Genomic DNA, 288,358 nt, shown 5'->3' with positions numbered 1-288,358 from the left:
ATTCGCATGTTGAACCGTCAGCCAGAAATGAATCTCACAATTGAAACAAGACAAGTAAAGAGTCCAATGCTGGAGGTGGTGTGCAGCCTTGTCGGGAAGTGACGTTGATGGATGAAACAAGGAAACAAGTGAATTGTGATCCATAACAAGATGAAATTTGGATCCATAGAGAAAAACACCAAACATATGAAGAGCATAAATAATGGCCAAAGCTTCTTTTTCAATATGAGAATACTTTTGTTGGGCATCCGTGAGCGTTTTGGAGGCATAAGCAATGGGTTTTTCAGAACCATCAGAAAAACGGTGCACAAGGACTGCACCGACCCCATATTTAGAGGCGACCGTGGCAGGAACAAGATGTTGGCCGGGTCGATAAGTAGCCAGGCACGGGGCCTGTTTCAGCATAGTCTTCAATTTCTGGAAAGCCACATCGCATGACGCGGACCAGTGAAAAGGCACGTTTTTATGCAACAGGCGATGCAACGTCTGAGCCACCGAAGCAGCAGACAGTAAAAACTTGTGATAGTATGCTATTTTCCCCAAGAAGGCCTGCAGTTTCCTAACAGATGTAGGGCGAGTAAGGGTATCGATCATTGCGACAGTTTGCTGAAGTGGAGGAATACCATCCTGAGAGAGTTGAAACCCCAAGTACATGATAGATGCCTGAAAAAATTTTGATTTCTGAAGATTACACATAAGACTGGTAGTCTGTAAGATATGAAAAAGTGTGTGGAGATTTTGAAGATGTTCGACAGTGGTGGAGCCAGTGACAAATATATTTGTTCAACTTGAAGTTATTACAATTGCCGATAAGGTAGTGATTTTTCTTTTCCATCATTGATCCACATGTTTCCATGGCTACTTTAGAGCAACTATTGCAAGGTCTCATAGAACAGCAAACACTTCTCACAAATGCGATTCGTCATTTCGTCGTGGCATCAAATGTTGGTTGTCTCTCGTCATTGTCTCTACCTCCATTTCCTCCTTATGACGAGACGGCGGAAGACTGATCTGATCACGAAAAACGTCTTCGACAGCACTTCTTGCCGTTTCATATCACGGACGAGCAAACATGTAAGCCTCTGTTCCTTTCATGTATTTCACCTCAAAAGTATCGGTTGTTGTCACAATTGGCTCCTTTGAAAGATCCTGCGTGTTTGTCCTTTGTGAAATGTGCTCACTTCTGTCTGTCTATTTTCAAAAGAAAATGCATGAGGTAGCATGAGGTAGCCTCTCGTGTTGCCTTTTATCGTTGTCAAAAACAATCGAATCAATCCTATCATGCTTGGGCTGCTGAACTTCACGTGCCTCAGTGGAAAGTGCCAATTTGATACTGAAGTTCACAAAGAATCCTACGCTGATTCCATGGTACGGGATGCTATTATCTGATCGGCGCCTGACAAAGAAGTTAGGCAACGTGCCTTTCAGTTGGCAAATCGGACTCTAGATGAAGTCCTGTCCATCACTCAGTCTTTTGAAATTTCTCGTGCCACTGGAGCACAAATAGAGGCATGGGGTGACGTCGGGGAAATACAACCTCTGTGCGATGTTGACAAAGTGTGTGGCATGTCCCTGCCGGCCGACGTGGCCGCAGTACACTCCCAAGTGCAGCCTCGACCTAACTGTAAACAAACCTCTAAGAAACTGCAGCAAAACCCACGGCAACTTCCTTCATGTCCGTGGTGTTTTACGAAACATTCATGAGAAGATTGTCCACAATGTTGGGCCGTGTGTCACAAATGCAAAAAAAGGGTAATGTGACATCCGTTTGCAAATCCGACCGCATACATGGATTCTTTGTCGACGACATTTTTGTCCCTTTTTTCTCCTGGGTTAGGCCATGCAAACGACTTTGAAGCTCATGTCATGCTCAAACCAACAGCTCAGCCTAAGTTTTTTCAGGCTCAGCCCATTCCTGTGGCCCTTCGTGATCAGGTCAAATGGGAGCTGGATCGTCTCACTGCTTCAGGGGGTCTTGCTTCCTGTCACTTCTAGTGAGTGGTCCTCTCCTGTTGTTGTCATTGCTCAGCCAAATGGTGATGTTCATCTCTGTGGCGAATTCAAAGCCACTGTAAATGCTCAATGCATTATCAACACTTACCCTATGCCTCGACCTGAAGAATTGTTCACTAAACTTGCTGGACACCAGTATTTTTCTAAACTTGACCTGTCAGAAGCTTATCATCCACTTCCTCTGGACGCTGCTTCCCGGCAGCTTCTGGTCCTTAACACGCCTTTCGGCCTCTATCAATACCGACAATTGCCATTCAGGATTGCCAGCGTCCCTGCCCTCTTTCAGCGATTCTTGGAACAATTATTGCTTACTGTTCCTGGGTGTATAAATTACCAGGACGACATTGTTGTCACTGGCTCCACCACTGACGAACATCTTCAAAATCTCCACATACTTTTTCATGTCTTACAGACTGCTGGTCTTAAGTATAATCTTCAGAAATCAAAATTTTTTCAGGCATCTATCACGTACTTGGGGTTTCAACTCTCTTGGGATGGTATTTGTCCTCTTCAGCAAACTGTCACTGTGATCGATGCCCTTAGTCGCCCTACATCTGTTAAGGAACTGCAGGCCTTCTTGGGGAAAATAGCATACTATCACAAGTTTTTACTATCTGCTGCTTTGGTGGCTCAGATGTTGCATCGCCTGTTGCATAAAAATGTGCCTTTTCACTGGTCCGCATCATGCGATGCGGCTTTCCAGAAATTGAAGACTATGCTGAAACAGGCCCCGTGCCTGGCTACTTATCAACCTGGCCAACATCTTGTTCTTGCCATGGTTGCCTCTCAATAAGGGGTCGGTGCAGTCCTTGTGCACCATTTTTCTGATGGTTCTGAACAACCCATTGCTTATGCCTCCAAAATGCTCACGGATGCCCAACAGAAGTATTCTCAAATTGAAAAAGAAGCTTTGGCCGTTATTTATGCTCTTCATAAGCTTGGTGTTTTTCTCTATGTATCCAAATTTCATCTTGTTACAGATCACAGACCACTTGTTTCCTTGTTTCATCCATCAACGTCACTTCCCAACAAGGCTGCACACCACCTCCATCATTGGACTCTTTACTTGTCTTGTTTCAATTATGAGATTCATTTCCGGCCGACGGCTCAACATGCGAATGCTGCTGCACTGTCTCACCTTCCCATGGGTCCTGATCTGGCATTCGATAGGGACGAACTTTTGTGTTTCCACCTGGATGTTGCCAAGAAGCGGGTTGTGGAAGGGTTCCCCATCACCGGGGACCAGCTGGCAGCTGCTACGGGTTCTGACCCTACCCTCTCCCCGGTTTTATGCTGTATTCAGTAGGGTTGGCCAGATTGTCTGTCCGCTAAGACTTCTGATCTGTTGCAGAACTACTACACCTTGTGTTACTGCCTCACGGCTAGGGATGGTGTTATCCTCCATTCCCCTGAAAATGCTTCGCCGGAAGTTGTGGTACCTGCGTCTTTGCGTGCTTTGGTCTTGTGCCTCCTTCACCAAGGGCACTTGGGTGTCTCTAACACACAAAAACTCTGGTGCACCGTCATGTGTACTGGCCCGGTATCGACTCTGAAATCGCACACATGGTCGCTGCCTGCGGCCCTTGTGTGTCACAGGCCGCCACCCCGACGTCATCTGTGTCACCGTGGCTTTCGCCTGAGAAGCCCTGGGAGTGTATTCATGCTGACTTTGCAGGACCTATTTTAGGTACTTATTGGCTTCTCATTATTGACGCCTACTCTAACTTTCCTTTCATTGTCCGTTGCACTCCACCTACCACCGCGGCAACCACCAATGCTCTATAGCTTGCATTTTCTCTTTGGAAGGCCTTCCATCTACACTTGTTACTGATAATGGTCCGCAATTTGCCTCTTCCAATTTTGCGGATTTTTGTGCCTGTCACAGCGTCATGCATGTCACGGCCCCTCCGTTCCATCCAAAGTCAAACGGTGAGGCTGAACGACTGGTCCGCACATGTAAGTCTCAGATGAGGAAACTCCTGACTTCTTCTGCTGCTGATGATGATGCATTTCTCCAATTTCTGGCTTCTTACCGTTCACCCCCAGGGGCTACCACAGTCCGTCTGAGCTCTTACATGGCCGACAGCCCCGCACGCTACTTCATCTTCTGCGGCCTTCCACCTCACGGCCGCGGGTGCCTTTGCTTGTCTGGTTCACCACCGCTGACCTTGTATGGATACAGGGATATGGCAGGTGGCCAAAATGGAGTCCTGGCCGCATCTTACGACACCATGGCCGATGCCTGTATGAAACCCAGACAGACACGGGTGTTGCAGTGCATCATTCGGACCAGTTTCGGCCTTGTATGCTGGCAACGCCTGTTCTGGATGCTGGCCAGCCAGTGCCATCACAAGAACTGACACCACGAGGAGACATGCCCATTCAGGAATCAGATGACCATCATCTGTCGGAGCAACTCTACTTGCCTCCTTCTGTTACGGACGCGGACACATCGCCCATATCTCCTGTTATAACAGCCGGGCTTGCCGCAACGGGCAGATTGGTGCATGGGGCCCCAGCAGATTCGTCTCCCATGTGTCCTGTCATCTCAACCCATTATCATCGGGGACACTTCCGTCCGTACAGGAAGCCTCCTCCTCAAGACTTTACGACCAGTCAAACAACACCTATGAATGTTAGCGATCTACAGGCCACCTCCATCAAGACCTGTGCAAAAAATTCAAAGGGGGGAAAAGCGTTGTGACTTGCCGATCTTTCAAAGTGCCGCCATGCAGTTACGCGCGTCCTGTACATGCAGCGCTCTCTGCCAGCCATGCAGTAGCAGCGCCACTTAAGTGGCTTCCGCTAGACTTGGAGTCAGTTATGATTTGACTGTTAAAGTGTACACACATCTTACTGTATTTACTTGATCTGTGACTTTCATGTATTGCGTCTTCCTTGAAATATATTTGTTCAACTTGAAGTTATTACAATATGCATATAGAATACCAGGCAAAATAACAAAATAATTTTTGCTGAAATTCCAGTGCCTATTGCAAAAACTTCAAAAAGAAACCACAAAAAGTGTCTTAGTAATTGCTGATTTCAACATAGATTAAGCCAGTGAAGGCAGCAACTTAACAAACTTCATTGACACGATTCAAATATTGAGTTTCAATGGCAATTCCACTGATTTTACTCAAGTAAACAGAATGTTAGCAACATGTATAGATAACCAGTTATACTTACAATGAGGCAAATATGTTTCGTTTAGATTTAGGACTTTCTGATCATTGTGCTCTGTATATGGAGTTACTCAAAACAATAGACCCTTGCTCCAAAAAAACTTACACCAAACACCAGTTCAGCACAGCTTATTCCATCCTGGATTTTCCATTGTTTGATTATTATTATTGAGCTTATTCCATCATAGATTAAATCAGGTGAAGTGGGCTATGGATCATAGTATTTCACATTCTGAAAAATTTGCTACTTTCTTGGAAAATTTCCTACATATTTTTAAGGAAACTTTCTCCCTTACTCTACATCATAAACAATAGGAAATAAAGTGAACTACTGAAAGAATGAAAATGTCTAGTTCAAGAAACAGACAGCAACATATAGAAATAAAGCTCAACAAAATCCACTATTTTGTTATCTATGTAAAAAATTGCAAAGATATTTTTAAAAAAGTTGTAAAGGCAGCAAAAAGACTGGCAACCAATATATTTATTTTGGATTGTGAAAACAAATCAAAGGCATTATGGTCAGTGATCAAAGCTGAAACATGTGTCACAGCTACAGGCCATGATAGTTCTGAAATCAAGGTAGAGGACAAAACTATTGTAAATTCTGATCAATTTCAGAATGATTTAAGTGAATTTTTTGTAAATGTAAACAAATCAAGCATCAATGTAGGTAAATTTCTTTAACATTGAGCAATTTGAAGGTGAACTTTTCAGTACATTCAGCAAAACTACAGTAAACGATATAGAAGACATGATACTATCACTAAAAAGTAAAATATCGGCAGAATGGGGTGGGATACCATCAACAATGTTAAAAACTGCCTCTAAAATAATTGCAGAGCCACTATCTACAATAGTCAACCAGTCACTTCAAGGAGGGTATTTTCCAGACTTATGGACTTATGGCACAAAAGAACATAGAGGAAACTATTGACCAATTACAATACAAATTCAAAATTTCATAGAAAAACTTAATCTCAAAAAATCAATATAGATTTTAAACAGGCAAAACCACAGTATCTGCTGTAAGCCATTTTGTAGATAAAATTAACTCCTCTCTAGACAACTGATTGCACGCCACAGGAATTTTTTGTGATCTGTCAAAGTCCTCTGATAGTGTGAACCACTGCTTGCTACTCTATAAATGGAAAAATATGGAATTAGGTGCACTGTATAGAATGGTTTAAGTCCTACGTAACCACCTGAAGACAAAGAGTGGTTACATCATCAGAGAGAGGAACTTATACTTCAGAATGGAAGACCATTTCACAAGTAATTCCCCAAGGTTCTGTCTTAGGTCCCATTCTGTTTCTGTTTTACGCAAATGACTTATCATGTAATATTGAGAATCACTCAGTTTTATTTGCAGATGACACATCTGTAATCATTGAAAGTAACAGTACTGGCAAAATTCCTCAAACTGTATTAAATACTTTACAAAAATTAGATAGCTGATTAAAATTAAACATGGAAAAGACTCAGTTAATGCAGTTTAAATCCAAACAAGCAAAGGTAAATGATATACAAATTAATCACAAAAACCAGGATTTGCAGGAAGCTAGCTGTGTGAAATTCCTAGGAATCCAACTGGTTAAAAATCTATTATTGGGCTCACATATACATTACCTTGCAAATAAATTAAATAGCCTAGGATTTGCAATGAAGATATTACACAATGCTACCAGTGTGGACATAAGAAGAGTAGTATATCACACCTACTTTGAATCAGTAATAAGGTATGCAATTGTATTTTGGGGTAACTCCGGCCAAATGTGTCGAATATTAAAACTTCAGAAAACCATCATTAGAAACATGCACAATGTAGGGCGAATGAAATGATATCACCCACTCCTAAAAAATCTAAGTACATTAAGTGTTCCCTCACTATATGTCTATGAGCTGATTATCTTTGTGTATTGTAACCCTGATTTATTTGTAGCAAATCATTTTCAACATGATTGCAACACCAGAAATCAAAATAATTTATACTGCCCACCCATCATTTAAAATTTCATGCTCATACTCCATGTATATAGGCATGAAATTTATGACAAAGTGAAAGGAAGAGAATTGCTCAGTATAAACTTAGAAACACAGAAAAAAGCCTTATAGAAATGGGTGCAGAAATGTTTATATTCAGTAGAAGAATTCATGGAGGACAGCCAGAAAATTTGAGCAGGAGAGAGTAAGTACTTAGCACTGTTAGTTTTTAAAAGTTTGTTACTTTTTAAGAAAAATTATTAGTTGCATATTAATTGCATATACAGTACAGATATTGTATTAAGTGTATTGTAAGAAAAATTGTAAACTAATTTTTGTGCTTTGATGAGTCTCCTGTACATTTAAGTCAATGACTTGAAATTGTATGTACAAGGCAATAAACTTCTATTGTATTGTATTCATACATATCTTGAATGCACAGTTATTTACATGTGGAATATTTATTTAGTTATGCTGAGCACAATGATATGCTGATGATTATGGATATTGTTTATTACACTACGCTAAGACACTTTGATTATGTGAAGAAGAAATGATGTTACATTTGTTTCTTCAGATTACTATAGCATGCAGCTTTTTTATGGTTGTGGATAATGAGAACTGAAAATACTTCACATTTTGTTGCTGAAATTACGAATTATAGCATAAAGCCTTACCACACGGGAGAGATATTGAGAATGAAGTTCAGTTACTCTGCTACACTTTGAGCTATGCAGTCTGAAATGTGAAAGAAAAGATCAGAATTTGTCATTGATCATTTAATCATAAGAGAATGGGAAACATACACTGAATTAGACATTTGGAATTATTCTTATGATTACTTATCCTGCACTTACTTGTAACTTTGATGGACTGATATACTTATTGCCAGAAACATATGTGTCTTTACTCGTCACTGCATTATGATGGTGTAGGGACACTGAGACAGGAAATGTATGCTCTGCTTATTCATTACTCATGTCATTAGAATTGTATTTTTGAAAACTGTACAGTAGAGTAAATTATTTTTAGTTTTATGTTTGAAGTTTGAGGTTTTATTGATTGTATAACAATACAGCAACGTCATCAATATTTAGATGTAGTTGGTATTATCACATTTAGTAGTGAACAACTTTAGTGAAATATCTGTATGGAAAACGAATTAGTTAGTTGCAGAGATTTATGAAAATATTCTTTCATTCTTTGTCGTATGTGGTATACACCATTGTATCTGTGTAAATAAATAGATGTTTTTACTTGGGATTAGGTATATTAAACTTTAGAATTCAGAATTGTCATTCATATTTGAAATGTGCCCTGGCACATCTGGTATAAATGCTACTGATTTGCATTACTTACCTTGAATATTAGAATGATGTACTTTTTATGTGATACTACTAAGTGGCATGTTTCTCGGGGCTCCTACAATGCCACCGACCTGCAACATCACCCTGCTGTGTGCTTCATCACTCCAGCTCTGCAAGCTCATCGGCTGAAGCAGCCAAACTTTGCCTGGACTACAGTAAGCAGGCTAGTTGAGAGAACCCGCACAAGAGCAGCAGAGACTCACTACATATATGGACATTTTGGTGCATCTGCTGTGCCATTTTCCCTCAGCCTATTCAAGCACACATTACTAGACCATTAGCTATCTAGTAGTCATCCATCACGTGTGTATACCTGCCCTCGCCTGGTGAGCAGCAGGTAGTTCTGTCTCCGCCAGCAGAAGCAGAAGTTTCCCAGCACTACACCACACCCCAGACTTGACATTGTCCTTGCCACCCTGGACCACTGCGCATGGGGACCCACTGCTCCATTTGTAGACTCTGAGGCTGGAACTCCTTGTATTGCTCATGAGATGGTACCTTAATTTTCTGCTTACTGTACGTGACTAAGGTGATAGTCGTTTTTGTTTGCAAGAGAACTTTTCAGAGGATAGTCTCATACAAAGGTTATTTATGTTGTTTTCAAGACCTTTTAGTTGTTAAAGAAGTCAGTCCCTTGTTTTTCAAGAAAGATTTTTGTTATTTGTTTTGAATTGCTAAAAGAGTACAGAACTTATGTTTGTAAATGTAAACTGATTGTGTCAATAAATGGATTTGTGAATATAACCACTGACTTTGTGTAAAAGTGCCCCAAACGAGGACACTTCAACTGGTGATGAAGTGTTTCAAGAATTTCACATGACTGTTCCAGATAGGACTCCTGTGTTTTTGTTGCCACAGCATCAGCAGACGTGCCTGTGGACTTTACTCATCTGATCCTCCTTTAGCTACAACAGGTGCAGCAAGCCAATGAGGCTCTGCTGGCAAAGCTCAGGCATCTGGCACACTCGCCTCCGGAGGTTTCTTAGCCCAGGGACATGACACCTGCCCACAGCCAGGGCATCCTGCACTCACCACCTCCTTCTGTGCATTTAACTGTAAAGTAGAGCCATGGTCATGCTACACAGTGCATATGGAACAACATTTCTTGGTCCATGGGTTGACAGGTGACACCCAGTGGCGCAATTATCTGCTGGCTAATGCCAGCCCCTTGTGTATCATCTCATCCAAGAACTGCATCCTAAGGCTCATCCAGATTCGGTTTCCTATGTACTTCTGACATCTAGCCTCTGACTACTTTGATTCCAACGTTCATGTGGGCACGGCCCACCTCAATTTTTTAGTTATCACAAACTTTCACATGAATCTTCTTGAGAGTGGATTATGTGATTCCAGGGACTCTCTTGGAACTGTTATTTCCAGTTTGTGAATGGCTGGTGTAAATGTTTGTATACTTCCTCCCATGTGTCTGACATGATTCTAGTGCATTCCCCAGATGAGGCTCTCTGACACGATTCCCTCAACCTTAAGGATCTCTCCCGTGAGTCTTGCATTCCCATTATTTGGGCATATGAGCAATCTCAGTGCTCCTTAGCATCCCTGCAGCATCTAACATTGATCTTTGCCTCTAAGCCATCTCAGAACCTTCTGTCCCTTCCAAACATCCCCATGACACAGACCAGCAGGGTGGGTATCACCTGTGCACTCTTCCCTCCTTGTGATGTCTGTCAACTGGGCATCTCCTGTCACCCCCAACAATGATGGCTCCGGGGATGGTGATGGTCCACCACACATTCTTTTGGTCCACATGCTGCTCCCTTCTGCCCACAAACCAATGTCTCTTCCTTTCCTGCTTGAGGGAATCCCGGTTTCTCTCCAAATCAGTACTAGTCCTCTGCCATCATCATCAACTGGCCGATGTATAAGGCACTGGTATCTCCTCCCCTCCAGCCCTTCTGTACCCAGGTATGCAGTTTTAACAACAACCTCATTCCCATCAAGGGCGCCCTCTCAGCCTGTATTCAGTATGGGGACACAGCTCTCACAGGAAGTGTTCTGATGGTTGATTTCCCTTGCGCCCATTCACTGCTCTGTGCCTGCAGTTTCATGATGCCAGTGCTCATGACAGTCAGGCAAAGGCCCATTCCCATGCCTCCAAAGTGTTTGCCAAGTGCCCTAAAGTGTTTTCTGCACCCTCTTCTGATGTCAAGGATGTCGATGCCCATGTCACACTTCCTCCATCAGCTGGCTGTTCCTAAGTTTTAAAAAGCTCAGACCATTCCCTTTGTTCTCAGTGACCATCTCTGACAGGAACTCTGTCATTTACAGGATGCTGGTGTCCTCACTCCCACCTCCACCAGTCACTGTGTTACCCTCATAGTTCTCTCTGAAAAGCCCAATGGTGCCTTGCACAGCTGTAGTGATTTCAGTGTCATGGTCAACTCCCAGTCAGTGGTGGACCTACCCCAAAGTTGAGGAGGTTTTTGCAAAAATTGATGTTGATGACACCTGCCTCCAATTTCCTTTGTATGCAGCATCACTGGACAGTTTGGTTATCAATACCCTGTTTGGTCTTTTTCAATAGAATCATGTCCCTTTAAGTATCACCAGTGCACCAGCGATTTTCCAGCAGTATCTTTAACAACTGCTGTGAGATGTTCCCAATGCTGCCAACTACTTAAATGATATGCTGGTTGTCAGAGCCTCCTCTGAAGACCTTGTGCACTATCTGGATGTTTTATTTGCAGTGTTTGATTGTGTGGGCCGCCATTGAAACAAGGGCAAGTGTGACTTGTTTGTACGTTAAATGGAACGTCTTGGTCATGTTCTTGGTACTTCCAGCATCTGACCAGTCCCACAGTTTGTTGAGGCCATCCAGAAGCTTCCTGTGTCTCAAGACAAGACTCAACTCAAATCTGAACTGAACTTTTATCACCATTTCATTCCCCATGCAGCTGCTGTTGTGGAGCCTTTTCATCATCTCCTCCACAAGAATGTCCAGTGCCATTGGTCCCCTGAGTGTGTTCTGCTTATTAAAACAGGTGCTCCTCAAGCCTACCTGCTTGATGACCTGTGATCCCTCCCAGCCACTCATGCTCACCACCAGCACCTCCAATTATGGTGAGGCAGCTGGTCTCTCCCACGTTGTCAATGGAGTGGATAATTGCATTTGTCTCTAAAAATCTTAATTCTGCCCAGAATAACTACAGCCAAATTGAAAAAGAAGCATTGGCCATTATTTTTGTGCTCAAAAAGTTCCATGATTGTGTCTATTTCTCCATTTACCTTCTGTACAGACCACAAGCCCCTGCTCTCCCTCCTCTGGGCTTCAACACCTGTCCCCATGAACAAAGGCTGCTATCTCCAGCACTGAGCCCTGTTGCTTTCTGCCTATTCTTATGAGATTGTTTTTTGCCTCACTACCTGCCATGCCAATGCTCATCTCCCTTCCTGGTTTCCACTGGGAGAGGACCTAGCACTTGACACTGATCTGGAAGACTGCTGCCACCTCGACTCTGCTGCTGCTGACACCATTGCACAGCTACCCCTGGATGTTGACCTCATCCGATGCCTCACTGCAGATGATCCTGACCTCTGCGTGGTCCCCCAGCACATCTGTAATTGCTGGCCAGCAAACTGGAAGGCTGTGGTGCACCTGGATCTTCAGGTTTTTTAGGGTCATTGCCAGGACCCTTCTTTCCAGGACTGGGTGTCCCACTCCAGGGTGACAATGGCCGCACTTGGGTGGTCATTCTGGTGGCTCTCCACATCCTCAAGTTTGATCCACAAAGCACATTGTGGGACTGTTCTTACCAAACAGCTGAATCACCATCATGTTTACTGGTGGGGCAAGGATTCTGCTATGACAGATTTGGTCACCACCTGCCAGAGTCAGCAGGCAGCCGCACTTCAGTGTTATGTCCCGTGGCCTATCACAGGCATTGCTTGGCCCCACCTCCATCTGGACTTCACCGGTCCCTTCCTTGGCTCTAAGTGGCTTATCACTATGGATGCTGAGTCTGACTTCTCATTCGTGGCCTGCATGTCTTCCACTTCCTCTTCACATACCTTTTGGGCCCTTACCCAACTTTTCTCCATTGAGAGCCTCCCTGAATCTACTGTCATTGATAATGGGCCTCAGTTTACTTCCTCTGAATTTTCTGCCTTCTGTGCTACTCACAGCATTGCATTAATCCACACCATACCTTTCCACCCTGACTCCAGTAGCATTGTCAAGCATTTAGTGCAGATCTTTAAGCGTCAAATGTCCAAACTATGCCAGCACCACTCCCTCGATGAGGCACTTCATCTTTTTCTCACATCATACTGAGCCCCTGATGGAAGGCTCCTCTCCGGCAGAGTGAGTCCATGGTCAACCACTCCACTCCTCTCTGTCCTTCCTCCACTCCCCCCCCCCCCCCTCCCCACACCATCCCACCTCTTCCCCTTCTCGCTAGCATCATATTTCTCCTGGAGACCCGGTCTGGGCTGTGAATTTTGTCCATTGTCAGCCTCGGTGTCTGCCGGCCACTGTTTCCGATCTACTGGGACTAGCTACGCTTCTCATCACACTTCTTGTTGGCTCCCAATCCCACAAGCATATCAACCAACTCTGCTCCTGTTGTGGTTCTCCACCTCAGGCAGACTCCACCCTCCACACTCTGTTCCATATACACAGGAGTTCCAAGTGGCTAGCTACACACTTAGCTGATGTGTTGCTTCTGCCATCTGGTGTACCCAGCCTGTTGACGCCTCTACCCGCCATCCCAATGTATGTTGACTGCCCCCCCCCCCCCCCCCACTATATCCCCTGCCTGGCCCTGTGGTGATGTTTGCAGCAACAGTGCCACCTCAACTCTCCTCAGTCTCAGTGGGAAAGGTTTAGCATGCTTTTGGAGTCTCCTACACTGTCACCAACCCACAACATTGCACTGCTATGCAGGTCATTGCTCCAGCTCTCCAGGCCCACTGGCCGAAGTCAGCTGAACTTCGTCTGGCCTGCAGGCAGCAGACTAGTTCCAGGGGTGTGCACAATAGCAATAGAGGCCGCCACATATATGGACCTTTTGCTGCATCCACCATTCCATTTTTCCTCACCCAATCTAAGCCCAAATCGCTTGACCAATAGCTACCTACTAGTCATCTGCTACGTGGGTGTAACAGCCCTCACCCAGTGAGCACCAGGCAGTTCCATCTCTGCCAGCAGAAGCGAATGTTCACCAGCACTACACTCCCACCTGGACTCGATATCACCCTTGTCACCCAGGACCGCCATGCATGGCAACCCACTGCTCTGGGTGTGTATTCTGAGGCTGGAACTCCTTGTATTGCTCATGATACGGGACTTTAATTTTCCGCCTACTGTACATGGCTAAGAAGATAGTCATTTTTGTTAGCAAGTGAACTTTTCACAGGATAGACTCATGTAAAGATTTATTTATGTTGTTTTCAAAGAACTTTTTGTTGTGACAGTGCCACGACATTTAACAGTGCCGCCATTGCAGTACGGGCAAACGGCGATAGAGGTGCTCTGCAACTCGGCTGAGCGCGGGAGCGCCACCTAGCTACGAACAGCACTGGCCGCATGTCACGGCATGGCAGCTGAATAAGAGATACTTAGTTGTTATCATGTAACCAGCTATTGTTTCTAAGTGAGTGTGTTTGAATATCCACGCAATTATTGGTGATTAAAGGTTATAACACTTTTTGGCGGCGAGGTCGGATATTTTCACTGTGTTGCGGATTTGTGTGTTCGTGACGAGGCAGACATGGAACAGCTTACGCAAGCGCTTATTGAACAACAAACACAGCTGATGGCTGCTATTCAGGCACAACAAACACAGCTGACAGCTGCTATTCAGGCGTTGTCGACGTCGCTTACTCATCGTCTGTCTTCCTCTTCTCCGCCTCCATTCCCTCCTTACGACGAGGCCGCTGAAGACTGGGAGGATTATGAGAAGCATTTGCGGCAACACTTCTTGGCTTTCAGCATTGTCGACGCTCCTATGTGTAAGTCGTTATTTCTATCTTGGATTTCCCCACGGATCTATCAGCTGCTATCTCAGTTAGCGCCTCTGCGGGAACCGGCCTCTCTGTCCTTCCAAGAAATGTGTGACTTATTGTCTAACTATTACCGAAAAAACACCCACATCATTGCCACCTGCGTGGCACTCTACCGGTGTACCAGTGTCGTAAACAGCCCCATCAATCTTACCGGGCTTGGGTGGTGGAACTACACGGTCTGAGTAGGAAATGTCAGTTTGTCACAGACACTCATCACGAGTCTTATGCTGATTCAATGGTTAGGGATGCTATTCTATGGCTTGCTCCTGATAAAGAAGTTCGGCAACGTGCCCTACAACTGCCAAACCCGTTGTTGTCGGAAGTTCTAAGCATCGCTCAATCCTCTGAAGTGTCTCACGCTGCTGGCACACAAATAGACGCGTGGTGTGATGTAGGCACTGTACAGTCAACTTTCAACACGGACAATTTGCCTGTTTCACAGGAGAATGAAAATGTGGCGGCAGTTCACTCACGTAAATAATGTCGCGTTGGGCTGCAATGCTCGCAGGGAAAACAGCAACCACAGAAGCAGGTTCGTTCCGCACTTCCTTCTTGTCCACATTGTTTTGTACAGCATGACAGGGCCGCGTGTCCAAAACGTTGGGCCACGTGTAATTCATGTAGGAAAAAAGGCCACATTGCTTCTGTGTGTCAGTCCCCTAAAGTTCCTGTCAACGAGGACGAGGCATCGGACATGGATGTTAATTGTGTGCTTTCTCAAACAAATAAGTTGTTTGTTACTGTTCGTGTTCTGGATAAAGACATTCGCATGCAAGTGGACACTGGCTCTGCAGTAACTCTCATTAATTCTCGCACGTATTTGGAGTTGAGCTCCCCTCCCTTGTCTCCAGTTACGCGAAATCTGAGAACTTATAATAAGCAGAAAATTCCTATCATTGGCCAGTTTGATGCTTCCACTGCCTACAAGTCTGTTGTTAGGCCCCTCACGTTTTATGTGGTGGATCATGCAGGCACTGAAAACCTGTTCAGTTATTATGCTTTCCAGTTGTTCGGGTTCTCCATTGATGATGATGTGCACCTCATATCTGAGGATATTCTGTATCAACAGCTCGATGGATTGTGTTCTGAATTTTTGTCCGTGTTCTCTGCTGGTCTGGGTCGTGCCAAGGATTTTGAAGCCCACATTACTCTTAAACCTACAGCTCGCCCTAAGTTTTTCTGGGCATGCCCTGTTCCGGTGGCGTTGCATGCACCTGTCAAGGCCGAGATAGACAGGTTAACAGCTTCAGGGATTCTCCTTCCTGTTACCTCCAGCGAATGGGCATTGCGAATCGTGGTGGTTTCTAAACCAAACGGGAGTCTGCGATTGTGTGGTGATTTTAAAGCCACTGTCAACGCTCAGAGCCTCATTGACACTTATCCTCTTCCCCGTCCTGAGGGGTTATTTACCAAGCACGCTGGGGGCCAGTTCTTTTCCAAACTTGGCTTATCGGAGGCGTACCATCAGTTGCCGTTGTATGCTTCTTCCAAGGAATTTCTCGTCATCAACACTCCTTGTGGGTTGTATCAGTACCAGCGGTTACCATTTGGCGTCGCTAGCGCGCCGGCCATTTTTCAGCGGTTTTCGGAACAGCTCACGGCTTCCGTTCCCGGCTGCATAAACTATCTGGATGACATTGTTGTCACGGGGGCCTCCACTGAGGAGCACCTTCGCAATTTGCGTTCACTGTTTTGGGTTTTGCATTCGGCTGGGTTAAGGTGCAATCTGGACAAGTCACAGTTCTCCCTCCATTGTGTATCTTGGTTTCCACTTGTCCCGTGAGGGTATACATCCTCTACGTCAGCACGTTGCGGCCATTAACACTCTACCCCGGCCGTCTACGGTCAAAGAACTTCAGGCATTTCTAGGCAAGATTGCTTATTATTACAAATTCATTCCATCCGCGGCAGCAGTAGCTCATCCTTTGCATCAGCTGTTACGCAAAAACGTCGGCCCTTTCTGTTGGTCCGATGAGTGTGAGCAGGCTTTTGTCCACCTGAAGGCTCATTTGCAGTCGGCACCTTGTCTTGCCACATTCCGTCCGGGTCAGCACTTGGTTCTGGCAACTGACGCATCACAGTATGGCCTAGGGGCTGTTCTCACCCATTGGTATGAGGATGGGTCAGAACGACCCATCGCCTATGCTTCCAAGACCCTCAACGATGCACAACGGCTTACTCTCAAATCGAAAAGGAGGCGCTCGCTATCATTTATGCTCTAAAAAAGTTCAGCATTTTTTTGTATGGTTCTAAGTTTCACCTCATCACCGACCACAAGCCACTGGTCTCTCTGTTCAGCCCATCGGCGTCGCTTCCGGATAAGCCAGCTCACCGCCTGCAACATTGGGCCTTATACTTGTCCCGTTTTCACTATGAGATTCACTATCACCCCACGGCCCAGCACACCAACACTGATGCATTGTCGCGATTGCCGATGGGCCCCGACCTGGTTTTCGATCGTGATGAACTACTCTGTTTCCACATTGATGAGGAAGGACGTCGTGCGGTCGAGAGTTTTCCACTTACAGGTTCGCAGGTTGCGTCAGCTACTGTGCGGGACCCGGTCCTGCGTCAGGTGATCGGTTTTGTTCAATGGGGTTGGCCGGACAGGACCAAGGGCCGGGCATCGGATCCCCTTCGCAACTACCTCGCCTTGCGCCTTCGTCTGTCTGTTTGTGATGGTGTTGTTCTTCAAGCCATGGATGGCGCATCTCCACGGGTTATGGTGCCAGCCCCTCTTCGCAAATATGTTCTCAAACTGTTGCATGAAGGCCATTGGGGTATTTCTCAGACTAAGTCCCTGGCCCGCAGGCACGTTTATTGGCCTGGTATTGATTCGGACATTGCCCACATGGTTGCTGCGTGTGGTCTGTGTGCTCAACAACTGGCTGCACCTCGTACACTGCCCTCTCCGTGGCCTGATCCGGCGCAGCCATGGGAACGGGTGCACGCTGACTTTGCCGGCCCCTTCCTCGGTACTTATTGGCTACTGTTGATTAACACCTTCTTGAAGTTTCCATTTGTTGTTCGATGTCCGTCGCCCACCACTGCGACGATGATGCTGGCTTTGTCCAAAATCTTTGCGCTAGAAGGTCTTCCATCCACGATCGTCACAAACAATGGCCCTCAGTTCTCTTCGCAGGCCTTCCGTGATTTTTGTACTGGACAAGGGATTCATCATGTTACAGCACCGCCCTTCCATCCGCAATCGAATGGGGAGGTCGAGCGCCTTGTCCACACTTTCAAAAGCTAGATGAAAAAATTCCTTAGTGATTTTTCCACAGATGATGCTCTGCTGCAATTTCTGAGTTCTTATCGCTTCACGCCTCTGGGTGATCGCAGCCCTGCTGCACTCTTGCATGGCCGCCAACTGCACACTCTACTGCACCTGCTTCACCCTGTCAGGCCTTGTGCTGTGTCCCCTAGTGCGGGAAAATACTCAGTGGGCGTCGACGTGTGGGCACGAGGGTATGGATCTCGCCCTAAATGGATTCCAGGGGTGGTCAAGGCTCTTCGCGGCCGCCGGCTTTGTGAAATACGTACGGACGACAGCATGGTTGTTCGCCATTATGACCAGATGCGCCCATGAGTTGTGGCCATGCCGGTGCCACCACCCCTTCCTTTACCTCCACCAGCCCGAGAAGCCAGTCCTGTTGGTGCTGCCGATCTACCATACGTGTTGATGCAGCCGACGTTGCTACCACTTCCGAGTACGCCGGAACCGGCCCCAGGCACGACGCTGCCTTCTCCGGGACCCATCTCACTGGAACACACCCCCAGGTCCACGACACCTATGGATGCTGCTCTGGAGTTTTCACCCATCATCTCATCCAGGAGGCACATTCCACGCACGAGCTTCCGTCCTGGACATTTTCGACCATACTCTCGTGTCTCTCCGTAGGATCTTCTCGGGGCCTCACAAGAGGCCATGGATGTCTCCGCACTGTCCATGTCTCCAAGGAAGTGAGTGTTTTTTTTTTCAAGGGGGGAAAAGTGTAGTGACAGTGCCACGACATTTAACAGTGCCGCCACGACAGTACGCGCAAACGGCGATAGAGGCGCTCCGCAACTCGGCTGAGCTCGGAAGCGCCACCTAGCTACGAACGGCGCTGGCCGCATGTCACAGCACGGCAGTCGAATAAGAGATACTGAGTTGTTATCATGTAACCAGCTATTGTTTCTAAGTGAGTGTGTTTGAATATCCACGCAATTATTGGTGATTAAAGGTTATAACACTTTTACTTGTCAAAGAAGTCATTCCTTTACTTTTCAAGAAGGATTTTTCTCATTTGTTTTGAACTGCTAACAGCATGGAAGTTACATTTGTGAACATAAACTGATTGTGTCAATAAACTGATTTGTGAGTCTAATCACATACTTAGTGTAAAATTGCCCTTAGCTGGGACACTTCACTAACTTTTGTTTATGTCATGATTATTTACACATTCTGGAATCATTCATGTTGAAACACACTCTACCAATGACTTGTTACATATTGGGGAAGAGATATGATATTTTACTTGAGATGTTCTGCCATTATGCAAAAGAAAAACAATACCGTTATGCCAGGTTCGCAGGAGAGCTTCTGTACAGTTTGGAAGGTAGGAGACGAGGTACTGGCAGAAGTGAAGCTGTGAGGACGGGGCGTGAGTCATGCTTGGGTAGCTCAGTTGGTAGAGCACTTGCCTGCTAAAGGCAAATGTCCTGAGTTCGAGTCTCGGTCTGGCACACAGTTTTAATCTGCCAGGAAGTTTCATATCAGCACACACTCCACTGCAGAGTGAAAATCTCATTCTGGAAACATCCCCCAGGCTGTGGCTAAGCCATGTCTCCACAATATCCTTTCTTTCAGGAGTGCTAGTTCTGCAAGGTTCGCAGGAGAGCTTCTGTAAAGTTTGGAAGGTAGGGGACGAGGTACTGGCAGAAGTAAAGCTGTGAGGACGGGGTGTGAGTCGTGCTTTGGTAGCTCAGTTGGTAGAGCACTTGCCCGCGAAAGGCAAAGATCCCGAGTTCGAGTCTGGGTCCGGCACACAGTTTTAATCTGCCAGGAAGTTTCATATCAGTGCACACTCTGCTGCATAGTGAAAATCTCATTCTGGAAACATCCCCCAGGTTGTGGCTAAGCCATGTCTCCACAATATCCTTTCTTTCAGGAGTGATAGTTCTGCAAGGTTCGCAGGAGAGCGTCTGTAAAGTCTGGAAGGTAGGAGATGAGGTACTGGCAGAAGTGAAGCTGTGAGGACGGGGCGTGAGTCGTGCTTGGGTATCTCAGTTGGTAGAGCACTTGCCCGCGAAAGGCAAAGGTCCCGAGTTCGAGTCTCGGTCCGGCACACAGTTTTAATCTGCCAGGAAGTTTCAATACTATTATGCTCTGTGTAAAAAGAGAATATGTATCTAAATGCAAATGGTGTATATTGAGTAAATATTAATAGATGACTGGAAATGTCTTTAGCAATAAAATGAGACTGATGATTGTTAGAATGTGATCAGAGTGAACAGAGAGAGATGAAATACTGTAAACTGACTAGTTGTATAGAGAGATTTGTACAAAATCTGTCTGCATTATTTTTGAAGTGAACAGAAATTTGGGACATAAGCTGTGCTTGGCTGCCACAAATTAAAGTTAGGAGATATATTGAATTTTGTCTACTTCATTCCAATACTATTGTTAAAATGAGCTATATCATGAAAAAAGACTTACTTTGTAGTATGTAAGAGGAAGTTGAAAAGGTTTCGTTCTATTATGACCATTTGCCGATAAATAATATGCTGTCTGTGTTGTATTTACTGTCATATATATAAATGTTTAGTTATTGTACATTGTTATCTGTTCTGTGGAATGCCTGCAAAAATTTTGTCCTGTCTGTGCCTGTACAATATGTTTTTTTGGAGGGGGGTGGATAAGGGGGGGGGGAGTATTGAAATGTAATACATCATTTTTCATATGATTCCAAGAACTAATTTTGCTTGTCTTTCACATGACACTGCTTAATTAACTGTTATATTGTTCAGCAGGACCCATGTAGGTATTTGTAATTGTAATGAGCAAGTTTGCTGTATGTAACAATGTATTGATTCTTGTAAAGGTATATAAGGAGTGTAAGAGGAGGAGGAGAGATCACCAGTATGATGTACGATTACGATGAGTACTCTGTGATGTAGTAAATAATACACCTGAAACAACAACTGTCTTTACACAATTTGAGAACCATGCAGTTCTCTGGTCATTTTCATGAAACTGCATCTGCAGTGAAGCCTTAGATTATATTAGATTAGTTTTTCATTCCATAGATCCATGCTGAGGAGATCCTCATGGATGTGGAACATGTCAATAACAATAATAATAGTATGAATATATACAATACATAATTTGTTTCTATTAAAAAATTCATCAATGGAGTAGAAGGAGTTGGCCACTAGTAAGTCTTTCAAGCTCCTTTTAATCTGATCTTTATTTGTAACTAAATTTTTTATGTTTGCTGGCAAATTATTGAAGATTAGTGTTCCTGAGTAGTGGACCCCCTTTTGAACTAAAGTAAGTGCTTTTAAGTCCTTGTGCAGATCATTTTTGTTCCTGATATTTTATGTATGAATTGAGCTGTTTGTTGGAAAAAGAGATATAATATTTAGGACAAATTTCATTAAGGAGTAAATATACTGAGAGGCAGTAGTTAGCATACCCAGTTCTTTGAAGAGGTTTCTACAGGACGTCTGTGAATTTACTCCACAAATAATACATATTACACACTTTTGGACTCTGAAAACTTTTGTTTACTTGAACAGTTACCCCATAATATTATACCATATGACATTATGGAATGAAAGTAGGCAAAGTATGCAAGCTTTTTCATTTTTATGTCGCCTATGTCAGCTAACACTCGAATTGCAAATACAGATTTGTTAAGGCGTTTCTACAGTTCTGTGTTGTGCTCCTCCAAACTGAATTTATTATCAAGTTGTAATCCCAGGAATTTAAGACTGTCGACCTCTTCTATTTGCTCTTCTTCATACTTTATGCATATGCTGTGTGGAAACCTCTTACAGGTTCTGAATTGCATATAGTGAGTCTTTTCGAAGTTTAATGTCAGTGAGTTGGCTTTAAACCATTTATTAATATCCAAGAAAATATCATTAGCAGATCTTTCTAGAACTACACTCAACATACTATTTATTACAATATTTGTGTCATCTGTAAACAAATCGAACATTGCTTCTGGCAGTGTAACTGATGGGAGATCATTAATGTACACAAGAAAAAGCAATGGCCCTAAGATGAATCCCTGTGGGACACCACATGTAATTTCTCCCCATTCTGATGATGACTTACGACTTAATTCACTAGTCCCTTGCACTGACACCCTTTGTTTCCAATTAGCGAGGTATGACTTGAACCATTCTGCAGCACTGCCCGTGACGTCATAGAATTCTAATTTATTTAAAAGATGTTGTGGTTCACACAATCAAATGCCTTTGACAAATCACAGAAAATACCTGCTGCTTGTAATTTATTTAATGAATTAAGTACGTTTTCACTATAGGTGTAAATAGCCTTCTTGATATCAGAACCCTTCAGAAATCCAAACTGTGTTCTTGATAATATGTTATTTGTGGTCAGATGGTTGAGAAGCTGCCTGTACATTACTTTTTCTATAATTTTTGAGAATGCTGGCAAAAGTGAAATCGGTCTGTAGTTTGATGGTATCTTTTTATCCCCTTTCTTGAATAGAGGCTTAACATCTGCATATTTTAGCCAGTCAGGTAATGTCCCAGTTATAATTGACTGGTTACACAAGTAACTTACAATTGTACTAAACTCACAAGAACATATCTTAATTAACTTTGTAGATATTTCATCATAGCCACTAGAATACTTTGTTTTTAAAGATTTTATTATGGAAGTTATTTCTTTTGGTGAAGTGAGTGACATATTCATGGTTCAAATGGCTCTAAGCACTATGGGACTTAACTTCTGAGGTCATCAGTCCCCTAGAACTTAGAACTACTTAAACCAAACTAACCTAAGAACATCACACACATCAATGCCCGAGGCAGGATTCGAACCTGCGACCATAGGGGTCGCGCTGTTCCACACTATAGTGCCTAGAACTGCTCGACCACCGCGGTGACATATTCATGTACCTGAAGCTATTTGTAAAGGCTAGTTTCAGATATTCAAGGGCATTATATACTGATCCTGACAATCCCATTCTATCAGTAATGGATATAAAGTACTTGTTAAATAGATTTGCCACACTATGCCCATCAGTTACTAATGTGTCATCTACCCTTATTTCTATTTGCTCCTGTTCCTTTCTGGTTCTACCAGTCTCCTCTTTCATTAAATCCCATGTTGTTTTTATTTTGTTCCCTGACATTGCTATCTTCTTCTCGTAGTTCATTTGTTTAGATGTCTGAATTACTTTTTTCAATATTTTACAGTATTCCTTGTATTTAGCTAAATCATCAGCATTGGAGCTATTCTTGGTCGACAGATACATTTTCCTTTTTGTCTTACAGGAAATCTTTATTCCTTGTGTAATCCATGGTTTTATTATAGACTTCTGTTTAATTTGAGTAACTTTTAGAGGAAAACAGTTTTCAAACATGGTACTGACATTGTTAATGAATGTATTATATTTTTCATTCATGTCTTGAGCACTATAAACATCTTTCCAGTTCATATCTTTGAGCAGTTTTCTAAAACACTCAATTTTTGGTTGATTGACTACTCTCCTGTACTCGGATTTAGCAGTCTTGATAATCTGCTTAGAATTTACATCTAAAACAAGGAGCTGCATGTCATGATCTGATAGTCCATTTATTACAGGTTTTATGATATGATTTTGTTCCTTTGATTTGTCTATAAAAATGTTATCAATGGCTGTACTTGAGGATTTAGTGATCCTAGTTGGAAAGTTTACAGTGTGAATTAGATTGAAAGATAACATTACTAACTGCAGTAAATATTTACTGGAAGACTGCATTATAAAATCTGTATTAAAGTCACCAGCAATCAAAATTTCTTTGTTTCGTCCTGTTAAATAACCCAAAAGAGCTTCTAGATGAGTTATGAATAGATTATAATTTCCTGCAGGTACTCGATAAATAGTATTATTATATAGGATCTGTTGTGGAATTCTACTTCTGTTGCACATGCTTCTAGATGCTGCTGTAAACAGAATTTATTAATGTCAATGTTCTTGGATTTATGGCAGTTTTTAATAAATGTGGCAACTCCTCCTCCATCCATATCTACTCCGCAGAAGTAGGAAGCTAGCTTATATCCTGAAATGTCTAACATATCACTTGATGTTCAGAGAGGCAGATTATGTCAATTTGGTTAGATGAATTCATTTCATCAATACGAATGAGTAGTTCATCAACTTTATTTCTGAGTCCTGGAATATTCTGGTGTAATAAAGATAACTGATACTGCATACTAATGGGATTATAACTGCTTTGGCGAAGATGAACTGGCAGTTTCTGATTACTTTCTGTTAAACATAGTTTAAATGGAGGCTGTATGCTAAAATCTGACTCCTGTTCATCTGTTTTCTCAAACTGAGTGTGTCTGCCAATCTCTCTTAAAGCTCGTTTTCTTTCCCCCTTCCCTATCCTAAAAAAAGCAGCCCTCTGATACCTGTTACCAGTGGTATTTTACCACTTGTGACAGTGTCCTCCCTTAAGTTTTCTGCAATCAGCCCAGACAGTTTTCCCTTCCCTTTCCTATTGAGAGCACCAAGTGCAAGCTAAGTTAATGGCATTAATTATTATTCTAGAGGTAGCGAGTTACATCCACCAAATTACAAAAACTTAAATTAAAACTACCATTACCATTAGGAAAAGACGATTAACTTTCAGTTTACTTTCTTTTTTACGACAACATTCTTTTATTCCCAGCATTGTAGTTACACTGCATACATCAATGTATTTGATTTTTCCATCACATTAGTAGAGTTATTGCTATCATAATTCTCAAGCTACTTTATCTCATTAGTGGACTATAGCTTTTCCAATAATCTACCCCAAATATTTGGCTATAACCTAGAGCCACTAACCTTTCTTTAAATTTAGTAATACCACCTTCATTGTTTGATTTGTTTAAATATCCACTTACTTTCTATAACATCATCAACTTTTGATCTATCAATAAGTTGTCTTGTATTGTAGTATTTTGGGCTACTCATCTCTGACTCTGTGACGATATGCCATGCACCCCTATGAAATGAGACTAAAGCATCTTCTACGGATGTTATATCAGATGGATTCACTTGATATGTGGTAGCTAAAAGCATGCAAAGAGTCACAAATCACACCTTTACAGTTTCCCATATGTGAAGAGTGTTGTGATCCCACTTCGTTATTTACATTGGAAATTGCAATTTACAACACTGTATTGCTCTCATTATGCATACATCACTACCTTTGCTGCAGGTAGCTACACTGTCTTCTGTATCGTATCTATCTTCTTCTTCGACCCCAGATTGATCCTCATCTCCTCGAACAGCTGTTGACTCAGGTGCTTCATCTCCTATTGGTTCTGCTTGTTGGTTGTTGCAGTCTGCTTCATGTTTGCTTCCTCTGGAAGACACAGTTCCTTGTTTACTGTAGCCTTCAGAAGGAATACTCTCTTGCCAAAGATGGAATCTCTTCTCATAAGAATTTTTTGCTGTCCATGGTTCCACAGATGATATCCTTTCTATCCTACTTCCACTCCAAGATAAACACATTCTTCTGTTCGATCCCTGAGTTTATCAGATGGCTAAGTGCTCACCCAGGCTCTGCAACCAAACACACCAACCATTTTCAAACCTTCTTTGAAATGTTTTTTTTTTTTTTTGCTTCCAGACTTCATATGGGGTTTTTACACAAAAGAATCTAGTTGGGCATCTATTTCAGATATAGCAGACCAACATCAGAGCTTCTCCCCAAAAGGTGTTGGACAGACCTCCTTGGAATAGTAGACTCCTCATGGTGCATATTAGTGTTTAAATCAGGCACTAAGCTTTTCTGTTAGATGTGCCCTCAGCCTTGAACAATTCTTTAAATTTGCTGTTTATGTACTTGGCCCTATTGTCCGATTCGAAACTTTGCAGTTTCCTTCCTGTCTCACACTCAGCACATCCCTCAAACTCCACAAAAGACTCAAACATGTCACTTCTCTGCTTTAGAACTTTCACTAGTGAATATCTTGAGTGACCATCCAGATAAGTAGCATAATAATGTGCTCTACCCAAGAAGGTCTGTCTGCTATAACCTACATCACTATGTACCAGTTACAGAACATTTTAAGTAGTGATGTGGCTTGGTTTGAAATGCTGTCTTTACTTTTTCTTGCACACACACACACACACTACAAATTTTTCTTTGTACTTACTAGCTCCACATACTCTGGGTAAAGCTTCTCTGTGTTCAAGTTTTTGGTGCCACAAAACTTCTGCTCATCTGGCCGCTGTCTCATTTTCCACTTGTGTTTCTGTCTTTAATGACCTCAATGTTGATGGGAATTTAAGTCCTGTTGTATTATTTTATTGTTGATGCACTTTGTTGCTGTGTGACCTCACTGCACTGTTATTCACTATGTAATATTTGCAGTGCATTAAATAACAACACTGCTTGATGATTTTCCACTCAACATTTCCTTGTTACCAATAGGTAGTCTAACTTTCACTGTTTTCTAATCTAATACACTTTCCTTTCTTGTCCATCTGTTTAACAGACAACAAGTTCTCATCTAGTTCTTTCACCAGACACACTTCTATAAAATGAATTGACTTATTACTACTAATTTTATTGCTTTCATAATAACACTTCTCTTAAAAATCACTTTAGTAACTTTCCCATCACCTCACATTCACTTCTCCAAAGTTACACATCTCTAACTCCTGTAGTATCTCTTGGTGACAAGTCATATGATGTGATGCTTCTAAATCCAGAATCCACACCTTTCCATCAGCACCTCCTCCATCTTGGTCCTGTCATAGCCACTATTTCACCATTTTCCTTTGTATTTGCACCTTATGAATCTTCACTGTATGGGTCATTTTTAGCACTTGAGCTTCCACTCACTTGCCCTGTATGCTGATTTTCTGGGAATATTATCCTTGCTCGGCAAGCCCATGCTTGTTTCTCTTGACAATGTGGGTTCTCCCTGGCAATGTGGTCTGCTTCTCCACTGGAAAAACAGAGTCTGTTTCTGTTGAATATGTTCTTTTCACCTATTTTGGTTTTTGTTTATGGTTTTTGTATTGGCTCTGGACAAACTTGAGTAGCTTCTGACCTCCATCTTGTGCTGCATATGCTTTGGCTTTTCCTCAGCACTTCAATAGAGCCAGCCTGAGAAGCATGAAGCCTGCAAATGTTTTGTCATATCCCTTGCTTCTCTAATCTATTGGCAGCCACTTTCTTTGTTACACAGCCATCCATAGTCATATTGTCTTCTTTCTTTATATTTACTAAGTCTCTTATCTTGGACACAGTGCTGAGTAGACTGTTGTTACAGTATATCTTTCTGACCTTCTCCCATGCTTCCTTTGCTAATTTCAAAGTACCAATTATCTCTAGATAGTGGTCTTCAACCATCATTGGAATGATGGGTAAGGCCATCTCGTTTGCCTCAAGATGCTGTAGTGTCAGTGAATCAACACTGATGGACCACATAAAATAGTTATTGCTGTGCAGATGATCAATCTTCATTGATGGTTCCATCATTATGAATTTTTGTCTTCATCGTTGGCTATTGAAGAATGTTAGATACACCATCTTCATCAGTATTGGCACTTAGTGTTCTTCTTGTCATCAAACACAAACACATCATGCAGTAGGCCCATAACCCCTGTTGCAATTTTCAAGTGTGTGACATGTAATAAGATGTGGATGAGGGTATGTGGTTGAACTATAACACACACATCACTGTTAATAAACATATTGCAGATAAACACACACTTACAATGTACAGAATGACACTACAGTGACATTATCATCATTACACAGAAATGTTTTGGGACAAATTACCAAGCTGCACCAAAGGGCACATATAGAAAAGAGTTACATAAGCTGAAAATCTCTTGGTTTCTGAGTGCACTGGAAATGGTGCTGAATTCAAATGGTGGTCACCGCATTAACTAAACAGAATTGAAACAGATAGGCAGGTGGAGTCCAAGGGTGTTAGAGGCACAAAGCACTCATTGTAGGAAGAGTTCCCATTTGCACTATTCAGAAAAGGTGTTATTGGTGGAAAGAATGCATATGGCACAGGCTGTGAAGCAATCATTAAACTGAAGTGCATTGAGTTGGGCAGCAATTTCAGCAACTTGGTGGTGCAACTATATTTGGCTATACTTTGGAGGAGGGCATCCAATGCAGACATATAACTTGTTATAAGTCATGCCTATGTAGAATGCAGTATAAATTCTCCTGATTTCCAACTTCACATTCCTATCAGCGTGCACAACACCATGTCAAGAAATTGTTCAGTCTGTGCAACTCATACTCCCACCATGGACTACCACTGTCCACCACCACTACAAGAATCTCCATTAATACCCCCCTCTCCCCCACATCACACATTTCCCCATGGCCACCAAACTCTGTGTTACGGTACTACATTTACCACACAATCAGAGATTCCCTTCCACTGCCCTACAGATTCTAGAGTTAATATAGACCTGCAACATGAACCTTTCCTCCAAAAGTCTCAGTCCTTTACATATCACTGCTTTCAAAAGGCTTCCCAAATTCGATCACACTTGATTTGTTGAAGATCTTTCCTTCTCCCATTCCCTATAATGGAAGCACTTTTCTGTTACTAATCCTGACAGTCAGACTCAATTCAAAACCACTGTGGATGCTGCCTGACTCAATTTACTCCTCCATCCAACAATGATTCATCCCCACTGCCCCCAGATCCCCACCATTAAATTTCTAAGATTTCCTAACCTTGACACTTACCCCACCATCATTCCTCAAATCCCTCAACATGGAAAACAACCTCACATACTCAGAAAGAGTCACAATCAACCAACTAAAAACTGATCCCAATACTATGTGCTGACAAAGTCCCCAACACAGTTATGAATAGCAGGGATTACGTAGGAGATATGGCCATCCACAAGCTTGCCGCAGTTACCTCATACCATAAATTCAATAGGATTCCCAATCTCTACCCAAATCCTTAAGTTCATCCCAGAACCTCTCCCTCTATCTCTCTCTCTAAACCCCCACCACTCCTGCACACCTTTAGCTCATAAACCAAACCACCCAGGACATCTCATTGTGGCTGGTTACTGCACCCCACAGAGAGAATCTCTGCCCTTGTGAACCAACATCTATGTAAAAGACATCAACCATTTGCTCCACTGACTCTTCATAGTTCCCTTTTCTTTACCACTGAGCTCCCTTATCATAACTGATGGCATCACCTCTCTCTACTGCTACACTACCATTCCCAATGCCCATCATATGCCACTACTGAACACTACCTCTCCCAACACCTGGTTGATCTGAAGCCCATAATATGCTTCCTGGTTACCATGACTGGTTATATATTTGTAAGAACTGCCAGTCTGTTGGTAGCTGGAGTGCTGACATCAGAATTACAGATAGTCTGCAAGAACAAGTTATGTTAGCCACTGATGAAATGTACAGGGCTATTACAAATGATTGAAGCGATTTCATAAATTCACTGTAGCTCCAATCATTGACATATGGTCACGAAACACTACAGATACGTAGAAAAACTCATAAAGTTTTGTTCGGCTGAAGCCGCACTTCAGGTTTCTGCCACCAGAGCGCTTGAGAGCACAGTGAGACAAAATGGCGACAGGAGCCGAGAAAGCGTATGTCTTGCTTGAAATGCACTCACATCAGTCAGTCATAACAGTCCAACGACACTTCAGGACGAAGTTCAACAAAGATCCACCAACTGCTAACTCCATTCGGCGATGGTATGCGCAGTTTAAAGCTTCTGGATGCCTCTGTAAGGGGAAATCAACGGGTCGGCCTGCAGTGAGCGAAGAAACGGTTGAACGATGCGTGCGGGCAAGTTTCACGCGTAGCCCACGGAAGTCGACGAATAAAGCAAGCAGGGAGCTAAATGTACCACAGTCGACAGTTTGGAAAATCTTACGGAAAAGACTAAAGCAGAAGCCTTACCATTTACAATTGCTACAAGCCCTGACACCCGATGACAAAGTCAAACGCTTTGAATTTTCGGTGCGGTTGCAACAGCTCATGGAAGAGGATGCGTTCAGTGCGAAACTTGTTTTCAGTGATGCAACATTTTTTCTTAATGGTGAAGTGAACAGACACAATGTGCGAATCTGGGCGGTAGTGAATCCTCACGCATTCGTGCAGCAAATTCGCAATTCACCAAAAGTTAACGTGTTTTGTGCAATCTCACAGTTTAAAGTTTACGGCCCCTTTTTCTTCTGCGAAAAAAACGTTACAGGACACGTGTATCTGGACATGCTGGGAAATTGGCTCATGCCACAACTGGAGACCGACAGCACCGACTTCATCTTTCAACAGGATGGTGCTCCACCGCACTTCCATCATGATGTTTGGCATTTCTTAAACAGGAGATTGGAAAACCGATGGATCGGTCGTGGTGGAGATCATGATCAGCAATTCATGTCATGGCCTCCATGCTCTCCCGACTTAACCCCATGCGATTTCTTTCTGTGGGGTTAAGTGAAAGATTCAGTGTTTAAACCTCCTCTACCAAGAAACGTGCCAGAACTGCGAGCTCGCATCAACAATGCTTTCAAACTCATTGATGGGGACATGCTGCGCTGAGTGTGGGAGGAACTTGATTATCGGCTTGATGTCTGCGGAATCACTAAAGGGGCACAACGAACATTTGTGAATGCCTAAAAAAACTTTTTGAGTTTTTATATGTGTGTGCAAAGCATTGTGAAAATATCTCAAATAATAAAGTTATTGTAGAGCTGTGAAATCGCTTTAATCATTTGTAATAACCCTGTATATATGGATTGTGATAACCCATTCAGCATCAACTAAGGCCTGAAGATGGCACATTGAAGAGCCAAATCTGGTAGCTGCACAATAAATAAGATAATAAGGTTGGTTGTAGCATTTCATTTTCTTACAATAGTGAATGGCCATGATCCCCAAGACCTCCAGCATACAATATCTAGTTATGTGCTTATCAAATTATTACTTCTCCTTTGAATGGATTAGTTACAAACAAATCCATGGAACAATAATGGGCACCGACTTGGTACCATGCTACACTAACCTATTCATGGACCATCTGGAGGAATCCTTCCTAACCACCTACAAAACCAGCCACTCCACTCCCCTTGGTTCAGATTCATTGATGACACCTTCGTGCTCTGGGCTGAGGGTGGTGACACCATGTCCATGTTTCTCCAGAACCTAAACACCTCCCCCATTTTCTTCACTTGGTCCTCCTTAAGGTAACAAGCCACATTCCTCGATGTTGATCTGCTAACCACCCCCACCCTCTTGTTGCCCAAAGTTGATTAATTAATGTTTGGTGTAAGTTAGTAATTTGGGTGACTGGTCACATTTTCACAGCACTTGCCATGCTGAGATAGTGACATACTGCAGCAACTGACAGGGAAGTTGAATTTAAATAACCAAATCTGTCAATAATAAAAATACTCATCTTTTTTGTTGCTCTCCTTTGTTGTGTGCTGATGGCTCATTATGTATTTGATTTCTGAGGTTTAAATAACTCTTGTTAATGGAGGATAAAGATGTTCAATCACTTTTACTTTAATCGCTAGTAGGTTTAGTTTATTGTTATTCAGTTATCAACATTTTTCTGTAGTAAAATTCACAAACATGATGTACCTCAGCATCCTCCTCCTCTTCTCCTGCACATGAACAGTGAGCCCACTTTTTACAAGAGACGCATTACACCCATCCTTCTGTTGACTACCAGTAGAAATAGCCACACTACAAGCAGGCAGTTTCGTCTTCTTCTGATGTGCTTTGTTCTTCATTTTTCCCCTTCTTTGCCAAATTTGTAATTGGTTTTTTATTTTACCCACTTTTTCCTTTACAAAAGAAGAGGGATTTTTTAACATTCTTCTCAGGTGCACTCTTTCCTTCTTGTTCCTTCTTTTTGCCAGGCTTAACTTTACTTGCACTCTCCAGAAGTTCTCTTTTGTAATGGGAGCTAGTAGGTTCATTTGAGCAGTTGCCAGCAGGCTCATGCGCATAAGCAGAGCTGAATTCACATATGATCAGTGCCTTCCTCCCACTTCTGGCTACTTGAAGCGTGGCTGTTTGCCGTATGAACAGTAGCAGCAAGTAGCCAGATGTTACCCAAAAAATTTTTTCCAACGTGCCCAAGCTGCCAGGTTCGTGCATGTGCAGAGCAAGCTGAGTTATAGTTAGGTGGGGGGGGGGGGGGGGAGGGGGGGGGGATCCTTCTCCACGTGACCCGTGTGTATGTTTCGTGATATTGCTGGTCTCTTCATTTACGGCTCCCATGTCAAATGAAAACAAAACAGTTTTCTGTGGCCGGGAGCCATAAAGTGAATTAATATACATTCTCATAACCATGAAAGACCAAAATAAGTTAGTAGTTTCAATTTTCTGATTTTATATTATTTCCATGTTATTAGCAATCAACTATTAATGTCTTAATGAAGCTATTTCTGTCTATTTTGTAGAGAAATTTGCTTCTATTAATTTTTTTCCTCTGAGGCAGTTACTTTATTTGAAATGCCTTACAGAAGATACTGTCGTCGTGCAAGACAGACAATATATGAAACAATTGAAGACGTCGAAATGACAACATCGGCTGCCGACAAGAAAAAGAATACTATCAAGTCTGTCGTCGCGCACTCTCTACTGGATGGACCCGCCGTATTCTGTGGTTGCAGATTAAACTTTAGTATTGATCTCAATGATACTTTCTCGCATGGTAATGGCTGGTTAACAGTTGCAATCGTACGAGGAGGTACAGGCGTACCAAATGTATCAGGATTGGACAGCTTCGTCGATCGGGACGTCATAGCCTATCGAACTTATCATGTGACTGAAAATGCAAATAAAGACTTTGGCAAATCATCATATATGTCACCCTCACCCTTTTCCTTGTATACACGTAGTAGACGTAAAATATCTGTTAATGAAACTGTATTTATTTGGATCAAAGGTAAAGGTACCTGTGAATATGTTAAATTTGTAGGAGATTGTACAATGTATTTTCACAAATAAAGTGATCTGTAGCGTAGCTTAAAAACTGACAAGTGTACATCTAGAATCTGTCGACATAGAGTATGCAACAGCATGTTACGTCAGCTCTCTGAGCGCCTGACCTTTGACCCCGCCGATAAGGCGGTGCTACGCAATCTTGGCAGCACGCCAGCCGCTGACTTGACCGACAAACAGCCGATTATTTGAAATGAAGTGTTTCGTTCCACACTATTGGTTACTTTTGACTTCATTCAATTTCAAGTGCAAATTTTCATTTTCTGGGAGGAATGACATTATACCATAATAAAGAACCAAACATGAGAATACAGTACTGGACCTCCAAGAAAATTGGTATCATGAAAACTACATAGAAAAGCTGAATATCAGGTCCTTCAGAGTGCATCTGAACATATAGATGTACAATTAGAGTGGAATGAAGCATTTTAGTATGGTTTATGAAACTCTGATGCTGCTGGAGTAGTCTCTGATGTCCTGTTCCTTTTATGTCACTGTAAGATCTCTTAATGCTATATATGTATGAACATGTGTAAACATTGACTTGAAGCTGACTAAGTAGGCAAATTTGGACACTAGTTTTGAACTAAATACTTTGTTTCAAATATATTGACAGCTGTAGCAGAATTTTACAAATTTGCCTTCTGTGAAACAGTGTTTTTCGATCACAAGGCACTTGTCTAGTACTTCCTCTAGGCCTGAAGTTATTTCTTAATTTGTGTTTACATCTTAAATTTATAGAAATTTATAGAATGCCATTCTATGCTAAATTGTAGACTGGCAGCATACTGTGTTTTATTGTTTTAACTCCCCACATGGATTTATATTTATTCCTAGAGTAGAATATAAACTGTCAGTTATACAGTTTCTTTGCCTTACAGACAACCTTGTTAATTTTTTACACATTTTGAAATAGTCATGAAATTTATTGTCCTTTATTCTGGTGTAAGCTACACAAGAAACTGTTTCTCTCTTTTTTTTTTTTTTCTCAAGAAATTTGTATTTTGTCCTACCAGCTTTTTACAGTGCTGTGTACATGTAAACCTGATTGGTAATACTACACAATAATATTGCAGAGTACGAATTAAAAAGACTGTCAAAGCCACCCCATAGCAAAATTTTACGGTACTTTGAGCTGTGGAGTCTAATTTTTAAATGATATTATGCCAAGAACTGCTTCCTTATTAGCATCCTTTATCTGGGTGAGATATGATAAAACAATTGCTCTAAGTACAACTCTGTATGTCCTCTCAACATGCCGCAGGGCTGCACATGGTCATGTGATGCCCCACCATGCACGAAATTCCACACAGAAGAGTGTATGAGCAGAGCAAGCACCAAGCATCAGTGCGGGTTACTCTTTGGTTGCTTTAGAAAATTCAGTGAATTTGCTGAACCATTTCTCTAAAATGTCTTTTTGCAACCAACCAGAGACATGACACTCTGCCCACATTCCAGGTGAACAATTGTTAAGTAGTTCTGACTTCATTTGCTGGCAAGGATATACTAACATAGGCAGCATAAAACCTCCAGCTGCATTCGTGCAAAATTCAACAGAGACAATTTTCCCTCTTTCGGCAGGTGATAACAAGCCTACTTGTTTTTTTCTCTTTATATCTTGGAAGTGTTCTTTGAAACAGCAGAAATCCCACTTTCATTGTAATTATAAATTTGATCTGCTGTAAATTTGTGCTGGTCGTATAGTTCCCCTAATAAACCAAAGAATTTGGATACATTAACTTTGTTAAAAGCCATCACTCTAGCTGTGGAGGTAAGCTCAGGTTTCCTAAATGATAAACCTGGGTTTCTTTGCAAAAATCCCCTAAGCCAATCTTTTCCGGCTGATTCTTTGGTCTGGTTAAAATTATGATGCTTGTTGTTTCTCACAACTAACTGGTATGCCAGCCGCTTTACATCATTACCAGTCAAACCAAACAAACGGCTTTCCATATTCTTTATATAAATAACTAATTCTTGTTCTTCTTCAAGGCTAAATACACTTTTGTAAGGTCCCAGTTGATCCTTTACAACAAAAGATTCACTTTTTTCACCTTCATTAGATTCTGATTTGAATTTTTTGACCTAACGTTCAAGAGTTGTTTGAGGAACCTGAAATGCCGTTGCTGCTCGATAATAACCCATTCGGCCATTGACTACTTCAGTGACAGCATTTCTCATAGCTTCTTCACACCCCGAACCCCTCTCTGTTTTCCTTTTATATGTCTGAACCATTTTCTGGAAATAAAAAATATAATTAGATTTATTGCATTATATGTTATGTCATGTGGGGCACCCCATCTTGCCCTCCCACTACATACCCCGTCTTGCTCCCAGAGACCATTTCTAGGTTAGGTTAATATCATAGCACAAAGGATATATTCAATTAGTTATTGCATGCATACTTTTTTCAATTATAATACTTAAGAGTTTGAGAAACAATTACTTCTCTTACCTTTTCACATCTGAAAATGACGAAACATTACATCAGCACAGATGAAAACACATTTTGATGTATACACTCTGAATGGTTTGTTCAAAATGGCTGCCAGCACCGTCAGACACCTGCATAGCAAGAGCCTACTAGTTCAACTATTTGCCGCTAGGTTGTGACATCTGCTGTGGCAGCACTTACAAAAACCCCGTCTTGCCCTCCATCCCGTCTTTCCCCCCCTTTCCTCTACATTTCATAAATAAAATATAATAAATTCTCTATCTTTGTTGAGAAGTCAATAACAATCATTGTAATTACATTAAGTATTTATAAACATTGACATTTAAACATTTTCGCATAGCTATGTAGTAGTAGATTTTTTATTTTTATGTCTTTGGTGTGGTATCGTTCATTTCATTAGTACATGTATCTCACTGTAACCAGCTTTATTTCAACCTCCATCTCAAGGATGGCTACATCAGTACCTCAGTCCCCATCAAACATACCAACCACCAACAGCACAACCACTTTGATAGCTGCCACTCACATCGCACCAAGAAGTCCCAGCCAAATAGACTACCCAGCCATGGTCAATGCACATGTCATGGTGTGCAGTCCCTCTTCAAATTTACCAAGAGTCTTACTGAAGTCTCCACAGACCAAAATTACCCTTCCGACCTTATCCAGAAACAGATCTTCCATATCTTGCCCCACCAGTCACCTCTCCCCCCCCCCCCTCCCCCCCCCATCTCCCAGTATCAACTGTTCAACCATGAAGGATTATTCCTCTCCATGATTCAATGTCAGCCAGGACTGGAGCATCAGAATCACATTCCCCACCAGTATTTCAACTATCTCTCATCATGCCAGAGGTGATAAATATCTTCCCACCCCTCCCACAATGGTATTTTGCTTCCCACTTCATCCGTCTGTCCCGACACCACTCCTTCTCTCAACTCCTTGCCTCAAGGATCATATCCTTGCAATAGACTGAGATACAAGACCTGCCCCACACACCTTCTCACTACCACATACCCCAGTTCTGTCACTGCCATCTCCTACCCCATTAAAAGGAGGGTAACCCTTGAAAAGGTGCCACGTGATGTACCAACTTAGCTGCCGCATTTGCATGGGGATGACTACTAAAAAGCTGCTTGTTCACATAAATGGCCACTGCCCAACTGTGGCAAGAGATAGGTGGAACATCTAGTTATGGACATGCTGCCGAACATGATGTGCTTCACTTTTAACAGCTGCTTCATAGCCTGTACCCAGAGGTGGCACTAGCCTCTACCCCATCTCTACCCTGCTAGCCCTCCTGCTCATTGCCCAATGCGACCTCATTATCCTCACCACCCACCCCAGCGGATTGCTGCTCACATCAGATGCAGTCACGTTTAGCACATTTAGGATTTATTGCGAGGAGACAGTAGCCATGTGTGTGAGTTGTTGATGTTGAGTGAACGTATGAGAGTTCAACTTCTGAGAAAGGACTCTGTTTGAAAGCTTTAATGTTGTCAGCAGTCTTTTCATTGTGCCTGCCTGCCACTCCAAACCTCCCCTACATGGTGAATAGCCCCATTTCATTATTGTTGTTATTCCATCATGAACTTTCCATTGTTTGAATTTGCCTAATGGCTTCATTAAAATCCTGCAACCCAGAGCTATTTCCCTTTGTTATTAATTTTCTATCACATTACATTACTCAAGAAACTTTAACTGATGATGGGATTATGATAGTCAGGTGGCTTCCAAAGTTTATTAAATAAAATAGAGTTTCTGAATTTGAAATAATTATACACAGCAATGTTTCACACTCTGAACTAGTAACACAAATTACCACCACCTTCAGCAATTGTACAAAATCACACCAGCTCCATTTACAACAGCTCTCCTGCCAAGATTGTGCACAATGAAGAAGAACAGAGATGTAGCATACAAACCAAAGAGTTTACAGCTTCAGTAATAACAGTTGTTGGTACATCTTTCAAAAAACATTAAAATGAATTTACAGAACCTTAAGTAAAATGCCCCTATATTAATTAAAATATGAAGAATACATATATTTAAGTATGAAATAACAGTTTTTATGAACATGTATTTATACAAAGTCATTTTTATGTAACCAAAGAAATCAATATCATAGGATTCTTATTGTATCATTGGCTTGATTGCCTTACAAAGCACAACACACAGCTACCTCGATGTGCAGATGGTAGGTCCTGCATAACTCTAACTGATATAATTATTCCTGGGCCTTCAGATTGATCACACTACCTCCCTTCACCATTGCATGTTTCTGTGCATTTTTCTGTACCCTCGTATGTCACATACACATACATCATTGCATGTCATACCTAATATCACCTCTTCCATTATTCAAGCCTGCAAATTATGACTTCACATAATCCAGTTACACCTGCTGCCCTCTCTCTTCACATACATCTACTCATTGACATGCATGCCACTGTATTATCATATTCTTATTTATATTTTCACTTTGATCTCATCCCTTTTTCATGTAAATTTTATTTCATTTTCTTTTTTCACTAAATGTGCTATTTACCCAGGTTTCATCTTTTTTTACTAAACTTCATCCATGTCATCCTTTTGTCATTTCCCCAACTATTTTTGTGTAATTTTATGCATTTTTTTAACCTCCATATGACTCCTTGCTCCTTTGATGTGCACTAATGTGGAAAATTTTTCCTACCGCTAGCCAGAACCCAGTCCCACATATTATACCTGAATTGTTGCCTAACTCATGGCATCCACCAAAATGACCTGACTATCAAAATATCCATTCCTGGCTGCAGCTCCTCCTTCCACAATTACTTATATTTACTGAAATTTTATCAGGCCACAACCCTCATCAAACTAGCCCTGCAAACCCACACCAATTGCACCCAAACATCCCTTGCACTACTTCCTCTCCATTGATGAAATTCTTCTTATCTACAAAGTCAGATTCCTGCATCCCAGATTGAAACCATTGCCCTACAGCATGTACAATGATGCTTCAAAAAGACTATCCAGTCTGTTCACCTCATCCTCCCACCTTGGACTACCACTGTCCACCACCACTACAAGAACCTCCATCAAGCCTCCCCCACATCCAATCATGGCCACCAAACCCAGCCTCCAGTTCTACATTTATCACAACATTAGAAAGTCTGATCTGCCATCCTACACAATCCAGAGCCTAAACAGGTCTGCCCTCCAGGAGCTTCGATCTCGTAGAAGTATCAATGCTTTCCAAAAGTCTTACGTTTTACCCCACTCTCAAATTCTATATGCTAGGCTTGTTAAAAACATTCTCTCCTTCTCCCAGAAGTAACGGTCCAAACATTTGTTTACTACTAACTCTACCAATCAGATTCAATCCGAAACCGTTAATGAATGCTGCCTGACATCAAAACTGGCATCAGTGACCACGACATGGCTGTGGCAACAGTGATTACTAGAGGCCAGATCATATGCATCATGAAAGCTTTAAAACATGCATGCAAATGTGCATGAAAAGTACGTGAAAAGTATTGAAATATTCAAGATCAAATAATAAAAAAACATGATAGTTACTATTTGCATTACATCTCAAAGTCAAACCTGTGCATATCAATTATGGGAGGAAGAGTGCCGGCCACACGAAAAATCAGTACATTTAGAACGCTGATATTTTCTGAATACTTTCTGGTAGGGGTTAGGAAGGGGACCTTGCTAGGATTATTTTCTAAAAGTATGCAAAATGGGGACAAATACCATGACTGAAGAATTATTCCTTCTTTGCTATTGTTGTCATTAACTAGTAGATGAGTCCCAGTAAAACAATTGATATGTACAGGACCAACTTTGAGATATATCACACGCAGAGGGGCATGCTCAAAAACTCCATAATACTTTATTTAAAAAACATACAATCATGAATTTTTTTTAACAGCATTAACTTTTAATTAATACAATTGGGCCAAACCATCATTTACAATTATTTTACATTTTTCTACTCTTGTACTGTTCCAAATGTTCAGTAGTAAGATTGTCTCTTTGATCACTCAAAACATTTTTATAATCAGAAAAGGACTGCTCTACATCAACTGAGCTATCTGCACAGTATTTGAATTTGGGTGCTATGTTGGCACTTATTGTTCTGGTAAAAGTTCACCCATCCCATTAATAAAACTATCAATCTGGCGCAAGAGTTCAAGGCCTGGGTTATTGTTTAAAATGTTTTCAAACTGTTTTTTAAGTTTTCTTGGGAATGCCTCTGGCAATGAGGAGTTCACTAGAATGGTTTTATTAATTAACTGAATAGATTCATTCAGTGCCAAACCTTGAGTTTCAAGCTTTTTAATACTTGCATGTAAATGGGAAAAATGAGTGTTAATCACAGCAATGTCTTTTTTAATGCCAGAATCATTAAAAGCTTCCTTCCACTTGCATACTGCCAAAGCCTCTGCACTATTGAAGTACTACCCCCCTAATGGCCTCAAAATGTTTATTGTAAAACAACAGAGCTGCAACACACATACCCCAACGAGTTACCACTAATTTGGGAGGTAAAGGCACATTTGGTGGTTTTCTTTGTAGGTCTTGATGTAAGAAGGAGTCTTTAGAAACAATTTATTTGTGGATGAAATCAGTTTATTTACATTCACAAACATTGAACATACTTCTTCAGCAAGGCGATATACTCCATGAGCAAAGCACGTCACATGAATCAAATTGGGATAAAATACTCGGAGGGCTTTACCTATTATGATCATATAGGGGGCAGCATCTAAAATAAACACAAACACCCTTTCATCTGCAGAAGATTCTGGAAATATTTTTCTAATACCCTCATTCACAAATCTGGTGATTGTAGAATGATTCAATTTTTCAAATTCTTTGTGTGCCATTAAATAGGAAGAAGAAGGCTCTCCTTTTAAAGTGCCAACAATTAAATTTGCAATGTTATGGCCATAAGCGTCTGTATTTATGTCAACTGAAATCCAGATAAGCTGTCCTTGACTTCATTGCGTATTTCTTTCAGAACATTTATGTAAATTGTCAGTATGTAATTTTTACACAATGTTGATTCATCTGGTATATTTTGATTTAAGCAATATTTGTGCAGGAAGCCTTTGAGGATAGGCTTTGTAAGTTGTGAGGAGGAATATTGCTTGCAATGAATGCTTCACATAGATCCATGTTAAACTGACTTTTTTTGGTTACCTTTGGGCAAATCCCTGCCACAGCAACTTGCTGTTGTCAGAAGTTGTTGTCGTGGTCCTTTAGTCTGCATTCCTGGTATATGAAGACTTATCTTGACATGCTGGTCTATTTGAAACTTTTCTTTTGTACAAAACATTTCTCTTGCAAACTGGACAATATAAAACAATTCTGTCATATCTAAATATTCCAGGATGATCATCTATCCATGAAACAACGTTTCTTTTTTCATGCGGCATGGTGCACAACACGTTACACACTACACATTGTAAACATGTTCAATTGTGTACAAGTAAATAGAAAGCTAAACTGAAACAATGGATGTGCAACTAAAAGCTTGCATAGTTTAATTTAATTGTTGCTGATGTACATGGCATGACAGCAGAGGGGATTAACTGCAGGTGCAGGAGAATTGACTCTGTCTGCCTGTTCCTGTTCCTCTTCCGTAATGATTTAGCTAGGCAGTGGCTTCTCGGTTAGCTGTTGCATGCAGTTCTAAGTCATGGTCACTCTGTGACACATCAAAACTAGATCAAGCTATACACCACCCATCAAATTTTTTAAAGAATTGTAAACATAGAGCAAAACTATGCATCTCACTACTTTTTAGTTAAAATATGCAGTAACAGATGAAAAGGAGCCAATGTTGCAAATTCATATGCAATATGCAAATGCATATAATCCGGTCTCTAGTGATTACCAAAGTATAAAGGACAACTAAAACAAGCAGAAAGAGATATATATGAGGGCTATCCACAAAGTACATTACGTTTTCGTTTGTGTCCGTTAAGGGCGGGACTAGCGTGGCCATCTTGGTGTCATGGCATTCCGCCGCTCTGTTGGCATCCTGCCGTGCTAGTGAGAGGTTCGTGCTGTATACCATTGAGTTACTGTGACAGTTTGAAATGTCAGCATTAATTGAAAATGCCGCGAAGTGTGAAGTGCGTGCTGTAATAAGGTTTCTAACTGCAAAAAACTGTACACCGATATAAATCTATCGGCAGCTTTGTGAAGTGTATGGGGACAACATAATAGCTGAAGGTGGAGTGCGTCAATGGGTCATAAAATTTAAAAATGGCCGAACTAACGTTCACAACGAAGAGCGAAGTGGAAGACCCAGCACAGTGACTGCTGAACTTGTCGAAAAAGTCGATGCCACGGTCCGTGAAAACCGTAATTTCACAATAACGGAACTTTCTATGAGTTTTCCACAAATTTCACAAAGTTTGTTGCACGAAATCATTACCAAAAAGCTTGGTTACCACAAGTTTTGTGCAAGATGGATACCAAAAATCTTGACAGAGATTCACAAAAATCAGGGAATGGCTGCAGCGTTAACGTTTTTGGACGCTTACGAGAAAGATGGCGACTCATTACTCGATCGCATCGTTACTGGTGACGAAACATGGGTTAAGCATGTGAACTGCGAGACAAAATTGCAGTCAATGCAGTGGGGGCACACAATTTCCCCCCCAAAACCCAAGAAATGCATGCAGACAATGTCGGCAAGGAAGGTGATGGCGACTGTCTTTTGGGACAGAAAAGGTGTGATTTTTGTGTATTTCCTGGAAAGAGGCACTACAATAAATTCTCAAAGGTATTGCCGAACTCTGCACAACCTCAGAAGAGCAATACAAAACAAGCAAAGGGGAAAGTTGGGCTCAAAGATCTTGCTGATTCACGACAATGCCCGGGCCCACACGGCAAATGCCACTCGTGAAGTTCTCGAATCTTTTAAGTGGGAGTTGTTTCCTCATCCGCCGTACAGTCCCGACCTGGCACCAAGCGACTTCCACTTATTCCCAGCAATGAAGAAGTGGTTGGCTATGCAGCGTTTTGATGACGATGCACAGCTTCAAGAAGAGGTAACCACGTGGTTGAAGGTGCAGGCGGCCGAATTTTACGACGAAGGAATTTCCAAGCTCGTCCATCGCTACGATACGTGCCTTAATTTAAATGGCAACTATGTAGAAAAGTAGTATTTAAGTGTGGCTTTCATCTGTATATAATTTTAAAAAATTCCAATACTATATTTATTTTTAATTCAAAAACGTAATGTACTTTGTGGATAGCCCTTGCACCTTCAGTAAAGTAGATAAAATAAATCAGTACTGTTGTATCTCGATGACGAACATGAAACTTTCAGCACAGGACAGGAGCATGTAGAGGAACTATGGCTCGAGTTTAATAGAATAGTTGACCACATACTGGACAGATATGTACACAGTGGAACAGTTCATTATGGAGGTCCTCTCCATGCTATACAGTCATCGTAAAGAAATGTCTAAAGAAACAAAAATTATTGCGTAATAGGTGAAAACAAACCATAGGGCTGTAGATAGAGAGAGAAATGCATTTCGTTTCCAAGAGAGCAATGTGTGATACCTTCAATGACTACCATAGCAGAATATTGTCAAATGATATTTCACAAAACCCAAAGAAATTCTGGTCATTTGTAAAGGCTGTTAGTCACACCAAACTTAGTGTCCAGACCCTAGTGAATGAGGCAGAAACTGAAACTGAGAGCAGCAACAAAGCAAAGGCTGAAATGTTTAAATTTGTTTTCAAATGTTCCTTTATAAAGAAAAACACAGTAGAACTGCCCCAATAAAATCCTTGTACTACTGAAAAGGTGAATGAAATAAGTTTCAGTGTTAGTGTTGTTGAGAAAGAGTTGAAATCATTAAAATTGGACAAAGCTCCAGGGCCCAATGGGATCCTTCTCAGATTCAATACTGAATTTGTGGCTGAGTTAACTCCTCTTCTAACTATAAGCTATTGTAGATCCCTTGAACAAAAAACCTTGGTCAGTTGGAAAAAAGCACAGGTCACACCCGTCTACAAGAAGGGTAGCAGAAGTGATCCACAAAACTACCATCCGTTATCTTTGACATTGATTTGTTATAGACTATTAGAAGATATTCTGAGCTCAAACATAATGAGGTATCTTGAACAGAATGACCTCCTCCATGCCAACCAGCATGGATTCCATAAACATTGATCATGTGAACCCAAACTTGCACTTTTCTCACATGAAATACTGAAAGCATTGGATCAAAGTAGTCAGGTGGATGCAATATTTCTTGATTCTGGAAAAGTGTTTGAATCAGTACCACACCTATACTTATTGCAAAAAGTATGATCATAATGGGTATCATGTCAAATTTGTGGCTGGATTGATGACTTTTTGGTAGGGAGAACACAGCATGTTATCTTGGATGGAGACTCATCATCAGATGTAGAAGTCACTTCATGTGTGCCCCTGGAAAATGTGTTGGGAGCCTTTCTGTTTATGTTGTATATTAATGACCTTGCAGACAATATTAATAGCAGCCTCATACTTTTTGTAGATGATGCAGTTATCTATAATGAAGTACTGTCTAAAAGAAGGTGCATAAATATTCAGTGTGAGCTTGATAAGATTTCAAAGTGGTGCAAAGACTGGCAACTTGCTTTAAACTTTCTCAAATGTAAAATTGTGCACTTCACAAAACAAAAAATGGGGTATCCTATGTATAATATGAATAAGTTACAGTTGGAATTTGCTAACTCACACAAAAACCTGTGCACAACACTTTGTAGGAATACGAAATGGATCACATATGCTCAGTCATGGCTAAAGCAGGTGACAGACTTAAGTTTATTGCTAGAATACTGGGGAAGTGCAATCAGTCTACAAAGGAGATTGGTTACAAATCACTTGTGCAACCAGTCCTAGAATATTGCTCAAGTCTGTGGGATCCATACCAAACAAGACTAACAGGGAATATTGAACATACAGAAAGAAGGGCAACACAAATGGTCACAGGTTTTTCTGATCCACAGGAGATTGTCTCAGAGATACTGAAGTTACTGAACTGAAAGACTCTTGAAAATGGATGTACACTGTCCTGAGAAAGTCTATTAACAAAGTTTTAAGAACTGGCTTTAAATAATGACTTTACAGATATACTACAACCCCCTACGTATCACTCACCTAGGGACTGTGTGGATAAGATTACAATAATTATTGCACACATAGAACCATTCAAACATTCATTCTTCCTGGACTCCATATCTGAATGGAACAGGAAGAAACCCTACTAACTTATACAGTGGGGTTTACCCTCTGCCATGCACCTCATGGTAGTTTGCAGAGTATAGATGAAGATGTAGAGTCAGTTTGCACTTTCATCAGATCATAGTCCATCCCCACCATCCCCAAATTACCCCGTGGTAATTTCCTTTATTTCCTAGCCTCGAAGCTATCCTCATCGTCAAATCTCTGAACATGAAAACAAACCTCATATCCACTGAAAGAACTACAATCCAGAACATGAAAAATGATCCAAAACTTATAATCCTGCCTACTGACAATGGCTCCACCATTGTGGTATGAAACAAAGTGATTACCTGGTGGCAGGACTCCACCAACTGTCACATATGTTCTCCTACAAGCCCTGCCTCAGTGACCCCATTCCAGAAACTCAGCAAGATCTCTAGTCTCTCCTCAAATCCTTAGGCCTATCCCAGAACACCTCTCCTAATTCTATCTCTCCACCCTCCTACCACTCCCCAAACTCCTATCTTTTAGATGCTTCCTTAAGTACCTAAAGCAAATCACATATGATGCCCCATTATGGCTAGTTACTGTGTATTCACATACAGATTCTCTGCCCTTGTGGATCAACACTTTCAGCCTATTATTTGTAACCTATCTCCTAGACAAAAGACATCAATCATTTCTTCCACAAACTCTCTAAAATTCCCATTTTTTATGACCCAGCACCATTATCATCAGTGTTGGTGCCACCTCTCTCTGCACTAGCATTCCCAGTACCCATGTATGGTCTTACTGCTATGGAATGCTACCTTTGCAGACACCTGACCAACTCCAAATCTACAGCCTCATTCCTGGTCACCACGACCAACTACATGCTCACCCACAATTACTTCTTCTTTGAAGGCAACACCTAGAAACAAATTGGAGGTACAGCAGTGGGCAGCTGCATGACACTATCCTATGCTAACCTATTTATCTATTTATCTACAGGAATCCTTCCTAACCACCCAGAACCCCAAACCCTGTAACTGGTTCAGATTAATTGATGACATCTTCATGTTATGGACTGAGGGTGAGAACACGTTATCCATATTCCTCCAGCAGCTCACCTCCTTCTCTCCCAATCATTTCACCTGATACTCCTCAGCCCAACAAGCCACCTTTCTCAATGTCAACATTCACCCCAAAAAAATGTTCAAATGTGTGTGAAATCTTATGGGACTTAACTGCTAAGGTCATCAGTCCCTAAGCTTACACACTACTTAACCTAAATTATCCTAAGGACAAACACACACACCCATGCCCGAGGGAGGACTCGAACCTCCGCCGGGACCAGCCGCATGGTCCATGACATTCACCCCAATGATAGCTACATGAGTACCTCCGTTGCTACATGAGCACCTCCGTTGTTCTATCCTTTCTGTATTGTTGTTATTTCATCCTGGATTTTCCACTGTTTTATTCTTCATCACCATTTTTAAGATGAGTTTACCCTTGGGAACATACTGGAAATGACTGAGATAGAATAAAAACTGCATTGGTCAGACTGGGTGCTTCTGGCAATTACTTGTGTTAGCAACCTCTTACCAGAATCATTCAGATGAAAATCTTTTGTACAGTGTGACCAACTGAGGGGGAGCGTATCAGGCACGCCCATGTATGAACTTCCAACTTTCCTGAATGATTTTCCAAGTTTTGCATTAATATATTCCTTAGAGCATTTCATCGAGGATTTGTTGTACTGTTCAAAGAGTGACACAATCTTCACAATAATGTGAGAAAAATTCTCAGCAATGTGCCTAATGTCATCCACAGTCATATAATTTAGATTATGGTCCAATCTGTTGCCCATATCCCCAACAATACATGACTTTGTACTCAAGATCCTTCCCCACAGTGTGAAAATTACAGGTGACATCCATGGAGGTCTGCAGAAATTTATCTGGGGTGGGGGGACTCTAAAATTTCCATTTTATATGTAAATGAGGTAGTCAGTTTTTAGACGTGTCATGCCACAAGAACTAAATTTGGCACAAAAAATATATTATATCCCTGAGAACTTACGGTTATCTACTTCTAGAAGTGTAAGAGGCAAGGGGAGGCAAGTTTCCTGGATTTTTTCCACAGATTTGGAAGGCTAGACTGGAATTTTGTTTCCGGGTCTAGACCTAGCATTACTACTGCAAACTGCAGCTCACAAAACTGATAATTTATCTTGTGCTACTGCCCAAATGAGGATGAAATTTGATATTAGTCCACATCTCCAGCTATGACTAGCATCATTCTTCATGAATGACGTATCGGAACATTCCACATGCAAAAAAATACAGTCTTTCCTCATGCTGATTACATTACCCATGATTCTGTGGTAATTTTCACACTTGTACATTATGAGATTCGAGGTATTTGCTTAAAAATTTTGTACAATGAAAGATAACACCTACATGATTTTTAGTTAAAATTTTTTGACTAAAAAGTTTGCAAATAAGAATTATTTAGATTACATTGTTTAAATGTATGACAGAACTATTTGAAATGACCTGGGGTCTAGATTCGAACACTGAGTACACTTACAAAATTTGAATCTTCACGCCAACACATTTAGCAACTAGATGCCACTGCTAGCATCTAGCTGAGTGACAAGCTCTCCCCTTTAACCTCACAAGGTGATGTGGAACATATTCTGTGTTCTTGATGATTTATATGCATGGTTGCCAACAGCAAAAACAGTAAAAAAAATTTGTTTTGTCTAACTTTGATCAATTTAGTCCTTTTAAGCTGCACTGAAATACAAAATAATCATATTTATATAATCATGATTTTCAGGTTGACAAAATATTACAACAATTTTTTTCTATTTTATTGAAACTTGTCACATATTGAAATAGTATTCCAATGCAGAGTTGACCAGGCATCTGAGAAGGCAGAACAGCTGCACTGGTTATAGTGTGATTTCATTCTGCCTTGAAAACCATTGTCATCTTGCCATGATTTCTATACTTTCATTCTCAGTCTTTTTTATAATGCAGTAGATGATAGACGTGGCTTCTAAATATCTACAGTTTGCTAAATAAATTGAAGATATAAAGCCAAATGCATTACTAATTAGAAATGCTGTGAAGACATATGGAATAACACAAACTACCTTGGGGGACATATGAGAAAACACAGAAAAGAAACTGTGTTAATGTAGAGTTAGGAAAAATAATTCAAAGTGGGGATTTCCATTTTCAAAATTAAACATTAGAGTGTTAATTTTCGAAATTCAACATTCGATTGTTAGCAAATCTTTAACTTGACAAAACCTGATGGAGTGCAAAAGCGTTCAAAAACAATTTACCTGGAGAAGAGTGAGTGGATGGTTTCATTCACCGAAATGCCATGCTGTCAACAAGAATTTCAAGAAACATGCCTGGTAAGAGACCAAAGTTACTGTATTTTAAATAGTTAGTGACAGAATTGATTTTATGTCATTTTCTGTTTTATGAAGGAATTTTTATTTTCAAACAATGGAAAATCCAGGATGGAATGTAACAATATGTGTGTGAGTTGCGTTTGCGTGAGTGTTTGTGTATGTGTGTCTATTGTTGACGAAGGCTTTAATGGCTGAAATGTTTAATTGTGAGAGTCTTTTTGTTGTGCCTATCTGTGACTCAGCATCTCCGCTATATGGTGAGTAGCAATTTTTATTTTCTATGTTTAAAATTATAATTTTTCTATTATCTGTGTTGCAGATTGATAGCAACATAATTAAGAGCTATTTTGCAAATCTTTAAAAGACACTAGAGAGCATCAGCCCTTCTGATATCCTAAATTACGAAGAAACCAATCTAGCAAATGAACCTCATGAAAAACTGTGTGCTTTCAAATGAGGAACCAATTACCCAGAGAGAATGATCAATTTTTCTAAATCAGCAACCAGTTTGTTGTTTAGTGGTAGAGCCAATGGGGAACTACCGTCTGCATACGTCATTATAAATCCAAGCATATGTGGAACACTTGGACACAGGGAGGGTCTCCATGAACCAGATATAACAGATCAAAGTCTGGATGGTTTATATGTATGTATGTTTTAAAACTGGGAACCTAGAAATGACGGAGAGGCTTTGTCGCACCCCATGCCGCCCCACAAACCCAGGTTTATTGTGCAGTTTGGCCCGCAATGGACGTCCCACCCCCCCGCCCCCCCCCCCCCTTCCAGAAACATCTCATAACAGATGAGTGTAACCCCAAATATTTGCACGGAAGAATAATTATGGTGTACGCATACCTGGAAATGGTGTTTGTGCAGCAATCGCCAACACAGTGTAACTGAGGCAGAATAAGAGGAAGCAGCCCGCATTCGCTGAGGTAGATGGAAAACCGCCTGAAAAACCATCCACAGGCTGGTCGGCATGCCAGACCTCGACTCTAATCCACCAGGTGAATTTGTGCCAGGGACCGGCATGCCTTCCGGCTCAGGAAGCAGTGCGTTAAACTGTGCAGCTAGCCAGGCAGGCTCTGGATGGTTTGATGAAGTCACATTCAAAGATTTGTTCCAGACTATTGTAATAACTTTGGGCAGGAAACAAGAAGGGAGGAAAGCAGTGCTGGGTGACAATACATCTTTTCACTCTTCATTGGAAGTGCTGAAAATGTATAAGAAGCACAAAACTAAATTCATCTGTCTCCCCCTGAGTGCCACATATTTGCTACCACATTTAAATGTGGCATTTTACAGACCCCTTATAATGGCATGGAGATCAGTATTGACAAAATGGTGCCAGAAAGTAGACAGAAGATTGACTTCCATTCCAAAGGACACTTTCCCTGCTCTTTCAAGTATGTTGATGGAGACCATCAAATCTAATGCAGCAGTCAACTTAAAGTCTGGATTCTGGGCCTGCGGAATGTCTCCATTCAAGCCACAAAAAGTTCATAATAAAGTAGCATCATTGTAATCTGGTATTGCAAAGCCTCCAGAATCTCACTGGCATTAGTGGGGAAGCATTCGTGAAAGTGCTCCAGAGCATGAGTTACAAAAAATCACCAGGTGCCAAAAAAAGGAAAAGAAAAATAGAAACTGAGCCAGGAAAAGGTGTTGCCAGCACCAGTATTGAAGGTAAAACACCTCAGCCAAATGAAGAAATCTCTCATCCTGTGTTAACTGAGAAACAGAGGAAAGGAGAAGCTATGGAAACCAATATAAAAATAAAACAGTCAGCATTGCAGGATTCCAATGATAGCTGAAGACTGGCAGTATTCCACTAAAGATTCGTCAGATGAATAGGTTGAACAGTAAGATAACAAGGCTAAAATTTGGATGACCCTAAACCAAAGGAGCGGTTTTAAGTGAATTTTCCAAGTAAAAAAAAAAACGTTAAATTTGACGTTGGTTGCTTTGAGGAACTGATTCCTGAAGAAGGACTTGAAAGTTTGTTTCATTAGAAATTCTGGTGAATTACAGTTCAAATATACTGAAACAGAAGGTGTGAGCCTTATCAACTATGATCAAAGGAGAACAGGGGAGTTTTAAAATTTGCTGTAAATTTCCAGGGCTATGATATTAATTAGGAACTTAACAGAGACGTAAATCAAATATACTATATTTTTCGGGGCTAATGTATTTATTAGTTTGCTAAAGATTGTGGTTATATTGTGTGCGTGGGTTGAAGTAATTTTGTCTGGGCATTAGTTAAATATTTTCTACTAAATTCACGAGTGTGAACCTGTATAATGTATGCAATTAACAAACAGTATTAAGTCCACATTTTCTGATCCTAAAATTTCTCTTAAAAATTAAAATACAAATCAATACAAATAAATAACAAAATCATCCAACAGACTGAAATGTGGGTGAATGTCCATTTATGTATATTTTTAATATGGTGGTTGACTTAACACCAAGTACTGGGTTCAGTCATCAGGTGCTTAAAAAGTGTTTTCCTCAGTGACTGTGGACATTTTAAAGAAAATAACAGGAAAGAATCCTGTAGCTGTGAGCTACAAGATACTATTTTCAGTGAAAATGCAGATTGCTTTGTCTGTGAAGCAGAATCAAAAATACAAAAGGAAGTGATCAGCACTAGACACGTTTCTGGTAGCTTTTCATTTCAGTGTTAGCTATTCTATTGTGATCTTACACCTACAGTAAATTCCTTGTGATCTGAGAAGCCAACATATATGAAATTTACATCCCAATCTTGACAGTGCAATGCATGAAGTCTTCAGTGACTACCATAGCAGAATCCTCCAAAAGCCCTCTCACAAAAAACCAACAAAAATTCTGGCTATATGTGAATGCTGTCTGTAGTACCAAAGTTAGTGTTCAGACACTCATGGATGAAACAGCAACTGAAATTGATAGTAGCAAAGCAAAGACAGAAATGTTGAACTTTGATTTAAAATGTTTCTATACAAAGCAAAATCCATGAGTGTTGTCAAACAGTTACAGCTTAATAATTGTGTCAGTGTGAAGTTGACTGGTATAGTAGACATTAGTGTCACTGGAGATGAAAAACAGCTGAAGTCAATAAAACTGAACAAAGCCCCAGGTCCTAGCAGAATCCCTACAAAACTCTACATAGAACAATGTCTGAATTACACCCTCCACGCACTGTGAGGTAAATGCTGCAATGGATTTTGCATAATTTGGAAAAAGAGGCAAAACTGTGATTCATCAAGCAACATTTGTTACTATGCAGTTTCTGTGTCATTTAAACCATTAGAGATGTGCAGCTTCCTGTGCTTCCATGAGTAATAGTCTCTTGCGAGTTATCTGACTCTAAATGTCCACTGCGTGCAGTTCCCTCCACAAAAGTTTACTAAGAAACTGGCTGAGATGAGCTTACATTCACTGACAGTAGCAACATCTGTTGGTATGACATTTGTCTCTGGTCTCTGTTGGTTCTCCTGCCAAGTTACATGGCTGTGATTGGTACACCATCCATATTAGACATGTTGACAGTCCAGACTGATACACCAACAAATTAGGTAGCTTCATTCACAGTGTGATCATGGGAATGTCCAAACACAATAGTGTCTTTCTCGCATTCTGTCATGCCTCCACATCAACCATACTTACTAAGTTGATTCCAGACAACTGACTGACACTTAAATACCCCTTCACTGCCACGATTCCTGTCAGTGATAGAGTGTCACATGACCACCCAGTAGGTACCAAACATACACCATCCACCACACTCCAAAGCAACCACTGTACTCACTTCTACATCTACATAGATACTCCGCAAGCCACCAAACTGCATGTCATGGAGGGTACCCTGTACCACCACTAGTCATTTCCTTTCCTGTTCCACTTGCAAACAGAGCAAGAGGAAAACAACTGCCTCTGTATAAGTCCTAATTTCTCGTATCTTATCTTTGTGGTCCTTATGTGCAATGTATGTTGGCGGCAGTAGAATTGTTTGGCAGTCAGCTTCAAGTGCCAGTTCTCTAAATTTTCTCAACAGTGTTTCTTGAAAAGAGCATTACCTACCATCCAGGGATTCACATTTTAGTTCCCGAAGTATCTCTGTAACACTTACTTGTTGTTCAAATTTACTGTTAACAAATCTAGCAGCCCACCTCTGAATTTCTTCAACATCTTCCTTTAATCTGAGCTGATATGAATCCCAAACACTCAAGCAGTACTCAAGAATAGGTCGCACTAGTGTCCTATATGCAATTCCTTTACAGACGAACACACTTTACTAAGATTCTTCCCATAAAATAAAGTTGACCATTCGCCATCCCTACCATAGGCCTCACATACTCATTCCATTTAATATTGCTTTGCAATGTTATGCCATATATTTAAACGCTGTGACTGTGACAGATAATGCAATATCCAAACACCACAGGTTTGTTTTTCCTACTCATCCACATTAACTTACATTTTTCTACATCTAGAGCTAGGTGCCATTCATCACACCACCTATAAATTTTGTCTAAGTCATCTCATATCCTCCTACACTTACTCAGCTTCAATTCCTTATTGTACATCATAGCATCAACAGCAAACAACTGCAAATTTATCCCCACAGGGTCCAACAAATCATTTATGTATATAGAAAACAACAGTGGTGCTATTATACTTTCCTGGGGCACTCCTGATGATAACCTTGTCTACAATGAACACTTGCCATTAATTGTGTTCTGTAACCTAAAAAGTCTTCGAGCCACTCACATATCTGTGAACCTATTCCATACGCTTGTGCCTTCACTTCACTAACAGTCTGCAGTGGGGCACTGTGTCAAATGCTTTCCCGAAATCTAGAAATATGGAATCTGCCTGTTGACGTTCATCCAGAGTTCACAGTATATCATTCAAGAAAATGACAACGTGAGTTTTGGGAGAGTGATGCTTTGTAAAACTGTGCCTTTTCTTGGACATAAATTTCTCAGTCTCAAGAAAATCTTATGGATTTGAACTGAGAATATGTTCAAGGATTCTGCAGCAAATCAAAGTTAGGGATATTGGTCTGTAATTTTGTGGGTCCTTCTTATATACAGGCGTCACCCGCACTTTTTTCCACTCACTTGGGACTTTCCAGTGGGCAAGAGTTTCACAATAAATGCAAGCTAGGTAAGGGGCCATTGTCATAGAGTACTCTTTGTAAAACCAAATTGGTATTCCATCTAGACCTGGTGACTGATTTCCTTTCAAATCTTGAAGTTGTTTCTCTATGCCAGGGATGTTTACTACTATACTGCCCATATGGGAGTCTGTCTGATGGTCAAATGATGGTATTTTAGTATGATTCTCCTGCATGAACAATTTGTTGAATGTGAAATTTTCTTGGGTTCTTTTCCATAACTTTTGCTTCGGTATGACAGTGGTAGTTGTCTGCTTCGCACATAGACCTTCTCACAGACGCATGAATATTTACCAATCTTTGCTTGTTATCATTTGCGGATACTCTTTTGAAGTGAGTGTGCAACAGCCTCTGCTTCCGAATTTCATTATTAAACCATGGTGGGACTTTTCCATCCTTTATCCGCTTACTAGGCATATAACTCTCTGGACCATGATTTACAATCTGCTTAAACTTTGCCCATAATTCCTCTACTTGCTAAGTGATATTAGCACTGTATAAGTGAGATGCTAACAACTGCTTGTCTGCTCTTTCTTGCAGAAACACTCTCCTAGCTTTCTTGACTGATTTATTAACTTTCATAACCATAGTTACTATAATTTCATCATGACTACTAATCCCCATTTCTATACTGATGTTTGTAGACAATCTCAAGCCTCTTTGTAGCTACAAAGTCTAAGCTATCTCCATTGCATGTGGGCTGTTGAACTAGCTCCTCAAGACAGGGAGTGACAAATATTTTGTCTGGTGATTTAATAACCTTTATCTAGATCCCAATATAAAGTTCATGTTGGAGGGTACTTCTCATTGTAGCATTAATAATGGCCTCCTCTCATTTCATTTGCACATGGAACTTGGGTAGAATGATCACTTAAACACATTATACATCTACATCTATACTCTGCAAGCCACCTGATTGTGTGTGGCGGAGGGTACCTTGAGTATCTCTATCGGTTCTCCCTTCTATTCCAGTCTCGTATTGTTCGTGGAAAGAAAGATTGTCAGTATGCCTCTGTGTGGGCTCTGATTTTATCCTCATGGTCTCTTCACGAGACATACATAGGAGGGAGCAATATACTGCTTCACTCCTCGGTGAAGCTATGTTCTCGAAACTTCAACAAAAGCCCGCGCCGAGCTACTGAGCGTCTCTCTTGCAGAGTGTTCCACTGGAGTCTATCTATCATCTCCGTAACGCTTTCGCTATTGCTAAATGATCCTCTAATGAAGCATGCTGCTCTCTGTTGGATCTTCTTTACCTCTTCTATCAACCCTATCTGGTATGGATCCCACACCGGTGAGCAGTATTCAAGCACAGTGGGCGAACAAGTGTACTGTAACCTACTTCCTTTGTTTTTGGACTGCATTTTCTTAGGAGTCTTTCAATGAATTTCAGTCTGGCATCTGCTTTACCGACGATTAATTTTATATGGTCATTCCATTTTAGATCACTCCTAATGCCTACTCCCAGATAGTTTATGGAATTAACTGCTTCTAGTTGCTGACCTGCGATATTGTGGCTAAATGATAAAGGCTCTTTCTTTCTATGTATTTGCAGCACATTACACTTGTCTACATTAAGATTCAATTGCCATTCCCTGCAGCATGCATCAATTTGTTGCAGATCCTCCTGCATTTCAGTACAATTTTCCATTGTTACAACCTCTCGATATACTACAGCATCATCCACAAAAAGCCTCAGTGAACTTCTGATGTTATCCACAAGGTCATTTATATATATTGTGAATAGCAACGGTCCTACTCCCCTGCGGCACACCTGAAATCACTCTTACTTCAGAAGACTTCTCTCCGTTGAGAATGACATGCTGCATTCTGTTATCTACGAACTATTCAATCCAATCAAACAGTTGGTCTGATAGTCCATATGCTCTTACTTTGTTCATTAAACAACTGTGGGGAACTGTATCAAATGCCTTGTGGAAGTCAAGAAACACGGCATCTAGCTGGGGGATCCTGTGTCTATGGCCTTCTGAGTCTCGTGGACGAATAGTGCAAGCTGGGTTTCATATGATCGTCTTTTTTGAAACCCATGCTGGTTCCTAGGTTTCTAGTCTTCAGAAAAGTCATTATACTCGAACATAATACGTGTTCCAAAATTCTACAACTGATTGATATTAGAGATATAGGTCTATAGTTATGCACATCTGTTCGACATCCTTTCTTGAAAACGGGGATGACCTGGGTCCTTTTCCAATCCTTTGGAACGCTACGCTATACTCTTCTAGAGACCTACGGTACAGCACTGCAAGAAGGGGGGCATGATGTAGCCTAATATTGTCTTTGTGATCCCTACAAGAGAAATATGTAGGGGATTATAGTAAACTGCTACTCACCGTGCAGTGATGTTGAGCTGCAGACAGGCACAACAAAAGACTGCTAAACAAGTAAACTTTTGGCCAAGAGGCCGTCTTCTATATTAGACAACATACACACGCTCATTCATGCAAATGCAACTTACACACACATGACCTTGGTGGCATTTTGGCCAAAAGCTTACTTGTTTGGCAGTCTTTTCGTTGTGCCTGTTTTTCGACTCAACATCTCCACTAAATGGTGAATGGAAATCTATCCTTTTCGTGATAATCCGCTGTTGGATTCTAGTAAATGTTTTTTTCTCAGTTAAAGCTGGTTCTTCAAACGTTTATGGTTTTCATGGGACAATTGGCATCATCTTCAAGGGCAGTGCTGTTTTTCTGAGGGAATGCTGGGGGATGTGTACCCCTAAACTTTTTCGTTGTCAAAGTAATTTTTTTATGATGTTGAGAACTTGGAAGTGTGCCAAAGATTTATTCCACAGATGTAAATTTTTTATTTCATTTTTTCATGTTGGTAATTGCACTACGAATGATGCCAGTGCAGTTTTTGGTGGGAAAAGTGATGTCATTGACTGTTTCAAGCATTTGGAACCTGCGGCAACTGTTCTCGACAACTGAATCACTGGCAACCAGTTTGACAAGCATGTAGTGCCCTCGCTCGCTAATAGTGGGCGAGTGTAACACGCGATCTTAAACAGTGTCTGAGGAATCTCACTCACACTAACGTAATACTTGTCAATATTCTGCATCGCTATGACCTTTTAAGATGGTCATGTGTTAACAGGGAAATAAAAAGTGCCAACAATAAGTTTGCAAAAATCTGCAGACATTTTAAAAACGTGAAATGCATTGATATAAGCAGTATTGGACATAGATTCCACAAACAACATGGACTTCACCTGAATGGCTTGGGGAAAGAATATCTGACAAGCCTGATAACCAAGGGAATAAAAAAACCTCCAAAATAAATTCAAAACCAAAACAATAATTGCATCACCATCGCATGACTCCAAAACGAAAACACTTCAAAAAAATTCATTAGAAACATCATCAGCACCAGCAAAACATGTAAAAAAAGATGAAATTTTAACAGAAAGAACAGTGAACATCGATTTCAACGACAAAAGAACTACTGTTCCTCATCATCCAAATATTATTTTAGATGAAAATAAGAAAAACGAGAAGACTCCAAGTTCACAAGGAAACACAGCAGTAGTGGCAGAACCAACATTTGAAGCGTCAGAAACAGCACCACCATCGACAACAACAAATAGAAGGCTGTTGGAGAGAAGAAATGCTGAGCCCCCTTCTCATCTCAACGATTTTTTATGTGTGAGCCTGAAGAAAAAGAAGGGACAACAGTAGGTAGTGTCAAGTGTCTCCTCTCTACTGTCTCAAGACAGACTCCAATGGATTCCCAGTCAGGTAACAGCACTAATAGAATGAAAAAGCAAGAGGAAGGGATCTCTTTCTTTCATCAAAATATAAGGGGCCTCTTAAACAAAACAGATCAACTCCTTATTAACATTAGTGAAAAGGACAGTATAAATAATGCTCAGATTTTGTGCTTAACTGAGCACCATGTTACTGATAAATGTGTCTTGCCATCTATAGTAAGTTATAGTTTAGTAACATACTACTGTAGGGAAAGTAAAGATAAAGGTGGAGTAGCAATTTATGTTAAGGACAGTGTAGCATACAAAGCTATAGATATTAAGAAATATTGTGTGGAACAACAATCTGAGGCATGTGCCATGGAAATAATAACTAAATTCCACCCAATAATAGTGTTGGCTGTTTACAGGTCTCCTTCAGGTGATATAAAAACTTTTCTGCATTCAATGGAACTCCTTCTGTCAGGGTTACTTTCAAAAGTGAAGGGCATTGTAGTTTTAGGTGATTTCAATATAAACTTTATGACAGAAAATAAGAATAAAATAGACTTTGAGATTGTGATGACCTTACATAATCTGACATCAGTAATAAACTTCCCAACAAGAATTACACCCGAGTGCCAAACTACAATAGACAACATTTTTTTAGATGTAAGTAGACATCAGAATTATATTGTCAGGCAGGTTATAAGAGGGCTTTCAGATCATGATGGACAAATTCTCACTCTTTATGACATTAATCTGTTCAAAAAAGAATTTCCTCAATGGAAATTCATAAGAGTATTGAATGAAGAGGCTAAAGGAACTTTCAACCACAGGTTGCAGCAAATGGATTGATCTTTAGTATATAGCCATGATGATGTTGATACTAAATTTAACTGTTTTATAAATGAATTCTGTGCTCTTTTTGAAGAAATATTTCCCAAGAAATGGGTCAGAAACAGTGCTTCCAATTCTGTAAGTAAGCCTTGGATTACAAAAGGTATAAAACAGTCATGTAAAACCAAAAGGGAAACTTATGCTGCAATAAGATTCTGTGAAGATGTTTAAAAATGGGAACACTATAGATTATACTGTAAAATTTTGAAGAAACTAATACAGAAATGAAAAGCCATTTATTATGAGAAGAAAATAGATAATTCTAATAATAAAATAAAAACAATTTGGGGCATTGTAAAAAAGAAACAGGAAGAGATACAACAAGCAAAGAAGATGTAAATGAAATCAGATATGAAGGTACCCTAGTAGATAACCCCAAAACGGAGGCTGAGATTTTTAATAAACACTTCCTATCAGTAACTCAACAGATTGGTTGCAAGCCCAATGTTGATGAAGCTTTAACTCTTTGTCAAGCAGTATATTCAAACACAATTTCAGAAATGCGCCTTAATCCTGTCACTGTAGAAGAAATTCAAAAAATCATCATGCCTCTAAAAAGTACAAACTCTGCAGGGGTTGATAATATATCTAGTAATTTATTGAAATATTCTTGTGTGTGGATAAGGGACATTCTCTGTCATAATTTCAATGCTTCCCTTCAGAAAGCTGTTGTTCCCAGTAGACTTAAGTGTGCCATTGTGAAGCCCCTGTACTAAGGGCAATAAATCTGAACTAACTAACTATTGACCTATCTCTTTGCTGACAGCTTCCTCCAAAATTCTAGAAAAGCTAATACATTTAAGAATTACTTATCATCTCATGAAGAATGGAGTTCTCAGCAAGAGCCAATTTGGCTTTCAAAAGGGCCTTTCAACATAAGATGCAGTCTACGCATTTGCAAATGAAGTCCTAGAAACCCTTAATGAAAAAATGCTAGCACTTGGTGTCTTCTCTGATTTATGCAAAGCGTTTGACTGTGTTCATCACCAGATTCTCTTGCAAAAAGCAAAATTAGTAGGAATAAGTGGTGTTGCAGGTAACTGGCTACAGTCGTACCTCCAAGACAGAAAACAAAAAGTTGTCTTGAATAGCTCAGGTGGAGTATGTGACACTTCCTCAGATTATGAATGGAGTTCCATTACATGTGGAGTGCCTCAGGGCTCAATTCTTGGGCCACTATTATTCCTGATTTTTATAAATGATCTACCATCATGTACAAGCCTGCTGTGTAAATTTACATTATTTGCTGATGATACCACAATTTTTATGAGCAGTAGAACAGACAACAATCTTGAGGAACTCATTAATCACATACTCTCAGATGTGGTTAATTGGTTCAAGGTGAATGGTCTCTCATTAAATTCCAGTAAGACCTGCTTTATTCAATTCTGTACAAAAACAGAAAAAGAGAGAGAGATAAGTGTGACATGTGGTAATCAACCAATAGTAAGAATGGAAACAACAAAATTTCTTGGAGTGCACATTGACAAGAAAATGAACTGGTCTTCACATATTATTGATCTCTGTAAGAGGCTTAGCTCTGCTACCTATGCTTTACGGGTTGTCACTACATGTGTTGAGCCTAACACTGCAGAAGTGGCATACTATGGCTATTTTCATTCTCTCATTGAGTACAGAATTATTTTTTGGGGCAACCAGCCATTAGCAAGGAAAGTGTCCATTGCACAGAAGCGAGCTTTAAGAATTATATGTGGATTGCGCCCAAGAGACTCGTGTAGAAATACTTTTCATAAACTTAAAATATACACAACTACATGCCAGTATATTTTTTATCTCATGTGTTTCGTTTGTAAAAATATAGAGATATTTCAACCAAACAGTAATTATAATGAACGTAACACACGGAGAAAGAATGACATACTCAGCGAGCTCAGAAATTTGAGCTTGGCACAAAAGGGTGTCCACTACACTGGAGCAAAACTCTTCAATGCTCTTCCTCCCGAAATAAAGACAGAGATTCATAACAAGAATAAGTTTAAGAAAGCATTAAAAATATTTCTGCTAGAAAAAGCTTTTTACAGTCTAGATGAATTTTTAACTAAATAAATTGTAACATTTTAATATTGTATAATACAAGTTGACATAATGCCACTAAGAATGTTATTTAACCTGAGCTCTGTATCTGTGTGTGTTCTGTATCTGTTTTCTGTAGTGTTTTAATGATTCTAAGAAAATATGTATTTTATTTTTCTGTATTGCTGTCCAAAGAATTTACTGTATAAATTTTTATATAATTATTTACTCAAATTTCTGTATATGCTATAAGATTATCAGATTGTATTTGTAAAAAACTGACTCGTTCCACGTCCTTATGTATCCAACACAGTTGGACCTATGGAACATGAAATAAATCAAATCAAATCAAATCAAGATGGTAGTGCTAAACGGATATGCATACGCTCAAACGCCGAACTACCGATAGATATCTCTATGGTCTCGCTACCATGATCCTTCACGATTCATTGCCATCTTTGTTTTGTTGTTCTTTATGCCATTTTGGGAGCCAAACAAGATTACAAAAGATTTTTGTAGTGTAGTTTCTATTGTTGTTGATGATAGGTGTGGATGGTTTTTGTTGTATTGTGTCTTTTAGTGGTGTTTTATAGGTTGAAATATGTGAGCGGTAATATTTCCTTGTATTGTTTTGCATGTTGGAGGGTCGATCAGACTCACCTGTTTCATTTGAGGTGTATTATGGGTCAATTGAAGTCTACAATACCATATTCTTTTATTGTTCAGGGGTTGATGGGAATCGCATGCTTCATTTGAAGTGATGTAAACTGAAGTGTTCGATACCACATTCTCTTGTATGTTTCATTTGAGCTGTAAAGTCAACTGAAGAGTCCGATACCATTTTTTTGTAGTTCAACATGTTGATGATGTCATAGCTAAAAGCAGACGGGTGGTATCCCATGCTTCAGTTATAAGTAATTTTCGCTGCATTATATCCAATGTCGGAATACCCTCAAACTTTTTTTTTTAGAAAAAAAACACTGTTCAAGGGTATACCAATTCAGGTTTTTCAGCATCTCCATGGCACTCAGCCATGGACCAAAAAAAACTGCCCTTCTTGATATATGCTCAGTATCCTCTAGTCATCCTATTAGATATGGATCCAGTGTGCGATTTGCAGGGGGGGAATGGGGGGGGGATTTCCCCCCCTCTGCATCAGACCATCCCCTCCTCTGGTTTTAGTTTATGCATCCCAACCTGGGACGTTTATTTCCCACGCACTGGAAATTTGTGGAGCCAAACACTGAAAGTTTTTAATACAGTCTTATTATTAGTACCATTAATATGTTTGCTTATTAATTTTGAAAAAGTGTTATGTAGTAATTAAGCATTTCAAAATATTTAGAACTAAATCATCATTCTCATGTTGTCATTGTTGCTTTCGTCTAAGATGCGTCATCCGTTTACTTGCGAGGGAAGTAGTATGACAGTCATACCGCAGCAGCCGTACCACAGAGTTGGGTGAGCTGGGGGCTGAAATTCCTACCCCGTGCCCTGACACAGGGTGGTGACCGGCCCGATACCTGTGCGAACATTTACCGTTGGGCCACCTTTTGGCAATGGTATGGCGTGGTCTAACGCGCCTGGGACGAAAGCACAAAGTAGTGTGAAACTGCGAAGTGAGCAACGGTACCTACCAGACGGGATCGGACAGTCTGACTTCGCTAGTCGAGAACCACGTGGGTGGAGCTTAACACAGGTTCCCCAGCATCGCGTACTCCAAATTAGTTGGTGCCGTTCGTTTGTTGCCTCACGTCCGCCAAACACATGGCGATCTTCACACGTTCCTGCTTCAGTAGCTTCATTAGTAAGTTGAGTGCGTCCGGGCCTGTAAGAACTATGGAATTTCAGGATGACATTCAAACAAAGCAAAATTTCTGATTTCCTTAAGAGCAGTGCATTACCTGATACGTGTACGAACTGTGACAGTCAGGATACTAACAGTGGTGCTTAAAGAGTTAAAATAGACAGTGAAAGTAAAAAAGAAAATGGTAATGATGGTGCTAATACAGGGGAAGAGACTGAATCTCTGGTGACTGAATACTGTGTCACATCTCAAGGTAGGAATGGGAGTAACAATACTCTCTAGGATATTATGTTGCCTTATCAAGTTTCCAAAACTGGCAAAAGACTAAGCCGTGGCTGTCCGTAAATGACAAAAACTTAGTAATATGCACAGTGTGTTCACAAGTTCGTGAACTGAAGGTGGAAAGCAGTAAACGTGTGCGTATCGATAACGCGTTTTTAGCTGGTGGTGTTTCTGCTAATAACGCCAAAAAACTAAATGATAAAAATCATGAAGTGTGTAGAAATTATGAGTATAAAAGAAAAGAAAAGTTAAGAAAAATGCGTGAGTGAAAGTGAAAAGTTGTGGGGAAAGCAGCATCAAGAAAAAGCAATCGCAACTGCTTCGTTGAATGGTTTATTGAATGTAGCGTGCTTCATTCTGACCATGCATGCCGAAATATCATTCTGTTTGTAGGAGAAGAAATGGAAAAGAATCTTGCTCACTTCGTTGTAGAATCGAGTACAAACTTTAGTATCATTATAACGAAAGTACAACGGTTTGCCATAAGACTTGTTTAATAATATATTTACGTTTGTCCCTTGAGTGAGTTGCTTGCAATTATTTTTTTGACATTGTTGAATTAGAAAGTGGGACAGGAGAATGCATTTTCAACACACTGTTAGCAGCTTTTGAAAAGTATAGCATTACAAATGATGTACTAAAAAACCACTTTGTAGGTATTGCAACAGATGGTGCCTCAACAATGCTTGCACCTTACAAAGGGGTAACCACTCTACTGCGTAGTCATTTACATAAGGATTTAACTGTCATTCATTGTATGAACCACAAAATGGAATTAGCTGTCCACGATGTTATGAATGAAAATTCCTTATATTCTGTGTTTTCTCGAAGTCCCAAAAATCAGAGACTACTACAAAGTGTTTCACAAGAATTATCCTCGCAGCTATTAAAACTAGGCCGTATTTTTCGCGTACATTGGGTTGCTTCCTCATTTAATGCTGTTCGAGCTCTTCTTGAAAGTCACACTTCTCTTGTCCATATTTTTTGAAAAATTGAGACATGATGGTTCCCGATCAACTCAGGAGAGATCTAAATTGAAGGTTTACTAAAACATCTCACAAAGTGGTTGCTTGTAATGGAATTAGTTATGCTTTATGAGGCCCTACAAGTTCCGCAAGTATTATCATTCTTTATGCCGAACAGAAATTCTTCAATCCTTAAAACAAAACAGGAAATTGACGTAGCTATAAGAACTCTTGAAACACTGAAAACAAATGACTCCCCACGAATTAAGGTGATTGTACAAGAGTTGGAGGAAAAGGGGTATTAATTAAAGAACCATCTTGTGATGAATGTAACAGATTTCAGACATTTCGGAAGAAATGTTTTCAGTCTTTGGTAGACAATATAAAAAACCTCTTTGAGAACCTGGATTTCTTTTCGTATGTAGCCGTATTAAATTCAGTTATATGGCCTTCAGATGATTATGAACGTGTGTTTTATGGTGACATGTCAATTTCTCGCTTGTGTAATAAGGTGGATTCTAAATTATGTGAAAGCACATGTGTGTCACTAGTTAAAGATTTTCGAATCAATAAAGAAAATCCTCAACACATGCCCAATTCTGTGAAGGAACATGTGAAAGATGTCAAAGTTGTACCTATATCTACGGCTGAATGTGAACGCGGATTTAGTGCCACGAATTTAACACTGACTGATCAGAGAAATCACTTACAAATTCCGACACTTTCAAATCTACTTTTCATTTCAATAAATGGACCTCCACGGCATTGCTTCGATGCAGAAAAATTTGTAGCAAGGTGGATCAAGTCTCAGCACCATAGTGCCCTTGACAAACCAACATGCAAACCATCGAATCTTCAGGGGCAGTCTCATTCATCTCGTCTCTTCAACTAAACTCCATAAGTTAAAATGACAATTATATACTGTAGTACTAGCTGAACCGGACACACTTTGCTGTGGCTTTGTCATAATACGATGATTTAACAAATTGTCATTCACTTATAATTTCAGAGTGTTAAAATTAAGCACAAAACAACACAAAAATTTTAATTTTACATTTTATTCATCTCATATATTACTATAGTTTGAGTATCGCATATTACATGAATCATTTACAAAGTTGTGAATTAACAACATATGAAGATTTATTAATTTTGTAAATGAGGTAAATCAACTTTTCCCACTCCCCATCTTCTCCTGCCCTTCTCTCTGTCCATCTGCTTCTCTCCTCTATCACCTCCTACCCTCTCTGTCACTCTTCCCTTCACTAAGGTCAATTTCTCTCCCCCTCTAAGTCAATCTCCTCCTCCCCTCTCTTTCTGTCCCTGTGACATCCAACATTAATACATTGAAAGCAGTAATTTGCGTCTACAATTGCCATAAGGACAATGCTGAATGTTTTTTTATAGTTGATGTATTCACTTCCAGTATTCGGAGGACACATAATTTGCGCATTTTTGCCATATATGGCTCCTATGCAGTGAGGGAAATTCCACTTCACTTCGAAATTTCTTGCTACCTTCTGCCATTCTTCAGTATCCTTTGGAATCTGAAAAGTAAAACATACTCATTACTACCACTATTTTTTCAGACTGATGACAGAGAGGACACAGTATCAAAAGATGATGGGGACGTAGCTCTTGAAGAACATGTACCTCCCACATATGTCAAGCACATATTTTCAAATGTTCTTTTTAATGCGGCCTTGGGGGAGTATGATCAGCAAACTCCGAGCATCGAAACATTGCTTGCAAAAACTAGCTGTGAAATTGTATATGGGGGAATTAATAATTGTGACGAATTTGTTCAAACAGAAACAGAAGAGCTCGAATTAGTTCGATTTTAGAAATAACTATTTTAACAGTTCTTTAATATCCATTGTAATTTGCTTAAAAATGCCAATAAAACATTACTTAAATGAAATCAGTATTGAATGTAGCGTGCTTAGCTTTATGTAATTCTTCAACACCAATGAAATAGCAGAATATGATACTTTAAATAAGTACATTAGTGACTTGTATGGATCGCCAGTGGCTAAAAATCGTAATGTGATGGCCCATCGAATTCTTGGTGAAATACTGTCTTGGCAGTTGTTATCTTTCTTTACAATAAGAGGTGTAGTTAACTGCAGCAAGTAATTAAAGTCTTCAGTCGACATCCTCGTAAAATTACTAAATAATGCACCATCGTCTGCTTCTAGTTCCTAGGATACTATTTCGTGGACCTTCCACCATCGTTTTCTTTTCCTTTGTTTTTCATATCCGTTGTTAACTGCCTGTGCAAGTACGAAGTAGGCCGCCGCTGCGATCACTTTATCATCCATTATACTGCAAGACCGACACACGTGTGGCACAAATTCTGTTGCTTTGGTATAAGTTAACCTGCCACTGCCACATGCAACATACGCCGCAAGACGTTGCCTGTTGTAGCATGCTACAAGACGACGCACGCCACATTTCCGTAGCATGCCACAATGTTGCAAGACGTAGCCCCAGCGTAACGAGGTTTTAGAGCCAGGTCTGTTTTGTATGGTGGATGTGATGTGTTGCGTACGAAACTAAAACCTGCAATCAGATCCAAACGTCGTGGAAAACTGTGAAGAGGTGTCATCCTGCAGCAAGATGACGCTCGCCCACATTCTGCCAAACGGACAGCCGACGCAATAAAGGAGTTGAGATTCGAGGTGCTGGAACATCCACCATACAGTCCAGACCTGGCTCCAAGTGATTTTCACATGTTTGGACCCTTAACGGAAGCACTACAGGGAAGAAGATTTGAAAGTGATGAAGACGTCATTGCTGCGGTGCAAAATTGGTTACGGATGCAACCGAAAAACGTATTTTCTGATGAAATAAAAAAAAAAAAAACCTCGTAAAACATCGGGAAAACTGCATTCAAGTCCAGGGAGTTTACGTAGAAAAATAGCGCATGTTTCAGTTTTCCATCGTCGGAATAAGTACAGCTTTTCAGAAATGTGGCTTTACTTTTTGAATTCCCCTCGTATACCTGTATGCAGATGATTTTGTAAATAAGCTTTACCTATAATGTACTTTTAAAGACATAACAAGGGATGCCTTTTCTGATAGTGCATACGCGTGAATAGTGAGTTTCGGCATTAACATCTATTTATGAATAACTGTTTAACCATGGGTAACGCCACGGTCCAAGCTAGTAACATGTAGAATTATACTCACTCCCTAAGACATCCCCCCACTGGTAAAAGCACAAATCGCACGCTGCATGGATCTCAACACTTGAACAATATCCTAGGATGGCTTATATGAGTAGTGATTTACAAGTAATCTCCTTTGAAGACTAAATGCATTTTGCTGGTGTTCTACCAGTGTTTCATTCCGTTCACCTACAAACTGTTACACCCTGATATTTGCATGTGTTCACTGATTCCACCTGTGACATACTGATGTTATAGTGACAGGATACTATGTTTTCTTCCATTTGTTACGTGCACAATTTGAAAGCAAGTTGCAAATCCTTCCAACACTTTGAAATCTTTTTAATATCTCACTGAATATTTGTGGATTATTGAAAACTTTTTAATATCTCACTGAATATTTGTGAAGCTTCTCTGGCAGCATTTCATAATAGATAACTCCATCATTTGAAAACATCTGTGGGTGCTGTTAATACAACCTGCTCAGTCATGAATATACAGTACGTCCACATCAAAATGCACCATTTTTTGAGCCAGTTAGACCTACATTGCTGCCTAGTTTTTGTCAACATCTGGTACATTTTAATTGTTTCATTGTTCTCTGGCCGAACGAAAATGGTGTGAGTTCAGGAGAATGGTGCTGTGGTATGCAAGGTTAAATCCATTAATAGATTCTCCATGCCATACAGCACAATGACAAGCAATGGCAATATGAATTTGCATCTGAAATGCTTAACTGAACTGATTGGAAACCTGCATTTTGGCAAGTGTAAGCATAGTGTTAGCATTTGGTGGTCACAGAATCCACACAGTGTGAAGGAAAACGTACGAGATCGCCCAAAAGTGAACATTTGGTGTAGCCTCATGTGTGAAAAGATAACTGGACCATTATTGTTTGCGGATGAGACTGTCACTATTTAGGAAATATTTGCTGTTCCGCAGGTTGAAGAAATCTTAACGACAAAATGGTGGTCCACCTCGCTGGTGGATGTTTGGAAAACACTGAATTGAATGTTTCCATGGTACTGGCTTGGATGTGATGGACCCATGAATATGCCTCCACGTTCTTCTGGCAGCCCACAACAGGGTTCATGGACTACGTGAAGTGCAGGGTGTTCGTCATTGCAGCGTGGAATCTTCATGACCTCCGTACTCGGATTTTGGAAGTCATTGGTATCATCCCTCTGGACATGTTTCGGTACCTGGATGGAAACCGAAGACAGGTCAGACATTCTTCATGTCACCGCAAACGTTTTAAAGTGTTGTGGTTTGATGTGATTTTTTTTTAACGTGGCATACGGCTCATTTTTCAAAAGGCCATAAGTCTACTTCATTTAATTTTGAGCTGCGAGCAAACTGAAAATAGAGCATTTCGGTGTAAATACCCTGTAAAACATAAACAGCAAGATCTTATTTCTACATCTGACTTCCGTTCAAAATAACACAGTGCCACAATTTTGGAACAGCCTTTGCTTGAATTGTTTATGTTTCATGAACAGGCCCGGGTAAAAAGCCAACTTTAAGGAATATCTTACCCATTGCGAGATAATTTTTAATCTCTCTGAAGTGATTTACTGACTATCGCAAAGACTGCGGTCAATGTGTTTGTTTATTGTTATCCAAAGAAAGACATTAAGACAATGACATTCGGTACAATACTACAATAGAAGAGATCACTGGAGTGGATTTAGCCCTAGCGCAAACGCGTGAAGCGGCTGCAGTAGCAATTACGAGAGCTTTTAAATATGTTTCCATGTTAATGAAAGAAGCAGTTAGTCTCGAGCGGAAAAATAAGTTTACTGGACGGTTGTACGTCTTTTCGAAATTCATCGATGTTTCTCGAAGCTGCGGCTACAATTATATTGAAATACTGTTTTATTTGACAGCCAACACAGCTCGTATTTTCGCGAATACAAAAAGAAATTCGACATTCATGTAACCTTCATTCATCATAGTACCGTTTAATCTTCATTTATTGACAATTTTTCGCTTTTACCGGCACTGACTGACACTGATTTTTATCACTTACAAATTTATTACATTAACGTTATCGCTGCACAGAGATTTCGTAATGCACGATAAGCCCTGAAGTTCCGACGGAATTGTTGTGGGTGTTGGAACTGGAAGTGAAAGTGAAAGCAGATGTTAGGTGTGTGATGTTAGATGTGTCAAATAACTCGACCAGTCATGAAGCACGACGTGTACGAGTTGAAATGACAGTCCAATAGTGCAGTGAAAGCTGTCAGTTATATTTTATGGCGCTAACTTCTGGAACAGGAGTAACTGTTGACACGTTTTCCCTTCCTGTTTAATGAGTGAATATAAAGAATGAAACCTGCTAGTGATAACACAAGGAGATAGTGGCTGGGCAGAATAAGCGATTCGTCAGAGTTTTACGTATTGTTAAAGATACCGCGTTAAGCATCATTTGAAAGAATTAAGACTCAGGTATAAAACAGTTACTAGAAGAGACGAGAAACGGAGAACTACTGGATGCTGTGTTTTATAAGAAATATTCAGCGTAGATCCCGGTTGTTGTGATATATTACTAATTTTATGAGGTGAGTGAGGTTGTTTTACTCTTTAACTGTTGGAAACACCATTTTCGGCACCCATTTAAGTTGTGCATACTACAGAAACATTATTTTTTAAACTTTCGAAATTCTTGATTAGAAAAGAGCTGGTCTTATATCGATTAATTTCTTTCTCTATCGCCCATGGTGTACGACAGTACAGAGAAGACCAGTCATATAGGCCATCAGTCTAGAAATGGAGCTTACATCATTTTACTGTGTGCGGATTATTGGTATTTCAGTATGGGATAGTAGAAAGCAATGTGTTTTTACACGTGACTATGGTTTTCGGTCGATGAATGCGGACTACCTCACGTCATTTCACTGTGGAGTACACCTTTTGCAAAACATGCTCTGCCTGCATCAATTGTACATTTATTTTGTACATTTTTTTCATATCAGGTTTCAATGTGTTTCTTATTGAGTCAGTTTCACATAGGCCTTTTAATTTTCACATGGGTCAACTCATTTTGCCAGTAGACTGAAATGCCTTAAAAAACACTGGGATCCTGTTAAATATAGTACCTGTTCAGATTCAGATCCTCAGTTGTACAGAATCTTATAATATGCAGTTATAAACAAATCAAAAGACATTACATTACCTTAAAGTAGGCCTAGATATCAGTAGGTATTTGCATTCAGTTGACTAGTAAACTGAGGTGACATCTAAACTTGGGTAAGTTAACCAAGAAGATCAGTTCTGCTTGCTTTGCACTTAAATCTCTCTCATTGTGTTGATTTGGAGATAGGATTATTTCACTCAGTACTCTCCTGTGGCATTATCTGAGAAACAAATGCAACTATGGTTAAAATAGTATTTATTCTACAGCAGAATGCATTAAGAATATAATGTTAAGTTGATAATCAAACATCTTGTAGGGACCTCTTGACTCTCACTTCTATGCCAATACATAAACTCTCTAATGGTACCGGTATTCATGGTTAATAAAAAGTGTGAATTTATTATGAACAGTGTAGCTCAAAAAAACAGAACTAGAAGTAAAAAATAATTTTCATACAGGCTGTACATCCCTTTATGGGGTTCAGAATGTAGTTTCATACTCTGATGCAGGACTCCATAACAAGTTGGTTGCACACATCAGGCAGGAAATTTCATATCCACAAAAATTTAAAACTGCTCCTGAAAGTAGTAGACAAAGTTTGCAGTTTGAACAACAAAGTAACTGATGGCCGAAGAAAAGAAGATATAAAATGCAGACACATAGTAACTCAGCAAGAAAATTTTTATCTGGAACAGAGAGATATCGTAACATTCAATTTAAGTTTAGGAAGTCTTTTATGGAAGTATTTGTCTGGAGTGTAGCAATGTATAAAAATGAAATATGGATGATAAATAATGCAGACTGGGAGAGAATAGAAGCTTTTAAAACCTGTTACTACAGGAGGGGGGCAAAAATTGGGGATTACTGAAGAATGGGATACAACCCATCGGCTTTGACCAAGGATGTCAGAAGTTACCGCAGGTAATGCATTGCTTACAATTAAAAGCAAAGATGAATGTTGAGAAACATAAGAATGCAGGACAGAGAGAACAGATGGTAGACTTATAACACACATATTCATATTTTGAACGTAATATTAAGTATATCGCTTCTTTGAGTCCTAGCATCCTATTCTTCAGTTGGCCTATATAGCTCAACTGAAGAATAGGATAGTAGTGCAAAAAAGAAAGAAGGAAAAACGGGGGCAGAAGTAACATTAACATGGAAAACCTCAATTGACATGTAAGAGTTGTATACCGAACTTCTGCTGATCTATATAGGTGAACTGCAGTACAGGATACAAATTTAACATGTCGGATTTTTCACCTTCGTTAGCAGTAGTATCCTGTTCGTAAGTTGACCTATGAGTATCAACTGAAGTACGGGATACAAATTTTACAGGTGTTGCTTTTTCCGCCTCCGCTACTACTAGCATCCTATTCTTCAGTTGACAGAAATATTATCAAAGGCAAAAAGACAAACATACGTAAAATTCATGTTCCATTCTTCAGTTGATCTATATAGATCAACTGAAGAATATGATGCTAATGCTAGCAAAGGCAAAAAATAGTGACAGACATAACTTTTGTATCCATTACTTCAGTTGATCTATATAGGTCAACTAAAGAACAGAATACTATCTTCATAGTTCATCTGAGGTTTAGGATTTCTGTGTTACATATATCACTTTTTTCATCTTTGCTAACACTAGTATTCTAGGATAAAAATTTTTCATCTGTCGGTCTTTTAGCCTTTGATAGTACTAGCATCGACTGAAAAATATCGTAGTGATAATAGTGCCAATAAAGGGAAAAAAAGCAACTGTAAAATTTGTATTCTTTGCTGCAGTTGATGAACCCTTTTCAAGTCTTCCATATTCATAGGAATAGATAAATCAATACATACAAATGAAAATCAAAAAGTAAAAATTGTTCAGAATGAAAAACAATTCTTCCAAAATATATCAAGTTCACTAAGAAAAAAATAAGTACCAAATGATTTGGAATGAACAAATGATTTAAATTAATACAAGCGACTAAAGAAGATAACTGATTTATTATCTATGGCTGAAAAATAGACATAAAAATCTATGAGTAAACTATTATGTAATTGGTCAAAAACGGTGGGTTGTATCCAATTCTTCAGTTGGCCCATAAATTGGATGCTTAGATCAGATAACTAATGAAGAGTTACTGAATGAAACCATAGAGAAATTTATGGCTCAGCTTGATTAAAAAGATGGATTAGGTTCATGGACACAGCTTGGAGCACGACAGAATAGTGAATTTGGTAGTAGAGTGATGTGGGGGTTTTAAAAATTGTGGAGTAAGACCAAGGCTTGAATAAAATAAACGGGTTGAAATTGCTATAAATTGTGGTAGTTATGCAAAAATAATTCTTCCACTGTAGCGCTGGTCACAAAGCAGCTTCTCTCTCTCTCTCTCTCTCTCTCTCTCTCTCTCTCTCTCTCTCTCTCTCTCTCTTTTTTAAAAAAAGGGCAGAGCTTTGCAATATTTTAATTACAGTCTTTTGATTTCCTGGATTGAAGCATGGGAACTTCAAAGAGCTGATCTGATCTCCATAGTTCGAGGGTAACATCGTTTTCCCAGATCCCATACTTTGGGTGAGACATCTCTTTCAGTTCAGATAATATACAAAGATTTTGATAATCTATTATCACCTTGGTGAGTACTCACAGTGGGCTGATAAGATAGCTGTCAATGTGTTTTCATAACATTCTTAATCAGCAAGATGCAGGTGTGAAATTTTTGTTTTCAAATTGAATAGGTAGGTTTTTTGTTCCAAAATAAGACTTCTTGGTTATGCTGTTCTGTATGCATTTTGTGAAATTCTAGATAAGTTAATGTAGTGTCAAAGATGATGTGACTTACCATACGAAAGCGCTGGCAGGTCGATAGAAACACAAACAGACACATACATACACACAAAATTCAAGCTTTCGCAACAAACTGTTGCCTCATCAGGAAAGAGGGAAGGAGAGGGAAAGACGAAAGGAAGTGGGTTTTAAGGGAGAGGGTAAGGAGTCATTCCAATCCCGGGAGCGGAAAGACTTACCTTAGGGGGAAAAAAGGACAGGTATACACTCGCGCGCGCACACACACACACACATATCCATCCACACATATACAGACACAAGCAGACATATTTTTCCCACGTGGAATGTTTCCCTCTATTGTATTAATATAGTGTCAGCTATATATTGTTGTAGGTGGTGTTGTTGTGGGTCCAGAGACTGGTTTGATGTGCTCTCCAGGGTAGTATATCTTGTGCAAGTCTCTTCATCTCTGTGTAACTTCTGCAACCTTTTAAATCCATTTGAAACTGGTTGCTGTGTTCAAGCTTTGCTCTCCTCCTACAATTATCACCCACCACACTTCCTCCATACCAAATCGCCAATCCCTTACAGCCTCAGATAGGTGCCATCAACCAATCCTTTCTTTTAGTTGAATTTCTTCTTTCCTTAGTTTGATTCATACCACCTCTTATTTTTACAAACTAAATTTTTAATCTTCAACATTATCCTGAAGCACCACAGTTCAAGGGTTTATATTGTCTTCTTGTGTGAATTGTTACTGTCCAAGTTACACTTCTGCACAATACATTCAGAAAACACTTCATAACATTTAAATTTCTTCTTGATGTAAAAACAATCTCTTTTCACGAAATGTTTTTGTACCTGTTCCCAGTGTGCGTGCTATCGATTTTCTGCTGCAGCCATTTTGCCACTTCTTTTGCTGTCCAAGCAACAAAATGTATGTACTACTTTCAGTGTCTCATTTCCCAGTCAAACCCCCTCAGCACTGCCTGATTTAACTCTACTACATTATATTATACTTGCTTTACTTTAGTTGATGTTCATCTTATAACCTCTTTTCAATAAACTAATCATTCCATTCAACTGCTCTTTCAAGTCTCTGACAGAAGTACAAAGTTGTCGTGGAAACCTCCAAGTTTTTATTTCTTCTCTCTGAACAATTCCCTTTACAAACCTCTCCTTTGTTTGTTCTGCTGCTTATCCAATGTACAGATTGAATAACATTGTGGGACAGGCTACAACCTCATCTCACTCTCTTCTCAGCTACTGCTTCCCTTTATTGTCCTGTGACTCTTTATAACTGCCATCTGCTTTTTGTACAATTTGTAGATAACTTTTTTGCTCCCTATATTTTCTCTCTCTTTCTTTCACAGTTTGAAACAGAATATTTGTATCAACATGGTCAAAAGCTTTCTCTAAATGTCGAAATTTTATAGATTTATATTTATCTTTCTTTAATCTGCCTTCTAAGAAAAGTCATAGTCAGTATTGCCTTACATGTTTCTACATTTACCGAGGAGGTAGTCTGTGATCAGTAAGTACTGGACTCACATTCAGGACAACAACAGTTCAAATACTTGTCTGGCCATCAATATTTAGGTTTTGCTTGGACAACAGCACTAAGGCTGCCACTAAAGCTGTGATATTTATATTGAAATAGGTAGGTTTGTGTCATTGGTACCTGTATCACTAACTTTTCTGGAAGTTTAGAAAACTATATGATGCCAGCTGTTACATGTTTTTCTAGTCTGCAGTCAGAAGACTGGATAGAGCCATTCCCATACTAGTCTACCCTGAACAACAGAGCCATTCAGTAGATATAGTTAATTGGTGAATTGGTCACATTTCCAAGTAGTGTGCTCCCTCCCATTTTCTCCAACATATAGAACGAGAAAATCTGAGGTTCACTGGAGAAAGTGACGGGTGATCATTTAACCAAAGTATAGCTGGTTGGCAGATGTGTTTGTAGGGCTAGTGAACCAAAGTTCCCAACATGTGCATTTGCTCCAGTTATCTACAGTACTATCATAGAAGGCAATGAGTAAATATATGACTTGGTCATTTTATTAACGTCAGCAGGCACATTTGACACTTTGTGTTACAGTACACTTTTAACATTGTACAGAGCAGAAGGTTTGTTGAATTTTACAGTGATTTGCATATTCTTCTTTGAAAAGTGTTTTTTCTGAAAATACTAAAACTATTGAAATTACGAAAAAGCTTATTAGCAATGGAAAGCCCGGGAAGGAAGAACATCCGTATGGAAAGGGTAATGAATACTACAAATGTTCACCTTTCGGATGAAGTTATTCATCAGATGAAGAAGGGCTCTAAGACCTGACTGCGACTGAATGCAACAAAAGCAGCAAACTAGCTGGGGTGGAAAGTTGGGGTAAGGGAGAAGCATGGGGTTGGTAGTGTGAGAGATAGAAGGGTAAGGATGGGTTTGCTGCTGATTAGAGTGTGCAGGGACTTGCTGGGTACTGACTAGCACTGCTAGCTGCAGCATGGGGAGACTGTGTTGGCAGTTTGGTGAGGGGCAGGGAATTAAAAGAAGAAAGGGAGAGTCATAGTAGGAGGAGAGGTGATACTCCTACATGGCGCGTCCCAGGTGGCAGATAGGGAGTTCCTCACTGGTTTACCGGCGGACTTATGTGAAATAAAATAGCTCTCACGGACCAAACACACCCTCTGCGATTAACAACCATAGTTGTAAATCGGGGCTTGTTCCAACTAAGGTTGACAATGTGCCGAAACGATATTTGTGTGGGGGTATTGTAATGGAAATACTTCTGCTGTTTGTGGAGAAAAAGCGGAATGATTTCCTAACCACAGAGTACCATATGTAGGTGTGTTTACTTGTGATTTCATTAAACTTCATGAGAATTGTGCAGTGCCCAGCAGAAATATTTCATTTAAACGTGTACATGAACAGTGTGCGGATGAAACCAAAAACATTATTCAGTTGGTAGAAAGTAACACTTCAACATGCGCACCCAGTATTTCTACAGGTATATGAGGGTTCCACACACAAGAACATGGCGGATATTACATGTTCACAGCCTGTGTTTATAATTTACAGTGGATTCAACACCTTCAAGAAGTAGACAGCTGAAGTTTTGTCATTGGCTAATTGAAAAGTGCTGAGTAATTCCATTAATACTTCTCACTGGTGAAGCCACATAGTATCGATAACACTTATAATTCACATTGTTGAGCCAATGAAAACCCACATGCATTTGTGGAGACACATTTTCAAGCAGATTTTCTCTATAAATGTGTAGTGTGGTATGTGTGATAGATGAACAACTGATTGGGCCATTGTGTTATTATATTCTCTTAAAACACCCCACAGTGCCTTTGGGGATGCGTGAAAGAGTAAGTCTACAAAGATAAAGTAAACACGAGATGAACTGATTGTATTATGAATAGTGCTGCCCATCTAGGTGACCTCAGAAGTGTGGTCTGTTGACTAGAGAACTCAAAAGTACAGTGAAGTTGGAGATGAAATTTATTAAAATATACTTTGAAGTTAATCATTTGCCTTTGCTTAACGCCTTCAGTGAGTAGTTGTTTAGGTTACATCTACAGCTTTGTGTCTGTAACCTATAAAAACTGTACACATTTTCTATGGAGTATTTCATTGACATTAGTCTATACTACAACCTCTTAAAATATTTCATCATCATCAGTTTTCTGCTATATTAGCAGGTCCTTTGCCTCTCCATTTCCTGCGATCCATCACTTTCTTCTTAAGGCTGCTATATGTTGTACCGTCCATCATGTCATCTAGTATCTGAAATCTTTTCCTTCGTCATTACCTTTTCCCTTCTACAGAACCTTCTAAAACTGTTTTTGTCAGTCCGTCATTCTTTCTTAATAGATGCCCAATCCAATTTCTTTTTCTTCTTTGCATTACATCTATTAACTGTCTTTTCTCTCCCACTCTTCTCAGTAGCTCTTCATCTTAAAAGCCTCCAGCCTTTCTCTGTCTTTCTTCCTCAAAGTCCCTGTTTCAGTGTCATACAGAAGAATACTCCATGCAAAACATTTTATGAGTCTTTTCCTCAGTTCTCTGTCCAGACTGCTGCAGAAAATTCTCCTTTTCTTATAAAATGCCTCTTTTGCCATTGCTATCCTTGTTTTAATTTCTGTGCTGCATTTCTAGTTGGTGTCTATCCCACTTAAATATTTACTATTTTCCTAAAACACCCTTGTGTGTGTGTGTGTGTGTGTGTGTGTGTGTGTGTGTGTGTGTGTGTGTGTGTGTGAGAGAGCACGCACGCACGCATAAAGTCTGTTAGAAAGCTTAATGTGTTTATAAGTAGCTCTACAGACAAAGAGCACCAACAGATATTTTGAGACATGTACGCATAAATGGATTTATACAAATGTATTTATTGTTAATCCTTCTACTGCCAAATTGGCAGCATAGATGAATCTGTAACTGCCAAGACAGAAACTATGTACTAAATCAAAGTGCTTCAATAGAGACATATATTTCCAATTTCACTAAAAGAAGAAGGTGTACTGAAGCAGAAGAACAGATCGAAGAAAAATTGCTAAAACCATTAAGCCATGAAATGGACAGTTCAGTGTTTGGATTTTTATTAATGTATGTTTATTGGTTCAGTTATCAGGTCATAATCAATACCCGGTATTGCAGTGATGCATGCGTGTACTTTCAAAAGTCCATGCATGTAGCAATGCTGTGTCATCCGCAGAGGGCGCCTCAGATGGATGTGTGTGTGTGTGTGTGTGTGTGGGGGGGGGGGGGGGGGGAGAGATCACGTCAGAGCCCACCGCAGGCCCCAATCTATTTAAGGCTCGCAGAGCTGTGCTTGACCTCAACCTCAGTTCTCTACGTGTATTGCTACAGCTCTTTCTGTATGTAATTGGTTCCTGCTGAAAGTTACTTAAATACTGTGTTCACCTTGTTAATACTTCTGTGGAATAAAGTCTACTGGTTGTCTTGTACTTACACGTAATTACAATAGATCATCTTAACTGGAGACATTGTAAGTACAACTTTGATACTGATATAAATGTATGTGGATCTTTGTCACTGATGCTTATCCATTCAAATAGGGAATGCAATTAGTGTGGGCCACATAATGGCGTACACTTTCCTTGCATCAAGTGGATACATAGCCTCATCATCACATGAAATTGATATGTAGATGTACGGCTCCCTAGAATTTTTAAGTGTGTCCAGAAGCAGCTAAAGGTAGACCTGCTTGATATCTGATTTGGCAAAAGCACAAACATTTTTTAGTCCAAATCTAGACACTGCTATAGCCACTTTACATCTCACATCTAGTTCAGTATTATTTTTTTCCCCCAAAAGTGAAATTACCATCAGGAGTCCTTGTTTTCACTTTCAGATGTTGTGTGTGCCCATAAAATGCTCTTGAACTATCTTACTAAAGAAGTACATATAGCATTCACTAAGTAATTTGCACTGGTATGAAGATAAGTTTCCACCAAAACAGAAACTCGTATTTCTTGCACAAAATATAATCTCTGTGTGTGAGGATAGATAGCTATTCACCTACAGAAGAGAACGATGTTGGCTCCTTCCTATGCCAACCTTTACACGGGTCACTTGGAAGGGGCTCTCCTGGGATCCATAAGTCTTTAGCCACTGGTTTGGCTTACGTACATTGATGACTTCTTTACCATATGGATTAATGGTGAGGCTGACCTGCTAAAATTCCTGTAATCTCTGAATACCTTCTCCCAATTAAATTCCACATGTTCCTATTCCGAATCCCATGCCACTTTCCTTGATGTTGATCTCGTACTCACCGAAGGCCAGCAACTACTTCCATCCACATTAAACTTACCAACAAACAACAGTACTTACATTTTGACATTTGCCATCCTTTCCATATCAAACGTTCACTTCCATACAGCCTTGGTATCTGAGGCAAACGTATTTGCTCGAATGCAGACTGTTTACAGCAATACACCGCCATTCTCACCTCAGCCTTTACTGCATGTAATTGCCCCACCAGCCTAGTTAAACAGCAAATTTCCCAGGCCATCACGTCCAATCCAGGTACTGCCGATGCCCCCACAAAACAGCTTTGGAGAACACCGTTGGTGACTCAGTATTATCCTGGCCTGGAATTTGTTAATCAGTTACTTCGTGCGCTGAAATGAGATCCATTTTGTCTGAAATTTTGCCCACCAGACCTAGAATAGCTTTCTGTCGCCCTCCCAATCTCTGCAATATTCTTGTCAGACCCTATGCTCCTTCTGCATACCCCCCTGCTGGTCCAGGGGTTAGAATAGGCCCGAGGGATTCCTGCCGGTCGTACGAGGTAACTAAAAGGAGTTTCACACATTTCGGCCTTTATGTGATGGTCCCCTGTAGGGTTTGAGCTTCATTCTTCAAAATTTTCCCAAAGAGCGAGCCAATTAGGGAAGGGCACCTCACAAGGTGCATTGTGTCCATTGTGTATTGAGATCTTTAGCCCACTTTCTCTTCGTCACATTGCAGTCCTGCCCATTCTCCATCTCTTGGGTGAGGACACCTTCCTGGGTGCGTTTTCTACCATGCATGGTGCAGTGTTGATTTCTGCGTTGACAATGACCATGGACTTCTTTGCACCTGATATCCAGCATGCTAGCCAGTCCACTGTGATGGTGCCGCCATGTACCCTGTTTAGGCTGTAGTCACTTGACCACACAGGGATCGCTCTGCTGATGCCTGCACTGTTAACTCCCCACATATGCCAAGGGGTAGATGTCCATCCTCCTGGGGCATTGGGACTCCCTGCAATGGCCATCCTGCCAGGCGGCCTTTGCTGTGGCTGAGTGGCACCTGTGGGGAGGGCTCCTGGTCGGAGTGGGTTGCATCAGGGCAGATGACATGCGATGAAGCATAGTCCATCATCTCTTGCTGGTGGTGAAACACCAGCAGTCTCTAAGCAATCACGAGCTCAATTCAACACACAGAAGTACGACCGCAAATCATTCCCCTCCCTGGCCACACCATGGGAGGAACGTCAGGCTAAGGATGGCAGCGGATATTGCCCTAGTACCTTGTATCTTAGAGAGCTGATGGGGAATCTTTCATGACGATGAAGCCTCAGTTTTTGTTGAGCATGTAGAGGACAAGTTTTGTGAAGTGGAGGGTTTGTCCAAAACGAGATTTGGGTCAGTCTTGATCAAAACAACATCTTCTGCCCAGTCACGGGAGTTACTCACTTGTGACAAGCTGTGGGATGTTTCTGTAACCATCACACCCCATAAGAGCTTAAATATGGTCCAGGGTATCATATTTCACAGAGACCTTCTTTTGCAGTCCGATGATGTGCTGCACGCCAACTTAGAGAGGCGAGATGTACATTTCGTCTGGCGTCTCTACCGGGATCCGAAGGATAGTCAGATTGCCACCATTGCCTTCATCTTTGCCTTTGAGGGTGATACATTGCCCGAGAAGGTCAAGGTGATGGCCTACCGCTGTGATGTAAAGACCTATATCCCTCTCCCGATGCGGCGCTTTAAGTGCTGGAAGTTCGGCCATACGTCTTACCGCTGTACTTCCAGTGTCACATGCCAAGATTGCGAACGCCCATCACATCCCAATATTCCATGTGCGCTGCCTCCCATCTGTGTCAACTGTGGAGAGCACCATTCGCCTTGCTCGCCTGACTGTGGGAAAATCATGGAGTACAGGACCCTGGACTGTCTGACCTACACTGAGGCTAAAAGAAAATTTGAGCGCCTGCTTCCTGTACATATGACATTGTGTTATGCCACCACCACAAAAGTTCCGGCATCATCAGCTCCGCCAACTCCAGTCACCTCTCAGAGCCGGAAGAGTACATCTGCCCCCTTGATGGTGGGTGGCATTTCCCTCCTCCCTGTTGCTCCTGCACCACCTACTTTGGGAGCAACGCCCCCCCCCCCCCCCCCCCCCCCAACCATCTGAGATGGAACGTCCATCCCCACTTCTAAGCCGGAGAAGCATAAGTCGTCTTTGGCTTCTCTCGCTAGGAAGGGGTCCCTTGGGTCACTCCCTCCCCAGGTTTCTGCTAGTGGGAAAAATGACACCCGCCAGTGGCTGAAGAGCCCAAAAGCAGGTGGTCGTAGGGCTTCATGCTCATCCTCAGTCCTGGAGACTGAGCCAGTGAAGTCCTCCCAGCCAGGGAAACACAAGGAGCAGCGAGAGAAATCCAAAAAGAAAACCCCTAAGACCAAGGAAATTGCGGCAGCCACACCACTGCTACCTCCAAGCTCTGTGTCTGAGGATGGGGTGGAGATTTTGGCGTCCGCTGAGGACCTAGCTCTCGCCAGACCCTCAGACACAATGGATATAGACTGCTCAGGCAATAAATCGGTGGTAGCAGCTGACTCTGAGGTGTAAACTGCCTCATTTAATGTTCCACGCCTTCACAGTCTCACGATGTCATCCTCCAGTGGAATTGCGGTGGTTTTTTGCACCGCCTGGCTGAGCTATGGCAACTGTTAAGCTTCACACCTGCTATCTGCATTGCCCTCCAGGAAACGTGGTTCCCAGCGATGCGGACCCCTGCCCATCGCGGCTGTAAGGGATATTACAGGAACTGTAGTGACTATAATTGAATGTCAGGTGGAGTTTGTGTTTATGTCCTAAACTCAGTCTGTAGTGACACTGTGCCCCTTTTCAAACCCCCCTTGAAGCTGTGGCTGTGAGAATAAGGATGGCATAGGAAATAACTGTCTGCAATGTATATCTTCCTCCAGATGGTGCAGTACCCCCCCCCCCCCCCCCCCCCCCAATGTATTAACTGCACTGATTGATCAACTCCCTAAATCTTTCCTACTTTTCGGAGATATTAATTCCCAAAACCCCTTGTGGGGTGGCACCATGCATAAAGGCCGGGGCAGAGATGTTGCAACTTTACTGTCGCAATTCAACCTCTGCCTCTTAAATACTGGGGCCGCCACACATTTCAGTGTGGCTCATGGGAGTTACTCGGCCATTGATGTATCAATTTGCAGCCCAGGACTTCTTCCATCTGTCCACTGGAGAGCACATGGTGACCTTTGTGGTAGTGACAACTTCCCCATCTTCCTGTAACTGCCCCACCATCGGGTACATGGATGCCTGCCCAGATGGGCTTTGAACAAGGTGGATTGGGGAACTTTTACCTCTGCTGTCACTGCTCAATCTCCCCCATACGGTAACATCGATGTGATGGTTGAGCAGGCGACTAGCACAATTGTTTCTGCATCAGAAAACGCCATCCCTCGCACTTTAAGGTGCCCACGGAGTAAAGCAGTCCCGTGGTGCTCGCCGGAAGTCGGTGAAGCAGTTAAGGAGCGTCGGCGAGCTCTACAGCGGCATAAGCACCGCCCTTTCCTGGACCACCTCATAGCCTTTAAACGACCCCAAGCCAGTGTTGGCTACCTTATCAAACAATGGAAGCCGGAGTGTTAGGAGAGATACTACTCCAACATTGGGTGCCACATGTCACCTTCCCAAGTCTGGGCAAAGATCAGACGTCTTTTCAGGTACCAGGCCCTAATAGCTGTCCCCGGTGTTACCATAAATGGCAAGTTATGTACCGACGCAAACATAATTGCTGAGCACTTTGCTTGAGCCTCTGCATCGGAGAATTACCCCCGAGCCTTCCACACACTCAAATGGCGGCTGGAAGGGAACATCCTCTCATTCACTACATGCTGCAGTGAATCCTATAACGCCCAATTTACAGAGTGGGAGCTCCTCAGTGCCCTTGCACATTGCCCCGACAGAGCTCCTGGGCCTGATCGCATCCACTGCCAGATGATTAAACGTCTCTCATCTGACTACAAGCGACATCTTCTAGTCATCATCAACCGGATGTGGTGCGATGGAGTCTTTCCATGGAAATGGTGGGAGAGCACCATCATTCCGGTGCTCAAACCCGGTAAAAACCTGCTTGATGTGGATAACTATCGGCCCATCACCCTCACCAACGTTCTTTGTAAGCTGCTGGAATGTATGGTGTGTCGGTGATTGGGTTGGAGTCGCGTGGCTTGCAGGTTCCATGTCAGGGCGGCTTCCGCCAGGGTCGCTCTGTCACTGATAATCTTGTGTCCATCGAGTCTGCCATCTGAACAGCCTTTTCCAGATTGCAGCATCTGATTGCCATGTTTTTTGACTTACGTAAAGCATACGACACGACTTGGCAACATCATATCCTTGCCACATTGAGTAGGGTCTCTGGGGACCACTCCCGATTTTTATCCAAAACTTCCTGTCGCTCCTTACTTTCTGTGTCCAAGTTGGTGACTCCCATAGTTCCATCCATCTCCAGGAGAATGAAGTCCTGCAGGGCTCTGTATTGAATGTCTCTCTATTTTTAGTGGCCAGTAATGATCTAGCCTTATCTGTAGGCAGACGACTTTTGCATTTCGTACTGGTGCTGCAGTACTGTTGTTGCTGAGTGGCGCCTCCAACGAGCCATCCCCAAGGTGCAGTCATGGGCTCTAGCCCACGGCTTCCAGTTTTCAGCCACAGAGTTGTGTGTCATGCACATCTGTCTGCGTTGTACCGTTCATGCGGAACTCACACTTTAACTTAATGACGATCCTCTCCCTGTAGCGGAGACATATCAATTCCTAGGACTGGTTTTTGATGCTCGATTGACTTGGCTCCCTCATCTTCGTCAGCTTAAGCAGAAGTGCTGGCAGCTCTGCAGTGCCCTCCATTGCTTGAGCAACACCAAATGGGGTGCAGATCGCTCTACGCTGCTGCAGCTGTACAGAGTCCTTGTCCAATCCCTTTGACTATGAGAGTGTGGTTTATGGTTCGGCAGCGCTTTCAGCATTGCATTTACTCGACCCTGTGCACCACTGTGGTGTTTGAGTAGGGACAGGAGCTTTTACAGGGTGTATACGACCCGGGACAAACGGCAAATCCGGGAAAAACCCGGAAATTTTTTCATCCGGGAGAAAACCGGGAAAAATCCGGGGATTTTCGAAATTTCGTGAATTTTTCATTGTTGTAGCTTTCAGTTAAATTTTTGTAATTTTGACTGGTAAGAATTGATTCTCTAGCAAAGAATGTTACTGTATCCCACTACTGGATAATGGTACTGAAGCAATAAAATATAAACGAGAGGAAAAAAATAAAACTTTAGTGGCAAAGGAATTGCGCCATTTACAACGACAAAACACCATGCATGTGCAAGTGTTTGAAAAACAGCAAAATTATGTCAAAGGCCTTAGGGTGAAGACTATGTAATACGTCGTAACAACAAACTGCTTTCTATGAGCGTGACGTCACAACTGTTTATTATGTTTGTTTGACCAGTTGCCAACGAGCTCATGTGCATGCGCAGACTCGCTAATGAACAGTACCTTCCCACTACTTGAAGTGTGGCTGTCAGCTGTATCAGCAGTAGCAGCAAGCGGCCAATGCTAACGGAAAAAAAATTTTCTCGCAAGCCCTAGCTGCCAGATTCGCGCATGCGCAGAGTTGTCTGAGTTGTGGTGGGGAGGGGGTAGACTCCACGTGACCTGTGTTTGCGTTAAGTAATTTCGCTGTTTCCTCTTTGTTTACAGCTCCCATGTCAGATGAAAACAGAACGGACTTCTGTGGCCGGGAGCTATCAAGTGAATTAAAATACATTCACTTAATTACGGAGGGCAAAAATGTATTATTAGTTTCAGTTTTCTGATTTTATTTTATTTCCAAGTTATTAGAAGTAAAGCATTAATAGCCTTGCAGGACAATGAAGTTATTTTTGTCAGTTTGCTAAAGAAATTTGGCTTTATTAATTTTTCCTCTGAAGCAATCAATTTATCTGAAACGAAGTGTTGCATTCCACAGTTTTGGCTAGTCCCAATTGTTCGCTGAATTTCAAATGCACATTTTCATCCTCTGCATTGTATGGCATTGTGCCATAATAAAGAACCAAATATGAGATAGTACAGTACTGGTACTCCAAGAAAACTTATATACCAATGTTATAAGTGAAAGCTTAGCTTTTCATATAGCTATACTATGTATATTAATGTAAACCATTAACTTTTCCTCTTTGTGTGTTCGCGCTACGTAGCAGTGATCTTGCTACTGGCTGCCTATAGCACATTTACTATGCTCTGAATATCGGCTGGCGAGATCATGTGGCATGAGATATGACTGTCTTACAAAAGGACATCACAATCTCAATTTCAATGCTCTGGAAACCAACGTGCTGTGTTTGGTAGAAATCGAATTTATACTTTTGTTATACGGAAATACACAGCATATATTTTGCTGCACATCAAAAGTCATTTCAAACCACTTTTTTTTTCATCAAAAATCTTTCCAAAACTTCTCGCCTCCTCTTTTTTTGTGGTGGTGGGGGTGGGGGGCCAGTTCTATGACAGTGTATAAAACATTAACCATTAAAAGGACTGATAAGGTAAGTTTTACAGTTCCAAGGGAAAAATCTGCTGAAAACCTACTGTCACTTAGCAAGGAAAAAGTGTATTTTCGCCCGGGAAAAGTATATTTTTTAAATGGGATATTTGGGAATTTTTTTTCCTCGGCCGTGTATACACCTTGTTTTAGGATGAGTCTGGTGAACCAGTGTACTGGTGGAGGCTGGTGCCCCTCTACTGCAGTCAGACGTGCGCAACTGCTCGCCAGTTATGCAGCACACATTCATAGTTCCCCTGAGCATCCGAGTTACTGTCTCCTTTTCCCACCCACGGCAGTCCATCTCCAGTATCGGCGGCCCAGATCGGGGCTAATGATTGCGGTTCGCATGCGGTCCCTTCTCTCCAAACTGGAGTCCTTCCTTTTACCACCTCTACTTGCGGTCCGTTCAAGTACGCCTCCATGGTGTACGCCTTGGCCGCATCTTCGTTTGGACCTTTTGCATGGCCCTAAGGACTCCGTTAACCCCGCTGCTCCCCGCCTTGGCCGCATCTTCGTTTGGACCTTTTGCATGGCCCTAAGGACACCGTTAACCCCGCTGCTCTCTGCTGTCACTTCCTCTCGATTCTTGATGTGTTCCGGGGCTCTGAAATGGTTTACACCGACGGCTCAATGGTTGATGGTCATGTAGGCTTCGCATATGTTCATGGAGGACATAGTGAGCAGCACTCCTTGCCAATTGGCTGCAGTGTTTTCACTGCAGAGCTGGCGGCCATATCTCGTGCTCTTGAGTACATCTTTTCATGTCCTGGCAAGTAATTTCTCCTGTGTACTGACTCATTGAGCAGCCTACAACTATTGACCAGTGCTACCCTCGCCACCCTCTGGTAGCGTCCATTAAGGAGTCCATCTATGCCCGGGAACAGTCCCACTGTTCCGTGGTGTTTGTGTGGATCCCAGGACATGTCGGAATCCCCAGCAATGAACTTGCCGACAGGCTGGCCAAACAGGCAACGCGGAAACCACTTCTGGATCTAGGCATCTCTGAAGCTGACCTGTGTTCTGTCTTACACCACAGGGTTTTCCGGCTTTGAGAGAGGGAATGGTATAACAGCACACACAACAAACTGCGTGTCATTAAGGAGACTATGAATGTATGGAAGTCTTCCGTGCAGGCCTCTCGCAGGGAATCAGTTGTCCTCTGCCGGCTCCGCATTGACCATACGTGGCTAATGCATGGTTACCTACTCCATCGCAAGGACCCACCTCAGTGTCACTGTGGATCCCAAATGACAGTCGTCCACCTCTTGCTGGACTGCCCACTTTTAGCTGCTGTGCGGCAGACTTTTAACTTTCCCAGCCTCCTGCCATGAGTGTTGGGTGACAATGCCTCCACAACAGCTTTAGTTTTATGTTTTATTCGTGATAGTGAGTTTTATACTTCTATCTATGTTTTAGTGCATGTCCTTTGCCCCTCTGTGTTCTCCGCACTAGTGAGTTTAGGGTTGAGGTTTTAATGTGTTGCAGAGTGGCTGGCTTTCCCTTTTTATTCTCGTGGTTGGCCAGCCACTGTAATCTGCTGTCATGTTTTACTCTCTTCTGTTTCTAGCATCTCTCTGTTGTTTTCTTGTCCTGTTTTGTTCCTTTTAGTGTTTGTTGCCTTCCCTTCATTTTTGTGGCGTTTCCTTTTTTTTCTGTTTTGTGTTATATGTTTCGTCCATTTTATATTCACACTTGTGGCATTGTTTTATTAGGAACAAGGGACCGATGACCTCGTAGTTTGGTCCCTTCTCCCACCTTTAAACTAACTAACCAACTTTCAGCATCCATCTCCCTTCTCTATGGCTCCTATCCGCGTGTCCGTCCCCGCTGTAAGACTTGCCTATGCACCGTCCTACACAACCACCTATAATAGCCCTGTAACTGGCAAAACATTTATCAAAGGGAGCGCCATCCGCAAAACGACACATCATATACCAGCTATTATGTAAGCACTATTCAGCCTTCTACACCAGCAATTATCAGTTAGGTTGAATGGGCATAGGCAGAGGGTATATACTGGCAACTCACAATATCCTGTTGCAGAGCATGCTCTACAACATGACATTCATGACCTTGTCACATGTTTCACCACATGTGCCATCTGGATTCTTCTCCCAGATATCAGTTTCCCAGAACTCCTCAACATGTCCTTGGTTCTCGCCATCCACATGGCCTTAATTTACATTAATTTCTTCTGTCTCAGCTTTTCTTCACTGTAACTACTCTTTGCTACAATCCGTTTTAGTTTTCTACGTTTTTCATTGTCTGTCCCGTGTATTTTCACCGTCCACTCCCACCTCTGTTACGTACAGTGCACTTTGCTTCTCACTTGTATTAACTCGTGCTCAATGTTTTAGTAGTAAACTCTGTCTTGTATATTATTCTGTCTTCCACCTTTAAGCATCCAGGTTTTCAAATCTCGTCTGATGCAGTCCCCAACAATCAGTCTTTCCTTCTCATCCAGTACGGTAAATCTCCCTTGACCTGTTGTTCTGGGTGACTTTCCCAAAAATCTACCCCTTTTCCTAGACCTCTCCAGTCCTTTTTCTTCACCCTTCTTCCTTCCGCTTCAACCACTCTGTCTGAAGACGTAGCTACTGGCTCTGAAAGCTTGCCAATTGTAACAGTCTTTGATGTGTGTGTTCTACTTCCGCTTGGTGAGTAGATTTTTTTATCTATCCAATTAAATAATTTTATCAGTAATTGATTGTTTTCAACTATATGGGACCTGTACAAATAGAACTTACATGGGGATACTGAATGTGTACAAAGAAGGTCAGCATGAATGGTCACAGGTTTGTTTGACTCCCAAGTGAACATCATAGAAATCCTGAAAAACCTTAATTGGCAGACACTTTGATGACAGTCTCCAGTTATCCTGTGAAAGCCTACTTACAAAGTTTCAAGGACCAGTATTCACTAAAGAAAGTAGACATTTCTGCAGCCCCTGGCTTCTTACTGTGGTAGTGACCATGAAGACATACGAGGGGCGTTCAGAAAGTAAGCTCCGATCGGTCGCGAAATGGAAACGACTATGAAAATCCGATAAAGCTTTGCACAGATGTGTTGGGTAGTGTCTCTAGTATAACCCCAGTTAGCATCACGTCGCTCTTCTCATTTCTGAGCTCGCAGCGAGTGCGTAAAGATGTCTAGAAAATAGTGTCTGCCGCCAAGTACGAGGGCCTGGTGAGAAATTTCGCCTGAAGCTATGCAGCTAACAATACATAACTGTCGCGCTGTTTCTTCTTCAAGACAATTCTCAGCCGCATTCTGCAGGGGCAATGAAGATGCTCCTGCATCATTTTCAAATGGAAATGTGAGATTACCCACAATACAGTCCGCAATTGTCTCCCCCTGAGTTTCATCTCTGGTCACATGAACCGCTGTCTTTGAAGACAACATTTTGACACAGACAACGAGGTGTAGGCCAGCGTGGAGAATTGGCGGAAAGCACTCGCGGCTGCCTTCTATGATGAGGCTATTGAAAAGTTGGTACAACGCTATGACAAAAGTCTAAGTCAGAACGGCGACTATGTAGAGAAGTAGCTGAAAGGTGTAGCTAATTGTTACAAGTAAAACATTTCTGATGTTCACTGTGGTTTCAATTTGGCAATCAATCGGAGCTTACTTTCTGAACAGGCCACGTAATTAGACTAACGACAGAATACACAGAGACATTTACGCATATGGTACCATGCTAAGTATGGTTTGCTATTCATTTCACAGTTGTCTGCAGTGTAGATCAAGGTAGAAGTAGAAATTAGCACCAATTGGAAGTTCCAAAAGTTCACGTCAGTATGTAAATTCCGAATTGAAGAAGTGTTCCTGCAAGAAATAACTTCTACTCAGTCACAAAATCAAAATCACTGGCTGACCACAGTTGATTAGGTCAAATCACAAGCAATTGGCAGCATAAAGTACAACATGCAACTGCAGTGCCCTTTAAACTTTTTTTATAGGCCCCAAAATTAAAGAATTATAGGAAATGCAGTAAACAAACTCGGAGCAACCTATAACGTCGCTAAATAGAAGGTAAACAGAAAATAGTGGATACATCCAGATAGGTCGTGACCGCAGTACGTGATCCCTTTAAATGAACAAAAACTCCTAATCTTCAGCATTCTCTGTAGCACCATTACTCACAGTCATCTATCCTTTTCTTGTCCTATTGTCCATGTTTCACTTTTGTACACAGGTAGACTCTAGACAAATTCATTTAGAAAATACTTCCTAACATTCAAATTTCTGCTGGATGTTAAAAACAATTCTCATTTCCAGAAATTATTTTAAAGCTATTGCCAGTCTATATTTTACATTCTCTCTACTTCAATCCATATCACTTATTTTGCTGTCCAAATAACAAAACTTGTTTACTACTTTCAGTGAATCATTTTGTAATCTAACTTCCTTAGCATTGCCTGATTTGACCCTAGTTGATGTTCATTGTATAACCTCTTTTGAAGACAATATACGTTCCATCCAACCGCTCTTTCAAGTCTCTGGCAGAATTACAGTGCCATTGGGAACCCTCAAGTTTTTATTACTTCTCCCTGAACTTTGATTTCCTGTACAAATCTCACCTTCATTTCCTCTGCTGCTTGCTCAGTCTACAGACTGAATAACATTGTGGGCCAAGCTACAGCCCTGTCTCATTCTCTTCTCAACTACTGATTTCCTCTCACATTTTGTGACTATTCGTAGCTGTAGTTTGTTTTCTCTACAATTTGCAGATATTATATTTGGTCCCTGTATTTCATCTCTCCTTCCCATCTATGCTGGCTGCTGATGTGAATTTGGATCATAATCTCTTGGTTGCAGACATTAGGACAAGGTTGAAGAGGATTCGACAATGTGGGAGGAGAATGCAGAGATGGAACATGTGGGGAAAGCTAAGAGAGAATAATGAGGCAATAAGAGAATCCTTGGAACAACAGTTTAGCAAAGTCAGAGGTGAAACTGCAACTGTGGAAGTGCAGTGGCAAAATGTTAAACTAGTTTTGTTGAGTAATTTAGTGAATAAAGTTGGGAGGGAAGCATAGAGAGCGAGGAAACCCTGGGTCACCAATGAGATGCTGGAGAGAAAACTTACCACTGCACTCGGAGGAGAAACGGACAAAGTGAAGGAAAAGTACATAGAAGAAATGTGCAACGAAATAGAGGAACTACAAAGAAGAGGAAGGGAAGACCTCATGCACCAGAAAATGAAGGAGCTGGGAGGGAACAAGAACAGTAGATTAAGGACGTTTGGAATAGAAGACTCAAGAGGACGAATGGTTACTAAATAAGTGGAGGTGCTGAAAAGACGGGAAGAATTACAAAGGAACTCTACGATAAGGAGCATCATCTGAAAGACGTTGAAATGCAGACAGAGGAGGTTACCCCTGTGGGTCTGGGGATAAGAATTGGCCCGAGGTATTCCTGCCTCTCATAAGAGGTGACTAAAAGAAGTTTCACACATTTCGGCCTTTATGTGATGGTTTCCTGTAGGGTTTGACTTCCACTCTTCAAAATTTTCCTTAAGAGTGAACCAACTGCGGAAGGGCGCATTATATGGTGCATCATGTCTATCGTGCATTAAGATCTTTAGCCCACTCCTCATTGTCGCATCTCAGTCTCGCTTATTCTCCATCTCTTGGGCGAGGGCACCTTCCTGGGTGCATTTTCCACCATGCACTATGCATTGTAACTTTCTGCGTTGATTATGAACATAGACTTCGTGCACCTGATATCCAGCACGGTAGCCAGTCTGTTGTGGTGGGGCCATCATTTACCCTGTTAGTTGTAGCCCCCTGACCACACAGGGATCGCTCTGCTGATGCCTGCGCCGTTAACTCCCCACATATGCGAACGGATAGATGCCCATCCCCCTGGGGCATTGGGACTCCTGGCAATGGCCATCCTGCCACGTGGCTTTTTCTGCAGCTGGGTAGCGCCTGTGGGGAGGGTTCCTGGTCGGAGTGGGTGGCATCAGGGCAGATGACACGCGATGAAGCATAGTCCATCATCTCTTGCTGGTGGTGAAACACCAGCCCTCTCTAAGCGTTCACGAGCTCAATTCAACACACAGAAGTATGACCCCCGAATCGTTCCCCTCCCTGGCCACACCATGGGAGGAACATCAGCGGATCTTATTTGCTCCAGTACCTTGTATCTTTGAGAGCTGATGGGGAATCCTTCATGACAATGAAGCCTCAGTTTTTGCTGAGCATTTAGAAGACAAGTTTGGGGAAGTGGAGGGATTGTCTAAAATGAGATTTGGGTCAGTCTTGATCAAAACAACATCCTGTGCCCAGTCACGGGAGTTACTCACAAGTGACAAGCTGTGGGATGTTTATGTAACCATCATGCCCCCATAAGAGCTTAAATATGGTCCAGGATATCATATTTCACAGAGACCTTCTTTTGCAGTCTGATGATGAGGTGCATGCCAATTTAGAACGATGAAGAGTACATTTCGTCTTGCGTGTCCACGGGGATCCGAAGGATAATCAGATTGCCACCATTGCCTTCATCTTGGCCTTCGAAGGTGATACGTTGCCCGAGAAGGTCAAGGTGATGGTCTACTGATGTGATGTAAAGACCTATATTCCTCCCCCGAAGTGGTGCATTAAAGGGACCACATCCTGCCTATCTAACCCATGTTAATTTAGGCAAGTATTTGACCCATTTCTGAAAAAACTATTGATGCAAGACATTATTTTGACTGTATGTTACATGATGCTAATAGAGTCAACTGTACTAAAATCTACTTTATCCAGTTTGTAGTTTTTAAGAAATACTTTTTTAAATTTATTAACAAAAAATATTAAGTTTTTCCTGCAGAAAATATTTTTTTGTGAACTTCCTAATGGGCAAATATTAATGAATGTAGTACCAGAGGTGACTTTTTATGTTATGGAGAGTCTCTGAAAATTTCATTCATTTATCTATGATAGTTTCTGATATAATGGGGCATATGTACTGAAAATTTTAGTTTGCAGGAAACTTTTGAAATTTGTTAATTACAGTGAATTAAAACTGTCCTGCTGCATATGATTGCCCTTCCTTGGTCTCTAGCAAGTCTTCCAGCTTCTTTTTCACCTTCCTGTATGTTTGTCTTGCGTTCTTGGCCATATTAGACGCAGACCTGTCTGCATCGGCTATCCTCACTTTATTGCAGTGTTGCAGCCCATATTTTCAGCAGGATTAATTCCCAGCTTTTTCAGTACCCAACACTTTCCAATATTACCACCACTGAATGTAATAGCAGCATCATGAACTTCTAGTTTCATTGTATGCATGCCTACAAATACAGTTTTAGGAAGGCGGATCCAAATTATGCGGTTGAAACATTCATTTAGATTCTGTGTCTGCCCATGCAGACATTTCCTGAGAAGGTCAGGATGAGCCAAGTCTCTGAAAACAGGTTTATTTGCCATAATAACAGCAGCAGGAAGAGAATGCTGGTGAGAATAAGAATCTCCAGTTGCCTGAGCCCTATTGTATTTGCACCACAAATTTTCTCCTGATGGACACAGTCCATGACGTGGATTATCATCAGTAGAGGACTTACGGAAGAATATGGCCCAAACATCTCTCTTCATTGCCCCCAGATTTTCTTTATTTCTCCTAATTGCCTGTCCATAGTATACCTGCAAGTTTTCTATAACAACTACTCGTAATCACACTTGAACAAGACTAACCACGTATTTGAAAGCGTGTTGTTTACAAACAGCAGAAACAAAAGAATACCGACCGTTGCATTCCAAGGATAGCCAACACACTCAGGAGTAAAAAACAAGTCCCTAATGTGCAATGTAGGGGATATAAAGGTCTAAAATATATGCAGAAAAGTGGGTGACAGGAAAGTGGGTGACAGAAGAGTGGGTGCGGCACATAAACAAACGTGGTAGGAAAATGCTCGAAAAAAATTTTTTTCAGCAAAACCCTTTTCAGAGTACTTACATAAAACCTAAATCCATCGAAATATGATGAAAACCAAAAATCAATTTTTTTCGTCCAGAACCACAGTGTGGCCCCCTTAAATCCAGGAAGTTCGGCCATATGTCTTACCGCTGTACTTCCACCGTCACATGTCAAGATTGTGGACGCCCGTCACATCCCAATACTCCATGTGCCACACCTCCCATCTGTGTCAACTGCGGAGAGCACCATTCGCCTTGCTTGCCAGACTGCAGGATTCTCCAGAAAGAAAGGAAAATCATGGAGTACAAGACCCTGGACTGACTGACCTACACTGAGGCTAAGAGAAAATTTGAACACTTGCATCCTGTACGTATGACATTGTCTTACACCACCACTACAATAAGAATTGTGGCACAATCAGCTCTGCCAACCCGTCACCTCTCAGAGCCAGAAGACTACACCTGCCCGCTTGATGGTGGGGGGCACTTCCCTCTCTGTTGCTCCTGCACCACCTACTTTGGGAGCAATCCCCCCCCCCCCCCCTCCCCCAACCATCGGGGACGTCCGTCCCCCTCTTCTAAACTGGAGAAGCGTAAGTCTTCTTTGGCTTCTCTCGCTACGAAGGGGTCCCTTGGGTCACTCCCTTCCTCCAAGGTTTCTGCTAGTGGGAAAAAATGACACACGCCAGTGGCTGAAGAGCCCAAAAGCAGCTGGTCGTTGGGCTTCATGCTCATCTTCAGTCCCGGAGTCAGCCAGTGAAGTCCTCCTAGCCAGGGAAACCCAAGGAGCAGCGAGAGAAATCCAAAAAGAAAACCCCTAAGACCAAGGAAAATGTGGTGGCAGCCACACCGCCGCTACCTACAAGCTCTATGTCTGAGGATGGGGTGGAGATTATGGCATCTGCTGAGGACCTAGATCTCACCACACCCTCAGACAAAATGGATATAGACTGCTCACGCAATAAGTTGGTAGCAGCAGGTGACTCTGAGGTGTAAACTGTCTCATTGAAGGTTCTATGCCTTCCCTGTCTCACAGTGACGTCATCCTGCAGTGGAATTGCGGCGGCTTTTTCCATCACCTGGCTGAGCTACGCAAACTCTTAAGCTTTACACCTGCTATCTGCATTGCCCTCCAGGAAACGTGGTTCTCAGCGATGCGGACCCCTGGCCATCGTGGCTGTAAGGGATATTACAGGAACTGTAGTGACTATAATTTAGTGTCAGGTGGAGTTTGTGTTTATGTCCTAAACTCAGTCCATAGTGACACTGTGCCCCTTCAAACCCCCCTTGAAGCTGTGGCTGTGAGAATAAGGACAGCGTAGGAAATAACTGTCTGCAATGTATATCTTCCTCCAGATGGTGCAGTACCCCCCAAATGTATTAACTGCACTGATTGATCAACTCCCTAAACCTTTCCTACTTTTCGGAGATATTAATTCCCATAACCCCTTGTGGGGTGGCACCATGCTTAAAGGCCGAGGCAGAGATGTCGGAACTTTGCTGTCGCAATTCAACCTCTGCCTCTTAAATATTGGGGCTGCCACATACTTCATTGTGGCTCATGTTAGTTACTCAGCCATTGATTTATCAATTTGCAGCCCAGGTCTTTGCCCATCTATCCACTGGAGAGCACATGACTACCGGTGTGGTAGTGACCCCTTCCCCATCTTTCTGTGACTGCCCCAGCGTCAGGCCCCCAGACGCCTACCCAGATGGGCTTTAAACACGGCGGACTGGGCAACTTTTACCTCTGCTGTCACCGCTGAATCTCCCCCACACAGTAACATCGATGTGATGGTTTAGCAGGTGACTACAACTATTGTTTCTGCGGCAGAAAATGCGATTCCTTGCTCTTTAGGGTGCTCCTGGAGTAAGGCAGTCCATGGTGGTTGCTGGAAGTCGGTGAAGCAATTGAGGAGCATCGGCGAGCTCTACAGCAGCATAAGCGGCAACCTTCCCTAGAGCACCTCTTAGCCTTTAAATGGCTGTGTGTCCGCTTTCGCCAACGTATCAAACGTCGGAAGCAGGAGTGTTGGGAGAGATATGTCTCGACCATTGGGTGCCATACGTTACCTTCTCAAGTCTGGGCAGAGATCAAACGTCTTTTCGGGTACCAGGTTCCAACAGCTGTCCCCGGTGTTACCGTAAATGGCGAGTTATGTACCAACACAAACGCGATTGCCGAGCACTTTGCTTGAGCCTCTGTGTTGGAGGAAATGACCCCCCCCCCCCCCAGCCTTTTGCACTTTCAAATGGCGGCTGGATGCAAAAGTCTTCTCATTCACTACACACCACAGTGAATCCTATAACGCCCCATTTACAGAGTGGGAGCTCCTCAGTGCCCTTGCCCATTGCCCCGACACAGCTTCTGGGCCTGATCGTATCCACAGCCAGATGATTAAACATCTCTCATCAGACTACAAACGACATATCCTCATCATCTTCAATTGGATCTGGTGCGAAGATGTCTTTTCATTGCAATGGCGGGAGAGCACAATCATTCCAGTGCTCAAACCCAGTAAAAACTCACTTGATGTGGATAGCTATCAGCCTCACCAACGTTCTTTGTAAGCTGCTGGAATATATGGTGTGTCGAAGGTTGGGTTGGGTCTTGGAGTCACGTGGCCTACTGGCTCCATGTCAGAGCGGCTTCTGCCATGGTCACTTTACCACTGATAATCTTCTGTCCCTCGAATCTGCCATCCAAACAGCCTTTTCCAGACATCAACACCTAGTTGCCATCTTTTTTGACTTACATAAAGCATACGACCAACCTGGCGACATCATATCCTTGCTGCATTGTATGAGCGAGGTCTCTGGGGCCTGCTCCCAGTTTTATCCAAAACTTCCTGTGGCCATTAACAGTTTAGCAGCAACTGTTGGGCCTTCTGTCTGACCTTCTCTGTATGCAGATGACTTCTGCATTTCGTAGTGCTGCTCCAATACTGGTGCTGCTGAGCGTCACCTACAGGGAGCCATCCACAAGGCGCAGTTATGGGCTCTAGCCCACGGCTTCCAGTTTTCCGCCATGAAGACGTGTAGATGTATGGCACACATTTCTGTCGGCATCGTACTGTTCATTCGGAACGAGCACTTTACCTTAATGATGGTCCACTCACTGTAGTAGAGACATATTGATTCTTACGTCTGGTTTTTGACGCCTGGTTGACTTGGCTTCCTCATCTTCCTCAGCTTAAATGGAAGTGTTGGCAGCACCTCTATGCTCTCTGCTGCCTGAGCAACACCAGCTGGGGTGCAGATCACTCCACGCTGCTGCAGCTCTACAGAGCCCTTGTGCAATCCCGCCTTGACTATGGGAGTGTGATTTATGGTTCGGTAGCACCCTCAGCATTGTGTTTGCTCGACCCATTGCACCATTGCGGAGTTAGAGTAGTGGCAGGAGCTTTTAGGGTGAGTCCAGTGACAAGCGTGCTGGTGGAGGCTGGAGTCCCTCCATTGAACATCAGTTGTGCACAACTGCTTGCCAGTTATGTTGCACACATTCATAGCTCTCCTGAACATCCTAATTACCATCTTCTTTTCCCAGCCACGGCAGATCACCTCCTGCATAGGCGGCCCAGGTCAGGGCTAACGATTGCGGTTTGCATGCGACTGCTTCTGTCTGAACTGGAGTCGTTCCCTTCACCACCTCTCCTCGAGGTCCATTCATGTATACCTCCATGGTGTAGCTGTAGGCTGAAGCTTCGTCTCGACCTTTTGCGTGGCCCTAAGGACTCTGTTAACTCTGTGGCTCTCCGCTGTCACTTCCTCTGATTCTTGAAGTGTCCCAGGGCTCTGAAGTGGTTTGCGCTGGTGGCTCAATGGTTGATGGTTATGTTGGCTTTGCCTTTGTCCACAGAGGCCGTATTGAACGGCATTCCTTACCCGATGGCTGCAGTGTATTCACTGCAGAGCTGGTGGCCATATCTCGTGCACTTCAGTATATCCGTTCATGCCCCGAGGAATCATTTCTTCTGTGTACTGACTCATTGAGCGGCCTACAAGCTATTGACCAGTGCTACTCTTGCTTCCTTTGGTGGCGTCCATCCAGGAGTCCATCTATGTCCTGTACTGGTCTATCATTCAGTGGTGTTTGTGTGGACCCCAGGACACATTGGCATCTCAGGCAACAAACTTGCCGACAGTATGTCCAAACAGGTTGCGCAGAAACCGCTTCCAGAGATGGATATCTCTGAACCTGATCTTCGTTCTGACTTACGCTGCAGGTTTTTTCGGCTTCTGGAGACAGAATGGCATAACAGTACGCACAACAAACTGTGTCATTAAGGAGAACACGAATATGTGGAAGTCTTCTATGCAGAACCTCTTACGGGGAATCAGTTGTCCTCTGCCGGCTCTGCATTGGCCACGCTTGGGCGACCCACGGTTACCACTTGCGCTGTGAAGACCGGCCTCAGTGTCGGTGCGGTGCCTGGTTGACAGTGGCCCATATTCTGGTGCACTGTCCCACTTTGACTGCCCACCGATGATAGGTTACCAGACTTGTTGCCGCTCATTTTATCTGACAATACCTCATTAGCAGATTTAGTTTAATGTTTTATTCATGAGGGTGGTTTTTATCATTTGATATAAGTTTTAGCACATATCCTTTGTACCTCTGTGTCATCCACCCTAGTGCTTTTAGGCTGGAGGTTTTAACATTTGGCAGAGTGGCTGGCATTTCCTTGTTATTATCGTGGTCGGCCAGCCACTGTAATTTTTCTTGTCCTCGTTTGTTCTTTTTAGTGTTTGTGGTTTTTCCTTTCTTTCTGTTTTGCGTTATATGTCGTCTGTTTTATTCTCATACTTGTGGCATTGTTTTATTGGGAACAAGGGACTGATGACCTCATAGTTTGGTCCCTACCCCCCTCTTTTAAAGCAACCAACCAACAGAGGAGGTGATTAATGAACACAAAAAAGGGCCCAGCATATTGGCAACAGACGCAGAGAAGGCAATTAAGGACGTGAAGAGGAGGAAAGCCACAGGAGACAATGAAATACTGGTAGATTTACTGAAAGAAATTGGAAATGGTAGTTTGAAAGTGCTGCACAACACATCAGCAAAATCTACAAAACTGGAGGATGGCGCAAGGACTTTTTAGATGTCACAGTGGTCGCTTTTGCAGAGGAACAACAAGCCAAGTGAAGTTGTGATTACAGAATAATTAGTACGATCTCACACTTGGTGAAGACCATTGCAAGAATACTTAACATATGACTGGAACACAAAATTAAAGAAGTAATGCCAGAGGATCATTCTGGATTTAGGAAAGGAAAAGAAACCAGAGATGCCATCAGAATGGTGAGTTTTGGCTGTTAACAAAGAAGTTTGCACTTGTTTTATAGACTGGAAGAAAACCTGTGACAGCGTCAACAGGTCAGAATTGATGAACATCTTTAAGGTAACAGAAATCAGCTGAGAGACCATAGGCTTATTCTCAACTCTTACGTGATATGAAGAGTAAATATGCAAGAGAACTACAGAAAAGCAAACAGTGTGGAAATAGGAAGGGGAGTCAGACAAGGATGTTGTCTCTTGCTGAGTCTCTTCAACCTGTATGGAGAATGACTGGCGAGAGAAGCTGTGAAAGATGAGGAAACTTCGGGATAGGATGACGACTTAACACCATCAAATAAACAGGTGGTCTGGTAGTGCTTGCCAAAAATCAAAGAGAACATGTGGTGAACCAGTTGGTGGAAACTGGAAATTAACATTGAGAAATCAGGAGTGATGCAAATTAAAAAAATGGGAGAAAGCTCTGAGGATAACTGTCGATGATCAAGAACTGGAGAATGTGGTGCAGCTCTAGTACTTGGGAAGCTTGCTGACAGAGGATGCCCACTGCACAAATGAAATTCGAGCAAGAATCGCCATGACCACAGCTGCATTCAGTGAGAAGAGGACTCTGTTGACTAGCAAGTTGAGCTTAAAATGAAGCAAGAAACTGGTGAAGTGCTACATCTGGAGCATTGTGCTGTACATAGGAAAAATGGAGAAATAATTCTTGGAAAGTTGTATAATGTGGTGCTGGAGAAGAATATATAAGATCAAGTGGACAGATTGGGTGGCGAATGATGATGAAGTGAGAAGTATAGGAAAGAAGAAAACTATTTTGAGTACAGTTCTTCAGCAGAAGGCCAAATGGATCGACACATGCATACACATGCGGGCCTCATACATGTCATCATCAAAGGGAGGATTGAAGAAACCACAGGACCAGGAAGAAGACGACTTCAACATCTGAATGACATGTATGATGGTAGGAGATACAGGAGACTGAATGAAGAACCTGAAGACAGGGAAAATTGGTGTCAGAAATTCTCCATACAAAGACACAGACATGTCACTAGGCAGAATACTACATGATAATAGTACTTTTAGAGATTCGAAGAGAGTACTCCTATCAACATTGTCAAAAAGATTTCCCTAAATCATCAAATCCTTGTATGTTTGCTTTGCTTTAAACTATCTAATAACAAAAGTTGTAGGGTCAGTATTGTTTTACATGTTCCTACATTTCTCGAGAACCCAATCTGATCTTCCCCAAGTTTGACTTCTACATGTAAATACGAGGGTTGGAACAAATAGTGGCAACCATGTATTCACAACCGATATGAAAGAGTTACATATTGCACCCGTTACTGTCCTTCAAAATAGTCACTAGCCTTGTGTAGAACCTGTTGCCAGAAATGTGGAAGGCGTAGTATACTGTTAGCTGAACCTGTTCTGTTGATGGTGCAAATGGAGCGGTCTACTGCCTGTTGAATCTCTCAAACAGTTCTGAAGCGAATGCCATGAAGTAGTTCTTTCATCTTCGGAATCAAATCAAAGTCACAAGGACTTAAGTCAGGGGAGTACGGTGGATGGTGCAGTACTTCCCAGTCTCAACAACTGAACAGAGCAGCCACAGCTTGGACTGTATGCACCTGCACATTGTTGTGCAAAATGATGGGTGTGTTGCACAGAAAGTGTCGCCATTTCTTCTGAATGGGAGACTGTTTAACCTCCAAAATATTTTGTCCAAAAGGATACCACTACTAAGTTGTACAGTACAGCTGCTTGCTCTTGGGAAAAATTACAGCTGTATTTTTCCCTTGCTTTAGTCATTCACAGTAGCAACATTGCAGAGTCATGTTGGCTAATGTTACTTGGTCAGATCTGTCAATCATTGAGACATTTGCCCCTGAAACTATTGAAAAGACTGCTAGCCTTCTTGAGGATCAGTGGTTTAGTTTGGTCTTGCCATAGACACCCCTCTGGTGTGCTTGCATGTACGATAAGGCTATCTGCGTAATTGAGGCATGCAAGCCACCCTGTTTTCTTAAAGTCCATGGTTAATTAAAAATCACTGTAGAGCTGAAAACTATGTATACAAATTAATAGCAGTTTGACAATGTAGATATTTTATGAGCAGCATAACTCAAATGAACTTTGGCATATCTCACATTACCCCTGACCTACAACGACTTTAATTGCAATGAACTTCATTCAATTCACAGAAAGACAGTGCATAGTTAATCTCCTGTCTCAGTGAAGCTGTTAAACAATATAAGTATAGGTTGGGATATCAACTATGTAAGGAGAGGGTAGATTGCTACTTACCTCGAAGATGACATGTTAAATTGCAGACAGGCACATTTAAAAGACACATACACATTAGCTTTCGGCCATAGCCTTAGTCAAAAAAATAAATGGAAGGCTGTGGCTGACAGTGTCTGATATGTAGGTGGCTTTTAATTGTGCCTGTCCCCAACTTAACATGTCGTCTTGAGGGTCAGTAGCAGTCTATCTTTTATTATTTTCATCATGGCAGCAGATGTAGTGGCGGAGGACATACGGTGCCATATATAGTTTTACTTATGATCGATTATTTTATTTTATGGATCTTGATGCAGCTGGTGGGCTAAGACGTTTTACATTTTTAAAAGCTTATGACTTCTGAAGAAGGCTATATTATTATAGCAGAAACCATGGTCAGAGTTGAGAATATACATAATTAGTGCAACTGTGGGCTGTTTTTCATTTGAGACAGTCTATCTTTTCCTTACATCAGTGAATCTGTCTGTGGTTGACAGGAATGAAACATTTCAGGTGGTATTTCATTCAACCCACCATAAGGATGTCTACAGACACACACACACACACACACCACAAAATCCCTTACACACACATTATCCTCCACTCTTTGTATAAAATGAGATATATCGGATTCACATTTTGGCATGTGTAAAGTATGCTATTTTCCATTTTCGAAAGTTACAGTACTCCTTGAGAAAGCACTTCTCAATGAAGAATGTGCAAATCACTATAAAATTAAAATACCTTCTACCTAAAACAGCCTGTAAAGTATGTTGTACCAGAAAGTGTTTATATCTGTCTGCTGTCTTTAATCAAATGACAACCTCATAATGTTTCCTTCTTGCCTTCTATGTTAGTACTGTAGATAAATGGAGGGAATGCACCAGTTGCAAATGTTGCTTTACTAGCCTGATAATTGCTTTCTTTCTCAGTTTTAGTACTGCCTCATAATTTTCCATCTACACTCCTCATTTTCAGCATACTTCAGTAGCATCACGACTTAATGGCTTCTATTCTCCTCTTGGCTGAACTGTCATTGTCTGTGTTTCACTTCTGCACAGGACCACACTCTGGGAAAATACATTTAGAAAAGACTTCCTGATATTTAAATTTTTGTTCAATGTTAAAAAATTCTCTTTTTCGGAAATGGTTTTATACGTATTGCTAGTTTGTATTTTATGTGCTCTCTATTTTAATGTTCATCACTTCTTTTGCTATCCAAATGACAAAACTCATGTGCTAGTTTCAGTGTCCTATTTCCTAATTTAACTCCCTCAGCCTTAACTGTTTTAATTCTACTGCATTCTTACTGTCATTTTACTTTAGTTGCTGATTGTCTTTCAACCACTTTTCAAGACATTATTCATTCCATTCAACTGCTCTTTCAAGACTCTGACAGAATTATTATGTCATCAAGAAATCTCAAAGATTTTATTGGTTTCCTTTCCAGTGTACAGATTGAATAACATAATGGGACTGTCTACAACTGTCTCACTCTCTTGTCAATTTCTACTTCCCTTTTCTTTCTTTTTACTCTTGGTAATAGCAGTTTGGTTTTTGTATAACTTGCAGAAAATATTTTTGCCCACTTTATTTTATTCCTACTACTTTCAGCACTTCAAGGAGGATATTGTAGTCAACATTGTCAAAAGCTTTTTTAAATCTACAAAAGATATTCCTTTCTTCAGTCTATCTTCTAAAAATCTTCGGTTCAAGAATGGTGCATATGTTCATCCATTTCTGGAATACAAAACAATGACTTAACCTTAAATAAGAGGAAAAAACCAACAGTACCTGTTTCCTCATAATCAGAAAGTCCAATAGTACCAATCTGAAAGTGCAAGATGAGATTATAGCATGTATGTCAAACAAAACTTGTGGGAATGTTTGTAGACTTCCAACTAAAGTGGGATGAGTTCGCTATCATACTGGAAAAAAGAAATGCTATGGCATATTATGCACTTCAAACAATAGCTCATATTCTAGTGTGACATACTTTGCATATACCCATTCCATAATTAATTACATCATAAAGTCATAGGGTGTCAATTAGTTTTCAAAGTACAAAAAAGAGCTATAATTCATTTGTAATAGCCCATTCCACTAACCTTTGACTGGCTGTTCATTTGTAATCTGCACATTGAGTGTGACCATATATATACACATACATACAGGGTGAAGAAAACTTGTGCCAAGAAATTTTAACCCTGGATAGCTGATGCTAGTAAGAACCAAAATTACTGATGTTATGTAGGTTGACATTGCACCATTTTTAAACTATGGAAACATGGCACCACGCACTCCGATTGATCATGGGATTGCCCTGTTGCCATTAGTCGGTTGACTGGCAGTGCTGTGGTTGTCAGTTCACACATACAAACTTCCTTCACCCCGTGACTGCCCCAGCGTGATATGCACATGTGTCAAATAGGTCTTGCTGTTTGTCTTCATCTCGCATTAGAGGCATTTACATGCAGGCTTCACTTCGGAGCACATACAAGTTACCTGCAATTTAGTCATGCAGTAAGTATAGCGGCACAGTATTCGTTTGAAGAACGACGACGTATGGTTTTTGTTTATGTACTGGCCGACGGTAATTGCGCATGAAGCTCGACGGTTGTATGAGGAAAGGTACCCAGCAAGATGTCACCCAGACCTCCAAACATTTACAGCAATTCACTGACGACTTGGCAAAACAGGCTCATTAGTGGGATATGAGGGTGATGCTGGAAGACCTCAAACATGACGGGATGCTACATTTGAAGAGACTGTTCTCAAGCGGTTGGACATGACATGGGGGGGTCACTCATCGGTTAGTCTGGGAGATTTTGAGGGATGACGGCCGGCATCCATTTAATTTTCACCCTGACCAAGACCTAAATTATGTGGCGGACTATGAACACAGGCTAGGGTTATGCCAGTGACTTCTGTGACGTGTTGCACAACTTCTCCTCCATTGTGTTGTTTATCGACAAGTGCACTGTCCATTGGGATGGCCTTTACAACACTCGAAACGTTCATTACTGGGCGAGGGGAAATCCTCATGTCACGTACCTCCACAAACAGCAGGAACGATTTTTGCTCAACATTTGGGTAGGCACTGTGGGTGACCATCTAATTGGGCTGGTCCATTTACCTCCTCGACTTACCAGGGCAAATTACCTTCACTTTTTGCAAAAAACTCCAGCTGTCCTGCTGGAAGGTGCATGTGGTTGCAGCATGATGTGATGCCCACACATAACAGTCGTGCTGTGCATGGATATTTAAATGAACTCTTCGACAGCCAGGTAATTGGCACAGGTGCTCATAGGACATGGCCTCCGCGGTCACCAGACCTCACACCACCGGACTTTTTCCTGTGGGGATTCATTGAGGTTCTAGTTCACCCACCCGGACACGAACCACCTAGAGACAAAGAGGAATTAATGGATCGCATTCAACATGCCACCAATCACATTAGGGCAATGCCAGGAGGCTTTGAAAGAGTTTGGCAAAAGATCATTCGACATTACCAAGCTTACGTCACATCAGAGGGTCGCCAGTTCGAGCACCTGCTTTAAGCAAACAATGTCCTAGCTACAAAAAAGGCCCTTTTCAGGACTGACACAATTTGTATGATACTTTCTGTACGTGAACTAACAGTTGTTGATGGGTTTTTCCCCAGTATGCCTTATCATGAAACTACAATGGATGTGTTGGGATCCTGGTGGATTTGCCCCTGGAGTGGAAGGGTGATGCACTACCACCGAGCATGCGGGCTGCCTTGGATACATCGCAGTCTCCGGCAGACAAAGCATTCCTGGTCATGCATTGCCCATGCATCTGGCAACAGGGGAATCCCACGTCCAATTGGAGCGTGTGGTGCCAAGTTTCCGTAGTTTAAAAATTGTGTGTTGTCTACCTACACAACATTAGTAATTTTGGTTCCTATTGGCATTGGCTGTCCAGAGTTAAAATTTCATGATGCAATTTTTTTCCACCCTTTATATGTGTGTGACTTTAACCTTGTGATGTGTTTTATCAATGGTGTCCTGTTGTTCCAATTTTAATCACATGTATGACATCTGCACTCAGATGTACAAAAGTACAATGTTGAGAGTGTGCTCTATGTACAATACATACAAGGGACCAGTAAGATAATATTTACATTCACAAATATTTGATGTTACAGACAACAAATGTATAGAATAATTTATGCCATCCGGCATAATTTTGTGTCCTGTTTAGCACTGCTTTTAACATAAACTAATTATTGATGTACTAAAGAACTAACATTTGTTTATGAAAAAAAGATACTCTCAAAGAGGGTACTTCAAAATGATCTAACATCAAATTTGTGTGATAGTGGAAAAACTGAACCAGAAACTGATAATTGCAGGAAGTATGGGAGCATTCAGAAATAATCATAAAAAAAGTCTTAGGAGTGCAGACAACACTGACTTCTTTAAAAGCACAGTTTCACTCAGTTTGTTTTTCAAACAAACATTTTTAAGAAAAACGTTGACCAATACCCAACTGATAAGTTAACACACGAATGTGGTGTGAGGTGCAGCACCTTTACATCCCAGTAGGAAAAAAGTGCGACCCAGAATAGTCTTCCACACAGTTTCCTAAAGTCATATACAAAAATTCTATAAGAGACCAAAATTGAAAATCAATTTTATAGCTTTAAGAAGCAATAAAAACAATTAAATTAGAGCTGCCGTAATGCTGAGGAGTACGTAAACATATATACAAATTACTGAGACAAATTTTCAGCTTAGACAATTAACTGCTATGATCAAGAGCTACTGTACAACAAAATAGTGATAAGGTCCACACAGACATTTAACATGACAGGAGATATATTGTATTTATACATTTGTGTGTATTTAAACTATGCGTACATTATGTATTTGTGTGTATTTAAACTGTAGTTCCAAGTCAGGTTGTTTAGGGGTCCCCCCCTGACTGTGACATATTTTTTTCAAATTTTATGTGCTGGTTTGCTTAACTATTGGAGAAAGATATATGGTATAAATTCGTAACTCACAAATGGTGATACTTGATAAATAGGAATGTCTTGGTTGAAGAGCAACACAGTGCCTCAGTGATATTTTTAAAAATGTTGTCGAAGTTTGGCATGCTGTATTTCAGTTAATAATTTTGGTAAATCTGTAAAATATGGCAAGATGACTGAAAAGTTTTCAATTTGCATATTCTGTAGGTTTTAAGCCGTCTGATTCTCTGTTTTTACCCAGTCAACATTCAGAGTTACCACTAAATTTTATTGCCACTGAATTTTCACTAGTTTAAGATGCTTGATCTCTTCTTGTGGTATAATTTGGCAGCTTTCTTTATGTGAATTGGTTGTTCAGTAACATGTATACAACAACTGCAAGTATTATCAGTTTTGAGTACATAATATTTTTATATATATGAGGCTCAAGCTTGCTGGGGAAAGAAGTTGTCACTAAAGTAAGTGACTTTTAAATTGAGTAATTGTAAAATCACCTATTTGAATCTGAAGATTTATTCTGTAACTTCCAACTTTTTTGAACTACCTTACAGAAAGGAAAAATGTAACAAACTGTCAATAATTTAATCAGATTTTATTTTTGCAGGCAACATTTTGTATTGTTGCTTTGAAATCCTAATGAATTCAGCATGTGAAGATGACCTGCCATTGTGTATCGTTGATAGTTTGGAGGCTTAAAGTCACCATTTGCTAACCTATAATTTCAGCAAAGGAACACAAAATGCTGGAGATGTTTCTCTTGAACAAAATAAACTGTTACTGAGTACAGTTCTGCATGAGATTCAGTAATAAATCTACAATTTGAATCTCTGCAAAGACCAAGCTGTAATAGAATTTCAAAGAAGTAGCAACAAATTCGAAAAAAATAGACAAATTAATGAAACTCTGGCAATTATTTTTTCCAGGCTCAGGTCCCTTAAATGGTATGAATTCTGGTGCTCTTTTTTGAAATATTTATTATTGATAGTTTACCTGATGGTCAATGTGTTTTCCTAAGGCTGATTCTCAGCTTCATCACTTGAAGTGGTATGTGAAAACTTAACTAGCATTTTCAGTTCTCTTAGAGCTTCTCAGTTTAAAATTCGGAGTGTCAGTAATAGTAATCTAAAACAATGTGTTAAACACAACGATAATCAGCTGTAAGGCAATGAAATGGCATATGATGCTGGCTTTGACTCTAGTGTGTTACAACAGCCAACAGTTAATTTAAACAGAAGTGTGTGAAATGCTCTGGCATACAGAGCAGCCAAGCTACCAGAGATACACTGTGGCAGCCCTTCTTCGATTGCTGAATCCATCACAGTTTCAAACCAACAGTTCAAAAGCTCACCTGTGAAAATAAAATTGGATAATTTTTTTAACAAACAATTGTTTTTTTCCACTTGTAAAATGATTCAAAATAGTTGAAAAATTGCAAAATAATGCATATGATTCATTTTGAATTTATGGCATAACGAATTTGTACATCCATATACTATTGCTTCCCAAAAAATAGAATGGTCTTAGAAGATGATGCTCCAAAATAGTGTTTTGCATGGAAACTTATAATATTATGCCCTGCCCGCAACATAATAACATACTTTTTTTTTTTCTATCAAAGTATTAAGATTTAACGATATAATTTCAGCACTAAGGAATGAACTGCGCTGGAAGTCAGCGAATATGTATGCCCAGAATAATGTGAGCAGCGTATCATTATTTTGCTCTATGTAAGAATATGCACCTGTCTTTTCTTGCTTCTCTTGTTCTTCTTTAATTTCATGCCTTTCCAACAGCATCTTGCGCTATCAGGTTCCTATTTTCTTCCATTTTGTTCAAATGAACTAAACTTTTATTTCTGTTAGGAATTTATTTAATCATTCCATTATCGCCAATTGCGACTACTGATAGGATCTTATTATGAATACTTTATTCTTTCACTCCAGAGTTGAGCTAAGATTATTGTAATTTCCAAGTATTTCACCAAAATAAGGCATAATTCTTTGTTATTTTCAAAACTGTGAGAATTATTCACAGAATGTTAGATTTCAGTACAAAAAATTTATTTTGTTAAATAATAATTGATTAACATTTCTACTTTCATATCGTAGTAGCAATCACAAATTCCCAATTTATAAATGTTATAGATGTTTTTTTACTACATTTTTTCCTTACGATGCCAATGCGGCACTCAATATATTAAATTAAATCATTCTGAAACTCTCACGAGGCAAGAAGCTAGTTGGAAATTTCCTTGAGATTACAAAAACACAAATTAAATGCTTTTCAGCATGCTACAAATCTACTGACCTTCACTTCAAGCAATAAAACATAGGAAAGAGTAGAGTAAACTAAGAAGTGAAGTGAAGTGATCATCTTAGGCATTCGATAGTATTGTGTGCATTTTCTGATAAAAATAATTTTTGTTCCAAAAACTAAAAAGTGGCATGTGTGTAATACTTAATTAATTTACCTTTAGTTAATGAAAGTGATACCTCTAATTAATCCACATACTAATAGTTGTGTGTGATATTTAAGAAATAAAAATAACCAGTCTCATGCTCATATTTAAAAATAAAAAATCAAGAATAATTGAAGAAATTCTGCTTGATAATTACAAAATGCTAATTTTTCTGAATTACTGTAAGAACTTAAGATTTTGTCAATCTGCTATTTAGAGACATAATTAGTTTGAAATATTTATTCAATTACTGAATTATTACAAATATATCAGTATACTTAAGCTTATTTTACATCCATTACAATTTACACTAGCCGAAGCATAAATTTCCATAATACCAGAATCATATCTACCCATATTTATAAAATACCGTAGTTAAAACTTTAGTATAAACTTTATTAGGCGGTTCTAGACCTACAGGGAATAAAGCAGGATAGAGAATTTTTATAATTTTTAGAGAAAAGAGTGTTCTCTTAAGTGATGGACATAACAAGTATGGATCAGATGTCCTTTTTGAGAGAGAAATGTTTAAAAGTAAATAATTTTTGTGATAATTTTTTTCTTCCATCAGCTTTAGCCTAATACCTCTCCAAAACTATGCACACAAAAATGATAATACTTGCAGTTGTTATAAGCAGCCTACCAGACAACAATAGCACAAAATGAAAACTACTGAAGACATGAAGCTACCTAAACTTGGAAATTTTCTTTTTAACACAATTTATTAACAATTTTTGATGCCACTTATAGCAAAGATAGGGACTCAAATGCCATAAAACTTACATAATGCACAGAATGCAAGCCGTTCAATCATATGATTAAATTTTAAATCTTTGCCATCCCTCTTTACTGAAATACAGCTTTACAAACTTGACCAACATTTTAGAAATGACACACTTCACTTAAGAAGCTCCTATTAATATTTGTGACATAAAAATTTGTATCTCTTTCTTTGATTGTTTAGCAAATTTCCAGACAAAATTTGAATAAAATTGAGATAGTCCATTGGAGAACTTCTCTAAAATTAGACCCCTTGACCTAGAGTAAAAAAATACAAAAATAAAATAAATATGAATAAAATAGCAATAACATCTAACCAAGTATGGATTGCAGTGAGGTGTAAGATAAAACAAATAAAACATCACTGTCTTATTACGATTTCTGTGTAAATTGAGTAACATAAGGTGGTGGCGTTTAGAAATTGGTAGAGAAATTCCAGAATGAAACAATGAAAACAATTTCAGAATGAAAGTGTCAGTAGGCAGCAGATTATATGTATATTGTGGTGGAAGTTCCTAACACATTAAAACTTGAACCCATAACTTTGTAGCAGGCAATGTACAATCAATGTAGCCATGTCTCTTGGCCACAGGTTGCCTATAACCTCTCTGTTTTGACAAATTCCACACATGCTGTCTAGTATATCTTGCTGGAAAAATTTTCCTTTTCCATTACATTTTTTAAAATTAATGTGTGTGTGTGTGTGGGGGGGGGGGGGGGGAGGGGGGTAGTAGTCCTTAATTCAATAACCAATAAACTCTTAAGGATTCCTGGAGTAAGTTTTCTTGTCACCTGTTTGCTGTTTGACTTCCAAGTGTGGACATTTCATAATGTGATTAACATTTTCTCTCTTTGAAATTACACCACTTTAGTGTCTCCTTATCCCAATAAATTGTTCCAGTTTTTCTGAGTATGTAAATACTGTCATGTTTGGAAATATTTTTGCTGTTATTCTCATAAGTTATTAGAAAGTATTACTCTTACAGTTTTCAATATACTACACAAATATTATCTATGTTAATATTCTCTTTAATAATTAGTTGAACAAAATTACACCATTAATTTCTTCAAAGCATTCATTTACAACTTGTTTAATTCTGTCATAGGACACCCTTAAACAGTATGTTTTACGGAGGTACAACACTGAATGATGCGACGCAACATAAGAAGCATCTGTCGATTCCTGCTGTCGGCTGCTGCAACAGTGGTGCTGACAGTGTTGGTTTTTAGACTCATTCGTCAGAATGAAATCATGGCACCCAGACTCGAAGCTCATGGTGCAGAGCCACTGCCGCCGCAGGCTCAACTTTTGGTGGTGAGTATGTGTTGGGCTTTACTGCTGGTCTGTTTTTATGGGCCAAATTTCTTTTGTTTATATAAATATGTGGTGATGGTATTTGGGGGATATACTTAATTTATTTGCATGTTTTACTGCAGGTCCTACAGTTAAACTCTCCAAACAAATGTTTGTTTGTGTGTTACTGGTCTAGGGGCTAACGTCGTTGACAATTTATTCAGTCCTGGGTTACATGGAAACCATGTACAATACATTTTCCTGCTGTGTCTGTTTATCATAACTGATGATATATGGAGTAAGAATGATACTACAACTGCTCAACACCACTGGTTGTTGATCGGATTGAAATTTATGGATCCTTGGGGCCTTTTGGATTGTTAACTGTCCTATAGTTTTGAATCAAGAACCACACATGCCATGATAAAACTAAAGGCAATAAAAACGCTAAATTAAAACCAGTCTCCTAAATTGTCTGTTGAACTCCTCCTAAAATAAAAAAGAAGTATGCTATTTTATGGAATTTCTTTTTGAAAAATTGTCTCTGAAATTCAGATGCATCTTATACAAGAAATTAATATAAAAATGTACAGTGTTTGATTTAAAATTCCCATCAGCCTTAAAAATGGCCACATATTTGATGGCAGGGGAAACCTCTCCCAGCTCTCCCCCCTCTCCCCGCTCTCCCACCTCTCCCACCTCTCCCCCTCTCCCCGGCAACATTGCAACATTGGATGAGAGAGGAATGGAGCAAATGGATGATGGGTGAAACCCAACATAAATTCGCACTGAAGTGAACTTTATATTGACCTACAGTCAATTAACTGTGTCAGATGGTAAAAAGTTGTGGTCTAGAGAGAGAGAAGACATTATTGTTAAATCTTTCAATAAGTGTGGCATAAGTAATGCTCTCAATGACAGTGAAGATAGTCTTATATACGAAGTGGATAACAGTCATGATGAAGGGGGAAGTTCGTATGATGATTTTCAGGGATTTTAAAGGTCAGTTTGGTTTTATAAACTAGTAGTTTTTTTAGTTTGGCTTTGCAATCTAATGGTAAAAATATGATTTTTTTTAAAAATCGCTTAAAAACTAAGGTGTGTCTTACAGTCCGTAGTGTATTATAATCCGTAGCGTCTTATAGTCCGTAAAATACAGTATTCTGGAAGTCAAATAATGCACCTAGTGTGCACTGATATTGTCAAGGCAATAAAGACCGTAAATTAAAACTACAGTCCCCCAAATTATCTGTTGAATTCATCCAAAAAACTGTATTCTGGAGGTCAAATAATGTATCTAGTGTGAACTGATATTGTCAACAAGAGCATCTGCCACACTTCTGTTGTCCTTGCAGGACGAGGGCATGCCAATCAACCACTGTTTCATTTTGTGCCGTCAGTATCATTGGACAGTAGTGTTGGAGGGCCGTGTCTCAACATACAGCTTCCCCAGCCGCTGATATGATAGGAACTCTACTTTTACGGAAGGTAAACAATATCTGATGGCTTCCGAATTTAAATATTAAAAATGCAGGAAGTGGAATGATTAAAGTAATGATTATTATGCCAGACAATTTGGTCTACACCTATTTGGCATATGGAATGTGAAAAAAAAACTATTTACTTATCAGTTGTGAAGAAAAGGAACCCTAAAAGTGTGGAAATTGCAGAATAGTAGCTTTGATAGCACATGCAAGAAAGGTTCTCTTAAAAATCATCCAGGGTTGACTAAAACCCTTCATTGATAGAGAGTTACCAAGGGAACAAGCAGGGTTCAGAAAAGTAGAGGTGCCGGGGACCAAGTAACAAACATGAGACTGATCATTAGAAAAAATAGAGAAAATATACACTAGTCTTATTTATATGCTTCATAGAATACAGCAAAGCCTTTGACTACATAAGTCGCTCAAAAGTATTGGAAGTACTAGGTTTTATAGGAATGCCAGTGCAACTTATACAGATAAGCAGAAATCTGCACAAGAGCCAAGAAGCAACAGTAACACTACAGCAAGAATTTATAGAAACTTTTAGGATAGAGAAGGGAGTCAGACAGGGGTGTATACTATATCCATTTATTTTCAATCTGTGTGGTGAGTATGTAATGAAAACTTCAGATCTAACAGATAAAAACTACAATTAAAATTGTGGGACATTTGACCAACAATTAGGATATGTGGATGAGACAACAGGCAGTAAAGAAGGCAAAGTATACTAGAAAAAATGTAAAAAATAAAGTGAAAAGGTTAGCCCAAGACTTAATTTGAAGTAATTCTAAAATTTTATTTTTCGTGCCTACATATGTATTTCTCAGCATAGTCACCCTAACATGAATACATTTCTCCCAGTGAGAGACTGTCACTGTAGAATGTTTGACTTGTCAGTGGAACCACTTCACCTCTGCTTGTGCTGCTTCATCACTATCAAAACGAAGTCCTTGAAAGTGTTCTTTAAGTTTTGGAAACTCATGAAAATTGAAGGGGGCCAGATTGGGACTGTGTGGAGGATGATCGGTGACAGTGAACCGAATGTGTCAGATTGTTGCACATGTCACAGCGCTCCTGTCATGCTGAAGGAGATGGTGCTGTATGTCTGGGTGAACTCTTCAAATTTGAAACTCGAATACAGCATGTCGTTTCACATGCACTGACATAGCTATGTTACACATCATCATGTTACATACTACAATTTGGAGCCCTGTAGTGGCAGAGAGCTGCAAATATATGGATATGTAAACATGAAGAATAAATTTAAAAACCTTGAAGAGTTTTCACATAAAGTAATTGGAGGCATTAATTTCAGCTCACTCTCATATATAAGTGTTCAAAGAGTGACTTTTGTTATTTAGTAGCTTATTGGAAATAGATGATTCCATTTGAAGTACTGGTCAAACTTCACAGGAGATGAGCCCCCTAGAAAGAAGATAGAAGATAGTGGGGGGGGGGGGGGAGGAGAGACATACTCCAGATAAGCAACCCAGTAATTTCAGATCAGTACCCATCAGCATCAGAATCACACGAAATTCCTGTCTGAGATATTGTCAGATACATAAGACAGTATCTCACTTCTCAACTATTGACATGCAAACAGACTGCTGGGAAATCGAAGCTGACGAAGTTGGCTGGGAAAAGACTACCTTCATAACTCCTGACTGCCTCTGAGTTGAAAGTTACACCATTTGTACTGTGTAATGCTCCAGCCACCTTCAAATGTATGATGGACAATTTACTTCAACACTGTAACCCTGTGGCGCATAATGTCCATTACAGCGGACAGCTGTTAATGTGGTTGTTCCATACGTCGTATTCTCACATTATTATGGTTCACCTTTCAATTTAAATGGAATGTTGCCTCATCACTAAACACTAAGAATGGAAGAAGACTGTCATTATTCATCTTGCCAAGAAAAATGTTACAGAACTCAACACGTTGTTGTTTGTCACCTTCAAAAAATGCTTGCAGTAGCTGAATTTTGTATGGTTTCATGTGTAAATGTCGATGCAGCACATGCCAGTTGGACAGCGGGGGCATGTTGAGCTGTCGAGCTGCTCAGCAAATGGATTTCTGCAGACTCCTTATGAAACTATGGCGGATGCATTTGACGTCTGTGTCAGACACATCCACACCATAGCTAGTACAAAAGTCAATCTGAACTGTTTTTTACTGACCCGCATGGCACAAAACATAGAACACAAAATACTTTCTGCTGTCCTGACACCATTTTTACAAGAACTGAATTGGGTACACACTGCTGCTACCTAGTGAGAACCACATAAAACTTGAGAGTTTTCTCTTTCCAACAGTACATTGTTCACGCACATATCTCAAATAACATGCTAGTTATGATTTTTCTTAATCAGATGGTTCTTTTTTATGCACCCTGTATATCATTAAAAAATTACTAAAGTATTTTTAAAGCTACAACTATGAACATTGACTTAAAAAATTGCATTTCAGTGTTTTTGGAAATTGAATCCCTGATGGGGTGAAATAGGGGATGAGACTTTTTTGAAAATATTTTATTGTGAAAGCTAAAACTCTATGAAAATTTAGATGTAGCTTCCCAGTTAGAAATATAAAATGTGTTTCACTGTTTTCGGTAATCAATCCTATGAGGGTGAAACAGGATTAAAGTTTTTATGGAAATATTTCATTGTGCAAGCATTTCTGAAGGTAAATCTATGAAAATTTGTAGTTGGCTTCTCTGTTAGAAATAACATATACACATCACTGTTTTTTGGAAATTCAGCCCCTAGGTGGTGAAATGTTTTGTGAAAATATTTCATTGTGAAATCATATTTAAAGCTAACTCTTTGAAAATTGGTGTTTTATTTCTCGGTTGGAGGTGAAAAAAATACATGTTTCACTGTTTTTGGAAATTCAACCCCTAAGGGGATGAAATAGGGTCAGACTGATTCACTGACTCATCTTCGCTCAGCCCAAATCGCTAAGGATAGAAACTTAAAGTTTGTAGAGGATGGGCTCTTATACTTTACTCATCATTTAAGACGGGATTGTCAGAAATGCCACTCCTAAGGGGGGTGAAATAGGGGATGAAAGGCTTTTTGAAAGTATGTCACTATAAGGGAAGTTTTGAAGCTAGAACTAAAATTCAACCAGTAAGGGGGTAAAATAATGGGTGAAAGGTTTTTGAAAATAAATAATTACTAAAGAACTACTAAAGGATTTTTGAGGCTACATCTATGACAATTTTTATTCTACTTCTCAGCTAGAAATTTAAAAAAAAAAATGTGTTTAAGTGTTTCTGGAAATTCTACCCCTAAGGGAGCTCAAAAGGGGATGCAAATTTTTTAGATAATATTTTGTTACATTGAAATACTTTTAAAGCTAAATTAATGAAAATTGGTATTTCATTTCATGGGTAGATATGTTTAAAAAAACATTTGCCAAGGGACGAAATCTGCTATGGAAATTTCTGTACAAGAATGCAAAAGGCATGATTAGCAAACGCTTTGGACTCCAGCTACCATAATCGCATTTTGGTCAGAAGTACATTTGGAAAAGACCATTCTTGTGTGGCCTTAATTAGTGTGAAAAACTTAAAACGTTTTGTAGTTTGTAAACAACATAAAAATAAAAACAAAAACAAAAACACTCTACAGGCCATACAGTCTATGCGAGCATAGCAGTGGTCGCTAAGCTAGTTTTTATATATTCTGTATATTCGATGTTTGTATAAATACCAGTATTCTGTATTCTGGTATATTCTGTGTTCATATAAATAGCTGTACTCTCTGTACAGGAATTCAGTTTTATTCTGGATGTACATTGGTGTCAGCGATAAACTTTCTTTTAGTTATGAGTGTTGCACTTCATTAACAGCATTGCCTTTGGATTTGGACTTAGTTGTGATTTTGATGTGGCAATACATGTTTATGATGGTTATCACTGTTAGGATTCAACCGCGGTTGAATGCTAACAGTGATAACCAGTATAACGACAACTGCTACCTCGACTCCATAATGGATTATATTAAATACATGTTTATGGTTAAAATACTATGTACTCTTTTAATTCTATTCAGTAACTTTCCAATATGGGGTCTTCATTTAAAAAAAAAAAAAAAAAAAAAAAAAAAAAAAAAAATTTGGAATTCTGTCTGATTTCATAGTTCACAGAGGAATGAGGTAATATCTAGTAACCTCTGTACCTGTTAGCTCTAAAAAAGCTGGAAACCAATTTGTAGCCTACAGGATTGTTGAGGATATTAAGCTTGCTAATACCTTCAGATGTACCTACAGTGAATACACAATGAAGTTATTAATGTAATGTCAGGTTTAGCATCTTTACAATTATTCCAATGAAAATAATCAATTTTTTGACAGTGTAATGTAACTAGATAGATAAAAAAAAATCTACTCACTAAGCAGCTGCAGGAGAACACAAACATACACTATGTGATAAAAAGTATCCAGTGGCACCGTCCATCTGTAAAATTGGTATTCAGTATGGTGTTGGCCCACCCTTAGCCTTGATGAAGCTTCCCCTCTCGCAGGCATATTGTCAATCAGGTGCTGGAAGGTTTTTTGGGGAATGGCAGCCCATTCTTGATGGAGTGCTGCACTGAGGAGAGGTATTGATGTCGTTCAATGAGGCCTGGCACAAAGTCAGCGTTCAAAAACATCTCGATGGTGTTCTATATGATTCAGGTCAGGACTGTGTGCAGGCCAATACATTATAGGGATGTTATTGTCATGTAACCACTCTGCCACAGGCCGTGCATTGTGAACAGCTGCTCAATCATGTTGAAAGATGCATTCATCATCCCCAAATTGCTCTTCAACAGTGGGAAGTAAGAAGGTGCTTAAAACATCAATGTAGGCTTGTGCTGTGATAGTGCCACGCAAAACAACAAGGGGTGCAAGCCCCCTCCATGAAAAACACGACCACACCGTAACACCACTGCCTCCGAATTTTACTGTTTGCACTACGCACGCTGGCAGACGACGTTCACCTGGCATTTGCCGTACCCGCACCCTGCCATCGAATCGCTACATTGTGTACCGTGATTCATCACTCCACACAATGTTTTTCCACTTTTCAATTGTCCAATGTTTATGCTCCTTACACCAAGTGAGGCATTGTTTGACATTTACCGGCGATATGTGTGGCTTATGAGCAGCCGCTTGACCATGAAATCCAAGTTTTCTCACCTTCTGCCTAACTGTCATAGTACTTGCAGTGGATCCTGATGTGGTTTGGAATCCCTGCCTATTACACATTACGACCCTCTTCAACTGTTCTCTGTTTCTGTTAGTCAACAGACGAGGTCGACCTTTACGCTTTTGTGTTGTATGTGTCCCTTGCTGTTTCCACTTCACTGTCACATCAGAAACAGTGGACCTAGGGATATTTAGAAGTGTGGAAATCTCTTGTACAGACGTATGACACAAGTGACACCCAATCACCTGACCATGTTCAAAGTCCATGAGTTCTGTGGAGTGCCCCATTCTGCTCTCTCACGATGTCTAATGACTACTGAGGTTGCTGATATGGAGTACCTAGCAGTAGGTGGCAGCACAATGCACCTAATATGAAAAATGTATATTTGTGGGGGTGACTGGATACTTTTGATCACATAGTGTACTATGCACTTAGCTTTTCACTCTTATTAACTAATGCACAATGTTTTTGCAATGATCTCTGCCTTGCATATTATCCTATATTTCACTTTTAAGCTCTCAGGTTTTCAAATCTTGTCCCAAACAATCAGTCTTTCCTTCTCTTCCTGTCTGGTAAGTCTCCCCTGATCAGGGGTTCTATGTGACTTTTCTGAACTCTACCCCTCCTAAACCTCTCCAGTCTTTTTGTGTCACTCCTCTTCCTTCCTGTCCAACACTTCTGCTGGAAGAACAAGCCACTGGCTCAGAAATCTGGTACAAGAAAAACTTTCTTGTGTGGTCGTGTGTGTGTGTGTGTGTGTGTGTGTGTGTTTTGTTCTACTGCTGCTTAATGAGTAGATTTTTTTTTAATCTATCCAATTACATTATATTTACAATTATTTTGTTTGCTAGGTAAAAGAACTTCCACTTCTATATTGGATACTTGGTCTGTATTTTAAGGCTTGGAGCAAGTCATTTTGGAATTGGTACCTTTGCTGTTTCAGTTATTCTCTCTCACATTATTTTTTCGAAAGCTTTGTTGATATCTGATGCAAGTCTCTTGTTATAAATTGGATTTAGGTGTAATCCATGCACTGTGAACTAGTCCTTTTTGTAAATGTTTATGTCAAGAGTCATATTTGAATTTTGCTTCTCTTCTGGCTGCTGCTGAAAATGAAGGTGCAGATTCCTTAGAAACTTTCACTATCTTTGAAAGTTTACCATTATACCTCCAAATGAAACAAGATATAAATACGTTAGAAAATAATATGAAGTCAAGTATTAACACATGAAGTTGACACTTTGCTTACACATACTAAAATAATAGAAACAAAGTTGACACACATTGATGTCATTTCTTTGGTGTCGAACCAAAAAAGAAAATTGTAGTGTAATCTCTCATAAGTATGTCTCATTTGAGGTGGAGCATTGGGGTGAGACTGGAAACTGATAGGAACAAATGCAGAATGTGTCTGTTGTGCCTTGAAGAAACAACAGAAGTCCAGAATCAGGACTGCCACTTCACTGAATCTCAGACTGTCAGCATTGTTCATGTGGTGACAGCTATAATGTCAATAGCAACTGTGTACATCATAGTCAGAATATAGTACCAGTTATCCAACCCACAGTTAAACCAGACTACTTCTTGGCTCATTGTAATTTTATGTCCATTGATTTAATTAGCTTCCTTGTGAGGAAATAACACTATTTGTAATATCAGATTTCAAAATTTATTCATAAACAGAGTACTGACAGTACTTGAGTTAACTGGCAACTAATAGCTGAATTGTTAACACCTGTATGTCTGTGTGAACATTTCTGTAGAAGTTTTTGAGGCAGTCTCTGTGTAGTTTTCTACATACAAATTTCTCAGTATCAGAGTTAGTCCAAGACTAATATTCATTTCAAAAACGTAATAGTGAAGTGAATAGCTAAATGGATTTTTCTGCATGTTGTGTTCTCGTCAGGACTGTTTATAGAAAGAGTACAGGAAGTACATTGCCACTGTCAAGTACTTTGTAGGAGAATATGCGTGCCAATCGGTAATGAATAAACTTTATAATTTATCTGAGACAAGCTGATAATCATGATAATACATGTTTCAGAAAATGTGGGAATTTGTTAGCAAATTGATGCAGTGTTGTGTTAATCATTTTGAACGTTTCATTAACCCAAGATTACAGCAAGGTGCCAGACACCAACAGCACAGCTACCGAGGGACAGCAATCACTGGCTGAGCTCAATACTGGCACTTAAGGGCCAACTGTTGTTGCAGTTTGTATTCCAAAATCTGGTTTGATACATCTTTCCACCCTAATCTATCCCGTGCAGTCCTCTTCATCTATGTATAGTTGCTGTGACCTATATACATTTGAACTTTTTCTTGTATCCAAGCCATGCTCTCCCTCTACAATTTTTATCCACACTTTCCTTCTACTACCAAATTGACAATTCCTTGATGCCTCAGGATGTGTCCTATCAACCGATTTCTTCTTTTACTAAAGTTGTCTGATAATTTTCTCTTTTCCCCAATTCAGTTCAATACCTCTTTATTGATCCACCCATATATTTTTTAAATATTCTTCTATGGCACCACATGGCTTCAGAAAAGGCATCTAAATACTTAAATTTATGTTTGATGTTAACAAATTTCTCTTTTCATAAATTCCTTTTTTGCTGTGGCCAGTCTGCATTTTATATCCTCTGCGCTTCAGCAGCTTTACTGTATGATTAAATGATGATGGCGTCTTCTTGGGTAAAATATTCCGGAGGTAAAATAGTCCCCCATTCGGATCTCCGGGCGGGGACTACTCAAGAGGACTTCGTTATCAGGAGAAATAAAACTGGCGTTCTACGGATTGGAGCGTGGAATGTCAGATCCCTTAATCGGGCAGGTAGGTTAGAAAATTTAAGAAGGGAAATGGATAGGTTAAAGTTAGATATAGTGGGAATTAGTGAAGTTCGGTGGCAGGAGGAACAAGACTTTTGGTCATGTGAATACAGGGTTACAAATACAAAATCAAATAGGAGTAATGCAGGAGTAGGTTTAATAATGAATAAAAAAATAGGAGTGCGGGTTAGCTACTACAAACAGCATAGTGAACGCATTATTGTGGCCAAGATAGACACAAAGCCCATGCCTACTACAGTAGTACAAGTTTATATGCCAACTAGCTCTGCAGATGATGAAGAAATTGATGAAATGTATGACGAGATAAAAGAAATTATTCAGGTAGTGAAGGGAGACGAAAATTTAATAGTCATGGGTGACTGGAATTCGTCAGTAGGAAAAAGGAGAGAAGGAAACATAGTAGGTGAATATGGATTGGGGGGAAGAAATGAAAGAGGAAGCCGCCTTGTAGAATTTTGCACAGAGCATAACTTAATCATAGCTAACACTTGGTTCAAGAATCATAAAAGAAGGTTGAATACCTGGAAGAATCCTGGAGATACTAAAAGGTATCAGATAGATTATATAATGGTAAGACAGAGATTTAGGAACCAGGTTTTAAATTGTAAGACATTTCCAGGGGCAGATGTGGATTCTGACCACAATATATTGATTATGAACTGCAGATTGAAACTGAAGAAACTGCAAAAAGGCGGGAATTTAAGGAGATGGGACCTGGATAAACTGAAAGAACCAGAGGTTGTAGAGAGTTTCAGGGAGAGCATAAGGGAACAATTGACAGGAATGGGGGAAAGAAATACAGTAGAAGAAGAATGGGTAGCTCTGAGGGATGAAGTAGTGAAGGCAGCAGAGGATCAAGTAGGTAAAAAGACGAGGGCTAATAGAAATCCTTGGGTAACAGAAGAAATATTGAATTTAATTGATGAAAGGAGAAAATGTAAAAATGCAGTAAATGAAGCAAATGAAGCAGGCAAAAAGGAATACAAACGTCTCAAAAATGAGATCGACAGGAAGTGCAAAATGGCTAAGCAGGGATGGCTAGAGGACAAATGTAAGGATGTAGAGGCTTGTCTCACTAGGGGTAAGATAGATACTGCCTACAGGAAAATTAAAGAGACCTTTGGAGAGAAGAGAACCACTTGTATTAATATCAAGAGCTCAGATGGCAACCCAGTTCTAAGCAAAGAAGGGAAGGCAGAAAGGTGGAAGGAGTATATAGAGGGTTTATACAAGGGCGATGTACTTGAGGACAATATTATGGAAATGGAAGAGGATGTAGATGAAGATGAAATGGGAGATAAGATACTGCGTGAAGAGTTTGACAGAGCACTGAAAGACCTGGGTCGAAACAAGGCCCCGGGAGTAGACAACATTCCATTAGAACTACTGATGGCCTTGGGAGAGCCAGTCATGACAAAACTCTACCATCTGGTGAGCAAGGTGTATGAGACAGGCGAAATACCCACAGACTTCAAGAAGAATATAATAATTCCAATCCCAAAGAAAGCAGGTGTTGACAGATGTGAAAATTACCAAACTATCAGTTTAATAAGTCATAGCTGCAAAATACTAACGTGAATTCTTTACAGACGAATGGAAAAACTAGTAGAAGCAGACCTCGGGGAAGATCAGTTTGGATTCCGTAGAAATGTTGGAACACGTGAGGCAATACTAACCTTACGACTTATCTTAGAAGAAAGATTAAGAAAAGGCAAACCTACGTTTCTAGCATTTGTAGACTTAGAGAAAGCTTTTGACAACGTTAACTGGAATACTCTCTTTCAAATTCTGAAGGTGGCAGGGGTCAAATACAGGGAGCGAAAGGCTATTTACAATTTGTACAGAAACCAGATGGCAGTTATAAGACTCGGGGGCCATGAAAGGGAAGCAGGGGTTGGGAAAGGAGTGAGACAGGGTTGTAGCCTCTCCCCGATGTTATTCAATCTGTATATTGAGCAAACAGTAAAGGAAACAAAAGAAAAATTCGGAGTAGGTATTAAAATTCATGGAGAAGAAGTAAAAACTTTGAGGTTCGCTGATGACATTGTAATTCTGTCAGAGACAGCAAAGGACTTGGAAGAGCAGTTGAACGGAATGGACAGTGTCTTGAAAGGAGGATATAAGATGAACATCAACAAAAGCAAAACGAGGATAATGGAATGCAGTCAAATTAAATCGGGTGATGCTGAGGGGATTAGATTAGGAAATGAGACACTTAAAGTAGTAAAGGAGTTTTGCTATTAAGGGAGTAAAATAACTGATGATGGTCGATGTAGAGAGGATATAAAATGTAGACTGGCAATGGGAAGGAAATCGTTTCTGAAGAAGAGAAATTTGTTAACATCGAGTAGATTTAAGTGTCAGGAAGTCGTTTCTGAAAGTATTTATATGGAGTGTAGCCATGTATGGAAGTCAAACATGGACGATAACCAGTTTGGACAAGAAGAGAATAGAAGCTTTCGAAATGTGGTGCTACAGAAGAATGCTGAAGATGAGGTGGGTAGATCATGTAACTAATGAGGAGGTATTGAATAGGACTGGGGAGAAGAGAAGTTTGTGGCACAACTTGACCAGAAGAAGGGATCGGTTGGTAGGACATGTCCTGAGGCATCAAGGGATCACAAATTTAGCATTGGAGGGCAGCGTGGAGGGTAAAAATCGTAGAGGGAGACCAAGAGATGAATACACTAAGCAGATTCAGAAGGATGTAGGTTGCAGTAGGTACTGGGGATGAAGAAGCTTGCACAGGATAGAGTAGCATGGAGAGCTGCATCAAACCAGTCTCAGGACTGAAGACCACAACAACAACAACAGTGCTTCAGCCAGCATTAGTTGCTGTGCTACTAAAACAGCAAAGCTCACTAACCTTTCAGTGTCTCATTTCCTTATCATTCCATCAGTATGACATGATTTAATTTGATTCTATCCCATTACTCTTGTTTTAATATCATTGGTATTCATCTTATGAACTATTTTCAAGACACTGTTCACTCCAGTCAACTGCTCTTGCAAGTCTTTGCCATCCTTGACAAAATTATGAAGTTGTCAATAAACTAAAAAGTTTTTATTTCTTCTCCTTTAATTTTATTTCCCTTTTTAAATTACTCCTTGCTTTCCTTTATGGCTCATACAATGTGAGATAGGCTACAGCACTGTCTCACTCCCTTCTCAACCATTGTCTCCTTTGTATTACATTTGATTCGTATAACAGTAATCAGTTTTCCTTACAAGTTGTAGATATTACCCCTGCTGCTTTCAAAATCTCAGTGTGTGTTCTAGTCAACATTGTCTAAAGTTTTGTCCAATTTACTTACGCTATAAATGTGGCTTTGCCTTTGTACATTTCATCTTCTAATCTAAGCTGTAAGGTGAGTATTGCCTCAAGTGCTCCTACACTTCTCCAGAAACCAAACCAATCGTCTCTGTGATCAGCTTCTACCAGATTTTCTGTTCTTCTGTAAATAAATGTGTTAGTATTTTGCAGCCATGACTTGTTAAAATGATAGTTTGGTAATGTTCACACCTGTCAGCAACTGCCTTCTTTGGAATAGGAATTATTATATTTTTCTTGAAATCTTGTGGTATTTTGCCTACTGATATACAGGGATTGGCCAAAATATGGAAACACCATGAGACATGCATGCTTGAATATAAATGTAGATGCTGGCCAAGCCTGCAGGTTATATTGTAATTGACCATGAGTGACACCTGTGTAATGTCTGCATTACATTGCAAGTGTCAGTCATGGTCAGAACAATGTTCTGTGGAGTTGTGAGTGCATTATGTCTGAGCTCACTGAATTCAAATAGTGGCAAATCATTGGTTCTCATGTGGTGGGTGCTTCTGTAACCAAGGTAGCTGAAGTGTTTGGTGGTCCAAGAGGCACAGTATTGGAAAATTTTACCACATATGGGGAAGTGGGAAAATGTCATCCATTAAATCACAATGCAGATGAAATTGTGTTTAGAGTGATCATGATTGACTGTCACTGAAGAGCATTGGGATGAAAAATAAGGAGACATCACATCAGTGATGCAAGTGCTTGTAATAGGAAAATGTGGTACTGAAGCCATAAAACGTGGGCTTTGGAGAAATGGAATTGGTTGTGTAAGTCGTGTTTCATGCTGTTCCCAACTTTTGCCCGAGTTGTATCCAAAGACTGAAACATGGTGGGGGTTTGGTGATATTTGGACAGCCATATCGTGTTAGTCAATGGCCCGCCTGGTTGCTCTACAAGGTTGGATAACTGCCAAGGATTGTGTGACCATTTTGGCTGGTAAGGTCCATCCCATGATGCAGTTTATGCTCCCCAATGCTAATTCTGAGTTTCAAGATGATACGACCCCTTTTCACGCAGCTTGCATCATCCAGGACTGGTTTTTTGGCATAAGGATGAATTGCTGGATTTCCTGTGGCCACCTTAATCAACCAGATCTCAGTATAATTGAGATTACATAATCAGCTATGGGGAGAAGTGTGCATGATTGCTATCCACTTCCATCATCATTAGCTGAACTTGCCGCTACTTTGCAGGCAGAATGGTATAAGATTCTCTTGCAAGCCATACAGAACCTGTATTTAGGCATTCTGAGATGGTTGTAAACTGTTTTGAATGCTAACAAGTTTTCTAAACTGTATTTTGGGTATGGTGATGTCTTATGTATCTTTCATACCAGATGGAATAGTAATGTCATTGCTGGCTCTCATGTTGACTTAGGGCTTTTCTCTGTCAGTTCTCTTTGCTGTATCGTATCTCCCAAAAATTCTCATCTTCAAACAATGGAAAGTCCAGGATGGAATGACAACAGTGTATGCAGGATATAGTGCCACTCGAGACAGGAGAGGAGAGAGAAGTGGAGAAGAGGAAATTGCTGTGTAGGTCTGTTGGTGGTGTAGATGGTGTGTGCAGTACTGATGTGAGAGAAGAGGAGGGGACAGGCAAATGGAGAACAGGGACTAGCAAAGTTTGAGGCCTAGGGGGGTGGGGTTATGGAAACATAGGATATTTTGCAGGGAGGGTTTCAATCTGTGCATTTCAGAAAAGCTGGCGTAGGTGGGAAGAATTTAGACAGCACAGGCTATGAAGCATTCAGTAAAGGGAAGCACATCGTGTTGGGTTGCATGCTCAGCAACTGATTGGTTCAGCAGTCTTGGCTACAGTTTGGCGGTGGCCATTCAAGAAAACAGATAGCTGGTGCTTGTTGGCAGTCATGTCCATATAGAAAGCAGCACAGTGTTTGCAGCTAAGTTGGTAAATCAAATGGATGCTTTCACAGTATTCAAGTAAGTGGCAGTGAAAGGGTGTGTAGGGCAGGTCTAGCGTCTAGATTATTGCAAGGTTATGAGCCAGTAGGGCAGGGTTTGGGAGCAATGGTGAAGTAGGTATGGACAAGGATATTGCCTATGTTTGACGGGCATTTGGATGTTATTGTGGGAGGGGAAGGCAGAATAGTTCTCATTTCAGGGAACAATAAGAGGTAGTCTAAACCTTGGTGAAGAATGTGTTTCAGTCGTTCCAGTCCTGGGTGGTATTCATGAGAGGAGTCCCCCTTTGTGGCCAGACAGTGGACATGAGGTGGATGGACTGGGGAGTCAAGTCATGGGAGATCTGTTTCTAGAAAAGATTGGGAGGTTAATTTCAGTTGTGGAAGCCACAGTAGGATCCTTGGTAAATTTGGAGAGGGACTGTGCATCATTAGACGTGTGGCTAGGCTGTTTGATTCTGCTGGAATGTGGAGAGGATGTCCTCACCCTCAACCTGACTCATGATGATGTCATCAGTAAACCTGAACTAGACGAGGGGTTTGGGATTCTGACTGTTTAGGAAGGATTCCTCTAGGTGGTCCATGAATAGGTTAATGTAGGATGGTGCCATGTGGGTGCCTATTGCTGTACCATGGATTTGTTTGTAGGTGAGAACTTCAAATGAGAAGTAACTGGAGTTGAGGCTATAGCTGGTCATGGTTATCAGGTAGGAGGTTGGAGGTTTGGAGTCATTCTAGCACTGGGATTGATAGTGTTTGATAATAGCAAGGTCATGGGCACTGTGTACAATGATCAGCCAGAACATTATGACCATGGACATTGTGTCATTGTAAACCCATCCAGGCAATAGCAGCGTCACCTTGCAATGAATGACTGCTAATAAGATACACACATTGTGCATGTAGTATCACTGAGTTTGCTATCTGTGTGTAGAATGAGGAATGGATGTAATCTATCTGAGTTTGACTGAGGGCAGATTGTGATGGCCTGGAAGCTCGGCATGAGAATTTTGGAAATTGCATGACTTGTCGGATATTCGAAGAGTGCTGTGGTGAGTGTCTTCTACACCTGGTGAAACCAGTGTAAAACCATATCCAGACATCATGGCATTACAGATATTGGATATCGTAGGCTGGCAGACTGGTAAAAGAGGATAGGCAGCGAACTGTGTTGAACTAATATCATACTTTAATGCTGAGCAGAGTACAAGTGTGTCTGAACGCACAATGCACTCAACACTCTCAACGATGAGCCTTCGCAGCCAATGACCCATGCACGTGCCAATGTTAACAACATGGTCTCAGCATCTACTACTGAAATGGGCACTTAACCATCAGCATCCGCTGTTGGCGCAGTGGCAGAGCGTTGCATGGTTTGATGAATCCTGATAACCTTCTTCATCATGCTGTTGGAGCATACTACTCCTTTGTCTTCCAGGGGAACAACTCCATTGACACCTGTACTGTGGGATGGAGACAAGCTGGCAGCTGCTCCATTATGCTCTGGGGAACATTCACGTGGGCATTATGGGTCCAGTGATGCTCATGCTAGGCTCCATGAATATTGTATGCTGATTGTAGACCAAGTACATCACTTCATGATGATCATGTTCCCGATGGCAGTGGCATTTTTCAAGATAATGCGCCACAGGCACAAGGTCATGAGTGTGATGGAGTGGTTCATCGTAAGCAGGGCAGACTGGTAAAAACAGGATAGGTAGTGAACTGTGTCAGAACTAACATCAGACTTTAATGCTGGACAGTGTACAAGTGTATCTGAACATACAGTGAACCGAACACTCCTAATGATGGTCCTCTGCATCTGACGACCCATGTGTATACTGATGTTAACACTATGACATCAGAAACTATGACTGAATTGGGCACGTGACCATCGGCACTGGATGTTTGCGCAGTGGCAGAGTGTCGCGTGGTCTGATGCATCCTGATATATTTTTCATTATGCCTATGGGAGGGCATGAATCCATCGTCTTCCAGGGGAAGCGCATGACACCTGTATTGTGGGATGAAGATAGGCTGACAGCTGCTCCATTACACTCTGTGGCACATTCACATGGACGTCTATGGGTCCAATGGAGCTAATGCAAAGCACCATGACAGCCATGTTGTACACTGGTTGCAGACCATGTACACCCCTTCATGATGATCACGTTTCCTGACGGCTGCAGCATTTTTCAGCAAGATAATGCATCATGTCAAAAGGCCAGGAGTGTGATGGAATGGTTTGAAGAATAAAGTGGCAAGTTCTAGTTGATATGCTGGGCCTCCAACTTGACAGGTCTGAACACAATCAAACTCATCTGGGATGTAACTGAACATGGCATCAGAGCTCATTGCTCCCCTCTCCAGAATTTATTTGAACTAGGTGAGTTGTGTGTGCAGATGTGGTGCCAACTCCCTTCAGCAACCAACCAAGGCCTCATTGCCTCCATGTCATGATGTATCACTGCTGTTATCAATTCTAAAGGTGGACGTACCAGCTATTAGGTAGGTGTTATAATGTCCTGGCTGTTCAGTGTATGTTAGTGTAGAGGGTGTTGGTATCAACAGTAATGAGCAGGGTGTTAAAGGGGCAGGAACTGTGGAGAGTCGGTGGGGAAAATAATTGGTGCCATTTTTGTAGGAGGGTTGGTGACTGGTAAGCTGAAGGTTGTTTGTCAACAAGGGCAGAGATTCTCTGTATGGGCCACAGTAAGCAGATTAACCTTAAGTGCTTCACTTCAATGACTGCTCCATAGCTTGGGCCACCTGAATTCTTCCCTTGAACACCAGATTTTCTGAATTGTGCAGTTGGGAACTCTCCCGGCAATGTATTCTTCATTCCTATAATCCCCCTGGCCTCAACCTTTGCTAGTCCCTGCCTTTCACCTGCCTATTCCTTTCCTTGTCCAGTATTAGACATGGCTTCTACCACACCAATGCAGCTATATAATCCTTTCTCCTTTTCCCCCCTCTCATCTCTGCACCTCCCCACCCCCTGCCCCTTGTAAACATCCCCTTGATGCTGCACTTAACAGCCCTAACTAGTCCCCAGTTCTAGCATTCTTTTTCATTGTCTGTGTCCACAACTCATTGCCTCTGTTACTTCATCTTCTCTTTCTATATAATGTTGTCTTCAATATTGTTTCCCTTATGTATCTCAATGTATTCCTTCCATGTTTCATTCTTTCATTCTTTCGTTAATGTGGAACATGCCATCTGAGTTCGTAATATTCATACACATACTTCCCTTTTCTACAAAGGCCTCTTTAATTTTCTTATATGCTGCATAGCCACGCTCACTTCTACAACCTCGCAATTATCGCACAGCTATTCCAATTTAGCAAGTTTGCTCTTCTTGATAATATCATTTATTTTAGATGTTTGTATTTCATTTTCCCTGTTTCACACTTCTGTTAATTAAATTTAATGTCGAACACTCTGTACTGGTTAATATAACCATCCCGTGACTTGTCCTACCTTTCAAAATTTAATATGTGTCAGCTTACTTCCAACAGGGAAGTTTAGTTTCTCATCACTTGTATTACATATTAAACATGTTGACTTTACTGGTGTCCTCCAAAAGCAGTAATTAACATGTTTCCGCTGCATACATGTCATCTCTGTAAAGAGCTGAAGATGGTGCATAGTTATTTGCAGGTTGCTGTAACTGGAGACAAACCTAAAGCTCTAATTTGAAAGACTCAAATAAATTAGTAAATAAATAAAAATAAAAGACTGAGAATGTTGAACAACTGTAAAAAACCATTTAAAGGCATTACCAACTGTGCTCTGACATATTGTACAACTGAGTACTGTGCTTACATGTGACCAGAGAAACTTAAAAACTTAACTCAAACTTAACAAGAAGGCCCAGAGGACCACAGAATGTTGACTGGCTGCTGTGTCATCCTCTGCCGTATGGCATCATTTGAGTGCGGTATGGAGAGGTTTGGGATCAGCATATTGCAGTTCCAGCCATTGTCACCATCCCAGACTTCGGAGCCACTACTTCTCATTTGGCATGATGAGGCTGAATGGCCCCCAATCTAATGCTCTCACCAAATAAAAATCCCTGTCAGTACTGGGAATTGAACCTGATTCCTCTACATAAAGGTAAAAAATGCTGACTTCTCAGCTATGGAAGTGGGTGACATCTGGGTATAGAAACCTCAAGTAGCTGAGGCAGTTGTGCAACTTAAACAGACAATGCGATAATGTGCAATTGTAAAAAAAAAAATACCTCCCAACTCTATCAAGCAAAGAAATGCCAAACATGCAGTTATTATAACTACAAGAAATTAGCAATTAGAAAACGAATAATTGACGTTTCCTCGTACTTTTAAGTTATGGACGAGCCTAAAATACTGCAGGGTGGGGAGCTGCTATTGCAGCAACTACAGTGCCTACTTTCGATCTCCTAAGTAAGATTGGAAGTGTTACTGATTTTTTTTTTTTTTTTTTTTTTTTTTTTTTTTTTTTTTTTTTTTTTTTTTTTTTTTTTTTTTTTCATGATCATCTGTCGGCAATCGTGTAAAAATGTACAACTACATTTATAACCATTCTCCACAAGCCAGTGTATGGTGCATGGCAGAGGGTACCTTGTACCACAGCTATTAATTTCCATTCTTGTACCACTTTGCAAATAGAATGAAGGGAAAATGAGAGTCTATATGCCTCTGAATGATCCCTAATTTCTTTTATCTTTGTGGTCTTTACATGAAATGTGTGTATGGCAGTATAGCGTTCTGCAGAGTTGACCATTTGTTTTCCATACTATTGTTCTTGTCTTTCAAATTGCTTTGTAGAATTATGCCTAGACATTTAATGGACATGACTTTGTCCAGCAGCACACTGCCAATGCTGTATTCAACATCAGGGGATTTTTTTCCTAATCATCTCCATTAACTTACATTTTTCTGCATTTAGAGAGCAAGTTGCCATTTGTCACATGAATTAGAAATTTTGTCTAAGCCATCTTGTATCCTCCTGCAGTCACTCAATGACAACCTCTTCCTGTACACCACTGCATCATTGACAAACAGCTGCAGATTTGCACACCCTGTCTATCAGATCATCTATATATATCTGTGCTTGCAGCGGATAGTGTGTCAAGTCCAAAAAATAGAATTCTGGGAAATCAAAATTCAAAGTTAGGAAAATAATGCAAAATCCTGTAATGGTGCCAAAAAATTATTTTTGTGCTTATTGTATTCCCGCACTGTCTCATCAGTATAAATTGATTTTCTGTTTAAAATGAAGTTTAGTCATTGATGCTCAACACTAAAGTTAGTGTGCATTAAAAATTGTGGGCTTGACCCAGTGTACACTCATGAAATTGTTCATTCTGGATTTGAGCTCTAGTGTAAACTTGGGAAAATGTGGTTCTGCAGGCCCTTATGAATGATTACTAAATTAGTAGATGAAGCATCGTTATTCAGAAACATAAGCAGTTATTCTATCAAAATACTGGAAAAGCACAGTAAACAAAGACAATAGTAATGTACAAAAAATTCATGGTTTTTCATCTGCATCATCTGTACCAGGGTAAATATTGCCAGCACTGCTTAATGTTGGCAAAAATAATCTTTCTTTTTGTCAGGCAAAATGTTGCATGGTTTGGAATACTTCAGAACAGGTTTCATTATTTGCTGTTTTCTCTGACTCCTGAGGCTCACATTTTTAAATGGTTCTTCCTCTTCCAGTGATGATTTGTAAAGAATAAAACCTGGATGGTTTATTTTGAATTGAAGCCACCTGACCTGCCTCAACTGGTACGGGTTACTGTTGTTGTCTTTGGTGCATTTTGTAACTGGATTTTTAAGAGGACAGTGTAGTCAAAAAAATCATTTCTCTGTGTTTTGATGGCAGTGAAACCTTTTTTCCCCCCAGTTTGTCTAATCAGTTGTGTCCACTAGTGAGGGTGTTCTAAAAGTCCTTTGAAAGTTTTCCTCTTCTGCTCTATCAAACTGTGTGATGAGTCACACTCCATGTGGGTGTGTCCAGGAATAAGAAATTTATGATTGATTATTTCCAAGGTAGGGGACTTCTGAAGGACAAACATGCACATCACTGCAGTCAGCTATATTTATTTTGGCCTGGATGGCTGTCTGAACGTGTTATTAATGTTTTAACTTCTAATTTGATGTTTTGAATGAATTTGTACAAGCAGGATCCCACCCACTTCATTAGCTCCTCTTGCAGCTTCAGCTTCATGCCATAAATAACAGTATGTCAATGCCTTCCCTTACTTCTATATTGTTAGATTGTATGTCCACAACATACGTTTGTAAAATAATATTAAATTTTTGAGTGGAGGAGTGGGCAACATTGCTGCAAATGAAATGTAATGGTCTCTGTTTCGTTACTGTTCCTTGTAATTTTGTCATCAGCTGCCTCGTGATGTTCTTTCATAACTTTCATTAATTCAAGTTTTTGACTTTCTGGAGCAAGCTTCAGTAACATTTTCATTTTGTTAGAGGTCAGATGTGTCCACTCTTGGTTATTTTATATAGAGTTTCATCTTTCAGAACTCCTCACAAAAAACTCTGTAGGATTCATTGCTGTTAGCCCTGATTTTTTTTAGGTTACCCTTTGTCTAGGGATGTATCATATGGTGTGGGGCCATGAACATTTTACTAAAGTCTCTTCTTGAATAGTGACTCTCATAGGTTGGAATTTTCCAGAGACATTCTCTGACACCAGCTCTAAAAGTTTTGTTGTTTCCACTCTTAAGCCAATCAGTATCTTGCATATTTGTTTGAATCACTCCAGACGGAATTGCTCATTGTTTGAATAACTGATTCCACAAATATCTTGTTTACACCAATTACTCCCATGGAACATGATTTTGCAACTGTGTTCTTTCATAATTAAACAGTTCTTAATAATGAGACTGTAACTGCCTTGCAGCAGTGTTCTCTCCAGAATCTTGTTTTTTCTGGGTCTCTCAGTTCTATGCGGCTTGAAATGCACAATAATCTCCAGTTGAAATCCCCCATTCCCAAGTACTCCTTAAATTATTTTTCACGTCTTTCACCTGTTAGTTTTTCTGAACACTTATTCCTGCACGAGCATAAAGTTTGATTTTTCTTGGGGTATATTTTGTTTTACCTCCCTTCAACCCCAAATTTCAAAGCATGTTACAAGAATCCCTTTTCTGCCATGTTTCCCCTTTCAGCCCTCTATTCCTGATAGCTCCTTTTATGTGAGACATTTTGATGGCAAATCATCACTCACCTCGTCATCAGATTCTCTGATAATAGGATGACATAGTCATCTCCTTTTCTTCAAAATTATTGGGCAGTCACCATTAGAATTGAGGGATTGTATCAGCATTTGGTCTGTGGTTGGTACATGGTTGGGATGTGCCAGGACCTGGAAAAAGAAGACACAAAATCCTTTATTTATGAGGAAACAGGAATTGCTTGTTAACTTGTGGAAAACATTATTGCAAGACTATTATTCATATTGCTTGTTTTGAAAACAGATAATCATTGGTCTTGTCACTTGAAATTTGGTGCACGGTGGCCCCTCATTGATGGTCTTCATTTTTAGTGAACCTCTGCTGTGATAGGTATACCAACGTATGTCTGTAAGTAGATACTTATTTATTGAAAATACAATAGTACCACGGTAAGAAAGAAAATGAAGAAGACTTACCTGGTTCTGCATTTTGAGCATGAGTGTGAATGAGCTCCTCCTCTTGATGTTCATTGAAGTAAGGTGCGTATGCTTGAAAGCCATACACATTAGCTGTGTGTTGTGATCCACGAGAGAGTGCTATGAAAGAGTAATACTCTGAACTTCCGATAGAGCCTGCCCATGGGCAGGTGTCTATTTAAACTCTGCCATGCTATGCTTGTGCTCAGTTATCATGTTATTGGTGCTTGCATATATTTGCTTTATCTTATTGTGTTCGGTGTATGTTATGGTGATTGGTGTACATGCCACAGTCTGATAATTTTGTGCTAACAGTCTTGATTGTGTTGTATGTCCAAGTTACAGCATTCATCACTGGTCAGCGGTGTTCGAGATCTCAAGTTATGATACGTATTGCAATTGGTAACATTTGTTCTTCCCAAAACTCAAGACGTGACTGATGATGGCATGGCACATAGCATAGGTCAGTAGACTTGACCCATAATACACACTCCCAACCACATTGAGCTCATATAACAATCTGTCATATCAGGATAGTCAGACTTGATAATCTATTCACTGAACCAAAGCTGTTCACTGAACCAGGTGAACATTCACAAACATAACCCACTACAGTATACACTAACCCATTGCTCAGCAAGAGATGCCAGTAGTATTTGACACAGTGTTCCCAGACAAAAAGTGAAGTGCCTGGGAAGCATTTGTGGTTTTAACTCATTTTCACTATTTTGAACTTGACGCACCATCCACTGCAAGCAGATGTATAAAAGAAAGTGTCCTAACTAATTCACTGATTCATCATCATCCAGTCCAAACCAATTAAGGATAGAAACGTGAAATTTGGAGAGGGTGTTGATCTGATACTATAGGCATCATTTTCAGAATTCTAACCTAAGGGGATGAAATAGGGGATGAAAGGTTTTTTGAAAATATGTCATTACTAAGAAACTAGAACTTTGAAACTGGTATTGGGTTTCTCGTTCAGAATTATTGGAAATTCAACCCCTGAGGGTGTGAAATAGTGAGTGTAACTTTTTTTGAAAATAAATCATTATTGAAGAACTACTAAAGCATTTGTAAAGCTACATCTATAAAAATTGGCATTTGCCTTCTCGGTTAGAGATAATTGTGGTTTCAGTGTTTTTGGAAATTCAGCCTCTAAGGAGGTAAATAGGGGATGAACATTTTTATGAAAGTATTTTGTTATTTTAACACATTCTTTCAGCTAAGTCTATGAAAATTGCTATTTGACTTCAGTTGGAAATAAAGACGTATGTGTTAGGGCATGAAAGTTTCTGTGGAAATTTCACCACAAGATTTCTATGAAAATATCACCACAAGAACTCAAAAGACAAGATTTAAAAATCCTCCAACCCCAGGTACCAGAATCACTTTTTGTTGGGAAGTACTTTTGGAAAAGATCAGGCTTCTGTGGCCTTAATTAGTGTGAAAAGTTTAGAAGATGTTACAGTTTGTGAACTAAATCAAAGAAAGCTAAGTAACAGTCACAACGACAAATCAGTTTTGTCGGAATTGCATAGAAAAATAAACGGGTTTTTAATATATTAATTTTTTAGTAGGCCTAATACATGCTTATAAAATTATTTTTGCTAGAATTACTACGCAAATTAACCATTACTGATGGCAAAATAGATACCATGTTTAAATGTGATTCCATACACAGGAATATCCATTTGAGATGACGAGGTACACTGTTTCTAGATTTTTGGTTTGTACACAAACAATGTGTGTAAGTATACATAAATGCAATTAAATTAAGAAGAAAGTGCAAAGCGTATATGAAGAATTGATTTATTAAATTTCAGTACCCTGTCTGCAACTTAGTTTGCATAGGCTAGATGCACTGTTTGTACAATGAATGTAACACAATACAAAATCAATCAATGGGGGGGGGGGGGGGGGGGAACTGTGTAGAGCATACACTCTATGTGAGCAAAGCAGTGGGTGCTAAGCTTGTTTATGAATATAGGAATATAGAGAATAAGTGTGGTCCTATCTCAGTTTCATTGGATAGTTCTGGCAACATGCTTGTCTCTGATAAACACTAGCTGTTAAGGACAACATACTGGGTTCTACTACATAAGAAGACTTTGAGCCACTCACATCTCTGGGAACCTAATCCACATGCTTGGGCCTTCATTAACAGTCTGTAGTGGGGCATTGTGTCAAACACTTACTGTAAATGTAGGAATATGGAAATGTATAATGCACGAGACAAACATTTAGTGACTGGAGTAATGCAGGCAATGAACCTCTTCATTTAGTGTTTCTATAAGATTTTACACTTACTAAGTCCAACTTTCCAGCTGTGCATATGATCCTGTGAAAAACTTGAATTTCATTAGTTTAAATTTAAGATAAATAGCCATATGTATTCCAAGGAGGTAGTATTCATTCATAGATGTTTTTATAATTGTTATAACTAACAACATTTTCTTTCCTTTACGTAACCAATGGAATTTCTGAAATACTTTTTCTCTGTCCTTGTTGGAAGAGTAATTGAGATGACGAGTAGGATGGGAAAGGATTTTAGTAGCTGCATCCACCCCCTCTCTTTTTTCATCTTGCGTGTATAGGATAGCAGAAAATTAAAGTGAAAGTTTCCTTGTGCACTAACTATTCATTAATTTTTGTGATCTACTAATAATACTCTTCTAAATGCCTACATTTTCCCTGTTGCTGACATGCACATTTTCAGAACTGCCAATTAATACAGTTATACAGGAGTTGCAGAGATTTAAAAAGTAATCTGGTCTTTGCCCATCAGTTGCGGGCTATAATTTTTTTAATGTGTACTTCATACATCTCTCCCTTGTAGAAACAAACATGTGCTACTTTTGTTTTATTGCCGTTATAGTTTATAAGAATTCACAGGCACTTTTTTGTCGACAGAATATGTTCATGATTTTTATTTGTGTTTCATAGAATAATAAAGCAGCTGCTGGTGCATCTGAAAAAATTGATTGGCATGATTACAAGCAGATTGAGAGAGATGCCTTACGCAAGGGAATTGGTGAACACGGGAAACCAGCAAACCTTAGTCCTGAAGAGTCTGCACTTAAAGAATCTCTGTACAGAGAAAATGGTTTCAATGCTCTCCTCAGTGATAAGATTGCTCTGGACCGAGCTTTACCTGACATACGCCACAAGGGGTATGTGCAAGAAGATTCATCAGTATGATTAATTATATATGTGCATGAATTTTCTTCTTATTTTAATAATTAATTTATAATCTAGCTAATATGTTATGTTGTAAGTGGTTAGCATGAAATATCAGAAGAGTATGAAGACATACTCATTTTTGGCAAGAATGCTAAAAATTAATGGTATTCCCCCCCCCCCCCCCCTCCTGCAAGAAGCACACAGTCACTTCCATCTTCATTGCTCTAGCCACCATCCAATCTTCAGGAGCTTCTATTCTCTATGTATCTGGCACTGTTTATTGTACACATTTTACCTTTATGTAATGCTGTGCTGCAGACAAATACTTTCAGAAAAGACGAGTTAAAATTTAGATGTAACATTTTTTTCAGAAATTTGTTTCTTGTTGATGCCAGTCTATACTTTATACTAGGTGGTGTGGCTAAAAATGTTTGTGAAAAATCTTGGACACTACAACACAGGTGAAAAAAAGGTTCTGATAAAAGCTGTTTGTTTCGGAAGAGAACGTCCACTGACATTAAACTTGACCACCTCTCCCCCCCCCCCTCCCCACTGCGCACGCGCGCGCGCACACACACACACACACACACACACATACACACATACACACACACACACACACACACACACACACACACACACAATCACAGTGGGTGGGAGAGAGATCAACATTGAAATATTCAATGGTAAGTGTGTGCAGAACACTTTGTTGTGAAACTCCTGCACCTCATGCGATTTGCCGCGAACTACTGTGAGGGGTTGAATACTTCCAGCTTTTTTCTGGAGAACTGGAATCCACAATAAAAACTGGGGGTTGCTATTGAAGATTTCAAAATTGAGCCCCCCTCCCACCCCCTGGGGTGGGGCAGGGGGTCAAGTGTAATGTCATTGGATGTCCCCCCTTCATGATAAATATCTGTTGATATAATCCTTTTTGTAACCTGATGTGTAGTTTCCCATATATTTCCCAAAGCAGTTGTAACTGCCCCATCCTGTATATGCAGTTGTCAGTTATTTTGCTGTCCAAATTACAAAACTCCTCTACTATATTCAGTGTCTTCATTCTATTTCTCTCAGCATAATCTGATTCAACTTTTGTTTTTCTTTTGTTGGTGTTTGTTTAAGATCATCTTTTTTTCTATAGATTATTCAATCACTTCTGGTGATCTTGCAAGTCCTTAGCCATTTCTGATAAAATTGTAGTGTCATTGGTAAACCTGAAAGTTTTAATATTTTTTTCCCTGAACATTGTGCCAGCTGGACACACAATGCCAAGATTGCTTTTCAGCAAGCTGACTAGGGTAGGGTGTGGGGTGTGTCAGTTGGGGCGGGTACAGGCAGAGAGAGGTGGGAGGCCAGAAGAGGGTGATGTCAGTAGCTCTTGGCTCAAAGAGAGGCAACAGGTTTGCTGGCTAGGAATGTAGGAGGCAGGGTACATAAATACACAGGCTATGAAAGTGATATAGGGGTACCAGAGCTAGCGGAATGCAGAGTACGAAGGAGGTGACGTGAAGGCATGGATTGGGAGGCTATGACAACATGGGAAGGAGAAACTGTTGGGAAGAGGGTGTGTTGACAGTGGGTTAATAGGGGTTGAGGCCACAAATGTTATGGCAGCGAGCAGTGTGTTGCAAGTATAACTCTGGTCCGCACAGTTCAAAGAAGCTGGTGGTGGAGGGACGGATTGAGGTGGTGCAGGTTGTGATGCAGCCATTGAACTTGAGTGTGTGGTGCTGAGCTGCATGTTGTGCCAGTGGATGATCAGTGTTGGTCTTGGCCACAGTGTGGCAGTGGTCATTCTGGTGGACAACTAGTTAGTTGTCATAATGTCATAAAAGGCTGTGCATTGAGTGCAGCAGAGTTGGTGTATAATATGCATACTTTCACAGGTGACCCTGCCTGTGATGGGGTAGGATAAACCTGTGACTAGACTGGAGTAGGAAATCCTGGGTTGGTGGATTGGACAGGTCTTGCACCTTGGCCTTCCTTCACCTGGGATTAGGAGTGGGAGTCTCATATTGATGGACCAGAATGTTGTGTTGGTTGGGCGGGTGATGGATTACTACTTTAGAGGTTATCCCTAATTTCCAGACATAATGATAATTAATCAAACTCCTGGTGCAGGATGTGGTTAAGTTGTTCCAGTACCTAGTGATACCAGGTGATGAAGGAGATGTTCCTTTGTAGCTGACCTTGGGGATGGTGGGAGGATTAGGGCTATGTGAGAATATGACATGGGAAACCAGTTTGTGGAATACATTTCGGGGGGGGGGGGGGGGGGGTAATATGTCCATGTGAAGGCCCTCATGAGTCCTTCTGCATACTGGGCAAGGGAATACTAGTTTTTTCAACACTGTAAACTGGTGGTGAAGCTGTATGGGAGTGATTTTTTATTATGGAAATGCTGACAGTTGTAGGTACTGTTGATGGTTAGTGTACTTAATATAAATAGAAGTGTGATTGTAGCCATCAGAGAGTTTGAGCTTCTAATGTAGGAGGTTCTAATGTTTCCCATCATATAGATACAGAATTTTGTAAAAAATTAAAACAGAATTTTATAAAAAATTAAGAATGACTCCTCAGACCTTGTTTAAACACAGTTGCAGTTTAGACTGAGTTTCTCCAATGTCTTGATTCACTGGAGAATAAAGGTGGATCATTAGACTTCATATATAAATTGGATGGTAATTATCATCACAGTTAGCCTGATGTAAATTTCTTGTTGCGGTACATAGTATTTTTTCATCTTGTAGGCTCTGTTGTCTAGATTTATTTTTCACTCCTGTTGGTAGCAGGAGGATATTTTGGTTCAACTTAACTGCTGAATATTTATATGAGTGGTAAAATCCACAGGTGTTCTGAACATATTTTTGCTTCAGTCAAACATGTATCACAACTCCCCATGTTTGTAAAAGAAAGCCAACCAACACCAATCACTTCATGCCAAATACATACTGCAACTTACTGACAAAACAGTACGAAGATCAAATGCGCACCAAAGATGCAAAATTAGCAATACAAAAATAATTATGTTCAGAGATCAGTTTTTACATTCTCAGAAATTTATAAGTGATTAATAATTTGTGTTACACTGTTTTTCAGATGACATTCCAGAAAATGGTAGAAATAATAATAATAATAATAATAATAATAATAATAATAATAATAATAATAATAATATTAATAATAATAATAATAAACAATTGGAAAGCCCCTGGAAAAGATAAAATAGCAAATTTCTGGCTAAAGAAATTCACCTCAACACATTCACATCTAACTAAATTATTTAACAATATAATAGAGGGAAACATTCCACATGGGAAAAATTATATATAAAAACAAAGATGAGGTGACTTACCGAACGAAAGCGCTGGCAGGTCGATAGACACACAAACAAACACAAACATACACACAAAATTCAAGCTTTCGCAACAAACTGTTGCCTCATCAGGAAAGAGGGAAGGAGAGGGAAAGACGAAAGGAAGTGGGTTTTAAGGGTGAGGGTAAGGAGTCATTCCAATCCTGGGAGCGGCAAGACTTACCTTACGGGGAAAAAAGAACAGGTATACACTCGCGCACACACACACATATCCATCCACACATACAGACACAAGCAGACATATTTAAAGACAAAGAGTTTGGGCAGAGATGTCAGTCGAGGCAGAAGTGTAGAGGCAAAGAAGTTGTTGAAAGACAGGTGAGGTATGAGTGGCGGCAACTTGAAATTAGCGGAGATTGAAGGCCTCAATCTCCGCTAATTTCAAGTTGCCGCCACTCATACCTCACCTGTCTTTCAACAACTTCTTTGCCTCTACACTTCTGCCTCGACTGACATCTCTGCCCAAACTCTTTGTCTTTAAATATGTCTGCTTGTGTCTGTATGTGTGGATGGATATGTGTGTGTGTGCGAGTGTATACCTGTCCTTTTTTCCCCCTAAGGTAAGTCTTTCCGCTCCCGGGATTGGAATGACTCCTTACCCTCACCCTTAAAACCCACTTCCTTTCGTCTTTCCCTCTCCTTCCCTCTTTCCTGATGAGGCAACAGTTTGTTGCGAGGGCTTGAGTTTTGTGTGTGTGTTTGTGTGTCTGTTGACCTGCCAGCGCTTTCATTTGGTAAGTCACATCATCTTTGTTTTTAGATATAAATTATTTAACAGTTACATTGCAGACCCATACACATTCCCTGATACACTTACACATGGAATAACTTATCTGAAACCTAAAGATCAAGCAGACACAGCAAACCCAGCTAAATATCGCCCCATAACATGCCTACCAACAATATACAAAATATTAACTTCAGTCATTACACAGAAATTAATGACACATACAACACAGAACAAAATTATAAATGAAGAACAAAAAGTCTGTTGCAAAGGAGCACGAGGATGTAAAGAGCAACTGATACTAGATGCAGGGGTGACATATCAAGCTAAAACTAAACAAAGGTCGCTACACTATGCATACATTGATTACCAAAAAGCTTTTGATAGTGTACCCCACTCATGGTTACTACAAATATTGGAAATATACAAAGTAGATCCTAAATTGATACGGTTCCTAAACATAGTAATGAAAAATTGGAAAACCCCACTTAATATCCAAACAAATTCAAATAATATCACATCACAGCCAATACAGATTAAGCGTGGAATATACCAAGGAGACTCATTAAGTCCTTTCTGGTTCTGCCTTGCTCTGAACCCACTATCCAACATGCTAAATAATACAAATTATGGATACAATATTACTGGAACATACCCACACAAAATCACACATTTGCTATACATGGATGTTCTAAAACTACTGGCAGCAACAAATCAACAACTCAACCAATTACTAAAGATAACAGAAGTATTCAGCAATGATATAAATATGGCTTTTGGAACAGGCAAATGTAAGAAAAATAGCATAGTCAAGGGAAAACACACTAAACAAAAAGATTACATATTGGATAACCACAGCGACTGCATAGAAGTGATGGAGAAAACAAATGCCTATAAATATCTAGGATACAAACAAAAAATAGGAATAGATAATACAAACATTATAGAAGAACTAAAAGAAAAATATAGACAGAGACTAGCAAAAATACTGAAAACAGAATTGACAGCAAGAAACAAGACAAAAGCTATAAATACTTATGCTATACCAATATTGACCTACTCATTTGCAGTAGTGAAATGGAGTAACAAAGACCTAGAAGCACTGAATACACTTACACGATCACAATGCCACAAATATAGAATACATCATATATATTCAGCAACTGAAAGATTCACATTAAGCAGAAAGGAAGGAGGAAGGGGATTTATCGACATAAAAAACCTACATTATGGACAGGTAGACAATTTAAGAAAATTCTTTCTAGAACGAGCAGAAACTAGCAAAATACACAAAGCAATCACTCATATAAATACATCGGCTACACCACTACAATTTCATAACCACTTCTACAACCCTTTAGATCACATAACATCAACAGATACAAAGAAAGTAAATTGGAAAAAGAAAACACTACATGGCAAGCACCCGTATCATCTAACACAGGCACACTTCGATCAAGACCCATCCAACACATGGCTAAGAAAAGGCAATATATACAGTGAGATGGAAGGATTCATGATTGCAATACAGGATCAAACAATAAACACCAGATATTACAGCAAGCATATTATTAAAGATCCCAATACCACAACAGATAAATGCAGACTTTGCAGACAACAAATAGAAACAGTAGACCACATCACAAGCGGATGTACAATACTAGCAAATACAGAATACCTCGGAAGACATGACAATTTAGCAAAAATAATACATCAACAACTTCCCATACAACATAAACCAATAAAACAACATGTTCCCACATACAAGTATGCACCACAAAGTGTACTGGAGAATGATGAATACAAATTATACTAGAACAGAACCATTATAACAGATAAAACAACACCACAGAACAAACCTTACATCATACTCGCCAATAAAAAGAAGAAATTAACACAACTAATCGAAATATCAATACCCAATACAACAAATACACAGAAGAAAACAGGAGAAAAAAATTGAAAAATACATCGAACTGGCTGAGGAAGTGGCATCAGGATAAAGTTGGCATTCTACCAATTATACTATCAACTACAGGAGTCATACCACACAATATCCACCAGTACATCAATGCAATACAGCTACATCCAAACTTATAAATACAACTACAGAAATCTGTAATTATTGATATGTGTTCAATTACCCGAAAGTTCCTAAATGCAATATAACATATACCGTACAGTTAAAAGAAAGTGACGCTTGTTCAAGGTCCGCCTCACTTTCCATTTTTAACCAGACATAACGTCTGAGAATGGAAAGAAATAATAATAATAATAATTTAAAATGCCTTGTCAAAATTTGTAAATATATGGTTGCCTTAAATTTGTGGCATTTTCTGTCCTTACATTTCATAATTGAATATAAATAAGCTAATACTTTATTACTTGTTTACTCAAAGATAAGAAGCAAAAAATTTCACTATCTCGGAAAAGTGTTTGTGAATCTTGTGATTTGCTTGTCTAACCATATCAATCACTCTGTGTATTGGTTTATGGAGTTTTCAGATTGTTTGTATGTATCTTCATGTATAACACATAATGAAAATGAGCTGCTGATCAGTTCCATCACAATAGCCCAGCATGAATTTTGCAAGCATGAAAATGCTAGTGAAATTCTGATACCAGAATAACTGAACTACCCACTGTTTAATTTTGATAAACATAGAAGTAATTAATTTCCTGAAAGTAAAATGTGCTTAATATGTGTAAGCATCAAAGCTATAATAACATTTAGTTAGTAAAAATTACATTGAGATGAAATATTTTGTTGATATTTTGCTTTAGTGGTTTACAACTTAGTCAGAATTTTCTCTTTAGTGCAAAACAATAAGATTTACATTTGTAAACTTAACAGTCATTCACTCTAAAAAAATGCATATTTACTGTTCGTAGTATGAAAGATTTAAAATTAATATGAATAATTAGCACCTTTTGTCACAATAATAATAATAATTACTAACTTACCTACATATTGTTATAACATACATTCACAGAAAAATAGCAAAATTGGTAAGTTTCAGTACAGCTTATGACAGAGTTTTATATAACTAGCAAATTGAAGTAAAAATGAGAATGATCTCGTGTTCAAATACGTATCACCTATTTCAAAGAACTTGGCATAAGTGGCATAAGAAATGGGTAGTAATCATATAGAAAGCATGTGAATGAATTCATATACAAACATAATTTGTTTTCCAAAAATATGTTTTGTTATGATTATGTTACATTAAAAGTACAATCTTTTAATCTCAATTAGAAAACAATAGAAATTTATGTTCTAGCCTAAGGTACTAAAGTTGCCAAAACATGTTAAAATCTTCATTTAACAAAACAGCATAAATTACCACTATATATGAAATGACATCAAGTCTAGTACAGTATAATTTAATTTTCATTCCAAAATAGTATTACATCTTTCTTTGTACCTAAACTTTGTTTGGGAATTACAATAATAATTGAAGTAGTGCAAAATATTTGTCTACACATATACATCAAAATACAGAATCACCCAATGTAAAGTTTCTAACAAAATTGGTAGAATAAATAAAGTCCTTCAAAACAGTGCACTTGAATATCTCTTATACAAGTTTTTCTTTTACGGAAGTACAAAACATTTCGTCATTATTTTCTGTATATTGAGTGTATGTTGTCCTTGTTTTAGCATCGTGATATTTGTATCTTTTATTAAGTGTTTGTTTTCTCATTCAAGTGTGACCTTACATCACTTTCACTTGTTCATTTCAGTGTATTTGGTAGTAACTCATAACATTTCTTGTATCGTGTTCGTGTTTCTCGTATTTTTACTTGGTGCTGTCAATGTCTCTTGCATGAATGAAACAGCAGCTACAAAAAATATCAATAAGTTAATTTTTTATAACAACAAAGGTGATACATATAGATCGGAAAGAGATCTGAACATCTGAGATTGCCGCAACAGTGGGAAGAAGCATAGCCTTTACAGGTTTATGTGAACAAAATTAAATGTATAATTTAAAGACTGAAATAAATTGTAAATAGATGTTCTCTCAGAATCATTAAAAAAACAGTACAAGTGCGAGCAGAACTTGTGCTATGACCATTCCATATGTACTTAATTATGTATCACTATAGTTGACACGTTCATCTCGCGAGAGTAAGCAACTGTATTGATATTTAAGATAATTCTCATTTATTGTTCAGTCTGCAGATGTGATTGAACAGTAAATGAGAATTACCTTAACTATGTGTCATCTTGATAGCTGTACCTGTTCCTGATAAAAGGGGGTTTTAACAGTTGGATAGATGGGCAGACAGATGAACAACGAAATTATCTTGTAAGTGTTCTCTTTTTATGAATTGAGGTACAGAACCCTACAAACATCCACATGTCATCCTACACACAAGAAAATTGCTGCTATCTAGACACACATAAAAATAAATTTTGAGAGTTGGTATTGATGGTTTCAGCAAATGGTCAAAATACACAAACGAGGCATTTAAAAAAATGCACATATCTATAGTTGAATTTATTAAGACAGCTAAGTCACAATAGTAAAATTGCAGAGTGCATGGGGCATCAAAACTATTGCTTACAGATAGTAATTTAGGTTCGAGTAGCTGTGTAATTATCATGCTAATTATGTACAGAATTGACAAGATCTAAATCCCACAACAAGAACATGAGAGAAGAGTATTGATTGTGTTCTACGAGAAGGAAAGCTCAATGGCTCAGAATTCATGGATAGAAATAAAATAGAACATGTAAATGTGTATGCACACATTGACATGGATATGAACATTAGGACTTGTCATAAACACACACATGATAAAAAGATCAACAAAATAATTACTATACTGAAGGTTAATTCAAAATGCAACGTATTGCAAACATATTTAAGTTAATGACAAGGCTGGCAAAAAATGAAAGATTCACACAAGAAAAATTGATACAGTGGCAACAGAATTTTTCAAATAATAGAGAGATAGCGTGGATAAAAAGAGATAACATTGATACATTTATAGATAGTGGAAGAAGATGCAGCACAGAAAATGAAGACAAAAGCAGTGCTACAGCAGCTCTAGGTCCTTTGCACATCAAGCACATAAACTACGAAGTGCATATGTCCATCTGAGGATTCAGTTTGCCTCTCCAAACAATGTTTAAATACTCTAGACAAAGTAATGAAAATGATATTACAAGTATACACATTTTACTTCTCATAAATGTGCTCTTCAAGGTTTAATTCATTCAGCAATAATCAACTCCTTTTTTTTCTAGTGAAGAACCACTTTGCCTAGAACAAATCATAATTTATTTTCAAATATATTTCCCATAGTTCAGATAATAGCAACCCTTCATATTATCTCACTATACATTAAATTTTGCATACTAAAGTTAGTTTCTGCTCTGCTTCAGCGACATTCTCTAATTAGCAGAGATAGTAACAATAACATTTCATTTGATAGTATGACTAGTGTATTATTATTCCACATATCACTGCTCTTTCACAGTTACGAAATACACTAGCTAATCTTAAAATATACTTTGTCTCATTTCAGATTTTCACTAACAACATCCTTATAGCATTATAGATATTTTACCATTGTGTCATACCGCATGTTTTCATGAAAGTAGTTTACTACCATACATGATATTAAGTCCCCAACTATAGCTGCCTTAACTTACATCATATTCATCTCCTATCAACTTAATTTCTCATTACTCACATAAATAATAATAATAATCCCGTGGAGGCGCGGGAAAAGAATAGGCCTCCGGTATGTTCTGCCAGTCGTAAAAGGCGACGAAAAGAACAAACCACTAATAGGGCTAACCCCCCTTTTAGTGTGATTAGTTGGTTCAGGACAGAACTAAAGAAGCCTCGGACAAGCGCCGCCATGGTCGGGGACGCCGTTTGAACCCTATGCCCGCCCACAATGGTAACGACACTGCTAGCCAACTGGAAAATGATTCAAATCCAAATAGAGGTGTTTTGCAGGATATGCTTCCTGCAACCACCCTAGAAGGAAAACAAAGACAGAGGATGAGATGGTCAGATGAAGTTAGTCGACACCTCATGTTCTGTTATTACCAAGCAACAAACCTAGGAACCAACACAACTGGATACAGATCACAAGTATACACAACATTTATTACCAGATACCCAGAATTAAAATTTTTAACAGAACAATGACTAGCTGATCAGATCCGTGTAATAATCAAAAATAACAGGATACCCCAGTCAGAATTAGAAAATATCAAACAACAAGTACAACAAATACTGGAACAAAATAATGTGCAATCAGAAGAAGAAGAAGAAAATACAGTAATGGACTCAAACATCCCAGAGCAAACAAACAAAGAACAACATGCATCAATTAAACAGTCAAAGGAAAACGAAATCTTAAGACAGCCACCAGAACAAGCACAAATAGAACACGAAGTGACACACATGTTAGATATAGAAGAAAAATTTCAGCTGACATATATAGAATACAAAGACACAAATACAGACATTGGACCATTCTTGCATAGACCGCCAAATAACCCACAAGTAGAAACAACAATAAAACTATCAACACAATCATACACAACAAAATAAATGAAAACACAACTATGGAAGAGTTACAACTACTGGTTTATATAGGAGCACTCACTACACTAAATATACACACTAGGCAGAGATCAGAACCAACCAACACACAGAAGAAACCCACAAAACCAGCATGGCAACACAGGCTACAGATCAGAATAGAAAAACTGAGAAAAGACATCAGACAGCTAACACAATTTATAAGAAATGAAATGTCAGAAAAAAAAACAAAACGAAAAAGGTTAGGTAAAATCTCACAACAAGAAGCGATAGAGCAATTAGATGAAAAGAAACAGAAATTACAAGCATTGGCCAAACGACTTAGAAGGTACAAAAAAGTGAAAATAGAAGGAAACAAAACCAAACATTCAACACAAACCAAAAGAAATTTTACCAGACAATAGATAACACAGACATTAAAATAGACAATGCACCAAACATAACAGACATGGAACACTTCTGGAGCAACATATGGTCAAACCCGGTACAACATAACAGGCATGCACGGTGGATACAAGCAGAAACACACACATACAAAATGATACCACAAATGCCTGAAGTGGTAATTTTGCAACATGAAGTAACCCAAGCAATTAATTCTACTCACAATTGGAAAGCCCCTGGAAAAGATAAAATAGCAAATTTCTGGCTAAAGAAGTTCACCTCAACACATTCACATCTAACTAAATTATTTAACAGTTACACTGCAGACCCATACACATTCCCTGATACACTTACACATGGAATAACTTATCTGAAACCTAAAGATCAAGCAGACACAGCAAACCCAGCTAAATATCGCCCCATAACATGCCTACCAACAATATACAAAATATTAACTTCAGTCATTACACAGAAATTAATGACACATACAACACAGAACAAAATTATAAATGAAGAACAAAAAGTCTGTTGCAAAGGAGCACGAGGATGTAAAGAGCAACTGATAATAGATGCAGAGGTGATACATCAAGCTAAAACTAAACAAAGGTCGCTACACTACGCGTACATTGAGTACCAAAAAGCTTTTGATAGTGTACCCCACTCATGGTCATGACAGTTATTGGAAATATACAAAGTAGATCCTAAATTAATACAGTTCCTAAACATAGTAATGAAAAATTGGAAAACCCCATGTAATATCCAAACAAATTCAAATAATATCACATCACAGCCAATACAGATTAAGCGTGGAATATACCAAGGAGACTCATTAAGTCCTTTCTGGTTCTGCCTTGCTCTGAACCCACTATCCAACATGCTAAATAATACAAATTATGGATACAATATTACTGGAACATACCCACGCAAAATCACACATTTGCTATACGTGGATGATCTAAAACTACTGGTAACAACAAATCAACAACACAACCAATTACTAAAGATAACAGGAGTATTCAGCAATGATATAAATGTGGCTTTTGGAACAGACAAATGTAAGAAAAATAGCATAGTCAAGGGAAAACACACTAAACAAGAAGATTACATATTGGATAACCACAGCGACTGCATAGAAGTGATGGAAAAAACAGATGCCTATAAATATCTAGGATACAGACAAAAAATAGGAATACATAATACAAATATTAAAGAAGAACTAAAAGAAAAATATAGACAAAGACTAGCAAAAATACTGAAAACAGAATTGACAGCAAGAAACAAGACAAAAGCTATAAATACTTATGCTATACCAATATTGACCTACTCATTTGTAGTAGTGAAATGGAGTAACAAAGACCTAGAAGCACTGAATACATTTACACTATCACATCATCATCATCTTGGACAGTTTCCAGCCACTGGCTGGGTCTGTCGGGAACACAAGCCTCTCCACCGTGTTCTGTCTTTCCACCATTCCCCCTCTTCCACCTTCGTCCAGTTCTCTCCTCTTCTCATCACACATTCCTTCACTCCCTTCACCCATCTATCTCTTGGTCTTCCTCTGGGCCTCTTCCCCTCCAGTTGCAGATCAAACATCCTCTTTGGAATTCTTCCCTCATCCATTCTCTTCATGTGTCCATACCACTGCAGTCTTGATTTTTCTATCCTGTCCTGTACTGGTTCCTCCTTTAGTCTTTCCCTCACATACAAATTTTGCAATCTGTCTCGTCTTGTTACACCCAACCTGCTCCTCTGGAACTTCATTTCACTAGCCTGTATTCTACTTTTGTCGCTTTTGTGCATTACCCATGTCTCACTTCCGTATGTCAATATGGGGACAAAGTAGGTTCGGTATATAATTCCCTTGGATTTCTGTGGCACCTCCTTGCTCCAAATAAGCCCCCTAATGCATTTGTAGAACTGCCCTGCTTTTCTGCATCTTTCATTTATTTCCATTGCGTTTCCCCCCTTACTTTCAATCACGCTTCCCAGGTACTTGAAGTTCTCTACCACTTGTAGTTTTTCCCCTCCACAAGTTATATCCACATTTGGCCTATTCTTCTTCCTTGTTGTGACGATTATTTCACTTTTCTTTGCAGAGAAATGCATTCCATATTGTGCTGCCGTTGCCTCCCATGCATCTAACTGCTCTTGCACCTCCTTCACGCAATTTCCCCATAACATCAGGTCATCAGCAAAAAGCACTGCTTTCATTTTATGATCTCCAATTGCATCTGATACTTGCTGTAGGATTTCATCCATAACAATAATAAACAATAAAGGCGAAAGTGCACTTCCCTGTCGCAGCCCATTTTCCAGCTTGAACCATGCAGTACGTTCCCTCCCCACTTTCACACAACTCTCACTTCCCTCATACATTTTTCTGACTTTTCGTGTAATCTCTTCATCTATCCCTTTTGCGTTCAGCACATCCCAGAGCTTGTCCCTACAGATACTGTCATACGCCTTCTCAATATCCAAAAAGGCCATGATTAAGTCCTTCCCGTACTCATAGTGCCTTTCCTGCAGTTGCCTTACCGCAAATATGAGGTCCGTTGTTGATCTTCCCGGTCTGAAACCGTACTGCTCCTCTTGCAGTCTACTTTCAATACTGCTTCTTATTCTCTTCTCCAGCATCTTTTCATAGATTTTTCCACAGTGGCATAGCAGGGTGATTCCTCTGTAGTTCTCACATCTCCTTTTATCCCCTTTCTTGAAGATCGGGACTATAATTCCTTTCTTCCAATCCTCAGGAATTCTGTTCTCCTTCCACACCACCCTCAGCACTCTGTATAGCCACTGGGTTCCTACTTCTCCTGCTGCTCGTATCATATCCACTGTTACTTCGTCCCAACCTGGTGCCTTGCCCCCTTTCATCCTCTTTATGGCTTCTTCCACTTCATTCCAAGTTAGATCATCAATTTCCCCACTATTATAATCGTCTGCTGCCTTAGGCTCTCCATCGCTGTTAGTTACCTGCTTGGCAGCATTCAACAGATCTTCAAAGTACTCCTTCCAAATCTTTTTGAGCTCATGCATTTCCTCCACAACTCTTCCATTATTATCCATGATCCTCAGGCACTCGCTTCTGTCATTCCTCTTATTTCTTACCATGGTGTAAAGTACTTTTTTGTTCCCTTCACTGTCCTCTTCTAACATTCTTGTCCATTTTTCCATCCACTTCTTCTTCTCCGCCCTTACTATGGTCTGTGCCGCTTTCTTGCTTTCCTTATATTTTACCCTAGCTTCCTCTGTTCGGGTCTGGAACCATTCTCTGAAGGCTTTGTTCTTTCGAAGTACTGCCTCTTTACATATGTTGTTCCACCATGGGGTTTCCCTACTTCTCCTCTTTGTGCTAGTTCTTCCGCACACAGTCTCAGCTGCCTCAACTAGAGCCCTCTTAAAATCGCCCCATTCTTCTTCCACTGTTCTCTGATCTTCCTTTGGCAGCTTCTTCCTGATCAGTGTCTGGTACTGGGTCCTCCGTTCATCCTCTTTCAGCATCCATGTCTTCAACCTTTTCTCCTGTATATCTGTTGCCCTCCTATCTTTTTTCTCTCTTAGGGTGGCTACCAACAGCCGATGGTCGCTGTCTAAGGCCTCAGATGGTATGACCTTAACATCTGTGAGGCTGCTCATCATCTGCCTATCCACTAGTACATAGTCTACTACTGAAGTTTGGGACCAGTCCCCACTGTACCAAGTTATTTTGTGACTACTCCTCTTCTTGTACCACGAATTTGCGATCGCCAGCCCATTCCTCTTGCAGAATTCCAGCAACAATTTTCCTTCTCTATTTCGGTTCCCCCAGCCCTCTGGTCCCATTATCTCCTCGAATCCTTTCCTGTCTGTGCCAACATGTGCATTGAGGTCCCCTATTATAATCTGATTTCCTCCATTTAGCTGCTTTTGCATGTCATCTTCAAATTCCTCCTTCTCCTTTTTTGTACACCCCACCTGTGGGGCATATGCTTGGATGATTTCAATGCTTTTTCCTTTCACCCGTACTCTGGCTTTTATCATTCGATCATTGATACCTTCCACCTCCTCCTGCAGACCCTCTCTGACCACTATTGCCACTCCATTTCTTCCCCTCTCATTCCCTATCCAGTACAGTTTACATCCTTTACTTAGTGGTTTTTCACCAACTCCTCTCCACCTAGTCTCAGCAAGTCCCAAGATGTCCAATTTCCTCCTTTCCATCATTTCTACAATTTCTTCTAACTTCCCAGTTAGAGTCCTTACGTTTAAGGTGCCCAGCCGTAAACCATCTCGTAATCCTTTTCCATTGCTTGGTCCGTTTCCTTTAAATCCGTTCCGTGATCCGAGGCATGTTCCCTTTTTGAAAGCAGTTGATTTATCCACTACTGGCTTGCTAGGCCTATCGCAGCTTCACCAGAGCCCCGTTAGCCGTCACGTTTCAGGGTTCCCATAGGGCCTTCTCAGCTACCGTAGCGGTCCTGGGGCACACGAAGTCCCCGCTGTACATCGCCCCTAAAGGCAATCCCCTACTTTGTGCCGTTGCCCATCTCCCACGACTTGGACGAGGGGTTGGACTTATGGGACTATCACAATGCCACAAATATAGAATACATCATATACATTCAGCAACTGAAAGATTCACATTAAGCAGAAAGGAAGGAGGAAGGGGATTTATAGACATAAAAAACCTACATTATGGACAGGTAGACAATTTAAGAAAATTCTTTCTAGAACGAGTAGAAACTAGCAAAATACACAAAGCAATCACTCATATAAATACATCGGCTACACCACTGCAATTTTATAACCACTTCTACAACCCTTTAGATCACATAACATCAACAGATACGAAGAAAGTAAATTGGAAAAAGAAAACACTACATGGCAAGCACCCGTATCATCTAACACAGCCACACATCGATCAAGATGCATCCAACACATGGCTAAGAAAAGGCAATATATACAGTGAGGCGGAAGGATTCATGATTGCAATACGGGATCAAACAATAAACCCCAGATATTACAGCAAGCATATTATTAAAGATCCCAATACCACAACAGATAAATGCAGACTTTGCAAACAACAAACAGAAACAGTAGATCACATCACAAGCGGATGTACAATACTAGCAAATACAGAATACCCCAGAAGACATGACAATGTAGCAAAAATAATACATCAACAGCTTGCCTTACAACATGAACTTATAAAACAACACGTTCCCACATACAAGTATGCACCACAAAATGTACTGGAGAATGATGAATACAAATTATACTGGAACAGAACCATTATAAGAGATAAAACACCACCACATAACAAACCTGACATCATACTCGCCAATAAAAAGAAGAAATTAACACAACTAATTTTGCACATTACCCCAAGATAACCACAATGTTTCTATACCCACTATATAAATGGGTATGGAAACCATACAGTATAGCCAATACTGTTTCCAGTATAAAATATAAATAAAACAAAGTAAAACATTAAATATTTCAAAGCTCACCAGTAGTTATACCCAAATCATAGTCATTAATCAATTTATACAGAACGTAGAAATAAACCATCTAGATAGGACTTAGCAAAATCACCCAAGTACACTATGTAATATAAATCCAAACATCACCTGTAATGTAATAAAATTCTGCATCCACATTGCAAATAAAGTAAAGCAGAACAGTAATTTATTCATGTATGATCACAAATTTTCATTTGTCACTATGTTACACATTAATTTGTCAGGTGGCTTCCTTTGTTTCTTAATTGTCTCAAATTGTGGTACTTTACTTTTGTATTCCACTGTATTATTTAAATTTGCTCTCACATAGAGACTCAAGACTTTTGAATACAAATTGACATAACTCTGCTTTTACAAATTACTGTTGACATTTTTCCCACAACATGCGTCAGCTCAAAACTAAAATATTTTTGTCAGAACCAATTATTCTATACAAATTAGCTACATGATTAACATTGTTACAGTGTTGACTACAAACTTGTCTGCTAACTGTTTCTAAACTGACTACAAAATTCATTCAAGTACCTCTGCCACCAGTTAAGCTGTAATTGATTATAAAATGTGAATATTCTTCCTGAAACAGATACATATTTGAAAAGTCCTCATACTCTAGCCACTGTCAAGAATGGTGGTGGTGGTGGTGGTGGTGGTGGTGATGATAACAACACAGACACCCAGTCCCTGGGCAGAGAAAAATCCCCAACCTGGCCGGGAATCAAACCCGGGACCCTGTGATTAAGAGGCAGCAATGCTAACCACTAGACCACAAGCTTTGGACAGCAGGTTTGTGAGGGATAGGGACTGTCAAGATGGTCATTGTGAAAGGAGAGATGGGATCCAGAAAGGGTAGTTTCTGTGATTAGACTGTTGGGGAACTGAGTGAATTCCTTGGCTTAGGCAGCATTTAAGGAATGGGAAGTGGAACTGGGTTTTAGCTTGGGAAATAGATACTTTTCTCTGCTGATGCAGACGGATGGAGCAAGGATCCATTGTGGCTGTGATGGTGCTAGGAAAATGTGAAATGACACAGGGAATGGAAGTGTTAGGTGGTTGGAAGGGAACTGGATAACAAAGGATGTGTGTGGAGAGTGAAGAGTGTGGAATAAGTTGTGCTGAGGTTAATGGGATGGTTCTGTGACTTGAATGCATGTAAGTTATGTCACGTACAGGAAAGGAGGTGATAAGTCATAAAAACCTTACAGCTAAGAACTATGCCACAAACATAGTGCGCAGACAGATTTTCCCTGCCATATCCTCTCCCTTCCCCGGTCCTCATACCATCCACAAAAATCTGCTACAAAGGAAAACCTCCTTCATCACCCACTATCACATTGGATTGGAACAACATGAACCATATCCTTCCCAGGGCTTTTATTATCCATTATCATGCCCAGAAGTGAAGGACATCCCACTGAAGGTCCTTCACACTGCTCCTAAAATGGTATTCTGTCTTCCACACAAACTACACAACATCCTGGTCCATCACTGTGCCCTTCGCACTCCCAATCTCTTGTCACATGTGTCATAACCCTATTATGGAAGACATAGGTGAAAGACCAGCCCTGTCTACCCACTTAGCACTTCCTGCTCCAGTCCTGTCACAGGTAGGACCCCCTGTGTGAAAGCAGCCATGTCATATAACAACTCCACTACAATCACTACAGAGCCTTTTATGTCAGTATGACAACCCTCTACCCAACAGTTTTCCCTTCCTCTGCCCTCTCACCCCCTCCCAGTCCACATTCCACATCACTTTCATTGTGCGACACACCCACTGGCTTCAGTACCAGCGTATCACATGGATAACCCGTACACCTTTGACCTCTTCTTTCTGCACTCCTACTCAGCAAACCTGCTACTTCCCCCCGAGCTGTCGACTGCCCACGTCCAACCCATCTTCCTGCCAGTCGCATATTACCACCTGATTTAACCCCACTCCTTCTTAGTACACCTTCCGAAATGTGATCCCGGCATTATGTGTCTAGCCGGTAGAATCTAAGGACACAGGTGTGTGTGTGTGTGTGTGTGTGTATTTGACAGGAGGGAGTCTTTACTCCTAAATTATTTACTTTCTGCCAGAACTTTCCTACTGTGTGTTTCAAATTAGTCATTACTTCCTTTTACTGCTTGCTCCAAGTACAGAATTAATAACATGGGATATAAGCTAAAGCCTTGTCTCAATCCCTTGTCAACTGCTGCCTTGATAAACTGTACTGACAAGGAGAGAATAGAAACTTTATAAATATGGTGTTAGAGAAGATATCTATTTATTTATCTTACAGCTCGAAACATATATTTAACATGCATGGGCAATGTTATAATAATTACATTTAGATTATTGATACACAATATAAATAGATTACATGCTACTAAGTAAAATATCATTTAAGTATATTTAACATAGCATTCCTGAGGTCAAATCATGTCAGCACCATATTGTATGGGCACTTCAATACAAGCCATTTTTTAAACTCGTTTTTAAAAATTCTACCAGAAAGCTGTTTCAGGTTGTTTGGCAGAGAATTATAAAATATTGCTCCCTTAATGAATGGGGTATTTGTTGTTAGATTCAATCGTCTGCTCACCATATGAAAGTCTGATTTTTGTCTTGTATTGTAATCATGGATTTCCATATTCCTGTTTGTCACTTTTTTGTCTTTTTTCACTAATAATATTGATTGAAACATATATACTGCATAGATAGTCATAATATTAAACTTAATAAACAGGTTTTTACATGAAGTTCTGGGTCTTACTTTTGCCATAGTTCTTATTACTCTTTTCTGCAATACAAATATCCTTTTTATATTGTATTGACTACACCCACCCCACAATACAATTCCATAAGATAGATGGGGATACACCAACCCAAAATACGCTATTTTTATTGCTTCGATATCTAAATATTGAACTAATCTCCTTAGTAAATACAGACTAGATGTTATTTTACCACAGACATGATCTATTTGCTGATTCCACGAAAGTCTGTCATCTATATATATCCCCAGAAATTTACATTCTGAACAGGTATTTTCTTGAATGTCCTCATTTAGAACAGTATTTTTATTTGAGCTACTTGTCTTAAAATAAATTAAATTAGTTTTGTTAATATTGACCCTCAGGTTTTCTTTTTCAAAATGTGTTTGGGCTTTTTCAACAAAATTCTGTACCACTGAATTTAGGTCATCATTACTACGTGCCCAACAAACCCCAGAGGTGTCATCAGCATACATAGTAATATGATGACTGATGTCTAATACTTTTGGGAAATCATTCACGTAGCAAATAAACAAGAAGGGGCCCAAGATAGAGCCTTGTGGCACACCAAAATTTATATTCCTTATCTTTGATCTTCTTTTTGCAATTACCTCTCCATTATCATACACAACTTATGTGCATTGTTGCCTATCTTTAAGGTAAGATTCTATTAAAAGCAACAGTTTCCCACTGACACCATTATAAGCAAGTTTACTTAAAAGAGCACCATGATAGACTCTGTCAAACGCTTTGGAAAGATCTAAAAACACTCCTGCCGTTTCGTAACCCTCATTTATTTTCTCCATCAGACAGTGTACAAACTGTACTGCTGCAGATATGGTGCTCCACCACTTCTAAAGCCGTGTTGGAAATCTCCTATTAAGTTATTCATATTATAGTGCTCAATTAGGATTTCTAGCATTATTTTTTCAATTAATTTACCAAACACTGAGGTTAAGGCAACTGGTCTGTAGTTCTGTGGTTGTTTTCTTTCCCCTTTTTTATATAAAGGTTTAACTATAGCAAGTTTCAGTTTCTTCGGAAACACACCTTCTTCAAGTACACAATTTATTAGATGGACTAATGGTCTGGCTAACTCACCCTTGCATTTTTTCAGTAGAAAAGGAGAGAATTCATCCCATCCAGCTGATCTTTGACTGGTTGAAGACTAGTTGATTGCAGACTATTTTCATGTTCATATATTGCTACAGCGACATTCCCATTTAGTTAGGCACTCTGCTTACTGACATAATTTTTGCAGAGTATAAAAATTATGCAAGTTTTAATAATTTAAGTTTCCTTGTATAACTAATCCAGTTTCTCTCTTACCACTTCTTCCCTGAAATAGAACTTCAGATGACTTTTTTGATATGTTTCAGAACAGTTGAAAGTATAGTGAAGTGAGTAATGTTACCCACAGGCTTCATAACCAGTAGTCGTTAGATTTAGTTTATTTGTTGTTACTTGTAGTAATTGTTACACATAATAACCATTTCTGACCTTTGTGACACTTTTATCAATTTCAGGTGCAAGTCAAAGAAGTACTTGAAAAAACTTCCCACAGTGAGCATCATTGTTCCATTTCATAATGAACACTGGAGCACACTTCTGAGGACTGTCGTCAGTGCGATCAACAGATCTCCCCCAGAATTACTCAGGGAGATAATACTTGTTGATGATTTTAGCTCTAAAGGTGATTTTGTGTTTATGCGTCAATAAGATGATTTAAATGAAATTGATAATGATTATTTAATAGCCATATACTTGTTTGGCAGAAAACTGTGAATTTTGAATGAAAAGTTCAGCTAATTAATTTCGACAAGAAAAATGGGGACATGTCATGAAAGAATTACCCGAGTGAGACGGAAATTGGTAGGTGTGATGTACAGGTGCAGACGAACAAATGATTACAATTTCAGAAAAAAATAGATGATTCATTCAAGAGAAAAAGCTTCACAAATAGTGCAAGCCAGTAACTCATTGGTGCACCTCTGGCCCTTTATGCAAGCAGTTATGTTTCTTGGCATTGATTGATAGAGTTGTTGGATGTCCTCCTGAGAGATATCATGCTAAATTCTGTCCAGTTGGTGTGTTAAATTGTCAAAATCCTGAGCTAGTTTGAGAGTCCTGGCCATAATGCTCAAAATGTTCTCAATTGGGGGAAGATCCAACAGCCTTGCTGGCCGAGGTGGGGTTTGGTAAGCATAAAGGTAGAAACTGTCATCGTGCACAGCCAGGCATTATCTTGCTGAAATGTAGGCCAGGATAGTTTGACTTGAAGAGTAATAAAACAGGATGTATAACATTGTCAATGTACTGCTGTGCTGTAGGGGTACCATGGATGACAGCGAAAGAGGAGTTGCTATGAAGTGAAACGGCATCCCAGACCGTCACACCTTGTTGTTGTCTGTGTGGTTGACAGAGTTCATATTGGTATTCCCTTGCTGTGTGGGTCATCTCCAAACATGTCTTTGGCCTGAAATCTAATTGAATGTAGTAGAATTGTCTTTAGTGATGAGTTCTGCATCAAATTGAGCCCTGATGATCAGCAAAGTTGTCTCTGGAGATGTTCCATGGGATACCAACCTGACTGTTGCCCACCATATGGCCCGACAGCCAGGAGTGATGATCTGGGGTGCCATTTCATTTCATAGCAGGACCCTTTTGGTTGTCATCCACAGCACGCTTATAGCACAGTGGTACATTGACGATATTCCATGCTGTTTTGTTGTTGCCCTTCAAGGTAAGCCATCCCGGGCTTATATTTCAGCAAGGTAATGCCCACTTGCACATGGCGTTAGTTTCTACTGCTTGTCTCCGTGCCTACCAAACCCTACCTTAGCCAGCAAGATCACCGGATCTCTCCCCAATTTAGAATGTTTGGAGCGTTATGGGTTTGGTCCACCAACCAGCTTGGGATTTTGACAATTTAATGTGCCAATTGGACAGAATTTGGCATGGTGTCCCACAGAAGGCCCATCCGACAACTATTGTCAATCAGTACCAAGCAACTAACTACTTGCATAAGGGCCAGATGTGGACCAACACATTATTGACTTGCTCTCTTGAACAAATCATCCAGATTTTCTGAAATTGTTAGCATATTTTTGTCTATATATGTACATCATGTCTACTGATTTCTGTCCCATTTGGGTAATTCTTTCAGAGTGCATCTTTTTTTTTTTGTCTTAAGAGTGTATTGTGGTTCAACGGTATTGCAAAATTTATTGATTATCTTAAGACATTCTGATTTATGTGATACAGTTCAGTCTCAATACAATAGTTATCTGTATTATTGTAGGATACACGTAAGGGTAATAGGTCTTTACCACTTCATCTAGCTGCCTAAAACCAGAGAGAAGCTCTTGTGATCCAAAGTTATACACATTGTAAGTACTGATTTGAGCCACCACCTTCACTGTTGGTTGCATCCTGTGCTCTTCGTGGAATCCAGAAGACTCATTTCACATCTGGAATCACTCCTCCCAGTATCCATGCAGTGTGCACACTGGATTCATTACTATCTTTCACAACCACATCCCTAAGGCATCCCATTACACGCCTAACATAGGTGCTACCAACTACCAGTAAACCCACCCTCTGTGACTTCCCAGATCTTCAGGCCGAAAGGCTTCTCCGAAATTGAGCAGCCACCTGCATCTCGCTCAGGATGTTTATCAGACACACAGCGGCCAAAACCTGTTCATCAGGTTTCAGGCACTGTCTGTGTCTGATAAACATCCTGAACCAGATGCAGGTGCCTGCCCTTATTTCATCAGCTGCTGCCACACCATGGACCAGCATCTCACTTGACCCTCAGTGAGGGCTCAACATCAATGTTGGCAGTACCTGAGGGGCCACAGTAATGGGCCATTTGGGAGACAGTGGGATGTACCAAACATCCCTTGGATCCTCCTGTCCTGCCCACCACATTGGTGCCCATTGGCAACGGCCTCAAGCTACATGATTGAAGCCAGCACCACGTGGAGCTGTGGGCAAAGGGTCACCAACTCAGCCCCTATTTGAACACAGTAATTGTAGTTCCAATCCATTCTAAGGATGACAGAAGTATACTCTAGATGGAATTAAAATGAGGAGCTGTGCCTGATAAGTGCACAAACCTGTAGGAAATTTAGGAATATAAACTAAAGAGCGCAGAGGAAATTCAAAATCAGTTGTTTCTTCTAAAGAGCTCTGTGAATTAACAAACGACATGGTGTTCTTAACGATATACCTAGACGCATTGCTACAGAAATTAAAGCTGCAACTTAACAACAGATGTGGGCAGCTTGCCTCAGGAGAGGATACAATAACTTTGTGATTCCCTTCCCAACTGAATCAGTACATGAATCCAGGTCATTGGGGCTGCAACAGCATTTTGATCATGTGCTCATACTGCCAAGTTTTTTGTAAATTTATTTCCATTTTGAAATCTTTGTAGTCAGGCAGTGTATGTCTGCCTGTACTTGCCTCCGTCATATGGCTAGTTCTCTGTAATTCTGCTTTCCAGTAATCTGAATATTTTCAGTTGATCTTCTTTGTCTTACCTAATGTGGACTTTTAGCTCATTGTTATTCTCATTCTTGTACCTTCTCATCAATTTTGTTTCTGTGATATTACGCCTTAAATCAAAAACAATGTTGGGAGGACTAATTGTTACATTTTATAGCTGCTATAAGTGTTCCATACTGTTGTACTTTATAATTGAAAGTTGTGTTACTCTATAATGTTAAAAATGCTACTTGGCAGTAGAGGAATTAAAATACTGGGTTTTGTAACTCTAATTTTAAATGTTTTTAACTTCAGTTTTAGAACAACTATTAACCCTTTCTCGGGCTATGGGGGATATACTTCCCACTACATGTATTTCTTTACAGCATTTAAGGGAATATGTGGTACCACTTCTTTATGCTCCTGGCGTTTAGTGGCAGTCCACTGCACTAGCCGTAGTTTCTGTATGTTCTGAAATACAGCCTGTAGGACTATTTGGAAGTAACTATCCCACTAAACAGTGGTGTTTTAATGGTTGTTGGGAAGTATGGTTACTTCCAAAGTAGTTTCTGGAAGGGGCTTTGGAAATATACATACCACAAAATTCATCTCTCATTTGTGGTCCTTAGGAAGACCAACTTAGGTGTATCCCAAAGCTTTTGGGAATATGTCTTACCATATCTGTCTATGCCTGGCATCTTGTGGTAGTACACTGCACCAGGTGTACGAAATTGCTGTAACAATCAGATTCTGTTTGTCGTGGAATCACTACTGTTGTTCAAACACATTGCATCGCATCTGCAATATACATTATTGTGACCTATGTTAGCTCATCCCTTTATTGCATGATAAAGTTACAAGGATTGTTTTCACATTATGGTAAGTAAATTTTAATATTGGTGACAACTATTTTGTAAATAAAGTAAAAAAAAAAAGTAAAGTAGAAACAGAAAACACTCTTCATTATTTTTTATGTGTAATGGCAACACTTAACAGCTCACAAAAGGGAAGTATCAAATCCATTTACCACCATAGTTTTAATACTTCACACACATGCCATGGTGATATATTTACCACCATAGTTTTTGGTCCTAAATGACAAAAATAAAATTATCAAAAAGATATGTAGTGATTTGATCACAATTGTAATAGGATAGCAAAAAAATTATCTTCCCTGAGTTACCACAAAAAATGCACCTGCAAAATAGTTGAAGTGGCATTATTTCAAAAATACTCTTTGTTTTCTATAAAAGTTGTTCTATTGCTGTGAGTTGTATTTTTATGTCTTGTCAGCAACCCATATTTTTATGTTTTTTTATTTATTTTACAGAGCATTGCAAAGAGAAGCTTGATAAGTATGTAGCTGAAAATCTACCCAAGGTCAAAGTTATTCACTTACCTGAAAGATCTGGTCTTATTCGGGCACGTTTGGCTGGTGCAAGAAAAGCAACTTCAGATGTTCTTATTTTCCTTGACTCACATACAGAAGCTAATGTTAACTGGCTTCCACCTCTCTTAGGTTTGTACTGACAAGTATCATTTCTTATCACAAAACACAGCACCTGTATAATGTTCTACATTTATTATTTTACATACTGGTTTTCAGCTGGGCAGGTACGAAGGGTACAAAGATGAATATGTACCTGATGATAGTGTAACAGCCAAAAAACAGTTTTTAAAATAATAAATGTTGTAGAATATGATACGTTTCTTCATTCGTCATATTTAAAATATTCTACCAAGAACAGTCATTTAATACAATTATCTACATATATTACAGCATGTCTGTAATTATTTCCCACCTTTTGTTATGCATATTTCAAGATTCATTGTGAAATATGGATGTACTTAATTGAGGATTTACTACCTACATCTACATCTACTTCTATACTCTACAAACCACTGTGAGCTGCATGGCAGAGAGTAGGTCCCATTGTACCAGTTATTAGGGTTTCTTCCCGTTCCATTCAAAAGTATGGAGTGATCGAAGAATGGTTGAATGCTTCTGTGCTTGTAGTAATTATTCTAATCTTATCCTCATGATCCCTGTGTTAGCGGTACGTAGGTGTTTGTAGTATATCTCCAGAGTAATCATTTACATCTGGTTCTTGAAACTTCAGACTTTCTCAGGATAGTTTACATCTGTATTCAAAAGTCTGCCATTTCAGTTCCTTCAGTACCTCTGTGACACTCTCTCCTGGATTAAACATACCTGTGACCATTCATGCTGGCCGTCTCTGTATATGTTCAATATCCCCTGTTGGTCTTATCTGATACAGGTTCCACACACTTGAGCAATATTCAAGGATGGGTTGCACTACTGATTTGTAAGCAATCCCTTTAGTAGACTGATTGCACTTCCCAGTATTCTACAAATAAACCTAAGTCCGCCACCTGCTTTATCCACAACTGAACCTATGTGATCATTCCATTTCGTATTCCTGTAAAGTATTACACCCTTGTATTTGTATGAGCTAACTGATTCCAGCAGTGACTCATTCATATTATAGTCATAGGATTCTACGTTTTTTCGCATAGTGAAGTGCACAATTCTACATTTTTGAACATTTAGAGCAAGTTGCCAATCTCTTCACAATGTTGAAATCTTACCAAGATCTGGCCGAATATTTATGAAGCTTTTCTCATATTGTACTTCATTATAGATACACTTCATTATAGATACCTGCATCATCTGCAAAAAGCGTGTTTTTAGTATTAACATTGTGTGCAAGGTCACTAATATACAACATGAACAGCAAGAGTCCTAACACACTTCCCTGGGGCACACCCAAAGTTACTTCTAAATCTGATGATGGCACTGTATCCAAGATAACATGCTGTGTTCTCCTACAAAAAAGTCCTCAATCCAGTCACAAATTTCTTGTGATACCCCATATGATGGTACTTTTGACAATAAGCATAGGTGCAGTACTGAGTCAAATGCTTTTTGAAAATAAAGAAACACTGCATCTACCTGGTTGTCTTGATCCAAATCTTTCAGTATGTCACGTGAGAAAAGTGTGAGTTAGGTTTCACGTGATTGATGTTTTCGAAAACCCTGCCAGTTGGCATTGAGGACGTCATTCTGTTCAAGATATCTCGTTATGTTTGAGCTCACAATATGCTCTAAGATTCTACAAAAAATCAATGTCGAGGATATTGGATGGTAGTTTTGTGGATCATTTCTACTACTCTTGTAGATGAGTGTGGCCTGTGCCATTTTCCAAGAACTGGGCACGGTTTTTTGTTCGAGGGATCTACGATAGATTATAGTAAGAACAGGGGCTAACTCAGCTGGAAATTCAGTATAGAATCTGACAGGGATTCCATCAGGCCCCGGGGCTTTGTTCAATTTTAACGATTTCAGCTGTTTCTCAACACCACTGACACTAATACTTATTTCATTTATCTTTTCAGTGGCATGAGAGTTAAATTGGGGCAAGGTTTTCCTTTGTAAAGTAACATTTGAAAACGGAGTTAAGCATTTCAGCTTTGGTTTGCTGCCCTCAATTTCAATTTCTGTCTCATTTGCTAGGGTCTGGACACTAACTTTGGTGCCACTAACAGCCCTTACATATGACTAGAATTTCTTTGGATTTTGTGAAAGATCATTTCACAATATTCTGTTATGGTAGTCGTTGGAGGTATCACATATTGCTATCTTAACAGCCAAATGTGTTTAATTGAGCATCTGTCTATCTACAGCCCTATGCTTTATTTTACACCTATTTTGCAGCAATCTCTGTTGCTTTAGAAGTTTCTTAACAGTGACTGTATACTACAGAGGTCGCCTTTCCGTTATGAAGTGTTCTCCTGGGTAAATATCTACCCAGTGTGGGGTCAACTATTCTTTTAAACTTGAGCCAGAGTTCCTCTACATGCTCCTGACCTGTACTGAAAGTTTAAAGTTCCTCATTGAGATAAGACATTACAGATTTTTTATCTACTTTACCAGACATATATCTCACTCTACTTGTTTTAGTTTCCATTCTACTTTCGTAATCATTATTGCTACAACTGTGTTGTGGTCACTGATACTAGTTTCGATGTGGACATCCTGAAAGAGGTTATGTCTGTTTGTTGCTATTAGATCCAGTATATTTCCATTATGAGTGGGGTTCTTAACTATCTCTTCTAGGTAGTTTTCAGATAAGGCATTTAGTAAAGTTTCACAGGATGTCTTATCACACCCACCACTAACAAAAATGTAATTTTCCCAATTAATTGTTGGATGATTATTGTCTCCACCGATGATTACAGTATGAGTGGAGAACTTACGTACAAGTGAACTCACGTTTTCTCTGAAGTTTTTGTTTTCACCAGGAGATAAGTCTGGAGGGCAATAGAAGGATCCAATTATGATTTTATACCCACCTCTGATACTGAGTTTTGTCCAAACAATCTCACATGCAGCTTCAATTTTTTATCTTGGTGGATTTGAGTTTCTTGTCTCCTGCAACACATACACCACGCCCATTTCCCATTTGCCTACCCTTTTGATATATGCTTAAATTTTCCTCAAGAATCTCATTTTCCAACGTTAACCAGCTTTCTGTACCTAGTATTATATGAGCTTCAGTGCTTTTCATGAGCACTTCCAACTCTTGCACTTTGTTACAAATGCTTCAGCAATTTACCAGTAGGATTTTAATACTCTCTCCTGTGGAAGGCATTTCTTTTGCTCTTTCCCTGATACTTAAGAGTTTCCTGTAGCTATTGTTACATGGATTGGATAGAGAGTCGACTACTCTAAAAAAACGCTTGCGCGCACCACTCACACACAGTCAGCTACTTGTGTAGCATTCTCTGATGTGTAGTGCACACCTGACCTATTTAGGGACCTTACAGTTCTCAACCCTGCGGCGCAAGTCCAGGAAATCACAGCCTTGGTTGTCATAGAACCTTTGAAGTCCCCTCAGTGGCTGCTGGAATAGCCTCTTCAACATGTTGAACGAGGCCCCGCGGGCATGGACACTGAGTGAACATCGTATCCTTTCCTGCCCCTTGCTGCCATATCCCTAAGGGGTACCATCATTCACTGTACATTTTAACTGCTGACGATTAATAGACCCTACCCTTTTGCATTTGCCTCCTCCCGACACCAGACAAAACAAGTTTCCCCAAAATGGGTGAAGTGAGTCCCACTGGCTCAATTTCACTTTCAGTGAAAGACAGCATCTCAAGCTTGTGGTTTGGGGGATTAGTACAACACCCTGAGTCCTCCCTAGTCCCCATCCACCCTGTACAGGATGCCTAGATCTACCATTGACATGCCATTTGCAGTCAAGTGGATGGGTAATGACAGACCCAATACTTCCTGCAGAGGACCCAGAATCCACAGAATCAGATATCACAGGTGTACGACTCTAGAGAGCTCTTCTAACGTACTGATTCACAGCAGCTGTCAATCATTTGACAGTAGTCAGGACGATTTCCAGCTCCTTACGAATGTCAGCCAACTGTTTGAGAACAGCATTCACAATGGGGCTGCGTTCTGTCTATAACAGAATTACATTTTTAATTACGAGCAACAGTTAATCAGGGTTGCCACAAGTTCTGGAAATCAGGGAATTTCAAATGCGTCAGGGAAACATCAGTAAAAAAAAAACAACAAACACTGGAAAACATCTCATTTTTGTCTCAGTAGATGAAATGGTTTGTTTACTGAGATGTCATGGATCGTCACTGACTGGGCACCGCTGAGAACATGCACCGCTTCCCTACTCCCTTATTCTTACTACTTTTCCCCTTCCTAACACTACCCTCAGCTTTCAGTCAGTGCTGCCACCACTTCTAGCAGCTTCCAAAGAGAGGCAGGAAGGCGTGAGTAGTGCTTTGTTTGCATCCGATTTTTAGAAAATGTTGATGCATCGGCCAGAGGTGGCAGTTTTGTGTGTGTGTGTGTGTGTGTGTGTGTGTGTGTGTGTGTGTGTGTGTGTGTCGTTTTGTGATGAAGGCTATGGCCGAAAATTTAGCTGTGAGAGTGTGATTGTCTTTTCTACATGCCTTGTCTGTGGCTGAGCAATCATCTTTAAGGTGAGTTGCTACCCACTCGCATTAGTATTGATTCTCAGAGTATTTTCGCAAGTTGTCTGTGAATGGATTTATCACCTTGGTCTCATTTGATCAACATACTGTGTGTGATACGTGAACAGCTGGCCACACGAGTGGACGGGCCAAACACAGGCCATTTCTGAGGGTATCTCAAATGGATCGTGCCTGCAGATCTGAAGCCCATTGTGCAGGCCCTGCCTGTCGGATCTAGCCTCGCCGATCTCCCTGTAGGTCGGGTCTGTTTGTGTGTGGCATAATGCGGCGGATTTTTGTGTTTTTTCCATGGACCCAAGACCAAGGTGCCCCTCGGCAGGCCAGAGACCAATGGGCAATGAATTTCAGGAATTGCGACTGTCTCACCGCAAGTACATTGTACGGTGTGGCGTTTTATAGACATTTTATTTCCTGTAGTACATTCTGGAACTTCAAAAGTAGTTTATATATTAGAAAGTATGGATGATAAGAAGGAGAAAATTGTGGCAGTTTCTGGTAGTTTGTACACTGTATACTCGTATATTTCTCGAAAGAAAACACTTTATTGGTGGTCACCTATTGTATTGGTTTACACAACTCGTCCCTGCCTTATACACTTCTTCTTTTTTGCGCAGTTATTTCAGAAATCAGCGAAGGTATTTTAAATCTATCTTGCGACTCCAAGAAAATGCATGTTTTTGTCACCAGATGTGTTTAGTTTTATTGAAATAAAATAATGACAGTGGTCCTAGTGAAACACACATACGATCTGCCTTGTTTTCTCCATCTAAAAACAGTTCATTACAAAAGATGTTGATGTTAGTACTTAAGCTTTTTGCTCATGTTGGGGGAGAAATACAGAAGTCCTTATAATTTTTTGTCAACTTACGTCTTTACTTACCATTGAGATCTCAAAATTTGTCAGGGAAAAAACTGTAAAACTTGTCTGGAAATCAGGGAAATATCAGGGAATTTCACTTGGGGAAACTTGCGGCAACCCTGTTAATGTAACGTATGTCATATAGTACATGAAAAAGTAAGACTTTATTTTCGTCATCGAGATACTGCCTGTAGAAACATAATGTGCTCATTGTACTATTTGTTTGAATTTTGCTTTTGTTGTGGCATTCCATAGAACTTACGTGTCAGTTGTTTATGTGCCAAATAAAACATTTTGGAGCATTGGGCTAGAGATAAATCATTATAAGGATATGAAAAGGAGGGAGATTGCATTGTGAAGACAGGTGGAGCTGACACCAGATGATAATTATTGATGTTTGCATGTTTGTTTCAATCGGAAACTGAAGGAAGGCATTTCCTGCACCATACTATCATGTGAGACTAACTTTTAAGGGAAAACTGTTAAGTTATCAGAAGTTTTGTTCTTCTTCTGAATGCTAATATTTATTCATTATGTTAATAAGGGAAAACAAGTGTTGACCTGTGTACCGGGTGATCGAAAAATCAGTATAAATTTGAAAACTGAATAAATCACGGAATAATGTAGATAGAGTGGTACAAATTGACACGCATGCTTGGAATGACATGGGGTTTTATTAGAACAAAAAAAAATTTCAAAAAATGTCCAACAGATGGTGCTTCATCTGATCAGAATAGCAATAATTAGCATAACAAAGTAATACAAAGCAAAGATGATGACCTTTACAGAAAATGCTCAATGTTTCCACCATCATTCCTCAACAATAGCTGTAGTCGAGGAATAATGTTGTGAACAGCACTGTAAAGCATGTCCGGAGTTATGGTGAGGCATTGGCGTCGGATGTTGTCTTTCAGCATCCCTAGAGATGTCGGTCGATAACGATACACTTACGACTTCAAGTAACTCCAAAGCCAATAATCGCAAGGACCGAGGTCTGGGGACCTGGGAAGCCAAGCATGACGAAAGTGTCGGCTGAGCACACGATCATCACCAAATGACGCATGCAAGAGATCTTTCACGCATCTAGCAATATGGGGTGGAGCCCCATCCTGCATAAACATTGTACGTTCCAGCTGGGGATGATGCGATTCTGCATCATATCGGCATACCTCTCACCTGTCATGGTAGCAGTTACAAAACCAGAATCACCCATTTCCTTGAAGAAGAAAGGCCCGATAACGGTAAATGTGGTAAATCCAAACCATACCGTGACTTTCTTGTCATGCAATGGAGTTTCCATGACAGTTCAAGGATTTTCGGTAGCCCAAATTCTGCAGTTGTGGGCGTTGACAGACTCTTGGAGCATGAAATGAGCTTCTTCGGTCCACAACACATTACTCAACCATTCGTCATCTTCTGCCATCTTTTGAAACTCCCAAAACACAAATGCCCTCCGCTTCACTAAATCGCCAGGTAACAGTTCATGATGCCGATGGCTTTTGTACTGATAGCATTGGAGGGTACGCCTAAGTGCCAACCAAACAGTAGTGTATGGAATGCCGGTGCGACGTGTGACTGCACGAGCGCTGACTTCCCCATGCATAGACGAACCCGCTACAGTCTCCATTTCTTCCAGAACTGTCTCAGAACTCTTACACCTTGTGCTCGGTCGGCCACTATGGGGTCTATCATCTAAACAACCTGTGGCTTCGAACTTTGAAATCATTCTCGCCACAGCTGCATTTGTCAACGGACCTTTACCCGTTCGAATCCCCTTCCTATGGCGATAGGATCGTAATGCTGAACTAGCACATTCCCCATTCTGATAATACAACTTCACTAAAAGCGCCTTTTCAGGTAACATCAACATGCTACGTCTGCTGGTGCATCTGATTCTCTCTCTCATTACAGCTCCTTTTATACACGATTGTCATGCGCAGTCACTGACGTTTTGCTGTCCAGCGCCATCTGTCGGACATTTTGTGAACTTTTCTTTTTTTCTTTTTTGTTCTTTTTTTTTTTTTTTTTTTTTTTTTTTTTTTTTTTTTTTGTTCTAATAAAACTCCTTGTCATTCCAAGCATGTGTGTCAATTTTTACCCATCTACATTATTCCGTGGTTTATTAAGTTTTCAAATTTATACTGACTTTTTGATCACCCGGTAAGTAGTTAACTATTGTCCGTGAGCAGCTGGAAATGATCTGAACTCTGCTACCTGTGGTTCTCATTCTTTACATCATGAGTAGAATGCATTTCAGATCAAAAGTATTTAATGCCATCCTTCATTGCCATGTTAAAAGTCTCTCTACTTATATCAGGTGAACATAAATAAAACCAACAAACTGCAGGGATAGATTTCTGACTGGAAATGGAGGAAAATAGGACCTGTGAACGTGTGTCCGGAAATGCATTGTTGTCAAGGTAGGTGGCACTGTGTGTACATCAGATTTTGAGCTTGTGCTAGGGTTGGTCTCAAAATCCTGTAGACATGGTCCAACAGATCCGGGTGTGCACACAGTCTGCCACCTCACTGCACATTCATCTGCCTGAAAAAACCCACAATCACACAAATGCTCAAAAATAACTTGAAATGTTGTGTGATGTGGTTAGTGTCTGTGAGGGTACTTGTTATGGTACACCTTTGCTACCTCTTGAGCATTTCCACATGTTTGGCCCTACACAAACATAATCTGAACTTGTTCCCAACATGAATACTAGACCATTCTGCTGCTTACAGTAGGCTTTGTAAATCACACAGCCTGCAACACACTAGGAACACAAGGCACGTCATCAGAGGAACTGTCATTCGTCAGCACCATCTATCATGGCAATGATGCATTTCTGGACACACATTCATAAGACCTTGTTTCTAGCCAGGAATCTATCTCTGCAGTTTGTCGATTTAGTAATGTTCACCCTGTATACATGGCTGTGAAGGGGATGTTAATCATGACCTTTAAAACTCAGTGACATGGACCTGATATGTTTGATGCACTTCCTGCTGGTAGAGCGGTGTAACATTCTGTAGTAGGTTCCTGTTCCAGTACTAACCATATCTGCTGCTATATTTGCAGCAAACAAATAAAATGATATGATTGTTAGGACATTGCACTTATATGCAAGGCTCATTTGAAATTACGATGTGTTAATCATGATTTGTGTGTCACGTGGTTTATCTAAATCCTTTTTGATGAGCAGAGGTATGGTCTTTGAAACAAGGCTACAACTGAAGAAGCAAAAGAGAAAGGGATGTATGGTTACAGAGCAAGAGGATTTATTGGTTTGTGGCTGCTCAAATATTAGGATGTTCAAGTAATGTACCTGTTGTGACTCGCTGATCTTTCAAAGTGCCGCCACGCAGTTATCCGCGTCCTCCACATGCAGCGCTGTCTGCCAGCCATGCAGCAGCCACACCACCTAAGCAGCCAGCCAGCCGGCAGCCACTAGGTTTGGACTCAGTGCTGATTTGACTGTTACAATGTACACACGTCTTACTTTGTTTACTTGATCTGTGACTTACATGTTTTGGGTCGTCCTAGAAATATATTTGTTCAACTTGATGTTATAACAGTACCCATGGCATAAAATGATCCAAAACAGCTAAGGGATCTTTCTCCTTCAATAATAAGTAGGGAACAAGATGTCAGTCTAATGGATAGCAAAACTTCTAATCCAGCACAATAAGAAAACAGATAAAGTCACTGAGGAAATGTGTAGCATGCACCTTCCCAGTTCTTTTTCTCCTGTGGCAGCACTATTTATGTTATCATGGTGTAATTTTTTGTTTACTTAATTACCTTGAACAATATTTTGTTGTCTTCTACAGAACCAATTGCAGAAGATTATCGTACTTGTGTCTGCCCTTTCATTGATGTCATTGCATATGAAACATTTGAGTACAGAGCTCAAGATGAAGGAGCTCGTGGTGCTTTTGACTGGGAGTTTTTCTACAAGAGGCTACCACTTCTACCTGAAGATCTAAAACATCCAACAGAACCTTTTAGGTAAGAACAGTCTAGTGGATAATTTCAGTAATAACTGCTGAAAACAGAACCATTGCAGAACTCATACTTAACAAAAAGTATAAAATATAATCACCAGATTGCAAAGTTTAATAGGTATCAAAGTTTCTTTCTTGAGGCGGTAAAAGGAAGGAAAAGTCCATTTCAGATAGAGGTGAAGAGTGAGCTTAGGAGCTAAGGGTTAAAAAAAAAAGAAGGAAGAGGAATAATAATTCAGGACTCTAAGTGAAGTGGCGCATGAAACTGAATCATTCATAAAAGTGAACGGCAGTTTAGGTTCAGGACATACAAAAAGAGCACTCACTTTTCCCAAAATGTTTCTTTCCTTTATTTTTTATCACTTTTCTTTTAGTGTGGCCTGAAAAAGAAATCTTTGCTTTAGAAAGCTTGAGATGCTGCACTTATTGTGTCTGTTCATCAGCCACTGAATTTATTTGTATGGTTTTATTTTTATACCTTTACACAAGAGATAGTTTTAATTTTGGCTTACCTGTCCTTTTCATATCCTGAATGTTAAGTTCTCACAATTGCATTATACTTGCTTTATGTGTGTTAACCTGCTCATTTATAGGAGCCCAGTAATGGCTGGAGGATTGTTTGCTATCAGCTCTAAATTCTTTTGGGAACTGGGTGGCTATGATGAGGGACTTGAAATCTGGGGAGGTGAACAGTATGAGCTCTCTTTCAAGGTACAACACATGTTAATCGAATTCTGAAGTTTAATCTTATTGTTTCCCTCTTTCTACCAATAATGATGCTGTATCTGTTGCAGATTTGGCAGTGTGGTGGACAAATGGTAGATGCACCATGTTCTCGTGTGGGCCACATTTACAGAAAGTTTGCTCCATTTCCTAATCCAGGGAAAGGCGATTTTGTTGGAAGGGTTTGTTCTAATTATTTCCATGTATGATAAATTTGAAGGTTAATAAGTGTGAGAATAAGTAGGTTATGGATTATTTTAACAAGGCTACCAGAAAAATTCCAAATGTGATTTCCACAAAATATAGACTAAAGTATTCAATATCCCAGGCAGTAGATGAATATAAAGCAAAAGAAACAATATGGAAAACCAGATTCAAGCAAGGCATTATTTTAGCTCATTTTACATTATTTGTGGAGCCTTTGTTCTTGGAATGGTACAGAGAACAATCTTTTTCCAACATAACTTGTTGACACAGATATTCTTTAGATTAATTGAAGACTGATTTGTCATTGTATGTGTGGTAAAGTTTTTATTTATGTCAGCTCTACTTGCTTAGCTCTCGTTTGCTATTTTATTGCTGTAGTTTGATAATTTTTATTTTGAGAAAGAACCAATTAAAAATAAGACTACAGTTATGGAACATCCTGGTTGACTATTAATAATTTAAGGAACAAAGTTAACAGTCTGCTGAGTGGTAGAGGTGCTGAGTCATTGAAAGACAAGAACTTTGCTTTCTAGCTTTTGGACAAACCTTTCTTCAGGACTGGACACACACACACACACACACACACACACACACACACACACACACACACACACACACACGCGTTGGTCTAAATACTGTAGTACTTTTGCAAGCTCATTATGGAGACGTTGAAACTCTGCCTGACCGAGCGAGGTGGCGCAGTGGCTAGCACACTGGACTCGCATTCGGGAGGACGACGGTTCAATCACGCGTCCGGCCATCCTGATTTAGGTTTTCCGTGATTTCCCTAAATCGCTCCAGGCAAATGCCGGGATGGTTACTTTGAAAGGGCACGGCCGACCTCCTTCCCCGTCCATCCCTTAACCGATGAGACCGATGACCTCGCATTTTGGTCTCTTCCCCCAAAAAAACAACAAACTAACTCTACCTGAGGAAAGCAGTGTAGACCTCCTGGACAGTTTCAGTGTTAAGGGGATTTGTCTTTAGAATGGGAATTACCTTGCACATCAGTCCATTACATCTGCACATGCACAGGGGCACTTTCAACTGAAATGGCAAACAGTCACGAAAACAGCTGAAAAAACGGATGTAATATTGGCAGTGTCCTTGAAATGTTTAGGAAACTGTCCTTGTAATTCCTCCAATGCCACAATGAATTCTTCAAACCGAACATTTTGTTTAACACCAGTAAGCTAAGGAAACTGGACTATTTCTCAGACTGTGACCCTTATACAACTCAAATTTCTTTTTAAATGCATCCATGTCTTACTGCAGGCAGTGTGCTGTCAAGTCTTGTTAAAATGTGAGGTCTGTAATAAGTTATAGATGTTCTAATTTTCGTTCCTGCATTCCTTTTACCGTCATAAATTCAACAATAGCAAGTTTTAAATAAAAAAAAAATCATTCCAGACACGCCTCTTGACTTAACTAACATGGAAATTTTACTGTATGTACCACTAATTTTTTTATGTGGTCTGTGCCTACAAATTTAGCACAATGTGCTTCTTGATATGAAGAACAATGAATCTTATTTGTTGATTGTTGTTATGATGCGAACTTTCATTGTCAAATAAATCTTTAACATGTTTCTGCATGATATTGTAATGTTGTTGAAAAACTGAGACAGGCCGGGCCTGCACACCCTGCATGTATGAAGTTTGGCATGCTGTGGCCAGCCCTGCTTTTGAGTGAAACAGTCATATCTGCACTTTGCCTGTTATTGAAATTGGGAGATGGGGAGACACAAGTTATGGTGGTCATGTGACTAGAAACAGGAAGGACGGATTAGCTGACCATCTTGCAGAAAGTATAAGGGAGAGGGTAAGGGGGGGGGGGGGGGGCGGGGGTGGCACATGCACACAAGACAAAATCCCACTGATTACTGGAGTCAGAGGGGCGCATTTTTTAGCTTAGAGTCACATAATAATCAGACAGTGTTGAAAGAAATCAGAATAGAACAGGACCATAATATATGTATCAGTTTCCATAAAAGTACTTAATTTGTTTCATCAGAACATTAGGGAGTTGAAAAACAAGATGGATGAGCTTTTTGTATGCCTAGAAGATGTGAAAAATCATGAAGCAATGGATATTGTATGCCCCTCCGAACATCATGTAACCACAGGAGAAGTTAAATATTAGGTATTATATACTGGCATAATTTTTATGTGTTTACATTGAAAAAGGAGAGTTGCAGCATGTGTAAAAGTTGGACGCAAAGTTTTTATGTTGATCAAAACTTGGAGGCTTGTGGTTGTGAGTTGCTACTGCAGAATATTTCTCTCATGATTTCACAGTCTACAGACCCCTCTGTGAAATTATTAGAGAGAAGTCTAGTTGCATTACTGAGCTACAGGTCAGCCAAGAAGCAGCTATTAGTAATTTGTGAAGATTTCAGGGTTGATTTCATAAAAATACAGATGGAAAAAGTTAACTGGAATCATCATTTATTTGGGTGTTTCAATCTAATTTTGGGACTTGATCTTCCAGCACATGTGCAGCAAGATAGTAGGACACAGATTGATAATATTTTTATAGACAGTACTCAGGTTGAAACAATTAATGTGTACCCAATTGTTAATGGAGTATTTGATCATGATGCACAATTAAAGCAAATAAAAAATGTAGCACCTTACAGCCCTGAGGCAGATTTATACAAAGCATTGAGGCTTATTAATGAGAATGGGATGCATTGTTTTAATGGCAGTTGAAATAGGTGAGGCTAATGTAAAGTTCAGTTTTTTCTGTGGTAAATTTTTGTAGATATTTGAAAGACAAGTAAGCAATGGATAACTAAGGGAATTAAAATCTTATGTAAGAGGAAGAGGGAAATTTATATAAAGGCGAGAATAAGTCAAGATCCAAAATTGTTTCCATACAACAAAAAATACTGTAATATTTTAAGGAAATTCATTGAAATGTGGAGAAGTAAGTGCATGCTGACAGAAATTAATAATACTGATAATAAAATCAAAACTATATGGGGCACTGTCAAATGAGACAGGACAGTCAGTCAGTGTACAGGGTACAGGAACAGCTAAACTAAATGACAGTGTTGTGACTGACTATTCACAAGTTGCGAATGCTTGTAAAAATTACTTTCCAAATGTAGCACCAAAAATGGAATTAAATGGTTCAGTTGAGGAAGCAACAGAATAAATTAAAAATGACATTCCACAAAAATGTAACCATCTGGAAGTAGCACCAATATCCTTCACTGAATTTAATAAAATTATAAAAATTCTAAAAAACAAAATCTCATGTGGTGTTGATGGTATTTCAAACAGAATTCTGAAAAGATGTTCTAGCTCAATCAGTAATGTACTGAGAGATGTATGTAATGCATCTCTGGCACAGGGAATTTTTCCAGACAGGTTAAAATATCCAGTTGTTAAATCTGTTTGTAAGAAAGGTGACAAAGACTTAAATAATTATCATCAGATTTCCTTATTGACATCATTTGCAAAATATTTAAATGTACTGTAGAGTAGTCTCACATTTAAGGTGAAACAGTTGATGCAGCATATCACAGTGTGGACTCGGCAAGGGTTACTCAATTGAGCGTGCTATTTATACATTCACTTATCAGATATTACAAGCCGTTATAAAATATAAACAGTTTGTACTTCTTTTTGTGGTCCCTCCAAGACATTTGATTATATAGATCATGTTACACTCTCAGAAAACCTCAAGTTTTAAGGAATTGATGACTTTACCTGCAACTGGTTTGAATCATATTTAACAAACAGAATGCAGAAATTTGTGCTGATAATTCAAGTAGTGCTGGAAGGATATAAAATCATAGTAACCCACACATTATTAAACCTCTGTCACCACAGCCATGGCACCCATCTCATTCAAGTAGCGTGCCATTCAGCTGCTCCATGTATTTCCACCAGAGGCTATTGCACCTCAGTCACCTGCAGCAGGAAGCCACTGGCCTCTTTCTATTGACTTACCATTCTCAAGTTCCCAAACGATTATGTTCTGTCTTTTTATTATGCTGTCACACTGACTCAAATAAAGTTGTTGATTTCTTATAACTGTGTTTCTTATTGTGTTCAGAGTTAGAACAGAGGTGGCAGCGAGAAGAACTTTCGTGTGCATGACTTCAGTGACTGTCCTGCAATCTCTTCTCCACCAGCAGCAACTTTGGACAAACTAGTTGCTATTTTGTCTGTTCAGGCTCCGCTGTTTCCATTGCATCTGCCACCACATCCACTGTACAACTACTCTACTGAAGACTGGGAAGCTTATGAAAAATGGCTCTGCCAGCACTCTGTTGCATTTAGGGTGCAAAACCAGGACATTTGTGTGGATTCTATTTTTTTTTTTTCCCCCTCCCATGTGTATCAGTTGTTTTGTCAGTTGGCCCCCTTGCAGGGACCAACCTCACTTTCCTTGAATGAAATGTAGTTTGTTGTCTTCTTAACATTGCAAGTGCACCCATGTTATTACCACTTGCATAGAGTTTTACCAGTGCTGCAAGCAAGCACATTAATCGTATCAGCTTTGGGATCTGGAGCTCCAGGGTCTAAGCTGTACGTGTTGCTTGATTGCTAAAAACTCCAAAAAATCCTATGGTTACTCCATGGTTTGCGAAGCAATCATCCCCCTCACACTCGATAACTGATTTCGTCAGCTGGCCCTTCAGTGTGTAGATCCGTCCTTGGATGAATTGTTTGACATATTTTGAGTTCTCCTGTATCATAGACCAACAAATTGAGGCCTAGGGGGCATCACCATCATTGTTAGTGAGCCACAACAGTGAGTAGCAGCAGGTTCACTGAGTAAAGAGGATGTTGCTGCTGGGCAAACCGGGAAACCTAGCCACAGTGGACAAACCCAGCAGCAGCCACAACTGCAGGGATAAATTACAGCATTTCTTTCCTGCTCCTCTTGCTTTGTGCAACATGAGAGATCAGCATGCCCCAGCTGGTGGGACATGACAAGTGTCACAAGAATGGCCACACTACAGGTGTTTGTTGTTCTCAGCCTTCCTCTGAACAAATGGATGTGGACATTCATTGTTTTTCATTGTTGTATGTGGGTCAGAATAAGCTGTGCTGCATAAAACGTTGTCGCTGCAAGTGGACATCAGAGCAGCAGTTTCGCTCCTCAACTCTCGAACGTGACTGGGCTCCTCACCTTGGCACCTGTCAAACACAATCTTGTAAGCTTCAATAAACAACATATTCTTGTTATCAGTTAATTTACAGCTTCTATGGCCTAAAAACCTGTTGTCTATCCTATCACATATTTGGTTCTTAATGATCCCCATATTGAGAATTTTTTTGGGTTAGACACTTTCGTTGGTTTTGAATTTTCTATTAATGATTGTGTGCATACTGTGCCAGGTCAGGTTCCTTACCTAGCTGTAGATTCATTGTGCTCTGAATTTTCAGATTTGTTTTCTGAGTGTTTATTGTGTGTGACCAGTTTCATGGCACATACCACACTTAAACCTTCAACTTGGCCGCGTTTTTTTGTGGGCATAGCCCATACCTGTGTCTTTATGTGACCAAGTTAAGTCTGAATTGGATCACTTGACATCTTTGGTGTTGTTTGACCAAGTTAAATGAGTGAGTGGGCTATGCTTCTATTGACTGTAAAAAAGCCGTTGGGTCAATCCCGACTTTGCAGTGACTTTAAAGTTACCGTAAATGCATAGTCTGTTATTGACACACAATATCTGCCTCGATCTGATGAGTTACTTGCAAAACTGGCTGAGGGCCAATTCTTTTCAAAGATTGACTTAGCTGAGGCCTATCTGTAGGTTCCATTAGATGATGCCTCGAAACAATTGCTTGTTGTGAACGTGCCTTTTGGCCCTTATCACTATCAATGTTTAATGTTTGCAGTGACTAGTGCCCTAGCTACATTCAGATGCTTTTTTCAATTAATTACGTCTGATGTTATTTGCTGCATCAACAATCTTGATGATACTGTTGTCACTGGTATGTGACGAGAGAACACTTACATAACATCTGTTCTCTCTTTACTGTTTTACACAATGCAGGCCCTTAGTGTAATCTTAGTAAGTCACAGTTTTTCCATCCCTTGACTGAGTATCTTGGTCATGAACTTTCCCAACAGGTGTTAGATCCCTGGACCGGCATGTCACCGCTATCATGGCTGTCCAGTTTGCAGGAACTGCAGGTGTTTATTGGTAATGTAGCTTACTCTCACAGGTTTCTTTTCCAGGTGTAGACACATTGACTCAGCCTCTATACCAGATGATTTGTAAAAAGGTTCCTTGCAAGTGTTCGCCAGCCTGTGCACATGCATTTGTGCATCTCAAAAACAAGTTGCACTCCATGCCTTACATTGCAGCCTTCCAGCATGGGGTGGGGACAGTGTGGCCCATTGTCATGCGGTTGGCTCTGAGCAACCTATTGCTTTTGCATCCAAAACACTCAACACAATTCAGCAGCACTATTTGCAGGTCAAAAATGAGGTGCTTGGGATCGTTTACGCCATCAGAAAATGTCATGTATTCTTACATGGTACAAAATTCCACTTAGTCACAGGTCATAAACCCTGAGTTTCCTTGTTTTTCCATTCAGCTGCTTTACCTGACAAAACTGCTAATTGCCTTCAGCATTGGGCCTTATTTTTGTCGAGGTATAATTATGAAATCTATAAGGGGCATTCAAATGAAACCTGGTCACTGGTGTAAAGTAACAGTAATGATTTTATTAACTAAAAAATGTAGTTATACATGGTACAGACACTCAAAAATTGTCGCCAAAACTGTTGGCACATTTATCCCATTGCAACACTAGCCAGTCGATTCCATCCTTGAAGAAGATAGGCTGCTGTCTGATCCTGAATAGCTTGATTTAGCTAAAGCAAGCTTTAGCTTTAGCAAGACTAAAGCATTCACTTCCACAATCATTTCTGATGTGATGACATGAAGAGCCTGCCCAGGACGAGCGTTGTCTTCCAGTGAATTGTGCCCCTCAAGGAATCGTTTGCGCCGTTCCACATCACTTGAACGACTCAGACTGTACTCACCGTACGCAGCCTTCATCCGTCGATACATTTCATGGCCTCCAACTCCCTCCACTGCCAAAAATTGAATCACTCCTCATTGTTCCTGCTTACTTGCCTGCATGTACCGAACATGCAGGCAAGTAAGCAGGAACAATGACGATAACTTGTGTGACCACCTTCTCTTCGGTGTGAAACCATGCTGGCGCTATACAACATGAAACGGTGCGCACGCGTCAATCTCTCTACCAATAGATGGCACCACCATACCCATAGTTATGTGGTGCCACCTTATGTGTAAGATAAAGGTAGATGCACTGACCAGGTTTCATTTCATTTTTGTCCTATGTCACAGCATGCAAATTCATATGCATTGTCTTGGCTACCCATAGGACCCAATTGTTTGAATGAACAGTTGCTTTTCAACATGATACAGAAGCACAACAGGCTGTTGATGGTTTCCCCATTACCAGCTCCAGGATTTCATTGGTGATAGCTCCAGATCCAGTGCACATTATACAACACAGGTGGCCTGATAGTCTGCTGGCATGGGCATCCGACTCATTGCAGAGCTTCTACACCTTTCATCATTGCCTTTCGTTGTTTGATGGTGTCTTTCTTATGTCGACCGAAGGGGGTACTCCCCGGCTTGTGATTCCTGTGCTGCTTTGTCGGGAGGTTCTCACCCTGTTGCGTTAAGGTCATTGGGAAGCCGCGAGCACCAAACAGTTGGCACTTAGGCATAATTTTTGGCCTGGTATTGACCACGAGGTGGAGCACCTGATCATGGCCTGTCACCTGCTGGTCTTTATCGGTGCACCTGCAGGGTGCTCCTACACCACAGTGGACGCCTCCTCCATTGGTGTCAGCATTGCCTTCCCTGCCACCAGCACCTGCCACCCCACTGCAGGCCCCTCCTACATTGCCTCCAGACACTGTGGCTCTCCAGTTCCTGGCCCCTGGCACTGCATCCGACGGCATCTTGTCCACTTCCTATCAGAAGTCTGAGTCCTCAGCCTTCTCTCCAGGAGGAGGAGTCAGACTCACATCATGCTTGCACCACTTCCACCCCAGTGTGCATGTTTGCACTGACCAGGACCTGTTTGTGCCCAGGATGAATGCATGTGATGTCACGGATGTATCAACCATCTGAGCACTGCGGAATAGCCAGCATATGGGTGCTCTTCTCCTCAAGGAGAAATGTGTGTAATAATCTGCATGTTACCACACCTCCACCATTGAGGCTGTGGCACGTGTCTCATTCATGTGCCTCTTGTCAGCTCCAGGCATATCCACCAGAGGCCACCAACAGTGGACAGCTCCTCAGTCTCCTGTGGCAGGAAACCAGCAGCCCATGGCTGGTGAATTCCCTTAAGATTGTCTTGAACTGACTCCAACTGGTCTCTCTTGCACAAATTATCAAACAGTTAAGTTTTCTCTTTGTTATGGTGTCACGCCGTGATTCAAATAAAGGTTGTTGGTTTCTTATAACCAGATTTCTTATTGTGTTCGGAGTTAGAACAAAAATTTTAGTGACTGAGGAGAAATCTCAAAGGGAACCCCACAGGGTTTAATTTTGGTTCTGCTCCTATTTCTTAACGTGTGACTGATTGATCTTCCAGTTAATATTCAACAAGCGGAATTGATGCTATTGCAGATGATACTAGTGTTATAATAAATACCATTAGAGAGAGAACAGCAGAAGAGATTTTCAGTTCTCTAAAAATGGTCTCTCCCTAAATTTTGAGAAAACGCTCTGTATTCAGTTCTGTACAACAGATATAGTGTTACTAGCAATTTATGTAGCACATGAGCTGGAGTCAGTAAGTAGAGTGGAATGCTCTATATTTTTTGTATGCACATTGATGAAAATGTAAACTGGAAGAAACAAATTACTGAACTTCTCAAACAATCGAGTTCAGCTACTCTTACTCTTCATATAACTGCTAGTCTTGAAAACAAATGAATCAACCTCTTGACATATTATCACTCAATAATGCCTTATGTGATAATTTTCTGAAATAAATTACCACTTAAAAGGAAGTATTGATTGCAGAAAAGTGAGCAGTAAGAATAAAATGTGGTGTTCACATATGGCTGTCATGTACGTACCTCTTAAGGGAGTTTGATATTTTAGCTGTACATATATTCACTAATGAAATTCATGATGAACAATCCATCACAATTTAAGAAGAACGATGATGTCCATACCTACAACATTAGAGGAAAAATAATCTGTATTACCCATTATTAAAACTGTCAGTGGCTCACAAAGGTGTACAGTATGCAACAACAAAATTTTTTTTATCAATTTTTCAATAATATAAAATGACTGACAGTTAGAAAAGTGAGTTATAAATCCCTGAAAGCCTTTCTCCTGAACAACTCCTTCTATTCCATGGACAGATTTCTGTCTTAAAACTGGTAGACTGTAATAAAAAAGCATTGTTCTTAAGTATACTTGGTTAAGTAGGACTAATATTAATATGTATACATATACAGTAAACTGACTCATTTTGTATCATTTTGACAGAAGAATCATTCAAATGATCTGTGGAACATATAACTAACTAACGAACCATCCAATTTACTCAGTATCATAGTTCATCTCCATGCCACATATACTCCAAAATTCTTGACATATAGGTCACACCCCGGGGATGACCCAGTTGCGAGATCCCTCCATTACACGCATGCAGCATATCCTACTCCAGTCGTGTCACTGACTTATCCTATCCTATACTATACTATCCATCCCATCCTGTAAGAGCTGGGCCTAGCAATGAAGGCAATCATATGATTTATTAGCTCTGCCATGATTCCTGCACTGCATTTTACGTGGGTATGGCCACCAACTAGTTGTCCACCCAAATGAATTGCCACTGGCAAACTGTGAGTAAGACCAGTGTCGACAACCCAGTGGTGGGACACACTGCTGAGCCCAGCATTCAGGGCTGCTTGATAACTTGTGTCGTCTGCATACCTCCCCCAACACCAGTCTCTCTGAATTACATGGATGGCAGGTGCCCTTGCAATACATCCTTCGATCTCGAAATCCTTTAGGCCTCAGTATCTGTTAGCACTTTCCCCACATTCTTCTCCACCCCTGCCCCATGGCCCTAATTTCACCATGCTGCATCCACACAGTCTCCCTCTACCTCTTTTGTAGCTCCCCCTTCCAATTTACTGCTCCACATCATCGTATGCTGCACACGATTCCACCTGCTTCGGACCAGAAGCAGCTCGTCAGTGCCACATTCCTAGCCCATGCACATGCTGCCTCTCTGTCCTAGCCATCAGCCACTAGTTGATCTGAAGTACTGGCTGCCAAAGTGTAGTCAGCAAGGACAGTGCTGCTGTGCAGGTTTTGTGTGTGTGTGTGTGTGTGTGTGTGTGTGTGTGTGTGTGTGTGTGTTTTGTATAGCTCATGAGAGGGATTTGTCCAAAAGCTATCAACCAAACTTCCCACTCTTGTTATGTGCCTTTTGACAATTCAATGCCTCTACCATTTAGTGAGTTGTTACCTTTACTCCTTAAATAATTAAAAATACGCATTTTTGTCTGGTTTTGTGTGTATCTGCTGAATTTTTATTATTTTAGTGGTACTTCTTATGTTGCTGAATTACTTTATTAAATAACTGGTTGTTGATTACAGAATTATAGGCGTGTTGCTGAAGTATGGATGGATGAATATAAAGAATATTTGTATAGAAGAAGACCTCATTATCGAAAGATTAATCCTGGTGACCTCAGCAAACAAAAGGAACTCAGGGAAAGATTGCACTGTAAGCCATTTAAGTGGTTTATGGAGGAAGTTGCATTTGATCTCCCAAAGAAGTATCCACCTGTTGAACCACCAGATTTTGCTTATGGAGAGGTATGTGGAGATATTTTATCGAGAAAGGTTTTGTTGACTGCTATTACTATTGATACAAGCTTTCCGTTTTGATATCTTTTGTTTTATGTACAGGGTGATTATAATTAAACTTTCAAACTGCTGTAGAAATAACACCACTGGTCAGAAGGATGTCAAATTGCAATGAAATATTATCAGAGAAGGGGAAAATGCATGGCAGAAGAAAAATAAATAGTTACAAAATGTAGCCATAGATAGCACTGTAAGCGTAATAAATTAATAGTGGTAGACTACAAATGACAAATGAATCATACAACAATGCCTAAGGTTTATGCTTGATGTTAAAAAAACTATACTACTCAGTGTACATGGGTGTATAGGTGTGAGACTGTTAGTTACGAAAGCCCATCCACTTCGGCAAGGTCATACCATATTGGATGGGAAAATTTCGTTTTTAATTGTTCTGAGGCCAAAAACTGCATAAAAAGCATCAATCAGAATCAAATCAGATCATTAATTCCTGTGTTACAGGAGCAAAACACGTTCAGTGTGCTGTCCACGGTTTTCTGCAACAAGTTGAAATCGAGAAACAGCATATTCCACAACTGATCGAAGTGTTTGCGGGGTCACGTTCAGAATGTGTTGCGCAATGCGTGCCTTCAGTGCAGCTAAGTTTGCAATCCTAACACTGAACACAACTTCTTTTAGATAGTCCCACAGCCAGAAGTCACACAGATTAAGATCAAGTGATCGGAATGAGCATGCTGTAGGGAAATGGTGACTCATAATTCTAACATATCCGAAATGGCACTTCAGCAGCTGGTTAACTGGATTTTCAATGTGCAGAAGTGCACCATCTTGCATAAAAATGATGTGGTTGTGCAAAAGACACTCATAGCGCTTACTAGTGACAATACAGGTAACGAGACCAGAAGCACCCGTCTCTTCGAAAAAATGTGACCCAGTGCTAAATGATGCCATAAACCCTCACCACACAGTGACATTTTCAGGATGAAGTGGTACTGGTTGATTTGCGTGTGGATTTTCCATTGCCCATATTCGACAATTCTGTGTATTGACATATCCTGTCAGATGGAAGTGGGCTATGTCTGTCCACAAAATCTTCCCCAGCCAATCATTGTCCACTTCCATGTGAGCAAGAAATTCTAATGCAAAACTTTCTTGCTGGCAGGTCGACAGGAAGCAACTTGTGCACATGGGTAATTTTGAATGGATAGCAAAGAAGGGCATTTTGTAGGATTTTACGCTCGGTGCTCAAGGACAATTGTCAGAGCATTACACGTTTGCACACCACCACTCATCTCCTTGTGCATTGCTGTGGCCACTGCTTCCACTGACATTGAGTCAGTTCGTTTCCTCCCTCTACCAGGTTGCACACCAAAAGAACCTGTCTTTTCGAATTTCCAAATCATTTTCTCCAGACCCACGGCAGTCGTCAGACCAACGCCTTTTTTCAAACCCTTCAGTGCCTGGAACTTCTTCAGAGCTACATGTCCACAGTCATCATTCTTGTAATACAGCTTTACAAGTGGAGCACGATCATGCATCGAACCAGTCATGGCGAACATCGCAGATGCGAAAGGAGGAAAAGCCGTGTACCTGGAATGTTTATACCAACTTTGGGTTGTGCGCATGACAGGTGTTTTCATTTATGTATTCTGACACATACAACACCATCTATTGATCAATTTTCTTCTTCTGCCATACGTTTTCTCCCTTGTCCGATAATATTCCATTGCAATTTGACATCATTCTGATCAGTGGTGTTATTTCTACAGCATTCTGAAAGTTTAAATTTAATTGTCTCCCTGTAAATCAGCTGTATCACCCAAGCTTTGGAAAAAGATATCAAATATGAACTCATTCAGGACGTTCACCACCACTCCATCTCCTGTGAGATATCTTAACACAACTGAAATGCTGCCACCATAATCCTCCCTCTTCCCAGAGAGAGATGTTTTACTTTCCTTCTAAATATCCTAGTTCATTCCCATGGCACTCCTGCTTCCAATGTTGCTCTTTATGGCTCATCCATCAGTAAACAATCCAGATACAAAGCCTTTCTCTTGTCCCATACATTCACCTCCTCCTATTGCAGTCTTTTCACAGGCTTCTTCTAGCCAGTCAGAAGTAGGTCCGCATGTTGTGCTGAAACTACTGAACATTTTTTGCTTGCTTTTATGATTAGACACACAAATTAATAAGGTTACCATACTATGTGTGTGTGAAGACAAATATTTAGTGCATCAAAATTGATTGATTGAGAGAGAGAGAGAGAGAGAGAGAGAGAGAGAGAGAGAGAGAGAGAATAAACTTGAATAGTTTTTATTGTCTATAATAAGAGCTTTTTGAACAATGTGCCCTGGACTTAAAGTGTTTCTTGTGTAATGTTAGAGATGTTAATGATCAGTTTTGTAGAAGTTTGGTGGTAATTGCTAACAATGACTTAAGATTTAAGCTCACCTTTGTGCTCGACTGTGGATGAATCTCGGACATCATCGTAAGATTCGGCAGTAAATTCTGGATGCCAATAATTTAGTCCAGTACCTAATTGCATAAATAAATACAGCATTCTCAGATCGATGTGCCCTGTATGTTTGCTCTGAAATACAGTAACTCTTTATGTTAAACATTTGTTTAGGTGAAACATTACAATAATTTCTTAGCTCTCAATAACAATGTAAATGCAAAGTTGACAGGTTGAGGTACAACAACAGAATGAATGCATATTTAAGTTTCTTTTGTTGCTTTAGTTGCTTTCTCTATTGTCATCTATGGCTTTTACTAGAGGACCAATGTGCTTCTCCAACCTTTGGAGATAATTCATGGACCATGCACAAATGCCCCTGCAGGTAGTGCCACTTGTGTAGTTAATGTAATAATCATCACATTTTGAAGAAACATGTCGTTTCTCCAGATTACTTGCCTCATGACTGATTTTTGATCCCAAGCATATAAGCCTTCATTAGTGTGTTGCAGAACCTTACAAGGGCATTCATAGATGTGCGACCCATACTTGGCACAGCTATAGGAGTAGAACCAAAAATAACTATTCACTTTTTACGGGAAGATTCCTGGTGTGGTTAAAATACTTTGACTGGTTTTGTTTCCAGTTGCTGTACTGTGGACACTATATAATACTGCAGTCAACTGTGAGAGTTAACGATCTATGACTCTGACCATCTGCAGAGTGAGTGGCAGCGTAGGGTAACAAGCCCGGCCTCTCTCTTGTTCAGCTACCAGCAGACACCAGTGTTCAGGTTTTCTGTGAAAGCAGAACTGACACACATTCAGAGGGATTGGCAATTCTTTTTGGAGTTTGTTTAAATTATGTATGAATACTGTGATGAACCAAGATAAGTCTCTTCACACATTTCAAAATAAGAAAAGAAAACGTTGAGCAATGCACAGCCTGAAGCAAAGTGGAGTGTGCAAAGAATTTGGTAACAGCCACCGCCCAATTGCTTGCTGAGGTTTTCAGCATTGTAAATGAAGTAGTTCAGGTCTGACCCCTACCGGTATCTTATGCAACCCTATTTCAAAACACCCCCATGTAAAACTGCCATGTTAAAGTGCCCACATGATAACAACTTCAAGTAGTAGACAAACATATGTGTTCCTTTGTAATATTATTGGTCCGATGACAGAGTCCTAATTTGCTGTACACGGCATTAGTCTTATTGCAAATATGTTCTTCTGCACTTTCTTTTTCCGAAATGGGCTTCGTCGGATGTCGTGCATTAGCAGTAAATGAACATTTGTTACTTTATCAATATTTATATGCAGAAAATTAGACTATTCCACACTGTCTGTGATAATACAGTTCTCTTTGATAACACCATTCATCTGGGTGATGTACATTATGAAAAGTATCTATTAGGTAATTTCACAATTTGAGACAGAATTCATATCTACCAGTCTGTGCTGAAAAGTAATGCCTTTGAATTATTTGTGTGAAAACTCATAAAGTTTTTTAAATAAAGCAAACCTTATTAACAGTCTACAGCCTTATTCTTCATCTCTACATATTTATTTTTTAACGTAATCACTCTGGTGATGAACACATTTCTCCTAACAAGAGACCAGTTTGTTGGAAATGTCACTGTAGAATGTTTGACTTTGTTGACGGAGTCAGAACCTCACCCCTACTTGCACTGCTTCATAACCATCCAAGTGAAGTCCTCGAAGGTGTTATTTAAGTTTTGGAAACAGACAAAAATGTGATGGGGCCAAGTCTGGGCTCTATGGAGGATGATTGATGGCTGTGAACCAAAGGTGTGAAATTCTTGCAGGTGTCACAGTGCTCGTGTGTGGTCTGGAATTGTCATTCTGAACTCTTCAAATTCGAAACTTGATTACAATATGCTGTTCCTCACACACTGACATAGTTACTTTATACACTGCCATGTTAAACACTACAATTCGGATCCCTCTAATTAAAAGTCCGGAGGCATTACTTTTCAGCACACCCGCTGTCGATTTTTCAGGTGACGAAATATGACTTACATGAGAACATCTGTGAAGTCTGGACTCTAGGAGGCAGACACTAGAAAAACTGAAGCTGTAAGGGTGGGTTTGAATTGTGCCCGGATATCTCAGGTGGTTGTAACTTTGTCTGTGGGTGACAAGGGTTTGTATTCAAGGCCTGCCCCAAACAGAGTTTCAATCTGTCGGTAATTGCCACAACAATTTACACTGTCCTGTTCAGTGAAAGGTTCATTCTTGATTCAACTAAGCAAGTGGCAGTCTACATCGTGTCACCAGTGCCAATCTGTGTCTAACAACAGATTTGACCACTCAGTTACTGAATACGTCCCACAAGTCAACATTGACCACATATACAAAGTTCAGCTTCCATCACAAAATCTCACAAGAGATATCTATTGCACGGTACAGTCAGAAAAATTCAGAAGGTATACACCACTAAATTCTTAGGCCTCCACATAGCAGGGTTAGTCAGGAATATCATGTCCTCCAGGCCATTAAAAATTTGTCATCAGCTACTTTTGCCTTTAGGACAGTCTCATGTATTGATGACATTAGTGTCACAAAGTTCACTCTGTTATGTGCTATGGAATTATCTTCTGGGGCAGTTCACTCACATCAAAGATAATGTTCTCGTGCTGTGTGACAATCCCTTGCAAGATGAAACCACTGAAATCTCCCTTGATCACAATAAAAGTAAAGAGACTGATTTCCATTGTAGTTTTGAAAATGTAACCCAGGTACAGAAAGATTGACATTATTCCATTATTATATTATTTAATTCATTGCTAAACATCAGAAGCGTACATCAGAGTAGTGCAAAGTGGCTCACCATGCATTACTCTGAGCCTACAGGCTTTTCCAGTTTGGCCTGCCGTACTCAATGCGGCCATCTTCCAGCCTATGGCTCTGGGGTGCCTCAGCCCTCCACCATCAGCTGCACTGGGATCAACCACAGTTGATTGCACTGGGTGGGCTGCATCAAGAGCAATGCTAAGTAGATGTACCGCACTACTGAGGTGGCAAACCGACACTCACATGCTGAACATTACTATGTGGCATATACAGGCCATTGCCACTTCCTATCACTGAGAGTTATTTAATAAAATTTGACATTGCCAGATGGGAGCATGCAACCTATTTGAAATGCTGTTTTATTCACAAATGTCTTAATCACATTTGTTAGATATACTTTAAGTGACCACAATGAACTTGTATACACAATATTTTTCTGGTGATCTTCTGAAGAATTAAGTAGTTTTTTTCCTGTTTGTCTTCCATTTTGCATATATCTCCAGCCGTCTGTCGTCAACATTTGCCCACAAAGCAAAACTTCTTTTCTTTCGCTGGTAGTGGGCTTATGTGGAATTTGGTGAGAAAATTATCTCTTCATGGCTATTACATGCCTCTTTCACCACCTGATCAGAAATACAAAAAAGCCTTTTAATATATTGTTTTACAAATCAGCACCAATGTGAGCCCTACTATGAATATGAATGTCTGTTGAGAATAAAAACAAATGTTCTGTTAAAATTAAAGTTTTCCGAGCATGTCTTTTTGTGATTAACTATCACTGATGAAATCAAAATTTCAGCCGTGGGTTCTTCTTCTGAGTCTATTTGGTTTAATCAGTGATAGTTATTTATGAACAATGTGGAACCATACCCAGTAAACTGTCATGTTAATTAACTCGTGCTGCAAAAGCCTATACAATTGTAAATGATGTGTTGTTGAAAATATTTAAACTGTTTCATTGAATTTCAGTGCTCCAATAAGGTCATTCACAGATTCCATGGTACGATCTGATGAAGTATTCCCATATATTTGGCTACTATTTGGGCAAGAGAACATGAAATCTGAGCCTGTGAGGCTTATGTTAGATAATGTTATTAATCTTGGTTTTGCCTGGCTTCTTTGTCTTACCTCTGCCATGACTTCACGTCTCCTTTCTTCAGATATCAGTTTTAGGTGATGAAATAGTTGGCCAGAGAAAAGTTGCTAGCTTATGGTGCTTCTGAAAAATTTATCTTTCCTCTAAATGTGAGGCATTTACATAAAAGTTGTGCTTGTGAGGCTCTTCTTTTCTGAGACACCTGACCTGAGTGCTGTTACAATGTTACCTTTCATGGCAACAGAAGGTGCAGTCTAGGTGATTTGTTCAACTCCAGTTTCTCCATTTCTAATTCATTGAACACCACCTTGAAAGACAGCAAAAAATCTCACATTTTAAAAGGCCTGCCATAAATTAAATACTAACGTACAAGAATTACAGTAAAGGAAAAGCATAGATACTATAAGAAGAGAATTTAGTGTGCTGATCAATTCCATCAATTAAAGTTACTTCTCCCTTTTCAGTGAGCTTTTCACTAAATACCAAATATTGGGAGAAGCTTGTGGCACAACTTGACCAGAAGAAGGGATCGGTTGGTAGGACATGTTCTGAGGCATCAAGGGATCACCAATTTAGTATTGGAGGGCAGCGTGGAGGGTAAAAATCATAGGGGGAGACCAAGAGATGAATACACTAAGCAGATTCAGAAGGATGTAGGTTGCAGTAGGTACTGGGAGATGAAGAACCTTGCACAGGATAGAGTAGCATGGAGAGCTGCATCAAACCAGTCTCAGGACTGAAGACCACAACAACAACAACAGAGTGTAACATAGACAATCACATATTCCAGCAAATATTGTTGGACTGTTCCAGTGTTGGATCAAGAGCATTGAGAAGGCCACTTTTATTTGTCTGAATGAAAAATTCTTTCACCATAGGCAAAAGAGTGTGAACTTGTGGACAATTGATGTATATATACTCTGCATAAAAAGCATTTTGTATGATGTATTTAGCATATAGCAGGATCAATTAAATTATGAGTGATGACAAAGTGTTGCGACAGTGTTCGCACCTTCTTTGCTCTTAAAGGAATGTCTTTCAAAGCAATATTGTGGATACCAAAAGACATAAATGTTGACTCAGGAATTCTCTTTGAATGTTAACATCCATGTTTGGCTCATCTGGGATCTGGGTCATAAAGAAAACATGGGATCTGGGGGTCCAGTCAACAACATAAGAGACAGTACATGTTAGATAATGGTTCCTTCTTGCACTGTAAGTCCACTTATCTGTAGATGCTGAGAATTCACTCTTGTTATATAAGTAGGAACAGGACAATTTGTGAAAATGGTAATGTGAAAAAAAAACACAAAACTGGCAGTTTTCAGTGAAATAACATGAAATTACCAATTTTTACAAAATTGACAAAAACATCAAATTTGCCAGAAAAAAAACCATTGAATCAGGCAAAAAAAGGAACACCAAATCTGGCAAGAAAAGTAAAACCAAATCCGACAAAAACAACACCTAATTGGGCAAGGATTAATATTGAATTTGGCAAAATATAAAGCTGAATTTGATTAAAACCAACAAAATTGCAAAGAAAAACCAGAATCTGAAAAAAAATAACACTGGAAGTGGGGGTGGGGAGAGACAAAAATGGATATTTGAAAACAAAAAGGGCAAAAGTGACAAAGTACCAGCAAATTCAGTAAAAAAATAGTGAAATTGGCAAAGAAATCAGCACAAATCTGGAGCAAAAAGGTAGCAGTGAATCTGGGGCGAAAAAAGTAGCATGGAAATTGGCAAAAAAAGCACCAGTTTTCGCAAAAAATATTACTGAATTTGGCAAAAAAATTAAAACTTTTCTCCTGACCCTAAATATAAGCAGTTACGTCAGGCATAATTATACCTCGTAGCCCTCTACCACTTTCTGCCACCCAACATCCAGGCTGGTAATTAGTGGAATTATTCATCGAAGATCGATAAGTGATACTTACATCAACAGTATAAATACCGGCATTAGGGAACAGTGCAACAGACTCGGTGCAGTATTCAGTGACCCAAACAAATTCTTAAACTGCAAGTGTCTGGGAAAAGACGGCATGCACTTGAATAGATTAGGCACTGTGAACCTTAGTAAAATGTTCATAGGCGTGTGTAAAGTCCTAAGAAGCAAGGGAAACTAATCATTGTGATAGGAAAAGCAAAAATGATCTATTGATGCACTGGAGTATAAATGGCTTAGGGGCAGAACTACCAAATCGTAAATTCTCAAAAATCGGCAAACTAAAAATTCTGCTTCCAGAATCCGTAAATATTAAAATAATCTGCCTAAATGAATTCTGGTTAACAGAAGATGGTATAAAAGTACTAAATAGTATTAATAATTTTAAGGTAGCTGCTAGCTTTTGTAGAATAAGCAAATCTCGTGGAGGCTCCTGCATTCTTGTCAATTCTTCCATAAGTTATACAGTAAGAGATAGTTTTAATTATTTAAATGAAGAGAGCGTTTTTGAAAGTTGCTCTGTAGAACTAAGAGATCTGAATACACTGGTTATAGCAATCTACAGAATTCCTGGATGTGTGGTAACAAAAGTGTTTTTAACCAAATTCGAATGCCTCCTGGAAAAACTCCAGAAAGAAAGTAAGAAAAAGTTGTTATAGCAGCAGACATTCAACTTAAATGTCTTAGTTGAAAGCAATGATTCCACAAAATTTCGTGACTTAATTCAGAAATCTGGTTTCAAGCTAAATTTTTCTGAAGGCACTAGGGAAAACAGCAGATCAGTGACCTGCATTGATAATATTATTACTAACTACAAATTTTGCAGTGGAAATAAGCACAAATACTGCTTGGATTTGGGTATTTCAGATCACTCAGCTCTGTTTATTGAGCTCCCAAAAGCAAATAACCTAAAGCCTCCAGAAGTGTGCATAAAAAGGAATCTCAGTAAAAGTAAAATGGATTTATTCCACAGTAAATTCAGTATAATAAGCTGGCCTGTAGACTACAATAGTTCAAGCTCGATAAACTATGACAAATTCTTAAATTGTTTCGTAGAGGTATGTAATGAATCATTTCCTCATAGATAATAAGCAAAAGAATTTTAATGTTAAACTCAAATGGATTACAACAGGAATAAAAATCTCTAGTGCCAGAAAGAGAGAGCTCCACAATGAGTTAAAATCAAACAGAAATCCAGATTTTGTTATTTATGTCAAACAGTATAAAGCTGTATTTAGGAAAGTTGTAGCGGCAGCTAAAAAAATGGCAAATAATAAATTCATATGAGAACACAGAAATAAGACAAAAGCAGTGTGGTCAGTTGTTCAGTCTGAACTAGGAGCCAAAGTAAAAATTCATGAGATTTTTAAAATTAGACATGAAAATGAAATTATAGTAAACCCTGTTCAGATGTCAAGTTGTTTCAATGAATTCTTCCTAAATGTAGTAAGATCGGATGTGGATATGACATTCTATCAGGGCATCACAAATTTGGAAAACAGCCAGAACACATCTTTTAAACAATTTGAAAAAAATAACCCAAAGGGATGTGGAAAAGGAAATATTGTCTCCAAAAAACAAAACCTCACATGGGTGGGATGAAATAACATCATCTGTAATCAAGTATGCGTACGATATTATTTCCCAACCACTGTCAACTATTATAAATCAATCTTATGAACAGGGATGCTTTCCAGAGGTATTGAAATATGGTGAGATCAAACCTCTATTCAAGAAAGGATCGACAGAAGATATGGGGAATTACCGCCCTCTCTCTCTCTTGCCGGTCTTCTCTAAAGTGTTTGAAAAGATTGCAGCAAAACAAATTAATAACTTTCTTACTGTAAATGATATAATTTTTAAAAACAAGTTCGGATTCCAACAGGGTAAAAGCACTGTGAATGCTATAAATGAGTTTATCCAAAAAATATGCTTCACGTTAGATAAAGGTAGAAAGGTCACAGGTATATTCTGTGATCTGACTAAAGCTTTTGATTCAGTGAACCATGCATTACTCCTCCACAAATTACAGATGTATGGAATCAGAGACACTGCTTTAAAATGGTTTAGCACATACCTGTCAGGTAGGAAACAAAGAGTAATTTTAACTTCAAATGGAACCAATTATTCATCAGACTGGAAAACAGTTCCCTAAGGAGTCCCACAAGGTTCGATATTGGGTACCTATCTGTTTCTTTTTTATGTAAATGACCTACCACTTGCTATTGATGTTGATTCAGTCTTATTTGCTGATGATACATCAGTTCTAATTAAAAATGAGGTATCTGAAAATATTCCAGAAAAAGCCAAAAATACTTTAGAAAAACTTGAATCTTGGTTCTATCAAAATGGACTAAAACTAAATGTAACTAAAACCAAAATGATGCAATTTGAAGCCAAATCAGTAGAAAGGAGTGAAATAAAGATAACTTGCAATGATCAGGATATCACAGAAGCAAACCACGTGAAGTTCTTAGGCCTAAATCTTGACCAAAATTTAAATTGGAAGGTACACATAGATTACGTAGCAAATAAACTGAACAACTTTTAGCATTTGCAATGTGTATTTTGTCAGGTGCCACAAACATGGATACCAGAAAGATAGTTTATCACTGCTACTTTGAGTCAGTTATTCGTTATGGCATAATCTTCTGGGGAAATTCAGCAAATGTCACTAGGCTCCTAGTATTACAAAAGAAAGTAATTAGAAACATGTGTGTTGCAAAAAAAAAAAAAAACGGGAATCCTGTCGACCACTGTTAAAAAATTTAAAAGTACTGTCCATCCCCTCACTTTACATATATGAGATGGTGGTGTTCCTATATAGAAATAAACATACACTAGACAATTTCCGTTTTGACCACAACTACAGCACTCGCCACAGAGATAACTTCAAACTTCCAACACATCGTTTAAAACTTTATGCCCAAATGCCAGAGTATATGCAGTTAAAAATTTTCAATAAAATAAAAGCAGTAATATATTTAAAATGGAGATTGGTTGACTGAAAAGATTGCTCTTTACTCTCCTGGTGGAAAAGTGTTGTTATTCTGTCGATGAATTCATTGAGGACAGCTTCACAATCTGAACACAGGGATTGTATTACATTTATTATTTTATGTACATGTGTAGCTGTAACTTAGAAATGTAAAATATAATGTAAACTTTTGTATTTCTCTTAAAAAAGTGAAAAAAGTTTCTTTTGTAAACCTTGACATGTCTCCTGTACATCAAATCAAATGATTTGAAAATTGTATGTAATGAGATGAATAAACCACATATCACATATCACAGTCCTGCATGGTTCACAGGAGAGCTTCTGTAACGTTTGGAAGGTAGGAGACGAGGTACTGGTGGAAGTAAAGCTATGAGGATGGGGCGTGAATCCTGCTTGGGTAGCTCAGTTGGTAGAGCACTTGCCCGTGGAAGGCAAAGGTCTCGAGTTCAAGTCTCAGTCTGGCACATAGTTTTAACCTGCCAGGAAGTGTCAGGTTTTCCATTATTATACAACAGCCTGCCTACAGTGAAGATGACCATTCATCACATACCTGAGCCACTGAGTGGTCAGCGTGTAACAAGCTTGAAAGCATTGCAGAGGTTTTGGTCAATGTTCTTCTCAAGAGCTAATTGACACAGAACACTCCAACACATGTAACTGTGCTTTGTGTTAGGAGGAGGACATTGTTCAAAATCTCACTGACATTTTTGCTCTTTTGATGTGTGCTTTCATTCACTCAATTCCTCATCTATATTTTTATTCCTTGCATAATTAGTATTGCACCCAGAACTTTGAAGTATCAGATTGACATCAGTGAGTTTTTTGGTGTGCAGTTCAGTGCACCTTTCCATTCACACTTCCCCAAAAATGACTAGAACATTTGATTGCTTCAAGGATCTCCAATAAAATTACAGCTCTATACAGAGGAGAGCCATTTCTCGTGTATAAAAAATATGCAATGTAACAGGTTCTGGGGCTTTCCTAAATGCAAGAACTTTAGTTGCCTCTTGAACCAAGAGTTACTTGTATCTGTGGTTGCCGTTTTATGTTCGTATGACTTAGGAGCCCCCTCCCCCTCACCCCTCCCCTTAACCATGGATGTTGGACCTTGCTGTGGTGGGGTGGCTTGTGTGCCTCAACAATACAGATATCCAAACTGTAAGTGCAACCACAGTGGAGGGTTATTAATGGAGAGGCCAACTAAGCATGTAATTCCTGAAGAAGGGCTGCCACCTTACCAGTAGTTGCAGGGGCAATAGTCTACACCAGTGATTTTGTTTTGAAAAAAGTTTTGTTTGAAAAAACTGCAGGCCATATGCAGCCTGAATTAAGTGTTCGTGTGACTCACAATTTTCAGCTGTATTCTATAACACACACCCTGTAACTAACAGCCGAAGCCAAAGAAGTCGTCTAACGTGTAGATCTTATTTAGAGAGTAGTTTTCCTGCTCAGGAACAAACAGGAATACTTACAGAGACAGTAATATTTTAAGACATTCTTAATTTTTGTCATTTGTGATTGTGTCTTATATTGCATAATGCATTTAAATTTAAGCACAGGTACTGTTATCATCCATTCATGCGGACAACACAAGAACACTGTATCAGGCAATTGTGGTGTCACAATTTTGTGGTCACTAAGTGTGGTAGCAGTCTAAATCAAAGAGATGTTGACACGACTTAACGAGCACTACTTTCGGACAGGCAGCCAACTTGTCGCGCCTTTAATATAGTTAGTATATTGTGGGCTCATAACATACTATATTATATATTACCAAATAATAATAATAATATCGGTAGATATGTGGCCTGAGGTGTTGCCCCATATTGTCAGTATTGGCTATTGAGCAAAAAAGTTTGACAATCACTGGTCTAGGTGATTGGCTGATCTGGCATTCTAACAATCGCCAAATGGCTTTGCTATGCTGGTACTGTGAACAGCTTATAGCAAGGAGAGACAACAGGTGCTGATTTTCCTTAAGGCATGAAGCTTTTCTGTGATGATGGCATCTTCTTGGAGAAAATATCTTCGAGGTAAAAAATCTGCCATTCAGATCTCCAGGTGGGGGATACTCAGGAGGATGTAGTCATCAGGAAAAACAAAACTGGCATTCTATACATAAGAGTGTGGAATTTTAGATCCCATACTCAGATAGGTTGGTTAGAGAATTTGAAAAGGGAAACGGATAGCTGGGAGTTAGACATAATGGAAGATAGTGAAGTTCAGTGGCAGGATGAACAGGCCTTCTATTTGGGTGAGTGGAGGGTTCTAAATTCAGAATCCAAAAGGCGGTAATACAGGAGTAGATCCAATAATGAATAAGCAAATAGGAATGTGGGTAAAATCCTATGGACAACTTAGTGAATGCATGCACACACGTACAAAAACTCAAAAAGTTTTTTTAGGCATTCACAAATGTTTGATATGTGCCCCTTTAGTGATTCGGCAGACATCAAGCCTATAATCAAGTTCCTCCCACACTCGGCGCAGCATGTCCCCATCAATGAGTTCGAAAGTATCGTTGATGCGAGCTCGCAGTTCTGGCACGTTTCTTGGTAGAGGAGGTTTAAACACTGAATCTTTCACATAACCCCACAGAAAGAAATCGCATGGGGTTAAGTCGGGAGAGCGTGGAGGCCATGACATGAATTGCTGATCATGATCTCCACCACAACTGATCCATCGGTTTTCCAATCTCCTGTTTAAGAAATGCCGAACATCATGATGGAAGTGCGGTGGAGCACCATCCTGTTGAAAGATGAAGTCGGCGCTGTCAGTCTCCAGTTGTGGCATGAGCCAATTTTCCAGCATGTCCAGATACACGTGTCCTGTAACGTTTTTTTTCACAGAAGAAAAAGGGGCCGTAAACTTTAAACCGTGAGATTGCACAAAACAAGTTAACTTTTGGTGAATTGCGAATTTGCTGCATGAATGCATGAGGATTCATTACCGCCCAGAGTCGCACATTGTGTCTGTTCACTTCACCATTAAGAAAAAATGTTGCTTCATCACTGAAAACAAGTTTCGCACTGAACGCATCCTCTTCCATGAGCTGCTGCAACCGCGCCGAAAATTCAAAGCGTTTGACTTTGTCATCGGGTGTCAGGGCTTGTAGCAATTGTAAACGGTAAGGCTTCTGCTTTAGCCTTTTCCGTAAGATTTTCCAAACCGTCGGCTGTGGTACGTTTAGCTCCCTGCTTGCTTTATTCGTCGACTTCCGCGGGCTATGCGTGAAACTTGCCCACACGCGTTCAACCGTTTCTTCACTCACTGCAGGCCGACCCGTTGATTTCCCCTTACAGAGGCATCCAGAAGCTTTAAACTGCGCATACCATTGCCGAATGGAGTTAGCAGTTGGTGGATCTTTGTTGAACTTCGTCCTGAAGTGTCGTTGCACTGTTATGACTGACTGATGTGAGTGCATTTCAAGCACGACATACGCTTTCTCGGCTCCTGTCGCCATTTTGTCTCACTGCGCTCTCGAGCACTCTGGCGGCAGAAACCTGAAGTGCGGCTTCAGCCGAACAAAACTTTATGAGTTTTTCTACGTATCTGTAGTGTTTCGTGACCATATGTCAATGATTGGAGCTACAGTGAATTTATGAAATCGCTTCAATCATTTGTAATAGCCCTGTACAAGTTTATATGGCAACTAGCTCTGAAGATGGTGAAGAGTTTGAAAGAATGCATTATGAGGTAAAAGAAGTAATTCAGATAGTTAAGGAAAAGTAAAATTTAATTGTGGTGGGAAAATGGAAACATTTCTGGGCACAGATGTGAACTCTAACCATCATTTTTGGTTATCTACTGTAGAGTAAAAGTTAATAAATTGCAAAAAAAAAAAAAAGTGGGAAATTAGTGGAGAGCTGGATAATTTGAAGGAGCCAGAGGTTCTTGAGAGTTTCAATGGGAACATTAGGCAGTGATTGAGTTAAACTTGGGAAAGGAGTATAGTAGAAGAAGAATAGGTAGCTCTGAAAGATGAAGTAGTGAAGGCAACACAGGATTAAATATGTGAAAAGCCAAGGCCTAGTAGATATCCTTGGATATCACAGGAGATACAGTAGTTGATGAAATGAGATAATACAAAATGAAGCAGCTGAAATCGAATACAAATGTTTAAAAATGAGATTGAGAGTAAGCACAAAATGGGTAAGCAGGAATGGCTAGAGGGAAAATGCAAGGATATAGAAGCATGCATAACTATGGAAGAATAGATGCCACATATCTTTGGAGAAAAGAGAGGCAGCTGTATGAATAGCGAGAGGTCATATGGCGACCCAGTACTAAGCGAAGAAAGGCAAGGTGGAAGGAACGTATAAGAGGGCCTATACAAAGGAAATGAATTTGAAGTCAGTGTTATTGAAAAGGAAATGGAAGTAGATGGAGATGAGATAGGAGATACGGTATTGCAAGAATAATTTGGCCAAGCAGGGAAAGACATAAGTCGGAACAAGGCACCTAGAGTAGACAGCATTCCCTCAGAACTGCTGATATCATTGGAAGAATCAGTCATGACAAAACTATTCCACCTGGTGTGCAAGATGTACAAGACAGGCAAAATTCTCTCAGACTTCAAGAAGGATGTAATAACTCCACCTCTAAAGACGCAGTTGCTGACAGGCTTGAATCTTACTAATAATGGCTGCAAAATGTGACATGAATTATGGGAAAACAGAAGCTGACTCTGGGAAAAATCAGTTTGGGTTCTACAAAAATGTAGGAACAGTCTTATCTTAGAAAAAAGGTTAAAGAAAGGCAAACCTAAGTTCATAGCATTTGTAGGCGTAAAGAAAGCTTTTGGCAGTGTTGACTTAAATACATTCTTTGAAATCTGTAGGGGGGGGGTGGGGGGGGGAGGGAAGGCGATTTAGTGTTTAACATCCTGTTGACTTCAATTTCATTAGGACAAAGCACACGCTTGGGTTAGGGAAGGATGGAGAAGAATACTGGCCATGCCATTTCAAAGTAACCATCCTGTCATTTGCCTGAAATGATTTTAAGTAAATCACGGAAAGTATAAAACAGGATGGCCAGACATAGATTTGAACCATTGTCATCCTGATTGCAAGTCTAATGTGTTAACCACTGCACTGTCTCACTTGGTTTTAAGAGTCAAAGAACATGATAGGGATGCTGTAGTTGAGAAGGGAGTGAGATGGATTTGCAGCTATCCCTGATGTTATTGAAACTTCTTAGAACTTTCTTTGACATTTTTACAGAAGAGAAAATGCCCGCCCTCCCCCAAGGCCTTTGAATCTTTTATGTGTAGCTGATCTTACATGTGGCTTGGCTTTGTTCAGCTTTTGAAACTTCCTTACATATTAAAACTGTGCATGTGTTCGTCTCAAACCTGGACATTTATGTTTTCTACATTTTCATTTTACTGACTGAGCAATCCAGGAATTCTTCAAGGCCCAGCAAGTGACAGCTTCAGTATGTCAGTATCTCCTTCCTAGTTACTGAACCCCACAGAGGCTCTCTTGTGTACATTGTTGGACTAGCATCAAATGAGAAAGGATATGACAGGAAATGGCTTTACAACCATCTATTGGATTGTTTCCAGAATGTGCTATTTACTTTGAGCAGGGTGTGTCACGAATTCTCTCTACTTTGATCGTAACTTTACTGTTGTCTCTGTCACTGGTACTAAATGTGTCATCCTCAGTCTCTGATTACAAATTGATATGTTTGCCTGTTGTTAAAGATGATGGGGAAATTTGTACGTAAAATTTTGCAAAGTTTCTCAGAAGTGTTGGTCATTGCGGTACCTTATGCAAGTGTCTGCTAGAAACTAGCAGTTACTGATTTTTTTGGCAAAACTTTCACATCTATTTGCATCTGAATTAGTTCACAGTCTGGATTGATGTTTATCTCACTCCAGATTACTGTGGTTTTTACTTTCCATTCTAAGCATGGGAATTATAACTACTAGTAAATGAGAGTAAGTTTAGAAATTTACTCAAGAGTTAAGCAGTTAACTGCTACTATGTTTTTATTTTCCCATCTAATCTGCAAGAGTGTGAATTCGCCTGCACATTTTAAATAAGCAGACTACTCATTTCTCTGGTACAGTGACACATGTGTGCTCATCAGACATGTGGAGAAGTATATATGCATCCTGCTGGTGCAGTGTTTCTGCACACTCCCATAGGCAGCACTACAGCATCTTCCCCTACATCTGGCCTGGTGTCATTCCTACTCCCCACCCTCTTCTGTACCCCCACTGCCTACCACAGCTGAGACAACTTCTCACCATATTGGAGACAGAGTGCCCAGAGATGACAGTTGCTGTGTGTGTGTGTGTGTGTTTTCATCTGATGAAGGACCTGGTCTGATAACTGAATAATATCCAACAGTATACTTTTAAATGTGTCTGTCTGATACTTAGTCTCTCCTCTTTGTGGTGAGTACAATCTATCCTAATGCATATAGACACCACATGTACTCTGCTATCAGAGTAGCTGCTTTTTATATGTGATGCAAACCTAATATACTCAGCAGCGGCTGTATAACTGACCATCCAAATGCAGGTGGAAAAACTCTGCATTGAATATCAACACAAAACTGGTGGAACCAATGATTTAAGCCATTATATTTTTAAGGTGGTCTTCTACATTAAAAACTAGTTAACAAAATAAACTAATACTTCAGAACCTTCACAACTGTGTGCTTTTCATTTATGGTTATGTGTGTTTTTCATTTATGGCTATGAAATTACTCTACCAAGCAGTGATTGAAGAAGCATCATAAGGTGTAGGCTTTTAATTAATGATGGATGAAAGAATCAGTTGACATGAACTGCCATTATTTTCTCCCTTTTTTTCCCTCCAGAAAGTAGCATGCTCTGTCAGTGATGCTGTTTTGTTACATAATGCTTCTTTGGTTGTTGCTACATAGTTGTCTTGCAGTAGCCTAATTTTTATTTATTTATTTGCTTGTCATAATACACAATACAGGAATTATGACTGAGGAATCACAGTCATGTCAATTGTGGAGATGTGGCATATATTTTTTCCTCTGTAATTGCAATTGTTATTACAGTATTCTCATCTTTGGTGTTTCTAGGTACGTAGTGTGGCTGCACCAGAGTTATGTGTTGATACAAATTTTGTTGGAACTGAAAAACCATTTGGTTTGAAGGAATGTGTGAAAGATCGGAAAAATGCCAAAGGACAGCAGGTATGTGCATTTTTTTTTTTCCTTTCGAATAGTATAGTGCTCAAAGAGAGTTTTGTTTAAAAGTAAGGAGATATAAATTTCTGCCGATACAACAAAATGTAGGATAGTCCTTTGAGAATAAGCACCAAATGTATTTGTTGTTTGGAATCAGCTATGCAGAGAAGCTACACTCAGTTAGGGAATTGACACTAGAAATTTTGTCATTGCTGAGTAACATCCTTCTTTAAGAGGAAGCCCCATCATCATTCCAGAAAATATTAAGACTAGCAGAGAGAGGCAGTAGAACTTTTGGTGGGGAATCAGTGTTATACGTCCAAAAAGGGGTCTGGAGAGCTTACGAGGATATTTTATACATCTACATCTATATTCTGCAAATCACTTTATGGTGTGTAGTGGAGAGTTCATCATGTACCACTGTCACATCCCCCTTTCATTCCCCAGTTGTGACTGGCATGTGGGAAGAGCAACTGTTAGTATGCCTTTATGTGAGCTAAAATTTACCTTCATGACACATATATGGGAGAAAGCAAAATATTTGCCAACTCTTCAGTGAAAGCATGCACTCAGAATTTTAACAGTTATCCACAATGCCTCTCTTGTCACATCTGCTATGAGTGTCTCCTTCATGCTTTTGTCCTAACTAAGTGGACTCATATGAAGCAAGTTACTTTTCTTTGGATCTTCTCTATTTTCCATATCAGCCTCACTTGGTGAGAGTTCTAGACTCAGGAGGAGTGCTCAAGTATCACGAAAACTGAATAAAGTCCAAGGGCCTGATGGCATCTGGAACCTTTTAACCATAATGCAGTGTAGATCCCTTGAACAAAGAACTGTGCCCAGTAGTTGCAAGAAAGCACAAAGTAGCAGAAGTAATACATAAAGTTACCATTCATATTCATTTACAACCCTCTATTGTAGAATCTGAGAACATACTGTGAGCACAAAAAAAAAAAAAAAAAAAAAAAAATTTCGGGCAGCAAGATTGACCCAGTAGTTCTTGACATCTGAAAACCACATGACTTGGTACCACACGAACACTTATCAGTGAAAGTACAGTTGTATGGGGGTATTGAATGAAATTCATGGCTGGATATAGGATTTCTTGGGATGTAAGGTGCAGCAAATAATCTTGGATAGAGAGTTATTGACAGATGTGGAAGTAACTTAAGGCATGACCTAGGGAATTATGTTGGGGGGCCTTTGCTGCTTATGTTATATGTTGAATGATGTGGTAGACAATATTAATAGTAACATCAGACTTTTGCAGTTGCAGTTATCTGTAATGAAGTAGTATCGGAGAAATTCATGCTTATGTCTATTCAGATCATGATAAGTTTTGTTTAAATGTTCAGATTTATATAATTGTGCACTTCAGAAAATGTGGAAATGTAGTATCCTATGACTACAATGCCAGTGGTTCACTATTGTTATCTGCCAGCTCATTCAAATATCTGGGTGTAACAATTTTGGAAATACAGTATGAAATGAAATTATCACATAGCCTCAATCATAGGTAAAGCAGTAGACTTTGGTTGATTGATAGGTTATTGGGAGAAAGCAATGAGTGTACAAAGGAGGTTCAGGTTGCTTGTGTGACTCATCCTAGAGTATTGTTCAAGTCCATGGGATCCATACCGAATAGGACTAATGGGGGATATCAAATGTATGCAAAGAAGGACAGCATGAATGCTCACGTTTGTTTGACCCCACAGTAAAGTGCTGAAACATGTGAACTGACAAACAACAATTATAAAAAAGGATAGGTTGCTATTCGCTGTAAAGATGACATGTTCAGTTGCTGACAGCCACAAAGAAAAGATTGTTACCCACTGAGCTTCCAGCCAAAGCCTTCTCCAGAGAAGAAAGGAAAGCACACACACACACACACACACACACACACACACACACACACACACACACAGATATTCACTCAAGCAGGCACACCTCACACTCACACGACCACTACCACTACCTCCAGCCCAGCCGCTAAGTCTAAACAGGTGACTGCTAGCTCTGGCTGCCTGGCTGCTCAGACTACGTCTGGCCTGAGCAGCTGGAGATAGCAATCATGTGTGTTTGAGATGTGCCTGCTGGAGTGAATGTATGTGTGTGTGTGTGTGTGTGTGTGTGTGTGTGTGTGTGTGTGTTTTCCTTTCGTCTCTGAAGAAGTGTTTGGCTGCAAGCTCAGTGTGTAGCAGACTTTTCAGTGTGCCTCTCTGCAGCACGACATGTCGTCTTTGCAGTTAGTAGCAGTCAGTCCTTTTCATAATCATTGATATTCCTGGACTTCCCATTGTTTGAAGTGGCAAACATGTAAAGATCGAAACTAACTATCCCGTAAAAGCCCGCTTTCAAGAACCAGTCGTAAGTGAGGAAGCTAGGAATGTACTACAAGCCCTTACATATCTCTCGCATAAGGATGGTGAAAACTAGGTTAGTTTAATTACAGTGAACACAGAGGCACTGAAGCAGTCATTCTTCCCACCCTCCATATGCAAATGAAATGTGAAGAAATCCTGGTATACGGTACTGTGCGAAGTACCTTCTGCCATGCACTTCACAGTAGTTTACAGAGATAGACGTAGATGTAGAATGAGGTTTTTGTAAGTTATCTCCTTTATGGGGCGACTACAATTATTGAGAACTCTTTTAGTGAATATCAGTCTAACTATCTTCCCCATGGTGAGTTTAATGTGCTTGTTTTATTTTGTTAGTCAAGTTCCAGAAAGCTTGCAGTACATCATGTGAGAAATGTGGGAGTTGGATTTCACATGATTGATGTTTTTGGAATCCATGCTGGTTGGCATTGGGAAGGTCATTCTGTTAAAGATACCTCAAAGTTTGAGCTCAGAATATATCCTAAGATTCTACAACAAATCGATGTCAAGGATATTGGATAGCAGTTTTGTGGATTATTTTCTACTACTCTTTTTGTAGACAGGTGTGAGCTGTGATTTTTTCCAAGAACGGAACATAGTTTTTTGTTTGAGAGATCTACGATAGATTATACAGGGTGGTTATAATCAAAGTTAAACATTCAAACCACTATAGAAATAACACAACTGGTCAGAATGACATCAAATTGCAATCGAATATTATCGGAAAAGGGGGAAAACTTGTGGCAGAAGATAAATAAACAGTAGCAATAGATGGCATCATAATTTAATTGTGATAGACTTCAAATGACAAATGAATCATACAACAATGCCTAAGGTGTACTTTTGACGTTAATTAAACTGTACTACTCAGTGTGCATGGGTGTACAGGTGTGATACTGTTAGGTATGTAAGCCCATCCACCACATTGGATGGGAAAAATTGATTTTTAATTGTCCTGAGGCCAAAAACTGCATAGAAAGCATCAATCACATCAGTTTTTAATTGACCTGAGACCAAAAACTGCATAAAAAGCATCAATCAAAATCAAATCGGATTATTAATTTTCATGTGACTGGCACAAAACATGTTCAGCATGCTGTCCACCATTTTCTGCAACAAATTGAAATCGAGAAACAGCATATTCCGCAACTGATCGTGTTTCCAGGGTCACATTCAAAATGTGTTGCACAGTGCATGCCTTCAGTGCAGCTAAGTTTGCAATCAGAGTACTGAACACAACTTCTTTCAGATAGCCCCACAGCCAGAAGTCACATGGATTAAGATCAAGTGATTGGGATGGCCATGCTGTAGTGAAATAGCGGCTGATAATTCTAACATTTCCGAAATGGCGCTTTAGCAGCTGCTTAACTGGATTTGCAATGTGTGGAGGTGTGTCATCTTGCATAAAAATGATCCCATCCACACATCCATGCTGTTGGAGAGCTGGAATGATGTGGTTGCGCAAAAGACACTCATAGCGCTTACCAGTGACAATACAGGTAACAGGACCAGAAGCACCTGTGTCTTCGAAAAAATGTGGCCCAATGCTAAATGATGCCGTAAACTCGCACCACACAATGAACTTTTCAGAATCAAGGGGTACTGGTTGATTTGTGTGTGGATTTTCTATTGCCCATATTTGACAATTCTGTGTATTGACATATCCAGTTAGATGGAAGTGGGCTTTGTCTGTCCACAAAATATTCTACAGTCAATCATTGTCAATTTCCATGCAAGCAAGACATTATAAACCAAAGATCTCTCTTGCTGGCATGTCAATAGGAAGCAACTCGTGCACATGGGTAATTTTGAATGGATAGCAAAGAAGGATGTTTCGTAGGATGTTTCGTAGGATGTTACGCACCGTGCTCACAAGTATGTCCAGTGTTAGTGCAGTTCTCCATGCACTACATGTTTGCACACCACCACTTTTCTCCTCCTGCATTTTTGTGGCCACTGCTTCCACTGACATTGAATAAATTCGTTTCCTCGCTTAACAAGGTTGCGCACAAAAAGAACCCATCGTTTCAAATATTTGACTCATTTTCTCCAGACCGACAGCAGTCATCGGGCCTACACCTTTTTTCAAACCCTTCATTGTCCAAAACTTCTGCAGAGTGACGTGTGCACAGTCGTAATTCTTGTGATACAGCTTTACAAGCAGAGTGCGATCCTACATTGAGACAGTTTGGCGAACATCTCAGACACAAAGGATGAAAAGCCATGTACCTGGTGTGTTTATACCAACTTCAGTGAGTCGTGCACATGACAGGTGCTTTCATTTACATATTCTGACACATACAGCATCATCTATTGATAGATTTTCACACTGTTTTTCTTCTCCATACGTTTTCTCCCTTCTCCAATAATATTCTGTTGCAATTTGATGTCCTTCTGACCAGCGGTGTTATTTCTACAGCGTTTTGAATGTTTAGCTTTAATTATAATCACCGTGTAGTTAGAAGAGGGGCTAACTCAACTGGATATTCGTTATAGAATCTTCCGGTGATTGTGTCAGGCGTGGGAATTTTGTTCAGTTTTAATGATTTCAGGTCTTTCTCAACACCACTGACACTCATCCTTTTAGTGGTACGAGGATTAAATTGGGGCAGTTCTCCTGGGTTTTCCTTAGTAAAGGAGCATTTGAAAACAGTTAAGCATTTCAGCTTTTGCTTTGCTACCCTCAATTTCAGTTCCTGTTTGCTAGGGACTGGACACTAACTTCAGTGCCACTAACACAGTCTTTACATACAACCAAAATTTCTTTTGGTTTTGTGAAACATCGTTTGACCATATTCTGTCATGGTAGCCACTGAAGGCTTCACGGATTGCTCTCTTGACAGCCAAATGCATTTCATTCAGTATCTCTCTGTCTATAGTCCTATGCATTATATTACACCTATTATGCAGTAATCCGTGTTTCTCCAGAAATTTTTGTACATTGCTTGTATGCGATGGAGGGTCCCCCCCCTTTATGAACTGTTCTACTGGGTACATATCTAGTGCATGGTCAATTATTCTTTTAAACTTGAGCTATAGTTCCTCTACATGCTCCTGCCTTGTGCTGTAAGTTTCAAGTTTCTCATTGAGATATGACTACTGATATTTTTTATCTAGTTTACTGAACATATATGTATCTGTTTGTTTTAGCTGTCCTTTGTAAGTTGGTAATCATTGTTGCCACAACTGCATCATGGTCAGTGATACTAGTTTCCATGTAGACATCCTCAGAGAAGTCGGGTCTATTGGTTTCCATTAGATTCAGTATATTTCTATCGTGAGTGGGGTTCTGAACTATCTGTTCTAGGCAGTTTTCAGAGAAGGCATGAGTAATGTTTCACAGGATGTCTCATCACACCCACCACTAACAAAACTGTAATTTTCCCAATTGATTGTTGGATGATTAAAGTCTCCACTGATGATTACAGTATGATTGGGGAACTTACGTATAGCTGAACTGAGGTTTTCTCTAAATTTTTTAGTTACATCAGGAGATGAGTCTGGTGGGCAATAGAAGGCTTCAGTTATCATTTTATGCCAATGCCTGATGCATTGTCAATTTCTGTCTTGGTGGATTAGAGTTTCTTGTCTGCTGTGACAGATACACCACATCCCTTTCCCATTTGCCTATCCTTTCAATATACACTTAAATTTTCCCCAAAAATCTCACTGCTGTCAGTTTCAGGCATCAGTCAGCTTTCTGTACCTAGTATTATGTGAGCTTCACTGCTTTTCAGGAGAGCTTCAAACTCTGGCTCTTTGTTGCAAATGCCTCAGTGGTTAACCACAAGGTTTTAATACTCTCACCTGTGGGAGGCATTCATATTGATCTTAAACTGATACTTCTGTGTCTCCTACAGCTATTGTTACGTGGTTTGGATGGTGAGTCACCTAATCTAAAACACTCTTGTGTGTAGCCCATATGCAGTGAGCTATCTGAGTAGCAGCCTGTGATGTGTAGTGCACACCTGACCCATATAAGGGGAACCTAAAGCACTGCTGGAATGGGAACAGGGAGGGGGCTGGATGGGTGAGGACAATGACTAACAAAGGCATTCCAGCAGTGCACAGCTGTCACTCCACCATCACACCCAGTCTTTCCCCCCACCTCTCCGCTGGCTTCGGTCTAACCTGCAGCACTTCACTGTCTGCCACCCAGACCATACTATCCCTCCCCCTCCCCGCCCCAGCCACCACCCAGTCACCACTCCCATCATGCACTGGTGCTGCTGCTTGCAGTGTGGTTTCATTGGCCTGAGACTGCAGTCGTGTGTGAGAGTTGCATCTGCTTGCTTGTGTGTGTGTGTGTGTGTGTGTCATATATTGTTGACGAAGGCTGTAATGGTTGAAAGCTTTATTTGTGACATTCATTTTGTAGAGCCTATCTGTGACTCAGCACCTCCGCTATATGGTGAATAGCACCTTTCCTTTTCATAATAGTGTTACATTCCATCCTGGATTTTCTATTGTTTGATTGTAGTTATGAATAAAATGAAATCAGCTAGGGTGACACTAAATGACAATTTAGGAAGAATTTCAGGTTGCAGTAGGGAGAGATTGATGTTCTAGAGTTGAGAGGCTGTGGGTATGTGGGCTTTTTGCATAAAGGTTAGTCACATCGATGGAATCAGGGAGTGTTTGAAATAGGAATGGATTTGAGAAGTACCAGGAAGTGATTGGTTTTATGTAGAATGGGAGTCTTTCATCCACATAGTTGTTTGTGAACATGGTGGGGGAAGGCATTAATTGGATGTGCCTTCCTATGTATTGTTTTTGAGAGTCGAGCATCAAACATTTCAACACTCATGCTAAAGAAAGCAACCACCTCTTCCTTCCTCTCTTCTTTAAAAAATGGGGTTTCAAACTGTGTCTGGTACACTAGTTCGTTATTCATGAAATAATCTGCATTTCTTTATGCCTTCCTAGAATTGTTGGTCTACAGATAAGTGTGAATTGCAAATGCTTGGAGGGTTAAGAATGACTCTGTCTGGACCACTCACAGTACTCACAACTCTTTTGACTGTTGATATGTGGTGAGCATGTGGTACAAAGCCATAGTGCTGTATCTCCTCATCCTGTGCCACGATACTATTCTCTGATTATTTGTTTCCCACCGACTTAGCCTCCGACGGGTGCCTTGTTCAGTGTTGAGTCAGCTCTATCTCCAGTCTCCACTTTTTATTATTCAAGTTTGACTTTCTGTTAAATTCCCCACAACTTTTGGTTTGTTTACAAATATTCTGCATCACCAGTTTTCACCTCCACATTATCTCAGAATTTGTCAGTAATGTGGGGCATGCAGGCACGGTTGCTCTGTACCCAGAATTGTAGCCAGTCAATGTGGAGGTTGTTAGATACCCACAAAGCACTATACTGTGACTTCTCTGATGGCCTCTCTCATCACTAAGTACATATATGAGGTCTATTCAAAAAGTTCTGGAAAATTTGTAATTTCATGCCAGTTGTGTGTTGGAGTGAAATGTGGTCGGAATCCCTGCACATGCTTGTGTGTAATGTGTTACTACCGGGAGTTTCATTGTTGTATGTCTGTTAGTTATTGTTCAGTGCTGTATTGAGTTGAATGTTGTGTCACACAGATTGGGAGATGGCAGAGTTAGAGGAGCATGGCGTCTATATTAAATTTTGTGTGAAACACAAGAAAACCTTTACAGAGTTACACCAAATGATGGAGGAAGCCTACAGTGATGAATGTTTATACTATATCCGGTGTTATCAATGGTTCACTGGTTTGAAAATGGCCGGGCGATGTTAAAGATGACCCTCATTCAGTAAGCTGTTTGATGTCTACCAACGTTGCTTGTGTCAGGTACAACAGTGAAATTGTGCGTGCCTTTCAAGACTGACTGTCCGAGAGTTTGCAGAAGAATGTAATGTTTCAGTTGGACCATGTCCTGAAATTCTGACACAGGATCTTGGAACGCATCGCGTTCCAGTCAAGTTCATCCAACGGATCATGAGTCAAGACCAGAAAGACCTTTGCCTCACAATCTGTGAAAAGCTTTTGGATCACGCAAGTGAGAACGAAATGTTCCTTAAGAGAATCATAACTGTTGACAAGATGTGGGTCTGTGGTCATGATGCTGAGACCAAGATTCTGTATTCACAATGGGTTGCAAAAGGTTCCCCAAGACCAAAAAGCACTTGTTAGGTCAGTTCAAATGTCGAAGCCACACTGATAGTTTTCTTTGACTTTGAAGGATTAGTTCATCAAGAGTTCATGCCACAGGGACAAATTGTTAATTGATGGTACTATCGAGATGTGTTGCAACCCGTGCGAGAAAATGTGAGAAGGAAACAGCCAGAAATGAGGTGAGACAATTCATGTCTCTTGCATCGTGACTATGCACCCACATGTTCATTGCTGTTGGTGCATGTGCCGACTGAATGTCAGAACTGCACAGGGCAACTGCATCTCACAGGCACTATGATGTTGATGTTGTGGTCTTCTGTCCTAAGAGTGGTTTGATGCAGCTCTCCATGCTACTCTATCCAGTGCAAGCCTATTCATCTCTGAATAACTACTACAACTTACATCCTTATGAATCTGATTACTGCATTCATCTCTTGGTCTTCCTCTACGATTTTTACCCTCCACACTTCCCTCCAGTGCTAAACAGGTGATCCCTTGATGTCTCATCATGTGTCCTGGCAACCAATCCCTTCTTTTGGTCGATTTGTGCCACAAATTTCTTGTCTTCCCATTTCTTTTCTGTACCTCCTCATTATTTACGTGATCTACCCATTCAAACTTCAACATCCTTCTGTAGCACCACATTTCAAAAGCTTTTATTCTACCCGTCTAATCTTCAATATTCTTCTGTAGCACCATGTTTCAAAAGCTTTTATTCCTTTCTTGTCTGAACTGTTTACAGTATGTGTTCTTTTTCCATACAAGGCTACACTTCAGACAAATACATTCTGAAAAAGATTTCCTGACACAAATTTATATTTGATGTTAACAAATTTCTCTTCTTCAGAAACACTTTTCTTGCTGTTGGCAGTCTATATTTTATATCCTCCCTAATTCAGCCATCATCAGTTAATTTGCTGCCCAAATAACAAAACTCACCTACTACATTAAGTACCTCATTTTATAATCCAATTCCCTCAGCATCACGATTTAATTTGGCTACATTCCATTATCCTTGTTTTGCTTTTGTTGATTTTGATCCAATATCCTCCTTTCAAGATTATGACCATTCCTTTTAACTGCTCTTCCAAGTCCTACGCTGTCTCTGACAGAATTACAATGCCACTGGCAAACCTCAGAGTTTTTATTTCCTCTCCCGGAACTTTAATTCCTATTCTAAATTTTTCTTTGGTTTCCTTTAATGCTTTCTCAGTGTACAGATTGAATAACATTACTGATGGGCTACAGCCCTGTCTCTCTCCCTTCTCAACCACTGCTTCCCTTTCATGCCTCTTGACTCTTAGAGCTGCCAGCTGTTTTCTGTATAAGTTGTAAATAGCCTTTTGCTCCCTACATTTTACCCCTGCTACCTTCAGAACTTCAAAGAGAGTATTCCATCAGACATTGTCAAAAGCTTATTTTAACTCTACAAATCCTATAAACATAGGTTTGCCTTTCCGTAACCTATCTTGTAAGATAAGTCGTCGAGTCAACATTACTTGATCAGAAACCAAACTGAACTTCCTCACGGTCAACTTCTACCAGTTTTTCCATTCTGTTTTAAAGAATTGGTGTTAGTATTTTGCAACTATGGCTTATTAAACTCGTAGTTCAGTAATATTCTCGTGCCATCATCTGCTTTCTTTGCAATTGGGATCATTACATTCTTGAAATCTGAGGGTATGTACCTGTTTCTTACCTCTTGCACAAAAGGTGGAACAGTTTTATCATGGCTCTCTCTCCCAGGGCTATCAGTTGCTCTGATGGGACGATGTCTACTCAGGGGTCTTGTTGCCAGTTAGTTCTTTCAGTGCTCTGTCAAATTCTTCTAACAGTATCGTATCTTTAATTTTGTAATCATTTATTTCCTCTTTCCTTTCTGTAGTATTACGTTTAGTTTTATCATGGCTGTCTCTCCCAGTGCTACAAGTGGCTCTGATCGAACGTCATCTACTCAGGGGCCTTGTTGCCAGCTAGTTCTTTCAGTGCTCTGTCAAATTCTTCTCGCAGTATCATATCTTCCATCTGATACTCATCTATTTTCTCTTTCCGTTGTGTAATATTGCCTTCCTAGTTCATTTCCATTGTATAGATCCTCTATATACTCCTTCAACTTCCTTCTTTGCTTAGTACTGATTTTGCATCTGAGCTCTTGATATTCACACAGCTGCTTATTTTTTCTCCAAAGGTCTCTTTAATTTTCCTACAGGCGGTATCTGTCTTTGCTTCTCAATCCTTACATTTTGTCTCCAACCATTCCTACTTAGCAATTTTGCATGTCCTGTCACTTTTTTTGGGATGTTTGTATTGCCTTTCACCTGCTTCATTTCTTGATTTTTATATTTTCTTCTTTCATCAGTTAAATTCAATATTTCTTGTGATATCCAAGGATTTCTACCAGACCTTGCCCTTTTACCTATTTGATCCTCTACTGCCTTCACTATTTTGCTTCTCAAAGCTAGCATTTAGTCTTCTGTGGTAGTATTTTCCCCTATTGGAGTCAATTGTTGCCTAATACTTCCTCTGAAACTCGCAGCAACTCTTCTTTCTTTCAATTTATGCAGGTCCCATTTAATTTCCTGTCTTTCTGCAATTTATTCAGTGTCAATCAACAGCTCATAACCCATAAATTGTGGTCAAGTCTACATCTGCCCTTGGAAATGTCTTAAAATTTATAATCTGGTTCTGAAATGTCTGTCTCACCATTACATAATCAATCTCAAGCCTTCTGGTGTCTCCAGTTGTCTTCTATGTGTATAACCTTCTTTCATGATTCATAAACATTGTGTTAGCAATGATTAAATTATGGTCCGTGTAGAATTCTACCAAACAACTTCATCTGTCATTCCTTTCCCCCAGTCCATGTGTACTTATTATTTTTCATTCTCTCCCTTTTCATATTATGGAATTCAGTCCTTCATCACAATTAAATTTTTGCCTTGCAAAACTGTCTGAATAATTTCTTTTATCTCATCATACATTTCTTCAGTCTCTTCATCATCTCTGGAGCTAGTTGGCATATGTACTTGTACCTCTGTCATGTGTGCTGGCTTAATGTCAATCTTGGGTACAATTATGTGTTCACTGTGCTGTTCATTGTAGCTTATTCACATTCCTATTTTCTTATTCATTATTAAACCTACTCTGCATTATCCTTATTCGATTTTGTATGTATAACCTTGTATTCACTTCACCAGAAGTCTTGTTCCTCTTTCCACTGAGCTTCACTAATTCCCACTATAACTTCAATCTGTCCATTTCCCTTTTTAAATTTACTAACCTACCTGCCCAATTAAGGGATACAACATTCTGCGGTCTGGCCTGCAGAACGATAGTGTTGTTTCTCTTTGTGACGACATCCTCCTGTGTAATCCACACCTGGAGATCAAAGTGGGAGCTATTTTACCTCTGTAATATTTTACCCAATGTTATGAAAAGGATAGATTGCTACTCAACATATAAACAAACAGCAGGCTGTCTATCCACATGAATGGCCACTGGCAAATGGTGACCAAGAGGCATTTGGACCACCCAATTGCTGAAAGTGCTGCCCAACACAATGTGCTTCCCTTCAGTGAGTGCTTTACATTCTGCACCATCTGAATCTTTCCTACCAACACCAGCTTTTTGGAATTGGGCAGATGGGAACTCTCCCTACAATATAACCTATGTTCTCATAACCCTCCTGGCCTCAACCTTCACTAGCTCGTGCCCTTCACCCACCTATCTCCTTCCCTGTTCTGTTTTAACAACACACTCATCCCATCTGGTAAGTCTCCCGTGAACTGGGGTTCTGGAAAACTTTTCTGAACTCTACCCCTTTTCCTCAACCTCACCAGTTCTTTTCCGTTACCTCTCTTTCTATCCCTTCAACCCTTCCACCAGAAGGAGGAGCCACTGGCTCCAAAAGCTAGCAGACTGTAATACCTTTTATATATGTGTTCTGCTGCTGCTGACTGGCGAGTAGATTTTTTATCTATCTAACTGTGTATATAATCTATACTTTTCAGCATGTTGTCATCATTCCATACAGGATTTTCCATTGTTTGGGCTTTGGAAATCTTCATGACTTTTGTGTTGGCTCAAGATGCTACAATTGCTCATTCTTGTTGTTTGCATCGTGTGGACTTGATTCCTCATTACAGCTAGCACTCATTGAGCTACTACATGAACTGATAGTCAGATGTAGGTTCAATTTGTTCCAGTTCAGCCATTGTTATTTTATTCTGCTCAGTGGGGCATGAGTAATTAACTTTGTTCCAACAACTTGGTTTGTTCTGTATATTGTGTAGAAGCACCCTCATCAAAAGCAATGTTTCTCATTTTTATTATTCTCTAGCAACTAGGCTCAAAAACTCTGTATGCTTTCGAATCTTCATAGTATTGTATCAAGATACAAGCAATACTCCTTTTTCCCATTTTCATCAGTAGTCTCTCATAATGTGAACATAGACCTTGCTTCCAAATATTTTGAGGTATCAAAGACTTGGCTTCTTGCTTGCCCAACCTTTATCTGGAGTCTTGTTTTATAGTGCTTTAGATGGAGATCTGTTAATGAAGTAGACTGCAGCAGAGACTGCTTCCGTCAAATATTTGGCAAATTTGCTTTGAAGAGCAGCCATCTTGCATTTTCTGCTATTGTATGATTCAGCTATTCTGTTTCATTCTAGCATATGTGGCACTATAGCTGACATTGGATCCCTTATTGCCTGAAGAAGTTTATCAGATTATTTCACGAACTCTCTACCATTACATGTGCACACAGTGCAGATCCGTTTTCCAATTTTCATTTCAGCCAGGTTTTCAAAGTTTTGAATTAGCAGTGGCATTTGATTTTTATACCCTAGAGTTGATATAAATAATGTCCTAGAACAGATAAAATAATGAAATATTTTGCTCCTACAAATGACCTACTTTGTACCTTCCTATACAAACCTGAGTGTATTGACTCGAGAATTTCCATGGCTGTTGAGTGAAATTGTGAAAAAGGAAGTCTTCTTTGTTTGCTCTCTATGCAAACTGAACACGGAGTAGTCACTACTGCCTCATATGAAATGACACTAGTCAGACCTTCGCATAGTGCCTGCACAGCTTCAGAGTGTAGATGACCTAGTGTTTTGTGCCACAAGTTTACACTATTTGACAACAGTTCAGATTTTGCTTCAAAATTTTGACCATATGATTGCTATAGTCAGTAGATTCCGTTTGCATCCCCATTGTTGGATGTGTTGTAAATACGGCAGTCTTGTCTGTCGGGTAAAATTGAATGATCTTTTTTTGCTATTTTACTAATGAATACTAGATCTGTGCTTACATAAGATGTATACAGAATATCATCCACTTTAATTCAATCGCTCTCATTGAATGTGAGAACATCTCTATAAGAAAATCCTATTCCTTTTGCAAGTAAGTTGTCCATATTTGCTATTACAAATTGTGAGCATATCAGTGTTTGAACATTATTTTTGTTGCGTGGATATTTGGAAATGTGCACTGATGCCCCTGAGTCTGTATAAATTTCTGTCCATGTATCTTAATCTGCCATTGTGTTTGAGAAGAATGTCTGGTAGCTTGCTGAAGTTTTTCCATCAGTTTTTCTCTTGCTGTGGCTCTTTTTTTCCCCCTGATTGTGTACATATCTCAGTGGCAGCAGGTTGGATGTTTTTTGAATGTAACATCATCTTTCTTTTTCTTGTAGACTAACTGTGAATGGTTCGTTACATGCATCATCATTTATTTCGTTTAGTAATTTATTTTTTATGGAGTGTGCCATGATTGGCAAGTTTGTGTTTTCTAAACTGAATATCACAGATTTATATTTATCTTGTAACCCTGCAAGTAAAATACACTGAATCCATTCTTCTTCAGCTTCAAATCCTAAGCCATTTGATTTTTGTAATGTGGCACTTATCTTTTGTTAACAAACAATTTTCATCTCGTACACCTTTACGGGGTCAATTTTCATCTCTCATTGTTACCAGTGTCTTTAGCAACCCCGTTCATTGGAAGAGGTCGGAATCTTTGTAGATTGCTTTAGCTTGCCCCATGGTTCTTTAGCTGTAGAGGTATCTTGCAAATGAACATATTTCAATGGATGGATGGAGTGTATAATTTTGACTCTTACTCTGCACACTTTAGTTAGATCTGTTATTTTGCCACTGATGCAATTCTGCAACTGTTAGTGTTCTACATACATTCACATAGCAAACTACTATATAATACAGTTTTCTCTTCCCGTTAGTTTCTCAGTTGGAGGCAGTGAATTGGTATTTAGAGAAACCATTATGTCACTCCTAACAGTTATTTTTGATAGTCAGTGATCTCATACGTTTTAGAATATTATGCCAAAGTATGCAGCCTAGGCCCATAACCTGTTAGCAGAGTAATTTACAGGCAGTATCTGATTTGGACAGACATATTTATGGCAAACACCTTAACAAGGTAAAAGCTGAAACATGAAATCTTGTGCAATCTATTACATGGAATAAAGATGTAGAGCATCCACATTTACACTATAGAAACACAAAAGATACATGTAATAAGCAAGGCATAGTTTACATTTTGAATGATCAGCCATCTTGTTTAACATAGTTTTCTGGAAATTTCTGTAGCACATTTGATTAAAAAATTATATTAAATTAACAAATTTCTGTCTTCCTGGATGTGAAGTTGAAAACTGACTGGACTGAAATATGTGTACAGGAAGTTTTGATCATTCTAATTACATTCTCTTATAGTAATTTTAATTTTCTACTCATAAAACTTCCTAACATGAGTAATGATTGTATTGTAAAATATTATATCAGTGGCATTAGCAAAGAAAATATTTATATTGAACAATTGTTTGAAAGCAGTTTGATAGAAACAATCATCATTTTTGTTATTGGCAGTGCTATATGAACAAGGCAGAACTTTACTCCTTCATTCTCCATTGCTCCCTGCGATCATTCCTGTGATGGTTCCCTCCCCATGACTCTTGTGTGATGGTTGTTGGAACCACCTCTCTCCACTCCCTGGACCTCCATCAGAAAAAGCTAAGGAAAATCTACAGACACAAGTGCATTCAAGCAAGCAATTGTAATCCTTATAGCAATCTGTAGTTTCTCTGTGAAATTTTCATGTTTGAAATATGTGCCATACTAGATAAGCTGGAGAACGTTGAGAGTAACTTACATTTTCCAGAACTTCACATTGACGTGGCACAAGGATATTCGTCCCACTGGGCGCACAGTGTGTTGGGATGTATCTAGTACTGAGAGCAAGGCGCCTGTAACCCTCTACGGTTGCCATGGTTTACAGGGGAACCAGTTGTGGAGGTATGATCCGGTAAGTAAATTGTAAGTAAGTTGATTCAGGCAACAGTAATAGCAACAGCAACCAGTAACCATAACAGCTTCCACAGTTCCCAGTTTTTTATCTCTGTGTGATTAACTATTTCTGTCTCCTCTTCTTTGAATATGCTCCTCCACTCTCATCTAACTTACTCTTTGCTCATTCTCTTATTTTATTGCATGGGATTTTTATTATCAGAATAACTTGTTTGTTTTCCCTTCACATTATGGTTTTTGAGAAATTAAGATATGTCATCTGATTTTCTGGTGGTTGTTGTTGTTGTTGTTTTTCCCAAATCCTTCATTTCACTTCCCTACTTCTATTATTATTATTTATTTAATCCCCACATAAATTTCATTCACATACCTGTATTTTGATCATACTTCTTCTCTACATCTTTGCTAGTTGGCCCACTGATAACAACTTTGAACATGAACTTATATTTGTAGAATTAGATTCAGATCTCCATCTGTATTTTAGTATTTACATAAGTAACAACCACAAGGATTTCATGGGATGAGAACGTTTCCTCTATACCCGCACTTTATTGAATTCAGCAATACAGATGTAAAAGTTTTTATTATGTAGTAAGCTCTCATCCCCATAATTTTTAAGAGATCTGACTGTGATCCTAATGGTTGGCTATTAGACTATAGGATGAGAGACTTATGTTAGCCACTATTGCACAAAACACTAAACTACTGCTTATCTGAACCTGACGTAACTGTAATTATTTGCTACAAAATTAATCATAAAAGATGGTAAGGTTCCTCTGCAATAAAAAATGACATCCTTTAACTTAATTTATTCATTTTCAAACAATGGAAAAACACCTAACTATATCTCGCTCATTCATTTTGATTAAACTAACAAATTCCAAAAATCATTCACTCTGAAGATGCCACAGATGATTCAACATTCCAGTTCAACTTAATACTCTTCACAGCATGCTATTAACCACTTTTATCTTATAAGAGGACCCTCCATACTGTAAATCATGGATTTTGATGTGCTTCAAATATGTTGTAGAGGTACTTACCTTGAGTACCTGGCTATCCAGTACAAGACCAGGGCTCGAACACGGTACCCCCAGCGTGGTAGCTGTCGACCTTTACCGCTGCATTACGTTGACTTGTTGGGAATATATATATATAATGTTACAGGCATACAAAGCACGCAATGAACTTCAATATTGATTTTTCTCAAAAACCAAGGCCCATCGCTAAAAAACTGGATAGCCAGGTACTCAGGTTAAGTGCCTCTACAACATATTTGAAGTGCATCAAAATCTGTGATTTACAGTATGGAGGGTCCCCTTGGTAATTACAATGCCCACATACAGGCACATATACATATTCATTGCTTGCATGAATGTGTGTGTATTTTTTCTATATATGAGAAGGCCTTTTGGCCAAAAGCTCCCATTTATAGCAGTTTTCTTTGTGCCTGTCTGCTAAATAACATCTCCTCTGTATGCTGAGAACAAATCTGTCCTTTCCGTAATATTATTGTAAATACATTGTAAAAAGTTTTGATTTTTATGTAAATCATGGAGATAAAAGAATAAATCCTAAGACAAAAACTCGCATTATCGTAGAAGAAAGAATGGTAAAGATTATCCTGACCCGATCTGGAAGTAAGCAATATTATGGGAGAGACGTAGTAAGTGGCATGAGTACATTGTTAAAAGAGTGGTTTTTACTAAACAATTGATTGTTCAATATCCTTTCTTTACTGCCACATGAATGTCTGGTGATATCCATCTTTTTCAAGAAATTCATCTTTTTCCTTTTGTGGGTGGTATGCAGCACGCTCATGTTGGGGGCTGATAGCCACTTGAATTCAGGTGTTCAGCAGAGGCTGAGTGATGCTTAACTTGTGCTCTCTCTTTCAGTAGGTGCTCATTAAATCTAGTTGTAAACACTTTTCTGGTTCACCCTGTATATAATGCATCACAGTCATTGCACTCAATTCTATATACACCAGAGCCTGCGTATTTGTCTTTGCGTGGTTGTTTGTTATGGGTATAACTTGTTTTGAGCTTTGTTAATTGATGAAAAAATAGCTTGTGTGCCCTGCTTCTTAAATAGCTTAGCTAGGCTATATGACAGGTTTCCTACAAATTGGATCTTCATAAATTTCGTATTGGAGACTGATAAGCCTAGTGAGATTTTAGATTCATTTGGTGATGACGTTTGTTTGTACAAAGCATCAGCTGTTGCTGGGTTGTTGTTATGGGTAACTGCAATAAGTTTTAGGTTTGCTAACTGTTTCTCTATAGATGATTGGCTTAATATAAGTTCACTGATAAGATGTGTACACCATACTCATCCTGCTTTAACAATCATAAGATGCTTAACTGGTCTAGTATTTTATCTACTTTAAATTTCCATTTCTTCCACCACCCACCATTAATCTTGACGAATTTTGCTTTACTGCTTTTACTCCCTGTTTAGGTCCTTCATGTATTTGATAAGACATTGGATGACCGGACGTTATATCCACACACTTGTTATTCTTATTTAATGCACTTCAGCAGCAGTTGATGGATGGATAATATCTCATTACATTTTTACATGAGTTCATGCATATATTGATGACCCGTGTATGCATGACTGCACAACTTAGAATCCTGCCTCATTCTATTTACGTTTTGTTATATTAATTTGAATTAAATTGAATAGGATTGGGGAGAAGAGAAGTTTGTGGCACAACTTGACTAGAAGAAGGGATCGGTTGGTAGGACATGTTTTGAGGCATCAAGGCATCACAAATTTAGCACTGGAGGGCAGCGTGGAGGGTAAAAATCGTAGAGGGAGACCAAGAGATCAATACACTAAGCAGATTCAGAAGGATGTAGGTTGCAGTAGGTACTGGGAGATGAAGAAACTTGCACAGGATAGAGTAGCACGGAGAGCTGCATCAAACCAGTCTCAGGACTGAAGACCACAACAACAACAATATTAATTTTTGTACCATTGCCTCCAGATAATCTGATGATGCCGTACAAATACAAAACAAGTAATTGTTATTAATAAAAACAATTTGGCACTGAGCATGTTTTCATTTAAAACATTACACCTACTCTTTAACTTAGAAACATCAGCCAGATCTGATTCTGGAGGTGCAATGTTCTGCTTATATACATCTAATTTGCATGAATTTGCCTTGTTCTCATTTGTATCTTGTGTTTCTTTTATAATTACAGCTTCTGGCTCAGCAAATGCTGCTGTTGAGGCAGCATCCACATTTCCTGCATGCAAATTGCATCTGCTTCAGATAAAATTGCAAAGTCACTCAGTGGCTCAGCATTAGAAGTGTTTGATACTTCTGAAACCATATCTTTTGATACTTCTGGATCATCATCTTTTTATTTTCTTCTTCCTCCTCTGAGTTGGCCATAATTCCTTCATACCCATAACATTTTCTTTATCTGACTAGACTGTAGTACCATCCATAGCATTACAATTTACATAAATCACTGTACTGTCACTTGTTTCAATACTATTCGCTAATAGCTTTGCACCATTATGCATATAATTGACTAATTCTTGAACTTTATTCCTCTGCTCATATTTCACTTCTGCATTATGTCTTATCATCTTTATCATTCTTAATGACACAGTTTTCCCATCATTACTAGTTCTAGGTCAGGGCCAAGCCAAAACTGATCTATATTTACATGTTTCCTGTTTCTATCTGTACTGTTTTCATGTCAGGGTCTGTGCATTTCTTTCTTTCCTTTCAGTGTGAAATGTTTCCTCTTCTCATGTCTAAAGTTACTGCCTTGCCATCTCCAGTTCTTGTTGCTGTATTCATATGTTGCTTCACCATCAGTTGCCTTGTCTCCAGTTCGAGTGGGCGAAAACATTCTCAGATGCTGTTATTGTGCCCACTTCTGCTGCTGCCCTGACCAAAGAAATTTCCCCATGTGCAGCTGCCTCTTGCCATCTTGCCATCCAACATTCAACACTTTGACACTGTCCCTTCATCTCCCCATTCGTGATTTTAGTTGTTTGTGCCCCCATTATCCCTATTACCATCAGGGCCTTCTTGTTGCATTCTTTTTTCTAGATATTATAAGATCATTTTTGCTTGCTCCTATGGAGCGAGGTGGCACAGTAGTAGCACACTGGACTCACTTTCAGAGGATGATAGCTCAAACCTGTGTCCAGCCATCTTGATTTAATTTTTCCTTCATTTCCCTAAATCACTTCAGGCAAATGCCAGGATGATACCTTTGAAAGGGCACAGCTGACTTCCTTCCCCGTCACTCCCTAATCCGATGGAACTGATGAACTCACTGTTTGGTCCCTTTCCCAAAATCAGTAATCATCATCATCATCATCATCATCATTGTTTGCTCCTCCTTTTTGACCATCACACTATGAGACATCTCTTCCCATCATGCCGGTACTCTGTTCGATACCCATCTTATTAGCGTTTTCTCTCCCACTGACATGACCTAAAAATATTTTTAATTCTAGTGACTTCTTTATCTTGTCAGCTACATCTACATCTACATATACTCCACAAGCCATCATACAGTGCGTGGCGGAGGGTAACCTGTACCACTACTTGTCATTTGCTTTCCTGTTCCACTCTCAAATAGAACGAGGGAAAAATGACTGTCTATATACCTCATGCCTCCATGTGGGCCCTAATTTGTCGTATCTTATCTTCGTGGTCCTCATGCGCACTGTATGTTGGCAACAGTAGAATCGTTTCGACAGTCAGCATCAGGTACTGTTCTCTAAATTTTCTCAATAGTGTTTCTTGAATAGAATTTCACCTTCCATCCAGGGATTCCTATTTGAGCTCCCAATGCATATCCATAACACTTACATGTTGTTTGAACATATCGGTAACGAATCTAGCAGCCCATCTCTGAACTCAAGAATAGGTCACACCAGTATCCTATATGCGGTCTCCTTTACAAGTGAATCACTCCTAAAATTCTCCCAATAAACCAGAGTTGATCATTCCCCTTCCCTATCACATTTCTCACATGCTCGTTCCATGTCATATCGCTTTGCAGCATTATGTCCAGATATTTGAATGAGTTAACTGTGTCAAGCAGACACTAGTATTACTGTATCCAAACATTAAAGGTTTAATCTTGCTACTCATGTGCATTAACTTAAATTTTTCCTCATTTAAGGCTAGGTGCCATTCGTCACACCAACTGGAAATTTTGTCTAAGTTGTCTTGTATCTTCCTACAGTCACTCAGCTTTGACACCTTACTCTACACCACAGCATAATTAGCCCATTCTGTTATTTATGTATATAGAGAACAACATCGGTCCTGTCACACTCCTGACAACATCCTTGTCTCTGATGAACACTTGTCGTTGAGGACGACATATTGGGTTTTATTATTTAGAAGTCTTTGAACCACTCACATGTCTGTGAACGTATTCCATATGCTCGTACCTTCGCTAATAGCCTGCAGTGGTGCCCCGTGTCAACTGCTTTCTGGAAATCTAGAAATATGGAATCCGCCAGTTGCCCTTCATCCATAGTTCTCAGTATTTTATGTGAGAAAGGGCAAACTGAGCTCTGCACAAGCGATCATTTCTAAAATTATGCTGATTCGTGCACGTAAGTGTCTCAGTCTCAAGAAAGTTTAATGTATTTGAAATGAGGATATGTTCAAGGACTCTACAGCAAACAGAAGTTAGGGATTTTGGTCTGTTATTTTCTGTTCTTTTATTTTTCTTATACACTGGAGTCAGCTGCACTTTTTTCCAATCGCTTGGGACTCTGCACCGGGCGGTAGATTCATGATAATGCAGGCTAGGTAAGGGACTAATGCCATAGTGTACTCTTTTTTAAAATTGAACGGAGATTCCATCTGAACATGGTGATATATTTGCTTTCAAATCCTTCAGTTGTTTCTGTACACCAGGTATGCTTATTACTATGTTGTCCATACAGGAGTCTGTCCGATGGTCAAATGAAGGCATGTTTGTACAATTCTCTTTTGTGAACAATTTCATGAACGTGAAATTTTAAACTTCAGCTTTCATTTGCTTGTCTTAGAGTGCCACACCAGACTGGTTAAAAAGATACTGAATGGAAGCTTTAGACTCATTTAGCAATTTTACATGCAATTAGAATTTTCTTGGGTTCTCTGCCAGATTTTTTGTTAAGGTGTGATGGCGGTAGTTGTATTATGCTTTACGCATAGATCTTTTCACAGATGCACTAATCTCTAGTAACCTTTGCTTGTCTTCATGTATGCATGCCCTTTTGAACAGAGAGTGCAACAGCCTCTGCTTTCTCAGCATCTGCCAAATTTCATTATTAAACCATGCTGGGTCTTTTCCATCCTTTATCCACTTACCAGCAACCCATTCTCTTACTTCAGTTCATTCTTGACTTCTTCCATGTCCTGTGACAATTATTTCTCTACATAGGCCTTTTCAGACTCATCATACTCAAAGTCTAACAAGTAGTAGTCCTCAGTGAGTGGCTAAAGTTTTAATGTGGTGTAGGTTAAGGTCCCAGGTATCACACCCTTCAGCCATTCACCCTGGTGGGTCCTGTTTGTGAGTAACTGCCAGAAAAAAATATGGAATTTTTGAGACTGAGACGCTTACGTGCACGAATCAGCATAATTTTAGAAATGATCGCTTGTGCAGAGCTCAGTTTGCCCTTTCTCACATAAAATACTGAGAACTATGGATGAAGGGCAATTGGCGGATTCCATATTTCTAGATTTCCAGAAAGCAGTTGACACGGGGCACCACTGCAGGGTATTAGCGAAGGTACGAGCATATGGAATACGTTCACAGACATGTGAGTGGTTCAAAGACTTCTAAATAATAAAACCCAATATGTCGTCCTCAACGACAAGTGTTCATCAGAGACAAGGGTGTTGTCAGGAGTGTGACAGGACCGATGTTGTTCTCTATATTCTAGAGCCTAAATTTGGTTACGGTACACAGAGCAGCATTCTGGTGTAATGGGTAAATTATGTCCCTGATGTATGGAAGATTGTCGGTTTGAATCTTTTAGGACACTTTAATTTTTTTTATTTTCAGATCTGTGTCAGGATGATTATGATCATCATTTTTATTCAATTAATTGGTTTAAATATGATTTTCAGAGATTTCAAATTCTTTGTTATGCTATTTTAATGATTGTACTAACTATTTCATTTACTCTTATTTTATCTTCCAATTATTATTTCTTTAATTTGGAATCTTTGAGTATGTGATTTTACTTACAGTTTTGTGTATTAACTTTTATTTATTTTATTCTGTTTTGTCATTTTGTATTCTTATCCATTTTATTGTATCCATTATTGCTATTCCTAATGTTGTTAGAATTTAGTTTTATTTGTTGTCCTTTTTTTGCTTAAATTTTCATCTTCATAATTTTGTCCATAGTACAGCAAGAGTTTGTGTTTTAAAGGAGTTGTTGTTGTTGTTGTTGTTGTTGTTGTTGTTGTCGTCTTCGGTCCAGAGACTGGGTTTGATGCAGCTCTCCATGCTACTCTATGCTGTGCCATCTTCTTTATCTCCGAGTAACTACTGCAACCTACATCCTTCTGAATCTGCTTAGTGTATTCATCTCTTGGTCTCCCTGTATGATTTTTACCCTCCATGCTTCCCTCCAGTACTAAATTGGTGATCTGTTGATACCTCAGAATGTTTCCTACCAACCAATCCCTTAGTTTAGTCAAGTTGTGCCACAAATTCCTCTTCTCCTGAATTCTATTCAGTACCTCCTCATTAGTTACATGATCTACCCATATAATTAATCTTCAGCAGTTTTCTGTAGCACCACATTTCAAAAGCTTCTGTGCTCTTGTGTAAGCTGTTTATTGTCCATGTTTCACTTCCATACATGGCTACACTCCATACTAATACTTCCTGAAAAAAATTTGTAACACTTAAATCTATACTTGAGGTTAAAAAATTTCTCTTCTTCAGAAACGCTTTCCTTGCCATAGCCAGTCTACATTTTATATATGCTCGGCTTAGATGGTCCTTAGTTATGAGACTACTTTAAGTGTCTCATTTCCTAATCTAATTCCCTCAGCATCACCTGATTTAATTTGACTACATTCCATTATTCTCTTTTGCTTTTGTTGATGTTCATTGTTTACCCTCCTTTTAAGACGCTGTCCATTCCGTTCAACTGCTCTTCCAGATCCCTAGTGGTTTCTGACAGCATTATAATGTCATGGCAAACCTCAAAGGTTTTATTTCTTCTCCATGGATTTTAATTCCCACTCCAAATTTTTCTTTTGTTTCCTTTACTGCTTGCTCAATATACAGACTGAACATCGTCGAGGATAGGCTACAACCCTGTCTCACTCCCTTCCCAACCACTGCTTCCCTTTCGTGCCCCTTGACTCTTATAACTACCATCTGGTTTCTGTACAAATTGTAAATAGCTTTTTGGTCCCTTTGTTTTACCCCTGACTCCTGCAAAATTTGAAAGAGAGTATTCTAGTCAACATTCTCAAAAGATTACTCTAAGTCTACAAATGCTAGAAACTTATGTTTACCTTTCCTTAATCTATCTTCTATGGTAAGTCATAGGGTCAGTACTGCCCCACTTGTCCCAACATTTTTACAGAATCCAAACTGATCTTCCCTGAAGCAGGCTTCTACAAGTCTTCCCATTCGTCTGTAAAGAATTCTAGGTAGTATTTTGCAGCCGTGACTTATTAAACTGATAGTTGGGATTGGAATTAGTTTATTCTTCTTTTAGTGTGATGGTATTTCACATGTCTCATATGTCTTGCTGACCAGATGGTACAGTTTTGTCATGGCTGGCTTTTCCAAGGCTAACAGTAGTTCTAATGGAATGTTGTCTGCTCCCGGGGCTTTGTTTCGATTTAGGTCTTTCAGTGCTCTGTCAAATTCTTCGTGCAGTATCATATCTCCCATTTCATCTTCATCTATGTCCTCTTCCATTTCTGTAATATTTCCCTCAAGGACATCACCTTTTTATAGACCTCCTATACACTCCTTCCACCTTTCTGCTTTCCTTTCTTTGTGTAGGACTGGTTTTCCGTGTGAGCTCTTGATATCCATACAGGTGGATCTTTTTTCTCCAAAGATCTCTTTAATTTTCCTGTTGGTACTATCTACCTCACCCCTCATGATTTATGCCTCTACATCCTTACATTTGTCCTCTATCCATCCCTGCTTAGCCATTTTGCACTTCCTGTTGATCCCATTTTTGAGACGTTTGTACTACTTTTCACCTGCTTCATTTACTGCATTTTTATACATTCCATCCTGGATTTTCCATTGTTTGAAATTCAATATCTCTTCTGCAATACCTTGTCTTTTTACCTACTTGATCTTCTGCTGCCTTCACTATTTCATCTCTCAAAGCTACCCATTCTTCTTCTACTGTATTTCTTCCCCCTGTTCTTGGCAGTTGTTCCCTAATGCTCTCTCTGAAACTCTCTACAACCTCTGGTTCTTTTGGTTTATCCAAGTCCCATCTTCTTAAATTCCTACCTTTTTGCAGTTTCTTCAGTTTCAATCTGCAGTTCATAACCAATAAATTATCATCAGACTCCACATCTGCCCCTGGAAATGTCTTACCATTTAAAATGTTGTTTCTGAATCTCTGTCTTACCATTATATAATCTATCTGAAACCTTCCATTTTCTCCAGACCTCTTCCATGTATACAACCTTCTTCCATGATTCTTAAACCAAGTGTTAGCTATGATTAAGTTATGCTCTGTTCAATATTCTAGTATGCGACTTCCTCTTTCATTCCTTACCCCCAGTCCATGCTCACCTACTACTTTCCCTTCTCTTCTTTTTCCTACTATTGTATTCCAGTTCCCCATCACTATTAAATTTTCGCCTACCTTAACTATCTGAATATTTTTTTTTTCTTTTTTTTATCACATCATACATTTCTTCAATCTCTTCATCATCTGCAGAGCTAATTGGCACATAAGCTTGTACTACTGTGGTAGGTGATGTCGATCTTGGCTACAATAATGCACTGACTATGCTGTTTGTAGTAGCTTATCCATGCTCCTATTTTTTGTTTATTTCAAAACTACTCCTGCAGTACTCTTATTTGATTTTGTATTTATAATCCTGTATTCACCTGACCAGAAGTTTTGTCCCTCCTGCCATTGAACTTCACTAATTCCCTCTATATCTAACTTTAACCTATTCATTTCTCTTTTTAAATTTTCTAACTTACCTGCCCGACTAAGCAATCTGACATTCCACACTCTGATCTGTAGAATGCCAGTTTTCTTTCTAAAGATAACCCATGTCCTCCTGAGCAGTCCTTGGCTGGAGATCCGAATGGAGGACTCTTTTTACCTCTGGAATATTTTATCCAAGAGGATGCCATCGCCATTTAACCATACAGTAAAGCTGCATACCCTCAGGGAAAAATGACTGTATAACGATTAATTGTGTGTATAGCGATTACTATAAAAAAGATAATGTTGAACAGTCAATAAAAATAGATTGTTTTGTGTCTGTCTCTTTTTCTTTTTTTCTTTTTACTAACAGATCAATATTTTCAAGCATTTAAATATTATGATAGGGTAAATAAAAATAACATGCACAAAGATTCCAGTTCCAGTTCTTTTTTATTCATGATTAAATAAGAGTGAACAATATAGTTAATATGACCATTAAAATGATGTGACAAAGGATTGGAAATTTATAAAGTAACATTTAAAACAGTTAATTGAACAAAAAAATGATCAAAATCATTTCCATATAGACGTTAAAATAAAAATATTTAAAACAGCTGACAAGATTGAATCCCACAACCTTATGTGCATCAGGAATGTACCTTATCCACTACACCACAACACTACTATGTATTTTGTAATCGATTTTAAGGCTCTAGAATATCACATGAAATTCCATATTCTTCCACTCCCATTGATTACTCGCAAACAAGGGCCTACCAAGGTGAATTGATGCAGGGTGTGATACCTGGAATCCTAACCTACATCACCATACAGATAGTTTCAAATAGTTGATCCCACCTCTGAAGACCTCTGCTTGTGGGTTGAGGGAATCTGCCCAAGTGGCTGCTCCTCCTTCCATCTGCCACATTGTGGAATCTGTCTTTCTTGTTTCTTCCCGTTTCTCAAGTATTGCTCTATTAAGCCTGTGCATAAATGCCATTGAGTATAGTCTTTCTCCCCTATTGAAAGCTTGTATTTTTCCAAACCAGTTAATACTATGTTGTTTACTCCTGTCTTGGGGCTTCCAGCTTCTTTCTCTAAAATATCCATTATGACGTTACCAGTGTTGTTATTGTTAACGGTCATAGTGCCTGCAGTCATTATTCCCATTTTGACCTTGGCAATTTCTGCATCACCACTTTCACCAGTTTTGGTTACCGTTTTTGCTACATTTTTTTACCTTGTCTTGTGCAGAGATCAGCTGTGTGCTGAGCTGGCTATAATTGTTGATGCAACCTATTGCAACTGTTCAACCAGTGGAGTTCTTATTTCATATACATTACTCCATTTCTCATATTTTTTCAATCCACTCATTCCACTTGATGATTAAGTCTGCTTGCCAAGTTTTGTGTGCCTCATTTCAAATGTGGTTTCCTATGTCTTTTTATCAAGGTGTCTAGTATCCGTTCAAGCTGTGTTTTCATGTATTCTGTTCTCTGTTTCTTTCAAGTAGGAAGTGTTTTCCTCTATCTTACCCATTATTGTTTAAGAGTGTCTGTATATCTAAAGGTCCTTGGCTTTCTGTATTTGGCTGTTTAGACACCTGTTCTATCTTGTTTCCTTTATTTTGTAAGTTTTCTTGCTTCTGTCATAAAATTGGTGCAGCACTGTCTTTCCCTTCCACAGTGTTTTCCTGTTGCACTATTCCCAACAATTGTGTGATTCCTGAATCTATATCTACCTTCCTCTTGGCCACGATTATTTTAGTTCCCAACTTGTATAACTTAGATATTTTGACTGCATGGATAAAAAATCAACTCATTAAGCAGTGACAGAACACACACATAAAAGAGGGTGGTATTTAGGCAAGCTTTCAGAGCCAGTGGCTCCTTCTTCAGATGGAAGAGTTGAAGGAAAAGGAAGAGGAGTGAAGGAAAACAACTGGAGAGGTCTAGGGAAAAGGGTAGATCTCAGGAAAGTTAACCAGATTTGCGGATCAGGGGAGACTCACTACCTGGGATGAGGAGGACAAATTATTTTGTAAAAATTCATTGTTTTTGTTGTTATATTAGAGTTACTTTCACTACTTGTCTCAGTATTTTTCTCCATGACTGCTATTTCTTTAACCTCATTACATTGGTTCTCACTGTTTTATGTAGTGAATTAGTTTATTCACCACACACGTGCAGACTGCTCTTCTGCTCAACAATGCCTACAGCAGCAGTGTCACATGCAATTCACTACACCAGTAAAGCTGTTTGCAACACTTAAACATTTTTCTGAATGAGAAGAATGTAGCTCACTGCACTGCCATCATTGATGTGTTATGATGTGTATACCACCATAATCCATTTTCTTTCCTTCTTAATGATAGTCCCCCCCATGAACCATGGACCTTGCCGTTGGTGGGGAGGCTTGCGTGCCTCAGCGATACAGATAGCCGTACCGTAGGTGTAACCACAACGGAGGGGTATCTGTTGAGAGGCCAGACAAAAGTGTGGTTCCTGAAGAGGGGCAGCAGCCTTTTCAGTAGTTGCAAGGGCAACAGTCTGGATGATTGACTGATCTGGCCTTGTAACAATAACCAAAACGGCCTTGCTGTGCTGGTACTGCGAACGGCTGAAAGCAAGGGGAAACTACAGCCGTAATTTTTCCCGAGGGCATGCAGCTTTACTGTATGATTACATGATGATGGCGTCCTCTTGGGTAAAATATTCCGGAGGTAAAATAGTCCCCCATTCGGATCTCCGGGCGGGGACTACTCAAGAGGATGTTGTTATCAGGAGAAAGAAAACTGGCGTTCTACGGATCGGAGCGTGGAATGTCAGATCCCTTAATCGGGCAGGTAGGTTAGAAAATTTAAAAAGGGAAATGGATAGGTTGAAGTTAGATATAGTGGGAATTAGTGAAGTTCGGTGGCAGGAGGAACAAGACTTCTGGTCAGGTGACTACAGGGTTATAAACACAAAATCAAATAGGGGTAATGCAGGAGTAGGTTTAATAATGAATAGGAAAATAGGAATGCGGGTAAGCTACTACAAACAGCATAGTGAACGCATTATTGTGGCCAAGATAGATACGAAGCCCACACCTACTACAGTAGTACAAGTTTATATGCCAACTAGCTCTGCAGATGACGAAGAAATTGAAGAAATGTATGATGAAATAAAAGAAATTATTCAGATTGTGAAGGGAGACGAAAATTTAATAGTGTTGGGTGACTGGAATTCGAGTGTAGGAAAAGGGAGAGAAGGAAACATAGTCGGTGAATATGGATTGGGGGACAGAAATGAAAGAGGAAGCCGCCTGGTAGAATTTTGCACAGAGCACAACATAATCATAACTAACACTTGGTTTAAGAATCATGAAAGAAGGTTGTATACATGGAAGAACCCTGGAGATACTAAAAGGTATCAGATAGATTATATAATGGTAAGACAGAGATTTAGGAACCAAGTTTTAAATTGTAAGACATTTCCAGGGGCAGATGTGGACTCTGACCACAATCTATTGGTTATGACCTGTAGATTAAAACTGAAGAAACTGCAAAAAGGTGGGAATTTAAGGAGATGGGACCTGGATAAACTAAAAGAACCAGAGATTGTACAGAGATTCAGGGAGAGCATAAGGGAGCAATTGACAGGAATGGGGGAAATAAATACAGTAGAAGAAGAATGGGTAGCTTTGAGGGATGAAGTAGTGAAGGCAGCAGAGGATCAAGTAGGTAAAAAGACGAGGGCTAGTAGAAATCCTTGGGTAACAGAAGAAATATTGAATTTAATTGATGAAAGGAGAAAATATAAAAATGCAGTAAGTGAAACAGGCAAAAAGGAATACAAACGTCTCAAAAATGAGATCGACAGGAAGTGCAAAATGGCTAAGCAGGGATGGCTAGAGGACAAATGTAAGGATGTAGAGGCCTATCTCACTAGGGGCAAGATAGATACCGCCTACAGGAAAATTAAAGAGACCTTTGGAGATAAGAGAACGACTTGTATGAATATCAAGAGCGCAGATGGAAACCCAGTTCTAAGCAAAGAAGGGAAAGCAGAAAGGTGGAAGGAGTATATAGAGGGTCTATACAAGGGCGATGTACTTGAGGACAATATTATGGAAATGGAAGAGGATGTAGATGAAGATGAAATGGGAGATACGATACTGCGTGAAGAGTTTGACAGAGCACTGAAAGACCTGAGTCGAAACAAGGCACCCGGAGTAGACAATATTCCATTGGAACTACTGACGGCCGTGGGAGAGCCAGTCCTGACAAAACTCTACCATCTGGTGAGCAAGATGTATGAAACAGGCAAAATACCCTCAGACTTCAAGAAGAATATAATAATTCCAATACCAAAGAAAGCAGGTGTTGACAGATGTGAAAATTACCGAACTATCAGCTTAATAAGTCACAGCTGCAAAATACTAACATGAATTCTTTACAGACGAATGGAAAAACTAGTAGAAGCCAACCTCGGGGAAGATCAGTTTGGATTCCGTAGAAACACTGGAACACGTGAGGCAATACTGACCTTACGACTAATCTTAGAAGAAAGATTAAGGAAAGGCAAACCTACGTTTCTAGCATTTGTAGACTTAGAGAAAGCTTTTGACAATGTTGACTGGAATACTCTCTTTCAAATTCTAAAGGTGGCAGGGGTAAAATACAGGGAGCGAAAGGCTATTTACAATTTGTACAGAAACCAGATGGCAGTTATAAGAGTCGAGGGACATGAAAGGGAAGCAGTGGTTGGGAAGGGAGTAAGACAGGGTTGTAGCCTGTCCCCGATGTTGTTCAATCTGTATATTGAGCAAGCAGTAAAGGAAACAAAAGAAAAATTCGGAGTAGGTATTAAAATTCATGGAGAAGAAATAAAAACTTTGAGGTTCGCCGATGACATTGTAATTCTGTCAGAGACAGCAAAGGACTTGGAAGAGCAGTTGAATGGAATGGACAGTGTCTTGAAAGGAGGATATAAGATGAACATCAACAAAAGCAAAACGAGGATAATGGAATGTAGCCGAATTAAGTCGGGTGATGCAGAGGGAATTAGATTAGGAAATGAGGCACTTAAAGTAGTAAAGGAGTTTTGCTATTTGGGGAGCAAAATAACTGATGATGGTCGAAGTAGAGAGGATATAAAATGTAGGCTGGCAATGGCAAGGAAAGCGTTTCTGAAGAAGAGAAATTTGTTAACATCCAGTATTGATTTAAGTGTCAGGAAGTCATTTCTAAAAGTATTCGTATGGAGTGTAGCCATGTATGGAAGTGAAACATGGACGATAAATAGTTTGGACAAGAAGAGAATAGAAGCTTTCGAAATGTGGTGCTACAGAAGAATGCTGAAGATTAGATGGGTAGATCACATAACTAATGAGGAAGTATTGAATAGGATTGGGGAGAAGAGAAGTTTGTGGCACAACTTGACCAGAAGAAGGGATCGGTTGGTAGGACATGTTCTGAGGCATCAAGGGATCACCAATTTAGTATTGGAGGGCAGCGTGGAGGGTAAAAATCGTAGGGGGAGACCAAGAGATGAATACACTAAGCAGATTCAGAAGGATGTAGGTTGCAGTAGGTACTGAGAGATGAAAAAGCTTGCACAGGATAGAGTAGCATGGAGAGCTGCATCAAACCAGTCTCAGGACTGAAGACCACAACAACAACAACATTAATGATAGTTTTCACTGTTTCACCCATACAGCACTTCTCCTGCATGTGTCAGTAACAGTTGCTGTTCTCGTAAGCGGTATGTTCCCTACTGTTGCCTTGCAGAGTTCAGTATAGTTCCTTTCTGTGATAATTAAATTTGAAAATTGCATTGTGACACAGTGATCACTTGTAAGGTTTCAGCCCCATAATTGTTAAGAGATCTGACCATGATGCTAATGGCTGGCTGTTGGACTATTGGGTGCAAGAGTTGAGCCACAATGGCACAAAACATAAAACTACTGCCTAATTGTACTTGGCATAACTGTAATAATTTTCTACAAAATCAGTCACAAAAGATGATGTCCTTTAACTTAATTTATTCATCTTCAAAGAGTAGAAACCAAACTTTTGAAATAGACTGCCAACCAGAATAGGGAGTGCAAAGTGCACATAACAGCAACTTTAGACAGCAAACTGCCATTTGCCAAGTTTTGCTTTGACCTTTAGTAAGTGAGCTATAGCCAGTGAAGTGAGCACATGCACAAGCTGCTTCTCAGATTAGTGCCAAAGTGACAGTGAAAGAGCTTGAAAGAACAATGTGTGTGTGTGTGTGTGTGTGTGTGTGTGTGTGTGTGTGTGTGTGTGTGTGTCAGTGTGTGTGTGTGTGTGTGTGTGTGTGTGTGTGTGTGTGTGCGCTGTGTGTGTGTGTGTGTGTGTGTGTGTGTGTGTGTGTTAAATTTTGCTGCAGACTTGCTAAAACTTTCTTATCCAAGCCTACAGTGCTGTGAGAGGTTTAAGTGTTTTCAAAAAGGCAGAATGTCAGTGGGTAACAATCCCAAGCCTGAATGACAATGGGAGTGGTGTATTGCCAATAGATGGATCATCTGCTGTGAAGAAGCCATGGACTATTCAACATTCCTGTTTCCATGAAATTCTTTTCGTAGTACTCTTTTAACCACTTTTATCTCAATTCCTTGTATTTCTTTCCCTTGACTCTTTCACTACATGTTCACTCTACTGAGTTTGCCCCACTACTGGCTTCACACGCCCGTTACTGACTCACATTGTCAGTGCCACAAAGTATTCTCCGTAAAAGGCGGGAACCTACAGAAAGTTTTAGAAGCTAAGCGTCACCAGTTAGCACCTGCTGCTAGATAGCATGCTGGCAAGGATATCAATCACAGTATCCTTACATCACTTACATCATGGTCCATGTGGATTGAGCTGTTTTGTTTTTGATGAAATGAAATAAATCCTGACATCAGCCACAATTTGGCATTGAAATGAAAACAAAGGCAGGCTGCTGATTCTTCCATAAAACCTGGAAGTTTTTGGCAATTACATTTCACCTGGAAAATCTGGGAAATCTCAGGAATTTCATAAAATCTCAGGGGATTCTGAGTTTTTAACCTAGCATTGAAATTAAATTTGATCGAGTCTTATAAATCACAAATTTTAAAATATTTAATACCACCAAGTATGTTAATTATATGAGTATTATTCCATATAAATTATCAATGTTAATAACTGCAGTTACATTACTGCTTATGGCTGGTATATAGCTCAGCTGAGAGGAAAGAAAAGTTACTGTCTCCCTGCTCACCATTAATTTATCACGAGCTTCTCGTATATAGAATTCCCAGGAAATTTTTTTCCAGGTTTGTGTAACCACTCTGATTGTCAACATGAGTAAATTTGTGCAGGACTGGGATTTGAATCTGTATTTCCCAATTTACACTTGAGGTCATCTTAACTGCTTTGGATATCCAAGCGTGCTTTCCATCCAGCCCAAACTCCCATCTCATTGCACACTACTTAGATAGTGCACCCTGTTTATTTTTATTTCCCTGTGTGTAAGTAATTCCAAGCACTACCTTTCCTCAGCATTTCCCATATAAACTAGTGCCCTGCCTCTTGCACCCAATGTCAACCTTACTGCAGTGTGAAGGTAAGGCAAAAATATCTCAACCTGAAGTTGAAAGACTCGTTAAAAATTGGTAAATAAAAGTCTCCAATGTTTTCCAGTGTGTGGATTCCATGCCTGAGTGCTGTTATACAAGATTTATAAAATAACTACCTATAGTTATCCTAATCTCTTCGTTGGGCTCTGCATGTTTTCCAGCCACAAATTTCTTTATCACTTGGGAAACCATAGTGTGACAAATATGATTAGTAGGATGGATATTCCAATAGATTTTTCTTCAAATTCCTTAGTTTTCTTATTACCGAAGCACATAGTTTTCCATCCAGTTGGTCTCAAAGTATTGCGTAATATTTGTGGGCCAATCTTTTCTCTTTGCAAGATAATCAGTAAAAAGATTTGCTTTTGTGTCCAATAAAAAACAGGCCATCATCTTTTATGATTGAATAAACCAATTTTGCCTTTATTGGTGCAGGGCCTCTAGCTTCCACTCACTGCTTTGGTTGCTATTTCAGTAATGGTGTGAAGCAGTAGACCCACATCTTCTCCGCAATAATGCTGCACAGAATTAGTGGATTCTATGTAAAATGGTCCACACATTTCAGAGAAATCAATTTTGCATCTAAGTTTGGTTCATATGTAAGACATGCTGTACACATACTGCACAGAGCTATGTTATAGTTAATTCTCCACATAAAATGTACTATGTCTTTCTTTTGGTATGCTGATGTTGGTAACTATTACATACAACTTTAATTACTATTTCCCATACTTTATTGTGCACTTTTCAAAGTTTCATCTGAGGCTACAGTTTTGTGCCACCTTTCATATGCATCATCTTCAGAAGTATACTCTAAACTAAACTGCTTCTACAGCCTCTGGTGGGCCCATTGATCATTTTTAATTCTTCTTCCTAGTTCATAATTATGGAAAATTAAATGTTAGACTTGTCTTTAGATAAATTTGTGTTGATGATGAAACTGGTTTTGGCAAATAGATATTTCTAATGCAGCTTGTGGTGTGTATATGATGTTCTTTAACAAATAAAAGTAGTCTATGATGATGTGACATTATCAGTTTTCAGTGACACACTCGTAGCACAACTACTTTGAAAGCAGCATAAACCAATTGAAATTGATACTTGACTTTTGTTATTGTGCAACATGTACCAAGGCAACAAAAGAAAACTTATTTAATATCTATCCCACGTCCATTCCAGGTCAAGAAATTTTCTTGTTGCCCATGTAAACTTTCCATCCATTATTCTTTCCTGTGCCTTCATGCCTTTTCGGTCAGTGTAAAACAGGCAGCATTGTAAGTTCCTCAGTCACTTCCCTGTAAAAGCCATTAATTCAAGTTCAAGCTTCAGCTATTTTGTTTTAGCTTCAGTGGAGATGCTGAGTCGCAGATAGGCACACAAAAAGACTCTCACAAGTAAAGCTTTCGGCCATTGCCTTCATCAACAACACACACACACACACACACACACACACACACACACACACACACACACACAAACACACGACTGTGAGTGTGTGTGTATGGGTGTGCGTGTGCGTGTGCACGCGTGCGCGCACATGTGTGTGTCTATTGTGAACGAAGGCCAATGGCCGAAAGCTTTAATTGCGAGAGTCTTTTTGTGTGCCTATCTCTGACTCAGCTTCTCCGCTGTATGATGAGTAGCAACTTTCCTTCTCATAATATGGTTAATTACATCCTGGATTTTTTCCTTTCTTTTAAGTTTTAGCTCTTCAAATTCGTTGTTTGAATCTGTTGAAAAACTTGAAAGTTGTCAGTTATTGAGATAAATTTAATCAGGTGTCTCAGTTGATATACTTTTTTTACTTTTTTCTGTTTCTTTGTCTGTAGGTAGTTCATTATTTAAATATATTTGTGACCATATCTTAAGGGATCTTTAAGTTCCACAAAAAGATGTTATGATAGTGTCAACACCGAACTGTAGTGTTACAACACACACAAATCACATGACCAAAATGGTATGACCGATACAAGACCATTTAGTATACTCACTATAGCCTATTGGGTAGATCCCTTGGCAATAGTGGTTCTACTTGTCTAGTGTGTTGCATCCATTTGGTTCACATTATTTGAGTTATGGAGATGCAGGATCCCATAGTGAACACATTTGGATGACATTTTGTGTGGCCAGCAGAGCTGGTACCATCCACTTTCAGTGCAAAATAAGCTGAGAAGTGAAAGTCACCCATTACCATAAGCCATGCTGGTCAAGCTGATCGCTATTTAGGGAGCTACTGTGTATTTTGTATTGTTACTTGAGAGTGTCACAACTCATACTGGTTTTCCATATGCCATCAGTGGAGAGACACCACACTTGGTGAGTACCACTTGCAACCCGTATGTGGTTTTCCAGTATACCTTGTAGCATTATCACATGTAACAATGTTGGCAGGGCATCTTTCAGTGCATACTTTATCACCATGCTTCATAAATTATCTGTTGATCAGACTGCCTATTATACATATCATGGTATAACATTCATAAATACTGGTGGCACTTAACACTCTCACAGAGCTCTATTTACTGACTAATGAAAGTATAGACAACTGGTGTGTCATAATCTCTCTACCGATATGCTGTGCTTCTACTGTATCGTGGATCTCAAAGATCCTTTAACTTATGGAGATGAGTGTGTACTTATTCAAATGCAGGTAGCAGAGAAAGTTTCATTTTGAATACCTTGGGGACCAAAAGTTGGGTCAAATCTTTGACACCTTTCATGTCTCTCAATTGTAGTTACTGTTTGCAGCCAATAAAATAAATTCACTAAATTGAAACATAACAAATTTTCATTTAGGTGAACCAGTGGCTTGTGCATGGAGGAAATCCACGGTGCTTGGACTGTGATCCAGGTAGTCTAAAAATGTATGTTACCAAGTGTGATGGTGCATCTTTAACACAGAAGTGGAGGTTTGAAAATATTGATTTCAAAGCTTTAGCAAATTGGGACAATGTTGGGCCTCATTGAATTTTGGTAGTACTCCTCATCAATTTGTTCTCATGAGTCATATAAAAAGAAAAGAAGCTATATAATCGATATTTGACACAACAGTGTGAACTTGAAAAGTACATAAGTTTTAGTTAAATAATTAGTGTGTTACGTTCTGTGTGGTCTCTCTTCACATGGTAATAGGCTGACTTTACTTCAAATAGCTAGCTTGACAATTTCATTGTTTATTGACACTGGATTTAGTTTAAATGTTTACTCATTGTATGAAAATGAGGACAACTTGATGATTAGTAATGTACTGGAGACGGTAACTATGTAAATGTAATTATTTTCAGTTTTCAACTGTGAACTCAATGGGTGTGCTTGTTGTCACTTGCTTACAAAACATACACTGAAGAAAATAAGTAGCTTGCATGAGTGCATACGTGTATCAGTTCCTTTTTCTAAAGTGCTAAATAAATTGACAGGTTCATCTTCTGCATGAGTTGCACTATTGATATTTGATCTCTAAAAGACTGATAGCCATTGATATAATTACTAATGAAGGGTGCTCAATTTTGCATTTATTTATTTTTAGTCTGAGCTAAAAGGTTTGGATGCTGTTTTCTCTTCCTACATAGTGTAAACAATTTTGTACTGTTGGGGTGTAATTGTTCTGGGACTTACATGTATTTTTTGTTTTGGTAAAAGTGTGCAGCTTCATGTTTGAAAACAGATTTTGTAATCTATCCAGCTATAATTTATCAGTACAGAAAATGTGTTGTTGCCATACATTACATATTGTAAAAGTGAAAGAAGTATCCAGCAAGAATGAAGAAGCCATATTCTGTACAGATGCTTTTCACAATGCTAGCAGAAACATGTAGAAGTAGAACTGCATATGTGAATTTATTGTTTTGACCTTTTTGTATACTGTACCAAATGCATATCTTGTCATTTTGGTGTCATGCTAACTTACTGTTTCCTTTCTGGTTTCTAATAACACTATATTTTCTTCTGTTTGAATACCAATGCATGTTTTGGTTCAAGAAACATAGGTTCAGTTGTTATTTTTCTGTTTCTGATTTTTTTCGCTACCAACATATTAACTTCATGTCAAATATTTAATCCTAGCCTGTTTACTGTAAATTATATGAATGGAAGAAAGCAAATTTACTGTAAGAGTACTTTTTTATGTCTGTGACACACGTATTTGACACAAAAAACAATGGATCAGTTTGCCATTTATTTGCTTACAACCTTCTTTAACTGGTTGATACGAATGTGGTATGAATCCTATAGTCAAGTTTTGTAATTGATTTGTCGGATAGTTAGGTATTTCCAATACAGTTATCAATTTTTGTCTTCATTCCTAATAGTATGTAAATGGTTCGTATAACTGCTCTTAATAACTACAGTTATTGTTTGATTCGGAGTTGAATCAGTTTGATAAATGGTACACATTGGTACCAAAACATATTAATTTTGAAACAGACATAATTTTCTTTGAGTTAACCACTTCAGTGTTTGTTGAGAGAGAAACTGGGAGAATGTGTTAACCAGTATGGTTGAGGGAGTCCCACATTAATAAAATTAATTATGGGAAGTCTGATTTAAAATATCTGCCATAATTTATCTAACTTTCCTTAATTTATTCTTGTCTTTTATAATATATATTGATTAAGTAGCACAGGCAGCTGTTTTTCCCCAAGTGTTAGCTTCTACCCCTAATTGTATTTTTCAGTCAACAGTTCAGATTTTTTTAATAATTTTATACAGTAAGGGAGCTAATAGAAGTGTCAACATTAAACATGGGCTGGAACATAATATTTATGAGAGTACTAATCAACACCAAATAGCAAAAACACTGATGTTGGCTAGATTGGATGTGGGGGGGGGGGGGGGGGGGGGAATGGAAGGTGTGTGCTGTGGGAAGTAAGAGGAATAGGACAAGATAAAAGATAGGGTCAGAAAAGATATTACTTGAGTGGAACATGTGAGTACATGTAAGGCCAATGTGGGGAACTGCTTAGAGAAACATTCAGAACAAAGAAGAGAATACAGAGGGGCAGTGAAAGACCCGTCATACTCCAAGGATACAATAACGATTAGTTACAAGTGATCATGCAGTGTGAAGTAGAAAAGTTAAAAGTTGAGTGGGAGGTTTGTGTGGGAAGGCACTTAATCAGTCCCTCCTCCTGTGGCCCCACAACCTCCCCCTGCACAGTCTGTTTTCCTCAACATTTCTGCTATAATACAACTATTATTATCATATATTCTAAAGAGAAAAATCATGAAAATATATTTTGTGCCAAGGTTTAAAATTATAGAAACATGAAGGGCTTGAAATAAATGCTTTTTAGTTTATTGGTTTTTATATACACAATGTTGAGATAAGATGATAGTTCATAAAGTGTGGTCACTAGTGCAACAAAAGAGTTTAGCATAGAGATACATTTCCTTTTATCCAAAGTCCCTTTTCTTATATCTGACTTGAGAGCTATATGTTATGTGAAGTCCTCTCCACTTCCATTTTATGTGCCTGCTGCAAAATCCATGACCAACTGAGTTTGTGTTCTGTTGTCACTGAATGGTTTGTAGGTGTAATGGTGACTTTAAATTGTCCCCTTTTCCTTTTTGTGTCTTTTCTTGTAATAAGAACTCCTCAGTGTTCTCTCTCTCTCTCTCTCTCTCTCTCTCTCTCTCTCTCTCTCTCTCTCTCTCTTCCCCCTCTCCCTCTCCCCCAAGATATAAAATGGCAAAATAGTTTCTACTTCGGTAAGCATTATCATAATTCACATTTCTTTTTTCATGGAAAGTAAAAATGACAAATCCTAAATTAGGAACCACATACCATGCTGAAGTTTCAGAAAATTTTATTCAAAATGTTACGAAGCTTATAACTGATGAAGATGCAGTCTTATATTTTAGGATATTGCCGCTTGGTTTGATTATAAATTTCTATTGTATGGTAGATGATAAATTTTTACTAATAACCAGCATTTCTCCATTTGTAATCATCATATTTTTCTTCCATTTCTATAGAATACCTTCTTTGGAGCCCATGTCTTAATTCACTATGTCTTCAAACCTGATCTTATTCTCTGTGTGTATAATGGTCATTTGACTCTATGTTGAATATTAAGAATTTTCATCTTAGGCTGTTTGTCTCATCATGGTGGCTTTGTCCTCCTCATGAGATCTCTTACCTGAGACGTAAAGAAATTCTGAACTCAGTTCATTTCCCATACTTTCCTCTCATTGTACTAGCATCTTACTGGTACATAAAAATGGTAATATTGTATGCGTAATTTTGTGCTAGATCTTTCTTGAAACTGAAGCTTTTCATATATGAACGTTGCATATGCAGCTATCTTGCAGTCTCTTTAACTTCCCACTCTCCAGTATTATACACTTACACATGCGAAGACTTCCCTCCCATTCATTATCTGCTTTGTATTCTCATGACACTTTTCCTTTAAAACGTAGTTACTGTTACATGCTTCATTATGAGTTATTTATAGTAATGTTCCATCCACTTTGAGTTCAGTACATTTTGATACCTGTTGAGCAGGAACAGACACCATTTATTGATATTTTCGTAGTAATATATACCAGTTTGAGGAGATACTGCCAGCAACTGTACCTGTGCATACTATTTTGCCTATAGTGCCTTACCGTACATTATATAGTGGAAACAAACTGACTGTTACACTCTAAATTCTGCTTATCATTTGTATATTTTGGTAAATTGAACGTCAAACACATTATAAAGAGAAAGTTGTTGTTATTGTAATGTTTTCAGTGAATTATTTGAACATCTGAACATAAGAGTTTCTATAAGTTGTTGTGAGAGATGTCATCTAATTGATGTTCTTAGTATTGATGAATGCTTGTTTACTATTGATCTCAAAATGGAAACAAATATGTAACATTTGTAAATACACTGATGGAATACACTTAAGAACATTCAAATCCAAAGTTGGTTACAAGATAATGACAACAGTATTTAATATTGATTAAAATAAAGAATGCATTTGACATGAATAACAATATTTTATTAGCATGTAGAGCAACTCCCTAATGTATCGTGCAAAGCAAATAATCCATTGTGCAATATCATGCGCAAATGTCTCCTTGTTGCACATTTTGGCATGGCAGGTTGACTGTTGTTCGTGGGCACAAATTGGAGGTTAGGTGTCACCCAACTGTGTCTCATTAACTCAATAGAGCCAGGGACAAGGGTAGAAGTAGTACATCTATGTCTACATCTATAATCAGGAAACCACAGTGAAGTGCATGGCAGAGGATACTTCCCATTGTACCTCATGTTAAGGTTTTGTCCTCTATTCATGTGTGTGGCATGGGAATAATGACTTCTTAAATGCTTGTGTACACATTGTAATTAGTGTACTGTTTTCATTGTGGCAGTCTGTGAAAAGCCTATTGTAGCACTGTTGCAGTATTGGGATGCTGCTGAAAGATTGTCACACAAGGTCCAGATATTGTTGAAGGACAGAAGTAACAGGATACTGGATAATGTATCATTTTATGCTCAAGGTATTTAGGATATATATCTAATTCCATATGATTTTCTAATTTACTACTTAATTACTAGTGTATGGCTTGAATGCTAGGTGTGAACATAAGTTTTCCTAGCCACTTTATGCTGACTTGGAGATGAATGTGATGTCACTTTGAAACTTCCATTCATTTTTCCAGTTTACTCTTGATAGACACCATCAGATATATTATTGTTGTTGAAATAATGTCAAGGGGAAAAAATGCTAGAGGAATGCGATGATATAGATTCACTTCCACCAAGTTATTATTTGTTGTTTGTGTATGAAGCACGATGTCAAGAGAAAGGTTCCAATTAAATGGGAAAATACTGGCTCACTTCCAGAAAGTGAGTGTTAATAAATGTGCAAATGAACTGATGTCAAGAGCATAAGTGCCCAAAAAAACACAGAAAACTTACTGTACATTCAAGCATACCTTTGAGGGGCGTAGTGACTGAGATTTCTGCCGGTTTCAGTTCAGTAGATCGGGAGGCCCTTATGACCCTCTTGTACAGACTTTTGTAATGTATTGAGACTGCACTGATAGGTTTTGGCTGTTGTGAGAAGTTTCTGTTTCCCACCATTTCCAGCACTGATTCCTCACAACCCACACATTTTGTTCTTGTGCTCAGTATTTAACTGTCCATCTGCAACTCCACTACTTGTCCATGCTCAGTGCCATAGAGTGTAGAATAGACAATTTTTGTTGCCTTCTTGACATTGCAGAGGCATATGTGATCTGTGCACAATGGAAATGCGGACTCAGCTGGTCTCTTTGTGTAATTAGGCACCATTAAATAAAGGACTTTGTTGCATGTTGTCATGTCACTCAGTTGCATGTAGGAGACAAGTATAAAAAAATAATTACTGCACCTCCTGCGCACACATGTTATCTGTTTTAGAACTATTTCATATTGGGTGATGTTCTTCAGTGCATTTCCATTTGTGTATAACAGCAAAATCAGTGTAGAAAATGTTTACTATTTAGTATGACTATTTCAGTCATGCACACACATTATTATACTTCTGTGATCACTGTTGTCTTCAAAATACTATGAATGTTGTTTATAAGAGACAAACATAGGAAAAAAAAGAGAAGAAACCATTTCACAATTTCATTGTGATCAGTTTATGAAATTTCTCTATTTTATTTTATAGCTCTATCCAACTGCGTCAAAAAGATGGACCAAATTCTATATTGCTTATGTCTAGTATTTAAGTGGTGCTGTCAGCAGAGAATAATCTGTGATATGTTGTATGGATTATATTCCACAGTATTGTTATTGTCTTATTCAGAGTGTGATCCTTTGATGTTTCACATTTATAAATTCTGTTGTGATGTGCTAATTCAAGCAAAAAATAAAGTAACAAATAAAATATGATAGCCACATCTTTATTGCCCTAAAAGATTTTGATGTGCCAGTTGAGTGACCATCTTCATATGAGTAGTGTATGTATAAATTTTTAATAACACTGTCTTTTACATATTCCTGACACTCAAACTCAGCTAAAAATGTCCATTATGAAGTAAGTTATTCAGTTTGTACCTTTTTAAGACTGTGATTCAGTTGTGTTTCTAACAACTGTTATACCTTTTCAAGGAGGAACTCGTGATGTGTTTTTAGTCACTGTCATAATAAATCAGTAATTATGTTTATAAAAATGTTATTTGAATTTATTGCAGAAATATCATGTATTTTCCCAGCACAGAAGACAATAAAGATGATTCTCTGGAAGCTGAACTTTAGATTGAAATTTTGTTTCTGACTGGGACTGGCATCCAGACCCTCAGCTTTCAAAAGCAATGCTCTTACCAACACATCTAGCAAAACACAACTCGCATCATCTACCCATATTCTCAATTCTGTCAGCGCATGTCTCCTACTTTCAGACCAAGTGAGGTAGCGCAGTGGATAGCACACTGTACAGCATTTCAAACCTGTATCTGGCCATCCTGATTTAGGTTTTCTGTGATTTCACTAAATTGCTTAAGGTAAATGTCAGGATGGCTCTTTCAAAAGGGCACAGCCAATTTCCTTCTCCATCCTTCCCTAATTTGTGCTTGTGCTCTGTCTTTAATGACCTTGTTGTTGATGGGACATTAAATAATAATCTCCTCGTCCTGCTGCTTTCAGAAAGTAAGAGTATTTCCAGCAAAGGCAAAGGTCCGCATCTACTCCCCACTCATGCACATGCAGGATACTCCACCGCACTGTGACCAAAACAAGTACATTATGAATGTCTCTTATTGATAACAGAATTTAACGATTCTGTTTGTCATCAGAATATCTCACTGTTGCAAAGTATATTTATTCTTATGGCATCCACTTGTGTAAGTGGAAATAGATAATACAGAGATGAATGCAAAAGTTATTTTTCCATTAAACTTATTAGTGCCACGATACTTTTACATTTCTGTAACATTGCACACAGTTTTTCTTGCAACATATAGCTACAAAGTTATCTTCCAAGCAGACATGGGACTGCTTTTATGGTCATTAATTAAAACTTCTGGGCTACAAGGCCATGGTCAAACAATAGAAATTCTTTCTCCTAACGTTTCGTTACTAACTGCGGGCAGCATCTTCCGAGGTGAGTCAACGACTGGCTGCTGGGCCATGGAGGTCCCGTTTATGTAGAATGCGCACAGGGTGCCACCACTCATGAAGTGTTTTCTACAGTAAAACCATCTCTGGTTAATGTCATTTCTCTCAATCAAAGGTAGTCGATTGTCAAATCATTGGTACAAAGTTGACCTCGAAATTTTATCTAACTTTAAGACTTCTTCTTTTCTGTTAAAATTATTGTGGTGTTTATAAATCTCTATGGCTTCTCTGCACATACTTACATAATAATGCACAGCACACTTGTCTCACTAAATTTTATTTCATGATCACCATCTTCAAAAACACCCTTGGCTACAGCTGATTTGTCAATGTGTTCCAGACAACAGTTCCTTTTATGATAAGTTAGGTGGGTATTAACACTTCTTTTTGTTGTTCCAATATAAACCTTACCACAGCTACATAGAATTTTACACACCCCAGGGGTTGCAAAAGGGTGTTGTGTGTCTTTTGCCGATCTTAAACATTCACTGATCTTTTTTTAGGTCTAAAGATTGTTTCAACTCAAAACTTGGTCAAAACTTTTCCAATACAGTCTGTAATATTGTGGATAAATGGAAGAAAAACTTTCCCTGTTGTTGTCGGGTATTTTCGGACGCTTTTCTTCTGGGATAGAGTGGTCTGTCTATTTCATTATCAGTGTATCCATTTTTCTTAAAAACTGTTAGCAAATGATTCAGTTCCTCTTGCAAATAAACTGGGTCACATATTTTAATGGCCCTGTCCACCAAAGTTTTAACACCACCTCTCTTCTGCCTGAGACACTGTGATGAACCTTTTGCATTTCGTACTTTTATGTTTTCGATTTTTTAAAGGCAAAGAGAAAAGGTGAAGCAGTAGCCCTGCGTAGAGCCTGCGTTTACCATCATATGTTTTTGATTTTCAAATGTTAAAAAATTAAGATGTTTTTCTTGTCCCTCAGTAGGAGGAGGGACTTGCTCTCTGCTAGTGAACGGAGGTAGCCATTTTGGGCGATGTGAATAAGTGAAGAGTATGTATTTTCTATGTGCATCGAACAAAACAATATAGTATTATTTTATTAACTGAAATATTGTATGAGTTATTATTTCAAGTAGTAATGTAATAAGAAGAACTGAAGCCCACCTGTGTACTTCGGAAAATTTATGAAGTTCCTTTTAACGCAACATGAACACGGTCAAGATTTTGTAGGTGGATACAGTGATCGGACATAAAACTATTAATTGGTAAGCATAAATATACCACAAGAGAAAGACTATTTCATTTATGTGAAACTAATATAAAAGGATTCTTTACCCGTTTACAGGCATAGCCCAGCTTATTGTGCTTGTCCAATTGCCGGAAAAATAATCTCATTAATTTAATATGTCTAAAAAGCCACACACTTTATTTTTTATTATTATATATTTTTTATTTTATTATAATATGCCAATAATGAGATAGATAGAGCATCTAGTTGTGGTAAGATTTATATTGGAATAACTTATCACAAAAGGAACTGTTGTCCAGGACACACCGACAAATCAACTGTCGACAAACGTGTTTTTGAAGATGGTGATCATGAAATAAAATTTAGTGAGACAAGTGTGCTGGCTAAGACATTGCGTTGTTATGCACATATGTACAGAGAAGCCATAGAGATTTATAAACACCACAATAACTTTAACAGAAAAGGAGAAGGCTTAATGTTAGATAAGATACGGGAGTTGACTTCGTACCAATGATGTGACAATCGATTACTTTTGATTGAGAGAAATGACAGTAGTCAGAGATAGTTTCACTGTCGACAGCACATGATGAGTGGTGCGCTCTATATAAATGAGACTTCCATGGCTCAGCAGCCAGTCATTGACTCACCTCATAAGATGTTTCCTGCAGTTGGCAACAAAATGTCAGGAGAAAGAATTTCTACTGTTTGACCACGGCCTCTTAGCCAATAAGTTTTAATTAATGAAGATACCAGCCATGAAAGCCTACACATTATGATTACTTTTATGGTGTTAGACTATACAAATATATAGATGAGGACCATTACCAGATATTTGAGAATCTTTATAAACAGAATCACGTAACAGTGATTACATTCAAACTGACTCCTCCTCCCACTCCTCTTGTCCTGAAATGCCCACTTCTATCTTCGAATACATAAAAAAGAATTGTGCATATGGCTTGATGGTTGTTTTTCTTCCTTTCTTTTTTTCGTGCCAGAAGATCTCTTCTGGGGTGTTTGGCCTTTTGGCACAAGTCATTCTACTTGACACCACTTTGGTGAAATGTGCATTGTTGATGATGAAATGGTGACAATTATCATTACAACACACACACAAACAACCAGTGCCGAGTGGAGGAAATTCCCAACCTACCTGGAAATCAGACCTGGGGCTTTGTGACTGAGTCAGCAAAACTAATCACAAGACCATGAGCTTCTGACGAAGTATCAAACTCTGTTTGAAATAAATACAAGTGACTTACGTGTGTGAGCTCAGTTTGTAGTTCACATTGTTTTCCATGGACACTCTAAACGCATGCTGGTTTATGCCAGAACAGCCCCTCCACAAGTGAGGTGGCGTAGGAGGAGGAGGGTTCAAATCACTTCTCAGCCATCTATATTTGTGTTTCCCAGGACTTCCCTTCATCACTTAATTAAATGCCAGAATGATTCCTTCAAAAAGGTCATGACCAGTTTCCTGCCCCTTCCTGTCCAGTCTGATCTCATTTATTCCATCTCAAACAATTAGATCTAGAACTACTAGGTGCAAAAGTGTGCAAAGGTGCAAAGATGAAAATTTATTGTTGATTGTATGTATGGAAATTAAGTCCCATGCTTCTTGACAGAGCGTAGGGGAATGATGCGGGAGACCCGCACTGCCGTTCTAGGGAAGGTCCTAATGGAGGTGGTTTGCTGTTGCCTTCCTCCAACCGTAAAGGGGATGAAGGATGATGATGATGATGACGACACAGCAACACCCAGTCATCTTGGGGCAGGTGAAGATACCTGATCCCGCCGGGAATCGAACCCGGGACCCTGTGCTCGAGAAGAGGGAACGCTACTGCAAGAGCACTAGCAGTGGATGATTGTATGTATATGTCATTAAATTGCAAACCTCTCAGAAGCAAAAGTACAGCCATACACAACCTCAAAACAGATTCTGACAGAAACATCCTACCTGCAGACAAAGGTTCCACCACTGTCATTATGAACTGTAGTGACTACCTGGTGGAAGGCCACTGTGCCAGTTGTCTGACTCCTCCACTGATAAACTCTGCCAGAATGACCCCATCCCAGAAATCCAGTCTAACCTCCAATCCCTGCGTAAAGCCTTAGGCCCTACTCAGAACCTCTCCCTTGATTCCATATGTCTTCACTCCTATGACATCCTTCACACCCACATTCTACAAGCTCCCCAAAATCCACAAACCGAACAGTCCTTGAGGCCCATTGCAGTTGGTTATTGTGCTCCCATTGACCCTCATTGACAACACCTCCAACCAGCTGCTCGAAATCTAGCCACCCACTTCGAAGTTACCAACCATTTCGTTCACCAACTCTCCACAGTCCTCACACCTTTACCTCCTGGATCCCTACTCATCACTGCTGATCCCCCTTCTCCATACACCAGCATCCTTGGTGCCCATGGCCTTGCCACTATTGAACACTACCTTTCCCGATCTCCTTCAGACTCTGAACCCACTAACTCATTCCTCATATACCTTACTGTCTTCTTCCTAATGCACAATTAATTCTCCTTTGAAGGGGAGTTATACAAACTAATCCACAGCACAGCCATGAGCACCTGTATGGCACCCTCCTATGCGAAGCTATTTATGGGTAACCAGAGAAACCTTCCTAGCCTCCCAAAACCACAACTGTCTGTTTCAGGTTCATTGATGAAATCTTCATTATCCAAACTCAGGGTCAAGACACCCTATCCTCATTCCTTCACAGCATCAACACTTTCTCTCCCATCTGCTTTATCTGGTACCCCTCAACCCAGTGTTCCACCATCCTGGATGTTAACCTCTGCCTCTCTAATGGTTCCATCCACACCTTTTTCCACATTAAACTCGGTGACCACCAACAGTACCTGCATTTTGACAGTGACCATCCCATGCACACCAAAAAATCTCCTCCATATAGCCTTGTCATCCAGGGACAATGTATATGCAGTAACAAGAACTCCCTTGCCCAATATGCTAAAGGTGTCACAGGCAGGCACTATCCTCAGACCTAATTCTCAGACAGATTTCCTGTGCCATATTCCCACACTGCCAACCCCCACCCCCCACCTCTCCGGCCAAGAAACAGCTGCTCCAGAGTAGCCCCCTTCATCACCCAATGCCACCATGGACTGGAAAGACTGAACCACATCCTTTGTCATTCTCTGAAATAGACACATCCTACCCAAGGTCCTTCCCACTCTTCCTGAAGTGGTGTTCCATCTCTCACTCAACTATCACAACATCCTAGTCCATCCCTATGCCACTCCCATTCCCAACCCATTGCCACAGGGATCATATCCTTGTGAAAGATCCAAGTACAAGACCTGACCAATCCACCCATCCAGCACTTGCTATTCCAGTCCTGTAACAAGTTTACCCTATCCCATCAGAGGCTGGCCCACCTGTGAAAGCAGCCATGTCATATGTATAACTGCTCTGCTGCAATCATTTCACAGCTTTTTATGTTGGTATGACTGCCAACCAGCTGTCTACCAAAATGAACTGTGGGCAAGATCAGAGTGAACCACTCTGTGGCATAACATGCAGCTGAATGTAACATGCTTGATTTCAATGGCTGCTTAATAACCCGGCCCATATGGATACTTCCCTCCACCATTAGCTTTTCTGAACTGTGCAGGTGGGAGTTATCCTCGAAACACATTCTATGCTCCTGAAACCATCCAGGCCTAAATCTACAGTGACCTACATTCCCGTACCGCAATCCAGTTCGTACTCCCTCAACCTCATTGTGTGCCACTGTCTGCCAATGCACCCACTGTTCTTTTCCTCTTCTCTGGTTGTCTCCTTTTCCACTCACTGTTCCTCCATCTTCATCTCTCCTCCATCCCCCACAGCCTTTCAAAGTTGTGTCTGGCAGCCTTTTCCCGTAACAGTTACTATACACTCCTCTAGAGAGCATGGACTTCTCAGATGGCCCCCCCGCCCCGCCCCGTTCTCCTCCGCCCTCTCCCAGCCCCCACCCGCACATTCCTCTCTCTCCCTCATCCCCTCACCGCTCCATATTGCTGCCTCCGTTTGACATGACACAGTAGCATTCAGGCCAGAGCGGCCAGAGATAGTGGTCGCGCGCGTATGCGTACGCGCACGCGTGTGCGCACGTGTGGGTGCCTTCGCGCGCTTGCTCTGACTAAGAGTGTGTGTGTGTGTGTGTGTGTGTGTGTGTGTGTGTGTGTGTGTGTGTGTTCCCTTTCTGAAGAAGGCTTTGGCCGAAAGCTCAATGTATAACAGTCTTTTTATTGTGCCTGTCTGTAACTCAATGTGTCATGAAATGACGATTAAATGGACACCCTAGCTGCAAACAGGCGTTGATGTACTTCATTGGGGACATGTTGAAAATGTGTGCCCCGACCGGGACTCGAACCCGGGATCTCCTGCTTACATGGCAGACACACTATCCATCTGAGCCACCGTGGGCACAGAGGATAGCGCGTCTGCAGGGACTTATCCCTTGCACGCTCCCCGTGTTTGCAGCTAGGGTGTCCATTTAATTATCATTTCATTTCTAGCAAAGCTGCATGGTCATCCACGGTAACCGTTCTTTCAGGAACAGATGCTACCGTCATATATAGTTAAAATATGGCTTCCCGGCCATTGACCTTCTTGTGCGAACGCACACGCTATGCCCGAACTCGTACGGGACTTGGTAGATTAATCTGCCATGAGTAGTGAGTATGATGGGCAAACATCTATTAGGTGCACTACGAATGTAGTGGTGGGGACATGTTGGGAATGTGGATCTCACGGGGAGCGTGCAAGGGATAAGTCCCTGCAGACGCGCTATCCTCTGTGCCCTACGGTGGCTCAGATGGATAGAGCGTCTGCCATGTAAGCAGGAGATCCCGGGTTCGAATCCTGGTCGGGGCACACATTTTCAACATGTCCCCAATGAAGTACATCAACGCCTGTTTGCAGCTAGGGTGTCCATTTAATTATCATTTCATTTCTAGCAAAGCTGCATGGTCATCCACGGTAACTGTTCTTTCGGGAACAGATACTACCGTCATATATAGTCAATGTGTCATCTTTATTGTGAGTAGTAATGTATACTTTCCATAATATCGTTGATATTCTGACCTCTAAGAAAAGTACACTAAACCACTTTTTTCCCCAACCTGTGATGATTCAGAAAATATAATATTTGTAAATAGAGAAGGAATGTTCTGCATCAACTGTCACTAGAGATGCATCTTAAGATTTTAGATGGTAATCAGTCTTCTTGTTTGTTGCCAAGTCCTAAGGTTTTGCTGTAGCTTCTGTTTTCTAATACTGTCTTCATGTTTGTCAAAATGGTCCACTGTGCTTCCTCCTCAAAACATTCTTGCTTCAATTTTCACATGGTTGCTGGCAGGAAGCAATGTCTGTGTATGACGGGTCATCTTACAGTTCTTGTTTATTTGGTAGTTCTTTAGTCCTTACAGCTGAAGAATTATCTGACATAGCATTTAGAAATCTGCACACAACCTGAAAATTATTGGAGATAAAGACTGAAGTTTTCACCCAAGTACCTCATCTAGTGACTGGGGGAAGGTAGTAAAGAAAGTCATGATATTTGTAATTACTTTGGTACTGTTGCAGATTTTTTTCATAGTTTTCTTAATAGAAGATATAAAATTGTTCATATATGAGTATTCCTGTTTTGATGCCTCACAAACTTGTTTGATAGTGTACACAGTGCGTGTCATATATTTAAGTTACAGAACATAGATTTGAGACTGGAAAACACAGTAACATGTAGAAGGCCTGATCGGTAAGCACCAGCCATACTCAATTTTATTTTGCTCCATCAGGTCACAACACACAACATCTATTGTTGTAACTTTACACCACAGTTTCTTTAAGAAAGAAAGTGACAAAAGCGTTGGTTTCACTTGTTCTCCATCAGATTTCCCATAAAATATTCAGCACATATCCATCCTATGTGGCATTGGTGCCATCTGCAATAAAATACGCTGTCTCATTAGCTACTACTCATTAGTTCATATAAAGACTGAAGTTATAACTATCTTAAGTTACTCTCATCAGGGACAGACTTCACAGTATGTTTCTGCAGGTACGATTTTATAATGATATTGTTGAACTTGAAAATGGGAATACAAATAGTAGAAATGCCATCTACATCAAAAAAATTAATTTCTTCTTTTTGAACTTTAAAATGCCATTATCTCACCAATAAATTGTCATCTCACTGTACTGTTGCCGCTTCTTTTGCAATTTGCAAAGCAAGTCGCAGGTGATGCTCAATAATAATAATAATAATAATAACCCCGTGGAGGCCCAGGAAAAGAATAGGCCTCCGGTTTGTTCTGCCAGTCGTAAAAGGCGGCGAAAAGAACAAACCACTAATAGGGCTAACCCCCCTTTTAGTGTGATTACTTGGTTCAGGACAGAACGAAAGAAGCCTCGGACAAGCGCCGTCATGGTCGGGGACGACGCTTGAACCCTATGCCCGCCCACAATGGTAACGACACTGCTAGCCAACTGGAAAATGATTCAAATCCAAATAGAGGTGTTTTGCAGGATATGCTTCCTGCAACCACCCTAGAAGGAAAACAAAGACAGAGGATGAGATGGTCAGATGATGTTAATCGACACCTCATGTTCTGTTATTACCAAGCAACAAACCTAGGAACCAACACAATTGGATACAGATCACAAGTATACACAACATTTATTACCAGATACCCAGAATTAAAAATTTTAATAGAACAACGACTAGCTGATCAGATCCGTGTAATAATAAAAAATAACAGGATTAGAAAAGATCAAACAACAAGTACAACAAATACTGGAACAAAATAATGTGCAATCAGAAGAAGAAGAAAATACAGTAATGGACTCAAACTTCCCAGAGCAAACAAACAATGGACAACACACATCAATTAAACAATCAGAGGAAAACGAAATCTTAAGACAGCCACCAGAACAAGCACAAATAGAACACGAAGTGACACACATGTTAGATATAGAAGAAAAATTTCAGCTGACATATATAGAATACAAAGACACAAATACAGACATTAGACCATTCTTGCATAGACCGCCAAATAGCCCACAAGTTGAAACAACAATAAAAACTATCAACACAATCATACACAACAAAATAAATGAAAACACAACTATGGAAGAGTTACAACTACTGGTTTATATAGGAGCACTCACTACACTAAATATACACACTAGGCAGAGATCAGAACCAACCAACACACAGAAGAAACCCACAAAACCAGCATGGAAACACAGGCTACAGATCAGAATAGAAAAACTGAGAAAGGACATCGGACAGCTAACACAATTTATAAGAAATGAAATGTCAGAAAAAAAACGAAAAAGGTTAGGTAAAATCTCACAACAAGAAGCGATAGAGCAATTAGATGAAAAGAAACAGAAATTACAAGCATTGGCCAAACGACTTAGAAGATACAAAAAAAGTGAAAATAGAAGGAAACAAAACCAAACATTCAACAGAAACCAAAAGAAATTTTACCAGACAATAGATAACACACACATTAAAATAGGCAATCCACCAAACATAACAGACATGGAACACTTCTGGAGCAACATATGGTCAAACCCGGTACAACATAACAGGCATGCACGGTGGATACAAGCAGAAACAGACACATACAAGATGATACCACAAATGCCTGAAGTGATAATTTTGCAACATGAAGTCACCCAAGCAATTAATTCTACTCACAATTGGAAAGCCCCTGGAAAAGATAAAATAGCAAATTTCTGGCTAAGGAAGTTCACCTCAAAACATTCACATCTAACTAAATTATTCAACAGTTACATTGCAGACCCATACACATTCCCTGATAGACTTACACATGGAATAACTTATCTGAAACCTAAAGATCAAGCAGACACAGCAAACCCAGCTAAATATCGCCCCATAACATGCCTACCAACAATATACAAAATATTAACTTCAGTCATTACACAGAAATTAATGACACATACAACACAGAACAAAATTATAAATGAAGAACAAAAAGGCTGCCGCAAAGGAGCACGAGGATGTAAAGAGCAACTGATAATAGATGCAGAGGTGACATATCAAGCTAAAACTAAACAAAGGTCACTACACTATGCATACATTGATTACCAAAAAGCTTTTGATAGTGTACCCCACTCATGGTTACTACAAATATTGGAAATATACAAAGTGGGTCCTAAATTGATACAGTTCCTAAACATAGTAATGAAAAATTGGAAAACCCCACTTAATATCCAAACAGATTCAAATAATATCACATCACAACCAATACAGATTAAGCGTGGAATATACCAAGGAGACTCATTAAGTCCTTTCTGGTTCTGCCTTGCCCTGAACCCACTATCCAACATGCTAAATAATACAAATTATGGATACAATATTACTGGAACATACCCACACAAAATCACACATTTGCTATACATGGATGATCTAAAACTACTGGCAGCAACAAATCAACAACTCAACCAATTACTAAAGATAACAGAAGTATTCAGCAATGATATAAATATGGCTTTTGGAACAGACAAATGTAAGAAAAATAGCATAGTCAAGGGAAAACACACTAAACAAGAAGATTACATACTGGATAACCACAGCGACTGCATAGAAGCGATGGAAAAACAGATGCCTATAAATATCTAGGATACAGACAAAAAATAGAATACATAATACAAATATTAAAGAAGAACTAAAAGAAAAATATAGACAAAGACTGATAAAAATACTGAAAACAGAATTGACAGCAAGAAACAAGACAAAAGCTATAAATACTTATGCTATACCAATATTGACCTACTCATTTGGAGTAGTGAAATGGAGTAACACAGACCTAGAAGCGCTCAATACACTTACACGATCACAATGCCACAAATATAGAATACATCACATACATTCAGCAACAGAAAGATTCACCTTAAGCAGAAAGGAAGGAGGAAGGGGATTTATCGACATAAAAAACCTACATTATGGACAGGCAGACAATTTAAGAAAATTCTTTATAGAACGAGCAGAAACTAGCAAAATACACAAAGCAATCTCTTATATAAATACTTCGGCTACACCACTGCAATTTCATAACCACTTCTACTACCCTTTAGATCACATAACATCAACAGACACGAAGAAAATAAATTGGAAAAAGAAAACACTACATGGCAAGCACCCATATCATCTAACACAGCCACACATCGATCAAGACGCATCCAACACATGGCTAAGAAAAGGCAATATATACAGTGAGACGGAAGGATTCATGATTGCAATATAGGATCAAACAATAAACACCAGATATTACAGCAAGCATATTATTAAAGATCCCAATACCACAACAGATAAATGCAGACTTTGCAAACAACAAATAGAAACAGTAGATCACATCACAAGTGGATGCACAATACTAGCAAATACAGAATACCCCAGAAGACATGACGATGTAGCAAAAATAATACATCAACAGCTTGCCTTACAACATAAACTTATAAAACAACATGTTCCCACATACAAGTATGCACAACAAAGTGTACTGGAGAATGATGAATTCAAATTATACTGGAACAGAACCATTATCACAGATAAAACAACACCACATAACAAACCTGACATCATACTCACCAATAAAAAGAAGAAATTAACACAACTAATCGAAATATCCATACCCAATACAACAAATATACAGAAGAAAACAGGAGAAAAAATTGAAAAATACATCCAACTGGCTGAGGAAGTCAAGGACATGTGGCATCAGGATAAAGTTGACATTATGCCAATTATACTATCAACTACAGGAGTCATACCACACAATATCCACCAGTACATCAATGCAATACAGCTACATCCAAACTTATATATACAACTACAGAAATCTGTAGTTATTGACACATGTTCAATTACCCGAAAGTTCCTAAATGCAATATAACGCATACCATACAGTTAAAAGGAAGTGACGCTTGATCAAGGTCCGCGTCACTTTCCATTTTTAACCAGACTTAACGTCTGAGAAAGTAAAGAAATAATAATAATAATAATAATAATAATAATAATAAAAAGAGCTTTGCAATAGAAGTGGCGACACTTTCTGCGCAACCCACCACCCATCATTTTGCACGACAATGCACAGGCGCATGCAGCGCAAGTTGTGGCTGCTCTGTTTGGTCAATGGACTGGGAAATACTGTACCATCCACCATACTCCCCAGACTTAAGTCCTCGTGACTTTCATTTGATTCCGAAGATGAAGGAACCACTTTGTGGCATTCGCTTCAGAACTATTCCAGAGATTTGACAGGCAGTAGACCACTCCATTCACACCATCAACAGAACAGGCTCTGCTATCGGTATATTATGCCTTCCACATCACTGGCAATGGGTTCTACACAATGCTGGTGACTAGTTTGAAGGACAGTAACAGGTGCAAACATTTAACTCTTTTGTATCGGTTGTGAATAAATAGTTCCACTATTTAAGTTCCAGCCTTCGTATTTCCAGATATCTTTCCTTTCTTTCTGTTAATATGAATCATAAGAAAAGGTTGGTGATGAGGAGTTATTAGAAAAGTTTTTAAGTTTACAAGTGCCAAACAGGATGTCCATTGAAACTGAAGATCCGTGGTAGGGGTGTATGAGCATTTCAGACTTAAGAAGCTTTAGTGTGCGTACATCTCAATGGTATGAGAAGTTATTCTAATTTCCTGGAAGTGTAATGTCACTTACTTTGAGGATATAATCAAGCAGATAGGTATTACCTGTCTTGTGGATAGATACCTGTTCCACACTTCGTGGACATAAAGCAGTGCCTGTGAGTGTAGCAGCATTAATGGTGATGTACACGCTGTGGGTGGTGAGGCTGGCACTGCGCATTTCTCATAGAGACTAACTCCATAGACAGAATGTTTTGGTTGGCCAATGAGTTGATATACAATACCTCCTGTGTTATGGTTGATATGCTGCAGATGCCAGCCATTGTGGAGCCTGTAGTTCTGTAGCACACTAGCCTGCTTGTCACAAGTGTCACTGGGCAGCTGTCGCTGCAGGCTATAGCCAGGGATATAACATCCCTTCCCATGAGAGAAAAGATCAGAAGCCACCTCAATACTGGACTTGGTCAAAGATCCTGTGTTGCGCCCCTACCTCCCCAAGGGAAAACTTGACCTGAAGTCATGAAGAGCCTTCCGGACAATTGTGTGAATGGCCCATGCATAGCTGTGAAAGCAGGTGTTGGCTCAAATGGAAACATCCGCCACAAATCTGAAAAGAAAAACATGCATTATCGTTGTCATGGAAGATCGAGTTTCATCACAGGAGTTGGCAATGAAGGCATGTTCTGGTGTGGACCAGTGTTTTTGTTTAAATTTCCATAAGGGAGCAACTGAAAAGACAAGCAAGTTATGCTGTGGCCCTCATAAGTTGTCTCGATGGGGAGTGGTTGCAACCCTGCGTGGTGTGGGAGGTCTCTGTGACTGTTGGTGTTGCCATCCAGTTGAGCTGATCATGCAGGTGTGTTGTAGAGGGTGGATCATTGGATGGTATGCTATGTCTTGCAATTTCATCTTTCTGTAAACAGTGGCAGAGTAAGAGAGGTGTGTCCATTCGAGATGGAAGCCCAACTGATTGCCATGAGAAGAGTGCATGACCCTACAGAACAATTTATAAGAAACCCGACAAGGGCAGGTTGCTGGCCAGAGTTTGATGTCTTGTGATAGCCAGACCATTGCAGAGACCATTGCATGGAAGGGGGAAGAATCAAATTATGGTGTGAGGTGCAGGCAATAGAATCTGTTACCTTGTATGACCAGTTCTGGAATACAGCTTTCTGAACACAACGTTCTTGTTCCACATGGCAAACTTAAACTGAAGGAGTGAGGGAAGGTATGTGGCCCTGTACTACTGATGTTGGTGGGAGGGCTAAATGCTACTATCAAAGAATCGTCATCCTAATCTTCAGTATTGTGAAGCACATGCACTGTTCCCTGCAAACTGTCCAACATTTGGATGTTGCGCCATTCTGGGAAGCTAGGAACATCGAACGTGCCACACTCGGACATTGTTTGATCCATCTCCTGAATGGTAGAGTTCCATGAAATTGCTGATTCAATTGGAGATGTGGCCAGAATGTAGTTTGCAGGTGGGGATGATGGTGTTATCAAGGATGTCATGTCAGCCATTGAAAACTCTTTGGAGAACAGCTCACTGACGCTTGACAAATGCTCGGGTAAATCAGCAGGTAGGGAAGTAATGGTGCAATAGAATAGAGTGGAGGAAATGGGTCTACTGAAGCACAGGATACAACCCATCGGCTTTGACCAATGACTTCATAGGTTGCTCATAGATATTAATGTCTTTACTTTCCAGCCATAGATAATAAATTGGTTGTCTGCTGTGGATAAGTGCCATCATTGTACATTAAAAAAATTGAATGTGGTTTTAAAAGAGAGTGTTAGATATTTTTTACATGTACATTGATTTAAATAATTGGTTGTTTGCAATTCATTCGGCACTTAATTTCATTCTTAGTGAGTTTGAGATAATTTGGACCTACAGTTTTTTATTTTAGGAGAATTTTTAGTTTTTCATTTTCATTTGTAGGTATGGATTTATCTATCCCAATGAATCTGGATGATATAAAGGAGGCTGTGGCCATAGACATGTTGGCCGTGATTTGATTTTTACAAATGTGTGGTGTTGTTGCCAGTTATGTTCGACGTCGTGAGTGCGGCAAACATATGCGCCTGACAAATGTATCTGCTTGTGATACTCATGACTTATTCGTATTGCGCTGCAGCAGAGATTGGTTGTGGTGGTCTATTAGATGAGGAATATGGTTTGAGAAATCTGAGCTCGCCTTAAGGGATATCATAAAAATTACATACTGTTTGTGTTTGAGGTATCCTGTGTGGCTGTGAGTGAGCATACAGTTGTAGAATGGTACTCTTGTTGTAGGGAAGTTTGTGCGGAGTACACAAAGTATAGGGGCCGTTGGAGGGGGATGGGGGGGTGTTATAGTCGAAATCGACAAGTCACACTTTTGCAGAAGGAAGTACAACGGAGGGGAACCTCCGGTAGGATTATGGGTTTGGGGGGGCTGTAGTTTCAGGTCAAGAATGTGACAATATAGTTTTTAAAGTAGTTCCCAATCCAACGAAGGAAGTTTTGGTCACATTAATTGAAGATCACGTTGCAGAGGGTTCCGTAGTAATTTCAGATTTTTTTCTCCATATAGGGATTTGGGGAATAGGGGTTATCAGCATCTTGTTGTTAACTGCAATATTGAATTTAGATCTTTATCCACTGGGGCTTGTACAAATAGTATAGAAGTTTATTGGTCAACTATTAAATCTGTTGTAGGGAGGGGGAAATGATGGATATCGACAGTACACAGTCACTTAGATGAATATTCATGGAGGTGTAGTGTACCCAATATGTATTTCCCGTTTAAGTGTTTTCTTAAATGTGTGTCATCCAAAATTTGTTAGATAATTTCAGATTGGGGGGAGGGGGGGGGGGGGGTGTTTAGTGTGTGTGTGAGATGTTGTGTTTATTTTGTGTGTGAGTATGTGACTTTTGTTGATGTCTTTTTAGGCGAGCTTCGGTTTTTTTGCAGAGGAGTTTCCGTGTGGTAAGTTCAGTTTTTTATTTTTTTTGTTTTACTGCAGTTCTCTATTTTGACATATTTCACTGTTGTATTACACCGTTATGTTTTTGTCAACTGCAGTACGTAATACAAATTTTGCAGCTGTTGCTCTTGGTCCCTCTTCCAGCACTAGTATCAGTACAATTTTTTCGAGTCTATACTAGCACTAATAAATTCGAAAAGCCCAAACACATAAAATTTGTATCCTGTACTTCAGCTGACATATAATGGTCAACTGAAGTATGGGATACTGGTACTATCTAGACAAAAGGAGCGATATATGTAACATTGATATGATTTACCTATGTAGGTCAACTGAAGAGCAGAATACAAATGTTACGTAGTACGTTATTTTTCATCTTCCGTAGCACTAGTATCCTATTCTTCAGTTGACATACATAGGTCAATTAAAGTACAGAATACCTATGTTATAAATGTTGTTATTTCCCATTCTCTAGTACTATTATTCAATTTTTCAGTAGACCTATGTAGCTCAACTAAAGAATGGGATACAAATTTCACTGCTGTTAGTTTTCTTGTTGTCGCTAGCAAGACTATTAACTTTCAGTCGATACTATGAGCGTCCAAAAAAAGAGCTTCTTGCGCCTTGGCGTAGTTAAAGTGAGGTACAGATTTCCAATGTAATGTTCACGGATTTCCTTGTCAACTGAAGTAGGGGATACAAATGTTACGTACGTAGATATTTCCGCCGTCGGTAGTACTACTATCTATGTAACATATTATCAGTAGTAGCGGGGGTGAAAGAAAAAACGCATGTAAAATTTGTATCCCGTACTCCAGTTGACCTATATAGTTCAACTGAACAACAGCATACTAATGCTAACGAAAACGAAGAAATCGACGTATGTTAAATTTGTATCCAATACTGCAGTTAACCTATACAGAGGTTAGAGATACAACTCATATATATCTGACGTGAGGTATTCTATGCTACCACAACTTCTATCACTTTTTTCCCCCCTTTATTTTCCACAGAAGTACTAGGACACAAACAAGCGATATCCTTAACATTAAGGTCAAAATACCACTGGCATTGATATATGTCTGCCATATTTTTTCTCTCCTGTGTTCCTTTGTTTCTGAACACTCCTCTCAGCTGTTACAATTCTGTAATAAATGATCTCTGGCAAATTCTGACTTCATTGGTCAAAGCTGATAGGTCCTATCCCGTTCTTCAGGAGACCCGAGGAAACCAAGGAGCTTGTGCATGCATTGGGTGCAGTAATCCAATGTGTAATTTATACGTAAGAGGAATCAATATTGTTATGAGGTACTCTCCCTTGGAAAGTACTGGTTTCCAGAAATGGTGTCACAGGCAGATCGAATTGTTTTAAGCTTGTAGGCATATTGTAATGGGGCTTTGTAAATTTGTTGTGCCCAGAGGGCATATATTGGTACTGTGATGGCTACAAAACTTTGGACTTTGTCTTTGTTTAAGAGGATGAAGGACTGGCAGAAAAATCCTCTAGAGTTGGAAATGACATTCCTTCATATTAATTGTGAGTATGATTAAATCTTTGAAGAATAATATGCATCAGCACTGTAGCACACTAAAAGAAAAGATCTTCTAGTAGTGTCACCTTAAATTGTGGAGGCTGCGAAACATTGCTCCAGCCTTGTGATGGAGGCTGGCCATGGCTTAATCTCCTTACTGAATTCTTGGAACGGCAGAGGTAAAGTTGTTCTTGTGTGGGGGTAGGGTAATGCCCGGGTGGGCCAAAGTTTTCAGAAGAATCTCGTGTTCTTGCCAATGTGCTGGATGGAAAGTGGTAAGTGTGTCAGCATTTCTTGCTTCTGTGTTGCCTTGCTGAAAAGAGAAAACTTGCTTAGTACCCTTGGAATTTGTATCGTGAACTGGCAATAAAGTTCTGAAAATGTCTTTGTGCGAAATTACTATGCAGAGAGTGTATGTAACATTCACTTAGAAGATAGTGAATCTAGTGTTCACAGATCACAAGTTTATACGACCAGCGAGGATAGTAAAAAATCTAGCAGGATTCAGTCTGTGACAGTAGTTACTTGGTACAATCACAAAATCAAAGTCAACTGGCATATACTGTTCCATAAACACAGTGCCAAAGTGAGGCCTAGAACGGTGGTGGTGGTACCTCCAGCTGCAACTGCTGGTGGCTTGTTGTGGTGCTGTTGTGGCGATTCTCCTCGGTTGGTGCCATTGTTGGAACTGATAAGATGCTGTGCTGAGTAGATCCTAGAGTAGAGCTGCAACTAGAACTCAGGACTCTGATTCAGCAAACTGAACTAACTCACAAGTAGCCATTTTTCAGAAGAATTTTGTGTTCTTGCCAATGTGCTGGATGGAAAGCAGTAGATGTGTCAGCATTTCTTGTTTCTGTGTTGCCTTGCTGAAACGAGAAAACTTGTTTAGTACCCTTGCAATTTGTGTCGTCTTAAGCACACACCTGGTGGACAGATAACTGTTTCGTGTTTGGCAAACAAGAGATCAGCAGATACTAAGTAGTGCCTGTTAATCTAGTACCATTAACAGTGATACATTCACTGCAGAATGTGAGGCTTGCTCCGCATGTTTTTCATGGCAACTGCTAGATGTCAATTCTTGACCCTGTGCTGGACATGTGAGGTCTTTTGAGACCCATGTCCCTTATATACTTCTGCTTCATTACTTACTGTAATCGCTTGCTCATCGGCCTTGATATCTCTTTCCAAGCTATGATCTAAAGGACCGCTATGCAAAAACACCATTAATTCATTTCTTCAGTTTATGATAACTTAGTTCAAGAATGAACGAAAGTGGCCACTCGGGCTCTTGAACGACCGTAGCTGGTTTAACCGATTCCATGTTGCAAGAAAATGGCTGGAGTTGTCAAAACTTATTAACAATGAAGGTTGCCCATTTGTTAAGCTTCAGACAGCAATATCGATGTGAGGGAAGTAGTTGATGTTTGACTTTATCAGATAAGCTCAATATTTGTATTCAGATCTTGCAGTTTTTGATATACATATAATATAATTCATAAAAAGAAAGAAATGACTGTTCACTATGTCTTAAACCGAGTGGGGTGGTGCAGTGGTTAGCACACTGGACTCGCATTCGGGAGGACGACGGTTCAATCCCGTCTCTGGCCATCCTGATTTAGGTTTTCCGTGATTTCCCTAAATCGCTTCCGGCAAATGCCGGGATGGTTCCTTTGAAAGGGCACGGCCGATTTCCTTCCCCATCCTTCTCTCACCCAAGCTTGTGCTCCATCTCTAATGACCTCGTTGTCAACGGGACGTTAAACACTAATCTCCTCCTCACTATGTCTTAAGTAAGTCATAAATTATGAGAATTGTTGGAATTGTAGGAAAAACTATTGTCTAATACTTAGGTTAGAAATAAATATAGCATTAATTTTTGTTTATAGTCTGTGGAAGACTTGTTTTTGGTGAAGAGGCTGATGTGGGCTAATGCTGATGTGGATAATGAAAGTACCTTTGATCTGGGTGATTATGAATACTTGCCCTCAGGTAGGAAGAGAAGGAATTCAATAATGTTATGAAAAAGGAAGATAATGAAGAGGATGTCATTCACGGTGATGATGAAGCAATAGTAAGTACTGACAACACAATGAAAGATTATATCACTGGAAAAAATTGAATGATTTGGTGCAATGAGCCTCCAACTAAATGCCCAACTCCAGCTTGTAATATAATTTGGGATAAACCTGGTCCTAAAAGCCACCATCTAGTTTCATAAAAGAAACTGTAAAGCTTTTAATTGTCCTAGAAATAATATCTGCTGTGGTAAGGGGAAACAAACAAGATGCTAGGTGAACCTACATGTGGAATGAAGAATGTCTTAAAATGAGGTCTGTTCGAAAGCTATACGACTTTGTTTTATTGTTGAAACCAGCAATGGTATTGAAGTGCATGTGCTCTCTGTTTGTAAGTATATGTTGTGTGCATGCCTGAATTTTTTCATGACTGTGGAAACAACCAGTTGCTGGCTATCTGTTGACCAGTGAACACATGTAAATGGAAGTTGTTGGATTTTGTGTAGTTGGTAAGTGACAGGAAAAGTGAAACAACATTATTGCATCAAATTTTGTTTTAAGCATGGCAATGGTACCACACAGATAAAGAAGTGGCACAACTGCTTCAAAGATGACTGCTGATCAGTGAACAGTGAAGCACTTTCAGGTAGGCACTCAACACGCACAAATGAGGTTTGTTTATCACTTAAGGACCCTGGTGATGAAAGACAGATGAATCACAATCAGAAAATTTGCAGATGAGGTTAAAATTAGTATTGGATCCATTCAGTCCATTTGAACAGAACATTTGGACCTCAGGAGGAACTCAGCAAAATTTGTACCAAAGTTGCATACAACTGAGCGAAAGCAACTTCATTCAAAGACCATACAGGATGTGCTGAATACTGTGAACAATAATCCCACCTTCCTCAACACAGTGGTCACTGGTGATGAGTCCTGAATTTGTGGGTACAAATCAAAAACATAATTTCTGTCATTGCAGTAGAACTACCAGGAGGTTCTGTGTTGTCTGTATGAAGCAGTGAGATGCAAATGCCTGAACTTGTGGGCGGGTAATTGGCACCTTCCCCATCATAATACAGATGTTCACAATTCTCAGTTAATTCAAAGATTTTGGCCAAACACAACACGGCTGTTGTCAGGTTCTCTACACCCATAACCTAACACTGAGTGACTTCTGGCTTCTCCCTAAACTGAAAAAGGCTCTGGAAGGGACCAGATTTCAGAACAAGGAAGACATTATGCATAATTTGATGGAGCAGCTGTGCACTACACCAAAAGAGGCTTTCCAGCAATGCTTCCAGCAGTGGTAACAGCATTGAGGGAGGTGTGTAGAAACTGAAGGGAACTACTTTGAAGATGATTAGTGTCAAACAAGGGTACCACAATAAATATTGATTTTATAAATAAAAACTGGATACTTTTTGAACAGCCCATGCAGTGCACCTAAGGTGCGGAAGGTACTAGATTGAAAAGAAGTAAATGCCTGCAGTTTTTTGCTTATATCTTCTAGAGCTTACAGATCAGACCGGGAGGATGTGAGTGAACAGTGGAATGAGGAACATGATAGGCCAGTTTTCAGGGCAACAGTGTGCCTAAAAAGATTTAAAGTTATCACATGTTTTCTCAGATGTGACAAATTGAAAACAAGGGCTGATCATAGGATTCATGATAAATCAGCTCCATTTGGAGACATTTGGGATGTTCATTTCATGGCTTTCTTCCATATCCAGTCCGGACTTTGACATAACTGTTGGCAAACAGATTGTTGCATTTACACTACTGGCCATTAAAATTGTTACACCACAAAGATGACGTGCTACAGACGCGAAATTTAACCGACAGGAAGAAGATGCCGTGATATGCAAATGATTAGCTTTTCAGAGCATTCACACAAGGTTGGCGCCGGTGGTGACACCTCCAATGTGCTGACATAAGGAAAGTTTCCAACTGATTTCTCATATACAAACAGCAGTTGACCAGCGTTGCCTGGTGAAATGTTGTTGTGATGCCTTGTGTAAGGAGGAGAAATGCGTACCATCACGTTTCCGACTTTGAGAAAGGTCGGATTGTAGCCTATCATGATTGCGGTTTGTCGTATCGCGACATTGCTGCTCGCGTTGGTCAAGATCCAATGACTGTTAGCACAATATGGAATCGGTGAGTTCAGCAGGGTAATACGGAATGCTGTGCTGGATCCCAATGGCCTTGTATCACTAGCAGTCGAGATGACAGGCATCTTATCCGCATGGCTGTAACGGATCGTGCAGCCACGGTTCGATCCCTGAGTCAACAGATGGGAACGTTTGCAAGACAACAACCATCTGCATGAACAGTTCGACATCGTTTGCAGCAGCTTGGATTATCAGCTCGCTTGGAGACTATGGCTGCGGGTACCCTTGACGCTGCATCACAGACACGAGTGCCTGCAGTGGTGTACTCAACGACGAAACTGAGTGCACGAATGGCAAAACATCATTTTTTCGGATGAATCCAGGTTCATCCAGGTTCTGTTTACAGCATCATGGTGGTCGCATCCATGTTTGGCCACATCGCGGTGAACGCACATTGGAAGCGTGTATTCGTCATCGCCATACTGGCGTATCACCCGGCATGATGGTATGGTGTGCCATTGGTTACACGTCTCGGTCACCTCTTGTTCGCATTGACGGCACTTTGAACAGTGGACGATACATTTCAGATGTGTTACGACCCGTGGCTCTACCCTTCATTCGATCCCTGCAAAACCATACATTTCAGCAGTATAATGCACAACCGCATGTTGCAGGTCCTGTACGGACCTTTTTGGATACAGAAAATGTTCAATTGCTGCCCTGGCCAGCACATTCTCCAGATCTCTCACCAATTGAAAATGTCTGGTCAATGGTGGCCAAGCAACTGGCTCATCACAATACACCAGGCACAACTCTTGATGAACTGTGGTATCGTGTTGAAGCTGCATGGGCAGCTGTACCTGTAGACACCATCCAAACTCTGTTTGACTTAATGCCCAGGCATATCAAGGCTGTTATTACGGCCAGAGGTGGTTGTTCTGGGTACTGATTTCTCAGGATCTATGCACCCAAATTGCTTGAAACTGTAATCACATGTCAGTTCTAGTATAATATATTGGTCAATGAATACCCGTTTATCATCTGCATTTCTTCTTGGTGTGGCAGTTTTAATGGCCAGCAGTGTAGAAGGAAATGCCCATTTCAAGACTACATGAAAAGCAAACCTGCTAAATATGGTAGGCTTGTGAGTCCAGAAACAGTTCCATTAAATGGACTGATGTGCTTGGATAAACAACTTGGCCAAAGCGAAGTAATTCAGGGTTCCAGAGTCATAAAAAATCCAATCACAAAATGATTCAGAAAGTGCAGCCAATTTGTAGCTGTCAATTTTTTCAGTAGCATATCATTAGTGAGGGAATGACTGGCAGTGAAAATCATCTATTTTGGAACTCTAAGGGAAAACAAGATAGAAGTGCCTAAGAAGATTCAGCCACATTGTTCAAGAGAAGTAAATTAATCTTTTTTTGAATTTTCTGATTGCTTATCACTAGTATCATGTCTACTAAAGAAATCATCAGCAGTTATACTGCACTTGTCTCCTCCCCTCACTCATCAAGAACTGTAATTGGTGATGCAAATAAGCAAGAAGTAATAAAGCATTACAGTCAGCACAAGGGGTTGTTGACACCATGGATCAATTTGTGGGCACATACAATGTGAAATACAACAACAAGCATTTGCCTCTTGTTCTGTTGCACAATATGATTGACATTACTGGTATCACTCCAATGGTTATATAGTAGTATTATCACCCACAAAGGCTGTGTTTAAATCAGAAGAGGCAACAGTTTTCAGCAGTTGGGATGACAGTTAGTGCATCCTTACACTGACAAAAGACTACTCGATCGGAGGTTCCTTCAGAAGGGTGCAAAAAGTTGTCTTCTTGCCCTTGGATATGACTAAGAGCCCAAAGGACACAGTGAACCTGTAAATCGATAATCCACTAACAAAAGACAAAGGTGCTCTTTGTGTTCAAGTAATCTAGACAATAAAAAAGAAAAAAAATTAAAGCAATTTTTGACAAGCATGGAAAATTTGTTTGCAGTTTCCATTCGAGCTAGATTGTGATGTGCTTAGAATCTGATAAAAATGAGGTAAGTATGTTGTGCTACGTGATGTTTTCTAAACACAGTAGAACTAGAATAAGTATTTCATTTAATAGGTATTTCATTTTGTTGAAATGTTTCTTTTCTAATTCTTTTACAATCACTGCAGATGTAAGAAAAACTGTGAAATAAGAATATTTCAGTTCTCCCAAAATGGTAATAATATCTTGAAAATTTTAAATAAGTAACAATAGTAACAGCATGTAAGTAGCAAAAATAAACAAAGCTATTGTAACAAAAAGCAACAGTAAACATCATCATCACTGGGTTGTCAGCCTTGCAACAGGTTTTGACTTCATAGCCCTCCATGCTTCTCTGTCTTTTGCATTCCTCTTCATTATTTAGTACCATCCTTGTGGCCTGCTGACATCATCCAGCATCTGGAACCTTCTTCTGCCCTTCCCTCTTTTTCATGGAACAGTACCTTCAATTGGCTCTACTAGAAGGCAATCTCTTCTTAGATTGTGGCCTATCCTGTTTAGTTTCCCGTTCTTCACTGTCCGAAGCATCCTCTGTTCTTCTCCAGTCCTCCTCAGCTCTCCTTCATTCCTGACTTTATCAGTCCAGCTGATCTTCTCCACCCTGTGCCATATCCACATTTCACACATAATGTTGCAAAATATATAATGTTGATTTACTACCACACAATATAAAACACAAATTTTCATTTGATGCATATGATCCACTAATAATAAAAGCAGTGTAAAATATAACAATGTGATTGTTACAACAAAAAGTTTTGACAAAACCCAGTAAAATGAACTGGGTTCTTCAAAACCCCTAAGTGCCAATTTATGTGTCTTTTCCAATGTGCCCAGCAAAAGGTTAAACACAGGCAGTGTATTTTGGTCAGCCAATGTGTTTATATACAATCCAGCCTGTGTTGTGGTTGGTATGCTGTGCCTATTGGCCAGCATTATAGAGCCTGTGGTTCTGTAGCATAGCAGTCTGTTGATCACAGCTGTGTTGCAGAGTAGTTGTCATTGCAGGTGTGCTACCTTGGGGTACAGCACCCATTATTAATGAGATATGAACTTCAAGAAAAAGCAATAATATTGCTGTATATTTGGACTGCTTTAAAGTTTTACTGTAAGAATTTATTTGTCAAACAAACTTGAAATATATGGTCCACATATTTGTATGATGTGTAAAGTACACAAAATACTTACTGAGTTGTATGAAGTCTCTATTTGTCATTCACGTGCCACCATGTCATCATTTCATCTGGAAATTGTGTATAATATTGACTTATCCCACATTCTAGAACAAGAACCTCAGTACAACTGATATGGAAACAGAGAGGATGTGAAATATATTTGTGGGAATTCTCTTTCTGGCAAGTTCCTTACATCACCTGTGGTTACTCTGCAACAAAGTGATAACCAACAGAATGTGAAAGCTCAGGAAGTAGTTCTATCTGTCTTCTTTTGATGGCAGACTGCATGTTCCTCATTACAAGTAGCCAGATATTATCCTTTTGAAATATAGCATTTGTATGTTTGTGGAAAAGGGGTGGGGGATAATATTTCAGGTTCTCACTTTTGCCTGATATTGCAGTTATTACTCAAGGTGTCCTCATTCTGCAACATCTAACACACATGCAGTAATCAGCTACTATAGGGCTCGCTGAAATGAAGTCTCTGTGCACTATGGACCATGTTTCCAGTTCCAGATAAATATTTTCAATTTGTTTCGTAGGTAGTAATCATCATAAAGTGAATCCTGTAGGGTGCATACAAATTGTTTATACTCCTTAGAACACCATAGTTGTGAAAAAAATTCCAAGGAGTGTTTGAAATTCCTTACATTATCATTATGCAAAAATAGCACTACTTCAAACCCACATATTGTCACTGTGAAATTTTGTTTCAGTGTATTGTGATTGCAGAACTAATGACAATGCCCTTAGCATGTCGTTCAACTCAATCACAGGGGCAATTGCCTCAGGTCACCATAATAACCATACCTAGCCCTCTACAGCCAGAAGAGAAAGACATTTCATTGAGAGACTCCCTTCCTCACTTCTCCCTATGTTGTGAAGCTCTGAAAAGTCTTTAGTGGGACTGTTGCCAGATTGCAGGTAATTACCCAGAACTCTGGTATTTTGAAAGCTTGAGAGCTTTACATAAGTTACATATTCCGTCAATAGAAGGCGCTCCATAATTCTAAACTTGAGGGTATATGAAATTTCGTTTGGGAAACACTGGTTAGCAGTGTTGATTTGTTCTTCTATTATTTCCCCTGCCATCTTTCTGCTGATACAATTCCTCTCTTCAAGTGTTTTGCTGCCAAGGACAAGATCTGTTGCTTAATTATTTTTCCACTGGTAAGTACATTTTTTCTATTATATTTTTGATAAAAACCACAAAATCTCATTAAGTTGCTAATCTTTATTGAATGCTTCTTCTAAAATGTATAATTTTAAGCTTAATGTATGACCTCATGTCAGATCATTACTCCTGTAATATTAATATTAATTGATTTTTTTGTCTTGGCTCACATTTAAAAACATTTAGAGATCACATTTATTTTATTTTATTTTTTACTCTATGTCCCTGAATATTTTTATATAAATAAATTATAATGCCATATAATTCTGATAAAAAAATATGAAATGAGCGTATGGCATCGCTGGTTTGGAGGCCCCATGCAGAGTAGCAAGTGCAAGTCTCATTTCAGTTGACCCCACATTTGGTGACTTGGGTGCTGGTGATGAGGATGAAATGATGATGAGGACAACACAACACCCAGTCCCTGAGCAGAGAAAATCTCAACCTGGCAGCATATCAAACTCGGGCCCGCATGCATGGGAGGAGAATATGTTACCACCCAGCTAAGCAGGTGGACATAATTCTGATGATAATCTATGAAAGAACAATGCAGTTGTCGATATCTATCGCGAAAAAAGATTCCCACTACCATGGCGCAACAACTGGTTATATTCATATAGAATGACCCATATTTGACATTATATTATCTGCTATTATTTATAGATAGATCTTTTTTCATTATTTTTCAGGAATATTGCCCCAGTTTAAATGAGTTGCCACTGGGGTGGAAAATGTGTCTGTGATTTAAACTGGTCGAAAGATAAATTGTATAAGGATTGGCCTTTTAGCATATGGCAAGGATAAACATAGAGTATAATGCATTGCGGTACCGAAGACTTTTCATTTGCCAGTGTGGGAGAATCTGGCCTGAAGCCACAAATTGGTTATAAGAAACATCAAGACACTTTAAAAGCAATGTTGTCTGAAAGAAAAATGCATTGAAATGTCTTTCAAAGCCAGTAACTTCTTCCCAGCAGTAACTTCTTCCCAGCAGTCAGATACAACAGAGGATGATGTTCCACATGGAAAATAAGTGGAAGAGAAAATGCTGAATTATCTGGAGTCCTCTGACGTGTTTGATGCTGACATACTCTGGGTGTGGAGAACTATCAAATGCCATAATTCATACTGATCAAATATAGATATTCATAAAGTCTTCAAAATTGTGTTTCCTGATAGTGCAGTAGCTGCTAACATTTAATGTGCTGAAAAGAAAATTACTTATGCCACACTTTAAAAATATTCCGCTGAAAGATTTAAATGGAAAGAGTATTGTCCTTCTGTTTGCTGAAACTCTGAATTCACAAAATTTAATGAAGCAGATGGACATTTGTGTTAGGTTTTGGTTAAATGACCACATCAAAACAGCCTTTGGAACATCAGTTTTCCTTGGCCATGCTATTGCAATTGACATGTTTGGAAACCTGCTAAGTCAAGTTTTACCCGTATCACTTACAAATGTGTTACAATTGTCTATGGACAGCCCACATGTCAACTTAAAATTACATAAACTGATAGAGGAACACATTCTTAATGATTATAAATAAGAGCTAATAAATATTGATACTTGTGCATTACATATTATATGTAATGCTCTTAGACAAGTATTTCAATCATTAGACTAGAATGCTGATTTTTTTAAAATGATTTACCAATTATTCAAATGTTATCCATCTAAGAGAAAGGTCTTTAGTGCTATTAATGGGGCAAGCTTCTTTTAGAAATCTGTTTCCCATCATTGGTTATAAATTGTGTGTGTGTGTGTGTGTGTGTGTGTGTGTGTGTGTGTGTGTGTGTAAACGTATTTTAGAGAGGGAGAAATTTGAGAAACCACCCAACAAATCATTTCAAAATATTCAGTATAGTATAAAAGAAGATTTGTTTCCAGTACATCTTAATACTTTTACAAGTATTGCACACGTTATGCTGCTTTTCTGTAACACATGCCAGACTTGTAAACCTGTGCTCTCCTACATGAGTGACAATATTAAAAAGGTTAGTCTTGCATTAATGCAGATATTTCTGAAACTTAAACTGTTAAATAATTTAACTATAATTGGCTTGATTAAAGTTGAATTTAGTATCCCTAAGAATCATCTTCATACAGAAAAACTTGACCTTGGTTTTGTTAGTGAAAAACAAATTAAGAACTATATGCTCCTAAAAAGTTTTTTGATGGGCATAGGGATGTAAAATCTGTACTAGTTATAAGTTCAGAACTGAATCCCTTGTGATCATATAAACAGCTTAGGCGGAGATGCAACAAAAATTGTTATTGATAAAGATTTGCGCAGCTCTTTTTCGATGGAAAAGCATTGTTATAATCAATATTTTGAAGATGTAAAAGACACAGAAAATGCTAAACAAGTAAGAAAGATTGAGGCAGATGACCTTGATGAAAATGAGTTTAAAAAGAAAAGAAAATATCTACAATGCTGCATAGACATCCTTAACAAAATCTGCAGATGAATTTGCTGACCAGGCAGAGAAACAATGTGACATGGCTTCATTAACCCAGTCAAATACCTTGAGGAAGTCTGCAAAAGAAAACAGAAATGAACTGCAGAAAGTAGAAGAAACAGTTAATTTCAGTGACAACTTAGCTTTAATACATTGTTTTATGCAGTACATACTTCTCCACCCAAAATAATTTTATAGAAGTTATCCAATATGTCCTTTTTACTTAAATGTTACTTTTGTATGTCATATCTGTCTGACTTATCATTTACTCTAATTTTTAAAAGAATGGAACACAGAGATAACTTTTGTTATGTAATTGGTAATCTTAGATTTATATTTTGTGTACATATATGATTAATTTGAAATATTCAAGAGTAGAAAATGTAGACTTGTATCTTACATGAATAAAAATAATGCTGCCTTTTTAATAATTTTTTTTTATTTACTTAAAAAATATTAGTGTGCATATGATACATAATGAGTATTTAGGGTTTATTTGGTGTGTTTATATGACCATTGGTCATTGATTTAAAAGACATGGTTGGCTATTCTGTATTTTATGTTACGAAACCAATGAGTAATATTGTGAATACTGTGCAGTTTTAGTGCTATGTATTAAAACGTAATAGATTACATGTTGTTTGAAATCTTTTTACCCTTAAATAGGGAACTAAAAAGAACACTTTTATCATTTGTGGACTATCTAAATAGTTGGTAGAGACCTTTACCAGAGCGTGCATTCAGTACTACACCCATGCTCATAAATTAAGGATAATTGCAGAATGTGGTGCCACACAACATGGCACTACACAAAACTGGCGCCAATAGCATAGGCACATAGGGAATTCACACGACACAGACCTTTAAGTCCACGGTATTGGTGATAAGTTGAGAAAACAGTCCCGAAACACTTCCCTACAAAACACCACTGTTTCCTGCGCATGTACCCCAACGTCAATATGGGATATGATCACCATGCACACGTACACTGGCCACACAACGGGTTGGCATACTCTGGGTCAGGTGGTCGAGCCTCCCATTCTTGCACCAGTGCCTGTCGGAGCTCCTGAACGTCATAGGGGTTTGAAGACATGCAGCGATACGTCGACCGAGAGCATCCCAGATTTGCTCGATGGGGTCTAGGTCTGGAGACAGGCAGGTCACTCCAGTTGTCCGATATCTTCTGTTTCAAGGTACTTCTCCACAATAGCAACTCGGTGGGGTCGTGCATTATCATCCATCAGGAGGAAGGTGGGACCCACTGCACCCCTGAAAAGGTGGACATACGGGTGCAAAATGACATCCCGATACATCTGACCTGTTACAGTTCCTCTGTCAAAGACATGTAGGGATGTATGTGCACCAATCATAATCCCACCCCATATCATCAAACCACGACCTCCATACATGTCCCTTTCAAGGACATTAAGGGGTTGGTATCTGGTTCCTGGTTTACACCAGATGAAAACCCGGTGAGAATCACTGTTCAGACTATACCTGGACTCGTTTGTGAACATAACCTGCAACCGTTGTTCCAATGACCATGTACTGTGTTCTTGACACCAAGCTTTGCGGGCTCTCCTGTGACCAGGGGTCAGTGAAATGCACCTTGCAGGTCTCCAGGTGAATAAACCATGTCTGTTCAGTTGTCTGTAGTCTGTGTGTGTCTGGAGACAACTGTTCCAGTCGCTGCAGTAAGGTCCCAAGTAAGGCTACCTGCAGTACTTCGTGGCCATCTGTGGGCACTGATGGTGAGATATTGGTCTTCTTGTGGTGTTGTACACTGGACGTCCTGTACTGTAATGCCTGGACACATTTCCTGTCTGTTGTAATTGTTGCCATAATCTTGAGATCACACTTTGTGGCACATGGAGGGCCCGTGCTACGACCTGCTGTGTTTGACCAGCCTCCAGTCACCCTAGTATTCTACCCCTCATAATGTCATTAATATGTATTCTTTGAGCCATTTTCAACACACATTTACTATTAGCACGTCTGAAAACGTATGCACACTTACTCGCTGCACCATACTCTGACATGCACCAACACACCTCTCCGTAAGTGGACTGCTGCCAGTGCCACCATGCGACGACTGCAGGTCAAGTGCACTGCATGGTCATACCCCGACGTGATTTAAACCCGCAAACTGCCCCCCAGAGCATTGTTTCACCATGTATCAACATTATCCTTAATTTATGAGCATGAGTGTGTTTTGAAACACTTTGTGTCACTGGTAGTGAATGTATGGCAGTCTCATTCAGGATGCAATAAGTTAAAGTTTCCTCGTACTGTCCACTGCATTTCCGGGGTACTGCTCTGTTATTGCTCTTTCACTGATACAGCACCAGATGTGTTATCAGTATGATTCCACCTTTGCCACCGATTTTAGTCCCAGTTGGTTCACAGACTGTTTCTAGTTCTTGTTAGACATAATATTTTAGTTTACTACAATAAACCTTCAGCCTACTGGAAAATCTGACCTATCTTTTCACAGTACTGGAAAAAGTCACATCCATTAAATATCTCAGATAATTAATTTAAAGAGATCCACTTCAGGCTTGCTCTAATTACTTATTCAAACCAGGACCACTTTCAAAATTTTAAAATCCCATATTTAGATGTGTAAAATTATTGTATTCAGTAACGTGTAACATGTGGTCAGGCCAATCAGTGCAAGATGTTGCCAGAAACTGTCCGCCAGTGGCAGCGGCACAGTAGGAACACCAACCACTTCAGCGGTTGGAATTGTAATACTGACTGGCATGACTATATGTTACCAAATACAATAATTTCATACATCTGAAGCATGGATTTTAAAATTCTGCAACTGGTCATTGTTTGAATAAGTAATTAGTACAAGTGAAGTGGATCTCTCTAATATAATTATCATGCTTCTCAATTGTGGATGTCCCATGTACCAAATCTTGTGAAATATCCCACAGTATGCATATAAAGTGATCTGAAGTGGAGTAACCATACAAACTGAATTGCAGGAATGGCAGATGCTAAACTGTGATTGACTGGAAGAATCATCAATCAGTGTAGTCCACCATATGAAGGAGGTAGCTTACAGAAACCTTGTTTCAACTGATGCATGAACATCACTGATCAGTCTGTTAGCTGTACTAGACAGGATCAATAGAGGAAACAGAGAAGCTCCGAAGAAGAGCAGTGAAGTCACACATTATTTAAAAGATTTGAACTCGTGCAGAGGCTTACCAGCAACTGCTCTTCCCATGTGCAGTTTGTGACTGGTACAGGAAAAAGGGATGGAGGTGATAGTGGTACACAAAGTACACCCCTTCCACCACCTTTATCACCACCACCCATGAACTGACTTATGGAGCATAAATATAGAAGCAGATGTAGGTGAACACATTCCACATCTTTAGGGATTACAGAATTTTCTGGTAAGAGTTTCATTGACATTTTACTGTGACTGTTTTCATAAAGAGATGCTAATTCTGCAACCTTTGACATCTATCCACCACAATTTTTTTCTGCCCCTTACTTTCTGGTCTGATTATGTACGTCCCTCGTGGACTGACAATTATTCATTAGGAGATATCAGAGTTCCACATATTCTAAAAAATCCACAACCTCTCCTACATCTGTAGCAACTTCCAGTGTATAGTTTATGCTTGACTTACCATAGGCAAATGGAATATGGATTGGGGGACAGAAATGAAAGAGGAAGCCGGCTGGTAGAATTTTGCACAGAGCACAACATAATCATAACTAACACTTGGTTTAAGAATCATGAAAGAAGGTTGTATACATGGAAGAACCCTGGAGATACTAAAACGTATCAGATAGATTATATAATGGTAAGACAGAGATTTAGGAACCAGGTTTTAAATTGTAAGACATTTCCAGGGGCAGATGTGGACTCTGACCACAATCTATTGGTTATGACCTGTAGATTAAAACTGAAGAAACTGCAAAAAGGTGGGAATTTAAGGAGATGGGACCTGGATAAACTAAAAGAACCAGAGGTTGTACAGAGATTCAGGGAGAGCATAAGGGAGCAATTGACAGGAATGGGGGAAATAAATACAGTAGAAGAAGAATGGGTAGCTTTGAGGGATGAAGTAGTGAAGGCAGCAGAGGATCAAGTAGGTAAAAAGACGAGGGCTAGTAGAAATCCTTGGGTAACAGAAGAAATATTGAATTTAATTGATGAAAGGAGAAAATATAAAAATGCAGTAAGTGAAACAGGCAAAAAGGAATACAAACGTCTCAAAAATGAGATCGACAGGAAGTGCAAAATGGCTAAGCAGGGATGGCTAGAGGACAAATGTAAGGATGTAGAGGCTTATCTCACTAGGGGTAAGATAGATACTGCCTACAGGAAAATTAAAGAGACCTTTGGAGATAAGAGAACGACTTGTATGAATATCAAGAGCTCGGATGGAAACCCAGTTCTAAGCAAAGAAGGGAAAGCAGAAAGGTGGAAGGAGTATATAGAGGGTCTATACAAGGGCGATGTACTTGAGGACAATATTATGGAAATGGAAGAGGATGTAGATGAAGATGAAATGGGAGATACGATACTGCGTGAAGAGTTTGACAGAGCACTGAAAGACCTGAGTCGAAACAAGGCCCCCGGAGTAGACAATATTCCATTGGAACTACTGACGGCCGTGGGAGAGCCAGTCCTGACAAAACTCTACCAGCTGGTGAGTAAGATGTATGAAACAGGCGAAATACCCTCAGACTTCAAGAAGAATATAATAATTCCAATCCCAAAGAAAGCAGGTGTTGACAGATGTGAAAATTACCAAACTATCAGCTTAATAAGTGACAGCTGCAAAATACTAACACGAATTCTCTACAGACGAATGGAAAAACTAGTAGAAGCCAACCTCGGGGAAGATCAGTTTGGATTCCGTAGAAACACTGGAACACGTGAGGCAATACTGACCTTACGACTTATCTTAGAAGAAAGATTAAGGAAAGGCAAACCTACGTTTCTAGCATTTGTAGACTTAGAGAAAGCTTTTGACAATGTTGACTGGAATACTCTCTTTCAAATTCTAAAGGTGGCAGGGGTAAAATACAGGGAGCGAAAGGCTATTTACAATTTGTACAGAAACCAGATGGCAGTTATAAGAGTCGAGGGGCATGAAAGGGAAGCAGTTGTTGGGAAGGGAGTAAGACAGGGTTGTAGCCTCTCCCCGATGTTGTTCAATCTGTATATTGAGCAAGCAGTAAAGGAAACAAAAGAAAAATTTGGAGTAGGTATTAAAATTCATGGAGAAGAAATAAAAACTTTGAGGTTCGCCGATGACATTGTAATTCTGTCAGAGACAGCAAAGGACTTGAAAGAGCAGTTGAATGGAATGGACAGTGTCTTGAAAGGAGGATATAAGATGAACATCAACAAAAGCAAAACAAGGATAATGGAATGTAGTCTAATTAAGTCGGGTGATGCTGAGGGAATTAGATTAGGAAATGAGGCACTTAAAGTAGTTAAGGAGTTTTGCTATTTGGGGAGCAAAATAACTGATGATGGTCGAAGTAGAGAGGATATAAAATGTAGGCTGGCAATGGCAAGGAAAGCGTTCCTGAAGAAGAGAAATTTGTTAACATCCAGTATTGATTTAAGTGTCAGGAAGTCATTTCTGAAAGTATTCGTATGGAGTGTAGCCATGTATGGAAGTGAAACATGGACGATAAATAGTTTGGACAAGAAGAGAATAGAAGCTTTCGAAATGTGGTGCTATAGAAGAATGCTGAAGATTAGATGGGTAGATCACATAACTAATGAGGAAGTATTGAATAGGATTGGGGAGAAGAGAAGTTTGTGGCACAACTTGACCAGAAGAAGGGATCGGTTGGTAGGACATGTTCTGAGGCATCAAGGGATCACCAGTTTAGTATTGGAGGGCAGCGTGGAGGGTAAAAATCGTAGAGGGAGACCAAGAGATGAATACACCAAGCAGATTCAGAAGGATGTAGGTTGCAGTAGGTACTGGGAGATGAAAAAGCTTGCACAGGATAGAGTAGCATGGAGAGCTGCATCAAACCAGTCTCAGGACTGAAGACCACAACAACAACAACCATAGGCAAAAAGACAAGTGTTCATCTTATGGCACGTGCCACGAAATCTCTACAACACCAGACCAGAGGACCTTCGTTCATCCTTGGGATGGAACCACACATCAACAGCCCATGAGAAAATCCACTATTTTCACAACATCCACCAGGCTCAAACCAGTATGCACTAGTAATTGTAAGTGTTCCATAGTGGAAAACCAGTACTGTCGGCTAGTTACAAGAACGGCCAAGGGGGTCTGATTAGTACACGTCATGTGTCCTGAGTTGTTACCACTTTTGTAAAAGACAGTCTACATGCACGACCGATACAGATAAGAGATATGTACAATTGTAACAATTAAAGAACAGAAGCAAGAAAACTGGACTTTTGAGTAGTGGAGAAGCGATCAGTGGATTTACGTTTGATCCTCACTGGAAGTTACAAGTATCTGTTCTTTATAAGATTCAGATAATGGGATGGCACTGTAAAAGATGTCAGTGATAGAAAAGCTCTTATCCTGAACATCATTAAATGTAATATTTTGCAACTTATGTAAAATTTTTGGTACAAATCAGTGAAATTGGGCTTTAAATACACTTTGGCCAAGTTATGAAAAGCAGTAAAATCACATTTGGAATTTTCTTCACTAATGTGTGCAATGTGAGCAGTATATTTAACAGGGAACAAGATATTACTGTTATGCTAAAAAGATACGTGCAGACCTGGCCACCATTGGAACTAGCTTGTCCACATGAGCAGGTACAGCTGCATACCAATTTAAAGTAGAACACATTGTTGTCACAGTAACAGCATGCTGAGTGACAACAGAAAATGTTTTTGTTAATAGCCATGATGGCTTTTTAGGACATGGTCCAGGGGTCATTTGTATGAGTAATTATCATGGTGTGGAATTAGTCATCTTACATTTGCACTACACATTCTTATGTAAATATGGCTACATGCTGACAATTTAGAATATTTTTTTTATTTTTAAAATAGAGATGTGAAGCAGTAATTCCTACTCACCACCTTTTACATGTTAGAAAAATAAGAATCCTTCTGTGGTAAGAGGTTAAGGTGGAGACACAGGGGTACATGGGTAAACAGGATTGGCATAAATAGTTGGCATGAAGTAGTACAAGACAGAAGCAATACAAGGCAACATATGAGATTGGTATGGGAGCTTCGAGTTCCTTAGAAGACAAGACAAGACGAAGAGGAAGAGAAAGAAAAACAGGAGGAGTTGTCAAGAGGAAATGTTTTCAGTTTGTTTTCAAATTTAACTTCACTCTCTGTCAGACGTTTATATCATTGAGTAAGTGATCAGTAGTTTTGGTGGCAGCACTGTACTCCACATTTTATGCTGAAGGGACAATGTTGTCATGAAAATCTTTTTATGACTTAATGACATAATTGTCTGACAGATAGCGAATTTAAACTGAAATGTGTTCCTGACAAGAAAGCAACACAGTGACAGAGAAAGCTATTTAACATGGTTGCAAAATGTTAAATAAGTTGGTGGTGAAGAAAGTGCGATGTCATGGATGCACTGTTTAGAGGTGTGATGTTTGACTGTCTACCTCAAAAAATAAGCAACAGCATTTTCCTTTGATTATATAGATAAATCTGGCATTGCAGTATCTGTGCAAAATACTCACCATTTTTGTGTCTCATATCAGATTTACAAGGAAGCTCTCAGAATAATTGCTCTGACTGTGGGATTCTGTTTTTTGGAGATGACAATAAAATAATTTTATATTTGAAGTACAACATTATTTTGTGTGTTTGTTGGGAGGGAGGAAAAAAAACTAGTCTCCTGCCTGTGCCTGCATATTATACAACACAGCGAGCATGTGAAGTCCAAGAAACAGCTGTGATTGAAACTTCCTGGCAGATTAAAACTGCCGGACCGAGACTCAAACTCGAGACCTTTGCGTTACGCGGGCAATTGCTCTACCAACTGAGCCACCAAAGCATGACTCATGCCCCGTCCTCACAGCTTTACTTCTGCCAGCACCTTGTCTCCTACCTTCCAAACTTCACAGAAGCTCTCCTGCGAACCTTGTAGAACTAGCACTCTTTGAAGAAAGGATATTGCGGATACATGGCTTAGCCACAGCCTGGGCAATGTTTCCAGAATGAGTTTTTCACTCTGCAGCTGAGTGTGTGCTGATATGAGACTTCCTGGCAGATTAAAACTTTGTGCCAGACCAAGACTCGAACTCGGGACCTGTGCCTTTCACGGGCAAGTGCTCTACCATCTGAGCTACCCAAGCACGACTCACACCCTGTCCCCACAGCTTTACTTCTGCCAGTATGTCATCTCCTACCTTCCAAGGACGGGGCGTCAGTTGTGTTTGGGTAGCTCAGATGGTAGAGCACTTGCCCATGAAAGGCAAAGGCCCCAAGTTCGAGTCTTGGTCCGGCACACAGTTTTAATCTGCCAGGAAGTTTCATATCAGCACACACTCAGCTGCAGAGTGAAAATCTCATTCTGGAAACAGCTGTGATTGGTTGACACCTGGCCCCTACCATTCGACTCCTGCAATGTCAATCACAGAAGTATTTTAATTGAAGTATATGTGCTGCACTGTGACTCAAACCTATATCTTTGCATTTGCATACAGCGCAATCTCCACCGTGCTATTCAAGCACATCTCATGCAATATCTCAAAACTTCAATCTTATTCCTCTCTGCCACAGTGATTATACTGACATTAACTTGGTAATATCCGTGAGGGTGCAGTTGGTTGGACTGTATGCTATATCTTGTCTTCCATGGTGCTTCATGGGAAAGTTTCACAAAAATTTTGAATGTGCAGAAGGGAACTAGTAGTGGATTAAAGTTTTGGGTAAACCTGATCGTGGCAAGTCCTCCTGGTTGGAACACAAATAATGGAAAGTATTAAGATAACCCCTCACTGTATAGATGAGTGTGGGGGTGGGAAATTAGGGTGCATGCCTCAAGACACTTGACAACTTATCAGTACTTTTCTTGTAAATGAGGGTTTTGAGAATGTAAACATGCTTGTGATGTCACTATTATGTGGCACTTCAAGAGTATGAGGACTGTGACGGGCTTGGGCTCTTGCAAAAATAAATGAAGGTGTGACTTTAGGTATTCACAGTGAATAGTGTGTGTGTGTGTGTGTGTGTGTGTGTGTGTGTGAGCTCACACACTGAACAATTCAACCCTTATCTACTGACACTGCAGAGCTGCAACTCAATTGAGTATGATGTCATCTCTTTAAAGTAAAGTGTGACCACAATTTCTATTTGCTCTGGTATACAGGGTGGAACCACTAGCAATGTCAAAAACCATTTGACGAAATTAGCAAATGATATGAAGCAGAAAAATACGTTTATGCTCTCTCGTGCCCCTTTTTGGCCGCCTCCTGTGTCATGCAAGTGGGGGATGGGGGTGCATCATTGACAAGCATCCGAATAAGCTGGCAAAAGAACCCTGTAAGACCCCCTAGTTCAGCAACACACTTAGTGATACACTAGCACCTTTGTTAGATACTTTAAAAATGTCTATGTACAGGTCTCCAGTTCATCAATTCCTAGGTATCGGCAGAATAGGCAACCTTCTTGATACCACTCTGATTTTGTGTGTGACCAACAGCTACTAGTGCAGTGGTGTAGCACCACTCAGCTGAGGGTATCGGAAGTGTTGCCTGTCGCGCTGGTATCTAGGAATCAGTGAATTGATGTCTATGTACAGGGACATTTTTAAAGTGCTCAACGAAGCTGCATGGATGGCACGGAGCGTGTTGCTGAACTGTGGGAGTCTTAGAGGTATCCTTTGACATTTTGTTCATGTTAGTGTCAAAAAACGAGGGGTAACAAAGCATAAACACCCTTTTCTTCTGATCACGTGAAAAATGTTGTCAAATTGTTTTGTATGGTCCTTAGTGGTACCATTCTGTATACCAGAGCAAAAATTGTAGTCACCCTTCATTTTAAATGGGTGGCATAACGTTTAGTGGGATTCCAGCCCCACAGTGTCCTTCGAGAAGGGTTGAATCATCCGAGAGGTGTCAACAATGTCAAAGGTTGTCAAGAATGTAGTCGTGTTGCGCATTGTACTGTAACTGTAGTTTCCGACCGCAAAATATGTTGAGATGAAGCCCCCTAAGGCTTGTAGAGTCGATTCTGAACAGCAGTGTATCTGAAATGTTTTGCTCAGCCACCCCTAAGAAAGCTGCGTTATTTCATTGGTGGATGTCGCATTTCTGACTCTGTTGTAGAGATTTTAAGAGAAGGGGTGAGATGTGGCTAAGGGGAGGTGTGACATCCTGCCCATGATTCACACATTCGTGGTTGTGATGGGCAAAATAGTGGTCAAATGTGGTGCCATTGTGAAATCATTGGTGTTTTTCACCTGGAGTAGAATTGTCTTCAGTGATGAGGCCTGCTTCGAACTGAACCCCGATGACCAGCAATGACTTGTCTGGATGGCAGTGGGTTACCAACCTGACTGCCGCCTCTCATATGGCTTGACAACCAGAAGTGATGGTTTAGGACGCCATTTCATTTCATAGCAGGACCCCTTTGGTAGTCATCCGCAGTTCCCTTACAGCACAACGGTACGTTGATGATATTCTATGCTCCATTTTGTTGCCCTTTATGGCAAGCCATCATGGGCTTAAATGTCAGCAAGATAATGCCTGCCCACGCATGAGAGTTTCCACTGCTTATCGTCATGCTTGCCAAAGTCTTGGCCAGAAAGGTCGTCGGATCTCTCCCCAATTGAGATCGTTTGGAGCATTCTGGACAGAGCCCTCCAGTCAGCTTGCGCTTTTGATGCTCAGATATGACAAAATTTGGCATCCTGCTCCTCAGCAGGATGTAAAAACTCTATGAATCATTGCCATACTGAATAACTGCTTGCATAAGGGGCAGAGGGGGACCAACGCATTATTGACTTGTTCAGTTTGTGAACCTCTTTCTGTTGAATAAATCATTCAATTTTCCTGAAATCGTGATCATTTGTTTTCCTGTACATTTACATCACATCTACCGATTTCTGCCCCATTTGGATAATTCCTTCAAGGTGTGTCTTTCTTTTTTGTGAGTTAGAGTGTACTAACTAGAATAATACTTGATAATGAAGTCAGTGGCGCCTTGTAACAACACATTCCCTACTGTCTTGAGTAGGGCTCATTTACAGGCTAATATTTACTGAGATGTTTTTGCTTATGTTATTTTATACTTTCACCGTTGTCCATTTTCTGTACTAATTGTGATACATCCTGCATACAAATTTTATATTTGGGTGCCTCCACCTCCAGCTTGGCCTTCCAAGCGGTCCTTCCGTTATTTGGATAGTCAACCGACCCTGGTATGTATTGTTGTTTCATTCTGATCCATTCACAACAGTGTGTGGGAAGGATGACTGACTGAATGCCTCTGTACATATTACATTCTTCAACAAACTCTGGTTCTTGATATTTTGTAAATGGACTTTCGTGGTCTAGTTGGCATGTATCTTCAAGTGACTGCCAATTCTGATTTTGCAGTATTTTCGTGATGCTCCCTACTGAGTCTAACAAATCTCTGACGATTCGTTGTGTCCTTCTTTGTATACACTGAAAATTCCCTGTTACTCCTATCTGGCATGTGTCCTAAACGCATATCCTATAGACGGACTTCATTTTCCCCAACTGCTCCCAATGAAGCAAAGCATACGATCCGCTTTACCTGTGAGTCAACATCAATGGTGCATTGATGAATGCTCAGTTTTAAGTTTTGGAACATATAAAGTAAATTGCCAATTTTGGCTCTACTTTGAAACCTTATCAATATGTTACTGACTGTGCAAATATTTTGGCGAATACTTCATTAAAGTTAACTATATCGTCTGGAAAAAGTCTGACATTAATGTTTATGTTGTCTCCCTGATCATTAACATTCAACATGACCAGCAAACACCTTAACAAACTCCCGTTGGGCACACTTGCAGTTATAAAGGGCATTCAAATGAAAACGAGACAGATGAAAAAAGTAAATAAACTGTTCTTACTTCAAAAGTGATCACCAGAACTGTTTATTTATCCAAATGTGAAACAAGACGCTCAGTACTTTCATGGAAAAATGTTTGCGGTTGCCTGTGGAACCATGATAGTACCAGGTGTGAGCTTCTTCATCTGAAGCAAATCGATGGCCACGAATTTCTTTCTTCTGGGTTCCAAACACATGGAAATCGCATGGGAGGATGTGTAAGAGCTTCCCAGTGAAACTTCTGCTGCACATTCCAAACAACCTGTCAATGAAATGCCCATCCATATCTTGCCAAAATTGTTTTGAATAAAAGTTTCGCTGGAAAGCCCTTGCACATCCTTCATTAAGCCTGGATCTCTCCCCATGTGATCCCATATTTTTGGAGGCCTAAAGAAAGATTCATGGCCGTTGATTTGCTTCGGGTGGAAAACTGTACATTTGGGAACAATCATCATTCTGTAGGGAACTGAAAACATTTTTGCATTAAGGTATGAATGTATTAATAGTTATGGCAAATTCTTTTGAAGTAACAATCAATTTACTTATTCCTTTTCCATCTGTCTTGTTTTCATTTGACTGCCCCTTATACTTCTAGATCCTTCGATAACTCTGTAAGCAAAATAACATACTGCATGCTGCCTACCAAGAAATTCTGAATCTAATCACTAATTTCATAAACGTTGGTACAGTACTGAATGAGATGATTTCCAGGAGTTAAGAAATACTGCCTTGAGTTGATTGCCATGATTCCTGCCTTTGGTGTGTAGTGAGAAAAGTGCGAGTTGGTTTTTGCGTGACTGATGTTTTCAGATCCGTGCTGTTCAGCATTGGAGAGATAATTCTGTTCCAGATACCTATTATCTTTCAGTGAAAAAGTTCCAAGATTCTACAACAAATGGATCTCAATGATACTGGACAGTAGTTTTGTGGTTCACTACTGATATCTTTCTTGTAGATGGGCTTAATGAAGCATTTTTTTTCTAGCTACTGAGCACTTGCTTTGTTAGAGGGATCTAAGTTATGTTCTGGCTGAAATAGAAGCTGACTCAGCAACAAGTTCTGTATAGAATCTGGCGCAGGGACTTTGTTCATTTTAGCGATTTCGGCAGATTCTCAATACCACTGGCACTAACATCTATATTAACTTCCATTCACTGTGGTAGAAAAATTAAACTGTGGTAGTTCTCCTTGATTATAGTGTATAAAGAAACGTTGCAATACAGAGTTCAGCATTTCAGTTTTCGCTGTGCTACCATAAATTTCCAAATTGTATCATCCAAGAGTATCTGGAGGCAAACTTTGATGTCACTGACAGCCTTTAAATATGACCAGAATTTCATTGGGTTTTATGAAGATTCTTTCAATAAAATCTTGCTACAATAGTCTTTGAAGGTTTCATGCATTGCCCTTTCCAATCTCTCTACTTGTAGTACTATGCTTTGTTTTACACTTATGTTGCAGGTGCCGTTTCCATAGAATTTACTTTCGGGGTACTGTATACCATACATGGTCCCTACCATCACAAAGTGTTCTATTTGGTATATACACTACGTGATAAAAAGTATCCGGACACCCCCAAAAACATACGTTTTTTGTATTAGGTGCATTGTGCTGCCACTTGCTGCCAGATACTCCATATCAGCAACCTCAGTAGTCATTAACCATTGTGAGAGAGCAGAATGGGGCACTCCGCAGAACTGATGGACTTCGAATGTGGTCAGGTGATTGGGTATCACTTGTGTCATAGTCTGTATGCGAGATTTCCACACTCGTAAGCATCCCTAGGTCCACTGTTTCTGTTGTGATAGTGAAGTGGAAGCATGAAGGAACACACACAGCATAAAAGTGTACAGGCCGACCTCATCTGTTGACTGACTGAGACTGCCGACAGTTGAAGAGGATCGTAATGTGTAATAGGGAAACATCTATCCAGACCAACATATAGAAATTCAAAACTGCATCACGATCCACTGCAAGTACTATGACAGTTAGGCGGTAGGTGAGAAAACTTAGATTTCATGGTCGAGCAGCTGGTCATAAGCCACATACCACGATGGTAAATGCCAAACGACTCCTCACTTGGTGTAAGGAGTGTAAAATTGGATGAGTGAACAGTGGAAAAACTTTGTGTGGAGCGACGAATCATGATACACAATGTGGCGATCCGATGGCAGGGTGTGGGTATGGCAAATGCCTAGTGAATGTTATCTGCCAGTGTGTGTAGTGCCAACAGTAAAATACGGAGGCGGAGGTGCTATGGCGTGGTCGTGTTTTTCATGGAGGGGGCTTGCACACCTTGTTGTTTTGTGTGGCACTATCACTGCACAGGTCTACATCAATGTTTTAAGCACCTTCTTGCTTCCCACTGTTGAAGAGCAATTCGGGGATGGCGATTGCATCTTTCAACATGATTGAGCAGCTGTTCGTAATGCATGGCCTGTGGCGGAGTGGTTACACGACAATAACAACCCTGTAATGGAGTGGTCTGCTCAGTCCTGACCTGAATCGTATAGAACACCTTTGGGATGTTTTGGAATTCCGACTTCATGCCAGGCCTCACCGACCGACATCCATACCTGTCCTCAGTGCAGCACTCCATGAAGCATGGGTTGCCGTCCCCAAGAAATCTTCCAGCACCTGATCAAATGTATGCCTGCGAGAGTGGAAGTTGTGATCAAGGCTAAGGGTGGGCCAACACCATATTGAATTCCAGCATTACCGATGGAGGGTGCCACGAACTTGTAATTTTCAGCTGGGTGTCCAGTTACTTTTGATCACACAGTGTATCTATATAGTGCTTCTTCTGCACAGCATTTAGATGAAGCATAGCACCTCAGAAAGGTGCACTGCTGTTGGGCTTGCAGATCCCAGATCCTCTTGCTTCATGATGTCTGAGGAGATGGTGTAAACGGGCCATCTACGTAACACCACACACACCCGCAGGATAGATCTTGTTTATCACAAGAGTCCCCATTTTAACATGACAGTTTTACTTTGGCCATTTCTCACATGAATACATTTAAATGATTTCCATGTTTGCCAAGACAAGCTGTTTTCTATGTGTAGTTTCTCTTTTTGTGGTATCCAGTCATTATTGGCTCTGCCCTGTCAGCCTTGAAGTCTCTTTTCGGCCACTAAGCAAGCTGACACAGTGGTTAGCACGTCTGGCTCACATTCAGGAGGATGATGGTTCAAATCCAAGTCCTTCCATCCTGATTTTAGTTTTCCGTGGTCTCCCTAACTTTTTCCACTACCAGAATGATTCCCTTGAGAAGGGATACCTGATTTCCTTCTTCGTGCTTGAAACACTCTGATAACCTTGATATAGACAGGATGTTAAACCCCAATCTTCCTTCCTTCCATTTTAATTGGTTTTACTAGGAGATTGGTACTTGACATAAAGCATGTCCTGCTGCGAAAACGTTGAGCAACAAGATACTATCCATGAAGTGAGTGTCTATTGCAGTATCGACTTTGGCTTTTCAGATTTGGTTGCTACTTTTAGTCTGCAATTCGAGCAAGGACTTGAATCTTTTCAGTTAAAGTTGATATCAGCCATCCTGTCACCTGACAGTAAGTTAGATGAAAAACAATGCCGACTTGTTTCAAGCAGCAACATTGGTACCAGACAGGGAAAACATATTCTCTTGCCAAGTAAGACAAGGCTAAAGCCAACATCTGATACACATGTGAGCTCGCTCCTCAACTTGTGCCTTTGAGTTGCTCCTTGAATGGTCAGATTTCTATCAAAAATAATTCATTGTGAAAAAGTGCTTAGGATGAAAATTCATTGTGTGAAAGCATGTCGGATGAAAGTTCGTTGCAATAAAGTACATAGGATAAAATGTGTGAAAAGTGCTTTGCAGAAGCACTTGGAAGGGAATGGTGTAATGCAAAAGCACTTGGAAGGATAAATGGTCATTTGAAAGCATTTGTTGTGCGAAAGCATTGGAGATAAAAGTTTGTTGTGTGGAGGGCTTTAGGATAAAACATTGCTGTGTGAGAGCACTAGGGAGGCAAAGGTATCATGTGGAAACACATGGGAGGGAAATTTGTCATGCAAAAGCACTCGGGATGTAATGTTTTTGTTTGAAAGCACTGGGACTTGAGTGCATGAAAGAGGCATCGAAAGAGATATTGGGGGACATGTGCAAGGATGAGGCACCAAAAGCAGAAAAAATTTTATTTGTGGATTTGGGAGGAGCTGACCAAGACGGGAGAGAAGATGCACAATGACAGATCATTATTGGAATAAAAAAATGACTCTGAGCACTATGGGACTCAACATCTGAGTTCATCAGTCCCCTAGAACTTAGAACTACTTAAACCTAACTAACCTAAGGACATCACACACATCCATGCCTGAGGCAGGATTGGAAGCTGCAACCGTAGTGGTCACGCGGTTCCGGACTGAAGTGCCTAGAACTGCACGGCCACCGCGACCTGCCATTCTGGGAATAGATGGAGGACAAACCATAAGCGAGGATTGGTGTAGAAAATGATGTCGATGCTGTGTCCAGAGGGAGAAACTGGAGACGGGTGCAGGAAGCTAGTGTCTGACGAATAGACTGAAAGGCACAGAAATGAGAAGAGACACACAAGAAAACGTGCACTATGTGTGAAGGAAGTAAGTGCAAAGTGAAGTACCACAAATATCATGTTGCTGGCAGCTATGGGATGAGGAGCAGAAGGGTGGCACAGTTGCCACAAACAACAGAGTAAAACGAATACACATGCAATTGCACTGTCTGCCTGTGTCAGAGCATCCATAGAAGTACTGACTTGAAAAAAAGGGACACCTCATAGCCAATTTAAATATTCACTGCAGGTGGTCAAGAAAAAATGGCACAGTGAACAATGAATCTCAAGTTTATTGAGACACCTCTATCACACTAATCTCCAGTTGTGGCCAGTGCATAACTAGTACTCAAATAAAATAAAACCTTCTAAATTTAACTAAAGTACTTGCCAATAGGGACTAGCAAAGTCTCACTCCAAAACTAAGTTTGGTGAAGCCGGAGACAAGAAAGAATATTAACATAAAACTGAGCGAGGTAGCAAAGTGGTCAGCCCACTGGACTTGCATTCTAGAGGATGATGGTTCAAACCCATGTCCGGCCATCCTAATTAAGGTTTTCCATGGTTTCCCTAAATCACTTCAGACAAATGCTGGTATGGTTCCTTTGAATGGACATAGCTGACTTCCTTTCCTATCCTTCCCTAATCCGATGGGAGGATGACCTCACTGTTTGGTCTCCTCCCCCCAAATCTACCAACCAACCATTGTCATAAACGTAATCCAAACGCAGATGGCCTCTAGGAAGAAAACACCATTGTGGAAGGTTACTAACTA

General features: G+C 39.8%; 3 protein-coding genes and 1 non-coding gene across 5 annotated transcripts; 2 read left to right on the top strand and 2 right to left on the bottom strand.

Moving 5' to 3' along the window:
• Window positions 1–63,802: 63,802 nt before the first annotated feature.
• Window positions 63,803–65,374, bottom strand: LOC124804652. 2 transcript variants are annotated; one of them, XM_047264876.1, is made up of 2 exons: window positions 64,735–65,374; window positions 63,803–64,277 (listed from the first exon to the last, which is right to left on the bottom strand). In XM_047264876.1, exons 1-2 carry the CDS (start codon window positions 64,786–64,788, stop codon window positions 64,002–64,004), a joined length of 330 nt encoding a protein of 109 aa, XP_047120832.1. In that variant the 5' UTR covers window positions 64,789–65,374; the 3' UTR covers window positions 63,803–64,001. The 2 variants fall into 2 exon arrangements, 1 of the variants encoding a protein (XP_047120832.1); XR_007017362.1 differs by having other exon boundaries at window positions 64,189–64,277; window positions 64,384–65,374.
• A 1,074-nt stretch (window positions 65,375–66,448) lies between these two features.
• Window positions 66,449–67,506, bottom strand: LOC124804653. The gene is made up of 2 exons (XM_047264877.1): window positions 67,436–67,506; window positions 66,449–67,256 (listed from the first exon to the last, which is right to left on the bottom strand). Exon 2 carries the CDS (start codon window positions 67,130–67,132, stop codon window positions 66,818–66,820), a length of 315 nt encoding a protein of 104 aa, XP_047120833.1. The 5' UTR covers window positions 67,133–67,256; window positions 67,436–67,506; the 3' UTR covers window positions 66,449–66,817.
• A 463-nt stretch (window positions 67,507–67,969) lies between these two features.
• LOC124804651 (N-acetylgalactosaminyltransferase 6) lies at window positions 67,970–238,311 on the top strand. Its single transcript, XM_047264875.1, has 12 exons — window positions 67,970–68,461; window positions 109,027–109,235; window positions 134,618–134,844; window positions 155,707–155,873; window positions 160,002–160,190; window positions 169,404–169,581; window positions 170,171–170,288; window positions 170,372–170,482; window positions 181,156–181,377; window positions 199,768–199,881; window positions 215,593–215,736; window positions 236,298–238,311. Exons 2-12 carry the CDS (start codon window positions 109,068–109,070, stop codon window positions 236,466–236,468), a joined length of 1,809 nt encoding a protein of 602 aa, XP_047120831.1. The 5' UTR covers window positions 67,970–68,461; window positions 109,027–109,067; the 3' UTR covers window positions 236,469–238,311.
• Window positions 238,312–249,623: 11,312 nt separating this feature from the next.
• Trnat-ugu lies at window positions 249,624–249,699 on the top strand. Its single transcript has one exon. It is a non-coding gene; the product is annotated as a tRNA-Thr (tRNA).
• Window positions 249,700–288,358: the final 38,659 nt, after the last annotated feature.

Source organism: Schistocerca piceifrons, chromosome 7 (genome assembly GCF_021461385.2).
Source record: "Schistocerca piceifrons isolate TAMUIC-IGC-003096 chromosome 7, iqSchPice1.1, whole genome shotgun sequence".
NCBI lineage: Eukaryota > Metazoa > Arthropoda > Insecta > Orthoptera > Acrididae > Schistocerca > Schistocerca piceifrons.
This window is presented reverse-complemented; position numbering and strand designations above follow the sequence as displayed.

What these genes read in the sequence shown, in the direction of transcription:
- LOC124804651 (XM_047264875.1), top strand. Translation starts at nt 109,068, where the DNA reads ATGATGCGACGCAACATAAGAAGCATCTGTCGATTCCTGCTGTCGGCT. An exon ending in CATCCAACAGAACCTTTTAG is followed by an intron (nt 169,582 to 170,170) that starts GTAAGAACAGTC and finishes GCTCATTTATAG; the next exon opens with GAGCCCAGTAATGGCTGGAG. An exon ending in AAAATGCCAAAGGACAGCAG is followed by an intron (nt 199,882 to 215,592) that starts GTATGTGCATTT and finishes TACATTTTCCAG; the next exon opens with AACTTCACATTGACGTGGCA.
- LOC124804652 (XM_047264876.1), bottom strand. Translation starts at nt 64,788, where the DNA reads ATGGGCCATCACATTACGATTTTTAGCCACTGGCGATCCATACAAGTC. An exon ending in GATCCATACAAGTCACTAAT is followed by an intron (nt 64,278 to 64,734) that starts GTACTTATTTAA and finishes TTTACTTTTCAG; the next exon opens with ATTCCAAAGGATACTGAAGA.
- LOC124804653 (XM_047264877.1), bottom strand. Translation starts at nt 67,132, where the DNA reads ATGTCTGACCTGTCTTCGGTTTCCATCCAGGTACCGAAACATGTCCAG.